We start from the raw sequence: 288358 nt of genomic DNA on the forward strand, positions 1-288358 counted from the left end.
ATATCATCTGGGGGACGGAGAGAAGGAGCAGAAACATACATGACAGTTGTGAGGACTATCCCGTGGTGCTCAGCAGGGAAGTACTACAACACCCAGGCGCTAGTAGGTAGGCACTGATTTCCACCTGCAAAGGGAACTCTGGATGTGCCTTCGGACCGGCCGGTCTCAGCCAGCCCAGTTAACAGTGCTCTGGATTGTGGATGCCGAAGCCTTCAGTAAAGAGGTAAAGAGACTGCAACCCTGTGTCCTCGTTATTTACTGCGACTTACACCACCACCAGGACCACGGACCGGGTCAGGCCACCGTGACATCCTCAGAACCGAGAGACCCGGTACCGAGTACCCCGCCATCCTGCGTCTGGGGGCCGCTCCATTAGTGGAGCAGAGGGCACGGGTAGGGTGGTAGACTGAGACCAGAGAGGAGATGTAGGGTGGTGCTGAGCCATGGAGTGCTTTGTGGATGAGGGTAGTAGTTTTGTACTGGATTCTGGAGTGGATGGGTAGCCAGTGTAATGACTGGCACAAGGTAGAGGCATCGGTGTAACGGTTGGTGAGGAATATGATCCTGGCAGCAGCATTCAGGACAGATTGGAGCGGGGAGAGTTTGGTAAGAGGGAGGCCGATTAGTAGAGAGTTACAATAGTCCAGACGAGAATGAATAAGTGAGACAATAACAGTTTTGGCAGAGTTGAAAGTAAGAAAAGGGCGAATTCTAGAAATGTTTTCGAGATGCAGATAAGAAGAGCATAATGTATATGGTATTATTCGGTCACTATATGGTGGTAATATGTGGTATGGTCATGGTGTGGTGGTATTTATTCCTTGTTTGTAGTATTATTGGTATTGGTATAGTGGATTGTGTTGGGTATGGAGGTCACTTGTTCTTTTTGATATCAGTAAGGGGAAGATACTTGATTTCCAATACAGATGAAGTACTTGTACGTTTAATCCCTCCCTGTTCTGTGACTATTACACAGTAGCAAATATGCACTTACAGGGGTTCATCTGTGAAAACAAGTAATGACCTACCCTAAGGCCACGTTCATACCTTCAGTAATTGTTCAGTATTATACATCAATATTTGTAAGCCAAAACCAGGAGTGGGTGAAAGATGCAGAAGTGGTGACGTGTTTCTATTATACTTTTCATATGATGGCCCACGCCTGAATTTGGCCAAAACAAAAGCTTCTGGCTATATATGTGATATAGTGTTTGATGGGAACTGTTAATGTGTCACTGGTGAGGACGTGGTGTAGAAGTTCAGTTCCTCAAAGAGTGGGTGTGGGAATGTGGAAGGTTCGAGGGGTGGAGGTGGAGCTGGGTAGAGCCTGTGCAGAGTCTCAGGGGGCCCAAAAATATTGCCAGTATGGGGCCCTGAAATTCTTGGTGGCAGCCCTGTTCAGGGTCTTATTTATTTGTCCATTATACTAATTTACTCATTACACATGTCATTTAGAGGTTCTCATAAGCATACATACAAAAATTCACACAGCCTGCCTACTGTACCTAGGAATTAGCACAACTTATGAGGACTGCAGTGCTCACTGACACTCCGGGAATGCCGAAGCCAATTGCATAAATATAAACAAAGGCTTATACAATGTACTGCTAATCCAAGATGACCATAGCAATAAAAGCGCACAGAGACTGTCCCAACTCTGCACTACACAACCAGTTAGTAGACTGAAAGATAATACAGATAACACGTATTATCTTATTACTCTATTATTATTTATTATGATATCGGTTCTTGAACCATATTTGCAGCCTTTACCCAAAGATATGAAAACATCCAGAGAGATTGCAAGTACACAGTACTGTTGAAGCTGATTTTGTTCTGACCGAAAGTCAGGCTGAATTAAGAGATTAGGGCCTGAAATAATGAGCACTCAGAGAAAAGGAAAGAAACTTATTGTGAGCAAGTCACTTTTCTGTTTATTCACATAAGAATGCTGTCTCTTATTCCATTTTTAGCAATGTAGTTCAATGTAGCTCATGTAGCCCCCCTGTTTCCCCATTACCCAGGACATGATGACTTTATTGACCATGTACCCAAAACATGTTTTTGTAGAATCTTAAAAACATTGCATATGAGATAAGAAGTAAAAAATCCTTGAATATGAGACTATACAGGTATTGAGGTGAGAGACTCGCACGAGTTTCTCGCATTGCACTCGCAAGTGTGACCCCGGCCAAAGGCTACGACACTGATATAAAAACAAATACTGGAACAAGGAGGAAAAACATTAGCCCTTCTACAGTATATCAACCTCATCTACCGCATCTTCTGATTCTTACTCCTCCCTCACTGTGGCAAGTGTCACACAGATCTTCAGCCGCCGAATCTCCACTTGTTTACCCCCCACAGTTGAGCCTGTTAGAGGACATGCCTGCTGTTTTTGACTGATCTTACATACAAAGCACAACCCATCTTTCTCAATCCACCGTAACATTTCCACCTGCACCTCTCTCATAGTCCAACAGCTTGTCATGTTCACTCTACTCCACCCTGTGTAAGTACAGCAGCAAGCCCTCATTTGTGCAGTTGTGCTCACGTAAAAGATTCTTTCCTCCTACACATGGCAAGGCAAAGAGCTTGAACTTCACCATCTTCAATCTACTAATAATAATTACTTTTATTTATACAGCTCTGGCAAAAATTAAGAGACCACTGCAAAATGTTCAGTTTGTCCGATTTTTCTCCTTATAGGTATATTTTTGAGTAAAATGTAAATTGTTCATTTATTCTCTAAACTTCTGACAACATGTCTCTAAATTTCCAAGCAATACATTTTTTTTTTTTCTGAAAAAGAAAAATGGTCATAATAAAAAACAGTGCTTTCAGATATCAAATAATGCAATAAAAAACAAGTTCATAATCATTTAGAAACAACAATACTAATGTTTTAACTCAGGTAGAGTTCAGAAATCAATATTTTGTGCAATAACCATGATTTTTAAACCCTTTCTGCCATTGGACATACTATTCCGTCCATGTGGGGTGGGCCCTAATTCCCAAGGACGGAATAGTACGTCCAGCGCGATCGGCCGCGCTTACGGGGGGAGCGCGGCCGATCACGGCCGGGTGTCAGCTGCCTATCGCAGCTGACATCCGACACTATGTGCCAGGAGTGGTCACGGACCGCCCCCGGCACATTAACCCCCGGCACACCGCGATCAAACATGATCGCGGTGTGTCGGCGGTACAGGGAAGCATCGCGCAGGGAGGGGGCTCCCTGTGGGCTTCCCTGAGACCCCCGGAGCAACGCGATGTGATCGCGTTGTTGCGAGGGTCTCTTACCTCTCCTCCCTGCAGCAGGCCTGGATCCAAAATGGCCACGGCATCCGGATCCTGCAGGGAGGGAGGTGGCTTACCAAGTGCCTGCTCAGAGCAAGCGCTTGGCAAGCCTGCAGCACTGTAAGTCAGATCACCGATCTGACAGAGTGCTGTGCAAACTGTCAGATCAGTGATCTGTGATGTCCCCCCCTGGGACAAAGTAAAACAAAAAAATTTCCACATGTGTAAAAAAAAAAAGAAAAAAAAATCCTACCACCGATCTGACAGAGTGCTGTGCAAACTGTCAGATCAGTGATCTGTGATGTCCCCCCCTGGGACAAAGTAAAACAAAAAAATTTCCACATGTGTAAAAAAAAAAAGAAAAAAAAAATCCTAAATAAAGAAAAAAATATATATATTATTCCCATAAATACATTTCTTTATCTAAAAAAAAAAAATTAAACAATAAAAGTACACATATTTAGTATTGCCGCGTCCATAACGACCCCACCTATAAAACTATATCACTAGTTAACCCCTTCAGTGAACACCGTAAAAAAAAAAAAACCGAGGCAAAAAACAACGCTTTATTCTCATACCGCCAAGCAAAAAGTGGAATAACACACGGATATAAATAACCATGGTACCGCTGAAAACGTCATCTTGTCCCACAAAAAACGAGCCGCAATACAGCATCATCAGCGAAAAAAAAAAAAAGTTATAGTCCTCAGAATAAAGCGATGCAAAATAATTATTTTTTCTATAAAATAGTTTTTATCGTATAAAAGCGCCAAAACATAAAAAAATGATATAAATGAGGTATCGCTGTAATCGTACTGACCCGAAGAATAAAACTGCTTTATCAATTTTACCAAACGCGGAATGGTATAAACGCCTCCCCCAAAAGAAATTAATGAATAGCTGGTTTTTGGTCATTCTGTTTCACAAAAATCGGAATAAAAAGCGATCAAAAAATCTCCCATGCCCGAACATGTTACCAATAAAAACGTCACCTCGTCCCACAAAAAACAAGTCCTCACATTTGCGTTTAAAACGCAAATGCAGGTGGTGAAAAAAACGCATGTAAACGCGTGCAAACGCTGCGTTTTTTAGACGCATGCGTTTTCTCATGCGGTAAAAAAAGCGGCGTTTTGGCGCGTTTACATGCGTTTTTTCCTGCGTTTGCGTTTTTGAAACGCATGCTGAGAAGTGTGTGACAGCTGCCAATCATCAAAATCATCTAGAAAACCCACTATAAATAGAAATAGCTAGGGTTGGGGTTAGGGCTAGGGTTAGGGTTAGGGCTAGGGTTAGGGCTAGGGTTAGGGCTAGGGATAGGGTTAGGGTTAGGGATAGGGTTAGGGATAGGGTTAGGGTAAGGGCTAGGGTTAGGGTTGGGGCTAGGGTTAAGGCTACAGTTAGGGTTGGGGCTAAAGTTAGGGTTAGGGTTGGGACTAAAGTTAGGGATAGGGTTTGGATTACATTTACGGTTGGGAATAGGGTTGGGATTAGGGTTAGGAGTGTGTCTGGGTTAGAGGTATGGTTAGGGTTACCGTTGGGATTAGGGTTAGGGGTGTGTTTGGATTAGGGTTTCAGTTATAATTGGGGGGTTTCCACTGTTTAGGCACTTCAGGGGCTCTCCAAACGCAACATGGCGTCCGATCTCAATTCCAGCCAATTCTGCGTTGAAAAAGTAAAACAGTGCTCCTTCCCTTCCGAGCTCTCCCGTGCGCCCAAACAGGGGTTTACCCCAACATATGGGGTATCAGCGTACTCAGGACACATTGGAGAACAACTTTTGGGGTCCAATTTCTCCTGTTACCCTTGGGAAAATACAAAACTGGGGGCTAAAAAATAATTTTTGTGGAAAAAAATTTTTTTTTATTTGCACGGCTCTGCGTTATAAACTGTAGTGAAACACTTGGGGGTTCAAAGCTCTCACAGCACATCTAGATGAGTTTCTTAGGGGGTCTACTTTCCAAAATGGTGTCACTTGTGGGGGGTTTCTACTGTTTAGGTACATTAGGGGCTCTCCAAACGCAATGTGACGCCTGCAGACCATTCCATCTAAGTCTGCATTCCAAATGGCGCTTCTTCTCTTCCAAGCCCTCCCATGCGCCCAAACGGTGGTTCCCCCCCACATATGGGGTATCAGCGTACTCAAGACAAATTGGACAACAACCTTTGGGGTCCAATTTCTCCTGTTACCCTTGGGAAAATACAAAACTGCGGGCTAAAAAATAATTTTTGGGGGAAAATGTTTTTTTTTTTACTTTCACGGCTCTGCGTTATAAACTGTAGTGAAACACTTGGGGGTTCAAAGTTCTCACAACACAACTAGATAAGTTCCTTGGGGGGTCTAGTTTCCAAAATTGGGTCACTTGTGAGGGGTTTCTACTGTTTAGGTACATTAGGGGCTCTGCAAACGCAATGTGACGCCTGCAGACAATCCATCTAAGTCTGCATTCCAAATGATGCTCCTTCCCTTCCGAGCTCTGCTATGCGCTCAAACGGTGGTTCCCCCCACATATCAGGTATCAGCGTACTCAGGACAAATTGGACAACAATACTTAGGGTCCAATTTCTCCTGTTACCCTTGGAAAAATACAAAACTGGGGGCTAAAAAATAATTTTTGTGGAAAAAAAAATATTTTTTATTTGCACGGCTCTGCATTATAAACTGTAGTGAAACACTTGGGGGTTCAAAGCTCTCACAACACATCTAGATGAGTTCCTTAGGGGGTCTACTTTCCAAAATGGTGTCACTTGTGGGGGGTTTCTACTGTTTAGGTACATTAGGGGCTCTGCAAACGCAATGTGACGCCTGCAGACCATTCCATCTAAGTCTGCATTCCAAATGGTGCTCCAAGTTACCCTCGGGAAAATACAAAACTGGGGGCTAAAAAATAATTTTTGTGGGAAAAAAATTTGTTTTATTTTTACGGCTCCGCATTATAAACTTCTGTGAAGCACTTGGTGGGTCAAAGTGCTCACCACACCTCTAGATAAGTTCCTTAGGGGGTCTACTTTCCAAAATGGTGTCACTTGTGGGGGGTTTCAGTGTTTAGGCACATCAGTGGCTCTCCAAACGCAACATGGCGTCCCATCTCAATTCCTGTCAATTTTGCATTGAAAAGTCAAACGGCGCTCCTTCCCTTCCGAGCTCTCCCATGCGCCCAAACAGTTGTTTACCCCCACATATGGGGTATCAGCGTACTCAGGACAAATTGTGCAACAACTTTTGGGGTCCAATTTCTTCTCTTACCCTTGGGAAAATAAAAAATTGGGGGCGAAAAGATAATTTTTGTGAAAAAATATGATTTTTTATTTTTACGGTTCGGCATTATAAACTTCTGTGAAGCACTTGGTGGGTCAAAGTGCTCACCACACATCTAGATAAGTTCCTTAGGGGTCTACTTTCCAAAATGGTGTCACTTGTGCGGGGTTTCAATGTTTAGGCACATCAGTGGCTCTCCAAACGCAACATGGCATCCCATCTCAATTCCTGTCAATTTTGCATTGAAAAGTCAAACGGCGCTCCTTCCCTTCCGAGCTCTCCCATGCGCCCAAACAGTGGTTTACCCCCACATATGGGGTATCAGCGTACTCAGGACAAATTGTACAACAACCTTTGGGGTCCAATTTCTTCTCTTACCCTTGGGAAAATAAAAAATTGGGGGCGAAAACATAATTTTTGTGAAAAAATATGATTTTTTATTTTTACGGTTCTGCATTATAAACTTCTGTGAAGCACTTGGTGGGTCAAAGTGCTCACCACACCTCTAGATAAGTTCCTTAGGGGGTCTACTTTCCAAAATGGTGTCACTTGTGCGGGGTTTCAATGTTTAGGCACATCAGTGGCTCTCCAAACGCAACATGGCATCCCATCTCAATTCCTGTCAATTTTGCATTGAAAAGTCAAATGGCGCTCCTTTGCTTCCGAGCTCTGTCATGCGCCCAAACAGTGGTTTACCCCCACATATGGGGTATCGGCGTACTCAGGACAAATTGTTCAACATCTTTTGGGGTCCATTTTCTCCTGTTACCCTTGGTAAAATAAAACAAATTGGAGCTGAAGTAATTTTTTTGTGAAAAAAAGTTAAATGTTCATTTTTATTTAAACATTCCAAAAATTCCTGTGAAACACCTGAAGCGTTAATAAACTTCTTGAATGTGGTTTTGAGCACCTTGAGGGGTGCAGTTTTTAGAATGGTGTCACACTTGGGTATTTTCTATCATATAGACCCCTCAAAATGACTTAAATGAGATGTGGTCCCTAAAAAAAAAAATGGTGTTGTAAAAATGAGAAATTGCTGGTCAACTTTTAACCCTTATAACTCCCTAACAAAAAAAATTTTGGTTCCAAAATTGTGCTGATGTAAAGTAGACATGTGGGAAATGTTACTTATTAAGTATTTTGTGTGACATATCACTGTGATTTAATTGCATAAAAATTCAAAGTTGAAAAATTGCGACATTTTCAAAATTTTCGCCAAATTTCCGTTTTTTTTCACAAATAAACGCAGGTAATATCAAAGAAATTTTACCACTATCATGAAGTACAATATGTCATGAGAAAACAATGTCAGAATCACCAGGATCCAGAGTTATAACCTCATAAAGGGACAGTGGTCAGAATTGTAAAAATTGGCCTGGTCATTAACGTGCAAACCACCCTTGGGGTTGAAGGGGTTAATCACAGATTTCATGCATCTTGGCATGCTTTCCACCAGTCTTTCACACTGTTTTTCGGGCAAAAATTTAAGCAGTTCTTCTTTGTTTGATGGCTTGTGACTATTCATCATCCTCTTGATTACATTCCAGAGGTTTTCAATGGGGTTCAGGTCTGGAGATTGGGCTGCCCATGACAGGGTTTTGATGTGGTGGTCTCTTAATTTTTGCCAGAGCTGTATATCGCAAACATATTCGGCATAGCTTTACAAGTTAACAGTTCATATAAAACAATGAAAAGTTACCAAGTTTAAGATAATCAAACAATTTAAGCAAAAATAATGATGAGCCTGCTCTTCAGAGCTTACAATCTACAATGAGGTGGGGGTGACACAAATTACAGGTGCTTATTTACAATGATGGTCCAACCATCTTGAGGAAATGGGGGATAGATGAAGGCTGCATGAGGCTTTTTGGTACGGTTGAGTTTGGTGGCAAATTATGTTCAGAGTAGTAGAGAATAGGCTATATACATGTATAAAAAAAGGACTTTGATTAGGGAACATGATAGGCAACCCTAAACAGATGTGTTTTTAGGGAGCGCCTAAAAATTTCTAAGTTGTGGTTATACTCCTAATTTCAGGGGGGTAATGGGAGACAAAGGGTAAGAGGTGAGTTATCTAGGTAGGAGATTTAACTGAGCAGGACAAAGACCAGATCAGGCGTATTACTGTTGTTGTGTGTCTCAGAGGTTGAAAGTTGTTGTTGGCAGTGAGGAGTGTAGGGTTATCTTGGAGTTAGCAGTGATCGTGTAACAAGATGGCACTGGGTAGTAGTCGCGGGCAAGTCTACTTAAAGCAACAGTCCACAAACACCCCGGCCCCTTGCACATGAAACACAGACAGGACAGACACAGCCCCAAGTGAGTCACCTCTTCTCCACAGTCATTGCAGTCCAGGCTATTAGGATCCAGGAACACCGTTATGATCCAACAGGGAAAACTATTTATTTTTAGGATAAATGAGGTAGGAAAAGGTAGAAAAGGTAGTTGCAGTAAATATGGTAAAACTTCCTGCTCTTTCACTATTACTCTTCACCACCATATCAGTGGCAGCAATGGTGGCAGCAATAGCAACAGTGCTCAGTGACAGGTCCCAGTCCAACTTCTGAGTGCTGATAGTCCTTAGCAGGGCACCACACAGTCCTGTGCCCATTTCACTGCCCGTAGGTCCGGGGCAGCACTCTCTGCTCCCTCCAGGGGTCCTGCCAGCTCCCAACAGGGGAGCACATCTTGCCATGGCCAAGCCTGGCTGGGCTCTGATCAGGAAGCAGGAGTTTCCTAATCCCTTGAGGCTGCAAGTCCAGACCCCTTTTTAAACACTTCTGTCCCTCCCTCTAGTATGTGCATAACAAACACAGCACAACAGTTATACATGGCAGACACAGCACATTTAACAGTGTAAAACACAAGGGGATAACATTAAGGCATAAGTGGTACATAGCATTATACAACAGCAAAACATTAACATGTTAACATGCAGGTACACCATTCAGATACCGCGTAAAGTGCACGGGACCAGCACCTAGGAGAGAGGGGAAGCAATGAAGTTTTCTGCCACCTCCTTACACCCCTCCCTCCTAAAACATGTCCGTCCCCGGCCATGACAACTCCTGTGAAATTAGCAGCAACACATATATGAAGACATAAGTGCAATAAACTTCAAATAACATCAGCGGAAGAGTCCCAGTCTAATTCTTAACACGGGTCCACGTGACCCAGGTCCCATTGCTCCTAGGACCGTCAAAGCCAACATTTCGGCCCAATGGCCAACTTATTACACAGTTTGTAACCAGGCTTGGTCTTTGGGTCCTCCTGAGAGCATTCTCCCCCTCCCTCCTTTGAGTGAGCCACGTGCTTTCTTTGATGGTAGTGGGATGCATAAAATATGGGGCTAGTCCAAGGATAAAAATGGGGCAAAATCCAGGGGCAACACAGTTCAGTTCTACAGCCGCACACAGAACCCTCCGCAATTAATCCTCATAGGGTTACATCCCTGTGACCCAGCAGGGAAGGCGCAAAAAGCGCAACTGAAAATGGGGAGGAGGGGAGAGCTAACTTTTTTCCATTGTGACTGTATTGCCTCAGTCCTTTGGCGCCATACAGGACTCCCTGCCCTCTTCAAGAACACGGAACAGTCCCTGGTACTTTTTCACTGGTGCAACGAGCACCGCACAAAATTTTAAAAGGGGTCACTTCAGTGTATGCATGGCCGCTGGTTGGTATAATGGGCCGCATGCAGACCCTGCACAACTATATATGTGTGGGACGAGGATCTGTTGGATGAGGAATCCCCACTGTTCCTCCAGCTCCGCATCCCCTCCAGTGGAAAACCCACAGCTCCCAGATCTTTCGGCTCGGCTGTCACATTTTCGGCCGTCTAGCTGTGTCTAGGTGCCGCTCTCTCCTGCACATCTGCAGAAACTGCGGCCGTGGCAACCGGCCATTCAACATGCTGAACCTCCTGCGGTGGGCTTGCCTCCCAATCAGAGGCCATTCGCACAGTCACTGCAATGGGCCCTCGGGGCCCCTGTTGCTTGACAAAGGCTGCATGGTCTCCCACCTGCAAAGGACTGTGGAAAGTCAGGGATCCAGCGTTCACATACATCGTCGCTCCGGTTTCGGCCTCCTGGATAAAACTGTAGCCTCTTGACAGGTCGAGGTGCTGGACCACACCGCTGGTCACCCAGCCAGCTGCAGTCCCCCGCCAGGGCGCTATAATTCTTATTTTTAGGATAAATGAGGTAGGAAAAGGTAGAAAAGGTAGTTGCAGTAAATATGGTAAAACTTCCTGCTCTTTCACTATTACTCTTCACCACCATATGAGCGGCAGCAATGGTGACAGCAATAGCGACAGTGCACAGTGACAGTTCCCAGTCCCACTTCTGAGTGCTAATAGTCCTTAGCAGGACACCACACAGTCCTGTGCCCAGGAGTTTCCTGCTCCCTTGAGGCTGCAAGTTCAGCCCGCTTCTTTAACCACTTCATGTCTAGGTTCTTTTTTATCTAAGTGGTGAAAAAAAATTTCAAACTTTGTTTAAAAAAATGACGCCATTTTCCAATACCCGTAGCGTCTCCATTATACCTGATCTTGGGTTGGGTGACAGCTTATTTTTTGCTTGCCGGGCTGACGTTTTTAATGATACTATTTTGGTGCAGATGCGCTTTTTTGATCGCCCGTTATTGCATTTTAATGCAATATCGCAGCGACCAAAAAAAACGTAATCCAGGTGTATTGAGTTTTTATTTCTCACTACGCCGTTCAGTGAACAGGTTAATCCTTCTTATTTTATTGATAGATTGAGCAATTCTGAATGTGTCAATACCAAATATGAATATGTTTGATTTTATTTTTATTTTATTTTGAATGGGGCGAATGGGGGGGGTGATTTGAACTTTTATATTTTTTTATATTTTTAAACACTTTTTTTTACTTTCGGCATGCTTCAATAGTCTCCATAGGAGACTAGAAGCTGCCATAGCCCGATCGGCTCTGCTACGGCTGGGTTGTCATGCCGACACACCAGTTACCCACGGTCACGTGACGCAGGTCACCGGTGTGCGTATTTCCAGCGCGATTGCTGCAAGTGCCATTTAAATGCCGCTGTCAGCGTTTCACAGTGGCATTTAACTAGAAACACCAAATTATCAACTTCACACAAGGCTGATAAATATACTCAATTTTATTGATGCTTCGTCTGGGGGAAGCATTTCAGTGCGAAACGCGCGTCGGGAGTTGGTGGGCATCTAGCAGTGCTTCCTTCGGTAACTATACCATTATTTGCTATATTTTACTTTCTTTGTATCATGCTCTTTAATTATTTATATGTGATCACTGGCACAATGACTAACTATATGACTATATTATTGTCTGGCTTATGATTATATTTTGTTGGGAGCTTCTGCTTGTATAGCCCGCCTTTTTCCTGTGTATTGTGAGTATACCCTCACTGCTATATATATATATATATATATATATCCTTTTGTGATCAATAAAATTGAGTATATTTATCAGCCTTGTGTGAAGTTGATAATTTGGTGTTTCTACGATATTCACTTCATGGCTTAAACATGTGGATGTAATTTGGTGTGTGGCATTTAACTAGTTAATAGCCGTGTGTGGATCACGATTCCACCCACGAGTATTGCGGGCACATGTCAGCTGTTCAAAACAGCTGACATGTCCCCAGAAAGATGTGGGCTCACCGCCGGAGCCCACATCAAAGGGAGGGAGTCCAACATCAGCGTACTATTTCGCCCGATGTTGGAAAGGGGTTAAACTAAAGTCGAGCAATTCCCACCTAAACCTTTTAGGAACTTCCCTGTATGTGTATTGTGGATGGTGCCAGGCACTATATATTACATGTCAGGTCAAATGAATATACCTATTGGCAGAATTATTAAGGTCCATCAAAAATCGACATTTAAAAGTGCAAAAGTGCACATAAAAATGCTCCAATAGTGCAGGGCAACCAACACATGAAGGTACATATATGGTTAAGCAGACATAGTATTTACCACTAAGTCAATAATGGTAGACCATGTGCAGAGACCCCTTAATGCGCATTTTGCAATAGCTTCCTCCAAAGGGGTATACTGTGACCTTAGCGTCTCCATCCTTAATGTCGGCGTCTGGCATTATATTACCCACAAGCCACTGCTCAACGCATCAGAGCTAGAGGCAGGGCAATCGTTACCATGGTGACACATCACTAGGAGAGCTGTGAGGCCAGAACATGAAGGGAAGCACACAGTGCTGCACCCTGGTGGTGATTTTGCATATTACGTCTCATATCTTAGTATTCAATTCTATCAGGATCCACATGGAATGTAGCCTCAGTATCTTTAAAAAAAACATACATTCATGAGGATGGAGACAACCCATAATCTGTAGTAGATTTATAAATGGTTCAAACTGCATTTATGTTCCTTTCATCATTTCATCATGTGGTGTTAAAAATAACAACTAAAGACCTCAGAGATGGTATAAATGTTATGAAAACATTTTAAAAGGAAGTAACCAAATCTCGCTTACCGAAACCTCCGTCAGATTTTTCCATAGAACTCATTATGTCCCTACTTACCTACACAAAATCTATCATACAGTTCCAGACAAATGCTTCAGGGGGTGTGATGAAGTGGGAGACACGCTCCACACTTGGTGGACATGCCCCTAGTGAAATCTCTTTGGAAAGATGTAATTAAATTAACTAACACTGTTTTGAAAAAGGATATTGTATTAATATTATTTACATTGGTATACTTCCCCCTGTGAGATCTGTTGTGAATTCCGTTCTCGGACTCCCTCCTGTGGTCATGAATGGTACTTTGGTTAATTCTGCTCTTGGACTCCCTCTGGTGGCTTTGAGCGGAACTGCTGGTCACTGAGGATGGCTGGCTCAGCTGCCCTCGTTTATTGTCATGCTGGCTTCCCTATTTAACTCCACTCAGATCGTTACTTCTTGCCAGCTGTCAATGTCTCAGTATTGGTTCAGATCTCTCTTGGACTTCTCTGATGACCTGTCTACTCCAGCAGAAGCTAAGTCCCTGATAGTTCATTTGTTGTTACTGCTTTCTGAATATATTTCTTAGTACTGCTACATTCTAGTCCAGCTTGCTATCATGATATTTCCTTGCCAGCTGGAAGCTCTGGGGGTGCAGAGTTGCACCTCCACACCGTGAGTCGGTGTGGGGTCTTTTTGCATATTCTGCGTGGCTTTTGTAGTTTTTTTGTGCTGACCGCATAGTCCCCTTTTCTATCCTCTGACTATTTAGTGAAGACTGGCCTCCTTTGCTAAAACCTGTTTCATTCCTGTGTTTGTGACTTTCCTCTTAACTCACAGTCAATATATGTGGGGGCTGCCTTTTCCTTTGGGGAATTTCTCTGAGGCAAGGTAAGGCTTCTATTTCTCTCTTTAAGGGGTAGTTAGCTCTTAGGCTGTGCAGAGGCGTCTAGGGAGAGTTAGGTACGCTCCACGGCTATCTCTAGTGTTTGTGATAGGAGTAGGGTTTGCGGTCAGCAGAGTTCCAACGTCCCCAGAGCTTGTCCCTGTTTCTAGTTTAACCATCAGGTCATTCCGGATGCTCCTAACCACCAGGTCCATAACAGAGATCCTTGTACTTCATATTCCAGGTTATTCATGTTATTCTGATAATATCTGTAATAAAATTGGTGAAACTAAACACAACAACTAAAGTAAAGCTCACATTCATAAAAAATAAATACATTAAAAAAGGTGGTTATGAATTGACTGGGCTAAAAAACAAAAACACCCTAACTCCTTGTGAAAGAGAAGTAAAAAATAAAAAAATTAAAAGGTAATCATGGACTACTCAAATGTGTAAAAAAGAATACATAAACGTGTTGTGTACCAAATTGGCAAATGTAATGATGAAGTAAAGTGAAAAAATATTTAAATGTTATTTTCTTATATATAAAAGCTTAAAATAGAATAACACTGTGTTACAAAGGTTTTGTCCCTTGGACAATTTTGAGTGTTCCTGATAGATTTTTTCATGCTGATTTCAGAAATGACTTCAGATTTTTCCTATCACATAAGGTTTTTGAGAAATGAATGATACAAAACATTATAATATTCTGTTATAATTCTAAAAACACGGAACGGATTACACTGGGCAACAAATTTCAGGGAAGTTTTTGTCCCCTGAGAAAATTTTATTGTATCTTATAGATTTTGATATGCTGAACACAAATATGTGCTCCAAAAGTCTGTATCACATAAGCTTTTTAACCCCATTCATGACTGGAGCTTTTTTCGATTTTTTGTTTTCGCTTTTTGCTCCCCTTCTTTCCAGAGCCATAACTTTTTTTATTTTTCCATCAATATGGCCGTGTGAGGGCTTATTTTTTGGAGGATGAGCTGATGTTTTTAATGATACCACTTTTGTGCAGATACGTTCTTTTGATTGCCCGTTATAGCATTTTAATTAAATATTGCTGCGACCAAAAAAACGTAATTCTGGGGTTTTGATTTTTTTTTATCGCTACGCCGTTTAGCGATCATGCTAATTCATTTTTTTTTATTGATAGATCTGGCAATTCTGACACCGCAATACCAAATATGTGTAGGTGGTTTGATTTTTTTATTTTGATTGGGGGAGAAAGGGGGGTGATTTGAACTTTTATGTTTTTTTTTAAATATTTTTAAACTCTTTTTTTTTTACTTTTGGCATGCTTCAATAGCATAGCGCGATCACCTCTGCTACATAGAGGTGATCTTCATGTGATGTGATGATTGCCCTGCACTATTTGAGCATCTTTATATGCACTTTTACATTTTTAAATGTCCTTTTTAGATGCACCCTAATAATTCTGCATATTATATATTTATATATATATATTCGGCTATATTCACTTGACCTGATATGTAATATTTAGTGCCCGGTGCCATCCACAGTACACATACAGGGAACTTCTTAAAAGGTTTAGGTGGGAATTGCACAACAATAGTATAATTTGGGACAAATTCCCTCTTTTGCCACTAGATTAAGGGTATGTGCACACGCTGCGGATTTCGCTGCGGAACCGCAGCGTTTCCGCAGCTGCGGGTCCTCAGCGGTTTCCCATAAGTTTACAGTGCAATGTTAGCCTATGGGAAACGAAATCCGCAGTGCACATGCTGCGGAAAAAAACACGCGGAAACCTGCTCCAATAGAAAACTGCAGGTGTAAACCCGCAGCGGAAACTGCACTAGAAACCGTGATAAATCCGCAGTAAAAACCGCAGCTGTTTTGCACTGCGGATTTATCAATTCTGCTGCGGAAAATTCCACAATGGAATCTGCAGCGAGTGCACAAGCCCTTAATAGTCATGTATGAATACTAAAAGCATATCTGAGCATAATTAATTCATGAGTTCTATGAATTGGGTTATACAAACTTTCCCTTTATTTTTTCCTACTAAGTAGCCCTTTTAAATTCTGCCCAAGCAGCTTGATGTACCTGTAAATAAAGAATGTTTTTCATTATGAACTTTTGTCATGATTGTTGCTTAAGGATATTTTCTGAATGTCTATGTGTATGATTTAATTGAAGACCTAATAAATAACCAACAGAAATAATTAATTGCTATATAACATAATAAAATTATATTCTTTGTTGAATGTACTTATGCCACTTCTTTGCTAGAGTGTACCATGTGTTGTCCTTTTATGTATTACCTTAGGCCTGTTTCACACGTCAGTGGCTCCGGTACGTGTGGTGACAGTTTTCTCACGTACCGGAGACACTGACACACGTAGACACATTAAAATCAATGTGTCTCTGCACATGTCAGGGTGTTTTCACGGACCGTGTGTCCATTTGAAAAACACGGAGACATGTCAGTGTTCGTGGGAGTGCACGGATCACACGGACCCATTAAAGTCAATGGGTCCGTGTAAACACGTACCGCACATGGATGCTGTCCGTGTGCCACCCGTGTGCCAACTGAGTACCACACGGACGTTGCAGGAGACAGCGCTAGAGTTAAGCGCTGTCCCCAGCGTGTGGTGCTGAAGCCGGAATGCATTCCTTTTCTCCAGCAGCGTTCGTTGGAGAGAAAGAATGAAAAATCAATGTTTTTTATTTTTTTTGTGGTTAAAATAAAGTTCCTGGTTACATCCCGCCTCCCACCCCCTGTGCGCCCACCCGCTGGCATTAAAATACTCACCCAGCTCCCTCGATGCTTCCTCTCAGCGTCGCAGCTTGCCCTGTATGAGCGGTCATGTGGTGCCGCTCATTACAGTGATGAATATGCGGCTCCACCTCCCATAGGGGTGGAGCCGCATATTCATCCCTGTAATGAGCGGCACCACATGACCACTCATACAGGACAAGCTGCCGGTGCTGAGAGGAAGCATCGAGGGAGCTGGGTGAGTATTTTAATGCCAGCGGGCGGGCGCACAGGGGGTGGGAGGCAGGATGTTACCAGGAACTTTATTTTAACCACAAAAAAAAACATTGATTTTTCATTCCTTCTCTCCAGCGAACGCTGCTAGAGAGAAGGAATGAATTCCGGCTTCAGCACCACATGCTGGGGACAACACTTACTGTAGCGCTGTCTCCTGCACGGTCCGTGTGGTCCTCAGTCGGCACACGGGCGGCACACGGCTGCCGCACGTGTGCCGCACTGATGTGCCACGTGAGCACATGGACACACGGACACGGATAACTCCGGTACCGATTTTTCCGGTACCGGAATTATCTGGACGTGTGAGACTGGCCTTATAACCTTTTTTAAAAGAATTGTTATTGGATGTAATAAAGCTTTTTGTATTGTCATTTTAAATAGAGTAAACTACCAGACAACAAGGGTTGGACTACTAAACCTCTAAACAGCTATGATTGCAGAACAAACCAAAATAACACCAGGACATGGAGAACTAAACTAATAAACAACAGGGTTTGGAGATCTAAACTACTAAACAGCTTGGGTTGGAGAACTAAACTAGTACACACCAGGGTATGGAGAACTAAAGCAGTAGTCACCAAAGTGTCACTAGACAACAAGTCTTGGAATCCCCAGGGCTTTCAGAACAAACCTTTGTATGTAAGGCCGGCGTCACACTCAGCGTATGGAAATACGGTCCATTTTTTACGGCCGTAATACGCAGTAATTGTCCCAAAACACTGTTCCGTATTCAATGCAAGGATGCGATTTTTACGCACAAATTTATCCATGTGTCATCCGTATGGCATCCGTATGGCTTCTGTGCGGCGATTTTTTCTCGCAGGCTTGCAAAATGAACATATCATGGATCCATCGGCTCAAATATTCTTAAAAACATATATACAGGCTATATATATATATATATATATATATATATATATATGTCAGTGGGACACACATATATATATATACTGTATTTATTTTTAATTCAGTGCTAGATAGCAGAAAAGCCGGTAATTCAATTGCTGGCTTTTCCTATCTCCTTCACAAACCCGACAGGATATGAGACATGGTTTACATACAGTAAACCATCTCATATCCCTTCTTTTATTACATATTCCTCTTTACTAATGTAACAAGTGTCTCTGTGTAAAATTTGGGGTCTCTAGCTATTAAATTAAAGGGTTAAATCCCAGAAAAAATTAACCATTTCGTACTATTGGATTAATAATGGAAAGGTGTCATAATTGACGCCTCTCCATTATTAACCTGGCTTAATGTCACCTTACAATAGCAAGGTGACATTAACCCTTCATTACCCCATATCCGACCACTACAGGGGAGTTGGAAGAGAGAGGCTAAGTGCCAGAATAGGCGCATCTTACAGATGTGCCTTTTCTGGGGTTGCTGGGGGCAGATGTTTTTAGCCAGGGGGGGCCAATAACCATGGTCCCTCTCTAGGCTATTAATATCTGCCCTCAGTCACTGGCTTTCCCACTCTGGAGGAGAAAATTGCGCGGGAGCCCATGCCAATTTTTTCCGGGATTTAACCCTTTAATTTAATAGCTAGAGACCCCAAATTTTGCACAGAGACACTTGTTACATTAGTAAAGAGGAATATGTAATAAAAGAAGGGATATGTGATGGTTTACTGTATGTAATCCATGTCTCATCCTGTCGGGTTTGTGAAGGAGATAACAAAAGCCGGCAATTGAATTACCGGCTTTTCTGCTATCTAGCGCTGAATTAAATATAAATATATGTGTGTCTCACTGACATATATATATACCTATACTATGTGTAGATGCAGCGCCCCAGAGTCCTGGTCGTTGCAGTACTGATGCTCCGCCGCTAAGGGGGGCTATGGTACGTCTGATGGCACTGAAGGAGTTCACCTGACCAGGTATCACAAGTCACCAATACACTTCACAGTCTGGCCTCCAGGGGGAGCTAAGGGTGCTATGTATTAGGCCACTCCTCACAATCTGGTAAAACTGGGGGTTGGATAGGAAGTTAGACAGAAAGCTGACTGGGAATCGAACAGGCAGCACCCTGTGGCAGAGGGTGTTGTGGGGAGAGACTCAGAGGGGTCCCTGTCAGGGGTGGGATCCTGACAGAGGCCTAGCGAACAGAGAGAACGTTACGGGACCGCGCCTGCACTTGATCACGGCGGTACCCTAAGAAAGGACAAGAAGCGAGGTATATTGTGCTGAGTGAGAAACGAGATCACGCAACTAGGAGAAATACCAGTAGGAGTCGTGCTGCAAGACGAGGCAACATCCTACTGAGGCGCGTAGCCGGTGGCCAGAACGCCGAGGAAGTACTAATCTCCAAGCAAATACTTCAAACCTACGGCAGGACAGTCAGCTATAGGCGGGCTGTCTCACACATATCACCTATGAAGACACAGGGGGCAACAATAGGAGAAGGGCGACACTAGGGTCCAGGAAGAGCTCCGAGCCTACCCGTCATACGGGTGCCTCCTAGCCATATCATCTGGGGGACGAAGAAGAACATCAGAATCGAGTTGTGAGGGAACACGAGAAACAGACACAACAGTTGTGGGGACTATCCCGTAAGCACAGCAGGGGAGAACCGCAACACACAAGCGCTAGAAGGTAGGCACAGATTTCCACCTGCAAAGGGAACTCTGGAGGTGCCATCGGACCGGCCGGACTTGCGCAGCTTGGTTAACCATATTCCGGACTGAAGACCCTGAAGCCTTCAGTAAAGAGGTAAAGAGACTGCAACCTGGTGTCCTCGTTATTTACTGCGACCGGCGCCGCACCGCACTACCACCACCATCCACACCTATTATTGGGCGCCCCTCAGCAGGGTCACGGACCGGGTCTAGCCACCGTGACAATCCCAGAGCAGAGACTCAGAGGCCCGGTACCGGGTACCCCTCGGCCCTGCGGCAGTGGGGGCGCTGCATAGACATTTATTCTACCTATTCTATTCTATTCTGTCAGTGTGATTTTACTGTATACCGCACTGAATTGCCGGCTTTTCTAGAGAACACCGGTGCATATTTCTCGCAAGTCACACGCATGGTCCGGGTGTAATCCGTAATTTTCTTGCCCCCAAAGACTTTTATTGGCGGAATTTTTGCGCAAAACGCTGACGAACGCAGCATGCTGCGATTTTCTACGCCCATAACATACCGTATATTACAGATGCGTAATATATGGCAGATAGGAGCTGCCCCATAGAGAATCATTGGGCCGTGTGCAATGTGTATTTTCTGGACATATTTTCTGCGCTCATACGTCCGTAAAACTCGCTAGTGTGACGCCGGCCTCACAGTTCCTCCAGTGCTTCTGCCTCCTCCACTTCCACTAGGGCCTCCACCTGCACCCTCAACTACTGCCTTAATGAAACAGACGTTCCAACACTGCAGTGAGAATTCCCCCCACCTCAGTACTGTGCAGCCAGGGCTCACCGCAATCAGGCAGTGCTTACATTAATATGCCATGGAGATCGCAGTCATACAGATCAAAATTTGTGGACAGGTATCGATGCTGAGTTTGAGCAATGACTGTCTCCACTTAACCTGGAGCCAGGGAAGGCCATGTGCGATAACTGCAAACGTGGTGGTGACCCTATGCCGAGCCAACATTACACACATACATTGCATGGCTCACATCCTAAACCTGATGGTACAGCAATTCCTCCACCACTGTCCTGCTGTAGAAACCACTGTCATTGTGTGCTCACTTCCACCATTCCACTTCAGTTGGTATAGAGATCTTTCGTATCTACCGGTTCAACACTTGATATCAATGTGACCACACAGTGGAATTTAATTCTGCACATGTTTTAGCGACTCTGGCAGCAGTGTTGAGACCTGGTGCAGGATGACATTTTTCATAGCCTGGCACAACGCAGTACGGATATGGTGCAAGTCACACTTGCGTAGTGGACACAGATGACGGACCTCTACACCCTACTGCGCATTTTCTTAATGGCTACTAAGATGGTAAGTTGTGACAATGCCGTCATCAGCATCACTATTACTGTCATCTACATGCTGGAGCACACTTTAAACAGTCTCTGTGAGGAGGTGGTGGTCCCGGGGGAAGAGGAGGAAGCAGAGGAAGAAACCTTTAGGGTTAACAATATCTATAAGTTCAGGTGTGTCGTCTCACAGGCGGTTGCCATGGAAGGAACAAATGGAGAAGGACCATGGAAAGGACGAGAAGGAAAAGGTGATAGACGTGCAACAGTTAGGAGATGAAGATGATAATTATTCCATCTATGTTGTCCATGGTTGTCAGGCGAAGATGGAGGAAGAAAGCTTGAGTGTTATCCCGCCACCAACACACTGTGGAGTTGGACCTCATGAAAGAGACTCACCCATGAGCACCTCCTAGAAGCACTATCTGCAACATGATTGTTACCCGTATAGTTATGATGATTCAAAATAGTGCTGACTACTGGGTTGTCAATGTGTTCTATCTACAGTACAAAATTACATTTTGCCAGTTGCTCCCCCCGGAAATGGACACACCCATGCTGCAGTATCAGAACACACTCGTAGACATTCTTGACAGTGGTTTTCCCCAAGAGAGCAGTGAGACATAGTTTGCCTTGCAATGATAGCCTTCCAACCACAAAAAAGGTTCAGTTGTCACTGGAAATGTTAGCAGCCTTGCAGCGCTATAGTCATGTGTTCCAACCCCATCAAGGACAGCTTCTGCAAAAAGTTTGTATGATCTACCTGTGTTTGCGAGGGTTTACTCCCAGTAATAATTTTTCGACCCACACTACAAAGACATACAGATAGCAAATTTAGATTGTGAGTCATAATGGTTATTTGGATAACTATATAGACTCCTTCAGACATTTGATAAAATCCACCATCATAGACACTAACAGGACACAAGCATCCAACATCAGTGCCCAGGAGAGAAAGGCCATACAGTCTCTGAAAACCAACAAAGAAATCATCATCAAACCTGCTGACAAGGGTGGTGCAATAGTGATGATGAACACATCAGACTATATGAGGGAAGCAAACAGACAACTTATAGACACACGCTACTACAAAAAGTTGGAGTCGGATCCTACACAGGACTATTACAAGGAACTAAACAAGTTAGTATCTTGTCTGCCCGACGAATCCATAAGAGCCAATGACCTGATACCAGAAAGTCCAAGATCAGGGACATTCTACATGCTTCCCAAAATCCACAAATCTGGAAACCCAGGAAGACCAATTATTTCATGTGTGGGCACCCTTACTGAGCAGGTATCTGGATGGGTAGAGGGTGTTCTTAAACCCTTGGTAAAGGACACACCCAGCTTCATTCAGGACACAACTGACCTATTGAATAAACTATCAGCAATAGGTCCTCTACCAAAAGGAACCATCCTGGCCACCATGGATGTGGAATCTTTGTACTCCAATATCCCACACCAGGATGGATTAAATGCCTGCAAATTCTTCCTGGAAAACACAGGGACTGATGCAAATTCTGTGGTGAAACTTATAAAATTCATCCTCACCCACAATTACTTTGAGTTTGACAAGAAGATCTATCTACAGGAGACTGGCACAGCAATGGGAAGTAAAATGGCCCCACAGTATGCAAATCTTTTCATGGCCAAGCTTGAAAGCGACTTTTTGTCCTCATGTCCCATCAGGCCTCTGGCGTACTACCGCTACATTGATGACATTTTAATCATCTGGACGGAGTCTGAACCACAGCTAAAGTCGTTCCATGAACAGTTTAATCAATTTCATCCTACCATCAACTTGACTCTCAACTACTCCTGCACTGAATTAAGTTTTTGGACACCATCATTAAGCTGCAAAACAATACAATAGAGATATCACTGTATCAGAAGCCAATCGACCGTCCAACATACCTTAAATGGGACAGTTTCCATCCAAAACACATAAAAAACTCCATTGTCTACAGCCAAGCCATCAGATACAATCGTATATGTTCCAACCCAATGGATAGGGATGAACACCTTGGTCGCCTCGGAAAGACCTTTTTGAATCAGGGCTACCATCCAAGAACAATTGAAAATCAGATCACAAGAGCCACCAGAATATCAAGGAATCACCTGCTACATTACAAAACTAAAGAAGAAAATAACCGGGTACCTCTAGTAGTTACCTACAATCCAAATCTGGAGGCGCTAAGGGGAGCTGCACGGAAATTACAACCTTTAGGCTATGTTCACACTTTGCGGTTTTTGCTGCGGATCCGCAGCGGATTTGCAGCTGCGGATCCGCAGCAGTTTTCCATGCAGGGTACAGTACAATGTTACCCTATGGAAAACAAAAACCGCTGTGCCCACTTTGCGTTTTTCCGCTTGAAAATCCGCGCGGATTTTCTGCGGAAAAAAAGAAGTAGCATGTCAATTCTTTCTGCGGATTCCGCAGCGGTTTTCCACCTGCACCAATAGGAAAGTGCAGTTGGAAACCCGCAGTGGAATCCGCAGTAGAAACCGCACAAAAAACCGCAGTGAAAGCCACCGCGGTTTTGCACTGCGGATTTTCCAAATCCGCAGCTGAAAAATCCGCAGCAAAAAAAGCAAAGTGTGAACAAGCCCTTACTGCAAAAAGATGCCCGATTACAAGCAATTTTTCCAGACCCCCCACTACTGTGTTTTAGGCAGCCCCCAAATCTAAGAAGCATCATTGTCAAGAGCTCCCTGTCCTCTCCAACAGCTGCAGGTACCTTTCCTTGCAACCAGAAAAAATGTAAAACCTGTCCATTTATAATGACCACGGACAAGATAAAGATCCCCAATTCACATCAGGACTACAAGATCCCAGGTACATTCAGCTGCGTCACTTCTAATGTGGTGTACCTAATTATTTGTACTAAATGTCCAACTGGGGGTCTGTATGTGGGGGAGACAGGGCAGAAACTGAGAACAAGGATGAACTCTCATCGCCATACAATAAGAGAAAAAAGAATGGATATACCTGTGGCAAATGCAATACATTTCTGTCTCCCAAATCATAACATTATGGACATGAAATTACTTGTATTAAAGGGTAACTTCAAATCGCAAAAAGACAGGAGAGTCTGGGAATATAAACTGATGACGACCTTTGACACTCTAACTGCAGGAATGAATGTGTCACATGGATTTATGTCTTTTTACATCAACTAACTACAACTAAGGAACTTGCCATCAGACCATGTGGGGTCATCAAACAGAGACCCTAATCACAGGACAATAAAACAATCCTTATCTAAGAATTGGCCCAATATTTATGGACGTAACTGTTTATCACCCATGGTAATTCTGCTTCATGTCACCTGGCTTATCCATGGTTTTTTTCCCCTCTCCCTTTTTTTTTTTTTTTTCTATACTATGTTGTGCATAATATATGTGATTCTTCAGAATTTGTTTTAGTCTTTGCCTGATGAAGAGACGTATGTAGTCTCGAAAGCTTGCAATTTGTTACCATCTTTTCAGTTAGCGATTAAAAGGTATCAACCACTGAGGACTCTCAATTCTAAATATTTTTCTATCCACTGGCTAACACGGTACCAAGATATATTTCTTTCCTGTATCATAATGGTGACAGTGTCAGTAATGTCTGTAAAGCAAATGTTGAATTATTGGCGTTATATAAGTGATAAAACAAAAAAAATTGAAATTGATGCTGTGACATACATATCAGTTTCATAGATTACTATTGTCAGAAAAATGGTAGGATAGTAACATGGGTATTTGGCTCAAAGAGAGTGGAGGACTGCTGGTATTGGAGGCCTACAGCAACAGGCAACAAACATGAAGCAGACATAACCAGTATTCTACACATTAAAAAAAAAAATTATTGGCAGACACCACCAAAATGACATCAATTTCACCACAGTAGAAATAGTCTAGTAGAGCCTGACTGGTCTTCCACTATATCCAACCCAGCAGATGGACACCCAACCAGGAGTGTACACATTTCCAAAAATAAAAGGCAGACACTAACAAAGTGGCATCAATTTTACCACAGTAGAAAAAGTATAATAGGGACATAGTAGAGTAGAGATAAACAGGTCTTCCACTACACCCAACCAGGAGTGTTCACATTTAAAAAAATAGTGGCAGACATCAACAAAGTGGCAACAATTTTACCACAGTAGAAATATTATAATAGGGAACGACAGGTCTTCCACTACACCCAACCCAGCAGATGGACACCCAAGCAGGACTGTTCACATTTTCACAAATTAATGTTAACATCTCCAGCAGCAGCAGCAACAGCAAGAACATAAGCCCCACTAAAGATAACAGAGACTGTAATTACATGAGAACAATGCAGCACACTAAAAACTGCAACATCCAGTAACACAAGTTATCAGTTGTCTTTGGATAGGATGTCTGGGGGACGGAACACAGGCAAGCACGGCTGTGACACTGGTAGGCGGACGGGTACGGCAGAGACACTGGCAGACAGAAGGGCACGGCTGGCACTCTGGCAGGCAGGCGGACACGGCTGAGACACTCGCAGGCAGGCGGGCATGGCTGGCACTCTGGCAGGACAAGCGGACAGAACTGGTACTCTGGCAGGACAGGTACGAACCGGTATACAGGCAGGTCTATGAAAACAGGTAGGAATCTGTTTGGACTGAAGGATATGAGGAAACAGGTAAGGACCTGTAAGGCAAGTTGCAGAACGGAGGTAGAACAAGACCGCAAGAGCAGATGCAAGAAGAACCACAGGAGGCGGAGCCAAGAGCAGAAAGGCAGGAGGCAGAGCCAAGAGCAGAAAGGCAGGAGGCAGAGCCAAGAGCAGAAAGGCAGGAGGCAGAGCCAAGAGCAGAAAGGCAGGAGGCAGAGCCAAGAGCAGAAAGGCAGGAGGCAGAGCAGAAACACTGAGGCAGAGCCAAGAGTCGGAAGGCACAGAGCCACAGGTTGTGGCGAGCAGAGCAGGAAGGCACAGAGCCACAGGTAGTGGCGAGCAGAGCAGAGAGGCGCAGAGCCACAGGTAGTGGCGAGCAGAGCAGAGAGGCGCAGAGCCACAGGTAGTGGCGAGCAGAGAGGCGCAGAGCCACAGGTAGTGGCGAGCAGAGCAGAGAGGCGCAGAGCCACAGGTAGTGGCGAGCAGAGCAGAGAGGCGCAGAGCCACAGGTAGTGGCGAGCAGAGCAGAGAGGCGCAGAGCCACAGGTAGTGGCGAGCAGAGCAGGAAGGCACAAAGCCACAGGTTGTGGCAAGCAGAGCAGGAAGGCACAGAGCCAGAGGTAGTGTCGAGCAGAGCAGAGAGGTGCAGAGCCACAGGTAGTGGCGAGCAGAGCAGAGAGGCGCAGAGCCACAGGTTGAGCAGAGCAGGAATGGCAAACAAGCAAAGAAACAACAGGAACGTACATAGACCAGAGTTCAGACTGGAACAGATACAGAAACTCGAACAGGACACGGATATAGGCCTGCGTATTGTACCCCTCAGAGACAGATACGAAGGAACAGAACATAGGTTCAGACCAGGTTACAATGCTTCAATGGGTGGCAGACAGAGAAGTAACAGAACACAGGTACAGACCAGGATACGACACCCCACTGGGTGGCAAACACAAGACAAGACCTGGCACCTCAGTAGCAAATACTAAGTGAGGGAAATAGTTTGCTCAGGTGTCCTCCAATGGGTGAGGATGCCTTAAGTATCAGAGGCCTCTAGGCAATTAGCCGGGGACAACTTAGGGAGGTGCACACAGTCTCAATAAGAATCTGGAATTGCCAGCGCCGCCCCCTATGCAAGCAGCCAGAAAGCATGCACAGAGCAGACATCATGGAGCCGAAAACAGACAGAACTCACAGAATGGCCTGGAGTAAGTTGATGTATCAGGCAGGTGGGGGATATCAGTGTACTCACGACAAATTGCACAATAACTTCTGTTACTATTGTGAAAGTAAAAATTTGGGGGGTGAAAAGATCAATTTTGTGGAAAAAATATGATTTTTTATTTTCACGGCTCTACGTTATAAACTTCTTTGAAGCACTTGGGGGTTCATAGTGCTCACCACACATCTAAATAAGCTCCTTGGGGAGTCTAGTTTCCAAAATGGGGGGTTCTACTGTTTAGGTTCATCAGGGGCTCTGCAAATGCAACATGACGCCTGTAGACCATTCCATCAAAGTCTGCATTTTAAAACATCACTACTTCCCTTCCGAGCCCTGATGCGTGCTCAAACAGTGGTCCCCCCCCACATATGGGGTATCGTTATACTCAGGACAAACTGGACAACAACTTTTGTCGTCCAATTTCTCCTGTTACCCTTGTGAAAATTAAAAATTGCGGGCTAAAAAATAATTTTTGTGGAAAAAAAAGGATTTTTTATTTTCACGGCTCTGCGTTATAAACTTCTGTGAAGCAGTTGGAGTTCAAAGTGCTCACTACACATCTAGAAAAGTTCCGTAAGGGGTGTAGTTTCCAAAATGCTGTGACTTGTGGGGGGTTTCCACTGTTTAGGCACATCAGGGGCTCTCCAAACCGGACATGGCATCCGATCTCAATTCCAGCCAATTCTGCATTGAAAAATTCAAACAGCGCTAGTTTCTTTCCGAGCTCTGCCGTGCGCCCAAACAGTGGTTTACCCCCACATATGGAGTATCGGCGTATTCAGGAGTAATTGCACAACAAATTTTGTGGTTCATTTTCTCTTTTTACACTTGTGAAAATAAAAAAAAATGGTTCTGAAGTAAAATGTTTGTAAAACAAAAAGTTAAATGTTAATTTTGTCCTTCCACATTGCTTCAGTTCCTGTGAAGCACTTAAAGTGTAAGTTCACACAGGGCGTTTTTGCTGCTTTTTTATGCTAATTTTCAGCTGTTTTTACAGTACCAGCAAAACCTATGAGATTTCAGAAATCTCATGCACACACATTGGTTTTTTGTGTGATCAGTATTTTGTGCTTAGCTGCGTTTTTTGGACATAGAGCTTCTTTCAGTGTTTTTGCTGCGTTTTTTCAGTGTTTTTGACCCATTGACTTGAATGGGTGTTGAAAAATTGCATTAAAAAACGCAGATATTATTTGCTGCTGAAAATTAAAGGACATTAGCATGGACAAAGATGAAAAAAGCAGCAAAAAAATCACACAAAAAATGCACCTAAACCTGCGTTTTTGATGCAGCTTCTTTCCTGCAAAGAAGATCAGGTTTTGCTGCAGAACAAAAAGCAGCCCTGTGTGAACTTAAAGGGTTAATAAACTTTTTGAATGTGGTTTTGAGCACCTTGACGGGTGTAGTTTTTAGAATGGTGTCACTTTTGGGTATTTTCTGTCATGTACACCCCTCAAAGTGACTTTAAATGTGAGATGGTCCCTAAAAAAAATGGTTTTGTAATTTTTGTTGTAAAAATGAGAAATTGCTGGTCAACTTTTAACCTTTATAACTTCCTAACAAAAAAAAAATTTTGTTTCCAAAATTGTGCTGATGTAAAGTAGACATGTGGGAAATTTTATTTATTAACTATTTTTTGTGTGAAATATCTCTCTGATTTAAGGGCATAAAAATTCAAAGTTTGGAAATTGCAAAATTTTAAAAATTTTCACCATATTTCCATTTTTTTCATAAATAAAATGCAAGTAATTTCGTAGAAATGTTACCACTAACATGAAGTACAATATGCCACAAAAAAAAATTCCCAGAATCACCGGGATCCGTTAAAGCGTTCCAGAGTTATAACCTCATAAAGAGACAGTGGTCAGAATCGTAAAAATTGGCCCGGTCATTAAGCTGCAAATTGGCTCCATCACTAAGGGGTTAATAGCGCTTTTCTGTTATTGTTACAGCTGTCCCCAGCTGAACCTACATTCAGTAAGTCTTTTGCGTGTGCAAGGAAACCAAAGTACCCGGAGGAAATTCATGCAAACTCCTTGCGGATGTTGTCCTTGGTGAGATTTGAACTCGGGACCTCAGCTCTGCAAAACAACAGTGCTAACCACTGAGCCACCTTATAATTTATTTAACAGCCAACAAAATAGATTTGGTAAATATAGTTCCCTCGTAAACACCAGCTGTCAAGTTATACTTGTATTTCTACATTCATATACTCAATATGAAACAAGATCCTAACATCTAATTAGAATAGGTGGGGAGTCTTCAAAAATTTGCAAGGCAGGATGTATTCAGAAAACAAATATTTCTGACACATGAATGTTTCCATAGTAACAATGCAGATAATATATTACCTGTTGTTCTAGCTTTCTGTACTGATGGAGTGTTTACTCATAGTCAGAAGATATATTACGTAAAAAAAAGGATACATTTTAGAGTGATCATATTGCTTTCAGTGTGTGTACGATGTGTTTGGAGAATGTGTCCGATATAATAATTCAACTTACGTGTAAATATATTTCGAAGAGCAAATAGGAAATAAAAATATCTGATTTCCTATGACATTTTTAGGGTATGTGCACACGTGGATATGGCTGCGGATTCGCAGCAGTTTTCCATGCGTTGCACAGTACCATGTAAACCTATAGAAAACCAAATCTGCAGTGCACATGCTGTGGAAAATACCGCGTGGAAACGCTGCGGTTTATCTTCCGCAGCATGTCAATTCTTTGTTCGGATTCCGCAGCGTTTTACACCTGTTCCATAATTGGAATCCGCAGGTGTAAAAACGCAGGTGAAATCGTCACAAAAACCATGGTAAATCCGCAGGTAAAGCGCAGGGTGTTTTACCTGCGGATTTTTCAGAATCTGCAACGTGTGCACATACTCTAAGGGTATGTGTCCACGTTCAGGCTTGCTTCAGGCTTTGGTCAGGATTTTATGCAAGTAAAATCCTGACCAAAACTGCACCTGAGGTCACTGGCAGGTCACCTGCGGTGTGCCTGCATGTTTTGCTCATTGTAGCAACATGCTGCGTTTTGAAAAAACGCACCGCGCATGCGTTTTCGCGGCAAAAACGCATGCGTTTTTTAACGCATAGTGGAGTCGGGATTTCATGAAATCCCCTCTACTATGCTGTAACATCTGGACGCTGCGTTTTTGACGCTGCGGAAAAACGCAGCGTCAAAAACGCAGCATTTCCTGAACGTGGAAACATACCCTAAGGTATGTTTCCACGTTCAGGAAACGCTGCTTGTTTGACGCTGCGCAGCGCTGCAGCGTCAAACAAGCAGCGTCCAGATGTTCCAGCATAGTGGAGGGGATTTTATGAAATCCCGTCTCCACTATGCGTGGAAACCCGCACGCGGCGGCCCTGCGACTACGGACATGCTGCTCGTCTTTTCAGATCGCAGCATGTCCGTACACCTTGCGGGGACGCAGCATCCCCGCAAGGCATATCACAGGGCGCTATGGGAGAGAGCGATCATCCCGGATGTGAAGAGTTAACACATCCGGCATGATCGCGTCCCATTAAGGGGGCGGGGCTTAGCGCCGAGCGGCTTCGCCGCTGTGGCGATACCGCCGCCCATCCGTACCGTGGAGACGTACCCTAAGGGTATGTGTCCACGTTCAGGATTGCATCAGGATTTGGTCAGGATTTTCCATCAGTATTTGTAAGCCAAAACCAGGAGTGGGTGATAAATGCAGAAGTGGTGCATATGTTTCTATTATACTTTTCCTCTATTTGTTCCACTCCTGGTTTTGGCTTACAAATACTGATGAAAAATCCTGACCAAATCCTGATGCAATCCTGAACGTGGACACATACCCTGACAGTGACTGCACATGCGGTGGCTTTGTTTTAGCAAAATCCAATGTGTATTTTGTGGATAATTAAACACAAATTTATATAACATATGTGGGTTCTGTTGCAAATTTACCAGAAACATTACCCTATACCTTGATAGAGTGAAGTCCACAATTTTTACTAGTGTTTTGGATCAGAATTTCATTTGTGTTTGGTCCATGTGTCAGTTTTTACCAGTTTATCAGACATGCCGAAAAATTCCCACTTATTAAAGTTTTACAAAGCTTTCCCAAGGCCTTATTCATGTCAGTTTTTTTCACGTATGAGCGCCCTCACCGATTTTTGGTAAGTGTTTCTTTTCCTATGATTGTCTGTGAAAATTGGACAGCGCGCTCCAATTTTTTTCACGATCCCATAGTCTTACATTGCTTATTTTCACCCAACACTTGGATCAAAATTGAACACGTCTTGATATTTTTCACGGACCACTTGGTCCGTGGAAAATCATCGAAATATGAATGACCTAATTCAATATTGTAGGTATAATGGCTTATATAACGATTCACTTCCCTTGGAATTTTCCGTGTTTTCTACCTCACAACATAGAATTTCACTGGGTTTTTTGGAGGGTTTGCATCAGTTCATGTAAAGAACATATCTACAACTGAGAACAATTGGTTTTCTTTTTATCGTGAAGAAAACAGCAAATAGAACAAAATAACTAAAAACTTCAGTGTGCATAACTGTTCACCCCCCTAAAGACAGTACCTCCTTTTTCGGCAATTACAGCTGCAAGTCACTTTGGATAAGACTCTGTGAGCTTTCCAAATCTTGCCACTGGGATTTTTGCCAATTCCTCAAGGCAAAACTGCTCTAGCTACCTCGAGTTAGATTGTTTCCTCTGGTGAACAGCAATCTTCAAGTCTGACCACAGATTCTCAATTGGATTAAGGTCTGGGCTCTCATTAAAGGGAACCTGTAACCCCCAAAATCGAAGGTGAGCTAAGCCCACCGGCATCAGGGGCTTATCCACAGCATTCTGTAATTCTGTAGATAAGCCCCTGATGTATCCTGAAAGATGAGAAAAGAGGTTAGATTATACTCACCCAGGGGCGGTCCCGCTGCAATGGGCGTCGCGGTCCGGGGCCTCCCATCTTCTTATGATGACGTCCTCTTCTTGTCTTCATGCTGTGGCTCCAGTGCAGGCATACTTTGTCTGCCCTGTTGGGGGCAGAGCAAAGTACTGCAGTGCGCAGGCGCTGGGCCTCTCTGACCTTTCCCGGCGCCTGGTCACTGCAGTACTTTGCTCTGCCCTCAATAGGGCAGACAAAGTACGCCTGCACCGGAGCCACAGCGTGAATACAAGAAGAGGACATCATCGTAAGAAGATGGGAGGCCCCGGACCGGACCGCGACGCCCATCGGACCGGACCGCAGCGGGACCGCCCCTGGGTGAGTATAATCTAACCTCTTTTTCTCATCTTTCAGGATACATCGGGGGCTTATCTTCAGCATTACAGAATGCTGTAGATAAGCAGCTGATGCTGGTGGGCTTAGCTCACCTTCGATTTTGGGGGTGACAGGTTCCCTTTAATACTCTTCTCACCCGGGCTGAGTGTTTTGGTGGGCGGCCCTTTCTCGGCAGGTTTGTTGTGGTACTATGTTCTTTCCATTTGATGATAATGGATTTGATGGTGCTCTGGAGGATCATGAGAGACTGGTATATATATTTTCTTTTTTTATAACCCATCCCTGACTTGTACTTCACAACAACTTTGTCCCTGACTTTTTAGGAGATCTCCTTGGTCTTCATGTTTTGCTTGGTTAGTAGGGCCTAGTGCTTAACCCCTTTCCCACCTGAGACGTATCCATACGTGTCCCTGTGACCTGGGTCTTATTTACCTAGGACATATGGATATGTCCCAGTGATTTTGCATGCACAGTGCCTGTGCGCGCGCGATCGCTTGCAGGTGTCGATGCAAGCGATTCTGACTGCTGACACCTGGAAATGGTTCCACACCGATCCCGACACGTTAACCCCTTAAATGCCACAATAGAACTTGATTGCAGTATTTTGGGAGCAGGCAGAGGGAAAACAAGCCCTCAGCCCTAAAAAAAAAAGTAAAAAAAAAAAGGAAAAATATAAATTAAAAAATCAATATGTTGTACCCATAAATATTATTATGAAAAAAAAATGTAAACAATAAAAGTACATATATTTGGTATTGCCGAGTCTGGAATGACCCGACCTAAGAAACTGTCCCACTAGTTAACTGCATAAAAACAAGACAAAAAACAATGTTTTTTCATCATACCGTCAAACAAAAAGTGGAATAAAATGTGATCAAAATGACTAATATACTGTAAATGAACATGGTACCGCTGAAAACATCATCTTGTCCCGCAAAAAACAAAGCCATCATACAGCTCATCAGCGGAAAAATAAAAGTTATAGCTCTCAGAATAAAGCGATTCAAAAATATTTTTTTCTATTAACGTTTTTATTGTATAAAAGCGCCAAAACATAAAAAAAATAAATGGGGTATCACTTAAACACACTGACCCGAAGAATAAAGTGGCCTTATCGATTTTACCACACACAAACGACATAAAAAAGAAACTTTTGAATTGCTTGTTTTTGTTCAGCTGTAAGGAGTTAAAAGCACCAGAAGAGTCTGGGGGCGGTTACCTTCTCGGCTCTGTGCCCGGAACCTTTGAGCTGTGCCGCAGGTTCCCTAGGGGAGAGACTTGTAGACTGGGACAGGAGGGAAGCAGCCAGAGAGCGGGAAAAGGATGGATGCAGGAGAGAGAGCAGCTTGCAGAGCAGCGTGCAGAGCCGGGTGCAGCTGCGCTCCAGAAGAGAGAGAGAAAGAGACTGCCCAGAAAGACTGCATCTTGTAGAGACTGCCCAGAAAGACTGCATCTTGTAGAGACTGCCCAGAAAGACTGCATCCAGTGAGTACTTAAAGCGGACTCTGCTGTGACTTTAGGGGGGCGCTTTGAGACCCATTGAGAGACTACTACACCCTGGCCCCTGACACCTGGTACAGAGACTTAACAGTGCAGAGCCCCTGTTTTCCTGGTACAGAGACTTAACAGTGCAGAGCCCCTTGTTTTCCTGGTACAGAGACAACCGTGCGGAGCCCTGATTTTCTGGCTGTGCTATAAAGGTTAAAGACTCAGAGCCTGTGTATACCGCATTAACTCCCGAAACCCCAGGCAGCAGGCTCTCAGAGACTACTCTGCTCACGGACCCCAGAGGGACAACAAGTGCCGCTGTTTCTCGGTGCCTATGTTGGAGAAGACGACCCTTCAAGCAAGTCCTCATGAAACTGATAAGTGTTCTTTTCTCAAGAAATCCTGCTTAATTCTGTTTTATTGTTTAACTCCCGTATTCTTGCATTGTTTTATTGCTAGTAATTTTCCATTGCTTCCTCCCTGCGAGGAGAACCTAATTCCTGTTATTAAACCCCTCAGCTGTTGGTTTGCCTGTTCCGTGGTGACATACTCAGTACCTGCACGCTATTACATTTGGCGTAGTCAGCAGGATGTCACACGGTAGTGCGGATAGGGCAGACCAAGCAGCGGGGGAAGTTCCCAGGTCTAGCATTTCCCTGGGAGCCATGTTGAATAATTTGCCAAGGTTCACTGGGAACAATGTAATGTTGTGGAGTTGGACAGAGCGTATCCGGGGAATGATGCGGATGCACCCCATGACACCAGCCCTGGAGGCAGAAATTGCATTGATGGCTCTGGAGGGGGAGGCGCAGGATTCTGTCATGCATAGGTCCCCCCGGGAGAGAGATACCCTGGACAAAGTGCTGCGCATACTTGAGGAAACGCATGGGGACCCCACTGACGTAGGGGAACTTCGCATGCGACTGTTTCACCGGGCACAACGGGAGGGGGAGACCGTGACCCAATTCATGAACGCCCTACAAGAGCTTCATACTGCTGTCAGACGAAAGGACGGTGTAGGGGTAGGGTCAGTTGATGTGGTGCTCAGAGATCAGCTAGTGACAGGACTGCGTGACACAATGATGAAACAGGCACTGCGAGAGCGCATGCGAGTAAAGCCAGACATGACTTTCTCTGAGGTTGGCAGTGAGGCGCGTGTGCGAGAACAAGAACAGGGAGTGACGGGGCTGGTAGGAAGGGTGCAGAGCGGGGAGGTAACCACCACCGCAGGCAATATTCCCCAGTGGGTGGAGGACCTGAGAATGGAGATTAGACAGGTCCGTGAAGAAATGGCGGCCTCCAGAAGAACTCTGGCAGAGGGGCCCGGCCCTCTGGTGCGAGACAGAGAAGCTGCCCCCCGAAGGGAGGGTGAAACTACCAGGAGGAGAAGCCCTCTTACATGCTACACTTGTGGAGAGTCCGGCCACATTGCTCGATGGTGTCCCTGGCGGAGCCGACCATCCCCGCATCCTCCTTTAAACTAGGTGGCTCTGGGCTTGAGGGGCGCCGCTCAGAGCGTGAAGAACAGAGGAGGAGGAGTAAAAGTCCCCACAGTCTTGTTTCCACGTGCCCTCTGGTCTGGGCAGAAATCAATGGAAGAGCAGTGCGATGCTTGATAGACACCGGCTCACAAGTGACCACCATGCCTGAGAGATATTTCCGCCATCACTTCACAGAGGCGCTACGGCCCGAATGGGGTCCAGTGATCAAACTTATGGCGGCCAATCACTTGCCCATCCCGGTCGCAGGGGTGGTATGGATGAACATAGAGGTCTGCGGAAAAGACCTCGGGAGGAGAGGAGTGGTATTGGTGGATGGAGAGGTAGCTAAAGACCATACCGTGACCCTGGGCATGAATGTGTTAAAATACCTCGGAAGCCTCGTTTTCAACGAGTCCCCGGAACAGTTCCTACAACAATGGAGCGACCAAACTCCCCAGAGACGGGTCTTCCAACAACTGATACGGACCGCCCAGGTCCGGGAAGCATACAGCGACGGAAAGGAACTCGGCAAAGTCGTCGTCCCCGCCTCAGTCAATCGAGTGTTGCCCCCTGGGCAGACAGTGCTTCCCCTGCCTGTACGAGCTGGCATCCCGCTGGAGGGAGTCGAAGTCCAAATTGAGCCCAGCAGAGCCGACCAGCTGCCATCAGGAATATTGGTCGCACGGTCCCTGGCTACCGTGCGGGATGGAACTGTCCTTGTGCGCTGCATCAATTTGGGGGAGACAGATATAACTTTGCCCCCTAGAAGCAAAGTCGCTCAAGTCCTGGGCCTTCCAGACGAATTGGTCCCCACTGAGGCGGTACAGCTGACAGCAAGACCAGAAGATCCGTGGCTGGTGACCGTCAAGGCGGAGGCAGCTCCGGACCCCAGGTTAATGCAAGAAGGGCGCCAGATACTGGAACGCATGAGGGCGGAGCTCTCGGAACTTACTCCACAGCAGGTACCTCAGGTAGAAGCTGTATTGGGGAAATTTCAGGATGCGTTCGCCAAAGATGAAGATGACTTTGGACGTACCACGGCCATTACCCACGAGATACCCACCGGGGATGCGGCGCCAATCCGGGAACGGTACCGCCAAATACCTCCACAGATGTACCAGGAGGTGAAGGGAATGCTGTCACACATGCTGAAGAAGGGAGTTATACGTGAGAGTCAGAGCCCGTGGGCTGCCCCTATCGTCTTGGTGAGAAAGAAAGACGGGTCCCTGCGGTTCTGTGTGGACTATCGGCGGCTCAATGCTTGCACAGTGCGGGACTCGTACCCACTGCCCAGGATAGAGGAGTCCCTGACGGCACTAGGGAATGCCAGATATTTCTCCACGTTAGACTTGGCCAGCGGCTACTGGCAGGTGCCCATGTCGGAGCAAGACCGAGCCAAGACGGCCTTCATCCTTCTGATGGGACTGTATGAGTTTGACCGGATGCCCTTCGGCCTAGCAAATGCCCCAGGAACATTTCAGCGACTCATGGAGAGATGTCTGGGAGACCTGAACTTTGAAGCCACTTTAATCTACTTGGATGATATCATCGTCTTTGCCCCCACCTTTGAGGAGCATCTGCAGAGATTAGAGCAAGTTCTGAGTCGGCTACAGAAGTATGGCTTGAAAGTGAAACCCCAGAAATGTCACCTCTTCCGTACCGAGATTGAATACTTGGGACATGTTGTCTCCGCTGAAGGGGTGAGGCCTTCCCAGGAGAAGATCGCTGCGGTACAAGAGTGGCCAACTCCAAAAACGGTGAAAGATGTGCGTGCATTCCTGGGACTCACGGGATACTTCAGACGCTTTGTAAAAGACTTTACCCGCCTTGCTAATCCACTCCAGGAGTTGTTGAGGGGAGTGCCCTCTTGCGCCAAAAACAGGAACATACAGTGGGGGAAGCATCAGGAAGAGGCATTCTTGGCTTTGAAGAAGGCATTGACGGAGGCCCCCTTGCTGGCCTACGCTGACTTCACACAACCGTTCATCTTGCACACTGACGGGAGCCTGCAGGGCCTCGGGGCTGTACTGTCGCAGATGCAGGACGGGAAAGAGCGCGTCATCGCATACGCCAGTCGGTCTCTGCATGACTCAGAAAGGAATCCAGAAAATTACAGTTCATTCAAGCTGGAGTTGTTGGCGCTGCTGTGGGCAATGACTGAGAAGTTCGCGGAATATCTGGCTGGCTCAGAAGTTCATGTACACACCGATAACAATCCGTTGGCCCATCTCGAGAATGCAAAGTTAGGCGCCCTAGAACAACGTTGGGTAGCCCGAATGGCCAAGTTCCGATACAGAATTTCATATAAAAGAGGAGCTGAGAATGTACATGCGGATGCCCTCTCCCGAGTAAACTATCGCAAACCAGCACCCAGCCAGGATGAAGAACTGGAAGATGTAGAGGTTCCAGGTTTTGGAAAGACTGCCAGGACGGTGGCAGCGGCGTGGGAAATTGAACAGGAAGAGGCCTGTGTGAATTTGCTGGAGCAGCCCCGCGATGAGTGGGTCCGAGTACAACAGGAGGATCCGGAGCTAGCTCAGTTGAGAAGGTGGGTCGTGTCTGAACAAATGCCCAATCGACGTGAGAGGAGGTCCATGTCACCTGAAGTACTGAAGATGCTACGCCAGTGGGAGAGGCTCGAGTTGCGGGATGGTATCCTGTACCGGAAGATATTCCTGCAAACAGAACTCAGTCTTGTATGGCAGACAGTGATTCCCTCATCCATGATAGACCAGGTGGCTAAGGAAGCACATGAGAAAGGAGCACACTTTGGGCCAGAAAAGACTTTCCAGTGGTTACAGCGCCTATTTTATCACCCCCACTTAAGGAACACTGTGGATAAAGTATGTCGGCAATGCAGAAGTTGTGAGCTGGTCAAACCACCAGAACAAAGAGCTCCCACAGAGACGGTGAGGTCTTCTGGCCCCATGGACCTACTGGCAATAGATTACTTGACAATTGGACCAGCACATCAAGGTTATGAGCATTGTTTAGTGATGATAGACCACTTTACTAAATTTGCCGTAGTGACGCCCACGCGGGACCAAACTGCCGAGTCTGCGGCTCACGCAATCTGCAAACACTTCATTCAGGTGTATGGGTGTCCCAAGCGCATCCATTCTGATCAAGGGGCCTGCTTCCTCGAAAGAGTGATGGAGGAGCTGCACCAGCTGTACAAAATAGATAAGTCCCGGACCACCCCTTATCATCCACAGGGGAATGGGGCTTGTGAAAGATTTAACCGCACTCTGATTCAAATGCTGAGGACTCTGGAGGAGGACCAGAAGGCGAAGTGGACTGAGTCCGTCCCTGAATTGGTGTGGGCATATAACAATCGTAAACACAGCACTACCGGATTCACCCCCTACTCTCTGTTCTTTGGCCGACCCGGGAAGGGACTGGCAGAGCTGGCGCTGGAACCCGAGGAGGACTACCCACGGACGGGGGTGTACTCCTGGGTTCAAGAACATCGTCGTCGGCTGCGGACAATTCAACATCTAGTGCAGGACCGGCTACAAGAATTGGAGCATCCCCAGGTAGCTCCTAAAAAGGGGACAGCCCTGTGGCCTGGAGACCGATCTTAGTGAGGGAAAAGCGCCCACACAACAAACTGGAGTACCGATGGGAGAAAAGGCCGTACCGAGTGAAGCGGCGGCTCGGCAACGGGGGTCCCGTTTATGAGGTCCAGCCCGAAACGGAAGAAGGGACTCCCACCCGCACGCTGCACAGGAATATGTTGCGTCCATGTTTGTCTCGAGATCCTGAATCAGTCCAATTGGCTCCAGCACCCCCACCGGCTGCACCAGTAATCAATGTAGATGTGGAAGATGAGGAAGACTTCGAATCTCCTCCAGTGAACCCAGGAACAGGACTGGTGCCAGATTCTACCAACGTACCGGAGGAAGCCTCGACTCCTCCCACAGCAGCTGACACCACCGCCCCTGCTGGTTTTAGACGCTCTGAACGTTCAACGGCTGGTGTACCCCCTGTTCGCTACAATCAGGATGAGTTCATCTGGCAGCAGATTGTGCAAGGACTAGAAGATTGCCAACAGGAGCTCCTGAAGATCTCGCCCGTGGAATGGTGAGCAGAAAGAGGGGGGGAATGTAAGGAGTTAAAAGCACCAGAAGAGTCTGGGGGCGGTTACCTTCTCGGCTCTGTGCCCGGAACCTTTGAGCTGTGCCGCAGGTTCCCTAGGGGAGAGACTTGTAGACTGGGACAGGAGGGAAGCAGCCAGAGAGCGGGAAAAGGACGGATGCAGGAGAGAGAGCAGCTTGCAGAGCAGCGTGCAGAGCCGGGTGCAGCTGCGCTCCAGAAGAGAGAGAGAAAGAGACTGCCCAGAAAGACTGCATCTTGTAGAGACTGCCCAGAAAGACTGCATCTTGTAGAGACTGCCCAGAAAGACTGCATCCAGTGAGTACTTAAAGCGGACTCTGCTGTGACTTTAGGGGGGCGCTTTGAGACCCATTGAGAGACTACTACACCCTGGCCCCTGACACCTGGTACAGAGACTTAACAGTGCAGAGCCCCTGTTTTCCTGGTACAGAGACTTAACAGTGCAGAGCCCCTTGTTTTCCTGGTACAGAGACAACCGTGCGGAGCCCTGATTTTCTGGCTGTGCTATAAAGGTTAAAGACTCAGAGCCTGTGTATACCGCATTAACTCCCGAAACCCCAGGCAGCAGGCTCTCAGAGACTACTCTGCTCACGGACCCCAGAGGGACGACAAGTGCCGCTGTTTCTCGGCGCCTACGTTGGAGAAGACGACCCTTCAAGCAAGTCCTCATGAAACTGATAAGTGTTCTTTTCTCAAGAAATCCTGCTTCATTCTGTTTTATTGTTTAACTCCCGTATTCTTGCATTGTTTTATTGCTAGTTATTTTCCATTGCTTCCTCCCTGCGAGGAGAACCTAATTCCTGTTATTAAACCCCTCAGCTGTTGGTTTGCCTGTTCCGTGGTGACATACTCAGTACCTGCACGCTATTACACAGCAATCAAAAAATGTCATGTGCCGAAAATGGTACCAATAAAAGCGTCAACTCGTCCCTCAAAAAATCTCTGGGGGCCGAAATATGGAAAAATTATACCTCTCAAAATATGGTGATGCAAAAATATTTTTTGCAATAAAAAGCATCTTTTAGTATGTGACAGCAGCCAAACATAAAAACCCATTATAAATCTGGTATACCTTTAATCACCCCTACCAGACGAATAAACTTGCCTAATCAATTATACCGCACGAGAAACAATGTAAAAAATAAATAAAACCAATTCTTCACCTGCTATTTTGTTCATTCTGGCTCCCAAAGATCTCAGGCTTGATGCACATTTATCCTCCGCTGAGTGCTTACACCAGGGTTTCCATGTAAATCTCTGAAATACGTGATTCAGACGGAACCCCCAGTGGAAGATTCTCTATAATGAGGCTGATGCAGGCACTGTGGAAGCCATAGGACCTGTGATCTGGCGGTGTCCGTCTTTTTAGAATTGCATAAAAGTGCCGTCGGCCACAGTTTTGTGCACTTCTGAAAAGGACAACACTGAACAGAGGCCAGACGGAGTCCAGAGTAACTCTGCTGCCTCATTTTAGTGAATGGATCCCTCTGGGTTTCATCTGAATCACATCACTTGGAGATTTCGATAGAAATCCCAAAGTAAGTGCTCAGCGTAGACCGCCGGATAAATGTGATACCAAACGTTATGTGAAATGTTCCGAATAAAAGCTTCCACTCAATTCACAAAAAAGCAAGTCCTCACTCAGGTCTGTCATCTGTTAACAGAAATATAGGGGGCTTCCGCATTACTGTACAAAGACTCTGGAAAAGTGAATTGGCTCCTCACCTCTCAAAAGAAAATTAGCAAGTGCTGTGCTCTCAAATCTAAATGCCCTTCTGAGCCCCACAGTGTACCTAAACCACATATAGCGTCCACATATTTGGCATTTTTGAAGCGATGAGAGCCCGCCTAACTTACAGGTGTATGTCTTCAGAAGCATGAGCTGGGCATAACATACTGGTAACTACAACGTACTGGTCATTACAGCATACTGGTCATTACAACAGCAGTTTGAAATTTTCACCAGGCAACATTCATTGCTGCTTGCTTCTGGAAAACGATCATGGAGTAAAAATCGTTACTTTACCTGTAGATAAATACCCAAAGGGGCATAGTTTCCCAAATGGGGTCACTTGAGGGGAGATTCTGCTCTTTTAGCAATTAGGGGCTCTGTATATGGAGTCCGCAAACTATTCTAGGAAAATCTGCGTTCCAGCAGTCAAATAGAGCTCTATCCCTCCCAAGTCTCTCCGTATGGCTAAGCAGTACAGTGCAGCCACATATTGGGTATTGCCATGTTCAGTGGAAATTTTGGGACAAGTTATGGTGCCATTTTTACCCTCTTCTTGTGTGAAAATATAAAATTTAGGGCTAAAACTAAATTATGGTAAAAATGTAGTTATTTTTTCTTCACTGCCCAATGGTATAAAATTCTGTGACACACTCATGGTGTCAATATGATCACTGCACCCCTAGATTAATTTGTTGAGAGGCGTAGTCTGTAGTGATGAGCGAATAGGATTGTTGCTCGGGTGATCTCCGAGTATTTGTTAGTGCTCGGAGATTTAGCTTTCGTTGCCTCAGCTGCATAATTTATGGTTGCTGGACAGCCTGAATACATGTGGGAATTCCCTAACAAACAGGCATTCCTCACATGTACTCAGGCTGGCCAGCAGCCGTAAATCATGCAGCTGTGGCAACGAAAACTAAATCTCTGAGCACTAACAAATACTTGGAGACCACCCGAGCATGCTCAGGAAAACCCGAGCAACGAGTATACTCTCTCATCACTAATAGTCTGTTAAATGGGGTCATTTATGAGGCCTCTGCTGTTCTGGCAATTCAGGGGCTCTTTCAGTGGGTCATGGCACCCGCAAACCATAACAGTAGAATCTGCAATATAGTATGGTGCTCCTTCCCATCTGAGCTTTGCACTTTGCCTGAAAAATATTTCCCTATTACATGTACGATATTGGTGCACTCAGGAAAAAATAGACCTGTTTGTTGTAAAAAAAAAAACCTATTAGCTCTTAAATGAATTAAAAACTAGTGGCTAAAACAACACTTTAGTGGAAAAAATGTAATTTATTCTTTCTTCACTGCTCAATGGTATAAAATTCTGTGAGGCACATGCGGTGTCAAATATGATCACTGCACCCCTAGATGAAGTCACTGGGGATCGTAGTTTGTAAAATGAGTTCACATATGGGGTGTTCTGGCACTAGAGGGGCTCTGCCAATGTGACATGGCACCCTCAAACCATTCCAGAAAATTCTGAACTCCAATATGGCGTCTCTTCCCTTCTGAGCTTTGCACTGTGCCTCAAAAGTAGTATTCCCCCACAGATGGGGTATCGGCACACTTAGGACAACAAATTGTATGGTGCAATTTCTCCTGTTACCCTTGTGAAAATAAAAAAATAGAGTTAAAATAACATTCTTGTGGGGAAAATGTGATTTTTTTGTTTTTATTTTCATGGCTCAACGTTATAATCGTCTGTGAAACAGCTGAGAGTTCAATGTGCTCACCACACATCTAGATAAGTTCCCTGAGGGGTCTAGTTTCCAAAATGGTGTCACTTGTGGGGAATTTTCAGGCACATCAGGGGCTCTCCAAATGTGACATGGCGTCCGTTAATTGTTCCAGCCAATTTTTCATTCAAAAAGTCAAATGGCGCTCCTTCCCTTCCAAGCTGTGCTCTGCATACAAACAGTGGTTTTCTCCCATATTTGGGGTATTGGCATGTTCAAGAGAAATTGCACAACAAATTTTTAATTTTCATGCCCTTAAATCACAGAGATATGTTACACAAAATACTTAATAAGTAACATTTCCCACATGTCTACTTTACATCAGCACATAATTAGGAACCAACATTTTTTTTTTGTTAGGGAGTTAGGCTATGTGCACACGTCAGGATTTCTTGCAGAAATTTTCCTGACAAAAATCCGGACATTTCTGCCAGAAATCCGCGTTCGTTTTTTTGCGCGTTTTTTTGCGCGGATTTTGCGCGTTTTTTTTTGCGGAATTTTTGCGGAATTATTGCGGATTTCTCCTGTCACTCCAAAATCATGGGAAATCCGCAAAAAATCCGCAAAAAGAATGAACATGCTGCGTTTTTTTCCGGATTGCGCTTTTTATGTGGAAAAAAACGCAACATTTGCACAAAAAATGCGGAATGCATTCTAAATGATAGGATGCATCATGTATGCGTATTTTGTGCAGAATTATAGCGTTTTTATCAGGGAATTCCGCAAAAAAAACACTAAAAATCCGGAAGAAATCCTGACGTGTTCACATAGCCTTATAAGGGTTAAAAGTTGACCAGCAATTTCTCATTTTTACAACACCATTTTTTTTTAGGGACCACATCACATTTGAAGTCACTTTGAGGGGTCTATATGATAGAAAATACCCAAGTGTGACACCACTATAAAAACGGCACATCTCAAGGTGCTCAAAACCGCATTCAAGAAGTTTATTAACCCTTCAGGTGTTTCACAGGAATTTTTGGAATGTTTAAAAGAAAAAACGAACATTTAATTTTTTTTCACAAAAAATTTACTTCTGATCCAATTTGTTTTATTTTAGCAAGGGTAACAGGAGAAATTGGAGGGGGGGGGGGGGGGGGAACCATCGTTTTGGGCACATGGCAGAGGCCGGAAGGGAAGGAGCGCCATTTTAGAATGCAGACTTAGATGAATTGGTCTGCGGGCGTCACGTTGCGTTTGCAGAGCCCCTGATGTACCTAAACAGTAGAAACCCCCCACAAGTGACCCCCCCCAAGGAACTTATTTAGATGTGTTGTGAGAACTTTGAACCCCCAATTGTTGCACTACTGTTTGTAACGCAGAGCCGTGAAAATAAAAAATCCTTTTTTTTTCCCACAAAAATTATTTTTAGCCCCCAGTTTTGTATTTTCCCAAGGGTAACAGGAGACAATGTGCCCGGAAAGGTGCAAGCTCAGCACCGGAGCCCGCACCAAACTGGGGAAGTCTGACAGCGGCGTACTATTATGCCCAATGTCGGAAAGAGGTTAAGCACAGGTTACAATATAACAAAATTGATAAAGACAAGGGGGTGAATACTTTTGCAAGCCACTGTATGAGTGCTAGTGCTATAAAAAACATGGATACCACTCATACTGTACAGGTCCTTCTCAAAAAATTAGCATATAGTGTTAAATTTCATTATTTACCATAATGTAATGATTACAATTAAACTTTCATATATTATAGATTCATTATCCACCAACTGAAATTTGTCAGGTCTTTTATTGTTTTAATACTGATGATTTTGGCCTACAACTCCTGATAACCCAAAAAACCTGTCTCAATAAATTAGCATATTTCACCCGTCCAATCAAATAAAAGTGTTTTTTAATAACAAACAAAAAAACCATCAAATAATAATGTTCAGTTATGCACTCAATACTTTGTCGGGAATCCTTTGGCAGAAATGACTGCTTCAATGCGGCGTGGCATGGAGGCAATCAGCCTGTGACACTGCTGAGATGTTATGGAAGCCCAGGATGCTTCAATAGCGGCCTTAAGCTCATCCAGAGTGTTGGGTCTTGCGTCTCTCAACTTTCTCTTCACAATATCCCACAGATTCTCTATGGGGTTCAGGTCAGGAGAGTTGGCAGGCCAATTGAGCACAGTAATACCATGGTCAGTAAACCATTTACCAGTGGTTTTGGCACTGTGAGCAGGTGCCAGGTCATGCTGAAAAATGAAATCTTCATCTCCATAAAGCATTTCAGCCGATGGAAGCATGAAGTGCTCCAAAATCTCCTGATAGCTAGCTGCATTGACCCTGCCCTTGATGAAACACAGTGGACCAACACCAGCAGCTGACATGGCACCCCACACCATCACTGACTGTGGGTACTTGACACTGGACTTCAGGCATTTTGGCATTTCCTTCTCCGCAGTCTTCCTCCAGACTCTGGCACCTTGATTTCCGAATGACATGCAAAATTTGCTTTCATCAGAAAAAAGTACTTGGGACCACTTAGCAACAGTCCAGTGCTGCTTCTCTGTAGCCCAGGTCAGGCGCTTCTGCCGCTGTTTATGGTTCAAAAGTGGCTTTACCTGGGGAATGCGGCACCTGTAGCCCATTTCCTGCCCACGCCTGTGCACGGTGGCTCTGCATGTTTCCACACCAGACTCAGTCCACTGCTTCCTCAGGTTCCCCAAGGTCTGGAATCGGTCCTTCTCCACAATCTTCCTCAGGGTCCGGTCACCTCTTCTCGTTGTACAGCGTTTTCTGCCACATTGTTTCCTTCCAACAGACTTACCATTGAGGTGCCTTGATACAGCACTCTGGGAACAGCCTATTTGTTGAGAAATTTCTTTCTGGGTCTTACCCTCTTGCTTGAGGGTGTCAATGATGGCCTTCTTGACATCTGTCAGGTCGCTAGTCTTACCCATGATGGGGGTTTTGAGTAATGAACCAGGCAGGGAGTTTTTAAAAGCCTCAGGTATCTTTTGCATGTGTTTAGAGTTAATTAGTTGATTCAGAAGATTAGGGTAATAGGTCATTTAGAGAACCTTTTCTTGATATGCTAATTTATTGAGACAGGTTTTTTGGGTTATCAGGAGTTGTATGCCAAAATCATCAGTATTAAAACAATAAAAGACCTGACAAATTTCAGTTGGTGGATAATGAATCTATAATATATGAAAGTTTAATTGTAATCATTACATTATGGTAAATAATGAAATTTAACACTATATGCTAATTTTTTGAGAAGGACCTGTACATCAAAAATGGATGACCTAAAAGCTTGTTCACATGCCACAATTTTTGAGTACCGAAAAAAGTGAATATTTCTAAAATCTCATTCATATGCTGCTCATTTTTATCTTGTTAGTTTGAACTGCAGTGAAATTTTTTTTTTTCAAATCTGCAGCAAAAAATCTGCTGCAAATAACCAATAGTTATGGGTGCAATGGGTGCGAGTGAGACAGCGCACATCACTCAGATATCATCCAACTGCTGTGCGTTATAAGTGGACCCCAGCAATGGAGGAGATGGAGAAATTAGTTTCTCCCCCGACTCCACAGCTGTGCTCCAATCCGGTCTGTGCGAGACGATCAGAGTACAGACGCATGACACTCGGCTCCTGCTGGCAGCCGAGGGTCATTAGCATATCGCATCTGATGGTCTTGCCTTAGGCTGGAGTCACACTAGCGTATCACATCCGAGGTGAGAGCATCGGATGCAATATGCTAATGACCCTTGGCTCCTGCTCTGCTGCGAGCAGGAGCCGAGTGTCATGCGTCTGTGCTCCGAGCCTCTCGCACAGAGAGGATCGGAGCACAGCTGCGGAGGAGGCGGAGAAACTAATTTCTCCATCTCCTCCATTGCCGGGGTCAGCGTTTAACGATGATATCCGAGTGATGTGCGTTGTCTCACTCGCACCCATAGGCCGAGAGTCGGCCGAGTGTCCGTGACAATCGCAGCATGCTGCGATTGTCTCGGACCGAGGAAAAGGGCTGCTGGGAGCTGCCGCATAGTTTAACATTGGTCCGAGTTCAATGCAATTTTCGTCCGTTTTAGTCACCAGTGTGACCCCGGACTTAGGCTTCATTCCCACGATGAACTTTGAGTTTTTGATGTTGCAGAATTTCTGTATTATTTCTACACCTCTAATTTAAATTAGGTTACTTGTTACTTAGTTTTTTATTGCGTATTTGTATACATTTTTTTACCATGCGTTTATATTGCGTTTTTGATGTTGCGGTTTTCTTCTGTTTGGTGTGTCATTCTTTAAATAAAGCAGCTTTGTTTTTGAAACTACAGTGGGTACAGAAAGTATTCAGACCCCTTTAAATTTTTCACTTTGTTTCATTGCAGCCATTTGGTAAATTCAAAAAAGTTCATGCAGAGTGTACATTAATGAGAAAAAAAAATGAACTTTTTTTAATTTACCAAATGGCTGCAATGAAACAAAGAGTGAAAAATGTAAAGGGGTCTGAATACTTTCTGTACCCACTGTATCTGGTATTTTGATTTCACTGAACTTTTTTGACATATGTAGGTGCGGACTACATGAATTTTTTTATGTGTTTCCACTGCAGAAATGCACCTAAGGATTTTGTGCACATAATGTAAGTCTATGGGGAAAATCTGAACAGAATACTCATACTCAGTGCTCCTGTAAGGGTATGTGTCCATGTTCAGGAAACTCTGCGTTTTTGACGCAGCGCTGAGCCGCAGCGTCAGAAACGCTGCGTTTTTGATGCAGCGCTGAGCCGCAGCGTCAAAAACGCAGCGTCCAGATGTTACAGCAGTGGAGGGGATTTAATGAAATCCCGTCTCCACTGTGCATTAAAAAACGCATGCGTTTTTCCCGCAAAAACGCACATGCGTAGCGTTTTTTCAGAACGCAGCATGTTGCTACAATGAGCAAAACACGCAGGAACACCGCAGGTGACCTGCCAGTGACCTCAGGTGCATTTTTGGTCAGGATTTTACCTGCATAAAATCCTGACCAAAGCCTGAAGCAAAACTGAACGTGGACACATACCCTAAGGGTGTGCGGACGCCCTGCCTGTGAATCCCAGCCCCGCAATGTGAATAAATCAGAAGACACTGTGGGGCGGGGATTCACAGGCAGGGCGGCCGCACAGGTGCAGTCAGCTGGACTGCATATGAGCACAGAGGACGGGCAGCGCTCACTGCGCCTGCCCAAGGCATGACAAAAGAGCGCAGGCGCCAGCTCATTTCAAAACAGCGGTGAGGAGGCGGCGCCCGGCGCCAAGAAGACTTGAGTGACGGCTGTGTGGCGTCTGCAGCAGGGGGGAAAGGCCTGCCTCCTTGACTGAAGAAAGGTATTTCATAAAATTGATTATTTCTGCAGTTACAGCACCCAGAACTAAAAGAGCCACCTTGTCAGAATGCAGCATTACTGCTGCACAAGGTGGCTCTTTTAGTTAAAAACGCCTGGTGGGGGGTGACAGGTTCCCTTTAACGTCCTGATTCTTGAACTAAAATTTTTAAAAAATGTTCAGCCAAACCCGCCAGATCCGAACATCCATGGGTCTGCCCATCTCTAATAATGGTAAACATAGGAGAATTTGGTAACCTTGACTTGTATTGCAGGCAGTGAACACAGAAACAGATTATGTATGTACATAGAGATACATTGTATATACTGTGACAGGGTCACTGGCTCTGTACAGTATGTGACGGGGGGATAAGTGTTGCAAAGGTTGTAATCCTGCATGATGTGAAACCAATAAGTTTCCTTCCAGCATGATATGTGCTGAGTAAATTGGTTGTTTCCAGAGTCTGGGTTTCGGTGAGTAGGTAAAAGATGTGCGGGACGACTACTCACCATATCCCACCTCAAGGGTGTGGTTGAAGGGAGTTAAATTTCTAGTCATTGTTTTTTTCTGTCTGTGCTGTTTGGAGGAAAGAAGCCTCTAGGCGGAAGCTCCAGTGAGAGCCTGTTGTGCGTATCTGTCCCAGAAAGCGAGAGTCTTACTGGGAACGACTTTGTATGGACTTTTTATTTATTTTCATTTGTGCTAGAAAGGCTGTTTTTGTTACTATTTTGGGCCTTATGGTTTATGAAGTAATAAACCACCCAGAGACATTAACCTATAGTGTTCCTGTGTCTACCTCAAGGAGCAGCTAAGTGAGCTGAACTTCCACATGTGGAGTTTCGGATGCGGGCAACATTAAAGGAAGGTAGCCACTGTGGACAAATCATATGTCCTGGGTGAAGGCAGCTACAGAGATGGAACAATGGTAGCACAACACCAACTGCATCGAGAGCAGCAGCAGAGCCACGATAAACAGTTCCATGAGCAGCAGTAGGTACAGCAGGAGACAAATAATCTTCTGATGCAACAGATTCAACAACAGCAAAGACCCGCATGGCAATAGAGTGTAACTGAACCCTTCGTCTCGAATGCAGGGTTCAGTTACTGCACCAGCAAAATCCTGCCGCTGTGGCCCGATCAGCAGAAGAGAGGGGGCCCAATGCGGGCCCCCTCTGCTGTTCAGGCCCCATACATCAGTCAGGGCAGTAATGCCCTGATGGTGGCCCTGGTCAGAAGTTGGCTTGGGAGCCATACTGTCTCATGAAGTAGATGGAGGAGAACATCCCATCTTGTATCTGAGCTGGAAGCTCTTGTCATGCGAGAAAAATTATGCCATTGTGGAGAAAGAGTGTCTAGCTATAAAATGGGCCGTGGATACGCTGAAGTACTATCTACTAGGCCAGAGGTTCAAACTTGTGACAGATCATGCCCCTCTGAGATGGTTAAGGGAAAAGAAGGGTAAGAATGCCCGGGTGACTAGGTGGTTCTTAGTGTTAGAATCTGTTTTGTTTTGACCATCCGCCATCTTGTTGTGGTTTTCTGGCTGCTGGTCTTTTTCCCTTGGTGCTGGGTTGTCTTAGGTCAGGTGATTGTATCACCCTTTATTACCCAGCACCTGCCTCCCATTCCTTGCTGGACAACAGTGTTGATCCGCTAGAGTTCTGGCTAGGTGCTTTGATAGCATTCTTTGTTTGATTTTATGCAGTTCTGGGACCTCTGGTTCTGCTGTCTTTAGTTTCTGTTTTCAGTTGGTTTCTGCAACCTTCTCTGTGTTTCCTATTAGGAGGTGACCTGTTTTTTATACCCAGTCCTTAGATTTTTTAGGGACCTCCTTCCCCTTATCTATAGGTCTTCGCTGAGTTTAACCTAGGATCGTCGGTGGGTCTATTCGCAAGGCATGGGTCACCCACTCCATCGTAGGGTATCAGCCTAGTCTCAGTGCAGGGTCAGTTTTCCCTTTCTATCCTAGTTCTGTGCTGCAGTTCCGTAACACTTAGGTCTTGAAGATTTCAGGTTCCACATAGAACATAGACCCGGGATAACCTCTTTATAAACAGTTTCTCAACTATAGACATTTATCATGTATCAACAGAACAGGTGTCTGATCACTGAGACTCCTACTGATCATGAAACTGGGCTCCTTTTCCTGCTTACTACAGTTGGTATTTATAAGGCAATTTGTTTGTAAGTCACTACTTCTAAAAAATAGCCACTGTGTTTCAAGAGCCAAATTTTCAATTTTTTATGTCAGTGTAACCATATGGGGGCATGTAATTTTTTTTAATGACGTCACTAAAATGAAGATGTAGCTATCACGTTAAACCAATATTCTTTTCTGGGTGGAAAAAGTTGCATGGCATAATATGACTTTTCAGTCTTCCACCTCTCGGTAGCTTTTAGAAAAGTGAACAGGGCTTGGCATTAGGGTCCATAGAAAAAAGAGAGAAAACCAACTCACCTGGACGGTTGATGGCAGACAGAAGCACAGGATTGTGTGGCCACACGTGGTAGTAACAAAGAAAAGGAGAAAATCCAGCTTCTTAGATGAAAAAAAACTGTAGCTTATTTAAAAAATGTAAAAACATGATTGCTAGAAATCCATGGCGATCAATTAGCAAGCCTACAACCTGCAGTAACCACTGATCGACCAAACCACTGCACGACCAGCTCTATCCTCACCTACTGTATCCTCACCCATCCCTTGTAGATTGTGAGCCCTCGCGGGCAGGGTCCTCTCTCCTCCTGTACCAGCTGTGACTTGTATTGTTCAAGATTATTGTACTTGTTTTTATTATGTATACCCCTCCTCATATGTAAAGCGCCATGGAATAAATGGCGCTATAATAATAAATAATAATAATAATTAGCTACACGTTTCAAACACAGAGATGTGTGAACACATTTTCTGGATTTTCTCCATTTCTTGGCATTAAGAGACTGAGTCTCCCAGAGCTCAACAAATTTAATATAATTTACTCCAGAAATTGGCAAATTATAGGCAAAACCTGTGCCATCAACTTATTAAGAAGACTTCCTCTTCTTCTCCTCCTGGCTCTTGCACATTGATGTGGGTATGAAAAAAGGACACAAGATAAATCAGTTCCTAGATGAGTGGCAGTATCACAGACTAGTCTGGGTAATTTAGATATGTCACACACCACAATTAAACTGCGTATTTACAAAAAGTGCTGTAAAACTATTCTATACTATACTATAGTAATTATCCAGCTTGGACTGGCACATAGGAAGAACAGAAAATCCCCAAGTAGGTCCGAGTTGGGGCAGTCACAGATGGTGCAACTAAGCCCGGGGTGGATGGGGCCCTCAGATACCAACGCTGGTTCCAATAGAATTTGCATCCGAGGCCAGCTGCAGCAAGTCACATTACCGCCAGAATATGATGTAGGAGGAGGAAGCAGCCGCTTGTCATAGGAGCAGGGACAGGTAAGTAGAGTCATTTTTTAAAATTACCATGTAAAGAGCATCAAAGAGGGGAATATTACACTGTATGTGGGACGTTATACTGTATTGGGGCCACAGATTAGGATATTATAATATATGGGAGCCATAGAGGGGAACATTTTAGAGTATGAGGGCAGCAATAGGGGACATTATACTATATGGGGGCCGAAAAAGATGACATTAACATTATATTGTATAGCAGCTACTACAATGATGGACATTATACTGTATAAGGGCTACAGATGGGTACTAACAGACTATGAGGGGAACAATGGGGGACATTATGCTATACAAAGTCAAGAGAGGAGGACATTGTACTGTATGGGACCACAATGAAGGTTACTATACTATATTAGGGCCAGAGAGGAAAAAAATTAAAGTATGGAGACCACAGCAGAGAACATTATATTGCATGGCAGCTACTACAATGAGGGACATTATACTCTATAAGGGGTACAGATGGGTACTAGCACACTATGGAGGGGACAATGGAGCACATTATACTATACGGAGGTCAAAGAGGAGGACATTACACTGTATGGGTGCAAAGGAGAAAACATTATAATATATGGGAACATTATACTGTATTGAGGCCACAGAGGGGGGCATTATACTGCATGGGGGCCAAAATGAGGGACATTATACTGTATATGAGCCACAGAGGAAGATATTATAGTGTATGATGGATACAGAGGGAGGCATTATTACTATAACATATATATGGGGCCAGAACAGAGGACATCATTCTGTTTGGTAATCACAAGGCTGCTGTGTTAATGTATGAGGCCACCTTGGGGGAATTGAGAATACCCCCATTTTGGCCCCACACATTAACAATGTCCCCCTTGTATCCTCATCCATTAATAATTATTGGTTTATGGGGCCTTAATTTTTGATGTTCCAACTATATCAAGGCATAAAAAGGTGGATGTGATTAGTGTAAGGGAAAAGAAACCATTTATTTTGGTACTGTATTGATGTCACCAAGAAGGGGGTGGCATTACTGTTGTATTTGAACACAAATTCAGATATTACTGTATAGCTACACAAAGAGGAATTTTACTGCTGTGCTGAGGTCCACAAAAGGGACATATGCAGTACTATTTTAAGGGGACTATTATTCCTGTGAGAAGATCACAAAGGGGGACATCACTACTGTAGAATATTTTGTTTTTGAGGATACTATTACTGTTGGGGGAACAAAATGAATGTATTGTTTTTGTGACATTTCATCTGGTGCAATGTATAAGTGGGGGAAAATTGGGGGGGGGGATTTAGAAGTGATCAACCATAAATGTTTGTGTATGTATATTGAGGAATGGGGAAATGGTTTGGACCACCAGGGACCCCATTCCCATGTTGCATATAGCCTAATAATGGTTTTACATATGTCTTCAATACAATTGATGTTTAAATTCCATGAAAATCCACGCTGGAGAGTTTTCTCTCTTCATAAATGTTTGTGTTTCATTCTATAGAGATGAGTTTTGGCTGGAAGAATTCATATTGGTCCGCTATGGTTGAAGAAGAAAAGTGAAGATGAATTACTTCAATTGGTGTCAGGATTCAAACCCAGCAGCTCTTGTGCACCCGGCGGCAGCTGTTCCTCTGAGCTATTCAGCTCGCTGGACAGTGTCTTGCTCAACTAGATACTAATACCTGTGTGGTTCCTGATTGACTCCATCCTGAGTTCTTGATCGTCTCCACCCCGAGTTCCTGATTGGATCAACATTATGATCTCCAGATTGAACACCCTACTTAAACCTGGCACTGGACTTCCTTCCTTGTGAGAGTGTTGAGCTTCCAGCCTTTAGTCTAGCTTCTTCCCACCTATTCTTTATCCTACTGCTGCTCTGTGTACTGACCTCTGGCTATATCCTGACTACGAACATAAGGATGAATGACCTCGGGGAGATCAAAACATCCAACACCGCGGAGACACCATCACGTGTTTCTCAACGCAGTGATCCAGAACACTGCCCCATCCCTTAAGGGAAATATGAAAAATGCATGTAGAAAAGCCGCGGAGACACCATCACGTGTTTCTCAACGCAAGAAATGAATAGCCAGGTCTTTCACCGAGAAGGAACAACCACGGGAAGAGCAGCATCCAATAAAGGAAAACCACCTATACCAAAACATGGTATCCATCCACAGACAGCTGTTTTGGGGTATTTGCCCCTCAACAGTGTGGAGTAGGAAACTGGCTATTAGGAGCAGTGCCTAGTGAAAAGGCTATGAACATAAGGATGAATGACCTCGGGGAGATCAAAACATCCAACACCGCGGAGACACCATCACGTGTTTCTCAACGCAGTGATCCAGAACACTGTCCCCATCGCTTATGGGAAATATGCAAATGTATGTAGAAAAGCCGCGGAGACACCATCACGTGTTTCTCAACGCAAGCAATAAATAGCCAGGTCTTTCACCGGGAAGGAACAACCACGGGAAGGGCAGCTTCCAATAAAGGAAAACCACCTATACCAAAACATGGTATCCATCCACAGACAGCTGTTTCGGGGTATTTGCCCCTCATCAGTGTGGAGTAGGAAACTGGCTATTAGGAGCAGTGCCTAGTGAGAAGGCTATGAACATAAGGATGAATGATGAGGGGCAAATACCCCGAAACAGCTGTCTGTGGATGCAGGGCCGGCGGCAGCACCCGGCCTACCAGGGCAAGTGCCGGGGCCCTGACGAGACAGGGGGGCCCACTCACACAGTCATAGAGCCATCTGGCTGCTTTAACCCTTTCTACCCTTTCAATTTGCGCTGGCACAAGCATCTTCTCACTGTCAGTGCAGGGCCAGGCACACATAGGGGTTAACTGGACACAGCCAGCGTGACATTGTGGGCGGAGAGTTCTCCTGCTCTGAATCTCCTGGCTGTGTGCACTGCTGAACTTATCGGAGGAGACGGAACTCCTACCAGCACCTGAGTGAGCGCAATGCTATATTGCTGTATGTTCTGACAGTCTGGGACTGGGTGACCTGGGGCGGCCATGGGCTGGGCGGCTGCAGCTGATATATATATATATATATATATACATATACATATATATATATATATATATATATATATATATATATATATATATATATATATATATATATATATATATATATATACACTACAGCAGCCGCCCAGCACAGCCTGTATAGATACAGTGTATATAATATATATACAGGACAGGTGCTGGGGGCCTGGGATGGGCGGCTGTTGAAGTATATACACTGCACAGTACCACTCCTCCTGTATATATACACTGTACAGTACCACTCCTCCTGTATATATACACTGTACAGTACCACTCCTCCTGTATATATACACTGTACAGTACCACTCCTGTATATATACACTGCACAGTACCACTCCTCCTGTATATATACACTGTACAGTACCGCTCCTCCTGTCCTGTATATATACACTGTACAGTACCGCTCCTCCTGTATATATACACTGCACAGTACCACTCCTCCTGTATATATACACTGTACAGTACCGCTCCTCCTGTCCTGTATATACCGTATACACTGCACAGTACCACTCCTCCTGTATATGTACACTGCACAGTACCACTCCTCGTATACACTGTACAGTACCACTCCTCCTGTATATATACACTGTACAGTACCACTCCTCCTGTATATATACACTGCACAGTACCACTCCTCCTGTATATTTACACTGCACAGTACCGCTCCTCCTGTATATATACACTGCACAGTACCACTCCTCCTGTATATATACACTGTACAGTACCGCTCCTCCTGTCCTGTATATATACACTGTACAGTACCGCTCCTCCTGTATATATACACTGCACAGTACCACTCCTCCTGTATATATACACTGTACAGTACCGCTCCTCCTGTCCTGTATATACCGTATACACTGCACAGTACCACTCCTCCTGTATATGTACACTGCACAGTACCACTCCTCGTATACACTGTACAGTACCACTCCTCCTGTATATATACACTGTACAGTACCTCTCCCCTGTATATATACACCGCACAGTACCACTCCTCCTGTATATATACACTGCACAGTACCACTCCTGTATATATACACTGTACAGTACCGCTCCTCCTGTCCTGTATATACCGTATACACTGCACAGTACCACTCCTCCTGTATATGTACACTGTACAGTACCGCTCCTCCTGTCCTGTATATACCGTATACACTGCACAGTACCACTCCTCCTGTATATGTACACTGCACAGTACCACTCCTCGTATACACTGTACAGTACCACTCCTCCTGTATATATACACTGTACAGTACCTCTCCCCTGTATATATACACCGCACAGTACCACTCCTCCTGTATATATACACTGCACAGTACCACTCCTGTATATATACACTGTACAGTACCGCTCCTCCTGTCCTGTATATACCGTATACACTGCACAGTACCACTCCTCCTGTATATGTACACTGTACAGTACCGCTCCTCCTGTCCTGTATATACCGTATACACTGCACAGTACCACTCCTCCTGTATATGTACACTGCACAGTACCACTCCTCGTATACACTGTACAGTACCACTCCTCCTGTATATATACACTGTACAGTACCACTCCTGTATATATACACTGCACAGTACCACTCCTCCTGTATATATACACTGTACAGTACCGCTCCTCCTGTCCTGTATATATACACTGTACAGTACCGCTCCTCCTGTATATATACACTGCACAGTACCACTCCTCCTGTATATATACACTGTACAGTACCGCTCCTCCTGTCCTGTATATACCGTATACACTGCACAGTACCACTCCTCCTGTATATGTACACTGCACAGTACCACTCCTCGTATACACTGTACAGTACCACTCCTCCTGTATATATACACTGTACAGTACCACTCCTCCTGTATATATACACTGCACAGTACCACTCCTCCTGTATATTTACACTGCACAGTACCGCTCCTCCTGTATATATACACTGCACAGTACCACTCCTCCTGTATATATACACTGCACAGTACCATCACTCCCCTGTATATATACACTGCACAGTACCACTCCTCCTGTCCTGTATATATACACTGTACAGTACCACTCCTCCTGTCCTGTATATATACACTGCACAGTACCACTCCTCCTGTCCTGTATATATACACTGCACAGTACCACTCCTCCTGTCCTGTATATATACACTGTACAGTACCACTCCTCCTGTATATATACACTGCACAGTACCGCTCCTCCTGTCCTGTATATATACACTGCACAGTACCGCTCCTCCTGTCCTGTATATATACACTGCACAGTACCCCTCCTCCTGTATATATACACTGCACAGTACCACTCCTCCTGTATATATACACTGCACAGTACCATCACTCCTCCTGTATATATACACTGCACAGTACCACTCCTCCTGTATATTTACACTGCACAGTACCACTCCTCCTGTATATATACACCGCACAGTACCACTCCTCCTGTTCTGTATATATACACTGCAGAATTTACAATAGCTTTCACTCATGTAAGAAGTGAAATCTGGCATTGTACTATACCTATATTTCTCTGCTGTATCTGGGCATCATGAATCGTGGTATGTGTTAAAGGGGGGGGGCCCACTGAGACTCTTTCGCCCGGGGCCCTCAAAAACCTGGAGCCGGCCCTGTGTGGATGGATACCATGTTTTGGTATAGGTGGTTTTCCTTTATTGGATGCTGCCCTTCCCGTGGTTGTTCCTTCCTGGTGAAAGACCTGGCTATTCATTGCTTGCGTTGAGAAACACGTGATGGTGTCTCCGCGGCTTTTCTACATGTGTATCCTGACTACGTTACATGGTTATCCTCCCATATATACTACTACGTGTACCGACTTCTGGCTATATCCTGTCCACGATTCCTGCTTATTCTCAAGATCCTACTACTGCTCCATGTACCAACCTCTAGCTATATCCTGACTAAGTTACCTGCTTATCCCACCAACAACACTGCTGCTCTGTGTACTGACTTCTGGCTATATCCTGACTACACTACCTGCCGATGCTGGCCCTAGTGGTTGAAATATCAATAAGAATATGAATATGAATGTGAATTATCAATAAGGCAAACATTCTTTATTTGAATTAGAGATTAAATACTTGAATGTCTAACTCGTATCTGTTCCGTGACATACTTTACAGTGACATAATTGCACTTAACCCTTTAACGACCACCGATACGCCTTTTAACGGCGGCAGTTAAGGGTACTTAAACCACAGCGCCGTTAATTAACGGTGCTGTGGAAAAAGTGAATAGCGCCCCCCAGAGTCGGATTTTCTCTGGGGTCTCGGTTACCGGGGGTAGCCGAGACCCCAGAGAACATGATTCAGAGGTTTTTTACCGACCCCCGAGTTGCGATAGCCGGTAATTAACCGTTTACCGGCGGTCGCAAAAAAACCCCAAAAACGCGATTTCCCATTTAATTTCTCTGTCCTCCGATGTGATCGCACATCAGAGGACAGAGAAATGGGGTCCCCGATTGCCCTCCGATACTCACCTGTCTACCCTGGTGCTCCTCGTGGCTCCCGATGGGCGCCGCCATCTACTTCCGGCCAAAAAATGGCGGGCGCATGCGCAGTGCGCCCGCCGGCCGGCACCCGGGAGATCTTTGGGGTCTCGGCTGCCGGTGGTAGCCTTGAACCCAAAGAATATGATCGTTTCGTGATCGACGGTAATTAACTGTTTACCGGCGACCGCAAAAAAAAAAAAAGCGATGTGTAATTCTCTGTCCTCTGATGTGATCGCACATCAGAGGACAGAGAAATAGGGGGATTCGGGGGACCCTATCATACTTACCGGTGTCCCTGGGTCCTCTTGTGTCCTCTCCTGGCCGCCATCTTCTTCCTTCGGTAAGAAAATGGCGGGCGCATGCGCAGTGCACCCGCCATGATCTGCCGGCTGGCAGCTAGAGGAGTTGGGGCTAAATTTAGGGTTAGGGCTAGGGTTAGGGTTAGGGCTAGGATTAGGGTTGGGGCTAAATTTAGGGTTGGGGCTAAATTTAGGGTTAGGGTTGGGGCTAAATTTAGGGTTGGGGCTAAATTTAGGGTTGGGGCTAAATTTAGGGTTAGGGTTGGGGCTAAATTTAGGGTTAGGGTTGGGGCTAAATTTAGGGTTAGGGCTAGGGTTAGGGTTGGGGCTAAAGTTAGGGCTAGGGTTAGAGTTGGGGCTAAATTTAGTGTTAGCGTTGGGGCTAAAGTTAGGGCTAGGGTTGGGGCTAAAGTTAGGGCTAGGGTTGGGGCTAAAGTTAGGGCTAGGGTTGCGGCTAAAGTTAGAGTTGGGATTAGGGTTAGGATTTGGATTGGGGTTGGCATTAGGGTTATGTTTGGGATTAGGGTTAGGTTTGGGATTAGGGTTAGGTTTGGGATTAGGGTTAAGGTTATGGTTGGGATTAGGGTTAGGGGTGTATTGGGATTAGGGTTAGGTTTGAGGTTAGGGTTGAGATTAGGATTAGGGGTGTGTTGAATTTAGGGTTCTGATTAGGGTTATGGTTGTTTTGGGGTTAGGGTTGTGATTATCGTTAAGGTTGTGATTAGGATTATGGATCGGGTTGGCATTAGGGTTAGGGGTGTGTTGGGGTTAGGGTTGGAATTAGATTTGGGGGGTTTCCACTGTTTAGGTACATCAGGGGGTCTCTAAACGCCACAGCCAATTTTGCGCTCAAAAAGTCAAATGGTGCTCCCTCCCTTCCGAGCTCTGCCGTGCGCCCAAACAGTGGTTTACCCCCACATATGGGGCATCAGCGTACTCGGGATAAATTGGACAACAACATTTGGGGTCCAATTTCTCCTGTTACCCTTGTGAAAATAAAAACTTGGGGGCTAAAGAATCTTTTTTGTGGAAAAAATTGTTTTTTTTATTTTCACGACTCTGCATTATAAACTTCTGTGAAGCACTTGGGCATTCAAAGTTCTCACCACACATCTAGATAAGTTCCTTTGGGGGTCTAGTTTCCAAAATGGGGTCACTTGTGGGGGGTTTCTACTGTTTAGGTACATCAGGGGCTCTGCAAACGCAACATAACGCCCGCAGACCATTCTATCAAAGTCTGCATTCCAAAACGGCGCTCCTTCCCTTCCGAGCTCTGCCATGCGCCCAAACAGTGGTTTACTCCCACATATGGGGTATCAGCCTACTCAGCATAAATTGCACAATAAATTTTGGGGTCCAATTTCTCCTGTTACCCTTGTGAAAGTAAAAATGTGGGGGTGAAAATTAATTTTTGTGGAAAAAATATGATTTTTTTTATTTTCATGGCTCTACATTATAAACTTCTGTGAAGCAGTTGGGGGTTCATAGTGCTCACCACACATCTAGATAAGCTCTTTGGGGGGTCTAGTTTCCAAAATGGGGTCACTTGTGGGGGGTTTCTACTGTTTAGGTACATCAGGAGCTCTGCAAATGCAACATGACGCCCGCAGACCATCCCATCAAAGTCCCATTCCAAGTGGCGCTCCTTCCCTTCCGAGCCCCGATGGGTGCCCAAAACAGTGCCCCCCCACATATGGGGTATCAGCATACTCAGGAGAAACTGGTCAACAGATTTCGGGGTCCAATGTCTCCTGTTACCCTTGAGAAAATAAAAAATTGCAGGCTAAAAAATCATTTTTGAGGAAAAAAAAAAGGATTTTTTATTTTCACGGCTCTACTTTATAAATTTCTGTGAAGCACTTGGGGGATTAAAGTGCTCACCACACATCTAGATAAGTTCCTTAAGGGGTGTAGTTTCCAAAATGGGGTCACTTGTGGGGGGTTTCTACTGTTTAGGCACATCAGGGGCTCTCCAAACGCGACATGGTGTCCGATCTCAATTCCAGCCAATTCTACATTGAAAAAGTAAAACGGCACTCCTTCTCTTCCAAGCTCTGCGGTGCACCCAAACAGTGGTTTACCCCCACATATGGGGTATCGATGTACTCAGGAGAAATTGCACAACAACTTTTGTGGTCTACTTTCTCCTGTTACCCTTGTGAAAATAAAAATTTGGGGGCAAAAAGATCATTTTTGTAGAACAAATGCGATTTTTTATTTTCACGGCTCTACGTTATAAACTTCTGAGAAGCACCTGGGGGTTTAAAGTGTTCACCACACATCTAGATAAGTTCCTTAAGGGGTATAGTTTCCAAAATGGTGTCACTTGTGGGGGGTTTCCACTGTTTAGGCACATCAGGGGCTCAATAAACGTGACATGGCATCCGATCTCAATTCCAGCCAATTCTGCATTGAAAAAGTCAAACGGCGCTCCTTCTCTTCCAAGCTATGCGGTGCGCCCAAACAGTGGTTTACCCCCACATATAGGGTATCGGCGTATTCAGAAGAAATTGCACAACAACATTTATGGTTAAATTTCTGTTTTTACACTTGTGAAAATAAAAAAAAATGGTTCTGAAATAAAATATTTGCAAAAAAAAGTTAAATATTCATTTTTGCCTTCCACATTGTTTCAGTTCCTGTGAAGCACGTAAAGGGTTAATAAACTTCTTGAATGTGGTTTTGAGCACCTTCAGGGGTGCAGTTTTTAGAATGGTGTCACACTTGGTTATTTTCTATCATATAGACCCCTCAAAATGACTTCAAATGTGATGTGGTCCCTAAAAAAAAACGTGTTGTAAAAATGAGAAATTGCTGGTCAACTTTTAACCCTTATAACTCCCTAACAAAAAAAACATTTTGTTTCCAAAATTGTGGTGATGTAAAGTAGACATGTGGGAAATGTTATTTATTAACTATGTTTTGTGACATATCTCTCTGATTTAAGGGCATAAAAATACAAAGTTTGAAAATTGCAAAATTTAAAAAATTTTCACCATATTTCCGTTTTTTTCATAAATAATCGCAAGTAATATTAAAGAAATGTTACCACTAACATGAAGTACAATATGTCACGAAAAAATAATCTCAGAATCAGCAGGATCCGTTGAAGCGTTCCAGAGTTATAACCTCATAAAGTGACAGTGGTCAGAATTGTAAAAATTGACTCGGTCATTAAGTACCAAATTGGCTCTGTCACTAAGAGGTTAAGGGGGTTCTCTGGTGAAAAGAAGGCATCACCTATCCACAGGATTAGTGATAATTTATTGATCAGTGGGGTCCGACTGTTGACTACATAGTGGGCCTAGCATTTTTTCCCACAGCTGTATTCATCCTCTTTGGGCTATTTAACATCTTTTTTTGGCAGCCCCATAGAGAATGAATGTAGTGGCGGTCAGACTTCTACACTGCCATTCCATTTTGAAACAGGGCTAAAAGGTCCCCGTTATTCCTATTGCTGCATGTCCCAGTGGTTTGACCTCACCAATCAGTAAGTTATCACCTATCCTGGGGGTTCCACCAACAAACCCCCTTAATGTAAACCACTGTAATTGTACATGACAGGTACGGAGTGGGCATAGTAAATGTGCATGAGCCGCATGTATTTTACAGTCAACACTCCACTCTAAAGGGGATAATGCCTAAAGGTCAATTCTACTTTTGGGTCTTAGGTACCCCACTCCTACACTGGTAATGGTTTGATTTACAACATTAGGATGCTGATACTGTGCCCCTGATACATTATACGGGTAAAATATTATGACGGGTTCCCTTTAAGGATTGTGATAATCTAAAATATTAACACTACAAATGTTACTGTGACAACTTTATTATGATTCTCCCTCAAAATAGTTAAATAGAGAGAAAAAACAGACTGCATTGCATTCTTTGTATGTGCCCTGAAACCCAGGGCAATATTTCTATAGAGTGTAAGTTACAGGATTTTACAACCTCATCTTCATATATTGCCAATGTTAACATTTTATAATCATGCATACGCAAAACTACAACCAAACTAAATGAAATACAGTTGAAACATTTACCATCAATGAAACAATGGATCATGCCCTGTAGATTGTATGGTCTAAAATGGTTAAGAACAGCATGAGAAGTGCTGATCTACAAGTTGAAGCAAAGAGGCCCCTGTCCAGGGAATTATAAGTATACAGTCCAAAATGGATAAGAGGCGTAGGAAAAAGTGCTGATCTATAAATTGTCATCATAAAGTTTTATTCAGTTGGCTATGATATTAGTAAATCAGGTCTAGTGACTAGCTCCTGGAACACTTCTGCTTTTCAGAGGTAGTACACACTAATCAGTGAGGTAGGAGGTGCTCAGACATGCTCAGCTCACACCATTGCTCAATTTAGAAGGAGTGGAGTTGACTTTGATCTGCTCCTCTTGTACTGCCTCTTCATAGTAAAAGCAGAAAGTTTTCTTAACTGCTAAGTTTTCTCAGGAGAAGACAGTGTGATCACAGAAATACAAGCCAGAGGGAACACAAGGGAAGCAGCTGAGGTCTATGTTAAAGAAGAACATTCCTCAGCTCACACACTCCTCTCTGTAGAGACAGCAAGAGAGCAGTTTTGCTGGTTGACTTGGTTATCATGGAGTGCAAACAAGGTATGTGTTAACTATTTGCATTTTGGGGGACTAAAACTGTCATTGTATCCCTTATCAGATTCTCAAAGTATGTCATTTACATGTTTGAATGTAACAGAGTTATCATAAATTGATACATTTAACTTTTTTTCTTTTTCAGCATGTAGGAACACAACATATTTTTTTTAGGGTTGGAGTGGGTCCGCTCTGAAACCCACCTGACAAAAGTTCTAACAAACCATTATTTTCAGGTCTGTGTAAAAATGACTTGGTGTACATATGTTCAGGTTTTTTGAGCATCTTTCAACTCTTTCAGGTGTCTACAGACACAAAGTGGGTAAAGGAAGTGACATGAGCAATCTTCAGGTGCCTTCCACTGGGAAGATGCTCCATGCTTACAATTTAAGCCAAAGGGAAACCTCAAAAGGTGCTCTGAAGATGGACAGGTGTCTTTTTGAGCATTTTATCAGTGTTTCTGCTTGAAAAACATAGTGAATTCTTTATTGTTGAGTGGAGTTAAACAAAAAAATGTCCGTAAAGCACCAGCACAAAAGACGCCCGAAAATGCGCAAAAATACTACCGGTGGGCAAAACATCGAAAAAGCACTCTGCAAATAACCTAAAAATGCTAACAAATTGGGTGCTTCAACTTTACAAAATGCAGGAAAAAAGGAGCATTTCCTGAGTGTCTTCCACCTGAAAAACAAACGTTTTTTCCCACTTGGGAAAAAAAAAAATATTGTGTGCACAAAACTCTCACCTTTTGCATAACACAATGGTTAATCATTTAACAATTATTAATCGTACATTCATTTATATCTGGCAATTGGATTTAGTTCAATTTTTTTCCCCCGGTATATAAACCTTTTACAGCTTCAATATTAAAACAGTATGTGAATGACCTGCCAAAATGGGGAATATGTACTAAGCTAAATGCAGTAGATTTCTGGCTCAGTTAGCACCAAAACGAAAAAAAAAATTGTTGTACATGCCAGGCTAGTATGTGGTGACATGTCACACAACACTGACCTCACAGTGTTGCATTGTCACATCATATCTAATGATCTCTTAGGGTATGTGCAAACGATCAGTAAACGCTGTGGGTTGGATGCAGAGAACTTGGGCAGCCAGATGTTACAGCACAGTGGATGGGATTTCAAGAAATCCCATATCCACTATGCGTCGCCCGCGGCTCATCTGCGGAGACGGACATGCGGCGCGTCTTTCCAGACTGCAGCATGTCAATTTCCCTAGGAGATTTAATAGTCTTCACAAGAAAAATTTCACCCATAGAATGTATTGAATGCGGTGAATCTGCACGGTTCCGTAAACACATGTGGATTCACCTGCGTTCAATAGATGGCAGCGCGTTGGACGCAGCGAACATGCTCTGCTACTTCTGGATCGTGTGCACCCGGCCTTATGGGCTCACATAGAGACCTGCAACACAAAGTCACAAATATGTTGGATTTTCTGTTGCTGATCACAAGTCGCATCATTCACTTGCCATAGACTCCGATGCAAGTTACATTCGACTTTGCTACTTATCTGCGATATAGCAATTTTTTGTATGGTAAAATTACTGCATTAAAATAGTCATACTACAGCAAGTCGGAGACAAGTTACACAGATGTTTTTGATCACATGACTTGTCTGAGAGTCATAGCATTTGTGACCACAGTAAAATGCGAACACCATGAGTCACATATTTGACAATGAGCACAGTTTGGTTCGATGACGCAGCATCCATCCACTATGGAGATCTGTTACAAAAACATATTCCATACTGTACACATTTTTCATCAGTGTGCTGTTCAATCATTTTTCATCTGCTTGTCAATTATTGCAATCAATGTGGCATCTATTTAGCAAACAAAAGCAAAAAATGTTAATCTTTCCCCCGAGCTATTGCACAGTAAAAATAACAGACGTTATTTGGATAACACAGATCACACCCCAGTAATATCCATTTTTTTAAGAGAATGGGTCAGCTTGATCAGCAAATCTTCTTTTTTTCATAGTCTATAGACAATTTGCCTACAAAAAAAGAGAGAACGTCTATGTGCTGTACGTGTTTTGGATTGGCCCTTGTCATCTGTGCCGCCAGAAAGAAACGGACATCTCTCCGTATGCTTTACACAGACACACAGTCCATTTAAAAACACAGAAATATGTACAGCAGCATATGTTATAATTGGTACGTGAAAAAACAGATGCAACACGTACCTGAAATACGGTATTTGAAGGGCACTGGAACCCATAGATTTATATGGGTGTGAGTGAGCTGAGTATTGATGTCAATCACAGCATGAGAAAGTAATCGCAGATATGAGCTGCCCCATAGCATAACAGTGGTTCGAGCGCTATGCGATGTTTTATCACATAGCACTCCACTGGGTTAGGCTACTTTCACTCTTCCGTCGGTACGGGGCCATCGCAAACCGTCGGCCCGACGAACCGACGGACGTTGTGCTAAATTTAGCACAACGTGGGCAGCGGATGCAGTTTTACAACGCATCCACTGCCCATTGTGATGAGCATTGAGGAGGGGTCGGACACTTCGCACAAAAAAAGTTACGTTGATCTTTTTTTGTGCATCGCGTCCGCCAAAACACGACGGATCCGTCGCACGACGGATGCGACGTGTGCCCATCTGTCGCGAACCGTCGCTAATACAAGTCTATGGGCAAAAAATGCATTCTGCAAGCACATTTGCAGGATCTGTTTTTTGCCCATAACGACGGATTGCGACGGAGGAAAAAAGAGGGAAGTGTGAAAGTAGCCTTATATGGTAGTGCCAGTCTGGCTTTATTGTATAAATTCACTCCCTAACCTCTTCTGACACTTGAACATGCCAGGAGATACCATTGTTAGTCCTTATAGTCATTAAGCTATTAGCTTGAAGTCTTTTAATTTAACCATTTAGCCCCAAGAATAAAGTTTCACTACATTTTGTTAAATAATATGATATAAAAAGATAGTATCCATTGTTGTGATCCGCGGGCTCCCCTAGTGGTGGCTGGTGGTACTGGAGACTTGTGTGTTCTTTTCTGCCTCAGCTCACCTGCTTCCATCAGTTTTGGGAGTTCCCTATTTAGCCTTGCTCTCCAGTCACTTCCTTGCCGGTCATCATTGTAACCTGAGTCTTTCAGTTGCATGTTCCTGCTACCAGTCTGCTGATCAGCTAAGTGGACTCTTGTCCTTTTTGTTTTGTATTTTTTGTCCAGTTTACAGTTTGTCATTTCCTGTTACTGGAAGCTCTTGTGGACTGAAATTGCCACTCCTGTGTCATGAGTTGACACAGGAGTCTTAAAGTAATTTCAGGATGGGTTTTTGAAAGGGTTTTTCAGCTGACCGTGAAGTCCTCTTTTGTATCCTTCCTCTATCTAGTAAGTGGACCTCGCTTTGCTAAATCTACCTTCATACTGTGTATGTCTTTTCCTCTGAACTCACCGTTAATATATGTGGGGGCTACTATCATCTTTGGGGAATTTCACTAGAGGTAAGCCAGGTCTGTTCCTTCCTCTTCCAGGCATAGTTAGTTCTCCGGCTGGCGCATGGCATCTAGGCAGCCGTAGGAATGCTTCCTGGCTACTGTTAGTTGTGTGGTAGATTTAGGTCACGGTCAGCTTGAGTTTCCATCACCCGAGGGCTAGTCTGTTATTTTGTGTTTCTGATGTTCCCATGCCATTGGGGAATCGTGACAGTATGACCGGCCGCTGTTAAAGTAATTGGCAGAAGAAAGGAGAGTAGTGTTGAGCATTCCGATGCTGCAAGTATCGGGTATCGGCCGATACTTGCTGTATCGGAATTTCCGATACCGAGATCCGATATTTTTGTAATATCGGATATCGGTATCGAAACAACATTAATGTAAAAAGGTGTAAAAGAAAGAATTAAAATAAAAAAAATCGCTATACTCACCTGTCCGACGCAGCCGGGACCTCGGCGATTGTAAGCGGCAGCGTTGTTTCTTTAAAATTCGCGCTTTTACTTGCTTACGTGAATTCCCGGCTTCTGATTGGTCAGGGCGGCCATGTTGCCGGGACTCGGACCAATCACAGCAAGCCGTGACGAAATTACGTCACGGCTTGCTGTGATTGGTCCGCGTCCCGGCAACATGGCCGCCATTAACCAATCACAAGCCGTGACGTCACGGGAGGCTGGACACGCGCTTATTTTGAAAAGCGCGCGTGTCCAGCCTCCCGTGACGTCACGGCTTGTGATTGGTCACGGCGCCATATTGCCGGGATGCGGACCAATCACAGCAAGCCGTGACGAAATTACGTCACGGCTTGCTGTGATTGGTCCGCGTCCCAGGAACATGGCCGCCATTAACCAATCACAAGCCGTGACGTCACGGGAGGCTGGACACGCGCTTATTTTGAAAAGCGCGCGTGTCCAGCCTCCCGTGACGTCACGGCTTGTGATTGGTCACGGCGCCATATTGCCGGGACGCGGACCAATCACAGCAAGCCGTGACGTAATTTCGTCACGGCTTGCTGTGATTGGTCCGAGTCCCGGCAACATGGCCGCCCTGACCAATCAGAAGCCGGGAATTCACGTAAGCAAGTAAAAGCGCGAATTTTAAAGAAACAACGCTGCCGCTTACAATCGCCGAGGTCCCGGCTGCGTCGGACAGGTGAGTATAGCGATATTTTTTATTTTAATTCTTTATTTTACACATTTATATGGTTCCCAGGGCCTGAAGGAGAGTTTCCTCTCCTTCAGACCCTGGGAACCATCAGGAATACCGTCCGATACATGAGTCCCATTGACTTGTATTGGTATCGGGTATCGGTATCGGATTGGATCCGATATTTTGCCGGTATCGGCCGATACTTTCCGATACCGATACTTTCAAGTATCGGACGGTATCGCTCAACACTAAAGGAGAGTAAAAGAAGTCTGTAGATTTTTTTTTTTTTTTTTTCCCTCACATGTTTGCTACTTAGTTGGCTCAGTTGTATTTCTGCTCTATTTACAGCCTTGCCTTTCTCTCCTTCTAATCCTTGAATGGCTCTGATCTCTCCGGTTTAAGGATGGACTCTCAGAGTTTGGCTGCAGGTTTAAATAATCTTGCTACGAAGGTTCAGAATTTACAAGATTATGTTATACGTACTCCTATTTCTGAACCTAAGATTCCTACACCAGAGGTATTTTCCGGAGATAGATCTCGGTTTCTGAATTTCAAATGTAATTGTAAATTATTCCTTTCTCTCAGACCTCACTCCTCTGGAGATCCTGTTCAGCAGGTTAAGCTTGTGATTTCTTTGCTGCGAGGTGACCCTCAAAATTGGGCATTTTCATTGACACCAGGGGATCCTGCGTTGCTCAATGTGGATGCGTTTTTTCTGGCTTTAGGGTTGCTGTATGAGGAACCTAATTTGGAGATTCAAGCTGAAAAAGCTTTAATAGCCCTGTCTCAAGGGCAAGATGAAGCTGAGATATACTGCCAAAAATTTCGTAAATGGTCTGTGCTTACTCAGTGGAATGAGTGTGCCCTAGCGGCAATTTTCAGAGAAGGCCTTTCTGATGCCGTTAAGGATGTCATGGTGGGGTTTCCTACGCCCACAGGTCTGAATGAGTCCATCACAATGGCGATTCAGATTGATCGGCGTTTGCGGGAGCGCAAACCCGTGCACCATTTGGCGGTATCTTCTGAAGGGACGCCAGAGAAAATGCAATGTGACAGAATTCTGTCAAGAAGCGAGCGGCAGAATTATAGGCGCAAAAATGGCTTGTGCTTCTACTGTGGTGATTCCGCGCATGTTATATCAGCATGCTCTAAACGTACTAGGAAGGTTGACAAGTCTGTTTCTATTGGCACTTTACAGTCTAAATTTCTTCTGTCTGTAACTCTGATTTGTTCATTATCAGTTATTACCGTGGATGCCTATGTGGACTCTGGCGCCGCTCTGAGTCTCATGGATTGGTCCTTCGCCAGGCGCTGTGGGTTTGATTTGGAGCCTCTGGAAGTTCCTATACCTCTGAAGGGTATTGATTCTACACCTCTGGCTTGTAATAGACCACAGTTCTGGACGCAAGTGACTATGTGTATGACTCCAGACCATCAGGAGATGATTCGCTTCCTCGTGTTGCATAATTTACATGATGTGTTAGTGCTTGGATTACCATGGTTGCAATCTCATAACCCAGTACTGGACTGGAAAACTATGTCTGTGTTAAGCTGGGGATGTCGGGGGGCTCATGGGGACATACCATTGGTTTCTATCTCGTCATCTATTCCCTCTGAGGTTCCGGCATTTTTGTCGGATTTTGGGGATATTTTTGAAGAGCCTAAAATTGGTTCTCTCCCTCCCCACAGAGAGTGTGATTGCGCCATAGATCTGATTCCAGGCAGTAAATTTCCAAAGGGTCGTTTGTTTAACCTATCTGTACCTGAGCATGCTGCCATGCGAGAGTATGTTAAGGAGTCCCTGGAAAAGGGACATATTCGTCCTTCTTCATCACCTTTAGGAGCTGGGTTTTTCTTTGTCTCTAAAAAGGATGGCTCGCTGAGGCCTTGTATTGATTATCGACTCCTGAATAAAATTACTGTCAAATATCAGTATCCGTTGCCGCTGCTTACTGATTTGTTTGCTCGCATAAGGGGGGCTAAGTGGTTCTCCAAGATTGATCTCCGTGGGGCGTATAATTTGGTGCGAATTAAGCAAGGGGATGAGTGGAAAACCGCATTTAATACGCCTGAGGGCCACTTTGAGTATTTAGTAATGCCTTTCGGCCTTTCTAATGCACCTTCAGTTTTTCAGTCCTTTATGCATGATATTTTCCGTGAATATCTGGATAAATTTATGATTGTGTATTTGGACGATATTTTGATTTTTTCTGAGGACTGGGAGTCTCATGTTCAGCAGGTCAGGAGGGTTTTTCAGGTCTTGCGGGAGAATTCTCTGTGTGTAAAGGGTTCTAAGTGTGTTTTTGGGGTTCAAAAGATTTCCTTTTTGGGGTACATTTTTTCCCCTTCTTCTGTTGAGATGGACCCTGTCAAGGTTCGGGCTATTTGTGACTGGACGCAGCCTACTTCTCTAAAGGGTCTTCAGAAGTTCTTGGGCTTTGCTAATTTTTATCGTCGATTTATAACTGGTTTTTCTGGTGTTGCTAAGCCTCTTACGGATTTGACTAAGAAGGGTGCTGATGTTGCCAATTGGTCCTCTGCCGCTGTGGAGGCCTTTCGGGAACTTAAGCGCCGCTTTTCGTCTGCCCCTGTGTTGCGCCAGCCTGATGTCTCTCTCCCCTTTCAGGTTGAGGTCGATGCTTCCGAGATCGGAGCGGGGGCGGTTTTGTCGCAGAAAAGTTCCGATTGCTCAGTGATGAGACCTTGTGCGTTCTTTTCTCGAAAATTTTCTGCCGCCGAAAGAAATTATGATGTCGGTAATCGGGAGCTTTTGGCCATGAAGTGGGCATTTGAGGAGTGGCGTCATTGGCTTGAGGGTGCTAGACATCAGGTGGTGGTTTTGACTGATCACAAGAATCTGATTTATCTTGAGTCTGCCAGGCGCCTGAATCCTAGACAGGCGCGCTGGTCGTTGTTTTTCTCTCGGTTTAATTTTGTGGTCTCATATCTACCAGGTTCTAAGAATGTGAAGGCAGATGCCCTTTCTAGGAGTTTTGAGCCTGATTCCCCTGGTGATTCGGAACCTACAGGTATCCTTAAGGATGGGGTGATATTATCCGCTATTTCCCCAGATCTGCGACGTGCTTTGCAAGAGTTTCAGGCGGATAGACCTGATCGCTGTCCACCTGGTAGACTGTTTGTTCCTGATGATTGGACCAGTAGAGTCATCTCGGAGGTTCATTCTTCTACGCTGGCGGGTCATCCTGGAATTTTTGGTACCAGGGATTTGGTGGCTAGATCCTTCTGGTGGCCATCTCTGTCTCGAGATGTGCGTGTTTTTGTGCAGTCTTGTGATGTGTGTGCTCGGGCCAAGCCTTGTTGTTCTAGGGCTAGCGGGTTGTTGTTGCCCTTGCCTATTCCGAAGAGGCCTTGGACGCACATCTCGATGGACTTTATTTCTGATCTTCCTGTCTCTCAGAGGATGTCTGTTATCTGGGTGGTGTGTGACCGTTTTTCTAAGATGGTTCATTTGGTGCCATTGCCGAAGTTGCCTTCCTCGTCTGAGTTGGTTCCTTTGTTTTTTCAAAATGTGGTTCGCTTGCATGGTATTCCTGAAAATATCGTTTCTGATAGGGGTACCCAGTTCGTTTCTAGATTTTGGCGGGCATTCTGTGCCAGGTTGGGCATTGATTTGTCTTTTTCGTCTGCCTTCCATCCTCAGACTAATGGCCAGACGGAGCGAACTAATCAGACTTTGGAGACGTATTTGAGGTGTTTTGTGTCTGCGGATCAGGATGATTGGGTTGCCTTTTTGCCGTTGGCGGAGTTTGCTCTTAAGAATCGGGCTAGTTCGGCCACTTTGGTTTCCCCTTTCTTTTGCAATTCGGGGTTTCATCCCCGTTTTTCTTCTGGTCAGGCGGAGTCTTCGGATTGTCCTGGAGTAGATGCTGTGGTGGATCGGTTGTATCGGATTTGGGAACAAGTGGTGGACAATTTGAATTTGTCCCAGGAGAGGACTCAGCAGTTTGCTAACCGCCAGCGTCGGGTTGGTCCTCGCCTTCGTGTTGGGGACTTGGTGTGGTTGTCTTCCCGTTTTGTCCCAATGAGGGTTTCTTCTCCTAAATTTAAGCCTCGGTTCATCGGTCCCTATAGGATTTTGGAGATTATTAACCCTGTTTCCTTTCGTTTGGACCTCCCGGCATCTTTCGCTATCCATAATGTGTTCCATCGGTCGTTGTTGCGGAGATACGAGGTGCCGGTGGTTCCTTCTGCTGAGCCTCCTGCTCCTGTGCTGGTTGAGGGTGAATTGGAGTACATTATAGAAAAGATCTTGGACTCCCGTATTTCCAGGCGGAGACTCCAGTATCTGGTTAAATGGAAGGGCTATGGTCAGGAAGATAATTCTTGGGTAACTGCCTCTGATGTTCATGCCTCGGTTTGGTTCGTGCCTTTCATAGGGCTCATCCAGGTCGCCCTGGCGGTTCTTGTGAGGGTTTGGTGCCCCCTCCTTAAGGGGGGGTACTGTTGTGATCCGCTTTTTGGGCTCCCCTAGTGGTGGCTGGTGGTACTGGAGACTTGTGTGTTCTTTTCTGCCTCAGCTCACCTGCTTCCATCAGTTTTGGGAGTTCCCTATTTAGCCTTGCTCTCCAGTCACTTCCTTGCCGGTCATCATTGTAACCTGAGTCTTTCAGTTGCATGTTCCTGCTACCAGTCTGCTGATCAGCTAAGTGGACTCTTGTCCTTATTATTTTGTTTTTCTTGTCCAGTTTACAGTTTTGTCATTTCCTGTTACTGGAAGCTCTAGTGGACTGAAATTGCCACTCCTGTGTCATGAGTTGACACAGGAGTCTTAAAGTAATTTCAGGATGGGTTTTTGAAAGGGTTTTTCAGCTGACCGTGAAGTCCTCTTTTGTATCCTTCCTCTATCTAGTAAGTGGACCTCGCTTTGCTAAATCTACCTTCATACTGTGTATGTCTTTTCCTCTGAACTCACCGTTAATATATGTGGGGGCTACTATCATCTTTGGGGAATTTCACTAGAGGTAAGCCAGGTCTGTTCCTTCCTCTTCCAGGCGTAGTTAGTTCTCCGGCTGGCGCATGGCATCTAGGCAGCCGTAGGAATGCTTCCTGGCTACTGTTAGTTGTGTGGTAGATTTAGGTCACGGTCAGCTTGAGTTTCCATCACCCGAGGGCTAGTCTGTTATTTTGTGTTTCTGATGTTCCCATGCCATTGGGGAATCATGACAATCCATATTGTAGAGACATCAGAAGATCCTTTTTCTTTTTGTGATTCAATAGATTGCAAATTTTGATTTCACCAATTAGTTTCTCGAATTAATGCTATTCCTGAATATTGTTTTTACTAATAACTGAAAGAACAACCATTTGCTAGAACGTTTGTCTATAATTAAAGGGAACATGTCACCCCCCCCCCCAGGCGTTTGTAACTAAAAGAGCCACCTTGTGCAGCACTAATGCAGCATTCTGACAAGGTGGCTCTGTTAGTTATGCTCCCTGCACACGCTGAAATAAACGCTTATAAAATGTGCCCCCTCATACCGTGAAATCGTCCCGGGGGCGGGTCTTCCCCCCTAATCAGACGCAGCACAGCTGTCACTCCGGGCCTGTGCGCGCCGGGCGCTGCCTCCTCTTGCTTCATTAGCATCCCTGGCGCCTGCGCTGTAAGTTTGAAGGGCAGCGCAACTGTGCATGCCTGGAAAAAAATACTTACAATGCAGGCACAGGCCTGGAGTGATGGCTGTGCTGTGTCTGATTAGGGGGGACGATTTCACGGTATGAGGGGGCACATTTTATAAGTGTTTATTTCAGCGTGTGCAGGGAGCATAACTAACAGAGCCTCCTTGTCAGAATGCAGCATTAGTGCTGCACAAGGTGGCTCTTTTAGTTACAAACGCCTGGGGGGGTGACAGGTTCCCTTTAATGAACAATCTTACTGACTAGAGTAGGCTAAGAAAAGCTTTTTGGAAAGGGTTAAATTTCTAGCTCCTTCCAGAGCCTTGATGACGTGCACTCTGCAAGATGTGTTTTATAGCCAGGCAGTGCTGTTATTTTGCTTCCTCAACAAAGGCAAAGAGAGAGTAGCAAAAACTCTCTGAGAACAGGGCATATATGCATAGATGATGGTGTTAGAGGGAGCAGGACAACCAACTTTCCAATCCCTAGTGACACTCCCCTGGTCCAATGCCAAATTGTATTCAACCAGCTACAACAACCATGTGTTATCAAGTGAATGCTAAAACCTGCAGCAATCATATAATAAATACATAAATAATCTTTACTTTTATATAGCGTTAACATGTTCCTCAGCGCTTTACAGTTTGCACACATTATCATCACTGTCCCCGATGGGGCTCACAATCTAAATTCCCTATAAGTATGTTTTTGGAATGTGGGGGGAAACCCACGCAAACACTGGGAGAGCATGCAAACTCCTTGCAGAGTGCTTGGTGGGATATGTAGCTATTAAGCAAAAACTTGCTGGGGATTAGTGAAATGTTGCTAGAAGAGTGTGGATATTGGTAAATTGGGTATACCTTTTTCAGTAATTCACATTTGCAGAGTTTGGTTTAGATCCGCAAGTAACATGACAATTTGATTGGACACTTTTTCCTCACTGTTCAAAATAATGAGGAATATCACAAAAAATCCATGCTCCACTTATTGCAGATATTGACATACTGACAGGTCTCTTTACATGTGTCATTCAAGATACATAGTTCTCAGACGGCTTTCCAAATATGTTTTACTCTGAAATGCTAAGTGTATGTGCACACGTATTCTTGAGGTCTGCGGATTTTTCCGCAACGGATTTGTGAAAACCGCAGGTAAAAGGCACTGCGTTTTACCTGCGGATTTCCTGCGGAATTACCGCGGATTTACCGCTGTTTTTGTGCGGATTCCACTGCGGTTTTACACCTGCGGTTTTCTATTCGAGCAGGTGTAAAACCGTTGCGGATTCCGCACAATGAATTGACATGCTGTGGAATGTAAACCGCTGCGTTTCCGAGCGTTTTTTTCCGCAGCATGTGCACTGTGGATTGCATTTTCCATAGGTTTACATTGTACTGTAAACGCATGGGAAACTGCTGCGGACCCACAGCTGCGGAAACACTGCGGATCCACGGCAAAATCCGCAGCGTGTGAACATAGCCTAAAGCTTTCCAGAGTAAGGCTGAGTTCACACTGGGTGTTTTTGCTGCATTTTTTAAAGTGCTTTTTTATGCACATTTTCAGCTGCTTTTCACAGTACAAGCAAAGCCCATGAGATTTCAGAAATCTCATGCACACACCATTTTGTTTTGTTTTTTGTCATCAAGATTTTGTGCTTTGCTTGGCTTTTTGGGCATGGAGCATTTCACTTCTTTCAGCGTTTTTCACTCATTGAATTGAACGAAAAACCGCACCAAAAACACAGCAAAACCTGCGTTTTTGCTGCAGCTTCTTTCCTGCCAAGCACTCAGGTTTTGCTGCAGAAAAAAATACAGCAAAAATGCCCAGTGTGAACTTAGCCTAAAACATACACAGTTGCAATAATACAGCCAGTCTGCCTGTGGTTTGGGCAGTGGGAACCACATGACAGGTTCCCTTTTAAACTAGGACTGGCCTACCCTTAACTCCTCCCGACTGCTTAACTCTTCTGTCCCTGAACAAAATTACATAATTACAAATACATTTACAGTAACCAGACATTAGGAGTACATCACATTAGTATACCGCACATAACACAATACAAGAACATGAGAAAACTGCACATTACATTCATAAAACATTAGGAAGTCGCACATGACACGGTTACTCAACATTCAGGAGAGGGAAAGCAATCGAGGGTCCCTGCCACCTCCTTACAGAAGCACACAGGAGTCTTCTTGATAGCACTAGCAGTAGAAGAGGGAGGTGATCCAGCAGCTGCTGCATGCGGGGCAACCACACAGCTCCAATAGCAGCACAGCCTCATGGAGCTCCTACTCTTAGGGTATGTGTCCATGTTCAGGATTGCATCAGGATTTGGTCAGGATTTTTCATCAGTATTTGTAAGCCAAAACCAGGAGTGGGTGATAAATGCAGAATTGTTGCATATGTTTCTATTATACTTTTCCTCTAATTGTTCCAGTCCTGGTTTTGGCTTACAAATACTGATGAAAAATCCTGACCAAATCCTGATGCAATCCTGAACGTGGACACGCACCCTTAGGGTATGTTCCCTCGGTCAGTAAATGCTGGAGGTTGGACGCTGTGTATATCCGCATCTTAGTTCATGCCGCCAGTGGGCGCAGCTTCGGTGACGTCACCGCTAGTCACCAAAGCTCCGCTCCCTGCATTTCTTTCATTCCCTGGTCATTTACAGCTGGGAGCGGCCACATTAGCAGCGCTCCCTGCTGTAAAATGTAAATGCCCCCAGATATGGATTACTATGTGGGACTTGACTGTACGCCTGACAGGTATGGTATATTGTTGGTTTTTTATTTTGACTTTTTTCCAGGAGATAGAGGGCTTCACTTGGAATGGCAGAACAATAAATGTGGAAAAACTATGTATCGTTTTATTTCATTAAAATACTTTTTTCTTACTGTGTGTGTTTTTTTAACCCTTTAACAACTGTGGGATTAGTAATGGACAGGTGTCTTATTGACATTTCTCCATTACTAAGCCGGCTTAATGTCACCTTGCAATAGGAAAGGGACATTAACCCCTCATTACCTCATATGCCAATGCTACAGGGGAGTGGGACGAACTGGGCAAAGCTCCAGAATTGGTGCATCTAATAGATGCACCTTTTCTGGGCAGCTGCAGGCTGCTGTTTTTAGGCTGGGGGGCCCATATCCATGGCCCCTTACCAGCCTGAGAATAGCAACCCACACCTGTGAGTTTTGCCTGGTTTAATGTAAAATGTAGGGGGGACCCCACGCCGTTTTTTTTCTTTCATTCATTGTCCCCTGCTCGCGCTGTGCCGGCAGAGCAGCGGACAATAGATGAGAGCTGGATTCAGCACCACACGCAGAGAACAGCGGCTTACAGTAGCGCTGTTTCTCCCGCAGCCGTCCATGCACATGGAGGACAGTGTACACTGTTCTCCATGTGCACGTGTGTGGGCCATTTGGCGGGCCGTGTGTCCGGGTAAAAACGGACATGTCTACATGTTTTGCACACGGACACACGGTCCATGAAAACACGCTGACATCTGCATAGACCCAATCATTTGAATGGCTCTACGTGTGTCAGTGTCTCTGGTACGTGAGAAAACTGTCACTACATTTACCGGAGGCACCGACGTGTGAAAGAGGCCTAACAGAGCAAAAGCTAGCTCTAAAGGATTTCAAGAACCTGAAATGTCTTAGCATTTTTGTCTAGTATCATTGTTTTTCATGATATTTCTTTCTTTGTTAACATGATTAAAGGCACATACCTTTTACAGGTATTTATTTGCCATTCATAATGTCATTTTGATTTTTGTTTAGTCACACATGGTTTTTATCGTCTATATTTATTTTGTGTCTTTATTCTTCTAAAAGTTTTTACTATCGATTGAAATTTGTTCATTTTGCTCATGAATGCTAATGTCCTTTTATCTCTTCCAGAAGGAAGCTATAAGAAGTTGCTTCTTATTGATGTGGACTGTGGAACAGATGATGCCCAGGCCATTATGATGGCAATTGTAACTCCAAATGTTAAAATTTTAGGAATCACATGTGTTGCGGGCAACACTCAATTGGACAATGTTTGCAAAAATGTCCTACGTGTCCTTAAATTGTGTGATCGCTTAGATGTAAGTAATGGATGTATTTATTTTTTTTATATGGAGCCCAATTTTAAAACTTTCTCCATTTTTCTAAATATCAAACTTGCAGTATGGTGTAGAATTATAGGATTGTTTTAAGTTTGAGCTGTTAGAGAAAAATCAAGGCTCTTGAAATCCGAGTATATGTTCTTTTTATCCCAGTATTTTTATAGGGCATCCATTTCTCCTACCTGGTACTTGTGAGACAGTGTTGTTACCAAAAGTAAGAAACTAATTTACAAAATAGAGTCTTGGAGTGGTCACTGCAAAAATAATTATAGGGGTTAAATAGATCAATAAATATAGGACTGTTGTATATGAGCTCTGTTTTTAGTATGCAAAATAGGATCAATTTTTCTTAACCGTAAGAAAAAGCTGACGCGGAGCTATTGGAAAAAAAACACAAAATACACAGCTGCTAATAATATAGAAAAACAAACATCTCTTTCTTTTCTGACATCATAGATCAGTAAAAGTACTCAAAATGTTGTCTTCACAAGTCTTCTAAACACTTACTTTCAAAGGGGTCAGCCTCCAACCCATAAAGTAATGGCATACACTGATGTACAGGGTGGGCCATTTATATGGATACACCTAAATAAAATGGGAATGGTTGGTGATATCAACTTCCTGTTTGTGGCACATTAGTATATGGGAGGGGGAAAACTTTTTAAGATGGGTGGTGACCATGGCGGCCATTTTGAAGTCGGCCATTTTGGATCCAACTTTATTTTTTCAATGGGAAGAGGGTCATGTGACACATCAAACTTATTGAGAATTTCACAAGAAAAATAATGGTGTGCTAGGTTTTAACGTAACTTTATTATTTCATGAGTTATTTACAGGTTTATGACCACTTATAAAATGTGTTCAAAGTGCTGCCCATTGTGTTAGATTGTCAATGCAACCCTCTTCTCCCACTCTTGACTCACTGAAAGCAACACCGCAGAAGAAATGCTAGCACAGGCTTCCAGTATCCGTTGTTTCAGATGCTGGCCATCTTGTATCTTCACAGCATAGACAATTGCCTTCAGATGACCCCAAATATAAAAGTCTAAGGGGGTCAGATCGGGAGACCTCAGTGGCCATTCAACTGGCCCATGATGACCAATCCACTTTCCAGGAAACTGTTCATGTAGGAATGCTCGGATGTGACACCCATAATGTGGTGGTGCACCATCTTGGGTGTCAGGACCGAGCATTCCTACATGAACAGTTTCCTGTAAAGTGGATTGGGCATTGTGGGCCAGTTGAATGGCCACCAAGGTCTCCCGATCTGACCCCTTTAGACTTTTATCTTTGGTGACAATTTTTTTTTCTTTTCTACTATTTTATAAATTATCTATCTATCTATCTATCTATCTATCTATCTATCTATCTATCTATCTATCTATCTATCTATCCTCACAGTGGCAAGCAAAAGTTTAGCTTTTTTTAAAAAAAAGAGTGATTATGTTTGTCTGGTTGTTGTGATGCCATTTTCCTGGTGATTTAAAAAAACCTGAAGCAAATGGACGTCAACTGTAGTAATGAAAATTCTGTTTGACATTGTTTTACTCCTTTATGTGTTAGTTGTCAACATTTGCTGGGCCAGAAAATGTTTTTCATATTTTAGCATGGGTAGTCGAATTTCGCCTAATTTTTTTTTTTGTGTGTTTTTCGATTAAAACATGGCAAAGACAAAGCCAAATTTTATCACCAGGTGTCAGGAAGCTTATTATTCTAAGAGTAAAGTCAGGCAAAACCCAAAAAGAAGTAGTTATGGAATTCAACTGTTCATAGAGACAAGCGTCACATATAATAAAGAAAGGAAAAGAGGGTTATGGAACAACTGACAAACCTAGAAGTGGACGACCAAGGCAAACTTCCTCTAAAATTGATCACATTATTAAGAAAAAGTCAGTATCTGATGTCCATAAGGTTACGTTCACACGATCCTTTTTTCACTGCGGATTTTTCAGGTCCTTTTTTGGACAAATCCGCAGTGAAAACCGCAGTGCTTTTCACTGCGGGTTTTGATCCTTTTTCTACTGCGGATTCCACTGCGGGTTTCCAACTGCAGTTTCCTATTGGTGCTGTTGGAAACCCGCAGCGGAATCCGCAGAAAGAATTGACATGGTACTTCTTTTTTCCGCAGGCAAATCCGCGCTGTTTTTCCTGGGGAAAAAAGGATCGTCGGCACAGCGGGTTTTGTTTTCCATTGGGTTACATTGTACTGTAAGCTGCATGGAAAAAGGATGCGGATCCGCAGCTGCAATTCCGCTGCGGATCCGCACCAAAAACCGCACCGTGTGAACGTAGCCTAAAAGTGCTGTACGGATTGAAATGAGTTGCCAGACTGTGGTCCAATGGTAACAGCAGTAGGGTTGAAAGCACAATCTCCAGTCAAGAAGCCTTTCATTTCTGCAAAGAATTGTAAGGTCTGACTTGAGTTTTGCCAAAGAACACAGCCAATGGAAAGAGACACAGATTGGTTTAAAGTGTTTTGTTTGGATGAATCCAAGATCAATCTGTTTGAAAGTGATGACAAGCACAATATATACTGCCTAATTGGAAAACATAATGATGTAAGGTAACAAACACCTGCAGTAAAACAATTTAAATGTGATTGGCTAATTATGGACACAACCACATCCCAAATTATAACATTTAGGCAACATTTAGTTTCATTATTTTATTTTCACCCAAAATAACTTCAGTTTGTTTCTCAATGGATTTGGTTTGGTTGTAAGTGACATTAAAGGTGGATAAAGTTTTAAAATGATTGTTCTTGGCATATTTTTTTCCTACATGACAAAACCCTGGCATTTTAACAAGGTATACAGACGTTTTGTAACCTCTCTTTACTTCTCTCTGTATAAAGAAAGAGAGAGAACCCCTTTGCAACTTGATGTACGTTCCAAAATTGTACTTCGAGGTTCAGCCTGAAATGACCCCTTGTGCTTCCTGTTGATCGACTCTGAAGGTGATTATGTAAAATCATGCAGCTATTGTTGTGTCCATTTCTTTAATAGGTTGCTTAAAAATTCTTCCCTAAAAATGGCTACGACCTGGATTTATTTAAATAAATAATTTTAACAAACAGTGTGGGGTCCCCCTATTTTTGATAACCAGACAAGCTAAAGCAGACATCTGCGGGGATGGTATTCTCAGGCTGTGAAGGCCCATGGACACATGGATATTTTGTTCTCCCCAGCCTAAAAATATCAGCCCTCAACTGCCCCAGAAAAGGCGCATCAGATATATGTGCCTTTTATGGCACTTTGTCAGATTCTTCATGCTTGCCCTAGTGCATTGACAAGCGAAGTAATATTTTGTTGATTTCAGCTGTGTAATGTCTGCTGACATCAAGCCCAGAGATCAGTAATGGGACAGTGCATATCAGGCACCCATATAACTAACTCAGTAAGTAAAGAGAGAGAAAAATACAAGGCAAAAAAAATGTATTTAAGGCCCACCCTATTTTATTAACCAGTAAAGGCAAAGCAGACATCTGAGGTCTGATATTAATGGAAGGGTCATGAATATTGTCCCCTTACTGCATAATAATACCAGTTTGCAATTGTCTGCTTTCCCTTGGCTGGTTATTAAAAATAGGGGGAACTACGCATCATTTTTTAAATTCAATTATTTATTAGTATTTTTCATATATTTATTACTAAAAAAAATAAAAATGATGTGGGTTCACACTGATTTTTCATAACTAGCCAAAGTAAAGCAGATAGCTTGGGGCTGGTATTCTCAGGCTGGGAAAGTCCCTGGATATGTGGCCCTCCTCAACCTAAAAATAACAGCCTGCCAGAAAAGGTGCATCCATTAGAAGTGCCAATTATGGCACTTTGCCTGGCTCTTCCCGCTTGCCTTGCTGCGCTGGAAAGTGGGGTAATATTTTGTGGTTGATGTAAGCTTTGTGATATCAGCAGACATCAAGCCCAGATGTTAGTAATGTAGAGTCTATATTATAAGACACTCCCATTACTAACCCCTCATGTTTAAAGCAAAAACCACACACAGAGAAAATAAAAATTGTACAAAGCACTCCCTGACCTTCTTTACTTATTTATTACCTTGAAAAAATAAAATAAGCAAAAGGCATGCACTGTAAAGCCATCCCACGTTGATCCCGACTCTACTACATCCAGATGCCGTATTTAGCAGTGACGTCAGTAATATGAACACTAAGCACATCATCCAGGACACACTGACAGTAACATGTGACTTTGGCTGTAGTGCTGAGCAGTCACATTACTGATGTCACCACTCAGCACTGCACAGGATGTAGCAGAGTTGGGATAGTTTTGGGACTTGGGATGGATTTACAGTGGACTCCTTTGTTTTATTTGATTTTTTTTTTACAGGCAGTTTATGGATAAAAGAGAGTCGGGGAGCGTTTTGTAAAATTAAAGGAATTTCTGTGTGTGTGTTTATTACTTTTGACTGTGGGTTAGTAATTGGGGGTGTATGATAAGACACCTCTCAATTATTATCCCCTGGGCTTGATGTCAGCAGATATTACATAGTTGACTTCATCCCCAAAACCATTACACCACTTGCCAGTGCACCAGGACAAATGGGAAGGGCTGAGGCTTAGAGCCAGAATTGACACATCTAATGGATGCGATATTTCTAGGGCTGCTGAGAGCTGGCTTTATTAGTCTGGGATGGGGCTAATATCCATGGCCCTTTCCCAGACTATTAATTTTTTACAGCAGCTGTATGCTTGGCCTTTGCAGGTTTTCAAAAATAGGGGGGACAGCACATGATTTTTTTTTATGGGGGATGCCCCTTTTTAATATCCAGAAAATGCTATGCAGACAGCTGTAAGCTGATATTAATAGCCTGGGAAGAGCTATGTTTATTTCCCCCTTCTCAGAAGAATAACACCAGCACCCAGCTGTTTGCTTTACCTCAGCTGGGTATTAAAACTTAGTGACAGCACATATTTTTTTTCTTTATTTCTTACCTAAATACATGTACAGTAAGCTGCACACACACACTCACTGCACTAATTATATATCTCACTGACATCTTTTTCCCTATGCACAGGCACCAACTGGTGAATACTCTCATAAGCGTCGCCTGCTCTTGCTGCTATCAGCGACACCAGGTGTATGTTGATGAAAGTATTCTTCATTAGCCGATGCATGACCGGTTTCCCACCCTATCCCACAGATGGCAGCGCTGGAACCGCAGGATATTTGGGTCTCCCATTGATTTGAATGGGGTCTGGGTTCGGATCAAATTCAAGTACCGTTCTGGTACCTAACCAAACTTTTTTATAAAGTTCGGCTGAACCCAACGAACCTGAACATCCACGAGTCCGCCCATCCTTACGTGTAATCAAACTAGTTACTCATCAATAAATAAATAAAGCTCCGTACATACATTTATGAACTTAAAAAATCTAAACAAATGGGTATCGTATAAACATTTCAAGATGAAATCCATCAGAACAAAAGTTTGTCATTATCACTTTCAGTGCCTTTTAGTATGTCATTTGCTCCATGGATCCTCACCAAAATTGTTGCAGAAATCATGGGGTTCCTAAGAGGAAGAGACCTCCCGATAATACCATACCTAGACTATTTCCTGTTTATTGCAAATTGAATTCAGTCTCTCTGATAATAGCTTTTCAGAGCTATCTCTGTAATAAGGCAGCAGGGAGGAGAAGAGATGATTTCTCCTTGCTACCTACACCAGGATGTCAATCACAGTCCTGTGTGTATGCTTCCACCATGCAGTGACTGCCATTGGTTCTGGACTAGTACCACGGCCACCATCAGGGAGAGCAGGGACAATTAAACACTGTTTTTAAACATTTACATGTACTATTAATGGATAATTCAGACATTATTATAGATGGCAATTGGAGGCTGATAAAGCACTCAATACTTTGCAGGGCTAAATCCTGATGTTTGATGTTGAATTCCCTATAGCATAAAGAATATGGTCTAAACATGAAATATATTTGGGAGCTTCTGCTTTAGTCAAAATTACATTCAAGATTCTGGATTGTAAGCCTCCACAGTCTTTATGTAAGATGGAATGAAACTGATCTGTTGCAAACGGTCCATTGCAAAATCAGATGTAACATATTGCAGGTGCCGAAGAGTAAATTTTGCAGATTTGCTGTAGGTTTCTTACCATGCAATGTCAAGAGTAGGGTTGAGCGAAATGGATCGGTCATTTTCATAAGACGCCGACTTTTTGAAAAGTCGGGTTTCATGAAATCCGACCCGATCCCTGTGTGGGGTCGGCCACGCGGTATGCGACTTTCGCGCCAAAATTGCGTTTCAATGACGCTAAAAGCGCCATTTCTCAGCCAATGAAGGTGGACGCAGAGTGTGGGCAGCGTGATGACATAGATCTCAGTCCCCACCATCTTAGAGAAGGGCATTGCAGTGATTGGCTTGCTTTCTGCGGCGTCACAGGGGCTATAAAGGGGCATTCCCGCCGACCGCCATCTTACTGCTGCTGATCTGAGCGTAGGGAGAGGTGCCGCTTCGTCAGAAGCAGGGATGGTGTTAGGCAGGGTACATTCACCCCCAAACCGCTTGTGCTGTAGCGATTTCCACTGTCCAACACCACCTTTTGTTTGCAGGGACAGTGGAAGCTACATTTTTTTTTCCTCAGCACTGTAGCTCATTGGGCTGCCCTAGAAGGCTCCCTGATAGCTGTGTTGCTGTGTGTACGCCACTGTGCAAACCAACTGCTTTTTTCAAAGCACAAATCCTGTTGTTCCTTCCTTTCTGCACAGCTATCTTGTTTGTTTGTCCACACTTTTGTTTTTTTTTTGTGCAGCTGTCCACTCCTTGTTATTGCTGCCTGCCATACCTTGCTGAGATTACTGCAGGGAGATAGTAATTGTAGGACAGTCCCTTTTTTTTTTTTTTTTTTTTTTTAATTCTCCCTGAAAACAAAAAAAATAGTGGGAGATTAAGATTGGCATTTCAGCTTGAGTGCCGATCCTGTGTGTGCCATCTGTCTCAAATTATTGGGGCACAGAAAACCTAGTGTGTCATACTGGGGATTTTTTTTTTTTTAATTCTCCCTGAAAACAAAAAAAATAGTGGGAGATTAAGATTGGCATTTCTGCTTGAGTGCCGGTCCTGTGTGTGCCATCTGTCTCAAATTATTGGGGCACAGAAAACCTAGTGTGTAACATTGGGCCTGATTTTCCTTTCAGTGTCAGCCATCTATAAAGGTATATATAAATCCTACAGAAGTTTGAGTTCACATTATAAGTTGTTTTACAGTAACAAATACCGTTACTTTGGTTACGTCTTGCAAACAATGAGGAAGTCTGGTGGAAGAGGTCGTGGCCGTGGGCGGTCATTGTCAACTGGTAATGATGGTAGTGGTGGTGGAGCATCAGGTGGTCGTGGTAAAAGCAATACAGCACCTAAGTCTCGAGTTGTTGAGCCAGGTTCGTCGTCTGGCTACACAAGGCCTCGAACGCTCCCTTTTCTGGGAGTAGGAAAACCACTTTTAAAGCCGGAGCAGCAAGAACAAGTTTTGGCTTTCCTTGCTGACTCAGCCTCTAGCTCTTTTGCCTCCTCTTCTGAAAGTGCTAAATGTAAAAGCAGCGCGTCGTTAGTGGATGTTCATGGTCAGGGACAAGTCGCTTCCTTGTCTTCACCCAGAACAAGAGAGAAGGATGCGTCAGGCGACACAACGGGTTACTCCATGGAGCTCTTTACACATACCGTTCCTGGGTTAGACAGTGAAACAGTTAACAGGCCATGCCCATTAGAAGTTGAATCGGACATGGAGTGCACAGATGCACAGCCACAGCCAGATTACTATGCTGTTCCTTTGACTCAGACCAGAACATTGCCCTCGCAGTGTACTGAGCCAGAATCAAACCCAGCTGAGACTATGGTGCCCCGTCACGAACGCTATACCACCGGCTTACACGGTGACACAGACGAAGTTGCACACGAGATAGAAGAGGAGGTCATAGATGACCCAGTTGTTGACCCCGATTGGCAGCCATTGGGGGAACAGGGTGCAGGCGGCAGTAGTTCTGAAGCGGAGGAGGAGGAGCCGCAGCAGGCATCTACATCACAACAGGTTCCATCTGCCGGGCCCGTATCTGGCCAAAAATGCGTGGCAAAACCAAAACCAGTTGGAGGACAGCGTGGCCATCCGGTTAAAGAAGCTCAGTCTGCAATGCCTGAAAAGGTATCCGATAGTAGAAAGAGTGCAGTCTGGCATATTTTTAAACAACATCCAAATGATCAGCGCAAAGTCATCTGTCAAAAATGTTCAACTACCTTAAGCAGAGCAAGTTGCATGCATAGACATTTAACCACCATGCATTTGCAAGCCTGGACTAACTACCAAACGTCCCTAAAGGTTGCAGCACCCTCGGCCAATGAAGCTAGTCAGCAACGCTACATCCCTTCCCTCACTGTAAGCCCACCACTTCCCGCACCACCTGCAGTATCTGTGCAGCTTTCGTCGCCAGGCCAAAGCAGTCAGGGAATCACCAGGTTCGTAGTAGGAAACACTGCATGTAGGGTACCGGCAAGAACACCATCTCCAACCCTCTCTCAGTCTGCCATGTCCACCGGCACCACCGCTAGTTCCACGATCTCCAGCTCTCCAGTCCAGCTCACCCTACATGAGACTCTTGTTAGGAAAAGGAAGTACTCATCCTCGCATCCGCGTATACAGAGTTTGAACGCCCACATTGCTAGACTAATCTCATTAGAGATGATGCCCTACCGGTTAGTTGAAAGCGAAGCTTTCAAAGCGCTGATGGACTACGCTGTACCACGCTACGAGCTACCCAGTCAACACTTCTTTTCGAGAAAAGCCATCCCAGCCCTCCACCACCATGTTAAAGAGCGCATCGTCCATGCACTCAGGCAATCTGTGACTACAAAGGTGCACCTGACAACAGATGCATGGACCAGTAGGCATGGCCAGGGACGTTACGTGTCCATCACGGCACACTGGGTGAATGTGGTGGATGCAGGGTCCACAGGGGACAGCAATATTGGGACAGTTCTGCCTAGCCCACAGTCTAGGAAACAGTTGGCTGTAGGCGTTCGCCCCCCTCCTCCTCCTCCTCGTCCTCCTGCAGAAGCGAGAGCTCGTCCACAGACCGCAGTCGCACAACCACTCCATCCGCAGCTGCCACTGTTGCACACCAGGTGTCCCATTATGGGACAGCTAGTGGCAAGCGTCAGCAGGCCGTATTGTCAATGAAGTGTTGGGCGACAACAGACACACCGCGGAAGTTCTGTACGAGTTCTTGCAGAAAGAAACTCAGTCATGGCTGGGCACTGTACATCTTGAGGCAGGCAAGATAGTGAGTGATAACGGCAGGAATTTCATGGCTGCCATAGCCCTTTCCCAACTGAAACACATTCCTTGCCTGGCTCACACCTTAAACCTGGTGGTGCAGTGCTTCCTGAAAAGTTATCCGGGGTTACCCGACCTGCTCCTCAAAGTGCGCAGACTTTGCTCGCATATCCACCGTTCGCCCGTACACTCCAGCCGTATGCAGAACCATCAGCGGTCTTGAACCTTCCCCAGCATCGCCTAATCATCGACGTTGCAACAAGGTGGAACTCCACACTGCACATGCTTCATAGACTGTGCGAACAGAGGCGTGCTGTTATGTATTTGTGGGAGGATACACATACACGGGCAGGCAGTTGGATGGCAGACATGGAGTTGTCAGGTGTGCAGTGGTCGAAGGTACAAGACCTGTGTCAAGTCCTTCAGTGTTTTGAGGAATGCACACGGCTGGTTAGTGCAGACAACGCCATAATAAGCATGAGCATCCCCCTAATGCGTCTGCTGATGCAAAGTTTGACGCACATAAAGGAGCAGGCGTCTGCAGCCGAGGAAGAGGAAAGCCTTGATGACAGTCAGCCATTGTCTGGTCAGGGCAGTCTACAGGACGAGGTAGCGGGCGAAGAGGAGGAGGAGGACGAGGAGGATGATGGGGATGAGTATTTTTTAAATGAGGAAGCTTCTCCGGGGCCAATGGAAATTGGTGGCGTGGCAAGGCCGGGTTCAGGTTTTTTGAGGGAGACAAGTGACGTAGATTTGCCTGTAACTGCCCCTCAAACCAGCATAACCGCAGATTTGACAACTGGAACTTTGGCCCACATGGCGGATTATGCCTTACGTATTTCTCAAAAGGGACCCACGCATTATTAAAATGATGACCGATGACGATTACTGGTTGGCCTGCCTCCTTGATCCTCGCTATAAAGGAAAATTGCTAAATATTATGCCACATGAGAACCTCGAACAAATATTAGCAACCAAACAAGCTACTCTTGTAGACCGTTTGATTCAGGCATTCCCAGCACACAGCGCCGGTGATGGTTTTCACACAAGCTGCAGGGGGCTACAGGGCAGAGGTGTTAGAGGTGCACAGATCAGAAGTGGCGTTGGACAGAGGGGTTTTCTGACCAGGTTGTGGAGTGATTTCGCAATGACCGCAGACAGGACAGATACTGCAGCATCTATTCAAAGTGACAGGAGACAACATTTGTCCAGTATGGTTACTAACTATTTTTCAGCCCTTATCGATGTTCTCCCTCAAGCGTCATTCCCATTTGATTACTGGGCATCCAAATTAGACACCTGGCCTGAATTGGCAGAATATGCATTGCAGGAGCTTGCTTGCCCAGCAGCTAGTGTGCTATCAGAAAGAGTATTCAGTGCTGCTGGTTCAATATTAACTGAAAAAGGGACTCGTCTGGCTACCCAAAATGTTGATGATATAACCTTCATTAAAATGAACCACTCCTGGATTTCAAATTATTTTGCCCCACCTTTCCCGGCTGACACCTAGCTTTCCTATAAAAAGGTCTTGCTTGTGGACTGGTCTTACTGAGTGTTCCAATCTCTTAATTTGCAGCAGCTGTTTGTCCAGCATACGACATGTTTACACCTCCCTAAATGGGAAAACTCCCCCCACGGGGCCGTGGTCTCGCCACTTGGCGCAAGCACCCGTTAAGAGTGCCGTTTGTCTGAAGAGGTGGGTGTGCCCGCTTTTGGTCAACGGCACTGCCACTGGGTCCCTCATAGTACAATAAAGTGTCTCTGGCGGTGGTGGCGTGCAACCAACGTCAGACACACCGTTGTAACATGAGGGGCCCTGGGCCTGTACCGCCGGCCACAAGAGAGTCCCCCCCACCAGCTCAAACTGTGCTCTACCACGTGCAAAATTATCTCTCACAGCTCCAACAATGTTTAGTCTATGCGCTGACATCCTTCAATGCCTGGCACTGACAATACCAATTTGTTGACATGTATGATGCTAGTTAAAATAGTCAGGGTCAGTGTCCTATATTGACACCAGTAAATACTTAGTGCCAAATTACTATGTCTGAAACTCAGCAGAGGAGCCCACCCCTGTACCTAAGTATGCCACACTTTTGTTTTTTTGTTTTGTTGTTTTGCGAGACATTAACATCTATTTATTTTTTGGGAGTACTAACTGTGTCAGACACTCCTTCCAATCGTACTCCGCTGACCACACCACTGCTGCCTGTGTACCCATGTAACCTATTTAAAACTGCATAAAGCCTATTTTATTATTTTAGGCCTAGTAAGTCTGTCTGCGGTCCCTCCTTGCAATCGTCCTCCGCTGACCACACCAATGCTGCCTGTGTACCCCTGCGAGATAACTCTAAGTGCCTTGAGCCTATTTTTATTTATTTTAGGCCTAGTAAGTCTGTCTGCGGTCCCTCCTTGCAATCGTCCTCCGCTGACCACACCAATGCTGCCTGTGTACCCCTGCGAGATAACTCTAAGTGCCTTGAGCCTATTTTTATTTATTTTAGGCCTAGTAAGTCTGTCTGCGGTCCCTCCTTGCAATCGTCCTCCTCTGACCACACCAATGCTGCCTGTGTACCCATGTAACCTATTTAAAACTGCATTGAGCCTATTTTATTATTTTAGGCCTAGTAAGTCTGTCTGCGGTCCCTCCTTGCAATCGTCCTCCGCTGACCACACCAATGCTGCCTGTGTACCCATGTAACCTATTTAAAACTGCATAGAGCCTGCTTTTTTATTTTAGGCCTAGTAAGTCTGTCTGCGGTCCCTCCTTGCAATCGTCCTCCGCTGACCACACCAATGCTGCCTGTGTACCCATGTAACCTATTTAAAACTGCATAGAGCCTATTTTTATTTATTTTAGGCCTAGTAAGTCTGTCTGCGGTCCCTCCTTGCAATCGTCCTCTGCTGACCACACCAATGCTGCCTGTGTACCCATGTAACCTATTTAAAACTGCATAGAGCCTATTTTATTATTTTAGGCCTAGTAAGTCTGTCTGCGGTCCCTCCTTGCAATCGTCCTCCGCTGACCACACCAATGCTGCCTGTGTACCCCTGTAACCAATTTAAAACTGCATAGAGCCAACTTTTTTAGTTAACACATACTACCTTTGTCTGTCTGCGCCCCTAAATCACGCTGTCCTCCACTGAAAAAGCTGAGCTTCAACCTTCAGGCTCTCATTGAGTATTTTTTAATGTCACACTGCAGTTGGCCTACTACTTTGGTTGGGGCCTAGTAACGGTGTCTGCCGCTCCCTGGTGTTGGCCTCCACTGAAAAAGCTGAGCTTCAACCTTCAGGCTCTCATTGAGTATTTTTTAATGTCACACTGCAGTTGGCCTACTACTTTGGTTGGGGCCTAGTAACGGTGTCTGCCGCTCCCTGGTGTTGTCCTCCACTGAAAAAGCTGAGCTTCAACCTTCAGGCTCTCATTGAGTATTTTTTAATGTCACACTGCAGTTGCCCTACTACTTTGGTTGGGGCCCAGTAACGGTGTCTGCCGCTCCTTGTTCTCCTCCAGGTTTCCTTGTCTGAGCTTCAACCTTCAGGCTCTCATTGAGTATTTTTTAATGTCACACTGCAGTTGCCCTACTACTTTGGTTGGGGCCTAGTAACGGTGTCTGCCGCTCCTTGGTGTTCTCCTCCAGGTTTCCTTGTCTGAGCTTAAACCTTCAGGCTCTCATTGAGTATTTTTTAATGTCACACTGCAGTTGGCCTACTACTTTGTTTGGGGTCTAGTAACGGTGTCTGCCACTCCCTGGTGTTGTCCTCCACTGAAAAAGCTGAGCTTCAACCTTCAGGCTCTCATTGAGTATTTTTTAATGTCACACTGCAGTTGGCCTACTACTTTGGTTGGGGCCTAGTAACGGTGTCTGCCGCTCCCTGGTGTTGTCCTCCACTGAAAAAGCTGAGCTTCAACCTTCAGGCTCTCATTGAGTATTTTTTAATGTCACACTGCAGTTGGCCTACTACTTTGGTTGGGGCCTAGTAACGGTGTCTGCTGCTCCCTGGTGTTGTCCTCCACTGAAAAAGCTGAGCTTCAACCTTCAGGCTCTCATTGAGTATATTTTAATGTCACACTGCAGTTGGCCTACTACTTTGGTTGGGGCCTAGTAACGGTGTCTGCCACTCCCTGGTGTTGTCCTCCACTGAAAAAGCTGAGCTTCAACCTTCAGGCTCTCATTGAGTATTTTTTTATGTCACACTGCAGTTGGCCTACTACTTTGGTTGGGGCCTAGTAACGGTGTGTGCCGCTCCCTGGTGTTGTCCTCCACTGAAAAAGCTGAGCTTCAACCTTCAGGCTCTTATTGAGTATTTTTTAATGTCACACTGCAGTTGGCCTACTACTTTGGTTGGGGCCTAGTAACGGTGTCTGCCGCTCCCTGGTGTTGTCCTCCACTGAAAAAGCTGAGCTTCAACCTTCAGGCTCTCATTGAGTATTTTTAATGTCACACTGCAGTTGGCCTACTACTTTGGTTGGGGCCTAGTAACGGTGTCTGCCACTCCCTGGTGTTGTCCTCCACTGAAAAATCTGAGCTTCAACCTTCAGGCTCTCATTGAGTATTTTTTAATGTCACACTGCAGTTGGCCTACTACTTTGGTTGGGGCCTAGTAACGGTGTCTGCCGCTCCTTGGTGTTCTCCTCCACTGAACAAAGCAGTGCCGCCTGTTTACTCCTGTTACCAATTTTGAACTTCATTTGGCCCACTTAATTACTTGGGCCTACTAACTGTGTCAGCCTCTCATTACAGTTGTCCTCCACTGAACAAACCAATGCCGCCTGGTTAGTCCTGTTACCAATTTTGAACTGCATTTAGCCTAGTTTATTCTTTGGCCCTATATCTGTGTTTCCTCCTCATCCTGCCCATTGCCTGCTGGTACATTGACCCAGACCACTACATTCCCCTTGCACTCTACACAGCCAGAATCTGACCCTGTTGAAAGTAAGGTTCCCCTTCCCGCATGCTATACCACCTTACGCGGGGACAAAGAGGAAGGTGCAGATGAAAGTGCAAGTTCCTTCATCAGGTGGGGGGGCATACTCGTTGGCGACGTCACTGGCACAGGGCCCCTCATAGTACGCAAAAGTGTCGCTGCTGGTGGGAGGCGCCCCCGCCGTGCAAACACACCGCCGTACTTTGAGGGGCCCTGTGCCAGTGCCAATGCCAAAGAGTGGGCCCCCCCTGCTTGCTCAGGATCACAGCACTTGCAAAGTTGAAATACTTACCTCTCCCTGCGCCACTGCCGTGACGTGGTCCAGATTTCCTGGGCCCACAAAATACTTGAGCCAGCCCTACCCCCAACAACTTTAGCCAAATGACCCCCAATTTCCAATGCCTAACTATTATTGTAAGGGAAATTAAGATTGACAAGCTTCATTAACAAGAATGGATGTTTTTGCCATTAAAATGGGCACTCTAGGTGTTTTCCTGGCCCCCACTCACTGCCGACTATGCTGCCCCATTGACTTGCATTGGGTTTCGTGTTTCGGCCGATCCCGACTTTACGAGATAATCGGCCGATTTCACTCGACCCGACTTTTGAGATAGTCGAGTTCCGCGAAACCCGACTCGACCCTAAAAAAGTCAAAGTCGCTCAACCCTAGTAAAGAGTAAACATCTGTAGCGTAAATTGACTATGGAATAAAAACCTGCAGAACAGGTCAATTTAGATAAGTGATTTTTAACAAGTTATGTGGGTGGGAATTGGTAAAATATCTTCTGCAATGTTGCTACTGTAATACACTGCAGACTTTCTGACCACTAGGGTTGAGCGAAACGGATCATTCATTTTCATAAGTCGCCGACTTTTGGCAAAGTCGGCGTCTCATGAAACCGAGCCTATCCCTGTGTGGGGTCTGCCATGCGGTACGCGACTTTCGCGCCAAAGTCGCGTTTCAATGACGCTAAAAGCGCCATTTCTCAGCCAATGAAGGTGGACGCAGAGTGTGGGCAGCGTGATGACATAGATCTCCGTCCCCACCATCTTAGAGAAGGGCATTGCAGAGATTGGCTTGCTTTCTGTGGCGTCACAGGGGCTATAAAGGGGCGTTCCCACCGACCGCCATCTTACTGCTGCTGATCTGAGCGTAGGGAGAGGTTGCTGCCGCTTCTTCAGAAGCAGGGATAGTGATAGGCAGGGTACATAAAGCCACAAACCGCTTGTGCTGTAGCGATTTCCACTGTCCAACACCACCTTTTGTTTGCAGGGACAGTGGAAGCTACATTTTTTTTTCCTCAGCGCTGTAGCTCATTGGGCTGCCCTAGAAGGCTCCCTGATAGCTGCGTTGCTTTGTGTGTACGCCGCTGTGCAAACCAACTGCTTTTTTCAAAGCACAAATCCTGTTTTTCCTTCCTTTCTGCACAGCTATCTTGTGTGTTTGTCCACACTTTTGTGTGCAGCAGTCCTTTTTATAGCTGCCTGCCATACTTTTCTGACATTACTGCAGGGAAATAAATATTGGCAAGTCTGCCTCTGTGCTATTGCTGTGTGTGGCATCTGTCTCTCATTGTGTGCCACCGAAAACCACTGTGTAATACTTGGCCATTTTTTTTTTTTTTTACAAATTCTCCCTTTTAAAAAAAAAAAAATTAGTGGGAGATAAATATTGGCAAGTCTGCCTCTGTGCCATTGCTGTGTGTGGCATCTGTCTCTCATTGTGTGCCACCAAAAACCACTGTGTAATACTTGGCCATTTTTTTTTTTTTTTACAAATTCTCCCTTTTCAAAAAAAAAAATTAGTGGGAGATAAATATTGGCAAGTCTGCCTCTGTGCCATTGCTGTGTGTGGCATCTGTCTCTCATTGTGTGCCACCGAAAACCACTGTGTAATACTTGGGCCATTTTTTTTTTTTGGGTAAATTCTCCCTTTTCAAAAAAAAAAAAAATAGTGGGAGATAAATATTGGCAAGTCTGCCTCTGTGCCATTGCTGTGTGTGGCATCTGTCTCTCATTGTGTGCCACCGAAAACCACTGTGTAATACTTGGCCATTTTTTTTTTTTTTACAAATTCTCCCTTTTCAAAAAAAAAAAAATTAGTGGGAGATAAATATTGGCAAGTCTGCCTCTGTGCCAGTCCTGTGTGTGGCATCTGTCTCTCATTGTGTGCCACCGAAAACCACTGTGTAATACTTGGCCATTTTTTTGAGGGGGTAAATTCTCCCTTTTCAAAAAAAAAAAAAATTAGTGGGAGATAAATATTGGCAAGTCTGCCTCTGTGCCATTGCTGTGTGTGGCATCTGTCTCTCATTGTGTGCCACCAAAAACCACTGTGTAATACTTGGCCATTTTTTTTTGGGGGGGGTAAATTCTCCCTTTTCAAAAAAAAAAAAATTAGTGGGAGATAACTATTGGCAAGTCTGCCTCTGTGCCATTGCTGTGTGTGGAATCTGTCTCTCATTGTGTGCCACCGAAAACCACTGTGTAATACTTGGCCATTTTTTTTTTTTTTACAAATTCTCCCTTTTCAAAAAAAAAAAAAAATTGTGGGAGATAAATATTGGCAAGTCTGCCTCTGTGCCAGTCCTGTGTGTGGCATCTGTCTCTCATTGTGTGCCACAGAAAACCTAGTGTGTAATATTTTTTTTTTTTTTTTTAAATTCTCCCTGAAAAAAAAAAATTGTGGGAGATTAAGATTGGCATTTCTGCTTGAGTGCCGGTCCTGTGTGTGCCATCTGTCTCAAATTATTGGGGCACAGAAAACCAAGTGTGTAACATTGGGCCTGATTTTCCTTTCAGTGTCAGGCACCTGTAAAGGTATATATAAATCCTACATAAGTTTGAGTTCACCTTATAAGTTGTTTTACAGTAACAAATACCGTTACTTTGGTTACGTTTTGCAAACAATGAGGAAGTCTAGTGGAAGAGGTCGTGGCCGTGGGCGGTCATTGTCAGCTGGTAATGATGGTAGTGGTGGTGGAGCATCAGGTGGTCGTGGTAAAAGCAGTACAGCACCTAAGTCTCGAGTTGTTGAGCCAGGTTCGTTGTCTGGCTACACAAGGCCTCGAACGCGCTCTTTTCTGGGAGTAGGAAAACCACTTTTGAAGCCGGAGCAGGAGGAACAAGTATTGGCTTTCATAGCTGACTCTGCCTCTAGCTCTTTCGCCTCCTCCTCGGAAAGTGCCAAATGTCAGAGCAGTGCATCGTCAGTGGATGCTCCCGGTCGGGAACAAGTCGCTTCCTTGTGTCCTTCACCCAGAACAACAGTGAAGGATGCGTCAGTCGACACAACAGGTTACTCCATGGAGCTCTTTACACATACCGTTCCTGGGTTAGACAGTGAAACAGTTAACAGGCCATGCCCATTAGAAGTTGAATCGGACATGGAGTGCACAGATGCACAGCCACAGCCAGATTACTATGCTGTTCCTTTGACTCAGACCAGAACATTGCCCTCGCAGTGTACTGAGGCAGAATCAAACCCAGCGGAGACTATGGTGCCCCGTCACGAACGCTATACCACCGGCTTACACAGTGACACAGACGAAGTTGCACACGACATAGAAGAGGAGGTCATAGATGACCCAGTTATTGACCCTGATTGGCAGCCATTGGGGGAACAGGGTGCAGGCGGCAGTAGTTCTGAAGCGGAGGAGGAGGAGCCGCAGCAGGCATCAACATCACAACAGGTTCCACCTACGGGGCCCGTGTCTGGCCAAAAATGCGTGACAAAACCAAAACCTGTTGGAGGACAGCGTGGCCATCCGATTAAAGAAGCTCAGTCTGCAATGCCTGAAAAGGTATCCGATAGTAGAAAGAGTGCAGTCTGGCATTTTTTTAAACAACATCCAAATGATCAGCGCAAAGTCATCTGTCAAAAATGTTCAACTACCTTAAGCAGAGGTCAGAATCTTAAAAGTCTAAATACAAGTTGCATACATAGACATTTATCCACCATGCATTTGCAAGCCTGGATTAACTACCAAACATCCCTAAAGGTTGCAGCACCCTTGGCTAATGAAGCTAGTCAGCAACGCTACATCCCTTCCCTCACTGTAAACCCACCATTTCCCGCACCACCTGCAGTATGTGTGCAGCTTTCGTTGCCAGGCCAAAGCAGTCAGGGAATCACTAGGTTTGCAGTAGGAAACACTGCATGTAGGGCACCGGCAAGAATAACATCTCCAACCCTCTGTCACTCACCCATGTCCACCGACACCACCGCTAGTTCCACGATCTCCAGCTCTCCAGTCCAGCTCACCCTACATGAGACTCTTGTTAGGAAAAGGAAGTACTCATCCTTGCATCCGCGTATACAGGGTTTGAACGCCCACATTGCTAGACTAATCTCATTAGAGATGATGCCCTACCGGTTAGTTGAAAGCGAAGCTTTCAAAGCGCTGATGGACTACGCTGTACCACGCTACGAGCTACCCAGTCGGCACTTCTTTTCTAGAAAAGCCATCCCAGCCCTCCAACAGCATGTTAAAGACCGCATCGTCCATGCACTCAGGCAGTCTGTGTCTGCAAAGGTGCACCTGACAACAGATGCATGGACCAGTAGGCATGGCCAGGGACGTTACGTGTCCATCACGGCACACTGGGTGAATGTGGTGGATGCAGGGTCCACAGGGGACAGCAATATTGGGACAGTTCTGCCTAGCCCACGGTCAAGGAAAGAGTTGGCTGTAGGCGTTCGCCCCCCCCTCCTCCTCTTCCTCCTCCTCTTCCTCCTCCTCCTGCAGAAGCGAGAGCTTGTCCACAGACCGCAGTCGCACATCCACTCCATCCGCAGCTGCCACTGTTGCACACCAGGTGTGCCATTATGGGACAGCTAGTGGCAAGCGTCAGCAGGCTGTATTGGCAATGAAGTGTTTGGGCGACAACAGACACACCGCGGGAGTTCTGTCCGAGTTCTTGCACCAAGAAACTCAGTCATGGCTAGGCACTGTACATCTTGAGGCAGGCAAGGTAGTGAGTGATAACGGAAGGAATTTCATGGCTGCCATAGCCCTTTCCCAACTGAAACACATTCCTTGCCTGGCTCACACCTTAAACCTGGTGGTGCAGTGCTTCCTGAAAAGTTATCCGGGGTTACCCGACCTGCTCCTCAAAGTGCGCAGACTTTGCTCGCATATCCGCCGTTCGCCCGTACACTCCAGCCATATGCAGAACTATCAGTGTTCTTTGAACCTTCCTCAGCATCGCCTAATCATCGACGTTGCAACAAGGTGGAACTCCACACTGCACATGCTTCAGAGAGTGTGCGAACAGAGGCGTGCTGTGATGTATTTGTGGGAGGATACACGGGCAGGCAGTTGGATGGCAGACATGGAGTTGTCAGGTGTGCAGTGGTCGAAGCTACAAGACCTGTATCAAATCCTTCAGTGTTTTGAGGAATGCACACGGCTGGTTAGTGCAGACAACGCCATAATAAGCATGAGTATCCCCCTAATGCGTCTGCTGATGCAAAGTTTGACGCACATAAAGGAGCAGGCGTCTGCAGCCGAGGAAGAGGAAAGCCTTGATGACAATCAGCCATTGTCTGGTCAGGGCCGTGTAGAGGACGCGGTAGCGGGCGAAGAGGAGGAGGAGGACGAGGAGGATGATGGGGATGAGTACTTTTTTAATGAGGAAGCTTCTCCTGGGCCAACAGAAATTAGTGGCGTTGCAAGGCCGGGTTCTGTTTTTTTAAGGGAGACAAGTGACGTAGATTTGCCTGTAACTGCCCCTCAACCCAGCACAACCGCAGATTTGACAACTGGAACTTTGGCCCACATGGCGGATTATGCCTTACGTATCCTCAAAAAGGACACACGCATTATTAAAATGATGAGCGATGACGATTACTGGTTGGCCTGCTTCCTTGACTGTTGTGAATTCCGTTCTCGGGCTCCCTCCTGTGGTTATGAGTGGTACTGTGTGAGTTTGTTCTTGGGCTCCCTCTGGTGGCCTTTAGCGATATGGCTGGTCTTGGCTGGGTTCAGCTGTTTCATTTCCTGCTATGTGGGCCTATTTAATTCAGCTGGACCTTCACTTGTTGCCTGCTGTCGGTGTATTCAGTCCTGATTCTGAGCTCTCCTGAATATTCCTTGTGACCAGTCTCCTGCTGGAGAAGCTAAGTTTGCTTGTTCATTTTGCTAATTATTTCCTTGAAAACGTCTCTCTGTATATGATGAGTTCAGTCCAGCTTGCTTTAATGTGATTTTTCGCTCGCTGGTTAGTTCTGGGGTGCAGAGTGCGCCCCTCACATCGTGAGTCGGTGTGGGGGTTCTTGTATTCTCTGCGTGGTTTATTTTTGATAGTTTTTGTATTGACCGCACAGATTCCTATCTATTTTCTGTCTATCTAGTGTTAGCGGGCCTCATTTGCTAAACCTGTTTCATTTCTACGTTTGTATTTTCCCCTTAACTCACCGTTATTATTTGTGGGGGGCTATCTAAAACTTTGGGGTTATTTCTCTGAGGCAAGTGAGGTCTTTGCTTTCTCTCTAGGGGCAGTCAGTTTCTCAGGCTGTGAAGAGGCGTCTAGGTTTTTAGGTAACGCTCCACGGCTGCCTTTAGTGTGTTTGGATAGGATCAGGATTGCGGTCAGTATAGCTTCCACATCCCCAGAACTTGTCCAATATTCTGGTTATATGTGTCAGGTCAGTTTTGAGATCCTACCACCGGATCATAACAGTACAGCAGGCCACAAAGTGTTAATGCAGCAGAAGAGGTAGAAGAGAAATCCTAAGGTCATTTTTATTTATTTTTTTTTCCTCTGCACTGTGTTTAGCCTCTCTCCTCCCCTTAATCTCTGGGTGGTTCTGAATGCAGTTGCAGATATGGACATTCAGAGTCTGTCTTCTAGTGTGGAACATCTCACTGCAAGGGTACAGGGCATTCAGGATTATGTAGTCCGCAGTCCTATGTCAGATCCTAAGATACCAATTCCTGAGCTGTTCTCCGGAGATAGATCTAGGTTTTTGAACTTTAAGAATAATTGTAAGTTATTCCTTTCTCTGAGACCTCGCTCATCTGGTGACTCTGTTCAGCAAGTTAAAATTGTTATTTCTTTGTTACGTGGTGACCCTCAAGATTGGTCATTCTCTCTGGCGCCAGGAGATCCTGCACTGCTAAATGTGGATGCGTTTTTTCTGGCGCTTGGAGTGCTTTATGAGGAACCAAATCTGGTAGACCAAGCAGAGAAGGTTTTGCTGGCTCTCTCTCAGGGTCAGGATGAAGAAGAGGTTTATTGTCAGAAGTTTAGGAAGTGGTCTGTGCTCACTCAATGGAATGAGTGCGCCCTGGCGGCGATTTTCAGAAAGGGTCTTTCTGAAGCCCTTAAAGATGTTATGGTGGTCTTTCCCATGCCTGCGGGTCTGAATGAGTCAATGTCTTTGGCCATTCAGATTGATCGGCGTTTGCGGGAGCGCAAACCTGTGCACCATCTGGTGGTATTTTCTGACCAGAAACCTGAGCCTATGCAATGCGACAGGATTCTGATCAGAGTTGAACGGCAAAACCACAGACGTCAGAATGGGTTGTGCTTTTACTGTGGTGATTCTGCTCATGTTATCTCAGAGTGTTCTAAACGCACAAAAAGGTTCGCCAAGTCTGTCACCATTGGTACTGTACAACCTAAATTCATTTTGTCTGTTACTTTGATTTGCTCTCTGTCATCCTACTCAGTTATGGCTTTTGTGGATTCAGGTGCTGCCCTGAATTTGATGGATTTGTCATTTGCCAGGCACTGTGGTTTTATCTTGGAACCTTTACAATTCCCTATCCCACTAAAGGGAATTGATGCTACGCCATTGACCAAGAATAAACCTCAGTACTGGACTCAAGTGACCATGTGCTTGGCTCCTGCACATCAGGAGGTGATTCGCTTTCTTGTGCTATATAATTTGCATGATGTTGTCGTGTTGGGTCTGCCATGGCTGCAGGCTCATAATCCAGTCCTGAATTGGAAAGCAATGTCTGTGTCAAGTTGGGGTTGCCAGGGAATTCATGGCGATGCTCCTTTGGTGTCAATTGCTTCTTCTACTCCTTCTGAAGTCCCTGAATTTTTGTCGGACTACCAGGATGTATTTGATGAGCCCAAATCCAGTGCCCTACCTCCTCATAGGGATTGTGATTGTGCTATAAATCTGATTCCTGGTAGTAAGTTCCCTAAGGGACGACTTTTTAATTTATCTGTACCAGAACATGCCGCTATGCGGAGTTATATAAAGGAGTCCTTGGAGAAGGGGCATATTCGCCCGTCCTCGTCCCCTTTGGGTGCTGGGTTCTTTTTTGTGGCCAAGAAGGATGGTTCTCTGAGACCCTGTATAGATTATCGCCTTCTAAATAACATCATGGTCAAATTTCAGTACCCCTTGCCACTGTTGTCCGATCTGTTTGCCCGGATTAGGGGGGCCAGTTGGTACACCAAGATAGATCTTCGAGGAGCGTATAATCTTGTGCGCATAAAGCAGGGCGATGAATGGAAAACAGCATTTAATATGCCTGAAGGCCATTTTGAGTACTTGGTGATGCCTTTTGGGCTTTCTAATGCCCCCTCCGTGTTTCAGTCCTTCATGCACGACATCTTCCGAGAGTATCTGGATAGATTTATGATTGTGTACCTGGATGATATTTTGGTCTTTTCTGATGATTGGGAGTCTCATGTGAAGCAGGTCAGGATGGTATTTCAGGTCCTGCGTGCCAATGCCTTGTTTGTGAAGGGCTCTAAATGTCTCTTCGGAGTCCAGAAGGTTTCCTTTTTGGGCTTTATTTTTTATCCTTCTACTATTGAGATGGATCCAGTCAAGGTCCAGGCTATTCATGACTGGACTCAACCTACATCTGTGAAGAGTCTTCAGAAGTTCTTGGGTTTTGCTAATTTTTACCGTCGCTTTATCACTAATTTTTCTAGTGTGGTTAAGCCTTTGACGGATTTCACCAAGAAGGGTTCTGATGTTACGCATTGGTCTCCTGCGGCCGTGGAGGCCTTTCAGGAGCTGAAACATCGGTTTTCTTCGGCTCCTGTCTTGCGCCAGCCCGATGTCTCTCTTCCCTTTCAGGTCGAGGTTGATGCTTCTGAGATTGGAGCAGGGGCTGTCTTGTCGCAGAGAAGCTCTGATGGCTCTGTGATGAGACCATGTGCTTTCTTTTCAAGAAAGTTTTCGCCTGCCAAGCGGAATTATGATGTTGGTAATCGAGAGTTGTTGGCAATCAAGTGGGCAATTGAGGAGTGGCGACATTGGCTTGAGAGAGCCAAGCATCGTGTGGTGGTCTTGACGGATCACAAGAATTTGACTTATCTCGAGTCTGCCAAACGGTTGAATCCGAGACAGGCTCGATGGTTGCTGTTTTTCTCTCGTTTTGATTTCGTTTTACCATTGGCCGAGTTCGCCCTCAATAATCGGGCTAGTTCTGCTACTTTGGTTTCACCTTTCTTTTGCAATTCTGGTTTTCATCCTCGTTTTTCCTCGGGTCAGGTTGAGCCCTCTGACTGTCCTGGGGTGGATTCTGTGGTGGATAGGTTGCAGCAGATTTGGAACCATGTGGTGGACAATTTGACGTTGTCCCAAGAGAAGGCTCAGCGCTTTGCTAACCGCCGTCGCTGTGTGGGTCCCCGACTTCATGTGGGGGATTTGGTATGGTTGTCTTCTCGTTATGTCCCGATGAAGGTTTCCTCTCCTAAGTTCAAGCCTCGTTTCATCGGTCCTTATAAGATTTTGGAAATCCTCAACCCTGTGTCATTTCGTTTGGACCTCCCAACATCGTTTGCCATTCATAATGTGTTCCATAGGTCATTGTTGCGGAGATATGTGGTGCCTGTGGTCCCTTCTGTTGATCCTCCTGCTCCGGTCTTGGTCGAGGGGGAGTTGGAGTATGTGGTGGAGAAGATCTTGGATTCTCGTATTTCGAGACGGAAACTTCAGTACTTAGTTAAATGGAAGGGCTATGGTCAGGAGGATAATTCCTGGGTTGTCGCCTCCGATGTCCATGCGGCCGATTTGGTTCATGCCTTTCATTCGGCTCGTCCTGATCGGCCTGGGAGCTCTGGTGAGGGTACGGTGACCCCTCCTCAAGGGGGGGTACTGTTGTGAATTCCGTTCTCGGGCTCCCTCCTGTGGTCATGAGTGGTACTGTGTGAGTTTGTTCTTGGGCTCCCTCTGGTGGCCTTTAGCGATATGGCTGGTCTTGGCTGGGTTCAGCTGTTTCATTTCCTGCTATGCTGGGCCTATTTAAGTCAGCTGGACCTTCACTTGTTGCCTGCTGTCGGTGTATTCAGTCCTGATTCTGAGCTCTCCTGAATATTCCTTGTGACCAGTCTCCTGCTGGAGAAGCTAAGTTTGCTTGTTCATTTTGCTCATTATTTCCTTGAAAACGTCTCTCTGTATATGATGAGTTCAGTCCAGCTTGCTTTAATGTGATTTTTCGCTCGCTGGTTAGTTCTGGGGTGCAGAGTGCGCCCCTCACATCGTGAGTCGGTGTGGGGGTTCTTGTATTCTCTGCGTGGTTTATTTTTGATAGTTTTTGTATTGACCGCACAGATTCCTATCTATTTTCTGTCTATCTAGTGTTAGCGGGCCTCATTTGCTAAACCTGTTTCATTTCTACGTTTGTATTTTCCCCTTAACTCACCGTTATTATTTGTGGGGGGCTGTCTAAAACTTTGGGGTTATTTCTCTGAGGCAAGTGAGGTCTTTGCTTTCTCTCTAGGGGCAGTCAGTTTCTCAGGCTGTGAAGAGGCGTCTAGGTTTTTAGGTAACGCTCCACGGCTGCCTTTAGTGTGTTTGGATAGGATCAGGATTGCGGTCAGTATAGCTTCCACATCCCCAGAACTTGTCCAATATTCTGGTTATATGTGTCAGGTCAGTTTCGAGATCCTACCACCGGATCATAACACTTGACCCTCGCTATAAAGGCAAATTGCTAAATATTATGCCACATGAGAACCTCGAACAAATATTAGCAACCAAACAAGCTACTCTTGTAGACCGTTTGATTCAGGCATTCCCAGCACACAGCGCCGGTGATGGTTTTCACACAAGCTGCAGGGGGCTACAGGGCAGAGGTGTTAGAGGTGCACAGATCAGAAGTGGCGTTGGACAGAGGGGTTTTCTGACCAGGTTGTGGAGTGATTTCGCAATGACCGCAGACAGGACAGGTACTGCAGCATCTATTCAAAGTGACAGGAGACAACATTTGTCCAGTATGGTTACTAACTATTTTTCAGCCCTTATCGATGTTCTCCCTCAAGCGTCATTCCCATTTGATTACTGGGCATCCAAATTAGACACCTGGCCTGAATTGGCCGAATATGCATTGCAGGAGCTTGCTTGCCCAGCAGCTAGTGTGCTATCAGAAAGAGTATTCAGTGCTGCTGGTTCAATATTAACCGAAAAAAGGACTCGTCTGGCTACCCAAAATGTGGATGATCTCACCTTCATTAAAATGAACCACTCCTGGATTTCAAATTATTTTGCCCCACCTTTCCCGGCTGACACCTAGCTTTCCTATAAAAAGGTCTTGCTTGTGGACTGGTCTTAATGAGTGTTCCAATCTCTTAATTTGCAGCAGCTGTTTGTCCAGCATACGACATGTTTACACCTCCCACAATGGGAAAATTCCCCCCACGGGGCCGTGGTCTCGCCACTTGGCGCAAGCACCCGTTACAGTGCTGTTCGTCTGAAGAGGTGGGTGTGCCCTCTTTTGGTCGACGGCACTGCCACTGGGTCCCTCATAGTACAATGAAGTGTCTCTGGCGGTGGTGGTGCGCACCCAACATCAGACACACCGTTGTAACATGAGGGGCCCTGGGACGGTACCGCCGGCCACAAGAGAGTTCCCCCACCCCCCCAGCTCAAACTGTGCTCTACCACGTGCAAAATTATCTCGCACAGCTCCACCAATGTTTAGTCTATGCGCTGACATCATTCAATGCCTGGCACTGACAATACCAATTTGTTGACATCTATGATGCTAGTTAAAGTAGTCTGGGTCAGTGTCCTATATTGACACCAGTAAATACCAAGTTACTGCCAAATTACTTTGTCAGAAAGTCAGCACATGAGCCCACCCCTGTACCTAAGTATGCCACCTTTTTTTTTTTGTTGTTGTTGTTTTGCGAGACATTAACATCTATTTATTTTTTGTGAGTACTAACTGTGTCAGACACTCCTTGCAATCCTCCTCCGCTGACCACAATGCTGCCTGTGTATCCATGTAACCTATTTAAAAATGCCATGAGCCTATTTTTTGTCATTGTAGGCCTTCGTTAGCCTGTCTGCGGTCACTCCTTGCAATACTCCTCCACTGACCACATCAATGCTGCCCGTGTTCCCCCGGAAGCTATTTAAAAGTTCATAGAGCCTATTTATATATTTTATTTAATATTAATAAAGCCATGATGGACTACGCTGTACCACGCTACGAGCTACCCAGTCGGCACTTCTTTTCTAGAAAAGCCATCCCAACCCTCCACCAGCATGTAAAAGACCGCATTGTCCATGCACTCAGGCAGTCTGTGTCTGCAAAGGTGCACCTTACTTACCTCTCCCTGCTCCACCGCCGTGACGTAGTCCACGTTTCCTGGGCCCACTAAAACCTTGAACCAGCCCTACCCCCCACAACTTTTGCCAAATGACCCCCAATTTCCAATGCCCAACTATTATGATAAAGTTAATTAAGATTGACAAGCTTCAGAAACAAGAATGGATGTTTTTGGCATTAAAATGGGCACTGTAGGTGTTTTCCTGGCCTCCACTCACTGCCGACTATGTTTCCCCATTGACTTGCATTGGGTTTCGTGTTTCGGTCGATCCCCGACTTTTAGCGATAATCGGCCGACTGCACTCGACTCGACTCTGGACAAAGTCGGGTTTCACAAAACCCAACTCGATCTTACAAAAATGAAAGTCGCTCAACCCTACTGACCACAATTAACTAGTGAGCCTGTAGCATGTTTGGAAAAACATACTACTACATGATTAATATTTTCCATCATTGTTGTCCTTTAAAATTTGTACTATTTTCAATAAAAAATTTTAATTTTTTGTATATTGAGGTCTAATATGTGCAATTAATTATAGGTTATATATATGATGGATATTTGTAGGATCTTTATAGACTTTTCTGATGGGATTAAGGTCACACACTTTACATACACTACCGTTCAAAATTTTGGGATCACCCAAACAATTTTGTGTTTTCCATGAAAACTCATACTTTTATTAATCAAATGAGTTGCCAAATGAATTTAAAATCTAGTCCAGACATTGACAAGGTTTGAAAAAAAAGATTTTTATTTGAAATAATAATTTTCTCCTTCAAACTTTGCTTTCGTCAAAGAATGCTCCCTTTGCAGCAATTACAGCATTGCAGACCTTTGGCATTCTAGCAGTTAATTTGCTGAGGTAATGTGGATAAATTTCACTCCATGTTTCCAGAAGCCCCTTCCACAAGTTGGTTTAGCTTGATGGGCACTTTTTGTGTACCATACGGTCAAGCTGCTCCCACAACAGCTCAATGGGGTTGAGATCTGGTGACTGTGCTAGCCACTCCATTACAGATATAATACCACCTGCCTGATTACTCCCTAAATAGTTCTTGCATAATTTGGAGGTATGCTTTGGGTCATTGTCCTGTTGTAGGATGAAATTGGCTCCAGTCAAGTGCTGTCCACAGGGTATGGCATTACAAAATGGAGTGATAGCCTTCCTTATTGAAAATCCCTTTTACCTTGTACAAATCTCCCACCAGCACCAAAGCAACCCCAGACCATCACATTACCTCCACCATGCTTGACAGATGGCGTCAGACACTCTTCCAGCATCTTTTCAGTTGTTCTGCATCTCACAAATGTTCTTCTGTGTGATCCAAACACCTCAAACTTGGATTTGTCTGTCCATAAGACTTTTTTCAAATCTTCCTCTGTCCAATTATTATTATTATACATTTTTATAGCACCATTTATTCCATTTATGCAAATTGTCTCTTCAGAGAGGAAGAGAGCTAGAACTCTAGTGCCACCTATTGGAAGGTAGCCATCCTACAAGTCAATGTTGACCCTTTAGCGAGCCTTGTCACATGACTTAGGATAATAGCCAAACCAGAATCTCAATTTGCAGACACTGTGTTTTGGGGTACTGCCACTTGTTAGTGCGAAGCGGAGATCTGGTTTAGCTGTGTGAGAGGCGTAAGACCGTTATCCAAGAAGTATCATTTCTCCTTGCGGAGATCGGCATGCTAAGCATGCCGAGATGAAGAGACTTAAAGCCGCAATGCTCCTCTGGGTAATATGCTAATTATGCAAATTTATTCCATGGCGCTTTACATGAATAAAAGGGGACAAATACATTAAACATGAGCAAAAAACAAGGCACACAGATACATAAGGAGGGAGGACCCTGCCCGCAAAGGCTCACAGCCTGCAGGGGATGGGTAAGGATACACTAGGAGAGGGTAGAGCTGGTTGTGCGGTGGTTCAGTAGGTTGAGGATCACTGCAGGCTTTAGGCTGTAGGATGTCAGTGATGGTGTGTGACGTCTCCACTTTCATCAGAGCTTTACAAGATTTTTAAGAGGAAAGAAATCTCTCATCACACAAAATTGGCATCGATCACATCAAACATCCACCAGGACGGTGCACCCACTGGTCATATCGATCACACCACCACTGGGACCATGCCTCCCGCTGATCACACCACCACCAGTACTGTGTGAGTCACATCACCCATCTTTCACACCACCACAAGGACCGTGCAGCCCACGGGTCACATCGATCACACCATCACTGGGACTGTTCTGCTTACCGGTCACATGACCACGAAACCCAATGTTCACACCACCAGTGAGATTGCGCTGCCCACTGATCACAACACCCAGTATCCACTTGGACCGTACGGCCCATCGATCATATCGCCACCGGGGCCGTGTCAATAACCGGCCACATCACCAAGCATCTACCAGGACCATATAGCTCACCGGTCACATCGGTTACACCGCCACCGAGACTGTGCCACTCACCAATCACTCCACCACTGGGAATTTGCCAGCCACCGGTCACATGACCACATCATCCAGTATATCGCTTTAATCCACTCATAAAAGTCTGGGATGAATGTCTGTGTTCTTTTGCCCATATTAATCTTTTCCTTTTATTAGCCAGTCTGTATGGCTTCTTCTTTGCCACTCTGCTCTGAAGGCCAGCATTCCGGAGTCGCCTCTTCACTGTAGACGTTGACACTGGTGTATTGCGTGTACTATTTAATGAAGCTGCCATTTGAGGAACTGTGAGGTGTCGATTTCTCAAACTACAGACTCTAATGTACTTGTCTTGTTGCTCAGTTGTGCAGCAGGGTCTCCCACTTCTCTTTCTACTTTGGTTAGAGCCTGTTTGTGCTCTCCTCTGAAGGGAGTAGTACACACCGTTGAAGGAAATCTTCAGTTTCTTGGCAATTTCTCCCATGGAATAGCTTTGATTACTAAGAACAAGAATACTGTCGAGTTTCACACAAAAGTCCTTTTTTTCTGCCGTTTTTGAGAGTTTAATGGAACCAACAAATGTAATGCTCCAGATTGTCAACTAGCTCAAAGGAAGGCCAGGTTTATAGCTTCTCTAATCAGCCAAACAGTTTCCAGCTGTGCTAACATACTTGCACAAGGGTTTTCAAGGGTATTCTAACCATCCATTAGCCTTCTTAAGGTACCGTCACACTAAACGACTTTATAACGATATCGCTAGCGATCCGTGACGTTGCAGCGTCCTCGCTAGCGATATCGTTTAGTTTGACACGCAGCAGCGATCAGGATCCTGCTGTGATGTCGCTGGTCGCTGAATAAAGTCCAGAACTTTATTTGGTCGTTTGATCGCTGTGTATCGTTGTGTTTGACACCAAATGCAACGATACCAGCGATATTTTACACTGGTAACCAGGGTAAACATCGGGTAACTAAGCGCGGGGCCGCGCTTAGTAACCCGATGTTTACCCTGGTTACTAGCGTAAAATGTAAAAAAAACAAACAGCACATACTCACATTGCGTCCCCCTGCAGTCTGCTTCCTCCTCTGACTCAGCGCCGCAAAGTGAAAGTGAAAGCAGCACAGCGGTGACGTCACCGCTCTGCTCTCACTGTACGGCGCTCAGTCAGTCAGGAAGTGGACGCAGGGGGACGTGAATGTAAGTATGTGCTGTTTGTTTTTTTTACATTTTACGCTGGTAACCAGGGTAAACATCGGGTTACTAAGCGCGGCCCTGCGCTTAGTTACCCGATGTTTACCCTGGTTACCAGGGGACCTCGGCATCGTTGATCGCTGGAGAGCGGTCTGTGTGACAGCTCTCCAGCGATCAAACAGCGACGCTGCAGCGATCGGCATCGTTGTCGTTATCGCTGCAGCGTCGCTTAATGTGACGGTACCTTAACACAGTTAGCAAACACAAAGTACCATAAGAACACTGGAATGATGGTTGTTGGAAATGGGCCTCTATACACCTATGACGTTATTGCATTACAAATCAGATGTTTGCAGGTAGAATAGTCATTTACCACATTAACAATGTATAGAGTGTATTTATGAATCATTTAATGTTAGCTTCATTGGATTTTTTCTTTCAAAAATAAGGAAATTTCTGAGTGACCCTAAACTTTTACACGGTAGTATAGATCAATGAATAGTTTGGACTTTTGTGTACCCTGGCTGGGACTCAGTATCTGCAAGTACAGTCTGTATAAAGGGAATTGATGAAGTTGTGAGTCTGTCCAGAATATGCATTGCAATATCTACTTCTATCCATTGAAAACCCATGGCCTCTCTCTTGAGCATGCATATTTAGGGATCAGTAGGGATGGATAACTGTCTGTGCATAATGAGCATTTAATTGCAAATATCAAAACTATATGGGAAGCTTTAGCCTGTCTTATCAATACAGTGAGTCACAAAGTTCCTAGGACAGCACTAAGGCCAGGGTTACATTAGCGTATCACATCTGATGCGAGATACTAATAACACTCGGCTCTTGCTCTGAGTGTCAGTTCTCCATGTTCGGGTTATTTCATGGGACGTTTAAAGCACAGCTGCAGAGGAGACGGGGAAACTAAGGCTAATTTTACATTATACATTTAAAATAAACGTGAAAGAGTAATCCAATAATGGTGAAAAATATACAAATATCCCGCTGTTGCCATGAGTATGCAGGTTTTTTTTTGTATCTTTTAAATTTGCCATATGTACCAGAGATATGGGTCTTGTTACTTTGTGCTATTTTTTTATGATCTTTTCCCTTTTATGCTTTGAACAACATCCCTATGAAAAGACAGTAAAAATAGCACTAAATATAAAAGTCCATATCTTCTGAAACATATGGATTAAAAAAAAAATTAAAAGCAAAAACTGGCCACTTTTGATCAGTTGAAAAGTCCTCTTCAAATATAAAAAATATGGTATTTATACACAGTATATTGCTGCTGAAATTAAACAAACAAAATAGGTGTTTTTTAAAGGGGTGTCCATGACTGTCCATGCAGATCTGGTGATTTATATAGAGTTTTTACAGGTTGCTTTTTTAAATTCTGTACATGTGCCCACTTGGTTGACAGGGTGTAGCAATAATGTCACGACTACAGCTCACGTGACTGCTGCAGCTAATCACAAAGCTCTGTGGTCTTTTCCTGACTACATCAGTATCACTGTTGCAGCAGTCCTGTGCTCTACTTATGATTAGAGATGGAGGAATTTATTTGCAGGACTCTGTTCCATCAGCTAGGTCAGTAATCTGTGACTGCTATATGAGAGGCCTGCAAATCTCTTTATCTTCCAGCATTCCCAGCTCATCTTTTGATTAGCCGAGCTGGCATAGTGTCATTATTACGGCTTAATGCACACAGATTTATTGACCTGACTGATCGGAGTCATATGACTCGATTCTTCCATCTCTAATCAAGACGTCACAGCTTCAGTCTGTCAAAGCAGATCGGAAGCAGCACTGGAGCTACAGTGGGTGAAGAAAGCTTGTCCTATTATTTTTTTTTTTACAGTGGGTAAAATTCCTGGAAAACCAAATCGAGAGATTAAAAAGGATCTTTCATGAAACTGTGCTCATTTCTTTGGATGCACTAGTTAAATGGTCCCGTAGCATTCCACGCTTCACAGGTGCACAGTGTATGCTGATATGCATTCCACTTCGTTGATTGGTGTAGCATAGTGATATGCCTCATGTTCCAGCTTTGGTCTGTGCAGGAGAGTCTTTTTCAACACATGGAAAACAAATAAACTAGGGTGCATGGTGTTCTTTATTTTCATTTACCATGTGGTCAAAATTGTTGGTACCCCTCCTTTAATGACAGAAAAACCCACAATGGTCACAGAAATAACTTGAATCTGACAAAAGTAATAATAAATAAAAAATCTATGATAACGAACAAATGAATGGTTGCACAACCTTTTGAGGCAGTCACTGCAATCAAACGATTTCTGTAACTGTCAATGAGACTTCTGCACCTCTCGACAGGTATTTTGGCCCACTCCTCAAGAGCAAACTGCTCCAGTTCTCTCAGGTTTGAAGGTTGCCTTTTCCAGATGGCATTTTCCAGCTCTTTCCAAAGATACTCAATGGGATTTAGGTCAGGGCTCATAGAAGGCCACTTCAGAATAGTCCTATGTTTTCCTCTTAGCCATTCTTGGGTGTTTTTAGCTGTGCGTTTTAGGTAGTTATCCTGTTGCAAGACCCATAACCTGCAACTGAGACCAAGCTTTCTGACACTGGGCAGCAAATTTCTCTCTAGAATCCCTTGATAGTCTTGAGATTTCATTGTACCCTGCAGAGATTCTAGACACCCTGTGCCAGATGCAACAAAGTAGCCCCAGAACATAACAGAGCCTCCTCCATTTTTCACAGTAGGGACAGTGTTCTTTTCTTGATATGCTTCATTTTTCCTTCTATGAACATAGAGCTGATGTGCCTTGCCAAAAAGTTAAATTTTTGTCTCATCTGTCCATAGAACATTCTCCCAGAAGCTTTGTGGCTTGTCAACATGTAGTTTGGCAAATTCCAGTCTGGCTTTTTTCTGATTTTTTTTTTTTCCAACAATGTTGTCCTCCTTGGTCATCTCCCATGAAGTCTACTTTGGCTTATACAACGATGGATGGTGCGATCTGACACTGATGTTCCTTGAGCTTGAAGTTCACCTTTAATCTATTTAGAAGCTTTTCTAGGCTCTTTTGTTACCATTCGTATTATCCGTCTCTTGATTTGTCATCAATTTTCCTCCTGCACCCACGTCCAGGGAGGTTGGCTACAGTCCCAATTGATCTTAAATTTCTCAATAATATGTGCAGCTGTAGTCACAGGAACATCAAGCTGCTTGGAGATGGTCATATAACTTTTACCTTTAACATGTTTGTCTTTAATTTTCTTTCTGATCTCCTGACACAACTCTTTCCTTTGCTTCCTCTGGTCTATGTTGAGTGTGATACACACCATGTCACCAAACAGCACAGTGAGTATCTCTAGCCCTATATACAGGCCCACTCACTGATTCCAAGATTGTAGACTCCTGTGATGCTAGTTAGTGGACACACCTTGATTTAACATGTCCCTTTTATCACATTATTTTCAGGGGTACCATCATTTCTGTCCAGGTCTATTTCATGAGTTTTGTATTTTTTTAATTCTGTGGAAGCATGGTGGAAAGCAATGTCTAACTTTCATTTGTTCATTTTTATAGATCTTTTATTTATAATAATAATAATAATGTTTATATAGCGCTAACATATTCCGCAGCACTTTACAGTTTGCACACATTATCATCCCTGTCCCCAATTGGGCTCACAATCTAAATTCCCTATCTGTATGTCTTTGAAATGTGGGAGGAAACCGGAGAACCCGGGGAAAACCCACGCAAGTGCAGCGCCCCAGAGTCCTGGTCGTTGCAGTACTGATGCTCCGCCGCTAAGGGGGGCTATGGTACGTCCGATGGCACTGAAGGAGTTCACCTGACCAGGTATCACAGACACCAATACACTTCACAGTCTGGCCTCCAGGGGGAGCTAAGGGTGCTATGTATTAGGCCACTCCTCACAATCTGGTAAAACTGGGGGTTAGATAGGAAGTTGGGGAGAAGCTGACTGGGTTGGAACCAGGCAACATCCTGTGGCAGAGGGTGTTGCAGGGGAAGATTCAGGGGGGTCCCTGTCAGGGGTGGGATCCTGACAGAGGCCTTGCGAACAGGAAAGAACGTTACGGGACCGCGCCTGCACTTCATCGCGGCGGTACCCCAAGAAAGGACAAGAAGCGAGGTTTATTGTGCTGAGTGAGAAAAGAGATCAACGCAACAAGGAGAAACACCAGTAGGAGTCGTGCTGTAAGACGAGGCAACATCCTACTGAGGTGCGTAGCCGGTGGCCGGAAACGCCGAGGAAGTATTGAGCTCCAGGCCTTACTTCAAACCTACGGCAGGACAGTCAGCTATAGGCGGGCTGTCTCACTCAAATCACCTAAGAAGACATAGGGGGCAACAGTTGGAGAGGGGCGACACTAGGGTCCCGGAAGAGCTCTGAGCCTACCCGTCATACGGGTGCGTCCTAGCCATATCATCTGGGGGGACGAAGAAGAACATCAAAATCGAGTTGTGAGGGAACTTCAGAAACAGACACAACAGTTGTGGGGACTATCCCGTAAGCACAGCAGGGGAGGACCACAACACACAAGCGCTAGAAGGTAGGCACCGATTTCCACCTGCAAAGGGAACTCTGGAGGTGCCATCGGACCGGCCGGACTCACGCAGCCCGGTTAACCGTATTCCGGACTGAGGATCCTGAAGCCTTCAGTAAAGAGGTAAAGAGACTGCAACCTGGTGTCCTCGTTATTTACTGCGACCTGCACCGCACCACAACCTCATCACTTTCTCAACTTTCACTGGACGCCCCTCAGCAGGGTCATGGACCAGGCCCAGCCACCGTGACAACCCCAGAACCGAGACGTAGAGGCCCGGTACCGGGTGCCCCTCGGTCCTGCGGCAGTGGGGGCGCTCCACAAACACAAGGAGAACATACAAACTCCTTGCAGATGTTGTCCTTGGTGGGACTTGAACTCAGGATTCCAGCACTGCAAGGCTGCCGTGCTTACCACTGAGCCACCATTATTACTTTTGTCAGATTCCCGTTATTTCTGTGACTATTGTGGGTTTTTCTGTCATTAAATGAGGGGTACCAATAATTTTGACCATGTGTGTATGTCTGGCAGTACAGTGTACTGATGCTTGTAATTAGTTGTTAGCACAGTTTAAAATTAGGAAGTAGGCGAGCACAGCTGGTGGCATGACTAGCAAAGTTAGGGTTGCTGCAGTTGGCCTGTGTTGTAAGATAAGACAGAAACGCATATGGTAGAACTGAGAAGTGTGGTCACTGCATGCAATAATCTATATTATCTTGCGGGTCATGTCTTCTAAGAAGAGTTCTTGGCGGAATCTGAAACTTCTTGTAAAGCAGACATAAGGAATCTTGTGCATGATCTTTTCTAGAGGGCTGAGCTGTTCATATGTTTCGGAGAACTACGGTTTGCCAGTGACTGAGGCCAAGGGTGGCCTCCTTCATTTATATTGTAATTACGTTAGTTTAGAGTTGGAAAATATGTAAGGCAGACACTATGGCAATGCATTGTAGCTGCTTCAACCAGCAAAGACTTCTTCTTTTTTTCTGTAACCCTGCCAGTTTTTGTGAACTTTTACTCCCCCAGAATTAAAATTCAGGCCAAGTATTTTTCCTCTGAAACTTACTAAATTGTATCAAGCTATTCTGTATATGCAAGTACAAATAATAAAATATACAAACATTTACTTTGTATTTTAAGTCTACAAACTGCATGAATGTGTTTCTTTGAGACTGTCCTAAACATTTTTTAACCCCTTGATTAAACATTTAGATAAAAATATATACAAGGCAGATACGAGCAAAAGAAGAAGAGATGGTAGGAGGGATTTAAGAATGTTGGAAAAGGCTTTTGTTCTCTCTCTCCCCTTTTCTTCATGTAGGGAACAAAAAAATAAGTTTGGTGCCCCTTACAAAAATAGCTTAAAGAGAACCTATCACTCAAATTATCATCATTTTCTTTGTTGGCACATGCAAAAAATTTTTCTGAGATATGTCATTAAAAAAGTAAAGCTTTTCCATGAGAAGAATAGCTTTTCATGGCACAATCTCTTTATGCATAATTTCCCAACATCCATTGCCCTGACGCCACCTTCCCATGATGCATAGCATGATAGCATAATAGAAACGTTAGTTACCGCAGGACTGTTAACTCCGGTAACTGAAAAACATTATAAATCGACACTCTCCATGGATCAGAGAACCGATCACAGTGTAATGACACAGTACTCAACTCAGCACTCTGCCTTCAAGGTTGTGAATTGTGCACAGCTGGTTCAGTTGACAGTTTTCATCATTGTCCATCACTGCTGCTTCTCACTGCTGACATCGTCCATAGAAGATGCTGATTTTATTCACTCCTACACTGACACATTGCGATCTCCCCTCCTCCTAATATCAGCATCAACTCCACTATCTCCATCTGTTCCATAGAGATCCCTCATTGGCTGTCGCTGCTTCCTGTCCTGGCCGCACCTTCTACTGTATGCGGTCACGTGGGGCCGCCGATTACAGTCATGAATATGCGGCTCCACCTCCCATAGGGGTGGAGCCGCATATTCATTACTGTAAATGAGCGGCCCCACGTGACCGCATACAGGAGAAGCTGCGGCCAGGACAGGACACTGCGAGGGAGGCGGGTGAGTATTTTCAGAACAGCGGGGGGGCGCACAGGGGGTGGGGACATGGAGCTTTATTTTAAACACGAAATACCACTAAAAAAAAATGGATTATTCATATCTTCTTTACAGCAAACGTTGCTGCACAGAAGATATGAATCGCGGCTTCAGCACGATGCAGGGGACAGCGCTAAACTTTAGCGCTGTCTCTCCTGCACGGTCCGTGTGGTACCCAGGCGGCACACGGCTGCCGCACGTGTGCCACACGGATGGCCTACGTGAGCTCACGGACACACGGACACGGATAACTCCGGTACCGATTTTATCCGGTACCGGAATTATCTGGACGTGTGAGACTGGCCTTAGGAGTAGCTGTGTCCCTACTGTGTAAAATAAAGAATTAACTAAAAAAAAAAATGGCTTGGGATCCCGCTTAATTTTCAGAACCAGCAGAAGGAAAGCCCACAGCTGAAGGCTGATGTTAATAATCTGGGAAAAGGGGCAATATCTCAAAAAGTTCCAAGGCTATTAATAACAGCTCACAGCTGTTTGCTTAACCTAACCTGGTGAATTTATGCGGGACCCCAGAAAAAAAAATGACATAAGGTCCCCCTATAAATTGAAACGAGCAAAGGATAAACAAACATCTGTGGGTTGTGAAAGGGCCAGAGATATTGCCACCCCTCCCAGGCTACCAACAACAGCCCTCAGTTGCCCCAGAAATGGTGCATTCCTAAGATGCACCAAATCTGGCACTTAGCCTTGCTCTTCCTACTTGCCCTGTGGCAGCAGAAAGTGGGATAAAAGGGTTGGGGCTACCTTTGTAGCGTCTATAAGATGCCCCCATTACTAACCCCATAGTAAGTATTGCAATAAAGACACAGCAAGAATAAAGTCCTTTATTTGAAATAATATGAAACACCCTGTTTTACGGTGTGCTCACTACTTGAGCTATGTGTGTGCAGTTTGTGTAAACTATGTGAACAATGTGCATGCTGCATGCATGTACTATTAACAGTATGCATGTTGTATGCCTATACTGTGAGTGGTGTGCTTGCTATATGCATATACTTTACGAGCACTGTGTGTGCTTTCTGCGTATACTATACGAGCGGTATGCATGCTGTAGGCATTTACAATGTGAGCTGCATGCATGCTTTCTACCAATACTATTAGCTGTGTGCGTGCTGTATGCACATACAATTAACTGTGTGCATTCTGTATGTGTATACTATAAACAGTGTGCGTTCTGTATGCATATACTATGAGTGGTATATGTATACTATGGGAGCAGTGTGCATACTGTATGTGTAATGCACATGTGGTGTTGCGGTAGCACACTTATGCAGTGATGAGGCAGTGACCCACAAAGTTCAAAAACAAAACTCCTTTAATGTGTTTCTTCACAGCATTAAATGTCCAAAATTCACTTAAGTGCATATATCTCAGTGCATAGTATTAATGTCCATTTCACTGCACTTCATACTACACACAATTCTTCTGTTTACAGTCACTAAAGGCCTTCCATTTGACCAGTAGCCGTGGGCAACTACACCGCCGTATCAATGGCTCTTACAACCGTATGCAGTCCTTGATATCCTCCGGATTACAGCCGGGTACCATGTCCACCTGTTTGCAGCCATTAAACATGCTAGTCCTCCTTCGGGCACTGGACAGTCTACCTCCAGTTCACCTCCGGGCAGAAGACAGTCCACCTCCGAGACCAGTCACCGTGGATAGCAGAACCACTGTGTACGCTGTAGGTGCCAGGCTTATTGGTTTTGCTCTGTCCTGTGTCTCTTCACACAGGCAAAGCTCTGCAGAGCCTCTGCTCTGTACTCTCACCTACACCAAACTGAAACTGACTCTGACACACCCAAACCCTTTCTTGCAGGGCTTTTAACAAAGAAACCTGTGGCCTTCAGCCACATAGAAAACAAGGGCATCAGTCACTGCTTTACCATTGCAATCACAGCTACACCTGCAAATGCAATGCCCCCTCATGGCCTCACTACACCTTCGTGCACATCCTGGGGAGAAAAAAAAGCGACCCCTACCTGTGACACCAGTCACTGCCTCCCAGTGAGCAATGTGTGTGTTGTATGCGTATACTATGAGTGGTGTGCATGCTGTATGCGGATACTATGAGCGGTGTGCGTGCTGTATACGTATACTATGTGAACAGTATGCATGCTTTATGCAAATACTTTGAGCAGTGTGCATGCTGTATGCATATATTAGGAGTGATGTGCATACTGTATGCGTATACTATGTGAACGGTGTTTGCTGTATGCTTATTATGAGTGCTACATGTGCTGTATGCATACACTATGTGAGCAGCGTGCATGCTGTTATAGTATACGTATACAGTATTACAGCATGCACGCTGCTCACATAGTATACGTATACAGTGTGTGAGCACTTTGTTCTGTGTGTATATACTATGAGAGCTGTATGTGTATACTATGAGCGGTGTGCGTGCTGTATGTGTATACTATGTGAGCAGTGTGCGTGGTTGTATGCATATATTATGAGTGCTGTATGCGTATACTATCTGAACTGTGTGCATGCTATATGCATATACGATGAGTAGTGTATGTACTGTATGCATATACTATGTGAGCCGTGTGCATACTGTATGTGTATACTATAAGTAGTGTGCGTACTGTGTGCATATACTATGTGCGGCGGTGTGCATGCTGTATTTGCATACTATGTGAGTATTGTGTGTTGTATGCGTATACTACGTGAGCTATGTACAGTTAGGTCCATATATATTTGGACAGAGAAAACATTTTTCTAGTTTTGGTTATAGACAATACCACAATGAATTTTAAACAAAACAATTCAGATGCAGTAGAAGTTCAGACTTTCAGCTTTCATTTGAGGGTATCCACATTAAAATCGGATGAAGGGTTTAAGAGTTTCAGCTCCTTAACATGTGCCACCCTGTTTTTAAAAGGACCAAAAGTAATTGGACAGATTCAATAATTTTAAATAAAATGTTCATTTTTAGTACTTGGTTGAAAACCCTTGGCTGGCAATGACTGACTGAAGTCTTGAACTCATGGACATCACCAGACGCTGTGTTTCCTCCTTTTTGATGCTCTGCCAGGCCTTCACTGCAGTGGTTTTCAGTTGCTGTTTGTTTGTGGGCCTTTCTGTCTGAAGTTTAGTCTTTAACAAGTGAAATGCATGCTCAATTTGGTTGAGATCAGGTGACTGACTTGGCCATTCAAGAATATTCCACTTCTTTGCTTTAATTAACTCCTGGGTTGCTTTGGCTTCATGTTTTGGGTCATTGTCTATCTGTAGGATGAAACGACGACCAATCAGTTTTGCTGCATTTGGCTGGATCTGAGCACACAGTATGGCTCTGAATACCTCAGAATTCATTCGGCTGCTTCTGTCCTGTGTCACATCATCAATAAACACTAGTGACCCAGTGCCACTGGCAGCCATGCATGCCCAAGCCATCACACTGCCTCCGCCGTGTTTTACAGATGATGTGGTATGCTTTGGATCATGAGCTGTACCAAGCCTTTGCCATGCTTTTCTCTTTCCATCATTCTGGTAGAGGTTGATCTTGGTTTCATCTGTCCAAAGAATGTTCTTCCAGAACTGTGCTGGCTTTTTTAGATGTTTTATAGCAAAGTCCAGTCTAGCCTTTTTATTCTTGATTCTTATGAGTGGCTTGCACCGTGCAGTGAACCCTCTGTATTTACTTTCATGCAGTCTTCTCTTTATGGTAGATTTGGATATTGATACGCCGACCTCCGGGAGAGTGTTGGTCACTTGGTTGGCTGTTGTGAAGGGGTTTCTCTTCACCATGGAGATTATTCTGCGATCATCCACCACTGTTGTCTTCTGTGGACGCTGTTGTGAATTAGACTTTTTGGCTCCCTCTTGTGGTTACTAGTGATATGACTCTGGGATTGTCTTTCCTCAGTTTGGCACCCACCTGGGTCGTTAGTCCAGGGGTGTTGCTATATAACTTCCTGGATCCTTAGTCCAGGGCCTGGCATCGTTGTAATCAGATCCTTTCTGTTTGCTCCTGTCTGCTGGTCCTGGTTCGTGCAAAATTAAGCTAAGTCCTGCTTCTTTGTTTTTTGGTTATTTGCTTTGCTCTTATTTTTGTCCAGCTTGTACTAAATGTGATTCCTGACTTTGCTGGAAGCTCTAGGGGGCTGGTGTTCTCCCCCCGGGCCGTTAGACGGTTCGGGGGTTCTTGAATATCCAGCGTGGATATTTTGATAGGGTTTTTGCTGACCATATAAGTCATCTTACTATATTCTGCTATTAGCTAGTGGGCCTCTCTTTGCTAAATACCTAGCTCATTCTTACGTTTGTCTTTTCCTCTTACCTCACCGTTATTATTTGTTGGGGGCTTGTATCCAACTTTTGGGGTCTTTTCTCTGGAGGCAAGAAAGGTCTTTATTTTCCCTTCTAGGGTTAGTTAGTTCTCCGGCTGGTGCGAGACGTCTAGAACCAACGTAGGCACGTTCCCCGGCTGCTGCTATTTGTGGTGCTAGGATTAGATATATGGTCAGCTCAGTTACCACTGCCCTATGAGCTGTTTTTTTGTGTTTGCAGACTTAGTAATTATTTCTGAGACCCTCTGCCATTGGGGTCATAACAGTATGCCAGGCCCACATTGAATGTTTGAATGTTTAATGCATTGCAGAAGTGGGATAATAAGAAAGGAAATTCTGAGTTTTTTTTTTTTTTCCTCTCTTCCTCCCCTTTACCTCTGAGTGGCTTGTGCTTGCTGCAGACATGAATGTCCAGACCTTGATTACAAGTGTAGACCAGCTTGCTGCTCGTGTGCAGGGCATACAAGATTTTGTTACCAGTAGTCCAATGTCTGAACCTAAAATACCTATTCCTGAACTGTTTTCTGGAGACCGATTTAAGTTTAGGAATTTCAGGAATAATTGTAAATTGTTTCTATCTCTGAGACCCCGTTCATCTGGAGATTCAGCTCAGCAAGTTAAAATTGTTATCTCTTTTTTACGGGGCGATCCTCAGGATTGGGCTTTCTCGCTAGCGCCAGGAGATCCGGCATTGGCAAATATTGATGCGTTTTTTCTGGCGCTCGGATTGCTTTACGAGGAACCCAATCTTGAGGTTCGGGCAGAGAAAGCCTTGCTGGCTATTTCTCAGGGCCAGGATGAAGCTGAAGTGTATTGCCAAAAATTTCAGAAATGGTCCGTGCTTACTCAGTGGAATGAGTGTGCTCTGGCCGCAAATTTCAGAAATGGCCTTTCTGAAGCCATTAAGAATGTGATGGTGGGTTTCCCCATTCCTACAAGTCTGAATGATTCCATGGCGCTGGCTATTCAAATTGACCGGCGTTTGCGGGAGCGCAAAACCGCTAATCCTCTGGTGGTGTTGTCTGAACAAACACCTGATTTAATGCAATGTGATAGAATTCAGACTAGAAATGAGCGGAAAAATCATAGACGTCAGAATGGGTTGTGTTTTTACTGTGGTGATTCTACACATGTTATATCAGCATGCTCTAAACGCCTAACAAGGGTTGTTAGTCCTGTCGCCATTGGTAATTTGCAACCTAAATTTATTTTGTCTGTGACTTTAATTTGCTCATTGTCTTCTTACCCTGTTATGGCGTTTGTGGATTCAGGTGCTGCCCTGAGTCTTATGGATCTGTCATTTGCCAAGCGCTGTGGTTTTGTTCTTGAACCGTTGGTAAATCCTATTCCTCTTAGAGGTATTGATGCTACGCCATTGGCGGAAAATAAACCGCAGTTTTGGACGCAGGTAACCATGTGCATGACTCCTGAACATCGGGAGGTGATTCGTTTTCTTGTTCTGCATAAAATGCATGATTTGGTCGTTTTGGGTCTGCCATGGTTACAGACCCACAATCCAGTCTTGGATTGGAAGGCAATGTCTGTGTCAAGTTGGGGCTGTCAGGGAATTCATGCTGATTCCCCGCCGGTGTCTATTGCTTCCTCTACTCCTTCGGAAGTTCCTGAGTATTTGTCTGATTATCAGGATGTATTCAGCGAGTCCAGGTCCAGTGCTCTGCCTCCTCATAGGGACTGTGACTGCGCCATAGATTTGATTCCAGGTAGTAAATTTCCTAAGGGAAGACTATTTAATCTGTCTGTACCTGAGCATGCCGCAATGCGTTCGTATATCAAGGAGTCTCTGGAGAAGGGGCATATCCGTCCATCCTCTTCCCCTCTTGGTGCGGGATTCTTTTTTGTGGCCAAGAAGGACGGATCTTTGAGACCTTGTATTGACTATCGGCTTCTGAATAAAATCACTGTTAAATTTCAGTATCCTTTGCCTCTGTTGTCGGACTTGTTTGCCCGGATTAAAGGTGCCAAGTGGTTCACCAAGATAGATCTTCGTGGTGCGTACAACCTGGTGCGCATTAAGCAAGGAGATGAATGGAAGACAGCATTTAATACGCCCGAAGGTCATTTTGAGTACTTGGTGATGCCTTTTGGGCTCTCTAATGCTCCCTCAGTGTTTCAGTCCTTTATGCATGATATTTTCTGGAAGTATCTGGATAAATTTATGATTGTTTATCTGGATGATATTCTGGTTTTCTCTGAAGATTGGGACTCACATGTGGAGCAGGTCAGGATGGTGTTTCAGGTTTTGCGTGAGAATGCTTTGTTTGTTAAGGGCTCAAAGTGTCTCTTTAGAGTACAGAAGGTTCCCTTTTTGGGGTTTATTTTTTCCCCTTCTGCTGTGGAGATGGACCCAGTCAAGGTCCGAGCTATTCATGATTGGACTCAACCCACGTCAGTTAAGAGTCTTCAGAAGTTCTTGGGTTTTGCTAACTTCTACCGTCGTTTTATCGCTAATTTTTCTAGCGTTGTTAAACCTTTGACGGATATGACCAAGAAAGGTTCTGATGTTGCTAACTGGGCTCCTGCAGCCGTGGAGGCGTTTCAAGAGTTGAAGCGCCGGTTTACTTCGGCGCCTGTTTTGTGCCAGCCTGATGTCTCACTTCCCTTTCAGGTCGAAGTGGATGCTTCTGAGATTGGGGCAGGGGCCGTTTTGTCGCAGAGAGGCCCTGGTTGCTCGGTAATGAGACCATGTGCTTTCTTCTCTAGGAAGTTTTCGCCTGCTGAGCGGAATTATGATGTTGGCAATCGGAGTTGTTAGCCATGAAGTGGGCATTTGAGGAGTGGCGTCATTGGCTCGAGGGTGCTAAGCATCGTGTGGTGGTCTTGACTGATCACAAAAATTTGATGTATCTCGAGTCTGCTAAACGCCTGAATCCTAGACAGGCCCACTGGTCATTGTTTTTCTCCCGTTTTGACTTTGTGGTCTCGTATTTACCAGGTTCAAAGAATGTGAAGGCTGATGCTCTTTCAAGGAGCTTTGTGCCTGACTCTCCTGGAGTCGCAGAACCAGTTGGTATTCTTAAAGAGGGAGTTATCTTGTCGGCCATTTCTCCTGATTTGCGACGTGTGTTGCAGAGATTTCAGGCTGGTAGACCCGACTCTTGTCCACCTGACAGACTGTTTGTTCCTGATAAGTGGACCAGCAGAGTCATTTCCGAGGTTCATTCCTCGGTGTTGGCAGGGCATCTGGGAATTTTTGGCACCAGAGATCTGGTGGCTAGGTCCTTTTGGTGGCCTTCCTTGTCACGGGATGTGCGGTCATTTGTGCAGTCCTGTGGGACTTGTGCTCGAGCTAAGCCTTGCTGTTCTCGTGCCAGCGGGTTGCTCTTGCCCTTGCCTGTCCCGAAGAGGCCTTGGACACACATTTCCATGGATTTCATTTCAGATCTCCCGGTGTCTCAGGGCATGTCTGTCATCTGGGTGGTATGTGATCGCGTTTCTAAAATGGTCCATTTGGTGCCTTTGCCTAAGCTGCCTTCCTCTTCCGATCTGGTTCCTGTGTTCTTTCAGAATGTGGTTCGTTTACACGGCATTCCTGAGAATATTGTGTCTGACAGAGGATCCCAGTTTGTTTCCAGGTTCTGGCGATCCTTTTGTGCTAGGATGGGCATTGATTTGTCGTTTTCGTCTGCCTTTCATCCTCAGACTAATGGACAAACGGAGCGAACTAATCAGACTCTGGAGGCTTATTTGAGGTGTTTTGTTTCGGCAGATCAGGATGATTGGGTGACCTTCTTGCCGTTGGCTGAGTTTGCCCTTAATAATCGGGCTAGTTCCGCTACTTTGGTTTCGCCATTTTTCTGCAACTCTGGTTTCCATCCTCGTTTTTCCTCGGGACATGTGGAGCCTTCTGACTGTCCTGGGGTAGATTCTGTGGTGGATAGGTTGCAGCAGATCTGGAATCATGTGGTGGACAACTTAAAGTTGTCACAGGAGAAGGCTCAGCGTTTTGCCAACCGCCGCCGCGGTGTGGGTCCCCGACTTCGTGTTGGGGATTTGGTATGGCTGTCTTCTCGATTTGTTCCTATGAAGGTCTCCTCTCCTAAATTTAAGCCTCGCTTCATCGGTCCTTACAAGATATTGGAAATCCTTAATCCTGTGTCCTTTCGCTTGGATCTTCCGGTGTCGTTTGCCATTCACAACGTGTTCCATAGGTCTTTGTTGCGGCGGTACGTTGTACCTGTGGTTCCTTCTGTTGAGCCTCCTGCTCCGGTGTTGGTTGAGGGCGAGTTTGAGTACGTGGTGGAGAAGATCTTGGATTCTCGTCTCTCCAGACGGAGGCTTCAGTATCTGGTCAAGTGGAAGGGCTATGGTCAGGAGGATAATTCCTGGGTGGTTGCTTCTGATGTGCATGCGGCCGATTTAGTTCGTGCCTTTCACGCTGCTCATCCTGATCGCCCTGGTGGTCTTGGTGAGGGTTCGGTGACCCCTCCTTAAGGGGGGGGTACTGTTGTGAATTAGACTTTTTGGCTCCCTCTTGTGGTTACTAGTGATATGACTCTGGGATTGTCTTTCCTCAGTTTGGCACCCACCTGGGTCGTTAGTCCAGGGGTGTTGCTATATAACTTCCTGGATCCTTAGTCCAGTGCCTGGCATCGTTGTAATCAGATCCTTTCTGTTTGCTCCTGTCTGCTGGTCCTGGTTCGTGCAAAATTAAGCTAAGTCCTGCTTCTTTGTTTTTTGGTTATTTGCTTTGCTCTTATTTTTGTCCAGCTTGTACTAAATGTGATTCCTGACTTTGCTGGAAGCTCTAGGGGGCTGGTGTTCTCCCCCCGGGCCGTTAGACGGTTCGGGGGTTCTTGAATATCCAGCGTGGATATTTTGATAGGGTTTTTGCTGACCATATAAGTCATCTTACTATATTCTGCTATTAGCTAGTGGGCCTCTCTTTGCTAAATACCTAGCTCATTCTTACGTTTGTCTTTTCCTCTTACCTCACCGTTATTATTTGTTGGGGGCTTGTATCCAACTTTTGGGGTCTTTTCTCTGGAGGCAAGAAAGGTCTTTCTTTTCCCTTCTAGGGTTAGTTAGTTCTCCGGCTGGCGCGAGACGTCTAGAACCAACGTAGGCACGTTCCCCGGCTGCTGCTATTTGTGGTGCTAGGATTAGATATATGGTCAGCTCAGTTACCACTGCCCTATGAGCTGGTTTTTTGTGTTTGCAGACTTAGTAATTATTTCTGAGACCCTCTGCCATTGGGGTCATAACAGGACGCCCAGGTCTTTTTGCATTGATGAGTTCACCAGTGCTTTCTTTCTTTCTCAGGATGTACCAAACTGTAGATTTTGCCACTCCTAATATTGTAGCAATTTCTCGGCTTGTTTTTTTCTGTTTTCGCTGCTTAAGGATGGCTTGTTTCACTTGCATGGAGAGCTCCTTTGACCGCATGTTTACTTCACAGCAAAACCTTACAAATGCAAGCACCACATCTCAAATCAACTCCAGGCCTTTTATCTGCTTAATTGAGAATGACATAACGAAGGGATTGCCCACACCTGTTCATGAAATAGCCTTGGAGTCAATTGTCCAATTACTTTTGGTCCCTTTAAAAACAGGGTCGCACATGTTAAGGAGCTGAAACTCCTAAACCCTTCATCCAATTTTATTGTGGATACCCTCAAATGAAAGCTGAAAGTCTGAACTTCAACTGCATCTGAATTGTTTTGTTTAAAATTCATTGTGGTAATGTCTATAACCAAAATTAGAAAAATGTTGTCTCTGTCCAAATATATATGGACCTAACTGTATGTGCGGATTATGTATACCATGTGAATGGTGCGCATGCTCTATGCAAAAACTATATGAGCGTGCATACTGTATGCGTATACTATGGGCAGTGTGTGCTGTATGTGTATGATATGAGAGCGGTGCGTGTGCCGTATGCACATACTATGTGAGCGGAGTGCGTGCTGTATCCGTATAATAGGTGAGCTTTGTGTGCTACTGTACTATGTCAGAAGTGTGCATGCGGCACACCGCTCACATGTTATATGGCTATTTCCTCAAAATATCCCAGGAGCTGTTTTTCAACATGACAACTCTAGGCTGCATGCTAGTCATGCTACTGTAAGCAGCCTGTCTGACCAAAACGTGCTCCCATGGCTTCAGCGTCTCTGAAATTATCTCCATAGAGCACATCTGAGACCTCATTGGTCGATGACTGCACAAGAGCTCCTGATCCTGATGATTTGATGCTCAAGTCCATTCATCACAGCAGAACATTCCTCACTAATAACTAGTTATGACCAAGCACTAAAATACTAAACTACTCATTACTCGAATCGAGCAGGTTGGACACTCGGACGTGCTCTTCTCGAATAATGAGTATTAGGCTAGGTTCACATTGCGTTAGGGCAATCCGTTTAGCGCTAGCGGATTGCGCTAACGCAATGTTTATTTAGGGGCCGCGTTAACGTCCCCGCTCTCGCAGATCCCCGATCTGCGAGAGCGGGGAACGGACCTCAGGCGCGCCGCGGATGCTGCAAGCAGCGTCCGAGGCGCGCCACAGAAGAACGGCACATCGCTAGCGCGAGCCGAAAAAGGCACGCGCTTGCGATGCGCTAGAGGGAAACTTCACATTGCTGTCAATGGGTGCGCTAACGGACCCGTTGCACGGCGTTAATTGCGACATTTTCGCCGTGCAACGCTGTCCGTTAGCGTGCACACATTAACGCAATGTGAACCTAGCCTATATATATATATATATACATTTTTCTGGAAGCTACTAACAGAACGGTTTGGGACGGCAGTAAAACTTCTGAAATGGATGGAAATAGTGGAATGGGAACAGCATGTGGAAGATTCCTGGATGCATCTGGCTCCCAGATTGCTGCTCGTAACTAAACAGATAATAATAATCTTTATTTTTCTATAGCGTGAACATATTCCGCAGTGCTTTACAGTTTGCTCACATTATCATCGTTGTCCCTGATGGGGCTCACAATCTAAATTCCCTATCAGTATGTCTTTGGAATGTGAGAGGAGACCCACGCAAACACGGGGAGAAGATACAAACTCCTTGCAGATGTTGTCCAAGGTGGGATTAGAACCCAGGACTCTAGCGCTGCAAGACTGCAGTGCTAACCACTGAGCTACCGTGCTGCCCAGATAATTTAAAAAAATAATGTGGGGTCCCCTGCCTATTTTTGATAACCAGCCAAGGTAAAGCTCAACATCTGAGAGTTGATATCATGCTGCGAAGATCCATGGTTATTTTTTCCCCTTTCCCAGCCTAAAACCAGTTCGCAGCCGCCCCAGAATTAGCACATCACACTAGAAGCGCCAATTGTGGCGCTTTGCCCATCTCTTTCCAATTGCTCTGGTGCAGTGGCAATTGGGGTAATATTTTTTTGGGTGTCAGCTGTGTAATATTAGCTGGCATCAAGGCCAGGGGTTAACAGTGGAGAGGTGTCTACAGTATCAGACTCCCCCATTACTAACCCAGTAACAAAAAATAAAAACACACAGAAAAAACTACTTTATTTAAACAAAGACTCCCTGTCACAACACAGCATTTATACTTAATTGGGCCAGACATTTTTCTTTGGTGGGTTTAGAGACATAGGACATTGTTCATATGATTACGGTAATACCAGCAAAATCATGAGCATCTGAAGGAACCACATATAGAGATGCACTTGGAGCGCCCCGTCAGTGCAAGGGGGTACTCTGTACCGGGTCCTGTGGTTCACAGGCGGATGTCACGGTGGCTGACCCGGTCCGTGACCCTGGGACGTTCGTGTAAAAGGGAAAGGTCTTTAAAGGGATAGAGTTTATGTTCGTGACGCCACCTGTGGTATTCGGTCAGGGTGACCGACGCTGCTTTAAGTGGTCCGCTGGGGTGATGTTATGGCAGTTAGATGGTATACCTTTCCACAGATGAAGTATGTCTCCAGGGCTTCCCGGTGTGTTGATGGTGGTATGGTGAGAGGCGCAATGAAGAACGAGGACACAAGGTTGCAGTCTCTTTACCTTTACTGAAGACTTCAGCATCCACAGTCCAGAGCACCAGATCAAAGGGTAGGCAGAGTCCGGCCGGTTTGGAGGCAACCCAGAGTTCCCTTGTCCAGGTGGAAATCAGTAGCCTTCCCTTGCGCTGCGGTGGTGTAGTCCCATACTGCCTATGGCTTCACATAAGGGTCTCACAGATGTGATGTTTCACTCTCTCTGTCTCCCATATAGGATAGGAAACAACCGCCACAGTCAAGACATGGAATGCCAGAAAGAGTTGACCCACACAGGAGATAGATATAAAATAGCCTTTATTACAGTGAGTGGCAAAACAAAAAAGGTTATATATACATAAAATTTGCAATAAAATATACAATAAAAACAAGTACGCGATTTAATTTCAGGACAATAGAAAAAAATTATATATTTTAACAAAAATTATAATATATGGTGACCTCCAATCTTGGTTGGTACAGATAGAAACCTACTTAAAAAGTAAGTAAAAAAATATATAAACGGTGACCACCTAGGATTTCAACTCAATAAAAACGCATTAAAGTGCATAAGTGCAAAAATTATGAATGCTATATGGTGGTAGTGTGTGAGACTACAAATTATAAAAGCACACCATTCAATGCGTGCAGAACCACTCATGAAAGCAGCATGTAGCTGCAAAGTGAACACACCGAAAAAAAGTGCTGAGTGCAAAGGAAATATTGAGGTATTCTATCTGTAAATTACCTGTGAGGAGGAACGCCAGGTCCTGACACCGCGCACCCCGACGCGCGTTTCGGAAAACACTTTCCTTCGTCAGGGGGTGGCACTTGTATACTAAAGGGCCTTTTTATATCAAAACCAATTCCGTTGTGATGATTCAGGTGAAGCCGGCGCATGCGCCGTCAGGTGGACCCAGAAGCCCAAGCGCCCGAGCCACGTGACAGCCCGCACAGGGACGGAGTACCCGGCGTTGTTTGTCTAACATATAGGATAGGACAAAACCCATATGACTGGTTACTTGAGCCTGTTTATAGGGTCTGTTAGATAACCCAGCTCTCTAGGTGTCACCGTGCCTCCTGGGTGTAGGTGAGGACAGGTAACCTGCAATTAGCTGTCCTGACGGTCTCTGAAATAAGGCATAGAGGTCCTTACTCCCTCGGTGGTCCGGCTACTGGGATTTTGCACCTCAGAAGGAGGCAGCTTGAGCGGGGCTGGTCCCCTTCTGGTATCCTCTCCTTTGTTTTGACTTCCTTCATGCTCGCTGCAATACAATTCTGCCTTTCAATGTCTCTTTCTGGGAGCTGCAGCTCTGAGGGCATGCACAGCTCCGTTAATCTTCTGTCCTCCTCAGACTCTGGTCTTGGAACTAACTAAGGCCTCTTTCACACGTCAGTGTCTCCGGTACGTGTAGTGACAGTTTTCTCACATACCGGAAACACTGACACACGTAGACCCATTCAAATGAATGGGTCTATGCACATGTCTCCGTGTTTTCACGGACCGTGTGTCCATGTGCAAAACACGGAGACATGTCCGTTTTTCTCCGGCAGCACGTACAGCAATACGTCCTGCACACGTGCACACGGAGAAAAGTGTGCACTCTCCTCCGTGTGCACGTACCGCCCGCAGGAGAGACAACGCTACAGTAAGCGCTGTCCCCCCCGCTGTGGTGCTGAAGGCAGCCTTCATCTCTTCTCCCCCGCAGGAGAGAAGAGATGAAAGATCAAGTTTTTTTTTCTTTTTTGTTAAAAATAAAGTTGCTGGGACCTCCCGCCTCCCATCCCCAGTGCGCCGCCCGGCCCCTTGCAGAGAAATACTCACCCAGCTCCCGCGATGTCTCCTCTCTCCTCTCAGCGCTGGCAGCTTGTACTGTGTGAGCGGTCACGTGGGACCGCTCATTACAGTGATGAATATACGCATATGGGAGGCAGGAGGTCCCAGCAACTCTATTTTTAACAAAAAAGAAAAAAAACCTTGATCTTTCATCTCTTCTCTCCTGCGGGGGAGAAGAGATGAATGCCGCTTTCAGCACCACAGCGGGGGGGACAGCGCTTACTGTAGCATGCACAGCTCCGTTAACCTTCTGTCCTCCTCAGACTCTGGTCTGGAACTAACTAACAGAACTCCTGCCTGGAGCTCTGTCAGGAACTGACTACATCCGGAACTGACTGACTTTCCCTACAGACTATCAGTTATATATATATATATGGGGAGTGACCTAATAAATAGGAGCAGAAGCTCCCCCTGGTGGCCTGGAGTGTGAAATGTGTTGCATGTTTGTGATACCTGGACGCAGTTATCCTTTCTTGCCTCCAAGTGTAGCATCACTCTCCCTGGAAGGAAAGCAATACCACTGTGACGGCCAGGACCCTGTGGCGCCACACACTGCTAAATAATGAACATTAACAAACAAATAGTGCTATCAAGTCTCATAAAATGTATATTTTTAATTGAAATATCTAAAAAATCGTAGATAATATGTCAATAATCAATCAAGACAGAGCCCTTGATAGACCACTACATACACAAATATATATGTTAAAAAAGGTAAATACAAAAATACACCAAAAAGATCAAAATATCTATAGGCTATGTCCCTAGACTTTCCAATGACGGCAGTGTCAATTATAATAACTAAGACTATAATTAGTCAAGGGACGCCCATTAGGGATATGTGTAGCGTGGTTGGAAAGCACCATTTGGTGCATTACTTAATGTAAGTAGTCATTTTATACATTTTTGAGACTTATAGCACTATTTATTTGTTGGTATTCATCATTGTTCATATAAGCCTAAACGTTGACTTTTGAAATAATTATTGTAATGCTATCTTTGGAGGCCAGGGACACCAGGTCATTGAACAATCAATATTTGCTAATATGTTGATTGCTCATTGTATAAGTCCATGTAGCTTGTTGATCTGCCAACCATGAAAAACAAACTATGCAGATTGATTGATTAAATACTCAAACAATGAGAGTTGACTCATCCCGCCTTCCTCCTGAGTTGTGGATGATGGCCTGAAGGACATATGTGGGTATAAAAAGGGACTTTTATCCTTCTGCAGGAGACTCAACAGAACAGTAGCCAGGACTCCATGGCTCTAAGGGCAAGGATATAGATTTGAGAAACTCTACAGGAAGTCAGCTTAAGGGACCACGGCCCAAGCTGAAGGAATAGAGGTCTGATTCTTTGACCATCACCAAACCCTCAAATACATTGGGAGAAGCCAATGGCCCCATGGACATGTTTGAAGAAGCCAGATTAGCACAATCAGGATACCTGGCCATGTACCTCAATGGACTGTCAGCTTCCTAAGGTTATTGTTACCTCTTCACTGTGGGTGCCCACCAAAAGCGTGGTGTCACTGATGGGGTAGTCGGCCCTGGAAGTCACAGCTGCTCTAATCCTGGCAAGCCAGCAGAAGGGTGAGACTCTGTAATTTGCTGGGACTGTTCTATGTATACTATTGTCTGTTGATCATTAAATGAAGTATTGCCACACTGTTTTACCCACTGCCTGTGTAGTATGAGTAGTATTCTGCCCACGGCAAAGGAGTGCAGGTATTCAATGGGAAAGACAGCTGGGCCAGTGAGAAACAGCACCCACTGATGCTTATCACCACATTTGGTGGCAGTGGTAGGATAATATTGAATCCAGGGGAGCTGCAGGGGATTGGTGTTCATAGACACCATCCAGAGGTTCCAAAACCAGGGATGCATAAAGACAGGCCCAGCAGACCATAGGTGAGACCTACATAGCAGATTTCAGACACTACTATGTCCAACCCCACCAGCTCAGCCATGAGAACAGGACTCAAGTAGAAATACAGCCTCCGCTGGAAATGGCAATTACAGGAGTTATGCCAGCTTCAACGGATAGAATACAGGGCTACCGACACTTGGTTGGTTTTGATACAGGAATTGTTTTTTTGGGAAACCTGAAACATTGTGGATGATGATTAGTTTGACCAAGAAGAATTGAATTGCCTGCCAAATCAAAGATCAAGTGACAGTCTGGAATCAAGTACCCAGTCCCAAGCAGTCCAAATTCAGGAGTTGTTAGTCGCATTGGGACCTGGAGCCTCAAGTGGTAGAAGGAGCTTGAGGAGTTGTTCTATTGGTATGGGTGGATCCGTCGAGCTGAAGAATCGCGGGGAGGCAGATCCACACAGTTCATCTTCATCAGCTTCTAGGAACCACTGGAAGCAAAGGACACTTTGTATGGATGCAATACATACAAGTTTGATTCTCGATTACATGAGGAGTTACCCAGGTCAAGTCGAGGACCAGGAGAAGAATGATCGGAAACCTATCACGTCTGGCTAATTAAGATGGGGGAGGAATGTGATGACACAGCATTTATTCTTAATTAGGCCCAATATATTTTTCTTCAGTGGGTCAAGAGACATAAGTGATTGTTCAAATGAGCCTAAAGTTGACTTTTGAATAGACTATCATGTTGCTTTTCCTGGAGGACAGGGACAAAGGGTTATTGAATATTTGCTAATATGTTGATTACCATTGTATAAGTCCATGTAGCTTGTTGACCTGCAAACAGTGAAGGACCAACTATGCTGATTGAGTAAATGATCAAAGAATGAGAAGTCAGGGAGAAGTCAGATTGCTACCATCTGGTCACCTGGCCCCATGGAGATGTTCGTATAAGCCAGGTTGGGACATTCAGGACACCTGGCCACATACTTAAGTGGACTGTCAGCTTCCTAAATTTGTCGTTGCCTCCTTTCTGTGGGTACCCACCAAAAGCAGGGTGCAACTGGTGGGGGTAGTCGGCCTTGGAAGCCCTGAAGTCACAGCTGCTGTAATTCCTGTGAGACAGTGGAAGGGACGAGACTCTATAATTTGCATAATCTAGTGAATTTGCTGGGACTGTTCTATGTATTATTGTCTGTTGGTGGTTCAGTAAAGTATTGCCCCCAGCTGTCTGCTTTTCCTTTGTTGGTTATCAAAAAATAGTGGGGGGCCCACATTATTTTTTTTACATTATTTAATACGTTTCGAAAAAGTTAAAAACACCCTTTATTGCCTTATTAAAAGCACTAAAGGGTCAAACTTTATAATATCTTTAGGGGGGCGGACATTAATCTAAGCTCTCCCTCTTATAACAACTCCCCCTGAACTGCTTCTTTAAACTTCATGACGTGATGCGGATGGTCAATCACAGTAATGCCAGTAGCCAAAATGGCTACGGCATTACTGTGTATGGCAAGAAATTCCCGCATGTTTATTGGCAGTCTAACAGCTGCAAAACATGTGGGCAGGGGACTCGAGTATGGCGCTCGAGCACCTGCAATACTCAAATGAGTAACCTGGGTGCCGAAAAACCCTGATGCTCAATCGAGTACCGAGCAGTGGCGTGCACACTTGCTCATCACTACTAATAACCTCACATAACCTCACTGATCACAGCTGAGATGTGCAACTGTGAGGATTTATGTATGTGGCTCATGTTTCATATGAATAAATCGAAAATTTAGTTTCCACTTTTTCATCATTTGCAAATCATTGCTATGTTAATCCATCCTGCGATTTCCAAAATTCTATGACTTTTTTTTTCCTCTTGGTGTTGCAGTTTCAATGTTGAGCAAGGTATACGCTGCCTTGGCTGGCTTCACCTCCATTCCAGTTGACTGACAGGTCATATATGATATATTTAGGCACACTAGCTTGGCTACACAATATTCCAAAGTATATTTGTGTGTATGTGTGCAATTATGTTTGTTTTGTTATACACATTTATTTCCTTTTGATTGTATTTGAGCAACACAAACAAAAACAAAGAAAAAAGGCAAATTAGGGATAATTTCACACAAAACCCCAAAAATGGGCTGGACAAAATTGTTGGTAACTTTCCAAAATTGTTGGTAAACAACTTTGTTTCAAACATGTGATGCTCATTCAAGCTCACCAGTGGCAATTAATAGGTGCGGGCAATATAAAAATACGGTATCACCTGAAGTCAGATACAAAGAGAAGTTGACTTGACTAAGCAAGGAGAACAGATAGAGGCGAACAGAACTGTCTGAGGACTTGAAAACCAAAATAGTTGAACAATATCAACAATCTGAAGGTTACACATCAATTTCCAGAGATCTTGATGTTCTTTTGTCCATGGTGAACAAGATAATCAAGAATTTTGCAGTGTATGGCGCTGTAGCTAATCACCCTGGACGTGGACGGCAGAGAATAATTAATGCAAGGTTGCAACGCAGGATAGTCTAGATGGTGGATAAGCAGCTCCAATCAAGTTCCAAAGAAATTCAATCTGTCCTGCAGGCTCAGAGTGCATCAGTGTCAGTGTGAACTCAACATTTGAATTACAATTATGCTATGATAGGAGACCCAGGAGGATCCCACTGCTGACACAGAGACATAAAAAAGCTTAACTTCAGTTTACCAAAATGTACTGTATGTGAGTGAGATAAAATCCTTCTGGGAAAGTACCTTGTGGACAGATGATACCAAGATAGAGCCTTTTGCTAAAGCACATCATTCTACTGTTTAAGGAAAACAGAATGAGGCCTACAAGGAAAAGAACACAGTACCTACAGTCAAATATGGATGGAGGTTCAAAGATATTTGGGGGTTGTTTTGCTGCCTCTGGCACTGGGTGTATTGACTGTATGCAATGCATCATGAAATGTGAAGATTTCAAAAGGATTTTGGGTCGCAATGTAGTGCCCAGTATCAAAAAGCTGGGTTGTCATCCTAGGTCAGTAGTCTTACAGCAGGAAAATGACCCCAAACATACAGTTAGGTCCATATATATTTGGACAGAGACAACATTTTTCTAATTTTGGTTATAGACATTACCACAATGAATTTTAAACAAAACAATTCAGATGCAGTTGAAGTTCAGACTTTCAGCTTTCATTTGAGGGTATCCACCTTAAAATTGGATGAAGGGTTTAGGAGTTTCAGCTCCTTAACATGTGCCACCCTGTTTTTAAAGGGACCAAAAGTAATTGGACAGATTCAATAATTTTAAATAAAATGTTCATTTCTAGTACTTGGTTGAAAACCCTTTGTTGGCAATGACTGCCTGAAGTCTTGAACTCATGGACATCACCAGACGCTGTGTTTCCTCCTTTTTGATGCTCTGCCAGGCCTTCACTGCGGTGGTTTTCAGTTGCTGTTTGTTTCTGGGCCTTTCTGTCTGAAGTTTAGTCTTTAACAAGTGAAATGCATGCTCAATTGGGTTGAGATCAGGTGACTGACTTTGCCATTCAAGAATATTCCACTTCTTTGCTTTAATAGACTCCTGGGTTGCTTTGGCTTTATGTTTTGGGTCATTGTCCATCTGTAGTATGAAACAACGACCAATCAGTTTGGCTGCATTTGGCTGGATCTGAGCACACAGTATGTCTCTGAATACCTCAGAATTCATTCGGCTGCTTCTGTCCTTTGTCACATCATCAATAAACACTAGTGACCCAGTGCCACTGGCAGCCATGCATGCCCAAGCCATCACACTGCCTCCGCCGTGTTTTACAGATGATGTGGTATGCTTTGGATCATGAGCTGTACCATGCCTTCCCCATACTTTTCTCTTTCCATCATTCTGGTAGAGGATGATCTTTGTTTCATCTGTCCAAAGAATGTTATTCCAGAACTGTGCTGGCTTTTTTAGTTGTTTTTTTTAGCAAAGTCCAGTCTAGCCTTTTTATTCTTGATGCTTATGAGTGGCTTGCACCGTGCAGTGAACCCTCTGTATTTACTTTCATGCAGTATTCTCTTTATGGTAGATTTGGATATTGATACGCCGACCTCCTGGAGTGTTGTTCACTTGGTTGGCTGTTGTGAAGGGTTTCTCTTCACCATGGAGATTATTCTGCGATCATCCACTACTGTTGTCTTACGTGGGCGCTCAGGTCTTTTTGCATTGATGAGTTCACCAGTGCTTTCTTTCTTTCTCACGATGGACCAAACTGTGGATTTTGCCACTCCTAATATTGTAGCAATTTCTCGGATGGGTTTTTTCCTGTTTTCTCAGCTTAAGGATGGCTTGTTTCACCTGCATGGAGAGCTCCTTTGACCACATGTTTACTTCACAGCAAAACCTTCCAAATGCAAGCACCACACCTCAAATCAACTCCAGGCCTTTTATCTGCTTAATTGAGAATGACATAGCGAAGGGATTGCCCACACCTGTCCATGAAATAGCCTTGGAGTCAATTGTCCAATTACTTTTGGTCCCTTTAAAAACAGGGTGGCACATGTTAAGGAGCTGAAACTCCTAAACCCTTCATCCAATTTTAATGTGGATACCCTCAAATGAAAGTTGAAAGTCTGAACTTCAACTGCATCTGAATTGTTATGTTTAAAATTCATTGTGGTAATGTCTATAACCAAAATTAGAAAAATGTTGTCACTGTCCAAATATATATGGACCTAACTGTACTTCAAGAAGTACCCATTAATGGATGGAAATAAAATGTTGGAGAGTTCTGAAGTGGCCAGGAATGAGTTCAAATCTAAATCCCATTGAACCCCTGCGGAGACATCTTAAAATTGCTGTTGGGAGAAGGCAACCTTCAAATATGAGAGGTCTGGAGCAGTTTGCAGAAGAAGAGACATCCAAAATTTCAGTTCAGAGGTGTTAGAAGCTTGTTGATGGTTATTGGAAATGATTAAATTGCAGTTATTTATTCTGAAAGGTGTTCAACCAAATTTTAAGTTGAGAGTACCAACAATTTTGATCTGTTCATTTTTGGGGTTTTGTGCGAATGATGTCCAATTTGCATTTTTTTTCTATTTTTGTATTTTTCCTTTACACACAAATGAAATAAGTAGGAGTATAATAAAACATGTGTAATTGCAATAATTTTCTGGGAGAAATTGTCAGGACCAGCTACCCGACGGGCACTCACTGGCGGCTGCGCAGGGGTTTAGCCTGGACCTCTGGTGCTGGGGACAGTGGGTGACACCGAGGAGCCATGAGAGCGGTACCAGTGGCACTTGTAGGAGCTGGCCGCTCTCCAGAGAAGGCAAACAGGACCTGCGGTCACGTGACCGTGAGTCAGAGGGGGTGGGCGGAGCCTAGCGCCGCTGTTTGAGCCTACAGCGCGGGGCTGCAGCGGCTCCAGGGGATAAGTGCAAAAGGGAGAGGAAACCCCAGGGATGTAAAAAGGGATGACAGGAAAACACATAGTCACACAAGCCAAAGACAAACACAGAGAGGTTGGCGCAGTACACAGGGGCAGTCAGAAGAATAGTCTGGACGTAGCAAGAGATCAGTAAACCAGAACGGGCAATAGACGGTACAGAAACGGCAGGCAAGAATCACAACGGGGACGGAACCAGATCAGAACCAAACAGATAGACAGTAGTACATGCACAAAGCAGAGGTACACCAGGGTATGATTAATCCTGCCCAACTTTTGGTTAGCATGAATCAGATGACAAGTTCCCTTTAATGTGTATGGTAGCGTCCTCACTCTCCCAAATGGCAGATGTTGGGAGAAAGGTATGGAGCTGTAGTATTCAGTCTTGGTCAGCAGGTGGAGCCAGTGCTTTTATAATATTTAACTTCCTGTATAAAATGGAATTGCTGAAAGGCAAGGTATGGCAGTAGGGTGTATAGGTGTACATTTTACATTAACATTAGTTATGCAGGTCATTTATTTGCAATGCGCAGTTACATATTATTTAATAAACAAACATGCTAATGTTGGTTTCAGCTGAAAAGATATTACACATCCATGATTTGATATTGCAAATATTTTTTAAGAAAGCAATACATCACAATAACAGTACATTTTGTGTTTGACATATTGTTAATTTTATTTTTTTCTCCTTATTTAACAGATTCCTGTCTTCAGAGGAGCAGAAACCGCTATACTGGGACAAAATATCAATGCATCTGATTTTCATGGTATAGATGGTCTAGGAGATGTACCTGATGCCAATGCTCCTGGTTTGGAATTTATTGAGCAGGAACATGCTGTTGATGCTATGATACGACTTGCATCTGAGCATCCTGGCAAGGTACGGTCAATGGAAATTCAATTAATTGTAAAAAGCCCTCATATCCTATACTGTATATGACTGGCCTCTAGTTCACCGCATCCAGCACATTGCTGGAGATTTATCAGTGTACTAGATGATGGCCTGATTCTAACGCATCGGGTATTCTAGAATATGTATGTAGTTTATTTATGAAGTAAACGTGAGTGAACTATGTGGCACTGTGACTGACAGAACTTGTTCAGTAAACGTGACTGGACTATGTGGCACTGTGACTGACAGAACTTGTCCAGTAAACATGACTGAACTACATCACACTGTGACTGACAGAACTTGTTCAGTAAACGTGATTGAACTACGTCGCGCTGTGAGTGGGGGTTAAATACCGCGCCAATATCGCTGATTGGTCGTGGCCAGCTGGCGCGACCAATCAGTGACACGGGATTTCCGTTATAGACAGAATTAGACGATTATATAGTAGACTAGATGGTGGCCCGATTCTAATGCATCGGGTATTCTAGAATATGTATGTAGTTTATTTATGAAGATTTCAGAATAATGCAATGAATGCACAGGATTCGTCCAGCTGGGCGCGACCAATCAGCGGAGCGTGGATCAAATCCCGCACCAATTCGCGGCTGGACTGCATCTGTCGCTGATTGTTCGCGGCTGGCCACGCGTGACCAATTAGTGAAGCCAGGGCCAACTCCAGGTTTTTGAGGGCCCCGGGCGAAAGAGTCTGACAGCCCACGTAGCATATAACACAGCCCACGTAGTATATAGCACAGCCCAAGTACTATATAGCGCAGCCCACACAGTATATAACACAGCCCACGCAGTATATAAGACAGCCCACGTAGTATAGAGCACAGCCCACGTAGTATATAGTACAGCCCACGTGGTATATAACACAGGCCACATAGTATATAACAGAGCCACGTAGTATACAGCACAGCCTCGTAGTATTTAGCAATGTGGGCACCATATCCCTGTGAAAAAAAGAATTAAAATAAAAAATAGTTATATACTCACCTTCCGGCGGCCCCCGGATCCAGCCCAGGCATTTAGCGATGCTCCTTGCGACGCTCCTTTCCCAGTAATGCCTTGCGGCAATAACCCTTGATGATGTATCGGTCTCATGAGACTGCTACGTCATCTGGGGTCATTGCCGCAATGCATTCTTGGTCACGGAGCGTCGCGAGGAGCGGGAAAGGCTGGTACGGACGCCGGAAGGTGAGAATGTTTTTTTTTATTATTATTTTTAGCATTACATCTTTTTACTACTGATGCTGCATAGGCAGCATCAATAGTAAAAAGTAAAGTGGAGTTTAAATCCCGCCCCAATATCGCTGATTGCTCGCGACCAATCAGCGATGTGGGATTTCCGCTACAGACGGAAGTTACAGACAAACATACGGAAGTGGACCTTAGACAATTATATGTATAGATACGCTTCTGAGAATCGGATAGCAGAGTATTTGTGTATCACTGGAAGCCATACAGTATATGCGCACCATCAGTACTGACCAATAACAGATGAGTCTGTAGTAACAGGGAATGGTCCATTGTGTCGAAGGCAGATGACAGGTCCAGGATAATGAGGACAAAGTAGTGTCACTTGGATTTGGTGATTAGTAGGTCGCTGTTGACTTTAGTCAGGGAAGTTTCAGTGAAATGGTGTGGTTGGTAGCCAGATTGTAATCAGTCAGAGGGAGCAGAAGGATAGATTTGAGGACAATTCAAAATAGACATGTTGTTCCACTAGTTTTGAGGTATAGGGGAAAAGTGATATGGGGTGATAGCTACAGGTGCTTCTCACAAAATTAGACTCATCAAAAAGTTAATTTATTTCAGTACAAAAAGTGAAACTCATTATATACAGTAATTACAGAGTGATCTTTTTCAAGTGTTTATTTCTGTTAATGTTGATGATTATGGCTTACAGCCAATGAAAACCCAAAAGTCATTATCTCAGTAAATTAGAATACTTTATGACACCAGCTTGAAAAATGATTTTAAAATCTGAAATTTTGGCCTACTGAAATGTACGTTCAGTAAATGCACTCAATACTTGATTGGGGCTCCTTTTCCATCAATTACTGCATCAATGCGGCATGGCATGGAGGCGATCAGCCTGTAGCACTGCAATTCTTTATGAATTTTCTGTAATAGTTATCAAACCCTAAAAATCTTTGAACCGACTTTAAACATTCAGGCCTAGGCCACACCAAAACGGCCTGAGCCTTCACCGGGTCTATCTCAAACCCATCACTGGAGACAAGGTACCCCAAAAAACTAATTTTCTGCTCCGCAAACTCGCACTTCTCCAATTTAGCAAAGAGTGTGTTTTCACTCAAAATCTGTAGAACTTCACGGACTCTCTGCCAGTGTGACTCCAGATCAGGTGAGTAAATCAAAATATCATCCAAATAAACAATAACTCTTCTACCGATCAATGGCCTCAGAATGTCATTAATGAAATTTTGAAAAAACGCAGGCGCATTAGTAAGGCGTCACTAGACACTCAAAATGACCTTCCGGGGTATTAAAAGCTGTATGCCCCAAGAAGGTCGATTTTAGATAACCACTTTGCTCTGGCTAGTTGGCTAAACAAATCTGGAATTAGCGGCAACGGGTTAGAATTGCTCACAGTGATCTTATTAATTTCCCTAAAATCCAGACACGGCCTAAGACCCCCATCCTTTTTTTTTTTTTTTTTACAAAAAAAAATCCTACGGCCACAGGGGATTTAGAGGGTCTTAAATGACCTGCAGCTAAACTAGTCTGTAGGTATTCCTTTAAGACCTCCCTCTCGAGAATCGTCAGATTAAATAAACGACTCTCAGGAAGTGTCGCACCTGGGACGAACTCAATAGCGCAATCTCTATGGAGGGTAGACCCTGTGACTCAACTTCCGAAAATACCCTCCAGAGAACCTGAATGGCTTCAGGTAGCTCCCTCTTCACAATAGCAGCAAAATGAACATTACAACATTTACAATAACACTCCTGACCCCAGGACCTTATAGTACCTGATGACCAGGGGAGTGTTATCAATTGCCACAACAGGAAAAGGAGATGACAATGGTTCAGAATCAAACTTATATTTGTCTAGAAATTGTTGATCAATCAAATTAAGTGTAGAACCGCAATCCACCATTACCTGAAAATCAATGTAATGACCATGATGGGTGGTATTTCCAGAAAAAAAAAACGCCTGCGGACCGTAAAAACTTAATATGAATGGGAGTGGTGCTCCTACTGACTTTTTTTTTCTTTTCCTTCCTTATGCGACCCTCGCATTGCTTAATAAAATGGTCAGCCTTACCACAATACAAGCATAGACCCTCAGAGAACCTCCACTCCCTCTCCTGGGAATGAGAGGACATTGCCCCAAGTTGCATCGGTTCCCCGCAGTCGATGGGGGTATCCTGAGGAGCTGGGTCCAGCATAGTAGGAGTCTTCTCTTCATTCTGCCTGTCTCTCAATCTTCTATCCACACGGATAGCTAACTGCATAGCAATTTCCAAAGTATCAGGTGCAGGATATGCAATGAGTAAATCTTTTACCTTTTCACTCAAACCTGCTTAAAATTGACTCTTGAGCGCTGGGTCATTCTACCTGACCTCTGCGGACCATCGTGTGAACAGGCTGCAATACCTCTCATCATCACTAGAACCCTGTTTCAGCCGTCTGAGCTCTGCCTCAGCTTCTGTAAGCCGATCAGGATCATCATATAACAACCCCATAGCAGTAAAAAATGCTTCTACTGATGTCAAACAAGGATCAGGATGTAATGAAAATGCCCAAATTTGGGGTTCCCTTTGCAATTAAAACATGATAATCCCCACACGCTGTAATTCATCCCCTGAGGATCTAGGTCTAAGCCGAAAATATAGTAAACACGCTTTTTTAAATGTAAAAAAATTCCTGCTGTTTACCAGAAAAAAAAACTCAGGTAATCCTACTTCGGTTCTTCAGAGCGTGGTCCCGGGCAATTACTCATGTGCTATTGCATGCTGGTTAATTCCAAAGTTAACCCTTGCAAGCGTTGAGCAAGTTCTTGGACGCTGTTCATATTGCCAAAATCCGGAAGAGGGATTTTTTTTTTGTGGCTGGACAAACTGTTACGGATCTGCAGCTCAGGACTAGGGTAGAAGGGGGAACAGCTGACCCAGTACTAGGACTAGGCTGAAACCCTACGATGGAGTGGGTGACCTATTCCTTGTGAATAGACCCACCAACGTCTCCTAGGCTAAACTCAAACGAAGACCTACAGGTAGGGGGTAAGGGTGTCCCTGAACGATCTAGGGACTGGGAACAAAAACAGGTAACCTCCTAGAAGGAAAATAGAGGAAGCTGCAGAAACGAACGGAGAACCAAAAACAAAACTGGCAGAACTAGAGATCCCAGAACTTCACAATATCTAACACAGAAAGCTAACAAGGCACCAAGCCAGAACACTAGCGGATAAAGACTGTTGTCCAGCAAGGACTGGAAGGCAGGTGCTGGGTAATAAAGGGTGATGCAATCACCTGACCTAGGACAAATCCAGCACCAGAGGAAAAAGACCAACAGCCTGAAAACCACAACAAGATGGAGGATGGTCAAAACGAAATAGATTCGCTGGGAGGCTGTGGTTGGTTCTGCCCAAAAAGTTGATCGCCAACAAATTAAGGAACTGACAGACTCCATGGCTGGAAACCTTGTGACTGTTACTGAACAGAATATTTTTTGGGGGAAATGTCAGAAATCTATTTTTGTATATTGTTGTTTTTTTATTATTCTCCCTTTAACCGGTGAAAGTAAACAATTGAGATTTCATTTAGTTGCATAATAATTTGGTACATAACAGTTGCCCAATAAATATACACACAGATATTCTCATGAAGAAGACAAAACTTCACTGTAAATGTTCATTTATTAGGTTTATTTATTAGTTATTAGTTAATTCTTTCAACCTGTTTTTCATTGCAGATTTCTTTAGTTGCTACAGGCCCATTGACTAACTTGGCTCTCGCTGTAAGAATGGATCCCACCTTCCCTAAGAAACTTTACAGCTTGTACATAATGGGAGGGAATATGGAATGTAAGTCACAGTATGAGTTGTCACATATTTTGTTCATGTTTTAGTACATTTAATATTGTTCATGTATAAATGTAGTAAAATGGAAAAAAGTTTTGGCACAGTGTCAGCTAGTTGAAATAAGATTTATTACTTTTAGTAAGATAAACAATATATTGTAAATATGTTTTTTTTATGTCAAACAAGCAAGGAAAATTGTTAGCCTTAATAAGGTGTCACAGCTACTAGATTACCTTGTTTCTCTCATTTTCTTAAATAAATAAAATTGCAAAGAACTTGTGAAAACCTGCAACTTTTGCAACTTACCTGTTATTTAAAATTTTCTCTGTTCTCAAGAACAGAAATAAATGTAATGGTTAATTGCTCATTACATGAGCTACTTGCCACAATTACAGTCTGTTAGTGATGGCTGGTCTTGGCAAGGAGCATAGCATTTACAAGCTATTTGTTATAAAGAGTACAAGTGCTGCTTTTAACCTCTTAATGTCCAATGACGGATCTATTAGTCATTGGACGCCTCCCCCTGTTTGGTCTGGGCTCCGGCGATGAGCCCGCACCTTTCCCGGAACATGACTGATCTGATCAGCTGTCATGTGCCCCTATCAGCCACAGGGGGAATCGCGATCCTCCCACGGCTGTTAACACGTTAAATGCCGCTGTCAAACTCATCATTTTTCATGATCTCGGGCTGGGTGAGGGCTTATTTTTTACACATCGATCTGACATTTTTACTGATACAATTTTGGTGCAGACACAATCTGATGATTGCCCATTATTGCAATTTAATGCAATGTTGCGACGACCAAAAAAATAATTATGGCGTTCTGACATTTTTTTCGTCACGCTGTTTAACGATCGGGTTAATTCTTTTTTTTTTTTATATTGATAGATCAGGCGATTCTGAACGCAGCGATACCAAATATGTGTAGGTTTGATTTTATTTATTGTTTTATTTTAAATGGGGTGAAAGGGGTTAGTTGAACTTTTATATATTTTTAATTTTTTTAATACTTTAAAAACTTTTTTTACTTTTTGCGTGCTTCAATAGTCTTCTTGGAAGACTAGAAGCTGAAACATAATGTCGTGGTGATAAGAAGAAATAAAGGGGTCAGGGCCGGCTCCAGGTTTTTGAGGGCCCTGGGCGAAAGAGTCTCAGTGGACCCCCCTTTAACACATACCACGATTCATGATCGCATAAAACAGCCCACGTAGTATATAGCACAGCCATGTAGTATATAGCACAGCCCACGTAGCATATAACAGCCCACGTAGTATATAACACGGCCCACGTAGTATATAGCACAGCCATGTAGTATATAGAACAGCCATGTAGTATACAGCACAGACATGTAGTATACAGCACAGCTTCCCTCCCCCCAAGAATGGCCCCATAGTCCAGTACACAGTTATAGTTACCCAAAAAAAAATAAAAAATTCTCCCCTCTCAGCGTTCCCGCACCGCGCTGCTCCCTCCCTGCTCCATTCTCGGCGACTGCCGCTCCACTGCCTGACACACAGCGAGTGCGCGATGACATCATCGCGCACCCGCAGTGTCAGAGGCAGAGTGGGGAATGATTGGAGAGGGAGCGCCAGGTGATGCTCTCTCCTACATCATTTGCTTTGAACTTTACCGGCAGACGCCAGTAAAGTTCAAAGCGGCGGTGGGGGAGTTGGCGCTTGTGACAGTCGGGGCCCCATAGCAGCTGCGTGAAGTGCCGCTAGCTGAGGGCCCCTGGGGGAGCGGGGGCCCTAGGCACTGGCAGCGTCCTGCCCCCAACGCCGGCCCTGAATGGGCCCCCCTGTCTCGCCAGGGCCCCGGCACTTGCCCGGGTACGCCGGGTGCTGACGCCGGCCCTGAAAGGGGTAACGAGAGTGAACTCGATAGAACGATGTCCTCAAAACCAACACCCTGCTAATATTACCGAACCACACAACAACAGCAATAATAATAATATAATAATAATTTTTATTTATGTAGCGCCAACATATTCCACAGCGCTTTACAAATTATAGAGGGGACTTGTACAGACAATAAACATTACAGCATAACAGAAATCACAGTTCAAAATAGATACCAGTAGGAATGAGGGCCCTGCTCGCAAGCTTACAAACTATGAGGAAAAGGGGAGACACGAGAGGTGGATGGTAACAATTGCTTTAGTTATTTGGACCAGCCATAGTGTAAGGCTCTGGTGTTCATATAAAGCTGCATGAACCAGTTGAATGCCTAAGTATGTAGCAGTACAGACACAGAGGGCTATTAACTGCATAAAGTGTATGAGAACATGATGCGAGGAACCTGATTATGGTTTTTTGTTTTTTTTAATAGGCCACACAGGGATAGTTAGGTTAATGCGTTGAGGCGGTAGGCCAATCTGAACAAATGAGTTTTTAAGGCACGCTTAAAACTGTGGGGATTAATCGTATTAACCTAGGTAGTGCATTCCAAAGAATCGGCGCAGCACGTGTAAAGTCTTGGATAGGGTTGAGCGACTTTCATTTTTTTAAGATCGAGTAGGGTTTTGGGAAACCCGATTTTGTCCAGAGTCGAGTCGAGTGCAGTCGGCCGATTATCGCTAAAAGTCGGGGATCGACCGAAACACGAAACCCAATGCAAGTCAATGGGGAAGCATAGTCGGCAGTGAGTGGAGGCCAGGAAAACACCTACAGTGCCCATTTTAATGCCAAAAACATCCATTCTTGTTTCTGAAGCTTGTCAATCTTAATTAACTTTATAATAATAGTTGGGCATAGGGAATTGGGGGTCATTTGGCAAAAGTTGTGGGGGGAGTAGGGCCGGCTCAAGTTTTTCGTGGGCCCAGGAAATGCGGACTACGTCACGGCGGTGTTGCAGGGAAAGGTAATTATTTAAAAGTTGCAAGTGCTGTGATCCTGAGCAAGCAGGGGGGGGGCCCACTCGTTCGCATTGCCACTGGCACAGGGCCCCTCAAAGTACGGCGGTGTGTTTGCATGGCGGGGGCGCCTCCCACCAGCAGCGACACTTTTGCGTACTCTGAGGGGCCCTGTGCCAGTGACGTCGCCAACGAGTATGCCCCCCCACCTGATGAAGGAACCTGCACTTTCATCTGCACCTTCCTCTTTGTCCCTGTGTAAGGTGGTATAACATGCGGGAAGGGGAACCTTACTTTCAGCAGGGACAGATTCTGGCTGTGTAGAGTACAAGGGGAATGTAGTGGTCTCGGTCAATGTACCAGCAGACTCATTTAGCAGTGGCTGGGCAATGGGCAGGATGAGGAGGAAACAGATATAGGGCCAAAGAATAAAGTAGGCTACATGCAGTTCAAAATTGGTAACAGGACTAAACAGGCGGCATTGCTTTGTTCAGTGGAGTAGCAAACCCAAGAGCAGCAGACACTGTTTCAAGGGCCTAACCACACTAGTAGGCCAAATGCAGTTTAATATCTGATAGTATAGGGCGAAAGCCAGAATGTGGAAGCTCAGCTTTGTTCAGTTGAGGACAACACCAGGGAGGGGCAGACACCTTTAGTAGGCCGGAAAAGCCTATTGCATTTTTTAAAATGGTAATTTGGAGCAGAAGGTTGAAGCTCAGCTTTATTTAGTTGAGGGCAACACCAGGGAGGGGCAGAAGCCGTTAGTAGGCCCTAACCACCATTTTTTTTTTAAAACCACTTAATGAGAGCCGGAAGGTTGAAGCTCAGCTTTATTTAGTTGAGGACAACACCAGGGAGGGGCAGAAGCCGTTAGTAGGCCCTAACCACCATTTTTTTTTTTTAAAACCACATAATGAGAGCCGGAAGGTTGAAGCTCAGCTTTATTTAGTTGAGGACAACACCAGGGAGGGGCAGAAGCCGTTAGTAGGCCCTAACCACCTTTTTTTTTTTAAAACCACATAATGAGAGCCGGAAGGTTGAAGCTCAGCTTTATTTAGTTGAGGACAACACCAGGGAGGGGCAGAAGCCGTTAGTAGGCCCTAACCACCTTTTTTTTTTTTAAAACCACATAATGAGAGCCGGAAGGTTGAAGCTCAGCTTTATTTAGTTGAGGACAACACCAGGGAGGGGCAGAAGCCGTTAGTAGGCCCTAACCACCATTTTTTTTTTTAAAACCACATAATGAGAGCCGGAAGGTTGAAGCTCAGCTTTATTTAGTTGAGGACAACACCAGGGAGGGGCAGAAGCCGTTAGTAGGCCCTAACCACCTTTTTTTTTTTTAAAACCACATAATGAGAGCCGGAAGGTTGAAGCTCAGCTTTATTTAGTTGAGGACAACACCAGGGAGGGGCAGAAGCCGTTAGTAGGCCCTAACCACCTTTTTTTTTTTTAAAACCACATAATGAGAGCCGGAAGGTTGAAGCTCAGCTTTATTTAGTTGAGGACAACACCAGGGAGGGGCAGAAGCCGTTAGTAGGCCCTAACCACCATTTTTTTTTTTAAAACCACATAATGAGAGCCGGAAGGTTGAAGCTCAGCTTTATTTAGTTGAGGACAACACCAGGGAGGGGCAGAAGCCGTTAGTAGGCCCTAACCACCATTTTTTTTTTTAAAACCACATAATGAGAGCCGGAAGGTTGAAGCTCAGCTTTATTTAGTTGAGGACAACACCAGGGAGGGGCAGAAGCCGTTAGTAGGCCCTAACCACCTTTTTTTTTTTTAAAACCACATAATGAGAGCCGGAAGGTTGAAGCTCAGCTTTATTTAGTTGAGGACAACACCAGGGAGGGGCAGAAGCCGTTAGTAGGCCCTAACCACCATTTTTTTTTTTAAAACCACATAATGAGAGCCGGAAGGTTGAAGCTCAGCTTTATTTAGTTGAGGACAACACCAGGGAGGGGCAGAAGCCGTTAGTAGGCCCTAACCACCTTTTTTTTTTTTAAAACCACATAATGAGAGCCGGAAGGTTGAAGCTCAGCTTTATTTAGTTGAGGACAACACCAGGGAGGGGCAGAAGCCGTTAGTAGGCCCTAACCACCTTTTTTTTTTTTAAAACCACATAATGAGAGCCGGAAGGTTGAAGCTCAGCTTTATTTAGTTGAGGACAACACCAGGGAGGGGCAGAAGCCGTTAGTAGGCCCTAACCACCTTTTTTTTTTTTAAAACCACATAATGAGAGCCGGAAGGTTGAAGCTCAGCTTTATTTAGTTGAGGACAACACCAGGGAGGGGCAGAAGCCGTTAGTAGGCCCTAACCACCTTTTTTTTTTTTAAAACCACATAATGAGAGCCGGAAGGTTGAAGCTCAGCTTTATTTAGTTGAGGACAACACCAGGGAGGGGCACACAGACAGACTCCTTTAGTAGGCCTGAAAAGCCTATTGCATTTTTCAAAATGGTAATTTGGAGCAGAAGGTTGAAGCTCAGCTTTATTTAGTTGAGGGCAACACCAGGGAGGGGCAGAAGCCGTTAGTAGGCCCTAACCAAAGTTGAAGGCCAAATGCAGTTTAATTTCTGATACTATAGGCCGAAAGCCAGAAGGTGGAAGTTCCGATTTAGACAGTGGAGCACAATTTGAATTAGGGACTGCAGACAGACTTAGTAGGCTGTCCCCTGTGGACCATGCATCCACCACATTAACCCATTGCGCCGTAATGGACACGTAATCTTCCGTGGCCATGCCTACAGGTCCATGCGTCTGTTGTCAGGTGCACCTTTGTACTCACAGATTGCCAGAGTGCATGGACAATGCGGTCTTCTACATGCTGGTGGAGGGTTGGGATGGCTTTTCTCGCAAAAGAAGTGTCGACTGGTTAGCTTGTAGCGTGGTACAGCGTAGTCCATCATGGCCTTATTAATAGTAAATAAAATATATAACTAGGCTCTATGAACTTTTAAATAGGTTCCAGGGGTACACGGGCAGCATTGGTGTGGTCAGTGGAGGAGTATTGCAAGTAGGGGCTGCAGACAGGCTATCAAAGGCCTAAAATAACAAACAGTAGGCAGTCATGGCAGTTTTACATCGGTTACATGGATACACAGGCAGGCACTCCAGGCAGCATTGTGGTCAGTGGAGGAGTATTGCAAGTAGGGGCCGCAGACAGGCTATCAAAGGCCTAAAATAACAAACAATAGGCTCATTGCAGTTTTACAGCGGTTACATGGATAGACGGGCAGGCAGCTTGGTGGTGGTGAGTGGAGGAGTATTTAAAGTAGGGACCGCAGACAGGCTTCAAAGGCCTAACATAAGAAAATGGGCTGGCTGTAGGCACTTTATAATTGGTTCCAGGGGTACACGGGCAGCAGTGGTCTGGTCAGTGGAGGAGTATTTAAAGTAGGGACCGCAGACAGGCTTCAAAGGCCTAACATAAGAAAATGGGCTGGCTGTAGGCACTTTATAATTGGTTCCAGGGGTACACGGGCAGCAGTGGTCTGGTCAGTGGAGGAGTATTTAAAGTAGGGACCGCAGACAGGCTATCAAAGGCCTAACATAACAAACAATAGGCTCATGATGGCAGTTTCACAGCGGTTACATGGATACACGGGCAGGCAGCTTGGTGGTGAGTGGAGGAGTATTTAAAGTAGGGACCGCAGACAGGCTATCAAAGGCCTAAAATAACAAACAATAGGCTCATGGCAGTTTCACAGCGGTTACATGGATACACGGGCAGGCAGCTTGGTGGTGGTGAGTGGAGGAGTATTTAAAGTAGGGACCGCAGACAGGCTTCAAAGGCCTAACATAAGAAAATGGGCTGGCTGTAGGCACTTTATAATTGGTTCCAGGGGTACACGGGCAGCAGTGGTCTGGTCAGTGGAGGAGTATTTAAAGTAGGGACCGCAGACAGGCTTCAAAGGCCTAACATAAGAAAATGGGCTGGCTGTAGGCACTTTATAATTGGTTCCAGGGGTACACGGGCAGCAGTGGTCTGGTCAGTGGAGGAGTATTTAAAGTAGGGACCGCAGACAGGCTATCAAAGGCCTAACATAACAAACAATAGGCTCATGGCAGTTTCACAGCGGTTACATGGATACACGGGCAGGCAGCTTGGTGGTGAGTGGAGGAGTATTTAAAGTAGGGACCGCACACAGGCTATCAAAGGCCTAAAATAACAAACAATAGGCTCATGGCAGTTTCACAGCGGTTACATGGATACACGGGCAGGCAGCTTGGTGGTGAGTGGAGGAGTATTTAAAGTAGGGACCGCACACAGGCTATCAAAGGCCTAAAATAACAAACAATAGGCTCATGGCAGTTTCACAGCGGTTACATGGATACACGGGCAGGCAGCTTGGTGGTGGTGAGTGGAGGAGTATTTAAAGTAGGGACCGCAGACAGGCTTCAAAGGCCTAACATAAGAAAATGGGCTGGCTGTAGGCACTTTATAATTGGTTCCAGGGGTACACGGGCAGCAGTGGTCTGGTCAGTGGAGGAGTATTTAAAGTAGGGACCGCAGACAGGCTATCAAAGGCCTAACATAACAAACAATAGGCTCATGATGGCAGTTTCACAGCGGTTACATGGATACACGGGCAGGCAGCTTGGTGGTGAGTGGAGGAGTATTTAAAGTAGGGACCGCAGACAGGCTATCAAAGGCCTAACATAAGAAAATGGGCTGGCTGTAGGCACTTTATAATTGGTTCCAGGGGTACACGGGCAGCAGTGGTCTGGTCAGTGGAGGAGTATTTAAAGTAGGGACCGCAGACAGGCTTCAAAGGCCTAACATAAGAAAATGGGCTGGCTGTAGGCACTTTATAATTGGTTCCAGGGGTACACGGGCAGCAGTGGTCTGGTCAGTGGAGGAGTATTTAAAGTAGGGACCGCAGACAGGCTATCAAAGGCCTAACATAACAAACAATAGGCTCATGGCAGTTTCACAGCGGTTACATGGATACACGGGCAGGCAGCTTGGTGGTCAGTGGAGGAGTATTTAAAGTAGGGACCGCAGACAGGCTATCAAAGGCCTAAAATAACAAACAATAGGCTCATGGCAGTTTTACAGCGGTTACATGGATACACAGGCAGCTTGGTGGTGAGTGGAGGAGTAGTGCAAGGAGTGTCTGTCCCAGTACTCCCAAAATATAAATAGATGTTAATGTCTCGCAAAACAACCAAAACAAAAAAAAAAGGTGGCATACTTAGGTACAGGGGTGGGCTCATCTACTGAGTTTCTGACATTGTAATTTGGCAGTAACTATTTAATGGTGCCAATATAGGACACAGACACAGACTACTTTAAGTTGCATCATAGATGTCTACAAATTTGTATTGTCAGTGCCAGACATTGAATGATGTCAGCGAATAGACTAAAGATTGGTGGAGCTGTGCGACATAATTTTGCACGTGGTAGAGCACATTTTGAGCTGGGGTAGGGGGGAACTCTCTTGAGGCCGGCGGGACCGCCCCAGGGCCCCTCATGTTACAACGGTGTGTCTGACGTTGGGTGCGCACCACCACCGCCAGAGACACTACATTGTACTATGAGGGACCCAGTAGCAATGCCGTCAACCAAAAGCGAGCACACCCACCTCTTCAGACAAACAGCAGTCTCACGGGTGCTTGCGCCAAGTCGCGATACCACGGCCCCGTGTGGGGAGTTTTGCCATTTAGGGAGGTGTAAACATGTCGTATGCTGTACAATCAGCTGCAGCAAATTAGACATTAGAAAAGTAATTCACAGGCAAGAGCTTTTCATAGGAAAGCTAGGTGTCGGCCGGGCAAGGTGGGGCAAAAGATTTCGAAATCCAGTTGTGGTTCATTTTAATGAATGTTAGATCGTCAACATTTTGGGTAGCCAGACGAGTCCTTTTTTCGGTTAATATTGAACCTGCAGCACTGAATACTCTTTCTGATAGGACACTTGCTGCCGGGCAAGCAAGCTCCTGCAATGCATATTCTGCCAATTCTGGCCAGGTGTCTAATTTGGAGGCCCAGTAATCAAATGGGAATGACGGTTGAGGGAGAACATCGATAAGGGATGAAAAATAGTTAGTAACCATACTGGACAAATGTTGTCTCCTGTCACTTTCAATTGATGCAGCAGTACCTGTCCTGTCTGCGGTCATAGCAAAATCACTCCACAACCTGGTCAGAAAACCCCTCTGTCCAACGCCACTTCTGATGTGTGCACCCCTAACACTCCTAGTCTGCTGCCCCCTGGAGCTTGTGTGAGAACGATCACGTGCGCTGTGTGCTGGGAATGCCTGAAGCAAACGGTCAACAAGAGTTGATTGTTTGGTTGCTAATATTAGTTCCAAGTTCTCATGTGGCATAATATTTTGCAATTTGCCTTTATAGCGTGGATCAAGGAGGCAGGCCAACCAGTAATCGTCATCGTTCATCATTTTCGTAATGCGTGTGTCCCTTTTTAGGATACGTAAGGCATAATCCGCCATGTGGGCCAAAGTTCCAGTTGTCAAATCTCCGGTTGTGATTGGTTGAGGGGCAGTTGCAGGCAAATCTACGTCACTTGTGTCCCTCAAAAAACCAGAACCCGGCCGTGACACGCAACCAATTTCCTGTGCCCCCGTGAAAGTTTCCGCATTAAAAATATACTCATCCCCATCATCCTCCTCGTCCTCCACCTCCTCTTCGCCCGCTACCTCGTCCTGTACACTGCCCTGACCAGACAATGGCTGACTGTCATCAAGGCTTCCCTCTTCCTCTGGTGCAGACGCCTGCTCCTTTATGTGCGTCAAACTTTGCATCAGCAGACGCATTAGGGGGATGCTCATGCTTATTACGGCGTTGTCTGCACTAACCAGCCGTGTGCATTCCTCAAAACACTGAAGGACTTGACACATGTCTTGTATCTTCGACCACTGCACACCTGACAACTCCATGTCTGCCATCCTACTGCCTGCCCGTGTATCCTCCCACAAATAAATAACAGCACGCCTCTGTTCGCACAGTCTCTGAAGCATGTGCAGTGTTGAGTTCCACCTTGTTGCAACGTCTATGATTAGGCGATGCTGGGGAAGGTTCAAAGACCGCTGATAGGTCTGCATACGGCTGGCGTGTACAGGCGAACGTCGGATATGTGAGCAAAGTGCACGCACTTTGAGGAGCAGGTCGGAGAACCCAGGATAAGTTTTCAATAAGCACTGCACCACCAGGTTTAAGGTGTGAGCCAGGCAAGGAATGTGTTTCAGTTGGGAAAGGGAGATGGCAGCCATGAAATTCCTTCCGTTATCACTCACTACCTTGCCTGCCTCAAGATCTACTGTGCCCAGCCACGACTGCGTTTCTTGTTGCAAGAACTCGGACAGAACTTCCGCGGTGTGTCTGTTGTCGCCCAAACACTTCATAGCCAATACAGCCTGCTGACGCTTGGCAGTAGCTGGCCCATAATGGGACAACTGGTGTGCAACAGTGTCATCTGCCGATGGAGTGGTTGGCCGACTGCGTTCTGTGGAAGAGCTGTAGCTTCTGCAGGAGGACGAGGAGGAGGAGGAGGGGGTGCGAACGCCTACAGCCAACTGTTTCCTAGACCGTGGGCTAGGCACAACTGTCCCTAAATTGATGTCGCCTGTGGACCCTGCATCCACCACATTCACCCAGTGTGCCGTGATGGACACATAACGTCCCTGGCCATGCCTACTGGTCCATGCATCTGTAGTCAGGTGCACCTTTGTACTCACAGATTGCCTAAGTGCATGGACGATGCGCTGTTTAACATGCTGGTGCAGGGCTGGGATGGCTTTTCTGGAAAAAAAGTGTCGACTAGGTAGCTCGTATCGTGGTTCAGCGTACTCCATCAGGGCTTTAAAAGCTTCGCTTTCAACTAAACGGTAGGGCATCATCTCTAACGAGATTAGTCTAGCTATGTGGGCGTTAAAACCCTGTGTACGCGGATGCGAGGATAAGTACTTCCTTTTTCTAACCAGAGTCTCATGTAGGGTGAGCTGGACTGGAGAGCAGGAGATCGTGGAACTTTCGGGTGTGCCGGTGTACATGGCAGACTGAGAGACGGTTGGAGACGGTATTGTTTCCGCCGGTGCCCTAGATGCAATATTTCCTCCTACTAAACTGGTGATTCCCTGACCCTGACTGCTTTTGGCTGGCAAAGAAACCTGCACAGATACTGCCGGTGGTGCGGAAAATGGTGGCCTTACAGTGACGGAAGGGATGTTGCGTTGCTGACTAGCTTCATTGGCCGAGGGTGCTACAACCTTAAGGGACGTTTGGTAGTTAGTCCAGGCTTGAAAATGCATGGTGGTTAAGTGTCTATGCATGCAACTAGTATTTAGACTTTTCAGATTCTGACCTCTGCTTAAGCTAGTTGAACATTTTTGACAGATGACTTTGCGCTGATCAGTTGGATGTTGTTTAAAAAAATGCCAGACTGCACTCTTCCTAGACTCGGATCCCTTTTCAGGGATTGCAGACTGAGCTTTAACCGGATGGCCACGCTGTCCTCCAACAGGTTTTGGCTTTGACACGCGTTTTGGGCCAGATACGGGCCCGGCAGATGGAACCTGTTGCGATGTTGATGCCTGCTGCGGCCCCTCCTCCACCTCCGCTTCTGAACTACTGCCGCCTGCACCCTGTTCCCCCAATGGCTGCCAATCGGGGTCAATAACTGGGTCATCTATTACCTCCTCTTCGAGCTCGTGTGCAACTTCGTCTGTGTCACTGTGTCGGTCGGTGGTATAGCGTTCGTGGCGGGGCAACATAGTCTCATCAGGGTCTGATTGTGGATCTGTACCCTGAGAGGGCAATGTGGTGGTCTGAGTCAAAGGAGCAGCATAGTACTCTGGCTGTGGCTGTGCATCAGTGCACTCCATGTCAGAATCTACTTGTAATGGGCATGGCCTGTTAAATGTTTCACTTTCTAAGCCAGGGACGGTATGTGTAAAGAGCTCCATGGAGTGACCCGTTGTGTCGCCTGCTGCATCCTTCTCTCTTGTTGTAGTTTTTGCTGAGGAGGACAAGGAAGCGACTTGTCCCTGACCGTGAACATCCACAAGCGACGCGCTGCTTTTACATTTACCAGTTTCGGAAGAGGAGGCAAAAGAGCTAGAGGCTGAGTCTGCAATGTAAGCCAAAACTTGCTGTTGCTGCTCAGCCTTTAAAAGCGGTTTTCCTACTCCCAGAAAAGAGAGCGTTCGAGGCCTTGTGTAGCCTGACGACGAAACTGGCTCCACAGCTCCAGACTTAGGTGGAATATTTTTATCCCCACGACCACCTGATGCTCCACTACCACTACCATCATTACCAGCTGACAATGAACGCCCACGACGACCTCTTGCACCAGACTTCCTCATTGTTTAAAAATCGTAACCAAACTAACTTTATTTGTTGCTGTCAAACAACTTACACGGTGAGCTATAACTTCAGTATGATTTCAATATCCCTTAACAGGTTGGTGAGACCACAAGGAAAATCAGGCACAATGTTACACACTCTGTTTTCTGTGACACCAAATCACAGAGATGACACACACGCAGGACTGTCACTCAAGCACTAATGTCAATATTAATCTCCCACCTAATTTATTTTTTTTTTTTTCTCTGTGAGACTTTAGAAACCAAATAATATTTAAAAAAAAAACAAAAAAACAAGGCTTTCTATGGCCCACTGAATGAGAGATGGCACGCACAGGAGTGGCACACAAGCCCTGACTGAGGCCAATATTTTTCTCCCACTGATTGATGTAGTGTTTTTGTGTTGAGGTTGATTTTAAAACACAAATGAAGGAAAAAAATAAAAAGGCTTTCTATGGCCCACAATTAGAGAGAGAGGTGGCACACCCAGGAGTCAAGACTGGCACACAAGCTGAAATGGCAATATTACTCTCCCACTGTTTTTTTATGTATTTTTTTTTTATTTTCAGGGAGACTTTAGAAACCAAATAATATTTAAAAAAAAAAAAAAAAACAAGGCTTTCTATGGCCCACTGAATGAGAGGGACAGAGGTGGCACACCCAGGAGTCAAGACTGGCACACAAGCTGAAATGGCAATATTACTCTCCCACTGTTTTTTTATGTATTTTTTTTTTTTATTTTCAGGGAGACTTTAGAAACCAAATAATATTAAAAAAACCAAAAAATAAATAGGCTTTCTATAGCCCACTGAATGAAAGGGAGAGAGGTGGCACACCCAGGAGTCAAGACTGGCACACAAGCTGAAAGGGCAATATTACTCTCCCACTGTTTTTTTATGTATTTTTTTTTTTTATTTTCAGGGAGACTTTAGAAACCAAATAATATTAAAAAAACCAAAAAATAAATAGGCTTTCTATGGCCCACAATTAGAGAGAGAGGTGGCACACCCAGGAGTCAAGACTGGCACACAAGCTGAAATGGCAATATTACTCTCCCACTGTTTTTTTATGTTTTTTTTTTTTATTTTCAGGGAGACTTTAGAAACCAAATAATATTAAAAAAAAAACAAAAAAACAAGGCTTTCTATGGCCCACTGAATGAGAGGGAGAGAGGTGGCACACCCAGGAGTCAAGACTGGCACACAAGCTGAAATGGCAATATTACTCTCCCACTGTTTTTTTATGTATTTTTTTTTTTTATTTTCAGGGAGACTTTAGAAACCAAATAATATTAAAAAAACCAAAAAATAAATAGGCTTTCTATGGCCCACTGAATGAAAGGGAGAGAGGTGGCACACCCAGGAGTCAAGACTGGCACACAAGCTGAAAGGGCAATATTACTCTCCCACTGTTTTTTTATGTATTTTTTTTTTTTATTTTCAGGGAGACTTTAGAAACCAAATAATATTAAAAAAACCAAAAAATAAATAGGCTTTCTATGGCCCACTGAATGAAAGGGAGAGAGGTGGCACACCCAGGAGTCAAGACTGGCACACAAGCTGAAAGGGCAATATTACTCTCCCACTGTTTTTTTATGTATTTTTTTTTTTTATTTTCAGGGAGACTTTAGAAACCAAATAATATTAAAAAAACCAAAAAATAAATAGGCTTTCTATGGCCCACAATTAGAGAGAGAGGTGGCACACCCAGGAGTCAAGACTGGCACACAAGCTGAAATGGCAATATTACTCTCCCACTGTTTTTTTATGTTTTTTTTTTTTATTTTCAGGGAGACTTTAGAAACCAAATAATATTAAAAAAAAAACAAAAAAACAAGGCTTTCTATGGCCCACTGAATGAGAGGGAGAGAGGTGGCACACCCAGGAGTCAAGACTGGCACACAAGCTGAAATGGCAATATTACTCTCCCACTGTTTTTTTATGTATTTTTTTTTTTTATTTTCAGGGAGACTTTAGAAACCAAATAATATTAAAAAAACCAAAAAATAAATAGGCTTTCTATGGCCCACTGAATGAAAGGGAGAGAGGTGGCACACCCAGGAGTCAAGACTGGCACACAAGCTGAAAGGGCAATATTACTCTCCCACTGTTTTTTTATGTATTTTTTTTTTTTATTTTCAGGGAGACTTTAGAAACCAAATAATATTAAAAAAACCAAAAAATAAATAGGCTTTCTATGGCCCACAATTAGAGAGAGAGGTGGCACACCCAGGAGTCAAGACTGGCACACAAGCTGAAATGGCAATATTACTCTCCCACTGTTTTTTTATGTTTTTTTTTTTTATTTTCAGGGAGACTTTAGAAACCAAATAATATTAAAAAAAAAACAAAAAAACAAGGCTTTCTATGGCCCACTGAATGAGAGGGAGAGAGGTGGCACACCCAGGAGTCAAGACTGGCACACAAGCTGAAATGGCAATATTACTCTCCCACTGTTTTTTTATGTATTTTTTTTTTTTATTTTCAGGGAGACTTTAGAAACCAAATAATATTAAAAAAACCAAAAAATAAATAGGCTTTCTATGGCCCACTGAATGAAAGGGAGAGAGGTGGCACACCCAGGAGTCAAGACTGGCACACAAGCTGAAAGGGCAATATTACTCTCCCACTGTTTTTTTATGTTTTTTTTTTTTTTTCAGGGAGACTTTAGAAACCAAATAATATTAAAAAAAAAAAAAAAAAAAAAAATAGGCTTGCTATAGCCCACTGAATGAGAGATAGCACACACAGCAGTGGCACACAAGCCCTGACTGAGGCCAATATTTTTCTCCCACTGATTGATGTAGTGTTTTTGTGTTGAGGTAGATTTTAGAACACAAATCACGGAAAAAATAAATAGGCTTTCTATGGCCCACTGAATGAAAGGGAGAGAGGTGGCACACCCAGGAGTCAAGACTGGCACACAAGCTGAAAGGGCAATATTACTCTCCCACTGTTTTTTTATGTATTTTTTGTTTTTTCAGGGAGACTTTAGAAACCCAATAATATTTAAAAAAAAAAATAAATAGGCTTTCTATGGCCCACTGAATGAGAGGGAGAGAGGTGGCACACCCAGGAGTCAAGACTGGCACACAAGCTGAAAGGGCAATATTATTCTCCCACTGTTTTTTTAGGTTTTTTTTTTTTTTTTCAGGGAGAATTAGAAACCAAATAATATTAAAAAAAAAAAAAAAAAATAGGCTTGCTATAGCCCACTGAATGAGAGATAGCACACACAGCAGTGGCACACAAGCCCTGACTGAGGCCAATATTTTTCTCCCACTGATTGATGTACTGTTTTTGTGTTGAGGTAGATTTTAGAACACAAATCACGGAAAAAATAAATAGGCTTTCTATGGCCCACTCAGTGAGAGATGGCACACACAGGGATGGCACTGTAGCAGAAATGCCAATCTTAATCTCCCACAAAAAAAAAAAACAAAAAAAAAAAAAAAACTGTCCTACAATTACTATCTCCCTGCAGTAATGTAAGCCAGGTATGGCAGGCAGCAATAGGAGTGGACTGATGCACAAATTAAATAAAAAGTGTGGAAAAACAGAAAAGATAGCTGTGCAGAAAGGAAGGAACAAGAGGATATGTGCTTTGAAAAAAGCAGTTGGTTTCCACAGTGGCGTACACACAGCAATACAGCTATCACGGAGCCTTCTAGGGCAGCCCAATGAGCTACAGCGCTGAGGGGAAAAAAAAAAAAAAATAGCTTCCACAGTCCCTGCACACCGAAGGTGGTGTTGGACAGTGGAAATCGCTGCAGCACAAGCGGTTTGGTGGTTAGTGGACCCTGCCTAACGCTCTCCCTGCTTCTGATGAAGCGGCAGCAACCTGTCCCTAAGCTCAGATCAGCAGCAGTAAGATGGCGGTCGGCGGGAACGCCCCTTTATAGCCCCTGTGACGCCGCAGACAGCAAGCCAATCACTGCAATGCCCTTCTCTAAGATGGTGGGGACCAGGATCTATGTCATCACGCTGCCCACACTCTGCGTTCACCTTCATTGGCTGAGAAATGGCGCTTTTCGCGTCATTGAAACGCGACTTTGGCGCGAAAGTCGCGTACCGCATGGCCGACAAGCACAGGGGTCGGATCGGGTTTCATGAGACGCCGACTTAGCCAAAAGTCGGCGACTTTTGAAAATGATCGACCCGTTTCGCTCAACCCTAGTCTTGGAGACGGGAGTGGGAGGTTCTGATTATTGAGGATGCCAACCTGAGGTCATTTGTGGAGCGGAGGGCACGGGAAGGGTGGTAGACTGAGACCAGAGAGGAAATATAGGGTGGTGCTGAGCCATGGAGTGCTTTGTGGATGAGGGTAATAGTTTTGTACTGGATTCTGGAGTGGATGGGTAGCCAGTGTAATGACAATGCAATCAAAATAACAAATAACAATAAAAAATAAACCGGATTTTTTGAACTAATTCAGGGTGGGGGGATGAAAAAAGCCTAAGCTGATCCTCCCTCCATTCACCCTGTTATTACTGTCCCTACCTGGCTGTGGAGGTTGGCACCCTAGACTTAAACGCAATGTGGCGCCCCCGTTGACACATCTGACACATGACCGTCAAGACATCCTAGTTGCAGGTGTAAGGTGGGAGATCTAACCCTTGATTGCACCAAGAGTTAAGTGGGGGATCTGTTTGCACATTCTGTCCCTATCACTCACTAACGACATCCCGTACACATATGGGTTCCTTTCTCTCTTCTCTACACTGTTGTAGAACAGAGAGGGTGAGCATGTAGGGTGAGTGAGGGCTAGTCAACGGGAGTGGGGGCGCCACATTGCATTTAAGTCTAGGGTGCCAACCTCTGCAGCCAGGTAGGGACAGTAATAACAGGGTGAATGGAGGGAGGATCAGCTTAGGCTTTTTTCATCCTCCCACCCCTGAATTAGTTCAAAAAATCCAGTTTATCTTTTATTGTTATTTGTGATTTTGATTGCTGTTGTTGTGTGGCTCGGTAATATTAGCAGGGTGTTGGTTTTGAGGACATCGTTCTATCGAGTTCACTCTTGTTACCCCTTTATTTCTTCTTATCACGACATTATGTTTTGGCTTTAGATCATTTGGTTGGTACCAGTAGCACCCTATACTTATTAGGGATTATTAGGGTGCATCTAGGGTTAGCCATCGGTGAGCGGGGGCGCCATTTTGCGTACAAGCTAGGGTACCAACCTCCGCTGATAGGAAGGGTTTAATAGGGTCCATTAGGGCCATATAGGGGTATTTTATATTACACAGCATCCAATCACTTTGTTTGCAGGCTTAGGGCCTTTGTGTGTGTTATTGTCTTTTTCTATATTATTAATAAATATTACAGTTTTAGGTACTATTATTATTATGTGAGTCTGTCTAAGCTAATACCGGTATATCCTTTTTATAGTTTACAAGTCTAGAAGCTGCTCTTGTCCGATCGGCTCTGCTACATAAAGGCGATGATCAGATCGCCTGTATGTAGCAGAAATGCTCACTTGCTATGAGTGCCGACCACTGGGTGGTGCTCATAGCAATCCGGCTAATATAACCATAGAGGTCTGCTGTAGACCTCTGGATGTCCTGACAACACATGGGTGTCACTCAAGGGCGAGATATCCGGCGCGCTTGCCAAAAGCATAAATTAAATGCTGCTGTCAGAGATTGACAGCAGCATTTAACTAGTTAACAGCCGCGGGTGGATCATTCTGAGAATGATTTTTCGTGACACATTGTACTTTATGATAGTGTTAAATTTAGGTTGATATGTTTTGTGTTTATTTGTAAAAATATAGGAATTTTGGTGAAAATTTTGAAAAATTAGCAGTTTTAAACTTTAAATTTTTTATGTCCTTAAACCATTTAATCATACTGGACAAAATAACTAATAAATAACATTTCCCATATGTTTACTTTACATCAGCATCATTTTCAAATGTCATTTTATTTTTTAACATTTTAAAAAGGATAAAAAGTTGAGCAGCAATATCTCAATTTTTCAAGACATGGTGGTCAGAACACTCTATTTAGATAAATGGCAGGACTCTTAGGCTAAATGTGCACACTCTGCGGCGTGCTCTGCGGGTTCTCCCGCAGCGGAATTGATAAATCTGCAGGGCAAAACTGCTGCGGTTATCCCTGCAGATTTATCGCGGTTTGTTTTGTGATTTCCGCTGCGGGATTACTCCTATACTATTGATGCTGCATATGCAGCAATATGCAGCATCAATAGTAATGTTAACCCCTTAATCCCGTATGACGTACTATCCCGTCAAGGTGACCTGGGACTTAATTCCCGGTGACGGGATAGTACGTCATACGCGATCGGCCGCGCTCACGGGGGGAGCGCGGCCGATCGCGGCCGGGTGTCAGCTGCCTATCGCAGCTGACATCCGGCACTATGTGCCAGGAGCGGTCATGGACCGTCCCCGGCACATTAACCCCCGGCACACTGCGATCAAACATGATCGCAGTGTACCGGCGGTATAGGGAAGCATCGCGCAGGGAGGGGGCTCCCTGCGGGCTTCCCTGAGACCCCCGGAGCAACGCGATGTGATCGCGTTGCTGCGAGGGTCTCCTACCTCCTTCCTGGCTGCAGGTCCCGGATCCAAGATGGCCGCGGCATCCGGGTCCTGCAGGGAAGGAGGTGGCTTACCAAGTGCCTGCTCAGAGCAGACGCTGGTAAGCCTGCAGCCCTGTCAGTGAGATCGGTGATCTGACAGAGTGCTGTGCACACTATCAGATCATCGATCTGTGATGTCCCCCCCTGGGACAAAGTAAAAAAGTTAAAAAAAAATTTTTTCCACATGTGTAAAAAAAAAAGAAAAAAATTCCTAAATAAATAATAAAAAAATATATATTATTCCAATAAATACATTTCTTTATCTAAATAAAAAAAACAAAACAATAAAAGTACACATATTTAGTATCGCCGCGTCCGTAACGACCCAACCTATAAAACTGCCCTACTAGTTAACCCCTTCAGTAAACACCGTAAGAAAAAAAAAAAAACGAGGCAAAAAACAACGCTTTATTACCATACCGCCAAACAAAAAGTGGAATAACACGCGATCAAAAAGACTGATATAAATATACATGGTACCACTGAAAACGTCATCTTGTCCCGCAAAAAACAAGCCACCATACAGCATCATCAGCAAAAAAATAAAAAAGTTATAGTCCTGAGAATAAAGCGATACCAAAATAATTATTTTTTCTATAAAATAGTTTTTATCGTATAAAAGCGCCAAAACATAAAAAAATGATATAAATGAGATAATGCTGTAATCGTACTAACCCGTCGAATAAAACTGCTTTATCAATTTTACCAAACGCGGAACGGTATAAACGCCTCTCCCAAAAGAAATTCATGAATAGCAGGTTTTTGGTCATTCTGCCTCACAAAAATCGGAATAAAAAGCGATCAAAAACAGTCACGTGTCCGAAAATGTTACCAATAAAAACGTCAACTCGTCCCGCAAAAAACAAGACTTCACATGACTCTGTGGAGCAAAATGTGGAAAAATTATAGGTCTCAAAATGTGGAGACGCAAAAACTTTTTTGCTATAAAAAGCGTCGCTGGTTTCACACTTGCGTTTTTGTCTGCAGCGTCTTTGCACAAAAAAACGCATGCGTTTTTTCCCTATATTTAACATTGAAAACGCATGCGTTTTTTTGTACGCGTTTGGTCGCGTTTTCAAACGCATGCGGTTTTTTTCTGCATGCGTTCATTTTCAGAAATACAACCTGCAGTATTTTCTTGCGTTTTTAAGCACATGCGTTTGTTTGCGTTAAAAACGCATGCGTTTTTATCGAAAAAAAAACAGAAAACACACTGAAAAGCCACCCACCACCATCAAGGTGATAAAGGGATTCAAACCCTAACTCTACCCCTAACCTCACCCCTAACCGTTTAATGAACATTTTCTGACAGGCATAGTGCCACGTATTTCAGTGCCACGTATTTCAGTGCCACGTATTTCAGTGCCACGTATCACGTATTTCAGTGCCACGTGTTTCAGTGCCACGTATTTAAGTGCCACGTATCACGTATTTCAGTGCCACGTATCACGTATTTCAGTGCCACATATTTTAGTACCACGTATTTCAGTGCCACGTATTTCAGTGCCACGTATTTCAGTGCCACGTATTTCAGTGCCACGTATTTCAGTGCCATGTATTTCAGTGCCACGTATCACGTATTTCAGTGCCACGTATCACGTATTTCAGTGCCACGTATTTCAGTGCCACGTATTTAAGTGCCACATATTTAAGTGCCACGTATTTAAGTGCCACGTATTTCAGTGCCACGTATTTCAGTGCCACGTATTTCAGTTCCACGTATTTCAGTCACGTTTAGGGTTAGGGTTAGGGTTAGGGCTAGGGTTGGGGCTAAAGTTAGGGTTGGGGCTAAAGTTAGGGTTGGGGCTAAAGTTAGGGTTGGGGCTAAAGTTAGGGTTAGGGTTTGGATTACATTTACGGTTTGGATTAGGGTTGGGATTAGAATTATGGGTGTGTCAGGGCTAGGGGTGTGGTTAGGGTTACCGTTGGGATTAGGGTTAGGGGTGTGTTTGGGTTAGGGTTTCAGGTAGAATTGGGGAGTTTCCACTGTCCAGGCACATCAGGGGCTCTCCAAGCGCGACATGGCGTCCAATCTCAATTCCAGCCAATTCTGCGTTGAAAAAGTAAAACAGTGCTCCTTCCCTTCCGAGCTCTCCCGTGCGCCCAAAAAGGGGTTTACCCCAACATATGTGTTATCAGCGTACTCGGGACAAATTGAGCAACAACTTCTGGGGTCCAAGTTCTCTTGTTATCCTTAGGAAAATAAAAATTTTGGGGGTTAAAAATCATTTTTGTGGGAAAAAAAGATGTTTTATTTTCACGGCTCTGCGTTATAAACTGTAGTGAAACACTTGGGGGTTCAAAGTTCTCACAACACATCTAGATAAGTTCCTTGGGAGGTCTAGTTTCCAATATGGGGTCACTTGTGGGGGGTTTGTACTGTTTGGGTACATCAGGGGCTCTGCAAATGCAACGTGATGCCTGCAGACCAATCCATTTAAGGCTGCATTCCAAATGGCGCTCCCTAAAAATACAAAGCTGGGGGCTAAAAAATCATTTTTTAGAAAGAAAAAAAAAATTATTTTCACGGCTCTGCGTTATAATCTGTAGTGAAACACTTGGGGGTTCAAAGCTCTCAAAACACATCTAGATAAGTTCCTTAGGGGGTCTACTTTCCAAAATGGTGTCACTTGTGGGGGGTTTCAATGTTTAGGCACATCAGGGGCTCTCCAAACGCAACATGGCGTCCCATCTCAATTCCAGTCAATTTTGCATTGAAAGGTCAAATGGCGCTCCTTCCCTTCCAAGCTCTGCCATGTGCCCAAACAATGGTTTACACCCACATATGGGGTATTAGCGTACTCAGGACAAATTGCACAACATTTTTTGGGGTCCAATTTCTTCTCTTACCCTTGGGAAAATAAAAAATTGGGGGCGAAAAGATCATTTTTGTGAAAAAATATGATTTTTTATTTTTACGGCTCTGCATTATAAACTTCTGTGAAGCACTTGGTGGGTCAAAGTGCTCACCACACATCTAGATAAGTTCCTTAGGGAGTCTACTTTCCAAAATGGTGTCACTTGTAGGGAGTTTCAATGTTTAGGCACATCAGGGGCTCTCCAAACGCAACATGGCGTCCCATCTCAATTCCAGTCAATTTTGCATTGAAAAGTCAAATGGCGCTCCTTCCCTTCCAAGCTCTGCCATGCGCCCAAACAATGGTTTACACCCACATATGGGGTATCAGCGTACTCAGGACAAATTGCACAACATTTTTTGGGGTCCAATTTCTTCTCTTACCCTTGGGAAAATAAAAAATTGGGGGCGAAAAAATCATTTTTGTGAAAAAATATGATTTTTTATTTTTACGGCTCTGCATTATAAACTTCTGTGAAGCACTTGGTGGGTCAAAGTGCTCACCACACATCAAGATAAGTTCCTTAGGGGGGTCTACTTTCCAAAATGGTGTCACTTGTAGGGGGTTTCAGTGTTCAGGCACATCAGGGGCTCTCCAAACGCAACATGGCGTCCCATCTCAATTCCAGTCAATTTTGCATTGAAAAGTCAAATGGCGCTCCTTTCCTTCCGAGCTCTGCCATACGCCCAAACAGTGGTTTACCCCCACATATGGGGTATCAGCGTACTCAGGACAAATTGTACAACAACTTTGGGGGTCCATTTTCTCCTGTTACCCTTGGTAAAATAAAACAAATTGGAGCTGAAATAAATTTTGTGTGAAAAAAAGTTAAATGTTCATTTTTATTTAAACATTCCAAAAATTCCTGTGAAACACCTGAAGGGTTAATAAACTTCTTGAATGTGGTTTTGAGCACCTTGAGGGGTGCAGTTTTTAGAATGGTGTCACACTTGGGTATTTTCTATCATATAGACCCCTCAAAATGACTTCAAATGAGATGTGGTCCCTAAAAAAAAATGGTGTTGTAAAAATGAGAAATTGCTGGTCAACTTTTAACCCTTATAACTCCGTCACAAAAAAAAATTTTGGTTCCAAAATTGTACTGATGTAAAGTAGACATGTGGGAAATGTTACTTATTAAGTATTTTGCATGACATATGTCTGTGATTTAAGGGCATAAAAATTCAAAGTTGGAAAATTGCAAAATTTTCAAAATTTTCGCCAAATTTCCATTTTTTTCACAAATAAACACAAGTTATATCGAATAAATTTTACCACTATCATGAAGTAAAATATGTCACGAGAAAACAATGTCAGAATCGCCAAGATCCGTCAAAGCGTTCCAGAGTTATAGCCTCATAAAGGGACAGTGGTCAGAATTGTATTGTAAAAATTGGCCCGGTCATTAACGTGCAAACCACCCTCGGGGCTTAAGGGGTTAAAAATAATAAAAATTGGTTATACTCACCCTCCGATGTCCCTATCTCCTCGGCGCTGCACGCGGCGGTCCGGTTCCAAAGATGCTGTGCGAGAAGGACCTTCGTGACGTCACGGTCATGTGACCGCGGCGTCATCACGGTCATGTGACCGCGACGTCACCGCAGGTCCTGCTCGCACAGCAACCCTGAGACCAGACAGCCGCGTGCAGCGCTGAGAGGTGAGTATATCATTATTTTTTATTTTAATCCTTTTTTTTTTACACTATTTATGCTTCCCAGGGCCTGGAGGAGAGTCTCCTCTCCTTCACCCCGGGTAGCAACCGCACATTATCCGCTTACTTCCCGCATTGTGGGCACAGCCCCATGCGGGAAGTAAGCGGAACAATGCATTTCTATGGGTGCAGAATCGCTGCGATTCTGCACAAAGAAGTGACATGCTGCGGGTCGTAAACCGCTGCGTTTCTGCGCGGTTTGCGGTTTTCATAGGGTTTACATGTTAATGTAAACGCAATGGAAACTGCTGCGGACCCGCAGCATCAAAATCGCCGCGGATCCGCGGTAAAAACCGCAAAGTGTGAACATGGCCTAAAGGAAAGGAGCATCATTTGAATTTTGGTACACAAATTTGTCTCAAATAGATTGCCGGAACCATGTCGCAATTGCAGGGTAGCTAAGATGTGTAAACAGCAGAAACCCCCAACAAGTGACACCATTTTGGAAACTGTACCCCTCAAGGATTTTATCCTTGCTTATAGCAGTATCTAACAGGCCACCATAATGGTGGTTGATCCTGTCAAAGGGGTCTTCTAACCCTCCTTTTAACCACTTTGATGCCTCTGTTGTGATTGACAGATATTTAACCCTTTCATGACCTTGGGATTTTTCGTTTTTCCGTGTTCGTTTTTCGCTCTCCTCCTTCCCAGAGCCTTAACTTTTTTATTTTTCCGTCAATTTGGCCATGTGAGGGCTTATTTTTTGCGCGACGAGTTGTACTTTTGAAAGACATCATTGGTTTTACCATGTCGTGTACTAGAAAACGGCAAAAAATTCCAAGTGCGGTGAAATTGCAAAAAAAAGTGCAATCCCACACTTGTTTTTGCTTGGCTTTTTTGCTAGGTTCACTAAATGCTAAAACTGACCTGCCATTATGATTCTTCAGGTCAGTACGAGTTCACAGACACCTAACATGACTGGGTTATTTTTTATCTAAGTGGTGAAAAAAAATTCCAAACTTTGCTAACAACAAAAAAAATTGCGCCATTTTCCGATACTCGTAGCGTCTCCATTTTTCATGATCTGGGGTTGGTTGAGGGCTTATTTTTTGCGTGCCGAGCTGGCGTTTTTAATGATAACATTTTGGTGCAGATATGTTCTTTTTATCGCCCGTTATTGCATTTTAATGCAATGTCGCGGCAACTAAAAAAACATAATTCTGGCATTTCTAATTTTTTTCCCGCTATGCCGTTTAGCGATCAGGTTAATGTTTTTTTTTTATTGATATATCGGGCGATTCTGAACGCGGCGATACCAAATATGTGTAGGTTTGATTTTTTTTTATTGATTTATTTTGATTGGGGCGAAAGGGGGGTGATTTAAACTTTTATATTTTTTTTAATTTTTTTCACATTTTTTTTACATTTTTTTTTAACTTTTGCCATGCTTCAATAGCCTCCATAGGAGGCTAGAAGCAGGCACAGCGTGATCGCCTCTGCTACATAGCACGATCTGCTGTTCGCTGCTATGTAGCAGAAAATCAAGTGTGCTGTGAGCGCCGACCACAGGGTGGCGCTCACAGCTGCCGGGGATCAGTAACCATAGAGGTCTCAAGGACCTCTATGGTTACTATTCTGAAGCATCGCCGACCTCCGATCATGTGACGGGGGTCGGCGATGCGATCATTTCCGGCCGCCTGGCCGGAAACGGTAGTTAAATGCCGCTGTCTGCGTTTGACAGCGGCATTTACATAGTTACCATAGTTATTGAGGTTGAAGGAAGACTTTAAGTCCATCTAGTTCAACCCATAGCCTAACCTAACATGCCCTAACATGTTGATCCAGAGGAAGGCAAAAAAAAACCCATGTGGCAAAGAGTAACTCCACCATGGGGAAAAAAATTCCTTCCCGACTCCACATACGGCAATCAGACTAGTTCCCTGGATCAACGCCTTATCAAGGAATCTAGTGTATATACCCTGTAATATTATACTTTTCCAGAAAGGTATCCAGTCCCCTCTTAAATTTAATTAATGAATCACTCATTACAACATCATACGGCAGAGAGTTCCATAGTCTCACTGCTCTTACAGTAAAGAATTCGCGTCTGTTATTATGCTGAAACCTTCTTTCCTCCAGACGTAGAGGATGCCCCCTTGTCCCTGTTTCAGGTCTATGATTAAAAAGATCATCAGAAAGGTCTTTGTACTGTCCCCTCATATATTTATACATTAAAATAAGATCACCCCTTAGTCTTCGTTTTTCCAAACTAAATAGCCCCAAGTATAATAACCTATCTTGGTATTGCAGACCCCCCAGTCCTCTAATAACCTTGGTCGCTCTTCTCTGCACCCGCTCCAGTTCAGCTATGTCTTTCTTATACACCGGAGACCAGAACTGTGCACAGTATTCTAAGTGTGGTCGAACTAGTGATTTGTATAGAGGTAAAATTATGTTCTCCTCATGAGCATCTATGCCTCTTTTAATACATCCCATTATTTTATTTGCCTTTGTAGCAGCTGCCTGATACTGGCCACTGAATATGAGTCTGTCATCCACCCATACACCCAGGTCTTTTTCATTAATGGTTTTGCCCAGAGTTTTAGAATTAAGCACATAGTTATACATCTTATTACTTCTACCCAAGTGCATGACCTTACATTTATCCCCATTAAAGCTCATTTGCCATTTATCAGCCCAAGCTTCTAGTTTACATAAATCATCCTGTAATATAAAATTGTCCTCCCCTGTTTTGATTACCCTACAGAGTTTAGTGTCATCTGCAAATATTGAAATTCTACTCTGAATGCCCCCTACAAGGTCATTAATAAATATGTTAAAAAGAAGAGGGCCCAATACTGACCCCTGTGGTACCCCACTGCTAACCGCGACCCAGTCCGAGTGTGCTCCATTAATAACCACCATTTGTCTCCTATCCCTGAGCCAGCTCTCAACCCACTAACACATATTTTCCCCTATCCCCATTACTGTCATTTTATGTAACAACCTTTTGTGTGGCACCGTATCAAAAGCTTTGGAAAAGTCCATATACACTACGTCCACTGGGTTCCCTTGGTCCAGTCCGGAACTTACCTCTTCATAGAAGCTGATCAAATTAGTCTGACATGAGCGGTCCCTAGTAAACCCGTGCTGATACTGGGTCATGAGGTTATTCCTCTTCAGATACTCCAGTATAGCATCCCTTAGAATGCCCTCCAGGATTTTACCCACAGTAGAGGTTAAGCTTACTGGCCTATAATTTCCGAGTTCAGTTTTTGTCCCCTTTTTGAATATTGGCACCACATTTGCTATACGCCAGTCCTGTGGTACAGACCCTGTTATTATGGACTCTTTAAAGATTAAAAATAATGGTCTATCAATGACTGTACTTAGTTCCTGCAGTACTCGGGGGTGTATCCCATCCGGGCCCGGAGATTTGTCAATTTTAGTGATTTTTAGACGCCGCTGTACTTCCTGCTGGGTTAAGCAGGTGACATTTAATGGGGAATTTTTATCACTAGTCATTTTGTCTGCCATGGGATTTTCTTTTGTAAATACTGATGAAAAAAAGTCATTTAGCATATTGGCTTTTTCCTCATCCTCATCCACCATTTCACCCAGACTATTTTTAAGGGGGCCAACACTGTCATTTTTTAGTTTCTTACTATTTATATAGTTAAAGAATTATTAACTAGTTAATAGGCGCGGGCAGATCGCGATTCTGCCCGCGCCTATTACGGGCACATGTCAGCTGTTCAAAACAGCTGACATGTCCCGGCTTTGATGCGGGCTCACCGCCGGAGTCCGCATCAAAGCGGGGCTTCTGACCTCGGACGTACTATCCCGTCCGAGGTCAGAAAGGGGTTAATGGGTTAACCCCTTAATCCCGTATGACGTACTATCCCGTCAAGGTGACCTGGGACTTAATTCCCGGTGACGGGATAGTACGTCATATGCGATCGGCCGCGCTCACGGGGGGAGCGCGGCCGATCGCGGCCGGGTGTCAGCTGCCTATCGCAGCTGACATCCGGCACTATGTGCCAGGAGCGGTCACGGACCGCCCCCGGCACATTAACCCCCGGCACACCGCGATCAAACATGATCGCAGTGTACCGGCGGTATAGGGAAGCATCGCGCAGGGAGGGGGCTCCCTGCGGGCTTCCCTGAGACCCCCGGAGCAACGCGATGTGATTGCGTTGCTGCGAGGGTCTCCTACCTCCTTCCTCCCTGCAGGTCCCGGATCCAAGATGGCCGCGGCATTCGGGTCCTGCAGGGAAGGAGGTGGCTTACCGAGTGTCTGCTCAGAGCAGACGCTGGTAAGCCTGCACCGATGTAAGTGAGATCGGTGATCTGACAGAGTGCTGTGCACACTATCAGATCATCGATCTGTGATGTCCCCCCCTGGGACAAAGTAAAAAAAAAATTTTTTCCACATGTGTAAAAAAAAAAAAAAAATTCCTAAATAAATAATAAAAAAAATATATATATTATTCCCATAAATACATTTCTTTATCTAAATAAAAAAAAACAAAACAATAAAGTACACATATTTAGTATCGCCGCGTCCGTAACGACCCAACCTATAAAACTGCCCCACTAGTTAACCCCTTCAGTAAACACCGTAAGAAAAAAAAAAAAAAGAGGCAAAAAACAACGCTTTATTACCATACTGCCGAACAAAAAGTGGAATAACACGCGATCAAAAAGACTGATATAAATAATCATGGTACCGCTGAAAACGTAATCTTGTCCCGCAAAAAACAAGCCGCAATACAGCATCATCAGCAAAAAAATAAAAAAGTTATAGTCCTGAGAATAAAGCGATACCAAAATAATTATTTTTTCTATAAAATAGTTTTTATCGTATAAAAGCGCCAAAACATAAAAAAATGATATAAATGAGGTATCACTGTAATCGTACTGACCCGAAGAATAAAACTGCTTTATCAATTTGACCAATCGTGGAACGGTATAAACACCTCTCCTAAAAGAAATTCATGAATAGCAGGTTTTTGGTCATTCTGCCTCACAAAAATCGGAATAAAAAGTGATCAAAAATGGTCACGTGTCCGAAAATGTTACCAATAAAAACGTCAACTCGTCCCGCAAAAAACAGGACCTCACATGACTCTGTGAAGCAAAATGTGGAAACATTATAGGTCTCAAAATGTGGAGACGCAAAAACTTTTTTGCTATAAAAAGCGTCTTTTAGTGTGTGACAGCTGCCAATCATAAAAATCCGATATAAAAAGCGCTATAAAAGTAAATCAAACCCTCCTTCATCACCCCCTTAGTTAGGGAAAAATAATAAAATTTTAAAAATGTATTTATTTCCATTTTCCCATTAGGGCTAGGGCTAGGGTTAGGGCTAGAGTTAGGGTTAGGGCTAGGGTTCGGGTTGGGGCTAAAGTTAGGGTTAGGGCTAGGGTTAGGGTTAGGGCTAGAGGTGGAGGTAAAGTTAGGGTTAGGGTTGGGGCTAAAGTTAGGGTTAGGGTTGGGGCTAAAGTTAGGGTTAGGGTTTGAATTACATTTACGGTTTGTATTAGGGTTGGGATTAGAATTATGGGTGTGTCAGGGCTAGGGGTGTGGTTAGGGTTACCGTTGGGATTAGGGTTAGGGGTGTGTTTGGGTTAGGGTTTCAGGAAGAATTGGGGAGTTTCCACTGTCCAGGCACATCAGGGGCTCTCCAAACGCGACATGGCGTCCAATCTCAATTCCAGCCAATTCTGCGTTGAAAAAGTAAAACAGTGCTCCTTCCCTTCCGAGCTCTCCCGTGCGCCCAAAAAGGGGTTTACCCCAACATATGGGTTATCAGCGTACTCGGGACAAATTGAACAACAACTACTGGGGTCCAAGTTCTCTTGTTATCCTTGGGAAAATTAAAAATGTGAGAAAAAAAAAGATGTTTTATTTTCATGGCTCTGCGTTATAAACTGTAGTGAAACACTTGGGGGTTCAAAGTTCTCACAACACATCTAGATAAGTTCCTTGGGAGGTCTAGTTTCCAATATGGGGTCACTTGTGGGGGGTTTGTACTGTTTGGGTACATCAGGGGCTCTGCAAATGCAACGTGACGCCTGCAGACCAATCCATTTAAGTCTGCATTCCAAATGGCGCTCCTTCCCTTCCGAGCTCTGTCATGCGCCAAAACAGTGGTTCCCCCCCACATATGGGGTATCATCGTACTCAGGACAAATTGGACAACAATTTTTGGTGTCTAATTTATCCTGTTACCCTTGTGAAAATACAAAACTGGGGGCTAAAAAATCATTTTTGTGAAAAAAAAAAAAGAATTTTTATTTTCACGGCTTTGCGCTATAAACTTTTGTGAAACACTTGGGGGTTCAAGGTTCTCACAACATATCTAGATAAGTTCCTTTGGAGGTCTAGTTTCCAATATGGGGTCACTTGTGGGGGGTTTGTACTGTTTGGGTACATCAGGGGCTCTGCAAATGCAACGTGACGGCTGCTGACCAATCCATTTAAGTCTGCATTCCAAATGGCGCTCCTTCCTTTCCGAGCTCTGTCATGCGCCCAAACAGTGGTTCCCCCCCACATATGGGGTATCAGCGTACTCAGGACAAATTGGACAACAACTTTTGGGGTCTAATTTATCCTGATACCCTTGTAAAAATACAAAACTGGGGGCTAAAAAATCATTTTTGTGAAAAAAAAAATAATTTTTATTTTCACGGCTTTGTGTTATAAACTGTAGTGAAACACTTGGGGGTTCAAAGTTCTCACAACACATCTAGATAAGTTCCTTGGGAGGTCTAGTTTCCAATATGGGGTCAACTGTGGGGGGTTTGTACTGTTTGGGTACATCAGGGGCTCTGCAAATGCAACATGACGCCTGCAGACCAATCCATTTAAGTCTGCATTCCAAATGGCGCTCCTTCCCTTCCGAGCTCTGTCATGCGCCCAAACAGTGGTTCCCCCCCACATATGGGGTATCAGCATACTCAGGACAAATTGGACAACAACCTTTGGGGTCTAATTTATCCTGTTACCCTTGTGAAAATACAAAACTGGGGGCTAAAAAATAATTTTTGTGAAAAAAAAAAAAGAATTTTTATTTTCACGGCTTTGCGTTATAAAGTGTAGTGAAACACTTGTGGGTTCAAAGTTCTCACAACACATCTAGATAAGTTCCTTGGGAGGACTAGTTTCCAATATGGGGTCACTTGTGGGGGGTTTGTACTGTTTGGGTACATCAGGGGCTCTGCAAATGCAACGTGACGGCTACAGACCAATCCATTTAAGTCTGCATTCCAAATGGCGCTCCTTCCCTTCCGAGCTCTGTCATGCACCCAAACAGTGGTTCCCCCCCACATATGGAGTATCAGCGTACTCAGGACAAATTGGTCAACAAATTTTGGGGTCCAATTTATTCTGTTACCCTTGTAAAAATACAAAGCTGGGGGCTAAAAAATCATTTTTGTGAAAAAAAAATATATATATATATTTTCACGGCTCTGCGTTATAATCTGTAGTGAAACACTTGGGGGTTCAAAGCTCTCAAAACACATCTAGATAAGTTCCTTAGGGGGTCTACTTTCCAAAATGGTGTCACTTGTGTGGGGTTTCAATGTTTAGGCACATCAGGGGCTCTCCAAACGCAACATGGCGTCCCATCTCAATTCCAGTCAATTTTGCATTGAAAAGTCAAATGGCGCTCCTTCCCTTCCAAGCTCTGCCATGCGCCCAAACAATGGTTTACACCCACATATGGGGTATCAGCGTACTCAGGACAAATTGCACAACATTTTTTGGGGTCCAATTTCTTCTCTTACCCTTGGGAAAATAAAAAATTGGGGGCGAAAAGATAATTTTTGTGAAAAAATATGATTTTTTTATTTTTACGGCTCTGTATTATAAACTTCTGTGAAGCACTTGGTGGGTCAAAGTGCTCACCACACATCTAGATAAGTTCCTTAGGGGGTCTACTTTCCAAAATGGTGTCACTTGTAGGGGGTTTCAGTGTTTAGGCACATCAGGGGCTCTCCAAACGCAACATGGCATCTCATCTCAATTCCAGTCAATTTTGCATTGAAAAGTCAAATGGCGCTCCTTCCCTTCCAAGCTCTGCTATGCGCCCAAACAGTGGTTTACCCCCACATATGGGGTATCAGCGTACTCAGGACAAATTGTACAACAACTTTGTGGGTCCATTTTCTCCTGTTACCCTTGGTAAAATAAAACAAATTGGAGCTGAAATAAATTTTGTGTGAAAAAAAGTTAAATGTTCATTTTTATTTAAACATTCCAAAAATTCCTGTGAAACACCTGAAGGGTTAATAAACTTCTTGAATGTGATTTTGAGCACCATGAGAGGTGCAGTTTTTAGAATGGTGTCACACTTGGGTATTTTCTATCATATAGACCCCTCAAAATGACTTCAAATGAGATGTGGTCCCTAAAAAAAAATGGTGTTGTAAAAATGAGAAATTGCTGGTCAACTTTTAACCCTTATAACTCCGTCACAAAAAAAAATTTTGGTTCCAAAATTGTGCTGATGTAAAGTAGACATGTGGGAAATGTTACTTATTAAGTATTTTGCATGACAAATGTCTGTGATTTAAGGGCATAAAAATTCAAAGTTGGAAAATTGCGAAATTTTCAAAATTTTCACCAAATTTCCGTGTTTTTCACAAATAAACGCAAGTTATATCGAATAAATGTTACCACTACCATGAAGTACAATATGTCACGAGAAAACAATGTCAGAATCGCCAAGATCCGTCAAAGCGTTCCAGAGTTATAGTCTCATAAAGGGACAGTGGTCAGAATTGTAAAAATTGGCCCGGTCATTAACGTGCAAACCACCCTCGGGGCTTAAGGGGTTAATCATCCCCCGATCGATTCCAAAAATGGCTGGATCTGATGCCACAGGGTGGCAGCTGTCATGTACAGCAGTCACCTCTGGGAATTTTTCACCCACAGGGAGGCGCTATTTACTTATTTCTGATTAAGATCCCTTCACAGCTGCTGTTTTAATGAGTATCAGTGGTTGTTGAGGGGTTAAAGCGTAACCGTTGTTTCAATTTTTATTTCATCAATCCACAGTACACATGAAAATAAGCAACTTTCTAATTTTATCAGAATAATGTGTTCCTTTCTCTGTCTGAATTGATTAGTCATTATCAAAGATCTCAGTTCTGAAGTAAAATCTGTATTCAGTGAAGATAGACGTTCCCACTACTGAGAAAAAAACTTTTCTGATTGCTTAGTTTCATATGTACTATTGATTTATGAAATAAAAATTAAAATGACTGGTATGCTTTATGTTTGATGGATGCATTTATTATCGCAGGGTACACATTTTGAGCCAGGAGTGCAGTTATTCTGCTTGCCCAAACAGTGAACCATCATAAATGCAATGCCTGAAAAAAACACAGCTGATTTTGCTGTACGGATAATTTTTATATTTTGCAGGGATTTCCACAGGATAAATTGACATTAGGAACTGTTATCCACAATGCGTTTATAGTAATATGCAGCAGATTTTACCCTTGCAATTCACAGCAGAAAATCTACTATGCAGCCAGTGGGAGCAGAACCTTAAAATGGAATTGCTCATGCATTTATATTAACTGAGTTAGGCCGGGGTCACACTAGACCGTAATACGGATGAGTGCTATGCGATAAAAAATCGCATAGCACTCGGCCCAATATTAATCTATGGTGTAGCTCCCATCATCCGATATTTTCTCCACCGTATTTCGGATCCGAGGGAACTCGCATCAGGCTGCGATTGTCAGCGTATCTCGGCCGAGACTCGCCAATGAAAGTCTATGGGTGCGAGAAAAAATCGGATTACACACGGACCATGCGTGTGCATTGCGAGAAATACGCAGCGGTGTTCTATAGAAAAGCCGGTAATTCAATTGCCGGCTTTGCATTTCTCCTTCACAAACCCGACAGGATATGAGACATGGTTTACATATAGTAAACCATCTCATATCCCCATTTTTTTTGCATATTCCACACTACTAATGTTAGTAGTGTGTATGTGCAAAATTTGGCCGCTGTAGCTGCTAAAATAAAGGGTTAAATGGCGGCAAAAATTGGCGTGGGCTCCCGCGCAATTTTCTCCGCCAGAATGGTAAAGCCAGTGACTGAGGGCAGATATTAATAGCCAGGAGAGGGTCCATGGTTATTGGCCCCCCCGTGGCTAAAAACATCTGCCCCCAGCCACCCCAGAAAAGGCACATCTGGAAGATGCGCCTATTCTGGCATTTGGCCACTCTCTTCCCACTCCCTGTAGCGGTGGGCTATGGGGTAATGAAGGGTTAATGCCACTTTGCTATTGGAAGGTGACATTAAGCCAGATTAATAATGGAGAGGCGTCAATTATGTCACCTATCCATTATTAATCCAATTGTTTGAAAGGGTTAAAAAACACACACACACATGATTAAAAAGTATTTTAATGAAATAAACACAGCGGTTGTTTTAATACTTTATTGCTCTCTCAATCCATTTTCAGACCCTCGCTTGGCAAAACAATAAACACACAAGATACATACCCTCTCTGATGAACTGTCACGTCCCACGAAGTAATCCATCTGAAGGGGTTAACTAATATTACAGGCAGAGCTGCGATAAACCACTCGCTCGTACCTGTAATCCCCGGGTGCTGAAAGGAAAGCAGGATCTGTACTTACATTGAGTCGCGGTGAGGCGCCCTCTGGTGGATGTTCTCATGAACTGCAGCCTGGGAACTTTTTCCCACGCTCCAGGTCATATGAGGACATCCACCAGGGGGAGCATCACCGCGACTGAAGGTAACTATAGGTCATTGACCTACATTTCCTTCAGTCGCGGTGATGCGCCCCCTGGTGGATGTCCTCATATGACCTGGAGCGTGGGAAAAAGTTCCCAGGCTGCAGTTCATGAGAACATCCAGCAGGGGCCCATCACCGCGACTGAATGTAAGTATAGATCACTGCTTTCCTTTCAGCACCCGGGGATTACAGGCACGAGCGAGTGGTTTATCGCAGCTCTGCCTGTAATATTAGTTAACCCCTTCAGATGGATTACTTCGTGGGACGTGACAGTTCATCAGAGAGGGTATGTATCTTGTGTGTTTATTGTTTTGCCAAGCGAGGGTCTGAAAATGGAATGAGAGAGCAATAAAGTATTAAAACAACCGCTGTGTTTATTTCATTAAAATACTTTTTAATCATGTGTGTGTGTGTTTTTTAACCCTTTCAAACAATTGGATTAATAATGGATAGGTGACATAATTGACGCCTCTCCATTATTAATCTGGCTTAATGTCACCTTCCAATAGCAAGGTGGCATTAACCCTTCATTACCCCATAGCCCACCGCTACAGGGAGTGGGAAGAGAGTGGCCAAGTGCCAGAATAGGCGCATCTTCCAGATGTGCCTTTTCTGGGGTGGCTGGGGGCAGATGTTTTTAGCCACGGGGGGGCCAATAACCATGGACCCTCTCCTGGCTATTAATATCTGCCCTCAGTCACTGGCTTTACCATTCTGGCGGAGAAAATTGCGCGGGAGCCCACGCCAATTTTTTCCGCCATTTAACCCTTTATTTTAGCAGCTACAGCGGCCAAATTTTGCACATACACACTACTAACATTAGTAGTGTGGAATATGCAAAAAAAGGGGGATATGAGATGGTTTACTGTATGTAAACCATGTCTCATATCCTGTCGGGTTTGGGAAGGAGAAATGCAAAGCCGGCAATTGAATTACCGGCTTTTCACAGATATCGCGCTGAATGAAATATAAATACAGAATATATATATATGTGTCTCAATGACATATATATATATATATATATATATATATATATATACTGTATATATGTTTTCCCGAACATTTGAGCACATAAATCCATTAGATGTCGGTTTTGCAAGCTTGCGAGAAAATCTCGGCATACGGATGCCATACGGATGTCACACGGATCATTTGATGCGAGGAAATCGCATCCTCGCACTGCACACGGATCACTGTTTTTGAAACATTTGTGCGATTCTCGGCCGTGAAAAACGGACCGTTTTTTTATACGTTAAGTGTGTCCCCGGCCATAGCATGTTAATAATAATTGTTACTTGTTCACAACAGCAGGTTCTACAATGGTGTTATTACATTTTAGCTGCTTAGCCCCTTTAAGCCCCCAAGCCTGTTTGTACCTTTATTACCAGGCCAAAGTTTGCAATTCAGTGTCACTTTATGCGGTAATAACTCTGGAAAACCTTCAACTGATTCTGATACTTATTTTGTGACATATTGTACTTCATGATGGTGGTAACATTTCTAAGGTACAAATTGTGTTTATTTGTGAAAAAAACAGAAATTTGGCAAAAAATTTGAAAATGTAGCAATTTTCAAACTTTTAATTTTTATGCCCTTAAATCAGAGACTTATGTCACACAAAATAGTTAATACATAACTTTTACCACATGTCTATTTTACATCAGTACAAATTTTTGAAACATATTTTTATGTTTGGTAGTTATAATGGTTAGATGTTGACCAGCAGTTTCTCCTTTTTTTTCAACAAAATTTACAAAAGAATTTTATATATGGGACCACATTACATTTAAAGTGACTTTGAGGAGTCTATATGACAGAAAATACCAAAAAGTGACACCATTCTAAAATCTGCTTAGAACCACATGCAAGTAGATTATTAACCCTTCCGATGCTTCACCGGAATTTTTAGAATTGGAAACAAAAAAAAAAAAATTAACATTTAATTTTTTCACAAAAATTTTACTTTAGACCCAAACTTTTATTCTCATAAAGATAACAGGTACAAAATGGACCCCAAAATTTGTTGTGGAATGTCTCCTGAGCATGCCGATACCTCATATATGGGACACAACCACTGTTTGGGAGCATAGCGGGCTCGGAAGGGAAGGAGCAACATTTGACTTTTAGGCACATTTCGGATTTGCTTGTGAAAATTTCTGTGCGGTTTCTGCATCTCTTGGCAGAAAATGCAGTGGAAATTCTGGGCGTTTTTTATGCAGATTTTAATGCATATTTTGATGCGTTTTTGTAAATCCATAGAGCTAAATAAAGATATATTATTTAAAAGAAAAAAGAATTGTGATGTCATTTCCTTGTTCAACCTCTTCAGCCAGATACCCTCATTAATATTAAAAAATACACACACCAGCCTATGTAGGAGCACTAACATAATTAACCTACATATGCTGTAACAAAAAAGCAACTATCAGAAATATGCGTGAAATGCAATCTGTTTATTTTTCCAAATTTTTTTTTTTTAAATGTATGGGCTCCCGCATAATTTTAATAACCAGCAGAAGGAAAGCCGACAGCTGAGGGCAGATGTTAATATTCTGGGAAGAAGCCAATAGCCAAAGGTTCCCAGACTATTAATATCAACTCACAGCTGTTTGCATAGCCTTTACTGGCTAGTTTACAGGGGAACCCCAGAAAAAAATTGACATGGTGTCCCCCTATAAAATTGAACCAGCAAAGGCTAGGCAGACAGCTGTGGGCTGATAGTAATAGCCTGGGAAGGGACCATGGATATTGGCATCCTCCAGGCTAAAAACATCAGCTCTCAGCCACCCCATAAATGGCTCATCTTGTAGATGCGCCAATTCTGGCACTTAGCCTTGCTCTTCTCACTTGCTCTGTAGCAGTGGGAAGTGGGGTTCATATTTGTAGGGTTGATGTCACCTTTGTATTGTCAGGTGACATCAAGCCCACAGTTTAGTAATGGAGAGGCATCTATAAGACACTTATTGTAATCATATGGGTACTACGGAATCTGATTGCATGGGACAATATGAAACTGAGACCAAAGTTGATGCAAATAACTACTGTATATATTTAACAAGTGTGACAAAACTAAACAGAGCACTTCCTGCAATTGTAACGAAAGCACACCACAATATAGAAATGACCAGAATAACTGAAGAGAGGGGCGCGACCGCTAATAAACCAGTCCAACAGTAATATAACGCAGGTGTGTAATAGGCACTAAACGTAGGAGTCCAGCAGAAAGTATGTGAGTAAGCACACCGCATTTAATGAATCAGTCCAGCGATATTATGAATTAGCACACACACAGCACTGACGTGTAGTAGTCCAGCAATCATAAGGGTGGAAATGCACATGGCACTTAAACGTAGAAGCCCAGCAATTATACAGGAGTGGAATTAACAAGAGAAGGTTACTATGTGTACCTTTGGGCTGAAAGTCCCGCACAAGTCCAGCACTGCAGCCCACACAACCACAGACCTAGAGGAGATGGTGATGTCTGGACTCCTTACTGGCCACAGCAGTTCCAGGGGCGAATAGCTCCAACTAGAAGTCCAGACAGTAGTTAAGCACAGACTGCATCCATGAGATGCACAAAGAACTGTAGACAGCAGAATGTGGAAAGGCAGAGCACCGAGTAACGAGCTGCAGGGAGCCCACAGCAGACCAGCAGGAGCTCAGGAGCCACAGCAACAAAATAGTCATATCTCGCCCCCAATTTTTTATTTTCCCAAGGGTAACAGGAGATATTTGGACACCAAAAGTTGTTGTGTAATTTGTCCTGAGTATGCTGTTACTCCATATGTGGGGGGAACCACCGTTTGGGCACATGGCAGAGCTCGGAAGGGAAGGAGTGCCATTTTGAAATGCAGACTTTGATGGAATGGTATGCGGGCATCACGTTGCGTTTGCAGAGCCCCTGATGTACCTAAACAGTAGAAACCCCCCACAAGTGACCCCCATATTGGAAACCAAACCCCCCAAGAAACTTATCTAGATGCGCTGTGAGAACTTTGAATCCCCAAGTATTTCACTAAAGTTTATAACGCAGAGCCGTGAAAATAAAAAATATTTTTTTTCCCACAAAAATGATTTTTCAAGCCCCCAAATTTTTATTTTTCCAAGGGTAACAGGAGAAATTGGACCGCAAAAGTTGTCCAATTTGTCCTGAGTATGCTGATACCCCATATGTGGGGGTAAAACCACTGTTTGGGTGCATGGCAGAGCTCGGAAGGGAATGAGCACCATTTTAATTTTTCAACGAAGAACTGGATGGAATTGAGATCGGACATCATGTTGCATTTGCAGAGCCCCTGATGCACCTAAACAGTGGAAACCCCCCAATTCTAACTCCACCCCTAACCCTAATCCCAACCCCAACATACCCCTAACCCTAATCCCAACCCTAACCATAACCCTAACCACACCCCAACCCTGACACTCCCCTAACCCAACCATAAAAGTAATCAAAACCCTAACCCCAACTCTAGCCCCAACCCTAACCCTAACTTTAGCCCCAACCGTAACCCTAACTTTAGCCCCAACCATAACCCTAACTTTAGCCTCAGCCCTAACTTTAGCACCAACCCAAACCCTAACTTTAGCCCCAATCTTAACCTTAACCCTAATGGGAAAATGGAAATAAATACTTTTTTTTATTTTATTATTTTTCCCTAACTAAGGCGGTGATAAAGGGGGGTTTGATTTACTATTTATTGCAGGTTTTTATAGTGGGTTTTTATGTTTGGCAGCTGTCACACACTAAAAGACGCTTTTTATTGTATAGTTTTTGCGTCTCCACATTTTGAGAGCTATAATTTTTCCATATTTTTGTCCACAGAGTCATGTGAGGTCTTGTTTTTTGTGCGATGAGTTGACTTTTTATTGGTACCATTTTCAGGCACATGACATTTTTTTTATCGCATTTTATTCTGATTTTTGTTAAGCAGAATGAACAAAAACCAGCAATTCATGAATTTCTTTTGGGGGGGCGTTTATACCGTTCCACGTTTGGTAAAATTGATAAAGCAGTTTTATTCTTTGGGGCAGTACGATTACAGCAATACCTCATTTATATCTTTTTTTATGTTTTGGCGCTTTTATACAATAAAAACTATTTTGTATAAAAAATAATTATTTTTGCATTGCTTTATTCGCAGGGCTATAACTGTTTTATTTTTTTGCTGATGATGCTGTGTGGCTGTTCGTTTTTTAATCGCGTTTTATTCCAGTTTTTGTTCGGCGGCATGATAAAGCATTGTTTTTTACCTCGTTTTTTTTTTACAGTGTTTACTGAAGGGGTTAACCAGTGGGACAGTTTTATAGGTTGGGTCGTACGCGGCAATTCTAAATATGTGTACTTTTATTTTTTTTTTAATTTACATAAAGAAATGCATTTATTGGAACAATATTTATTTATTTTTTTTCTTTATTTAGGATTTTTTTTTTAAATACTTTTAGACATGTTAACTTTTTTTTTTACTTTTTTACTTTATCCCAGGGTGGGACATCACTATATAGTGTCAGATCGCAGGCAGTGCAGGAGGCTTCTCAGTTCCTGCTCTCAGTAGGCACTGACAAGCCACCTCCCTGCAGGACCCGGAAGGACCCCATGGCCATCTTGGATCCGGGGGCCTGCAGGGAGGAGACAGGAGGAGGCCCTCAGAACAACGTGATCACATCGTGTTGCTCTGAGTGTCTCAGGGAAGCACGCAGGGAGTCCCCTCCCTGCGCGATGCTTCCCTATGCCACCGGAATGCTGCGATCTTGTTTGATCACAGTGTTTTGTGGGTTAAATTGCCGTGAGTGGTCCGTAACTGCTCCTGGCATATAGTGCCAGATGGCAGCTGTGATAATCAGCTGACACCTGGCCTTAATCCCCCCGTGAGCACGGCTGATTGCATATGAAGTACTATCCCGTCAATGGTCATATGGGCCCAGGTCACCTCAACAGGGCGGGTCACCTCCCCCAGCTTGTCTCTATTCAGCTCCGCTGCCATGTTACTGTGCAGGTCGTGCTGCTTGATGTTCATCACTTTAACACACATGGCCATGCACAGTGCACTGTGTGGCCATTCCTGCTAGTAGTGATGTGGCTAGACCAGCACTGTACCTTTAATTATGCTTGCATGGTGACCCGGCCTCGTCACTACTAGCAGAGTGCATGGCCATATTTGATAAAAGGGTGTTCTCATCTCCAGGATCCTATCCCTATATGTAGTAGGTTTATTATTATTATTAATAATAATAATAATAATAATAATAATAACAATATTAGAAAATTCCTCCAATTAGAAATGTAGTATAGTTTTTTCTGATTCACTATGGCTCTTTACTCATGAAGAACCTTAGGAATCCATGGTTACGACCACTTGCAACTGGATAACTAATTGTCATTATATCATAATATAATATTATTACTATTATTATTACTCCAACTACATGTTTTTATAGGATCTTAGAGATGGGAATACCCCGATAAAGTGACGGCCATCAAGCAGCACTGAAGAAATAACAAGGGGCCCTGCATAGCTGCTGGGGGAGCGGCCCAGCCTTCCTCTGGTCTTCTTCATAGGTCTTTAGAAAACTAAAAAAAAATCAAGTATAAAATGTTACTAATTAAACACCACCTAAAAAACATCACTATGAAGAACATTGTTTGTATTTTTTGGGTGTTGTGTTTTTTTCTACAGATTTCACTCTATGCATTATCTGCCGTGAAAATCTTCAACATTCTTTCCAGGTTGTAAGAGAACACCCATACATTACTTTTCTACAGTGCTTTAATCCAAGCAGTAACGTTTCTCCTTGTGAAGAGTGACTTGTTAAGCATGCCGAGATGAGGAGACTTAAAGCCGCAATGCTCCTCTGGGAAATATGTAAATAGTCTCTTTAGAGAGGGAGAGGTGTTGTGAATTCTGCTCTTGGGCTCCCTCCGGTGGTTATAAGTGGTAGTGCTGCTGTCTCTGGATCGCAGCATTCATCAGGTGTGTCAAGTTTTTGCAATCCTGACTGGGCTATTTAGCCTTGCTTGACCTTTTAGTCAGTGCCAGTTGTCCATTGTTCCTGGAGGATTCACATCCCTGCCTGCTCTCTCCTGCTTGCTGTTCATTTCAACAAAGATAAGTTCTGGCCTTGATTTTTGCTGTCCACATGCTGTGGCCTTATTGTTCAGTTCTTTTCCATGTTTTTGTCTTGTCCAGCTTGGTCTGTATAAGGATTTGTTTAGCCAAGCTGGTATCTCTGGAGATGCAGATATACCCTCCATATCTTTAGTTAGCTGTGGAGATTTTGTATTTTCTGTGGTGGATATTTTCTAGTGTTTTAATACTGACCGCATAGTACTCTGTCCTATCCTTTCTATTTAGCTAGAAGTGGCCTCCTTTGCTAAATTCTGATTTCAGTCTGTGTATATTTTTCCCTCTCCTCTCACAGTCAATATTTGTGGGGGGCTGTCTATCCTTTGGGAATTTTCTCTGAGGCAAGATAGTTTTCCCTTTTCTATCTCTAGGGGTAATTAGTCCTCCGGCTGTGTCGAGATGTCTAGGGAGTGATAGGTACATTCCACGGCTACTTCTAGTTGCGGTGTTAAGTTCAGGGTCTGCGGTCAGTACAGGTACCACCTTCTCCAGAGTACGTCTCATGCTGCTCTTAGGCCACCAGATCATAACAGTATAACTGGCCTACAATGAGTTAACCGCGTCTCAGAAGAAGGGAAGGAAAGTGCTGAGCCATTTTTTTTTCTGTAGTCTGTTGTGTTTTTTTTTTTCCTATTTACCTCTAAGTGGCTCAGGAGTTTGGCGCTGGTATGGATGTTCAGGGATTGGCTTCTCGTGTGGATCAACTTGCTGCTAGAGTACAGGGTATTTCCGATTATATCGTTCAGACTCCGGTTTTAGAGCCTAGAATTCCAACTCCTGATTTGTTTCTTGAGGACAGGTCCAAATTTTTGAGCTTTAAAAATAACTGTAAACTGTTTTTTGCTCTGAAACCCCGTTCCTCTGGTTATCCCATCCAGCAGGTTAAAATTGTTATATCTCTGCTGCTTGGTGACCCCCAGGATTGGGCATTTGCCCTGGAACCTGGGAATCCGGCGTTGCTTAATGTAGACACCTTTTTTCAGGCGCTTGGGTTATTGTATGATGAACCTAATTCAGTGGATCATGCTGAGAAGACCTTGTTGGCCCTGTGTCAGGGTCAAGAAGCGGCAGAATCATATTGCCAGAAATTTAGAAAATGGTCTGTACTGACTAAATGGAATGAGGATGCCTTGGCGGCAATTTTCAGAAAGGGTCTTTCTGAATCCGTTAAAGATGTTATGGTGGGGTTCCCCACGCCTGCTGGTCTGAGTGATTCTATGTCTCTGGCCATTCAGATTGATCAGCGCTTGCGCGAGCGCAGAGTTGTGCACACTATGGCATTGTCTTCCGAGCGGAGTCCTGAGCCTATGCAGTGTGATAGGATTGTGTCTAGAGCTGAATGACAAGGATTCAGACGTCAGAATAGGTTGTGTTTTTACTGCGGCGATTCTGCTCATGTTATTTCTGATTGCCCTAAGCGTACCAAGAGAATCGCTAGTTCTGTTACCATCAGTACTGTACAACCTAAATTTCTGTTATCTGTGACCCTGATCTGCTCATTATCGTCTTTTTCTGTCATGGCATTTGTGGTTTCAGGCGCCGCTCTAAACTTAATGGACTTAGAATTTGCCAGACGTTGTGGTTTCCCCTTGCAGCCTTTGCAGAGTCCTATTCCTTTGAGGGGCATTGATGCTACACCGTTGGCTAAAAAGAAACCTCAGTTTTGGACACAGCTGACCATGTGCATGGCGCCAGCCCATCAGGAAGATTGTCGTTTCCTGGTGTTGCATAATTTGCATGATGCTATTGTGCTGGGTTTCCCATGGTTACAGGTGCATAATCCGGTATTAGATTGGAAATCTATGTCTGTGACTAGTTGGGGTTGTCAGGGGGTTCATGGTGACGTTCCTTTGATGTCAATTGCCTCCTCCCCCTCTTCTGAAATTCCTGAGTTTTTGTCAGATTTCCAGGATGTATTCAATGAGCCCAAGTCCAGTTCCCTTCCACCGCATAGGGACTGTGATTGTGCTATTGACTTGATTCCAGGCTGTAAGTTCCCTAAGGGCCGACTTTTCAACCTGTCTGTGCCAGAACATACCGCCATGCGGAGCTATGTTAAGGAATCCTTGGAGAAGGGGCATATTCGGCCATCTTCTTCACCATTGGGAGCAGGTTTTTTTTTGTTGCCAAAAAAGATAGCTCCTTGAGACCCTGTATTGATTATCGCCTCTTGAATAAGATCACGGTCAAATTCCAATACTTTTTGCCTTTGCTTTCTGATCTCTTTGCTAGGATTAAGGGGGCTAGTTGGTTTACTAAGATTGACCTTCGAGGGGCATATAATCTTGTTCGTATTAAGCAGGGTGACGAATGGAAAACTGTGTTTAATACGCCCGAAGGTCATTTTGAATACCTTGTGATGCCATTCGGACTCTCTAATGCTCCATCTGTGTTTCAGTCCTTCATGCATGATATATTTCGGAATTATCTTGATAAATTCATGATTGTATATTTGGATGATATTTAGATTTTTTCAGATGATTGGGAGTCTCATGTGAAACAAGTCAGGATGGTATTTCAGATCCTTCGTGATAATGCCTTGTTTGTGAAGGGGTCTAAGTGCCTCTTTGGAGTACAGAAGATTTCTTTTTTGGGCTTCATTTTTTCTCCCTCATCTATAGAAATGGATCCGGTTAAGGATCAGGCCATTCATGATTGGATCCAGCCCACATCCGTGAAGAGCCTTCAGAAATTTTTGGGCTTTGCTAATTTTTATCGCCGTTTCATTGCCAACTTCTCCAGTGTGGTTAAACCCCTGACCGATTTGACGAAGAAAGGCGCTGATGTGACGAATTGGCCCTCTGCGGCTGTTTCTGCCTTTCAGGAGCTTAAACGCCGATTTACTTCTGCCCCTGTGTTGCGTCAGCCAGATGTTTCTCTTCCTTTTCAGGTTGAGGTTGACGCTTCTGAGATTGGGGCAGGGGCCGTTTTGTCTCAGAGGAATTCTGATGGTTCCTTGATGAAACCGTGTACCTTCTTTTCTCGAAAGTTTTCGCCTGCGGAACGCAATTATGATGTCGGCAATCGTGAGTTGTTGGCTATGAAGTGGGCATTTGAGGAGTGGCGACATTGGCTTGAGGGGGCCAAGCACCGTATTGTGGTCTTGACCGATCATAAGAATCTGATTTACCTCGAGTCTGCCAAACGGCTGAATCCTAGACAGGCCCGATGGTCCCTGTTTTTCTCCCGTTTTGATTTTGTGGTCTCGTATCTTCCAGGTTCTAAGAATGTTAAGGCTGATGCCCTCTCTAGGAGCTTTTTGCCTAATTCTCCTGGGGTCCTTGAGCCGGTCGGCATTCTGAAGGAAGGGGTGATTCTTTCTGCCATCTCCCCTGATTTACGACGGGTTCTTCAGGAATTTCAGGCTGATAAACCTGACCGCTGTTCAGTGGGGAAACTGTTTGTTCCTGACAGATGGACTAGTAAAGTGATTTCGGAGGTTCATTGTTCTGTGTTGGCTGGTCATCCTGGGATTTTTGGTACCAGAGATTTGGTTGGTAGGTCCTTTTGGTGGCCTTCTTTGTCACGGGATGTGCGTTCTTTTGTGCAGTCCTGTGGGACTTGTGCACGGGCCAAACCTTGCTGTTCCCGCGCTAATGGGTTGCTTTTGCCTTTGCCGGTCCCTGAGAGGCCTTGGACGCATATTTCTATGGATTTTATTTCGGATCTTCCAGTTTCCCAGAGGATGTCGGTTATCTGGGTGGTTTGTGACAGGTTTTCTAAGATGGTTCATTTGGTACCTTTGCCTAAGTTGCCTTCCTCTTCTGATTTGGTTCCGTTGTTTTTTCAGCATGTGGTTCGTTTGCATGGCATTCCGGAGAATATTGTGTCCGATAGAGGTTCCCAGTTTGTTTCTAGGTTTTGGCGGGCCTTTTGTGCTAGGCTGGGCATTGATTTGTCTTTTTCTTCCGCGTTTCATCCTCAGACAAATGGCCAAACCGAGCGAACTAATCAGACTTTGGAAACTTATTTGAGATGCTTTGTGTCTGCTGATCAGGATGATTGGGTGGCTTTCTTGCCATTGGCCGAGTTTGCCCTTAATAATCGGGCTAGTTCTGCTACCTTGGTTTCACCCTTCTTTTGTAACTCTGGTTTTCATCCTCGTTTTTCTTTGGGGCAGGTTGAGCCTTCTGATTGTTCTGGGGTGGACACTGTGGTTGACAGGTTGCAGCAAATTTGGGCTCATGTTGTTGACAATTTGGTGTTGTCTCAGGAGGGGGCTCAGCGTTTTGCTAACCATCGTCGGTGTGTTGGTTCCCGGCTTCGGGTTGGGGATTTGGTCTGGTTGTCTTCCCGTCATGTTCCTATGAAGGTTTCTTCCCCTAAGTTTAAGCCTCGGTTTATTGGCCCTTATAGGATTTCTGAGATTATCAATCCAGTGTCTTTTCGTTTGGCCCTTCCAGCCTCTTTTTCCATCCATAATGTTTTTCATAGATCTTTGTTGCGGAAATATGTGGTGCCCGTTGTTCCCTCTGTTGATCCTCCTGCCCCGGTGTTGATTGATGGGGAGTTGGAGTATGTGGTTGAGAAGATTTTGGATTCTCGTTTTTCGAGGCGGAAGCTTCAGTATCTTGTCAAATGGAAGGGTTATGGCCAGGAGGATAATTCTTGGGTTGTTGCCTCCGATGTTCATGCTGAGGATTTGGTTCGTGCCTTTCATTTGGCTCGTCCGGATCGGCCTGGGGGCTCTGGTGAGGGTTCGATGACCCCTCCTCAAGGGGGGGGTACTGTTGTGAATTCTGCTCTTGGGCTCCCTCCGGTGGTTATAAGTGGTAGTGCTGCTGTCTCTGGATCGCAGCATTCATCAGGTGTGTCAAGTTTTTGCAATCCTGACTGGGCTATTTAGCCTTGCTTGACCCTTTAGTCAGTGCCAGTTGTCCATTGTTCCTGGAGGATTCACATCCCTGCCTGCTCTCTCCTGCTTGCTGTTCATTTCAACAAAGATAAGTTCTGGCCTTGATTTTTGCTGTCCACATGCTGTGGCCTTATTGTTCAGTTCTTTTCCATGTTTTTGTCTTGTCCAGCTTGGTCTGTATAAGGATTTGTTTAGCCAAGCTGGTATCTCTGGAGATGCAGATATACCCTCCATATCTTTAGTTAGCTGTGGAGATTTTGTATTTTCTGTGGTGGATATTTTCTAGTGTTTTAATACTGACCGCATAGTACTCTGTCCTATCCTTTCTATTTAGCTAGAAGTGGCCTCCTTTGCTAAATTCTGATTTCAGTCTGTGTATATTTTTCCCTCTCCTCTCACAGTCAATATTTGTGGGGGGCTGTCTATCCTTTGGGAATTTTCTCTGAGGCAAGATAGTTTTCCCTTTTCTATCTCTAGGGGTAATTAGTCCTCCGGCTGTGTCGAGATGTCTAGGGAGTGATAGGTGCATTCCACGGCTACTTCTAGTTGCGGTGTTAAGTTCAGGGTCTGCGGTAAGTACAAGTACCACCTTCTCCAGAGTACGTATCATGCTGCTCTTAGGCCACCAGATCATAACAGAGAGGACTAGAACTCTAGTGCCACCTAGAGTGGCACTAAGTCATGTGACATGGCTCGTTAAAGGGTCGACATTGACATTTAGGATTGCTACTTCCAATATGTGGCACTAGATTTCTAGTCCTCTTCCTCTCTGAAGAGACTATTTTCCTACAGTGCTTTAAAAATACTTTTTTTGTACTATATGGCCTCTTAGCAACATTTGTATATGTTGGGTAAATATTTGCAGGAAGTGAAAAGTGCAAGCTTTGGAGCTTTACTGCAGACATACTCCTGCCGATGCCTTGATTAGAGGTAGCTTTTATCTTGGCTGTTTAACCTTTTGAATGGTACAGATTCTATTAAACATGGTATCTAAATGGTTACAGAGAAAGAGGGGCCTCTGTCACACCATCACTCCACCATAAAATGATTGTGGGATTGATGTTTGAGTGTTTTGCCAGACTCCTGCATGTGCCATATTAGTACTCCTACTAGGCCCCACCTCATAAATATTGCAGTGTATTGTCAGAGTTCCAGCTAATAGAATTGTTTGGAAAAAAGTTACAAATATAAAAAAACACAAAACATATAAGATAAGTAATTTCCGTATTTCCATCCATTAAAGCGAAGCGTCAGCAAGATTTTGCTAAGTAAACTACAGGCATTGTCATGTTGGTGTTGTTACACTGATTAAAATGATACCTGGGGTGAAGAAATCCATCTTATGGTAATTGTGTAATCAGTGGTAGACGTTTTCAGTTAATGAGATGCTCGGGGGCGGGACTGTTGGCAAGTCTTATCTTCCTGTTCTAGGTCAGAGAAAGGAAGAAAAGACCTGCCCACTGGCTGCACAAACATGTTCCTCATCATAGAGACAGAGCGAGACAGAATGTTTGTCCCCAGATTAGCAAAATCCTGCTAAAAAGGTTCGCTTTAAATAAACATATCTTAACAAAATAAAAGAAAAAACATAATTTGTATCGCAATGTTAATGACTGTCCAAATTCTTATTATGATGGTATAATACTATAGTATTTTCCCCGCCCTGTGAACACATTAAAAGAAAACATAATATCATAATTATTGTTTTATTGCCCTACTTCCCTAAAAATTAGAATGAAAAATGACCAAAAAGTTATATGGAGAACAGAAATTACATCTCGTCTTGCTAAAAAATAAGCTTAAAAAAAATAGAATATGGCAACACTAGCCACATTTTTTTTAAAAAGTCATAAAAACATAAATTTCATAACTATGTAACCATACCCTTAGAATAAACTTAATGTGCTATTTTACCAAGATGCAAACATAATTAAAACAATACATTACAAACAAAATGTGTTGGGTGTATTGGGAAAAAAAGCAAAGTAAATGGTGATAAAACTACAATTAATTTCACAAAAACATGTCCTCATGTAAATACTTCTGAGCTATGATGGCATTATCTATTGAGCAGTCAGATATTTTCTCTAAAATAATACACTCTATTTTTTGTACGTTTGGAAAGCCTCTTAAAGAATGACATTATGATTGTCCATTGTGAACCTGGCTATTTAGGAATTCCTTGGTGCCATGTGTAAATACTTTTTTTTTTTCTCAGATGCAATAACTGCACTGTATTTATTTTGTTGCCTCTAATGTAAAATCATGTTACTGATACGTTTTTGTTTTTTTTAGCAAGAGGAAATACTTCAGCCTGTGGAGAATTCAACTTCCTTGCCGACCCGGAAGCGGCGTACATTGTCCTCAATGATTACTTGTGTACAACCTATATTGCTACATGGGAATTTTCATGTCGTCACAAACTCTCATGGGTGAGAAATCTAAAAACTCATAGGCCAAATGTACATTAACAATGGTTCTTAACAGGCTACAAGGAAACATCAGATCATGCCCCAGTGTAGTCACCCGACCACTGCAATTGCAGGTTCCATTGGTCCTCTGGCAAGAACAAGGGCACATTTCTTCATGATGTTGGTGCAGACCTCCAGTGTAGCCTGCCCTGGATCCATGGCAGTATCAGCAGTTGACTATGTCTGAATTAGTTATTTTCACTCCATCAATATCCCCAATTGTTTTTATTTAGTCCAGACAACCCCTTTATCGCCCTCCTGGCATTTGCCGTACATGTACAACGGATGAATTGTACAGCCAGCACTCATTATTTAATGGGTTTTCCAGCCTTGGGGTACAAGTCTGCACTCATTCTAAAAGTCTGCGCCTTGTGAGGAATCTCCTGTGCTGGTAGCGGGTGGTCATGTGACTGCAAGTATTCAATTTGCATACACCCGGCCACATTCCGACTAGGCGTGAATTGAGGTAGGACACACACATCTAGTCAGCATGTGACTGCATGTATGCAGATCGCAAAATTGCCACCATGTGCCCGCCTGCTCTCGGCACCAGCATCGGAGAATCCTCCCAGTGCAGAGTGTGCACACAGTGTGGATAAACAAGTCTGCAGTCACATAGTGTCTGCAGACTTGTACCCCAAGGCAAGAGAATACTTTTATTGCTTCTAGCAGAGACTTCACATAGCTCTGAAACTTTTAACCCCTTAAATCTTAGTGTCAAACACAGGCAGCGATACTCCTGGCCTGCAAAATCAGGTACCTATCACCCGACCCTGTGATTCCATGTCAGCTGTGTTCATGCTGAAAGTTGTAGGCTGACCTTCATACACAATTATTTCCACTATTTACTTCAATTCTGAAGTATTAATTATAATTGTTTTATTTCTACAGTGCTAACATATTACATGGCACTCTACAAATCTCTTATACATTTGGGCCCTGATTCATTAAGACTGCCGTTTCATGCACCAATGGCATTTCATACATCCTCAATGATGGGTGTGCAGTAATAAGATGCATCAAATTCATTAAGAGGCACACACCACTTTCAGTGAATTTTGCACATCTTCTCAGTGGCATGTGCCTCTCCAGAAATGTTACTCCAGTTACTGACTGGAATAATATTTTTGAAGTAAATTAATTATAATTATTTTATTTCTACAGCGCTAACATATTCCATGGCACTTTACAAATCAAAGGGGACATACTGCTGCATGTAAAATGAACACTCAAATGATCACAGGTTAAAGTACCCTATGGAGACTAAAATACCGTATTTTCCGGCATATAAGACGACCCCCCAACTTTTCCAGTTAAAATATGAAATCTTCTTAAAAGTCGGGGGTCTTCTTATACACCGTATGTCGTCTTATAGGGCCGGTGAATATGTGCCTTTTGGGGGGGGGGGGGAGTGGTCCTGATGACGACGAGGGGGCGTCTCACAGGAAAGTGAATATCCCCCATTACCTCATCGTAGCGCTGCAGCGTGGGGTCTCTGTGCTGGGAGCGGCGGCTCCTCTTCTGCAGTGTGGGGCCTCTGTGCTGTGGGGTGGCGGCGGCGGCGTATCTTTATGCAGTCGGGGCTCCTCCGGCATCTCCTTAAAGCCTGGAGGCCCCGCCGGCAACTCCATCGGTGCAATGCGGTGGCCTCCGGGAAAATGGCCGCTGCTCAGATTCAGATCTCGTGTCCCGAGATCTCGGGACAAGATCTGAATCTGAGCATGCGCCGCCCCCAGCGGCCATTTTCCCGGAGGCCACCGCATCGCACCTATTGAGCTGCCTCCGTGAAAATGGCCGCTGCTCAGATTCAGATCTCGTCTCCCGAGATCTCGGGACGAGATCTGAATCTGAGCAGTGGCCATTTTCCCGGAGGCCCCCGCAATGCACCGATGGAGTTGCCGGCGGGGCCTCCAGGCTTTAAGGAGATGCCGGAGGAGCCCCGACTGCATAAAGATACGCCGCCGCCGCCACCCCACAGCACAGAGGCCCCACACTGCAGAAGAGGAGCCGCCGCCCCACAGCACAGCAGCCGCCGCTCCCAGCACAGAGACCCCACGCTGCAACGCTACGATGAGGTAATGGGAGATATTCACTTTCCTGTGAGACGCCCCCTCGTCGTCATCAGGACCACTCCACCCCCCACCCACCATATACACCCGGCGTACAAGACGATTCCCGGCGTATAAGACGACCCCCGACTTTTAAGAAGATTTTCAGGGGTTAAAAAGTCGTCTTATACGCCGGAAAATACGGTAGGCTGAAAAGTGAAGAAAGAAGGTTTTAAACTATAAAAACAAACTAATTAAAGAAAATGTAAAAATAAATGTAATCACACCATTCTCCTCATTTAAAACTAAAGAAATAAGAAATACATATATTTGGTATCCCCCACATCCACAAATTCTAATCAAAATCAAAATTTAAAATTATTTGACCAATATGCTAAAAGATAAAGGGCAAGATAATTGAAACGCGAGAATTGCCACTTTTTAGTTGCAGCTCACCAACCCCCCAAAAATGCAGTAAAAAGAGTTTGAAACAGTATATGTATCCCAATAATATGAATCCCAGTTTGCAATGCAACAAAGTGCAACTGCAACAGCAACATTCTCAGAATAATAAAATACAGGTATCAGAAAATTGAGATACGTAAATGTATTTTTTCAATTTTTTTACAATTTTTATCACTATGTAACCTCTTCACCGCAGAACAATTTTTCATTTTTGCTTTTTCTCCTCTTCCATGAGCCATAACTTTTTATTTTTCTGTATACATAGTTATGAGGCTTGTTTTTTGTGTGACGAGACAAAGTTTTGAGTGACCCATCACTCATTTTATAATTTGATGTACTGGAAAGCCGGGAAAAGTAGTGCGTTGAAATTGCAAAAAAAAGTGTAATTTCACTTTTTTTTTTTTGGCGGGGAGTGGGTTTGATGAGGGGGATTGTGCCATGTTTACTATGTGGAAAAACTGACCTGGCAATATGATTCCCCAGGTCAGTATGATTATACAGATACCAAATGTGTATAGTCTTTTTTAGTTAAATGGTGAAAAAAATGTTAGAAATTGGTAAAGGAAAATCAAAAAACTTTGCTTGCGTTGCCATTTTCAGTCTTTGGGCTCATTTCCACTTGTGAGGAAAACGGACGAGTGCAATCCGATAAAAAATCGGATTGCACTCGGACCAATGTAATTCAATGGGTGACATCTCATCTGCGATTTTTTTTCTCAGCTGAAATCGGACTGAGAAAAAAATTGCAGCATACTGCGTATTGCTGCGATTCTCGGACGAGACTCGCCAATGTAAGTCAATGGGTGCGAGAAAAAAATCGCACAGCACTCCACCATGCGAGTTCTGTCCGATTTTTACGCACCGGTGTCCTTTGAAAAGCCGGCAATTCAGCGCTGTGTACAGTAAAATCACACTGACAGGTTAGAATAGAATGGATATATACACATAGAATAGGTATATATACATATATATATATATATGTGTGAGTGAGCATATATATATATATATATATATATATATATATATATATATATATATATATATATATATATATATATATATATATATATATATATATATTTAATGCAGCGCTAGATAGCAGAATAGCCGGTAATTCAATTGCCGGCTTTTGCTATCTCCTTCACAAACCTGACAGGCTATGAGACATGGTTTACATACAGTAAACCATTTCATATCCCTTATTTTATTACATATTCCTCACTACTAATGTTAGAATTGTCTGTGTGTAAAATTTGGTTGCTCTAGCTGTTAAAATAAAGGGTTAAATCACGGGAAAAATTGGCGTGGGCTCCCGCACAATTTTCTCCCCCAGAGTGGTAAAGCGAGTGACTGAGGGCAGATATTAATAAGAAATATAAGCCAGCTCACCCGTGATGCATAAACCAAACCTCGGGAGCACAGACCCGCTGTGTCCAGGCATATAAAGTCCAAAAAAGAAGAGAATGTCCAGCTTTACCGAATCCGTAAAAAAGAGTTTTCTTTATTCACAAACTTTAAGCATAGAGGATACAGACTTCAGCACGAACCATATGGGTAAGAATCTCAATGCGTTTTTGGAGTCTCCAGAAACGCGTTGAGATTCTTACCCATATGGTTCGTGCTGAAGTCTGTATCCTCTGTTTAAAGTTTGTGAATAAAGAAAACTCCTTTTTACAGATTCGGTTAAGCTGGACATTCTCTTCTTTTTTGGCAGATATTAATAGCCTAGAGAGGGACCATGGTTATTGCCCCCCTCCTGGCTGAAAACATCTGCCCCAGCCACCCCAGAAAAGGGCACTTGGCCACTCTCTTCCCACTCATGTGTAGCGGTGGGATATGGGGTAATAAAGGGTTAATATCACCTTGCTATTGTAAGGTGACATTAAGCCTGGTTAATACTGGAGAGGTGTCAATAAGACACCTATCCATTATTAATACAATACTAGTAAATGGTTAATAAAGCACACACACATTAGGAAAAAAGTATTTTAATGAAATAAAGACACATGGTGTTGTAATAGTTTATTATACTCTCTGAAACAAAGTTAAAATAAAAAATCAACAATATCCCATACCTTCCGTCATTCAGTCTTGTCCCACGCTCTAAATCCATCTGAAGGGGTTAAATAATTTTACAGCCAGGAGCTTTGCTAATGCCGCTTTGCTCCTGCCTGTAAAATCTGGGGAATGAATGGAATTTAGGGGAACGTAGCTACCTAGACTTGCGGTGCCCCCTGCTGGTATAAACTCATATGAACTCTAGCGTGTGAAAATATTCAGGAAAATTCCCATGCTGGAGTTCATATGAGTTACCTCCGTTTTTTCAGTCTGTAAATCGGACCGTTTTTTTTCTCTCAAGTGGAAAAGAGCCCTTTGGGATATAGTGCAGTGTGATGACTCTTTTTTTTTGCCCTGAGCTAACATTTAAGCTGACACCATTTTGGGGTAGATACAATGTAGCCTCTAACTGCATTTTTGTGTAGGCCAAAAAATAAAACTGGAGTTTTGACTTTTTTTCTCATTATGTTTTTTACCAATTAAATCAATTTACTTTATATTTTGATAGGTGAGACTTTTGCGGATGCAGCAATACCAAATATGTTTTTTTTAAATTTCTTTATTTTTAAAGGGAACCTGTCACCTCCAAAATCGACGGTGAGCTAAGCCCACCAGCATCAGGGGCTTATCTACAGCATTCTGGAATGCTGTAGATAAGCCCCCGATGTATCCTAAAAGATGAGAAAAAGAGGGTAGATTATACTCACCCAGGGGCGGTCCCGGTCCCGGTCTGGTCCGATGGGTGTCGCGGTCCAGTCCGGCACCTTCTATCTTCATCAGTGATGTCCTCTTCTTGTCTTCACGCTGCGGTTCCAGCGCAGGCATACTTTGTCTGCCCTGTTGAGGGCAGAGCAAAGTACTGCAGTACGCAGGCGCCGGGCCTCTCTGTCCTTTCCCGGCACCTGCGCACTGCAGTACTTTGCTCTGCCCTCAACAAGGCAGACAAAGTATGCCTGCGCCGGAGTGTGAAGACAAGAAGAGGACGTCATCCTATGAAGATGGGCGGCCCTGGACCAGACCGCGACGCCCATCGGATCGGACCGCCCGCCCAGGTGAGTATAATCTAACCTCTTTATCTCATCTTTCAGGATACATCGGGGGCTTATCTACAGCATTCCAGAACGCTGTAGATAAGCCCCTGATGCCGGTGGGCTTACTCACCGTCGATTTTGGGGGTGACAGGTTCCCTTTAAGGGGGAAATATGGGGGTGATTTGAACTTTTTTTTTCATATATTTAAATACTTTTGTTTTTACTATATTATTGTAACTTTTTACTGTGTATATAATAGTCTCCCTTTGGGACTTGAAGCTGCGATTGTCTGATTGCTTGTGCTATATATAGTAGTGCATTAGCACTGCTATGTATAGCTAAAATCGCGTTCTCCTGTGAGCACCAGCTACAGACTGATTTTCACAGGAGAATGGTCATGGCAAGCATGGGAATCATCAGCAGACACCTGGCTGTTATGCAACCCATCTACGTGCTGATGTTCGATGGAATGACTTGCCCACCCTGCTGACATGTGTTAAAATCTGCTGTTAGACATTGACATCCGGGGATATCAGTTGCTGGCTGAACTCCATTTTACTAGCGGCTGTAAAAGGCACATGATGGCTGAATAAATCCGCCATCATCTGCTGGGAAAAATGTGGGCTCTGCATGTGAGGCCACATCAAAGTCAGGGACACAACATAATATGTAAATGTATGTCAGGGTTAAATTAAAAATAAAGCAAAAAAAAAAATAATACAATTTTGAAATCACAGTAATCATATTTACCTGGAAAATCATGATACCAGGAAATTTTTTACCTCACAATGAAGGATGTAAAAAGAAGACAAAAAACAACAATTCACCATTTCACCACACTATGTTCCCCGATGAAAAGCACAATGTATGGTAAAATGTGTGGTGTCATTCAAAACTACAACTTGTCCCACAAAAACCAAGCCCACATATGTATGCCAATGAAAAAAAGTTATGACTTTTGGAATAAGGAGAAGAAATGAAAGAGCAAATATGAAAAATGGTTGCAGTGGGAAGAAGTCAATTTTTCATTATTTTGCAATCTTAGGTGCTAAAAGGTCTTAGGATAAAAGCAAAATGTACTGCTATAGTAATAAGACATGGGGTTTATTCACAGAAATATAGTTATGCAGAAGTACGTGGTCTTCATTCTACTAGATACCTCATGTTTTCTGTTTTGACACACAGGAGTGGTATGATGAATGGGTGGATATGGGCACTAAGAAATCAGACTTTATGAAGAAGATCTATGCCCACAGCTTGCAATACTCCAGGAGTGAGAAGGAGCAGAAGGCCATTGTGGGTGGACCTGGATTTGTTCCCTGTGATTCTTTTGCGATGGCAGCAGCTATTGATGGCAGTATAGTTTCAAAAGTCATCGAATGCGCAGTAACTGTGGAGCTCTCTGGAAAATTTACTCGTGGAATGATGGTGCTGGATTTAATTGATGAGCTTAAGAAAACACACAAGACCTTTGTGATCAATGGGTGTGATATGGAAAAGTTTAAAGCACTTATGGAATCCTCTATCAAATAATCTGGTTGTATTGTATATGTAACATAGGCACTTTAATAAGCTTTCTGTGCAATAGATTCTGTATCAGACTAGGCTTGTTCACAATGGAATCCTTTGTACTTTGTAATTAGAATTAAATTGCGTATGACTATAATCTATTCTCATTCTTTGTTCTCAGTTCATTTGCAGGAGACTCTAAATGAAGACTCACTTTATGCTAGATCTTCACCTGAAAGCTTTCCACTCTTATACATTTGGGGCCTGATTCATTAAGACTGCCTTTTCATGCACCAATGGTATTTCATACATCATCAATGTTGGGTGTGCAGGAATAAGCTGCACCAAATTCATTAAGAGGAGCACACTACTTTCAGTGAATTTTGCAAATCTTCTCAATGACATGTGCCTCTCCAAAAATATAATTCCAGTCAGTAACTGGAGTAACATTTCTGAAGTAAAAAAGCCTGGCTCTATTGATGAATTTGATGGGCACCCTAAGCCACAACCTATACCGCTCTGACTTTTCCCCAACTCCACTCTTGTTGCTTGAAACTGGTTTGAAAAGGCGAAAAGTTGCAACATTTTGTAACAACTTCTCCTTGCTTTCAAAAGTTGTGACTTTTCAAAGTGGTATACGCCTGTTTTTTGGCAAATACACTGCCATAATTTCTTACTGTGGCAAAATTATAACACGTTGTATATTATAAAGTGTTAGCACCTGATATTGTGACAAATTTACATCAGCACTGAACCTCCCTTAATGTTAACTAATGAGTGAAAAGTAAAATTGACTTAAAAACCCAATCACATCTGGAGTAAGTGGATTTATTCTTATGCATCATTTATCTACTTTGTCACCTATTACATTCAACAATAAAAAAATGTGTCAACATGGATCGGGAAGAATGCATCAAAAAACAAAACTACTGCCTAGATCAGTGGCAAAGCTTCAAAACAATGAATACATCAAAAAAAGAACATAGAAGCAGATAACCATAAAATAACAAGATTTTATTGAAACACTTGTAAAAACAATAATATAGTAAAGGATGTAAAAAATGGGGATAGGATTATGCAAAAAGAAGGAACCACCACAGAGGCAATCGATTGTAATGCTCTCAAATATACACAAATTTTACAATGAATACCTATAATAAGTATACATCATGCACTGATCTTATACTATGGAAGAAGTGCAATTGAAAGAGCCCAAAAAGTGGCTTCTTACCATGTAATTAATGCCAAAAAGTGACAAAAAACCAGTGTGCGCATGAAAACTATCTCAGATGTTTACCAAAATGTGTGAGTCTTTGGGTAGATAATTCACATTAAGTGTGGGAAGACTAAACAATAAAGAGGCTATTCACAAGATAAATAGGGATACAGGAGTGTAACTCTTTATGCTAAATAAATGAGACCCAGTGGTTCAGTAAGTATATAATGCCCTAAGTGGTTAGCAGCCTAAATATGGGATAGTCCACACATAAGAGTTATTTTAAATAGCATTTAGAGGAGAATATACTGAGTTATTACCTGTAGGTGGTAGCGGCAACCCGATGCGCGTTTCGCGTGTAGCTTCGTCTAAGGGGGAGTGCGTCCCCCACGCACTCCCCCTTAGACGAAGCTACACACGAAACGCGCGGACCCATTAAAGTCGATGGGTGCATGTCAACACATACCGCACACAGATGGCATCCGTGTGCTGTCCGTGTGCTGACTGAGTACCACACGGACCGTGCAGGAGACAGCGCTAGAGTTAAGCGCTGTCCCCAGCGTGTGGTGCTGAAGCCGGAATTCATTCCTTCTCCCCAGCAGCATTCGCTGGAGAGAAGGAATGAAAAATCAATGTTTTTTTTTTTGTGTGGTTAACCCCTTCATGACCCAGCCTATTTTGGCCTTAATGACCTTGCCGTATGAGGTAATAACTCAGGAATGCTTCAACGGATCCTAGCGATTCTGAGACTGTTTTTTCGTGACATATTGGGCTTCATGTTAGTGGTAAATTTAGGTCGATAATTTCTGAGTTTATTTGTGAAAAAAACGGAAATTTGGCGAAAATTTTGAAAATTTCGCAATTTTCACATTTTGAATTTTTATTCTGTTAAACCAGAGAGTTATGTGACACAAAATAGTTAATAAATAACATTTCCCACATGTCTACTTTACATCAGCACAATTTTGGAAACAATTTTTTTTTTGCTAGGAAGTTATAAGGGTTAAAATTTGACCAGTGATTTCTCATTTTTACAACAAAATTTACAAAACCATTTTTTTTAGGGACCACCTCACATTTGAAGTCAGTTTGAGGGTTCTATATGGCTGAAAATACCCAAAAGTGACACCATTCTAAAAACTGCACCCCTCAAGGTGCTCAAAACCACATTCAAGAAGTTTATTAACCCTTCAGGTGTTTCACAGCAGCAGAAGCAACATGGAAGTAAAAAATGAACATTTAACTTTTTAGTCACAAAAATGATCTTTTAGCAACAATTTTTTTATTTTCCCAAGGGTAAAAGGAGAAACTAGACCACGAACGTTGTTGTCCAATTTGTCCTGAGTACGCTGATACCTCATATGTGGGGGTAAACCACTGTTTGGGTGCACGGCAGGGCTCGGAAGGGAAGGAGCGCCATTTGACTTTTTGAATGAAAAATTGGCTCCAATCTTTAGCGGACACCATGTCGCGTTTGGAGAGCCCCCGTGTGCCTAAACATTGGAGCTCCCCCACAAGTGACCCTATTTTGGAAACTAGACCCCCCAAGGAACTTATCTAGAAGCATAGTGAGCGCTTTAAACCCCCAGGTGCTTCACAAATTGATCCGTAAAAATGAAACAGTACTTTTTTTTCACAAAAAAATTATTTTAGCCTCAATTTTTTCATTTTCACATGGGCAACAGGATAAAATGGATCCTAAAATTTGTTGGACAATTTCTCCTGAGTACACCAATACCTCACATGTGGGGGTAAACCACTGTTTGGGCACATGGTAAGGCTCGGAAGGGAAGGAGCGCCATTTGACTTTTTGAATGAAAAATTATCTCCATCGCTAGCGGACACCATGTCACGTTTGGAGAGCCCCTGTGTGCCTAAACATTGGAGCTCCCCCACAAGTGACCCCATTTTGGAAACTAGACCCCCCAAGGAACTTATCTAGAAGCATAGTGAGCACTTTAAACCCTCAGGTGCTTCACAAATTGATCCGTAAAAATGAAAAAGTACTTTTTTTTCACACAAAATTTCTTTTAGCCTCAATTTTTTCATTTTCACATGGGCAACAGGATAAAATGGATCTTAAAATTTGTTGGGCAATTTCTCCTGAGTACGCCGATACCTCATACTGTATGTGGGGGTAAACCACTGTTTGGGTGCACGGCAAGGCTCGGAAGGGGAGGCGTGCCATTTGACTTTTTGAATGGAAAATTAGCTCCAATCGTTAGCGGACACCATGTTGCGTTTGGAGAGCCTCTGTGTGCCTAAACATTGGAGCTACCCTACAAGTGACACCATTTTGGAAACTAGACCCCCCAAGGAACTTATCTAGATGCATAGTGAGCACTTATAACCCCCAGGTGCTTCACAGAAGTTTATAACGCAGAGCCGTGAAAATAAAAAATAATTTTTCTTTCCTCAAAAATGATTTTTAGCCCAGAATTTTTTATTTTCCCAAGGGTAATAGGAAAAATTGGACCCCAAATGTTGTTGTCCAGTTTGTCCTGAGTACAATGATACCCCATATGTGGGGGTAAACCACTGTTTGGGCGCACGGCAGGGCTCGGAAGGGAAGGCATGCCATTTGGCTTTTTGAATGGAAAATTAGCTCCAATCATTAGTGGACACCATGTCGCGTTTGGAGAGCCCCTGTGTGCCTAAACATTGGAGCTCCCGCACAAGTGACCCCATTTTGGAAACTAGACCTCCCAAGGAACTAATCTAGATGTGTGGTGAGCACTTTGAACCCCCAAGTGCTTCACAGAAGTTTATAACGCAGAGCCATGAAAATAAAAAATAATTTTTCTTTTCTCAAAAATGATTTTTTAGCCCACAATTTTTTATTTTCCCAAGGGTAACAGGAGAAATTGGACCCCAAAAGTTGTTGTCCAGTTTCTCCTGAGTACGCTGATACCCCATATGTGGGGGTAAACCACTGTTTTGGCACACGTCGGGGTTCGGAAGGGAAGTAGTGACGTTTTGAAATGCAGACTTTGATGGAATGCTCTGCGGGCGTCAGGTTACGTTTGCAAAGCCCCTGATGTGCCTAAACAGTAGGAACTCCCCACAAGTGATTCCATTTTGGAAACTAGACCCCCAAGGGAACTTATCTAGATGTGTGGTGAGCACTTTGAACCCCCAAGTGCTTCACAGAAGTTTATAACGCAGAGCCGTGAAAATAATAAATGTGTTTCCTTTCCTCAAAAATATTTTTTTAGCCCAGAATTTTTTATTTTTGCAAGGGTAACAGGAGAAATTTGACCCCAAATATTGTTGTCCAGTTTCTCCTGAGTACGCTGATACCCCATATGTGGGGGTAAACTGTTATGACCCCAATGGCGAGGGTCTCAGAGGAACGTGGAAATCTGCAGAATACAAAAATCCAGCTCATAGGGCAGTGGTAACTGGGTTGACCATATATCTACTCCTAACGCCAACACTAGAAGTAGCCGGGGATCATTCCTACGTTGATTCTAGATGACACGCGCCAGCCGGAGAATCTAGCTACCCCTAGTAGAGGAAAACAAAGACCTTTCTTGCCTCCAGAGAAGGGGACCCCAAAGCTGGATAGAAGCCCCCCACAAATAATGACGGTGAGGTAAGAGGAAATGACAAACACAGAAATGAACCAGGTTTAGCACAGAGAGGCCCGCTTACTGATAGCAGAATAAAGAAAGGTAACTTATATGGTCAACAAAAACCCTATTAAAATCCACACTGGAAATTCAAGAACCCCCGAACCGTCTAACGGTCCGGGGGGAGAACACCAGCCCCCCTAGAGCTTCCAGCAAAGGTCAGGATATAGATTTGGAACAAGCTGGACAAAAATACAAAACCAAAACAAATAGCAAAAAGCAAAAGGCAGACTTAGCTGATATAACTGGAACCAGGATCAGTAGACAAGAGCACAGCAGACTAGCTCTGATAACTACGTTGCCAGGCATAGAACTGAAGGTCCAGGGAGCTTATATAGCAACACCCCTAAGTAACGACCCAGGTGCGGATAAAAGGAATGACAGAAAAACCAGAGTCAAAAAACTAGTAACCACTAGAGGGAGCAAAAAGCAAATTCACAACAGTACCCCCCCCTTAGTGAGGGGTCACCGAACCCTCACCACGACCACCACGTACTCCAACTCGCCCTCAACCAACACCGGAGCAGGAGGCTCAGCAGAAGGAACTACAGGCACAATGTACCGCCGCAACAAGGACCTATGAAATACATTGTGAATAGCAAACGACACAGGAAGATCCAGACGAAAAGATACAGGATTAAGGATTTCCAATATCTTGTAAGGCCCAATAAAACGAGGTTTAAATTTGGGAGAGGAGACCTTCATAGGAACAAAGCGGGAAGAAAGCCATACCAAATCCCCAACGCGTAGTCGGGGACCCACACCGCGGCAGCGGTTGGCAAAGCGCTGAGCCTTCTCCTGTGACAACTTCAAGTTGTCCACCACATGATTCCAGATCTGCTGCAACCTATCCACCACAAAATCCACCCCAGGACAGTCAGAAGGCTCCACATGACCCGAAGAAAAGCGAGGATGGAAACCAGAGTTGCAGAAAAAAGGCGAAACCAAGGTGGCGGAACTAGCCCGATTATTAAGGGCAAACTCAGCCAACGGCAAGAATGTCACCCAATCGTCCTGATCAGCAGAGACAAAACACCTCAAATAAGCCTCCAAAGTCTGATTGGTTCGCTCCGTCTGTCCATTAGTCTGAGGATGGAAAGCAGACGAAAACGACAAATCAATGCCCATCCTACTACAAAAGGATCGCCAGAACCTGGAAACGAACTGGGATCCTCTGTCTGACACAATATTCTCAGGGATGCCGTGCAAACGAACCACGTTCTGGAAAAACACAGGAACCAGATCGGAAGAGGAAGGCAGCTTAGGCAAAGGAACCAAATGGACCATCTTGGAGAAGCGATCACATATCACCCAGATAACAGACATGCCCTGAGATAGCGGAAGATCAGAAATGAAATCCATGGAGATATGTGTCCAAGGTCTCTTCGGGACAGGCAAGGGCAAGAGCAAACCGCTGGCACGAGAACAGCAAGGCTTAGCTCGAGCACAAGTCCCACAGGACTGCACAAATGACCGCACATCCCTTGACAAGGAAGGCCACCAAAAGGACCTGGCCACCAGATCTCTGGTGCCAAAAATTCCCGGGTGACCTGCCAACACCGAGGAATGAACCTCGGAAATGACTCTGCTGGTCCACTTATCCGGGACAAACAGTCTGTCAGGTGGACAAGACTCAGGCCTATCAGCCTGAAATCTCTGCAACACACGTCGCAGATCCGGAGAAATAGCTGACAAGATAACTCCATCTTTAAGAATACCAACAGGATCAGCGACTCCAGGAGCATCAGGCACAAAGCTCCTAGAAAGAGCATCGGCCTTCACATTCTTTGAACCTGGTAAATACGAGACAACAAAATCAAAGCGGGAGAAAAACAATGACCAGCGGGCCTGTCTCGGATTAAGGCGTTTAGCAGACTCGAGATACATCAGATTTTTGTGATCAGTCAAGACCACCACACGATGCTTAGCACCCTCGAGCCAATGACGCCACTCCTCAAATGCCCATTTCATGGCCAACAACTCCCGATTGCCCACGTCATAATTTCGCTCGGCAGGCGAAAACTTCCTAGAGAAAAAGGCACAAGGTTTCATAACAGAGCAACCAGGGCCTCTCTGCGACAAAACGGCCCCTGCCCCAATCTCCGAAGCATCCACCTCAACCTGAAAGGGAAGTGAGACGTCAGGCTGGCACAAAACAGGCGCCGAAGTAAACCGGCGTTTCAACTCCTGGAAAGCCTCCACGGCAGCAGGAGCCCAGTTAGCTACATCGGAGCCCTTCTTGGTCATATCCGTCAAAGGTTTCACAATGCTAGAAAAATTAGCGATAAAACGACGGTAGAAGTTAGCGAAGCCCAAGAACTTCTGAAGACTCTTAACTGACGAGGGCTGAGTCCAATCAAGAATAGCTCGGACCTTGACTGGGTCCATCTCCACAGCAGAAGGGGAAAAAATTAACCCCAAAAAGGGAACCTTCTGCACACCAAAGAGACACTTTGAGCCCTTGACAAACAAAGAATTTTCACGCAAAATTTTAAAGACCAACCTGACCTGCTCCACATGCGAATCCCAATTGTCAGAAAAAACCAAAATATCATCCAGATAAACAATCAAAAATTTATCCAGATACTTCCGGAAAATGTCATGCATAAAGGACTGAAAAACTGAAGGAGCATTGGAGAGCCCAAAAGGCATCACCAAGTACTCAAAATGACCTTCGGGCGTATTGAATGCGGTTTTCCATTCATCACCTTGCTTAATGCGCACAAGGTTGTACGCACCACGAAGGTCTATCTTGGTGAACCACTTGGCACCCTTAATCCGGGCAAACAAGTCAGACAACAGCGGTAAAGGATACTGAAATTTGACAGTGATCTTATTTAAAAGTCGATAATCAATACAAGGTCTCAAAGATCCGTCCTTTTTTGCCACAAAAAAGAATCCCGCACCAAGAGGGGAAGAAGACGGACGAATATGTCCTTTCTCCAGAGACTCCTTGATATATGAACGCATAGCGGTATGTTCAGGTACCGACAGATTAAACAGTCTTCCCTTAGGAAATTTACTGCCTGGGATCAAATCTATAGCACAGTCACAGTCCCTATGAGGAGGCAGTGCACTGGACTCAGACTCACTGAAGACATCCTGATAATCAGACAAATACTCCGGAACTTCCGAAGGCGTAGAAGAAGCAATAGACACAGGCAGGGAATCCCCATGAATACCACGACAGCCCCAACTTGAGACTGACATAGCCTTCCAGTCCAGGACTGGATTATGGGTCTGTAACCATGGCAGCCCTAAAACAACCAAATCATGCATTTTATGTAAAACCAGGAAACGTATCACCTCGCGGTGTTCAGGAGTCATGCACATGGTAACCTGTGTCCAATACTGCGGTTTATTTGCTGCCAATGGTGTAGCATCAATACCCCTAAGAGGAATAGGATTTTCTAATGGTTCAAGAGTAAAACCACAGCGCTTAGCAAATGAGAGATCCATGAGACTCAGGGCAGCACCTGAATCTACAAACGCCATGACAGGATAAGATGACAGTGAGCAAATCAAAGTTACAGACAGAATAAATTTAGGTTGCAAATTACCAACGGTGACAGGACTAACAACCTTAGCTATACGTTTAGAGCATGCTGAGATAACATGTGTAGAATCACCACAGTAGTAGCACAAGCCATTCCGGCGTCTATGAATTTTCCGCTCATTTCTAGTCAGGATTCTATCACATTGCATTAAATCAGGTGTCTGTTCAGACAACACCATGAGGGAATTTGCGGTTTTTCTATCACATTGCACCGAATTAGGTGTCTGTTCAGACAACACCATGAGGGAATTTGCGGTTTTGCGCTCCCGCAACCGCCGGTCAATTTGAATAGCCAGTGCCATAGTATCATTCAGACCTGTGGGAATGGGAAAACCCACCATAACATTCTTAATGGCTTCAGAAAGGCCATTTCTAAAATTAGCGGCCAGTGCACACTCGTTCCAATGTGTCAGCACGGACCATTTCCGAAATTTTTGGCAATACACTTCAGCCTCGTCCTGCCCCTGAGACATAGCCAGCAAGGCCTTTTCTGCCTGAATCTCAAGATTGGGTTCCTCATAAAGTAAACCGAGCGCCAGAAAAAACGCATCAAGATCAGCCAATGCCGGATCTCCTGGCGCCAGCGAAAAAGCCCAATCCTGAGGGTCGCCCCGTAAGAACGAAATAACAATTTTTACTTGCTGAGCAGAATCTCCAGATGAACAGGGTCTCAGGGACAAAAACAATTTACAATTATTCACGAAATTCCTAAACTTAAACCTGTCTCCGGAAAACAGTTCAGGAATCGGTATTTTAGGTTCTGACCTAGGATTTCTGATAACATAGTCTTGTATGCCCTGCACACGAGTAGCCAGCTGGTCCACACTTGTAATCAAGGTCTGGACATTCATGTCTGCAGCAAGCATAGCCACTCTGAGGTAAAGGGGAAGAAGAATAAAAAAAAAAAAAAATCAGAATCTTCTTTCTTATAATCCCTCTTCTGCAATGCATTAAACATTTAATACTGGCCTGGCAAACTGTTATGACCCCAATGGCGAGGGTCTCAGAGGAACGTGGAAATCTGCAGAATACAAAAATCCAGCTCATAGGGCAGTGGTAACTGGGTTGACCATATATCTACTCCTAACGCCAACACTAGAAGTAGCCGGGGATCATTCCTACGTTGATTCTAGATGACAGGCGCCAGCCGGAGAATCTAGCTACCCCTAGTAGAGGAAAACAAAGACCTTTCTTGCCTCCAGAGAAGGGGACCCCAAAGCTGGATAGAAGCCCCCCACAAATAATGACGGTGAGGTAAGAGGAAATGACAAACACAGAAATGAACCAGGTTTAGCACAGAGAGGCCCGCTTACTGATAGCAGAATAAAGAAAGGTAACTTATATGGTCAACAAAAACCCTATTAAAATCCACACTGGAAATTCAAGAACCCCCGAACCGTCTAACGGTCCGGGGGGAGAACACCAGCCCCCCTAGAGCTTCCAGCAAAGGTCAGGATATAGATTTGGAACAAGCTGGACAAAAATACAAAACCAAAACAAATAGCAAAAAGCAAAAGGCAGACTTAGCTGATATAACTGGAACCAGGATCAGTAGACAAGAGCACAGCAGACTAGCTCTGATAACTACGTTGCCAGGCATAGAACTGAAGGTCCAGGGAGCTTATATAGCAACACCCCTAAGTAACGACCCAGGTGCGGATAAAAGGAATGACAGAAAAACCAGAGTCAAAAAACTAGTAACCACTAGAGGGAGCAAAAAGCAAATTCACAACAGTACCCCCCCCTTAGTGAGGGGTCACCGAACCCTCACCACGACCACCACGTACTCCAACTCGCCCTCAACCAACACCGGAGCAGGAGGCTCAGCAGAAGGAACTACAGGCACAATGTACCGCCGCAACAAGGACCTATGAAATACATTGTGAATAGCAAACGACACAGGAAGATCCAGACGAAAAGATACAGGATTAAGGATTTCCAATATCTTGTAAGGCCCAATAAAACGAGGTTTAAATTTGGGAGAGGAGACCTTCATAGGAACAAAGCGGGAAGAAAGCCATACCAAATCCCCAACGCGTAGTCGGGGACCCACACCGCGGCAGCGGTTGGCAAAGCGCTGAGCCTTCTCCTGTGACAACTTCAAGTTGTCCACCACATGATTCCAGATCTGCTGCAACCTATCCACCACAAAATCCACCCCAGGACAGTCAGAAGGCTCCACATGACCCGAAGAAAAGCGAGGATGGAAACCAGAGTTGCAGAAAAAAGGCGAAACCAAGGTGGCGGAACTAGCCCGATTATTAAGGGCAAACTCAGCCAACGGCAAGAATGTCACCCAATCGTCCTGATCAGCAGAGACAAAACACCTCAAATAAGCCTCCAAAGTCTGATTGGTTCGCTCCGTCTGTCCATTAGTCTGAGGATGGAAAGCAGACGAAAACGACAAATCAATGCCCATCCTACTACAAAAGGATCGCCAGAACCTGGAAACGAACTGGGATCCTCTGTCTGACACAATATTCTCAGGGATGCCGTGCAAACGAACCACGTTCTGGAAAAACACAGGAACCAGATCGGAAGAGGAAGGCAGCTTAGGCAAAGGAACCAAATGGACCATCTTGGAGAAGCGATCACATATCACCCAGATAACAGACATGCCCTGAGATAGCGGAAGATCAGAAATGAAATCCATGGAGATATGTGTCCAAGGTCTCTTCGGGACAGGCAAGGGCAAGAGCAAACCGCTGGCACGAGAACAGCAAGGCTTAGCTCGAGCACAAGTCCCACAGGACTGCACAAATGACCGCACATCCCTTGACAAGGAAGGCCACCAAAAGGACCTGGCCACCAGATCTCTGGTGCCAAAAATTCCCGGGTGACCTGCCAACACCGAGGAATGAACCTCGGAAATGACTCTGCTGGTCCACTTATCCGGGACAAACAGTCTGTCAGGTGGACAAGACTCAGGCCTATCAGCCTGAAATCTCTGCAACACACGTCGCAGATCCGGAGAAATAGCTGACAAGATAACTCCATCTTTAAGAATACCAACAGGATCAGCGACTCCAGGAGCATCAGGCACAAAGCTCCTAGAAAGAGCATCGGCCTTCACATTCTTTGAACCTGGTAAATACGAGACAACAAAATCAAAGCGGGAGAAAAACAATGACCAGCGGGCCTGTCTCGGATTAAGGCGTTTAGCAGACTCGAGATACATCAGATTTTTGTGATCAGTCAAGACCACCACACGATGCTTAGCACCCTCGAGCCAATGACGCCACTCCTCAAATGCCCATTTCATGGCCAACAACTCCCGATTGCCCACATCATAATTTCGCTCGGCAGGCGAAAACTTCCTAGAGAAAAAGGCACAAGGTTTCATAACAGAGCAACCAGGGCCTCTCTGCGACAAAACGGCCCCTGCCCCAATCTCCGAAGCATCCACCTCAACCTGAAAGGGAAGTGAGACGTCAGGCTGGCACAAAACAGGCGCCGAAGTAAACCGGCGTTTCAACTCCTGGAAAGCCTCCACGGCAGCAGGAGCCCAGTTAGCTACATCGGAGCCCTTCTTGGTCATATCCGTCAAAGGTTTCACAATGCTAGAAAAATTAGCGATAAAACGACGGTAGAAGTTAGCGAAGCCCAAGAACTTCTGAAGACTCTTAACTGACGAGGGCTGAGTCCAATCAAGAATAGCTCGGACCTTGACTGGGTCCATCTCCACAGCAGAAGGGGAAAAAATTAACCCCAAAAAGGGAACCTTCTGCACACCAAAGAGACACTTTGAGCCCTTGACAAACAAAGAATTTTCACGCAAAATTTTAAAGACCAACCTGACCTGCTCCACATGCGAATCCCAATTGTCAGAAAAAACCAAAATATCATCCAGATAAACAATCAAAAATTTATCCAGATACTTCCGGAAAATGTCATGCATAAAGGACTGAAAAACTGAAGGAGCATTGGAGAGCCCAAAAGGCATCACCAAGTACTCAAAATGACCTTCGGGCGTATTGAATGCGGTTTTCCATTCATCACCTTGCTTAATGCGCACAAGGTTGTACGCACCACGAAGGTCTATCTTGGTGAACCACTTGGCACCCTTAATCCGGGCAAACAAGTCAGACAACAGCGGTAAAGGATACTGAAATTTGACAGTGATCTTATTTAAAAGTCGATAATCAATACAAGGTCTCAAAGATCCGTCCTTTTTTGCCACAAAAAAGAATCCCGCACCAAGAGGGGAAGAAGACGGACGAATATGTCCTTTCTCCAGAGACTCCTTGATATATGAACGCATAGCGGTATGTTCAGGTACCGACAGATTAAACAGTCTTCCCTTAGGAAATTTACTGCCTGGGATCAAATCTATAGCACAGTCACAGTCCCTATGAGGAGGCAGTGCACTGGACTCAGACTCACTGAAGACATCCTGATAATCAGACAAATACTCCGGAACTTCCGAAGGCGTAGAAGAAGCAATAGACACAGGCAGGGAATCCCCATGAATACCACGACAGCCCCAACTTGAGACTGACATAGCCTTCCAGTCCAGGACTGGATTATGGGTCTGTAACCATGGCAGCCCTAAAACAACCAAATCATGCATTTTATGTAAAACCAGGAAACGTATCACCTCGCGGTGTTCAGGAGTCATGCACATGGTAACCTGTGTCCAATACTGCGGTTTATTTGCTGCCAATGGTGTAGCATCAATACCCCTAAGAGGAATAGGATTTTCTAATGGTTCAAGAGTAAAACCACAGCGCTTAGCAAATGAGAGATCCATGAGACTCAGGGCAGCACCTGAATCTACAAACGCCATGACAGGATAAGATGACAGTGAGCAAATCAAAGTTACAGACAGAATAAATTTAGGTTGCAAATTACCAACGGTGACAGGACTAACAACCTTAGCTATACGTTTAGAGCATGCTGAGATAACATGTGTAGAATCACCACAGTAGTAGCACAAGCCATTCCGGCGTCTATGAATTTTCCGCTCATTTCTAGTCAGGATTCTATCACATTGCATTAAATCAGGTGTCTGTTCAGACAACACCATGAGGGAATTTGCGGTTTTTCTATCACATTGCACCGAATTAGGTGTCTGTTCAGACAACACCATGAGGGAATTTGCGGTTTTGCGCTCCCGCAACCGCCGGTCAATTTGAATAGCCAGTGCCATAGTATCATTCAGACCTGTGGGAATGGGAAAACCCACCATAACATTCTTAATGGCTTCAGAAAGGCCATTTCTAAAATTAGCGGCCAGTGCACACTCGTTCCAATGTGTCAGCACGGACCATTTCCGAAATTTTTGGCAATACACTTCAGCCTCGTCCTGCCCCTGAGACATAGCCAGCAAGGCCTTTTCTGCCTGAATCTCAAGATTGGGTTCCTCATAAAGTAAACCGAGCGCCAGAAAAAACGCATCAAGATCAGCCAATGCCGGATCTCCTGGCGCCAGCGAAAAAGCCCAATCCTGAGGGTCGCCCCGTAAGAACGAAATAACAATTTTTACTTGCTGAGCAGAATCTCCAGATGAACAGGGTCTCAGGGACAAAAACAATTTACAATTATTCACGAAATTCCTAAACTTAAACCTGTCTCCGGAAAACAGTTCAGGAATCGGTATTTTAGGTTCTGACCTAGGATTTCTGATAACATAGTCTTGTATGCCCTGCACACGAGTAGCCAGCTGGTCCACACTTGTAATCAAGGTCTGGACATTCATGTCTGCAGCAAGCATAGCCACTCTGAGGTAAAGGGGAAGAAGAAAAAAAAAAAAAAAACTCAGAATCTTCTTTCTTATAATCCCTCTTCTGCAATGCATTAAACATTTAATACTGGCCTGGCAAACTGTTATGACCCCAATGGCGAGGGTCTCAGAGGAACGTGGAAATCTGCAGAATACAAAAATCCAGCTCATAGGGCAGTGGTAACTGGGTTGACCATATATCTACTCCTAACGCCAACACTAGAAGTAGCCGGGGATCATTCCTACGTTGATTCTAGATGACACGCGCCAGCCGGAGAATCTAGCTACCCCTAGTAGAGGAAAACAAAGACCTTTCTTGCCTCCAGAGAAGGGGACCCCAAAGCTGGATAGAAGCCCCCCACAAATAATGACGGTGAGGTAAGAGGAAATGACAAACACAGAAATGAACCAGGTTTAGCACAGAGAGGCCCGCTTACTGATAGCAGAATAAAGAAAGGTAACTTATATGGTCAACAAAAACCCTATTAAAATCCACACTGGAAATTCAAGAACCCCCGAACCGTCTAACGGTCCGGGGGGAGAACACCAGCCCCCCTAGAGCTTCCAGCAAAGGTCAGGATATAGATTTGGAACAAGCTGGACAAAAATACAAAACCAAAACAAATAGCAAAAAGCAAAAGGCAGACTTAGCTGATATAACTGGAACCAGGATCAGTAGACAAGAGCACAGCAGACTAGCTCTGATAACTACGTTGCCAGGCATAGAACTGAAGGTCCAGGGAGCTTATATAGCAACACCCCTAAGTAACGACCCAGGTGCGGATAAAAGGAATGACAGAAAAACCAGAGTCAAAAAACTAGTAACCACTAGAGGGAGCAAAAAGCAAATTCACAACAGTAAACCACTGTTTTGGCACACGTCGGGGTTCGGAAGGGAAGTAGTGACGTTTTGAAATGCAGACTTTGATGGAATGCTCTGCGGGCATCAGGTTACGTTTGCAAAGCCCCTGATGTGCCTAAACAGTAGGAACTCCCCACAAGTGATTCCATTTTGGAAACTAGACCCCCAAGGGAACTTATCTAGATGTGTGGTGAGCACTTTGAACCCCCAAGTGCTTCACAGAAGTTTATAACGCAGAGCCGTGAAAATAATAAATGTGTTTCCTTTCCTCAAAAATATTTTTTTAGCCCAGAATTTTTTATTTTTGCAAGGGTAACAGGAGAAATTTGACCCCAAATATTGTTGTCCAGTTTCTCCTGAGTACGCTGATACCCCATATGTGGGGGTAAACCACTGTTTGGGCACATGCCGGGGTTCGGAAGGGAAGTAGTGACGTTTTGGAATGCAGACTTTGATGGAATGGTCTGCGGGCATCATGTTACGTTTGCAGAGCCCCTGATATGCCTAAACAGTAGAAACCCCCCACAAGTGACCCCATTTTGGAAACTAGACCCCCCAAGGAACTTATCTAGATGTGTGGTGAGCACGTTCAACCCCCAAGTGCTTCACAGAAGTTTACAACGCAGAGCCGTGAAAATAAAAAATCATTTTTCTTTCCTCAAAAAAGATGTTTTAGCAAGCAATTTTTTATTTTCACAAGGGTAACAGGAGAAATTGGGCCCCAATATATGTTGCCCAGTTTGTTGTGAGTATGCTGGTACCCCATATGTGGGGGTAAACCACTGTTTGGGCGCACGTCAGGGCTCGGAAGGGAAGTAGTGACATTTGAAATGCAGACTTTGATGGAATGGTCTGCGGGCGTCACGTTGCATTTGCAGAGCCACTGATGTGCCTAAACAGTAGAAACACCCCACAAGTGACCCCATTTTGGAAACTAGACCCCCCAAGGAACTTATCTAGATGTGTGGTGAGCACTTTCAACCCCCAAGTGCTTCACAGAAGTTTATAACGCAGAGCCGTGAAAATAAAAAATAATTGTTCTTTCCTCAAAAATTATGTTTTAGCAAGTAATTTTTTATTTTTACAAGGGTAACAGGAGAAATTGGACCCCAACAGTTGTTGCACAGTTTGTCCTGAGTACGCTGGTTCCCCATATGTGGGGGTAAACCACTGTTTGGGTGCACGTTGGGGCTTGGAAGGGAGGGAGCACCATTTGACTTTTTGAACGCAAGATTGGCTGGAATCAATGGTGGCGCCATGTTGCGTTTGGAGACCCCTGATGTGCCTAAACAGTGGAAACCCCTCAATTCTAACTTCAACACTAACCCCAACACACCCCTAATCCTAATCCCAACTGTAGCCATAACCCTAATCACAACCCTAACCCCAACACACCCCTAACCACAACCCTAACCCCAACACACCCGTAACCCTAATTCCAACCCTAACCCTAATCCTAACCCTAATCCCAACCCTAACCCTAATCCCAACCCTAACCACAACTGTAACCCCAACACACCCCTAACTCTATCCGTAACCCTAACCACAAGCCTAATCTTAACCCTATTTCCAACCCTAGCCCTAATTCCAAGCCTAACTCTAATTCCAACCCTAACCCTAAGGCTATGTGCCCACGTTGCGGATTCGTGTGAGATTTTTCCGCACAATTTTTGAAAAATCTGCAGGTAAAAGGCACTGCGTTTTACCTGCGGATTTACAGCGGATTTCCAGTGTTTTTTTGTGCGGATTTCACCTGCGGATTCCTATTGAGGAACAGGTGTAAAACGCTGCGGAATGCGCACAAAGAATTGACATGCTGCGGAAAATACAACGCAGCGTTTCTGCACGGAATTTTCCGCACCATGGGCACAGCGGATTTGGTTTTCCATAGGTGTACATGGTACTGTAAACCTGATGGAAAACTGCTACGAATTCGCAGCGGCCAATCCGCGGCGGATCCGCGGCCAATCCGCTGCGGATCCGCAGCCAAATCCGCACTGTGTGCACATGCCATAACCCTAACCCTACCCCTAACCCTACCCCTAGTTCTAACCCTAGTTCTAACCCTAACCCTAGTGGAAAAAGAAAAAAAAATATTTTCTTTATTTTATTATTGTCCCTACCTATGGGGGTGATAAAGGGGGGGGGGGTTATTTCTTATTTTTTTATTTTGTTCGGTGTGATAGAACCTATCACAGCGATCAAAATGCACTTGTAACGAATGTGCCGGCTGGCAGATTCGGCGGGCGCACTGCGCATGCGCCCACCATTTTGGAAGATGGCGGCGCCCATGGAGAAGATGGAAAGACACCGGGAGCCTCGGTAAGTATAAGGGAGTGGAGATCGGGGCACGGGGGGGCGTCGGAGCACGGGGGGGTGGCATAGGAGCACGGGGGGAGCGGACAGGAGGACGGGGGAGCGGAGCACAAGACGGAGGGGAGCCGAGCACAGATCGGTGGCTTGGGGGGGCGATCGGTGGGGTGGGGGGGTCACATAAGTGTTTCCAGCCATGGCCGTTGATATTGCAGCATCGGCCATGGCTGGATTGTAATATTTCACCAGTTTTTTAGGTGAAATATTACAAATCGCTCTGATTGGCTGTTTCACTTTCAACAGCCAATCAGAGCGATCGTAGCCACGGGGGGGTGAAGCCACCCCCCCTGCGCTGAAGTACCACTCCCCCTGTCCCTGCAGATCGGGTGAAATTGGAGTTAACCCTTTCACCCGATCTGCAGGGACGCGATCATTCCATGACGCCACATAAGCGTCATGGGTCGGATTGGCACCGACTTTCATGATGCCTACGTGGCGTCAAAGGTCGGGAAGGGGTAAAATAAAGTTCCTGGTTACATCCCGCCTCCCACCCCCTGTACACCCGCCCGCTGGCATTAAAATACTCACCCAGCTCCCTCGATGCTTCCGCTCAGCGCCGCAGCTTGTCCTGTATGCGCGGTCACGCTCATTACAGTGATGAATATGCGGCTCCACCTCCCATAGGGAGACCAGATGCTCTGCATTGCCTGTATGAACAATGCCACATACAGACTATTGGCATACTGGATTGAAAGTGGTTGTTTCATCGGTATTTTTTGCACCTGTGTTTTTGCCATCATGAATTGGGTCCGATGCGCCCTGCTAGTGCATTTGTTTGGAGGCTTCAGCAGGTAATCATCTCTGCTTTTTTCTCTGTGATTTTTTCCAATTTTCTGGAGGATTTTTAAGTCCTCTTTTTGTGTTTTTCACCACTCTAAACCACCGTGTACCAGTACCATGACTGCAGCAGCCCTGCCGAGGCGGCACAATCTCAAACCACCAGCTGCTGTATTAACCCCTTCCCGACATGTGACGGTATAGTACGTCACATGTCGGGACCCCCGCTTTGATGTGCGCTCCGGCGGTGAGCGCACATCAAAGCCGGGACATGTCAGCTGTTTTGAACAGCTGACATGTGCCCGCAATAGGCGTGAGCAGAATCGCGATCTGCGCGCGCCTATTAACTAGTTAAATGCCGCTGTCAAACGCAGACAGCGGCATTTAACTACCGCATCCGGCCGTGCGGCCGGATATGAGCGCATCGCCGACCCCCGTCACATGATCGGGGGTCGGCGATGCTCCTCCATTGTAACCATAGAGGTCCTTGAGACCTCTATGGTTACTGATTGCCAGTGGCTGTGAGCGCCCCCCTGTGGTCGGCGCTCACAGCACACCTGCAAATCTGCTGTGTAGAAGCGATCTTATGATCACTGCTGCATAGCAGAGCCGTTCGGGCTGTGCCTGCTTCTAGCCTCCCATGGAGGCTATAGAAGCATGGCAAAAGTTAAAAAAAAAAGTTTTTAAAAATGTGAAAAAAATAAAAAAAATATAAAAGTTTAAATCACCCCCCTTTCGCCCCAATCAAAATAAATCAATAAAAAAAAACCCAACCTACACATATTTGGTATCGCCGCGTTCAGAATCGCCCGATCTATCAATAAAAAAAAGCATTAACCTGATCGCTAAATGGCGTAATGAGAAAAAAATTCGAAACGCCAGATTTACGTTTTTTTGGTCGCCACGACATTGCATTAAAATGCAATAACGGGCGATCAAAAGAACGTATCTGCACCAAAATGCTATCATTAAAAACGCCAGCTCGGCACGCAAAAAATAAGCCCTCACCTGACCCCAGATCACGAAAAATGGAGACGCTAAGAGTATCGGAAAATGGCGCAATTTTGTTTTGTTTTGTTTTTTGCAAAGTTTAGAATTTTTTTTCACCACTTAGTTGAAAAATAACCTAGTCATGTTAGGTGTCTATGAACTCGTAGTGACCTGGAGAATCATAATGGCAGGTCAGTTTTAGCATTTAGTGAACCTAGCAAAATAGGCAAGCAAAAAACAAGTGTGGGATTGCACTTTTTTTGCAATTTCACTGCACTTGGAATTTTTTTCCCATTTTCTAGTACACAACATGCTAAAACCAATGATGTCGTTCAAAAGTACAACTCGTCCCGCAAAAAATAAGCCCTCACATGGCCAAATTGACGGAAAAATAAAAAAGTTATGGCTCTGGGAAGGAGGGGAGCGAAAAACGAAAACGGGAAAACGGAAAAACGGAAAAAGCTCCGGGGGTGAAGGGGTTAAAGTGACCATCCAGTTCACAAAAACAATGTCAAAATGCATAGTATAGTTAAAATATTTGTCTCCCTACTTTTTGTTTTTCTGGTGCAGGTTCTCAGATTCCCAGTCTTCTTTTCATTTCTGCAAAATTACTTCCCATAAACCAGTCTGAAATAATCAACCTTGATCTTGGGTGGAACTTCAGGGAGAAACTGGAATGCCTTAAGGCTGCATTCACACATTACAGCCATGTGGTTTTTTTTTGCTGCAATTGTGGAAAATTAGCAATTTTTGAAAATCTCAGCAAAAGAGACAATTCAAGTTGCATTTCACCCACATGTCAGTGAATTCGTTGTGGCTTATGTCTGAATCCCAGAATAACAGGATTTGTGCATATGCGCTGACAGGGCCATTGACTTTAATGATGCATACAAAGTCATGGTGTGCGCTGTCATACAACATTTTCTGTTAAACTCATCTATTCGATTTGAGCTTCAAGACCTGGTCTACGGCGTTTAAGAGCCTGCGTCAAATAGGCAATTAAGGATGAAAGGGATTTCCATCAGAGCACAAAGTGCATCATTGCAGTCAGTGGCTCTGCCAGCACATACAATGGCTTGCAAAAGTATTCACACCCTTGGCTTTTTACCTATTTTGTTACATGCAACATGTAATTTAAATATTTTGTATTTGTGTGTGATACATCAGCATTAAATAGTTTTTGTGAATTGAGAAAAATACAAACAAATTCAATTTATGGGATCAAATAACTAAAAATTGGCATGTGCATATGTATTCACCCCTTGTACTATGAAGCCCCTAAAAATTTCTGGTGCAAGCAATTACCTTCATAAGTCACATGCTTAGATTGCACACAGGTGGACTTCCTTTAACTAAAGGTACCTTCACACGAAACGACATCGCTAGCGATCCGTGACGTTGCAGCGTCCTGGCTAGCGATATCGTTTCGTTTGACACGCAGCAGCGATCAGGATCCTGCTGTGATGTCGCTGGTCGCTGAATAAAGTCCAGAACTTTATTTGGTCGTCCGATCGCCGTGTATCGTTGTGTTTGAAAGCAAAAGCAACGATACCAGCGATGTTTTACACTGGTAACCAGGGTAAACATCGGGTTACCAAGCGCAGGGCCGCGCTTAGTAACCCGATGTTTACCCTGGTTACCAGCGTAAAAGTAAAAAAAACAAACAGCACATACTTACATGCGTCCCCCAGCGTCTGCTTCCTGACACTTACTGAGCGCCGGCCCTAGTGAAAGTGAAAGCAGAGCGGTGACGTCACCGCTGTGCTGTTAGGGCCGGAGCTCAGTCAGTGTCAGGAAGCAGACGCTGGGGGACGCATGTAAGTATGTGCTGTTTGTTTTTTTTACTTTTACGCTGGTAACCAGGGTAAACATCGGGTTACTAAGCGCGGCTCTGCGCTTAGCAACCCGATGTTTACCCTGGTTACCCGGGGACCTCGGCATCGTTGGTCGCTGGAGAGCGGTCTGTGTGACAGCTCTCCAGCGATCAAACAGCGACGCTGCAGCGATCGGCATCGTTGTCGCTATCGCTGCAGCGTCGCTTCGTGTGAAGGTACCTTAAGTGTCACATGGTCTGTCAGTATATACACATTTTTTCTGAAAGGCCGCAGAGACTGCACCACCATTAAGCAAGAGGAATCACTAACCAAACAACAACATAAACACCAAAGAGATCTCCAAATAAGTCAGGGACAGTTTATTGAGAAGTACAAGTCAGGGTTAGGTTATCTAAAATCAAAAAATATCCCAATCTTGATGATCCCCTGGATCACTATCAAATCTTTTATTAAATGGAAAGAACATGGTACCAGAACAAACCTGCCAATAGAGGGCCACCCATCAAAACTCTCAGCCCAGGCAAGGGGGGCATTATTCAGAGAGGCAGCAGAGAGACCAAAAGTAACCCTGAAAGAGCAAAGTTCCCAAGCAGAGACTAGATTATCTGTCCATATTACCACAATAAACTGTACACTCCATAGAGATGGCATTTATGGAAGAGTGGGCAGAAAAAAAGCTTTTACTTACACACAAATTGTAAGGCTCGTTTTGAGTTTGCCGTGGTAATGTGAGACCAAAGTTGAACTTTTTGCTAATTCTATGTGTGGTGCCAAACCAACACAAACTAATTACATTCTAAAATGTGGCCTGGTCACTGACCCACATTATTAGAACAAACAATTTAAATTCTGAAATGTGGCCTGGTCTCTTGCCCACACTATTAGCACAAATGATTTAGATTCTGAAATGTGGCCTGCTTGTAGGGACCACACTATTAGAAGAAAAGATTTAGATTCTGAGATGTGAACTCTTGGCTGGACCACACTATTAGCACAAATGATGGATGGTGTAAATTACAGTGATATTCTTGAGCAAAACCTATTTTAGTTTGTCTGTGATTTGAGACAGGAGCGGAGGTTCACCTTCCAAGAAGACAATTACCCAAAGCAAAAAAAAAAACCCTAAAGAGATGAACTGGGATATAATTTGCTGTGCAGGCAAGCATGTAATTAATTATTAAAGTTTGGGCATTGACAAGGTCACTCTAAAACATTTACACATTTCCCCTTAGACTACTCGAGTATTGGTTTAGCAGACTTCTTTGGGTCATTAAAAACCAAAGGTAGAAACATAAGGTTTTAATATTAAAGTTAGGACCATCCCATTTAGGGTCACCAGGAAAGAGAGAGATGGCTTTTGCATTTTTGGATCAATATTATGTTATCAAAGTACTCTATATTATTTTCATGCACTATTGCACTATTCCTGAGTACATTGTAGTCTGAGTAATCTAAGAAGCTGGTAACCAGTTTACTAAAATAAATGGGAGAATGGAAATTGGAGAAGCATGCTAGAAAAATAAAAAAAATATATATAAAAACGCTTATACTCACCTTCAGTACCTGCAACATTGTAGTTACTGGTTACAGAGCTCTGTTAAAAATAGTTTTTTCGGACATTTATTTAATCAGGACTCTTTACCAGATGTGATATTCTAAAGAAAATGTCATGATATTTCTGATAAAAAATGTAATGGTTTATTGGATTGTCCACCAAAAAGCATCATTGCAGCAAAACAGAAAATAGGTGATATAGTTACAAAGAGATTGTCCAATTGTCCATATCAAAGTTTGTTCCCCATCTTTCCTGAGATTCTAAATGGTAAATGGTGTTTGTCTCTGTCATGGAGCATGGTAGAAGTCATCAAGAAGCAACCAGCTACCAGCTGTTCATTCCGTCTGTATGGAGTTTGAAGTCCTTAGAGAGTGAAGGAGAAGCCCCCAAGTGACCGCCCCTCCCTCCTATGAGCCGTGGATATATATATGTCCCATAGAGCACGTGTTCTCTCTATATGGTGTTAACGTTTACTCTGAGCTGAATATATAGGAATAGCATATGTAATGTCAGCAAAACCTTCCACGAGGCTCAGTACAGAATTGTGTAATAAGTCAATAATTAATATTTAAAAATTCCCCTTTTTGAGGGTGGCAGATATTGATTGGAACCCTCAAAGTACACTGTGTTCCAAATTATTATGCAAATTGAATTTAAGTTTCTTAAAGATTTAATTGTTTTGTTTTTCAAATAAACTCGTGGATGGTATTGTGTCCCAGGGCTCAATGGATCACTGAAATCAATCTTAAACCCATGTGATAATTAGTTTTCCAGGTGATTCTAATTAAAGGAAAACTACTCAAAAATGATGTTCCACATTATTAAGCAGGCCACAGGTTTCAAGCAATATGGGAAATAAAAAGGATCTCTCTGCTGCTGAAAAGCATTAAATAGTGCAATGCATTGATCAAGGTATGAAAACATTAAATATTTCACTAAAACGTATGAGTGATCATCATACTGTGAAGAGATTTGTGACAGAAACAGAGCACAAACAGAGTTCATGCAGATAAATGCATAATGAGGAAGATTTCAGCCAGACAAATTCTTTGGATTAAGAGAGCAGCTGCCAAAATACTATTACAAAGCAGCAAACAGTTATTTGAAGCTGCTGGTGCCTCTGGAGTCCCTCCAACCTCAAGGTATATGATCCTTCAAAGGCTTGCTGTAGTGCATAAACCTACTATTCGGCCACCCCTGAACAGTGTTCACAAGCAGAAATGGTTGCAGTGGGCCCAGATATACACAAAGACTAATTTTCAAACAGTCTTGTGTTCATTCAGTCCATAGTCTTCTGGTCTACTGGAAATGTGTTCAGAAATTCCACACCTAGCATAAATGCTGTGGTCACTCAGTCTTTACACTAGTGTAAATGTTATATCCAGGCAGTGCAAACTTTACTGGAAATGTGGTCAGGCAGTCGAAATCTAGTGAAAATGACAAGGTCAGTAAGGCGTTAAACAAGTGCAAATGCTTTGATCAGTCAGTATTCAAACTAATGTAAATGCTATGATCATTCATCCAAAGACTAGATTAAAAGATTTGATCCATCAGTCCAAGGTCTACTGTAGATGTGGCCAGTCAGTCCACAGAATAGTATAAAGACTGTGGTCAGTCAGTCCACAGTCTAGTGTAATCGAAATGCTCATTCAGAGCATAGTGTCACGATCTCCATTCTGTTCCTGTCTGCTATGTTACTTTGTGTAGAAGCTGTCAGTCTGTTTTGGTTGTGCTGGTCTGTGCTGCAATCATCTGTGTTAACTTTCCTAGATTAGTCCTCTACTTAAGCATGCTAGCTCCTCCATCCAGTGGCAATTTCCAAGAATTAAACAATTAAAAATTCTTATCGGCTTCCACTTATTCCCGATCAATATAATCAGCTTTCCGGGGCTAAATGGTTTTCCAAACTGGATCTCAGCGGGGCATATAATCTGATACGGGTTCGTGAGGGTGATGAGTGGAAGACAGTATTTTTACCATCCAAAAGTGTCTTTGAAAATCTCGTTATGCCTTTTGGTCTAACGAATGCAGCTGCGGTTTTTCAAAATTTTATGAATGATATTTTCTCTGATTATATTGGCAAATCTATTGTGGTTTATTTAGATGATATTCTAATTTTCTCACCTAACATGGATTCACATAAATAAACATGTCCGTTTGGTTATGCAAAGGTTGAGAGATAATTGTTTGTTTGGGCAGATACCCTGTCTCGTAGTCTTGATTCTGTGTCTCCTCCAGAACCTCCTTCCTCCATTCTTCCTCAGGGTATTGTTGTGGTCATGGTTTCCTCTGATCTGGAACCTGGAATCCGTACTGCTCAGTACTTGGCTCCTTCCAATACCCCTGAATGCAAGCTGTTTGTCCCTGTGTATCTCAGATTATGCCTTTTGCAAGGATTCCATGATTGTGTATTGAATGTTCATCCAGGGGTCACTGCAACCCCGAAGGCAGCTGTTAGAGACTGTTTTGGTGGTCCACCATGCATAAGGATATTAGAGATTTTGTGTCAGCTTGTGAAACTTATGCACGTGCCAAAGTACAGCATTGCCGGCCAGCCGGGGAATTGGTTCCTTTGCCAATTCCAGAAAGACCATGGAATCATTTGTCCATGGATTTCATTTCAGATTTACTGCTGTCTGGGGGGATGACTACTATTTGGGTGGCAGTCGATCGCTTCAGCAAACAAGCTCACTTCATCCCATTATCTGGGTTACCCAATGCTGAATCTCTCTCCAAACTGTTTATTATTCATGTGGTACAATTGCATAGGATTCTGTTAAATATTGTATTGGATAGGGGTGTACAATTCAACTCTAGATTTTGGAGGGCTTTCTGCAGAAAAATGGGGATTGATTTGTCCTTTTCCTCTGCTTATCACCCTGAAACTAACGGTCAGACAGAGAGGACAAATCAGTCTTTGAAGCCAATTTTAAGATATTTTGTCGCTGATCAGCAGGAGAAATGGTCATCATTTCTTCCTCTGGCTGAGTTTTCTTTTAACAGTCGGGTTAATCAGTCCATGGGGACCTCGCCGTTTTTCTATAATTACAGGTTTCATCCTCATTTTGGTGAGTTATCCAGGATAAGTTCCGGGTGTCCTGGGGTGGATGTCACCATTCAAGAGCTGGGGGATGTCTGGAGGAAGGTTAAAAAGAACATTGGGGTGGTTCAGTATTTGCAGAAGCGGAAGGCCAATACGAGGCGCTCATCAGGGGCCACCTTCAAAGTGGGAGTTAATGTATGGTTATCCTCTAAGAATATTACATTGATGATGCCCTCGCTGAAGTTGGGTCCTAGATTCATTGGTCCGTATGAAATTCTGGAGGTGGTCAATCCAGTTGCATTCCACTTAAAACTCCCTCGGTCTTTCCGTATTCCTAATGTGTTCCACAAGTCATTGTTGAAGGAGTTTATTCCCCCTGCTCTGTCTTCCTCACTACTTTCCTTGATTAGTCCTCTACTTAAGCATGCTGGCTCCTCCATCCAGTGTCAATCGTACACTTGCTGTTGACTGTGTAAGACTGATCCATGCTGAGTCTGTGCTGCAATCATCTGTGTTCACTTTCCTTGAGTAGTCCTCTACTTAAGCCTGCTGGCTCCTCCATTCATTGTTAATTGTACACTTGCTGCTGCCTGTAGAAGACTGATCTCTCTCTAGATTAAAAGTTTTGATCCGTCAGTCCAAGGTCTACTGTAGATGTGGCCAGTCAGTCCACAGAATAGTATAAAGACTGTGGTCAGTCAGTCCACAGTCTAGTGTAAATGAAATGCTCATTCAGAGCATAGTGTCACGATCTCCATTCTGTTCCTGTCTGCTATGTTACTTTGTGTAGAAGCTGTCAGTCTGTTTTGGTTGTGCTGGTCTGTGCTGCAATCATCTGTGTTAACTTTCCTAGATTAGTCCTCTACTTAAGCATGCTAGCTCCTCCATCCAGTGGCAATTTCCAAGAATTAAACAATGAAAAATTCTTATCGGCTTCCACTTATTCCCGATCAATATAATCAGCTTTCCGGGGCTAAATGGTTTTCCAAACTGGATCTCAGCGGGGCATATAATCTGATACGGATTCGTGAGGGTGATGAGTGGAAGACAGTATTTTTACCATCTGAAAGTGTCTTTGAAAATCTCGTTATGCCTTTTGGTCTAACGAATGCAGCTGCGGTTTTTCAAAATTTTATGAATGATCTTTTCTCTGATTATATTGGCAAATCTATTGTGGTTTATTTAGATGATATTCTAATTTTCTCACCTAACATGGATTCACATAAATAAACATGTCCGTTTCGTTCTGCAAAGGTTGAGAGATAATTGTTTGGGCAGATACCCTGTCTCGTATTCTTGATTCTGTGTCTCCTCCAGAACCTCCTTCCTCCATTTTTCCTCAGGGTATTGTTGTGGTCATGGATTCCTCTGATCTGGAACCTGGAATCCGTACTGCTCAGTACTTGGCTCCTTCCAATACCCCTGAATGCAAGCTGTTTGTCCCTGTGTATCTCAGATTATGCCTTTTGCAAGGATTCTATGATTGTGTATTGAATGTTCATCCAGGGGTCACTGCAACCCCGAAAGCAGTTGCTAGAGACTGTTTTGGTGGTCCACCATGCATAAGGATATTAGAGATTTTGTGTCAGCTTGTGAAACTTATGCACGTGCCAAAGTACAGCATTGCCGGCCAGCCGGGGAATTGGTTCCTTTGCCAATTCCAGAAAGACCATGGAATCATTTGTCCATGGATTTCATTTCAGATTTACCGCTGTCTGGGGAGATGACTACTATTTGGGTGGCAGTCGATCGCTTCAGCAAACAAGCTCACTTCATCCCATTATCTGGGTTATCCAATGCTGAATCTCTCTCCAAACTGTTTATTATTCATGTGGTACAATTGCATAGGATTCTGTTAAATATTGTATTGGATAGGGGTGTACAATTCAACTCTAGATTTTGGAGGGCTTTCTGCAGAAAAATGGGGATTGATTTGCCCTTTTCCTCTGCTTATCACCCTGAAACTAACGGTCAGACAGAGAGGACAAATCAGTCTTTGAAGCCAATTTTAAGATATTTTGTCGCTGATCAGCAGGAGAAATGGTCATCATTTCTTCCTCTGGCTGAGTTTTCTTTTAACAGTCGGGTTAATCAGTCCATGGGGACCTCGCCGTTTTTCTATAATTACAGGTTTCATCCTCATTTTGGTGAGTTCTCCAGGATAAGTTCCGGGTGTCCTGGGGTGGATGTCACCATTCAAGAGCTGGGGGATGTCTTGAGGAAGGTTAAAAAGAACATTGGGGTGATTCAGTATTTGCAGGAACGGAAGGCCAATACAAGGCGCTCATCAGGGGCCACCTTCAAAGTGGGAGTTAATGTATGGTTATCCTCTAAGAATATTACATTTAAGATGCCCTCGCTGAAGTTGGGTCCTAGATTCATTGGTCCGTATGATATTCTGGAGGTGGTCAATCCAGTTGCCTTCCGCTTAAAACTCCCTCGGTCTTTCCGTATTCCTAATGTGTTCCACAAGTCATTGTTGAAGGAGTTTATTCCCCCTGCTCTGTCTTCCTCACTACTTTCCTTGATTAGTCCTCTACTTAAGCATGCTGGCTCCTCCATCCAGTGTCAATCGTACACTTGCTGTTGACTGTGTAAGACTGATCCATGCTGAGTCTGTGCTGCAATCATCTGTGTTCACTTTCCTTGAGTAGTCCTCTACTTAAGCCTGCTGGCTCCTCCATTCAGTGTTAATTGTACACTTGCTGCTGCCTGTATAAGACTGATCTCTCTGTGATCTGTGCCTGACCCAGCCTGACTTTATTCCCTTCCCGAACTTAGACTCTTTGCTTGTGACCTGACTTCTCTTGTGCCTGCTTCCTGTAAACTGTCTTGTCTTTCTGGTTTTTCTGAACTCCGCTAGTAAATTGGATTTAGTCTCTGATTTCTCTTTGCTGTACTGCGCCATTTCCTGGACCTGACCTCGGATTGTTTGACCTCCTTTTACTTATTCAGTAAGTGGTGTATATTATTTCTTACTGTTATTGTAGTCTTTCTCTCCACTTCTGGGGCTAACATTTACTATAGTGACTCGCATCACACATAGTGTTTTGGTCTACTGGAAATGTGGTCAGGAATTTCACACCTAGCTAAATGCTATGGCAAATCAGTCCATAAACTAGCATAAAACATTTGGTCCGCCAGTCCACAGTCCACTGTAAAAGTGGTCTGTCAGTCCACAGTGTAATGTAAATGTTATGGCCATTGAGCCCATAGTCTTTTAGTCTACTGGAAATGTAGTCATGAATTCCACACCTAGAATAATTGCTGTGCTCAATCAGTCCTTAGACTACTGTAAATGATTGGATCAGTTAGCCCATGGACTAGTGTAAAACGTTTTGTCCGTCAGTCCACAGTCTGATGTAAATGTGGCCAGTCAGTCCACAGTCAGGTGTAAACGATGTCGTCATTGGGTCTACTATCTAGTTTAAATGCTGTGGTCCATCAGTCCACAGTCTAGTGTAAATTCTTTGTTCAGTTAGTTCACAGTCTGGTGTAAATGTTGTTGTTAGCTGATCCAAAGCCTAGAGGAAATGCTGTGGACAGTCGGTCAACAGTCTAGAGTAAATGTTGTTAGTCTGTCCACAGTCTAGTGGAAAAGCTGTGGTCAGTAGCTCCACAGCCTAGCGTAAATGATGAGATCAGTCTCTTGTAATCGAGGCATTGAATGTTACACCGCTGATAAGAAGCCTATTCTATGAAACATAAGAACGTTTTCTTATTTTAGAAGACAGAGAATAAGGAGAAGAAATGTTCCTTACATCTCTACCTGAAATATGGTTGTGTTATACTAGGAGTTGTGTATAGAAGATATACATGTGAAAAACACAAACAATATATTCCCATGTACCAGGAAGGTGTTATTACACCCTGGCAGGCCTAGAACTTATGTCTAAACCTACAATTATCAGTAATTAATATGAATATTAATTACCTGTTAGGAGATTTTTCTAATTCTCTTCTTGAAATCCACAAGGAAAAATTTCACGTTCCACCATCTCACTGGGCGTCAGTCACCTGTAAATAGTCAAAGGTGTGATAATATGTTCCTGCTACATGCTATACAGAAAGAAAAATATAACACACTAGGGACAAAATTACTTATTTCAGGTATAAAGACTGTCGTCAGTTTATTCTGAATCCTGTAGTCAGTCATTTGTTAGTTTACGGTATATTTTATGTTCAGTCATTCTACATTATTCTACAAATGTTATAGTCAGACTACAGTATACTAGAAATGTGGTCAGAAAATGCACACCTAGCGTAAATGCTATGATCAGCCAGTCCATAAACTAGTGTAAAATTTAGGTCCGCCAGTCCACAGTCCACTGTAAAAGTGGTCTATTAGTCCACATTCTAGTGTAAATGTTGTGTTCATTCAGTCCATAGTCTTCTGGTCTACTGGAAATGTGTTCAGAAATTCCACACCTAGCATAAATGCTGTGGTCACTCAGTCTTTAGACTAGTGTAAATGTTATATCCAGGCAGTGCAAACTTTACTGGAAATGTGGTCAGGCAGTCGAAATCTAGTGAAAATGACAAGGTCAGTAGGGCCCTTAAACAAGTGCAAATGCTTTGATCAGTCAGTATTCAAACTAATGTAAATGCTGTGATCATTCATCCAAAGACTAGATGAAAAGTTTTGATCCGTCAGTCCAAGGTCTACTGTAGATGTGGCTAGTCAGTCCACAGAATAGTATAAAGACTGTGGTCAGTCAGTCCACAGTCTAGTGTAAATGAAATGCTCATTCAGAGCATAGTGTCACGATCTCCATTCTGTTCCTGTCTGCTATGTTACTTTGTGTAGAAGCTGTCAGTCTGTTTTGGTTGTGCTGGTCTGTGCTGCAATCATCTGTGTTAACTTTCCTAGATTAGTCCTCTACCTAAGCATGCTAGCTCCTCCATCCAGTGGCAATTTCCAAGAATTAAACAATTAAAAATTCTTATCGGCTTCCACTTATTCCCGATCAATATAATCAGCTTTCCGGGGCTAAATGGTTTTCCAAACTGGATCTCAGCGGGGCATATAATCTGATACGGATTCGTGAGGGTGGTGAGTGGAAGACAGTATTTTTACCATCTGAAAGTGTCTTTGAAAATCTCGTTATGCCTTTTGGTCTAACGAATGCAGCTGCGGTTTTTCAAAATTTTATGAATGATATTTTCTCTGATTATATTGGCAAATCTATTGTGGTTTATTTAGATGATATTCTAATTTTCTCACCTAACATGGATTCACATAAATAAACATGTCCGTTTGGTTCTGCAAAGGATGAGAGATAATTGTTTGTTTGGGCAGATACCCTGTCTCGTAGTCTTGATTCTGTGTCTCCTCCAGAACCTCCTTCCTCCATTCTTCCTCAGGTTATTGTTGTGGTCATGGTTTCCTCTGATCTGGAACCTGGAATCCGTACTGCTCAGTACTTGGCTCCTTCCAATACCCCTGAATGCAAGCTGTTTGTCCCTGTGTATCTCAGATTATGCCTTTTGCAAGGATTCCATGATTGTGTATTGAATGTTCATCCAGGGGTCACTGCAACCCCGAAGGCAGTTGCTAGAGACTGTTTTGGTGGTCCACCATGCATAAGGATATTAGAGATTTTGTGTCAGCTTGTGAAACTTATGCACGTGCCAAAGTACAGCATTGCCGGCCAGCCGGGGAATTGGTTCCTTTGCCAATTCCAGAAAGACCATGGAATCATTTGTCCATGGATTTCATTTCAGATTTACCGCTGTCTGGGGGGATGACTACTATTTGGGTGGCAGTCGATCGCTTCAGCAAACAAGCTCACTTCATCCCATTATCTGGGTTACCCAATGCTGAATCTCTCTCCAAACTGTTTATTATTCATGTGGTACAATTGCATAGGATTCTGTTAAATATTGTATTGGATAGGGGTGTACAATTCAACTCTAGATTTTGGAGGGCTTTCTGCAGAAAAATGGGGATTGATTTGTCCTTTTCCTCTGCTTATCACCCTGAAACTAACGGTCAGACAGAGAGGACAAATCAGTCTTTGAAGCCAATTTTAAGATATTTTGTCGCTGATCAGCAGGAGAAATGGTCATCATTTCTTCCTCTGGCTGAGTTTTCTTTTAACAGTCGGGTTAATCAGTCCATGGGGACCTCGCCGTTTTTCTATAATTACAGGTTTCATCCTCATTTTGGTGAGTTCTCCAGGATAAGTTCCAGGTGTCCTGGGGTGGATGTCACCATTCAAGAGCTGGGGGATATCTTGAGAAAGGTTAAAAAGAACATTGGGGTGATTCAGTATTTGCAGCAGCGGAAGGCCAATACAAGGCGCTCATCAGGGGCCACATTCAAAGTGGGAGTTAATGTATGGTTATCCTCTAAGAATATTATATTGAAGAAGCCCTCGCTGAAGTTGGGTCCTAGATTCATTGGTCCATATGAAATTCTGGAGGTGGTCAATCCAGTTGCCTTCCGCTTAAAACTCCCTCGGTCTTTCCGTATTCCTAATGTGTTCCACAAGTCATTGTTGAAGGAGTTTATTCCCCCTGCTCTGTCTTCCTCACTACTTTCCTTGATTAGTCCTCTACTTAAGCATGCTGGCTCCTCCATCCAGTGTCAATCGTACACTTGCTGTTGACTGTGTAAGACTGATCCATGCTGAGACTGTGCTGCAATCATCTGTGTTCACTTTCCTTGAGTAGTCCTCTACGTAAGCCTGCTGGCTCCTCCATTCAGTGTTAATTGTACACTTGCTGCTGCCTGTATAAGACTGATCTCTCTGTGATCTGTGCCTGACCCAGCCTGACTTTATTCCCTTCCGGAACTTAGACTCTTTGCTTGTGACCTGACTTCTCTTGTGCCTGCTCCCTGTAAACTGTCTTGTCTTTCTGGTTTTTCTGAACTCCGCTAGTAAATTGGATTTAGTCTCTGATTTCTCTTTGCTGTACTGCGCCATTTCCTGGACCTGACCTCGGATTGTTTGACCTCCTTTTAAGGTACCTTCACACGAAGCGACGCTGCAGCGATAGCGACAACGATGCCGATCGCTGCAGCGTCGCTGTTTGATCGCTGGGGAGCTGTCACACAGACCGCTCTCCAGCGACCAACGATGCCGAGGTCCCCGGGTAACCAGGGTAAACATCGGGTTGCTAAGCGCAGGGCCGCGCTTAGTAACCCGATGTTTACCCTGGTTACCAGCGTAAAAGTAAAAAAAACAAACAGTACATACTCACCTGCGCGTCCCCCAGCGTCTGCTTCCTGACACTGACTGAGCTCCGGCCCTAACAGCACAGCGGTGACGTCACCGCTGTGCTTTCACTTTCACTTTAGGGCCGGCGCTCAGTAAGTGTCAGGAAGCAGATGCTGGGGGACGCGCAGGTGAGTATGTACTGTTTGTTTTTTTTACTTTTACGCTGGTAACCAGGGTAAACATCGGGTTACTAAGCGCGGCCCTGCGCTTGATAACCCGATGTTTACCCTGGTTACCAGTGTAAAACATCACTGGTATCGTTGCTTTTGCTTTCAAACACAACGATACACTGCGATCGGACGACCAAATAAAGTTCTGGACTTTATTCAGCGACCAGCGACATCACAGCAGGATCCTGATCGCTGCTGCGTGTCAATCTAAACGATATCGCTAGCGAGGACGCAGCAACGACACGGATCGCTAGCGATATCGTTACAAAGTCGTTTCGTGTGAAGGTACCTTTACTTATTCAGTAAGTGGTGTATATTATTTCTAACTGTTATTGTAGTCTTTCTCTCCACTTCTGGGGCTAACATTTACTATAGTGACTCGCATCACACATAGTGTTTTGGTCTACTGGAAATGTGGTCAGGAATTTCACACCTAGCTAAATGCTATTGCAAATCAGTCCATAAACTAGCATAAAACATTTGGTTCGCCAGTCCACAGTCCACTGTAAAAGTGGTCTGTCAGTCCACAGTCTAATGTAAATGTTATGGCCATTCAGCCCATAGTCTTTTAGTCTACTGGAAATGTAGTCATGAATTCCACACCTAGCATAATTGCTGTGCTCAATCAGTCCTTAGACTACTGTAAATGATTGGATCAGTTAGCCCATGGACTAGTGTAAAACTTTTTGTCCGTCAATCCACAGTCTGATGTAAATGTGGCCAGTCAGTCCACAGTCAGGTGTAAACGATGTCGTCATTGGGTCTACTATCTAGTTTAAATGCTGTGGTCCATCAGTCCACAGTCTAGTGTAAATTCTTTGTTCAGTTAGTTCACAGTCTGGTGTAAATGTTGTTGTTAGCTGATCCAAAGCCTAGAGTAAATGCTGTGGTCAGTCGGTCAACAGTCTAGAGTAAATGTTGTTAGTCTGTCCACAGTCTAGTGGAAAAGCTGTGGTCAGTAGCTCCACAGCCTAGCATAAATGATGAGATCAGTCTCTTGTAATCGAGGCATTGAATGTTACACCGCTGATAAGAAGCCTATTCTATGAAACATAATAACGTTTTCTTATTTTAGAAGACAGAGAATAAGGAGAAGAAATGTTCCTTACATCTCTACCTGAAATATGGTTGTGTTATACTAGGAGTTGTGTATAGAAGATATACATGTGAAAAACACAAACAATATATTCCCATGTACCAGGAAGGTGTTATTACACCCTGGCAGGCCTAGAACTTATGTCTAAACCTACAATTATCAGTAATTAATATGAATATTAATTACCTGTTAGGAGATTTTTCTAATTCTCTTCTTGAAATCCACAAGGAAAAATTTCACGTTCCACCATCTCACTGGGCGTCAGTCACCTGTAAATAGTCAAAGGTGTGATAATATGTTCCTGCTACATGCTATACACAAAGAAAAATATAACACACTAGGGACAAAATTACTTATTTCAGGTATAAAGACTGTCGTCAGTTTATTCTGAATCCTGTAGTCAGTCATTTGTTAGTTTACGGTATATTTTATGTTCAGTCATTCTACATTATTCTATAAATGTTATAGTCAGACTACAGTATACTAGAAATGTGGTCAGAAAATGCACACCTAGCGTAAATGCTATGATCAGCCAGTCCATAAACTAGTGTAAAAGTTTTGGTCCGCCAGTCCACAGTCCACTGTAAAAGTGGTCTATTAGTCCACATTCTAGTGTAAATGTTGTGTTCATTCAGTCCATAGTCTTCTGGTCTACTGGAAATGTGTTCAGAAATTCCACACCTAGCATAAATGCTGTGGTCACCCAGTCTTTAGACTAGTGTAAATGTTATATCCAGGCAGTGCAAACTTTACTGGAAATGTGGTCAGGCAGTCGAAATCTAGTGAAAATGACAAGGTCAGTAAGGCCTTAAACAAGTGCAAATGCTTTGATCAGTCAGTAGTCAAACTAATGTAAATGCTGTGATCATTCATCCAAAGACTAGATTAAAAGTTTTGATCCGTCAGTCCAAGGTCTACTGTAGATGTGGCCAGTCAGTCCACAGAATAGTATAAACACTGTGGTCAGTCAGTCCACAGTCTAGTGTAAATGAAATGCTCATTCAGAGCATAGTGTCACGATCTCCATTCTGTTCCTGTCTGCTATGTTACTTTGTGTAGAAGCTGTCAGTCTGTTTTGGTTGTGCTGGTCTGTGCTGCAATCATCTGTGTTAACTTTCCTAGATTAGTCCTCTACTTAAGCATGCTAGCTCCTCCATCCAGTGGCAATTTCCAAGAATTAAACAATTAAAAATTCTTATCGGCTTCCAATTATTCCCGATCAATATAATCAGCTTTCCAGGGCTAAATGGTTTTCCAAACTGGATCTCAGCGGGGCATATAATCTGATACGGATTCGTGAGGGTGATGAGTGGAAGACAGTATTTTTAACATCTGAAAGTGCCTTTGAAAATCTCGTTATGCCTTTTGGTCTAACGAATGCAGCTGCGGTTTTTCAAAATTTTATGAATGATCTTTTCTCTGATTATATTGCTAAATGTATTGTGGTTTATTTAGATGATATTCTAATTTTCTCACCTAACATGGATTCACATAAATAAACATGTCCGTTTGGTTCTGCAAAGGTTGAGAGATAATTGTTTGTTTGGGCAGATACCCTGTCTCGTAGTCTTGATTCTGTGTTTCCTCCAGAACCTCCTTCCTCCATTCTTCCTCAGGGTATTGTTGTGGTCATGGTTTCCTCTGATCTGGAACCTGGAATCCATACTGCTCAGTTCTTGGCTCCTTTCAATACCCCTGAATGCAAGCTGTTTGTCCCTGTGTATCTCAGATTATGCCTTTTGCAAGGATTCCATGATTGTGTATTGAATGTTCATCCAGGGGTCACTGCAACCCCAAAGGCAGTTGCTAGAGACTGTTTTGGTGGTCCACCATGCATAAGGATATTAGAGATTTTGTGTCAGCTTGTGAAACTTATGCACGTGCCAAAGTACAGCATTGCCGGCCAGCCGGGGAATTGGTTCCTTTGCCAATTCCAGAAAGACCATGGAATCATTTGTCCATGGATTTCATTTCAGATTTACCGCTGTCTGGGGGCATGACTACTATTTGGGTGGCAGTCGATCGCTTCAGCAAACAAGCTCACTTCATCCCATTATCTTGGTTACCCAATGCTGAATCTCTCTCCAAACTGTTTATTATTCATGTGGTACAATTGCATAGTATTCTGTTAAATATTGTATTGGATAGGGGTGTACAATTCAACTCTAGATTTTGGAGTGCTTTCTGCAGAAAAATGGGGATTGATTTGTCCTTTTCCTCTGCTTATCACCCTGAAACTAACGGTCAGACAGAGAGGACAAATCAGTCTTTGAAGCCAATTTTAAGATATTTTGTCGCTGATCAGCAGGAGAAATGGTCATCATTTCTTCCTCTGGCTGAGTTTTCTTTTAACAGTCGGGTTAATCAGTCCATGGGGACCTCGCCGTTTTTCTATAATTACAGGTTTCATCCTCATTTTGGTGAGTTCTCCAGGATAAGTTCCGGGTGTCCTGGGGTGGATGTCACCATTCAAGAGCTGGGGGATGTCTGGAGGAAGATTAAAAAGAACATTGGGGTGGTTCAGTATTTGCAGCAGCGGAAGGCCAATACAAGGCGCTCATCAGGGGCCACCTTCAAAGTGGGAGTTAATGTATGGTTATCCTCTAAGAATATTACATTGAAGATGCCCTCGCTGAAGTTGGGTCCTAGATTCATTGGTCCGTATGAAATTCTGGAGGTGGTCAATCCAGTTGCCTTCCGCTTAAAACTCCCTCGGTCTTTCCGTATTCCTAATGTGTTCCACAAGTCATTGTTGAAGGAGTTTATTCCCCCTGCTCTGTCTTCCTCACTACTTTCCTTGATTAGTCCTCTACTTAAGCATGCTGGCTCCTCCATCCAGTGTCAATCGTACACTTGCTGTTGACTGTGTAAGACTGATCCATGCTGAGTCTGTGCTGCAATCATCTGTGTTCACTTTCCTTGAGTAGTCCTCTACTTAAGCCTGCTGGCTCCTCCATTCATTGTTAATTGTACACTTGCTGCTGCCTGTATAAGACTGATCTCTCTGTGATCTGTGCCTGACCCAGCCTGACTTTATTCCCTTCCCGAACTTAGACTCTTTGCTTGTGACCTGACTTCTCTCGTGCCTGCTCCCTGTAAACTGTCTTGCCTTTCTGGTTTTTCTGAACTCAGCTAGTAAATTGGATTTAGTCTCTGATTTCTCTTTGCTGTACTGTGCCATTTCCTGGACCTGACCTCGGATTGTTTGACCTCCTTTTACTTATTCAGTAAGTGGTGTATATTATGGATGCCTGGGGAATGTCTGCCAAATTCAGAGAACCATCTGGTCCATGCTGCCAAGGTTGATTATCCGTTGGGTTTCTTGCACACCTAGCGTAAATGCTATGATCAGCCAGTCCATAAACTAGTGTAAAAGTTTTGGTCCGCCAGTCCACAGTCCACTGTAAAAGTGGTCTATTAGTCCACATTCTAGTGTAAATGTTGTGTTCATTCAGTCCATAGTCTTCTGGTCTACTGGAAATGTGTTCAGAAATTCCACACCTAGCATAAATGCTGTGGTCACTCAGTCTTTAGACTAGTGTAAATGTTATATCCAGGCAGTGCAAACTTTACTGGAAATGTGGTCAGGCAGTCGAAATCTAGTGAAAATGACAAGGTCAGTAAGGCCCTTAAACAAGTGCAAATGCTTTGATCAGTCAGTATTCAAACTAATGTAAATGTTGTGATCATTCATCCAAAGACTAGAATAAAAGTTTTGATCCGTCAGTCCAAGGTCTACTGTAGATGTGGCCAGTCAGTCCACAGAATAGTATAAAGACTGTGGTCAGTCAGTCCACAGTCTAGTGTAAATGAAATGCTCATTCAGAGCATAGTGTCACGATCTCCATTCTGTTCCTGTCTGCTATGTTACTTTGTGTAGAAGCTGTCAGTCTGTTTTGGTTGTGCTGGTCTGTGCTGCAATCATCTGTGTTAACTTTCCTAGATTAGTCCTCTACTTAAGCATGCTAGCTCCTTCATCCAGTGGCAATTTCCAAGAATTAAACAATTAAAAATTCTTATCGGCTTCCAATTATTCCCGATCAATATAATCAGCTTTCCAGGGCTAAATGGTTTTCCAAACTGGATCTCAGCGGGGCATATAATCTGATACGGATTCGTGAGGGTGATGAGTGGAAGACAGTATTTTTACCATCTGAAAGTGCCTTTGAAAATCTCGTTATGCCTTTTGGTCTAACGAATGCAGCTGCGGTTTTTCAAAATTTTATGAATGATCTTTTCTCTGATTATATTGGCAAATCTATTGTGGTTTATTTAGATGATATTCTAATTTTCTCACCTAACATGGATTCACATAAATAAACATGTCCGTTTGGTTCTGCAAAGGTTGAGAGATAATTGTTTGTTTGGGCAGATACCCTGTCTCGTAGTCTTGATTCTGTGTTTCCTCCAGAACCTCCTTCCTCCATTCTTCCTCAGGGTATTGTTGTGGTCATGGTTTCCTCTGATCTGGAACCTGGAATCCGTACTGCTCAGTACTTGGCTCCTTCCAATACCCCTGAATGCAAGCTGTTTGTCCCTGTGTATCTCAGATTATGCCTTTTGCAAGGATTCCATGATTGTGTATTGAATGTTCATCCAGGGGTCACTGCAACCCCAAAGGCAGTTGCTAGAGACTGTTTTGGTGGTCCACCATGCATAAGGATATTAGAGATTTTGTGTCAGCTTGTGAAACTTATGCACGTGCCAAAGTACAGCATTGCCGGCCAGCCGGGGAATTGGTTCCTTTGCCAATTCCAGAAAGACCATGGAATCATTTGTCCATGGATTTCATTTCAGATTTACCGCTGTCTGGGGGCATGACTACTATTTGGGTGGCAGTCGATCGCTTCAGCAAACAAGCTCACTTCATCCCATTATCTGGGTTACCCAATGCTGAATCTCTCTCCAAACTGTTTATTATTCATGTGGTACAATTGCATAGTATTCTGTTAAATATTGTATTGGATAGGGGTGTACAATTCAACTCTAGATTTTGGAGGGCTTTCTGCAGAAAAATGGGGATTGATTTGTCCTTTTCCTCTGCTTATCACCCTGAAACTAACGGTCAGACAGAGAGGACAAATCAGTCTTTGAAGCCAATTTTAAGATATGTTGTCGCTGATCAGCAGGAGAAATGGTCATCATTTCTTCCTCTGGCTGAGTTTTCTTTTAACAGTCGGGTTAATCAGTCCATGGGGACCTCGCAGTTTTTCTATAATTACAGGTTTCATCCTCATTTTGGTGAGTTCTCCAGGATAAGTTCCGGGTGTCCTGGGGTGGATGTCACCATTCAAGAGCTGGGGGATGTCTGGAGGAAGGTTAAAAAGAACATTGGGGTGGTTCAGTATTTGCAGCAGCGGAAGGCCAATACAAGGCGCTCATCAGGGGCCACCTTCAAAGTGGGAGTTAATGTATGGTTATCCTCTAAGAATATTACATTGAAGATGCCCTCGCTGAAGTTGGGTCCTAGATTCATTGGTCCGTATGAAATTCTGGAGGTGGTCAATCCAGTTGCCTTCCGCTTAAAACTCCCTCGGTCTTTCCGTATTCCTAATGTGTTCCACAAGTCATTGTTGAAGGAGTTTATTCCCCCTGCTCTGTCTTCCTCACTACTTTCCTTGATTAGTCCTCTACTTAAGCATGCTGGCTCCTCCATCCAGTGTCAATCGTACACTTGCTGTTGACTGTGTAAGACTGATCCATGCTGAGTCTGTGCTGCAATCATCTGTGTTCACTTTCCTTGAGTAGTCCTCTACTTAAGCCTGCTGGCTCCTCCATTCATTGTTAATTGTACACTTGCTGCTGCCTGTATAAGACTGATCTCTCTGTGATCTGTGCCTGACCCAGCCTGACTTTATTCCCTTCCCGAACTTAGACTCTTTGCTTGTGACCTGACTTCTCTTGTGTCTGCTCCCTGTAAACTGTCTTGTCTTTCTGGTTTTTCTGAACTCCACTAGTAAATTGGATTTAGTCTCTGATTTCTCTTTGCTGTACTGCGCCATTTCCTGGACCTGACCTCGGATTTTTTGACCTCCTTTTACTTATTCAGTAAGTGGTGTATATTATTTCTTACTGTTATTGTAGTCTTTCTCTCCACTTCTGGGGCTAACATTTACTATAGTGACTCGCATCACACATAGTGTTTTGGTCTACTGGAAATGTGGTCAGGAATTTCACACCTAGCTAAATGCTATGGCAAATCAGTCCATGAACTAGCGTAAAACATTTGGTTCGCCAGTCCACTGTAAAAGTGGTCTGTCAGTCCACAGTCTAATGTAAATATTATGGCCATTCAGCCCATAGTCTTTTAGTCTACTGGAAATGTAGTCATGAATTCCACACCTAGCATAATTGCTGTGCTCAATCAGTCCTTAGACTACTGTAAATGATTGCATCAGTTAGCCTATGGACTAGTGTAAAACGTTTTGTCCGTCAGTCCACAGTCTGATGTAAATGTGGCCAGTCAGTCCACAGTCAGGTGTAAACGATGTCGTCATTGGGTCTACTATATGCTGTGGTCCATCAGTCCACAGTCTAGTGTAAATTCTTTGTTCAGTTAGTTCACAGTCTGGTGTAAATGTTGTTGTTAGCTGATCCAAAGCCTAGAGTAAATGCTGTGGTCAGTCGGTCAACAGTCTAGAGTAAATGTTGTTAGTCTGTCCACAGTCTAGTGGAAAAGCTGTGGTCAGTAGCTCCACAGCCTAGTGTAAATGATGAGATCAGTCTCTTGTAATCGAGGCATTGAATGTTACACCGCTGATAAGAAGCCTATTCTATGAAACATAAGAACGTTTTCTTATTTTAGAAGACAGAGAATAAGGAGAAGAAATGTTCCTTACATCTCTACCTGAAATATGGTTGTGTTATACTAGGAGTTGTGTATAGAAGATATACATGTGAAAAACACAAACAATATATTCCCATGTACCAGGAAGGTGTTATTACACCCTGGCAGGCCTAGAACTTATGTCTAAACCTACAATTATCAGTAATTAATATGAATATTAATTACCTGTTAGGAGATTTTTCTAATTCTCTTCTTGAAATCCACAAGGAAAAATTTCACGTTCCACCATCTCACTGGGCGTCAGTCACCTGTAAATAGTCAAAGGTGTGATAATATGTTCCTGCTACATGCTATACACAAAGAAAAATATAACACACTAGGGACAAAATGACTTATTTCAGGTATAAGGACTGTGGTCAGTTTATTCTGAATCCTGTAGTCAGTCATTTGTTAGTTTACGGTATATTTTATGTTCAGTCATTCTACATTATTCTATAAATGTTATAGTCAGACTACAGTATACTAGAAATGTGGTCAGAAAATGCACACCTAGCGTAAATGCTATGAACAGCCAGTCCATAAACTAGTGTAAAAGTTTTGGTCCGCCAGTCCACAGTCCACTGTAAAAGTGGTCTATTAGTCCACATTCTAGTGTAAATGTTGTGTTCAGTCAGTCCATATTCTTCTGGTCTACTGGAAATGTGTTGAGAAATTCCACACCTAGCATAAATGCTGTGGTCACTCAGTCTTTAGACTAGTGTAAATGTTATATCCACGCAGTGCAAACTTTACTGGAAATGTGGTCAGGCAGTCGAAATCTAGTGAAAATGACAAGGTCAGTAAGGCCTTAAACAAGTGCAAATGCTTTGATCAGTCAGTATTCAAACTAATGTAAATGCTGTGATCATTCATCCAAAGACTAGATTAAAAGTTTTGGTCCGTTAGTCCAAGGTCTACTGTAGATGTGGCCAGTCAGTCCACAGAATAGTATAAAGACTGTGGTCAGTCAGTCCACAGTCTAGTGTAAATGAAATGCTCATTCAGAGCATAGTGTCACGATCTCCATTCTGTTCCTGTCTGCTATGTTACTTTGTGTAGAAGCTGTCAGTCTCTTTTGGTTGTGCTGGTCTGTGCTGCAATCATCTGTGTTAACTTTCCTAGATTAGTCCTCTACTTAAGCATGCTAGCTCCTCCATCCAGTGGCAATTTCCAAGAATTAAACAATTAAAAATTCTTATTGGCTTCCACTTATTCCCGATCAATATAATCAGCTTTCCGGGGATAAATGGTTTTCCAAACTGGATCTCAGCGGGGCATATAATCTGATACGGATTAGTGAGGGTGATGAGTGGAAGACAGTATTTTTTACCATCTGAAAGTGTCTTTGAAAATCTCGTTATGCCTTTTGGTCTAGCGAATGCAGCTGCGGTTTTTCAAAATTTTATGAATGATATTTTCTCTGATTATATTGGCAAATCTATTGTGGTTTATTTAGATGATATTCTAATTTTCTCACTTAACATGGATTCACATTATAAACATGTCCGTTTGGTTCTGGCAAAGGTTGAGAGATAATTGTTTGTTTGGGCAGATACCCTGTCTCGTAGTCTTGATTCTGTGTCTCCTCCAGAACCTCCTTCCTCCATTCTTCCTCAGGGTATTGTTGTGGTCATGGTTTCCTCTGATCTGGAACCTGGAATCCATACTGCTCAGTACTTGGCTCCTTCCAATACCCCTGAATGCAAGCTGTTTGTCCCTGTGTATCTCAGATTATGCCTTTTGCAAGGATTCCATGATTGTGTATTGAATGTTCATCCAGGGGTCACTGCAACCCCAAAGGCAGTTGCTAGAGACTGTTTTGGTGGTCCACCATGCATAAGCATATTAGAGATTTTGTGTCAGCTTGTGAAACTTATGCACGTGCCAAAGTACAGCATTGCCGGCCAGCCGGGGAATTGGTTCCTTTGCCAATTCCAGAAAGACCATGGAATCATTTGTCCATGGATTTCATTTCAGATTTACCGCTGTCTGGGGGGATGACTACTATTTGGGTGGCAGTCGATCGCTTCAGCAAACAAGCTCACTTCATCCCATTATCTGGGTTACCCAATGCTGAATCTCTCTCCAAACTGTTTATTATTCATGTGGTACAATTGCATAGGATTCTGTTAAATATTGTATTGGATAGGGGTGTACAATTCAACTCTAGATTTTGGAGGGCTTTCTGCAGAAAAATGGGGATTGATTTGTCCTTTTCCTCTGCTTACCACCCTGAAACTAACGGTCAGACAGAGAGGACAAATTAGTCTTTGAAGCCAATTTTAAGATATTTTGTCGCTGATCAGCAGGAGAAATGGTCATCATTTCTTCCTCTGGCTAGGTTTTCTTTTAACAGTCGGGTCCATGGGGACCTCACCGTTTTTCTATAATTACAGGTTTCATCCTCCTTTTGGTGAGTTCTCCAGGATAAGTTCCGGGTGTCCTGGGGTGGATGTCACCATTCAAGAGCTGGGGGATGTCTGGAGGAAGGTTAAAAAGAACATTGGGGTGGTTCAGTATTTGCAGCAGCGGAAGGCCAATATGAGGAGCTCATCAGGGGCCACCTTCAAAGTGGGAGTTAATGTATGGTTATCCTCTAAGAATATTACATTGAAGATGCCCTCGCTAAAGTTGGGTCCTAGATTCATTGGTCCGTATGAAATTCTGGAGGTGGTCAATCCAGTTGCCTTCCGCTTAAAACTCCCTCGGTCTTTCCGTATTCCTAATGTGTTCCACAAGTCATTGTTGAAGGAGTTTATTCCCCCTGCTCTGTCTTCCTCACTACTTTCCTTGATTAGTCCTCTACTTAAGCATGCTGGCTCCTCCATCCAGTGTCAATCGTACACTTGCTGTTGACTGTGTAAGACTGATCCATGCTGAGTCTGTGCTGCAATCATCTGTGTTCACTTTCCTTGAGTAGTCCTCTACTTAAGCCTGCTGGCTCCTCCATCCAGTGTCAATTGTACACTTGCTGCTGCCTGTATAAGACTGATCTCTCTGTGATCTGTGCCTGACCCAGCCTGACTTTATTCCCTTCCCGAACTTAGACTCTTTGCTTGTGACCTGACTTCTCTTGTGCCTGCTCCCTGTAAACTGTCTTGCCTTTCTGGTTTTTCTGAACTCAGCTAGTAAATTGGATTTAGTCTCTGATTTCTCTTTGCTGTACTGTGCCATTTCCTGGACCTGACTGTTGTGAATTTGCTTTTTGCTCCCTCTAGTGGTTACTAGTTTTTTGACTCTGGTTTTTCTGTCATTCCTTTTATCCGCACCTGGGTCGTTAGTTAGGGGTGTTGCTATATAAGCTCCCTGGACCTTCAGTTCAATGCCTGGCAACGTAGTTATCAGAGCTAGTCTGCTGTGCTCTTGTCTACTGATCCTGGTTCCAGTTATATCAGCTAAGTCTGCCTTTTGCTTTTTGCTATTTGTTTTGGTTTTGTATTTTTGTCCAGCTTGTTCCAAATCTATATCCTGACCTTTGTTGGAAGCTCTAGGGGGCTGGTGTTCTCCCCCCGGACCGTTAGACGGTTCGGGGGTTCTTGAATTTCCAGTGTGGATTTTGATAGGGTTTTTGTTGACCATATAAGTTACCTTTCTTTATTCTGCTATCAGTAAGCGGGCCTCTCTGTGCTAAACCTGGTTCATTTCTGTGTTTGTCATTTCCTCTTACCTCACCGTCATTATTTGTGGGGGGCTTCTATCCAGCTTTGGGGTCCCCTTCTCTGGAGGCAAGAAAGGTCTTTGTTTTCCTCTACTAGGGGTAGCTAGATTCTCCGGCTGGCGCGTGTCATCTAGAATCAACGTAGGAATGATCCCCGGCTACTTCTAGTGTTGGCGTTAGGAGTAGATATATGGTCAACCCAGTTACCACTGCCCTATGAGCTGGATTTTTGTATTCTGCAGACTTCCACGTTCCTCTGAGACCCTCGCCATTGGGGTCATAACAGTTTGCCAGGCCAGTATTAAATGTTTAATGCATTGCAGAAGAGGGATTATAAGAAAGAAGATTCTGAGTTTTTTTTTTTTTTTTTTTTTCTTCTTCCCCTTTACCTCAGAGTGGCTATGCTTGCTGCAGACATGAATGTCCAGACCTTGATTACAAGTGTGGACCAGCTGGCTACTCGTGTGCAGGGCATACAAGACTATGTTATCAGAAATCCTAGGTCAGAACCTAAAATACCGATTCCTGAACTGTTTTCCGGAGACAGGTTTAAGTTTAGGAATTTCGTGAATAATTGTAAATTGTTTTTGTCCCTGAGACCCTGTTCATCTGGAGATTCTGCTCAGCAAGTAAAAATTGTTATTTCGTTCTTACGGGGCGACCCTCAGGATTGGGCTTTTTCGCTGGCGCCAGGAGATCCGGCATTGGCTGATCTTGATGCGTTTTTTCTGGCGCTCGGTTTACTTTATGAGGAACCCAATCTTGAGATTCAGGCAGAAAAGGCCTTGCTGGCTATGTCTCAGGGGCAGGACGAGGCTGAAGTGTATTGCCAAAAATTTCGGAAATGGTCCGTGCTGACACATTGGAACGAGTGTGCACTGGCCGCTAATTTTAGAAATGGCCTTTCTGAAGCCATTAAGAATGTTATGGTGGGTTTTCCCATTCCCACAGGTCTGAATGATACTATGGCACTGGCTATTCAAATTGACCGGCGGTTGCGGGAGCGCAAAACCGCAAATTCCCTCATGGTGTTGTCTGAACAGACACCTAATTCGGTGCAATGTGATAGAAAAACCGCAAATTCCCTCATGGTGTTGTCTGAACAGACACCTGATTTAATGCAATGTGATAGAATCCTGACTAGAAATGAGCGGAAAATTCATAGACGCCGGAATGGCTTGTGCTACTACTGTGGAGATTCTACACATGTTATCTCAGCATGCTCTAAACGTATAGCTAAGGTTGTTAGTCCTGTCACCGTTGGTAATTTGCAACCTAAATTTATTCTGTCTGTAACTTTGATTTGCTCACTGTCATCTTATCCTGTCATGGCGTTTGTAGATTCAGGTGCTGCCCTGAGTCTCATGGATCTCTCATTTGCTAAGCGCTGTGGTTTTACTCTTGAACCATTAGAAAATCCTATTCCTCTTAGGGGTATTGATGCTACACCATTGGCAGCAAATAAACCGCAGTATTGGACACAGGTTACCATGTGCATGACTCCTGAACACCGCGAGGTGATACGTTTCCTGGTTTTACATAAAATGCATGATTTGGTTGTTTTAGGGCTGCCATGGTTACAGACCCATAATCCAGTCCTGGACTGGAAGGCTATGTCAGTCTCAAGTTGGGGCTGTCGTGGTATTCATGGGGATTCCCTGCCTGTGTCTATTGCTTCTTCTACGCCTTCGGAAGTTCTGGAGTATTTGTCTGATTATCAGGATGTCTTCAGTGAGTCTGAGTCCAGTGCACTGCCTCCTCATAGGGACTGTGACTGTGCTATAGATTTGATCCCAGGCAGTAAATTTCCTAAGGGAAGACTGTTCAATCTGTCGGTACCTGAACATACCGCTATGCGTTCATACCGTATATCAAGGAGTCTCTGGAGAAAGGACATATTCGTCCGTCTTCTTCCCCTCTTGGTGCGGGATTCTTTTTTGTGGCAAAAAAGGACGGATCTTTGAGACCTTGTATTGATTATCGACTTTTAAATAAGATCACTGTCAAATTTCAGTATCCTTTACCGCTGTTGTCTGACTTGTTTGCCCGGATTAAGGGTGCCAAGTGGTTCACCAAGATAGACCTTCGTGGTGCGTACAACCTTGTGCGCATTAAGCAAGGTGATGAATGGAAAACCGCATTCAATACGCCCGAAGGTCATTTTGAGTACTTGGTGATGCCTTTTGGGCTCTCCAATGCGCCTTCAGTTTTTCAGTCCTTTATGCATGACATTTTCCGGAAGTATCTGGATAAATTTTTGATTGTTTATCTGGATGATATTTTGGTTTTTTCTGACAATTGGGATTCGCATGTGGAGCAGGTCAGGTTGGTCTTTAAAATTTTGCGTGAAAATTCTTTGTTTGTCAAGGGCTCAAAGTGTCTCTTTGGTGTGCAGAAGGTTCCCTTTTTGGGGTTAATTTTTTCCCCTTCTGCTGTGGAGATGGACCCAGTCAAGGTCCGAGCTATTCTTGATTGGACTCAGCCCTCGTCAGTTAAGAGTCTTCAGAAGTTCTTGGGCTTCGCTAACTTCTACCGTCGTTTTATCGCTAATTTTTCTAGCATTGTGAAACCTTTGACGGATATGACCAAGAAGGGCTCCGATGTAGCTAACTGGGCTCCTGCTGCCGTGGAGGCTTTCCAGGAGTTGAAACGCCGGTTTACTTCGGCGCCTGTTTTGTGCCAGCCTGACGTCTCACTTCCCTTTCAGGTTGAGGTGGATGCTTCGGAGATTGGGGCAGGGGCCGTTTTGTCGCAGAGAGGCCCTGGTTGCTCTGTTATGAAACCTTGTGCCTTTTTCTCTAGGAAGTTTTCGCCTGCCGAGCGAAATTATGATGTGGGCAATCGGGAGTTGTTGGCCATGAAATGGGCATTTGAGGAGTGGCGTCATTGGCTCGAGGGTGCTAAGCATCGTGTGGTGGTCTTGACTGATCACAAAAATCTGATGTATCTCGAGTCTGCTAAACGCCTTAATCCGAGACAGGCCCGCTGGTCATTGTTTTTCTCCCGCTTTGATTTTGTTGTCTCGTATTTACCAGGTTCAAAGAATGTGAAGGCCGATGCTCTTTCTAGGAGCTTTGTGCCTGATGCTCCTGGAGTCGCTGATCCTGTTGGTATTCTTAAAGATGGAGTTATCTTGTCAGCTATTTCTCCGGATCTGCGACGTGTGTTGCAGAGATTTCAGGCTGATAGGCCTGAGTCTTGTCCACCTGACAGACTGTTTGTCCCGGATAAGTGGACCAGCAGAGTCATTTCCGAGGTTCATTCCTCGGTGTTGGCAGGTCAGCCGGGAATTTTTGGCATCAGAGATCTGGTGGCCAGGTCCTTTTGGTGGCCTTCCTTGTCAAGGGATGTGCGGTCATTTGTGCAGTCCTGTGGGACTTGTGCTCGAGCTAAGCCTTGCTGTTCTCGTGCCAGCGGTTTGCTCTTGCCCTTGCCTGTCCCGAAGAGACCTTGGACACATATCTCCATGGATTTCATTTCTGATCTTCCGCTATCTCAGGGCATGTCCGTTATCTGGGTGATATGTGATCGCTTCTCCAAAATGGTCCATTTGGTTCCTTTGCCTAAGCTGCCTTCCTCTTCCGATCTGGTTCCTGTGTTTTTCCAGAACGTGGTTCGTTTGCACGGCATCCCTGAGAATATTGTCAGACAGAGGATCCCAGTTCGTTTCCAGGTTCTGGCGATCCTTTTGTAGTAGGATGGGCATTGATTTGTCGTTTTCGTCTGCTTTCCATCCTCAGACTAATGGACAGACGGAGCGAACCAATCAGACTTTGGAGGCTTATTTGAGGTGTTTTGTCTCTGCTGATCAGGACGATTGGGTGACATTCTTGCCGTTGGCTGAGTTTGCCCTTAATAATCGGGCTAGTTCCGCCACCTTGGTTTCGCCTTTTTTCTGCAACTCTGGTTTCCATCCTCGCTTTTCTTCGGGTCATGTGGAGCCTTCTGACTGTCCTGGGGTGGATTCTGTGGTGGATAGGTTGCAGCAGATCTGGAATCATGTGGTGGACAACTTGAAGTTGTCACAGGAGAAGGCTCAGCGCTTTGCCAACCGCCGCCGCGGTGTGGGTCCCCGACTACGCGTTGGGGATTTGGTATGGCTTTCTTCCCGCTTTGTTCCTATGAAGGTCTCCTCTCCCAAATTTAAACCTCGTTTTATTGGGCCTTACAAGATATTGGAAATCCTTAATCCTGTATCTTTTCGTCTGGATCTTCCTGTGTCGTTTGCTATTCACAATGTATTTCATAGGTCCTTGTTGCGGCGGTACATTGTGCCTGTAGTTCCTTCTGCTGAGCCTCCTGCTCCGGTGTTGGTTGAGGGCGAGTTGGAGTACGTGGTGGAGAAGATCTTGGATTCTCGCCTCTCCAGGCGGAGGCTTCAGTACCTGGTCAAGTGGAAGGGCTATGGTCAGGAGGATAATTCCTGGGTGGTGGCCTCTGATGTTCATGCGGCCGATTTAGTTCGTGCCTTTCATGCCGCTCATCCTGATCGCCCTGGTGGTCGTGGTGAGGGTTCGGTGACCCCTCACTAAGGGGGGGGTACTGTTGTGAATTTGCTTTTTGCTCCCTCTAGTGGTTACTAGTTTTTTGACTCTGGTTTTTCTGTCATTCCTTTTATCCGCACCTGGGTCGTTACTTAGGGGTGTTGCTATATAAGCTCCCTGGACCTTCAGTTCAATGCCTGGCAACGTAGTTATCAGAGCTAGTCTGCTGTGCTCTTGTCTACTGATCCTGGTTCCAGTTATATCAGCTAAGTCTGCCTTTTGCTTTTTGCTATTTGTTTTGGTTTTGTATTTTTGTCCAGCTTGTTCCAAATCTATATCCTGACCTTTGTTGGAAGCTCTAGGGGGCTGGTGTTCTCCCCCCGGACCGTTAGACGGTTCGGGGGTTCTTGAATTTCCAGTGTGGATTTTGATAGGGTTTTTGTTGACCATATAAGTTACCTTTCTTTATTCTGCTATCAGTAAGCGGGCCTCTCTGTGCTAAACCTGGTTCATTTCTGTGTTTGTCATTTCCTCTTACCTCACCGTCATTATTTGTGGGGGGCTTCTATCCAGCTTTGGGGTCCCCTTCTCTGGAGGCAAGAAAGGTCTTTGTTTTCCTCTACTAGGGGTAGCTAGATTCTCCGGCTGGCGCGTGTCATCTAGAATCAACGTAGGAATGATCCCCGGCTACTTCTAGTGTTGGCGTTAGGAGTAGATATATGGTCAACCCAGTTACCACTGCCCTATGAGCTGGATTTTTGTATTCTGCAGACTTCCACGTTCCTCTGAGACCCTCGCCATTGGGGTCATAACACCTGACCTCGGATTGTTTGACCTCCTTTTACTTATTCAGTAAGTGGTGTATATTATTTCTTACTGTTATTGTAGTCTTTCTCTCCACTTCTGGGGCTAACATTTACTATAGTGACTCGCATCACACATAGTGTTTTGGTCTACTGCAAATGTGGTAAGGAATTTCACACCTAGCTAAATGCTATGGCAAATCAGTCCATAAACTAGCGTAAAACATTTGGTCCGCCAGTCCACAGTCCACTGTAAAAGTGGTCTGTCAGTCCACAGTGTAATGTAAATGTTATGGCCATTCAGTCCATAGTCTTTTAGACTAATGGAAATGTTGTCATAAATTCCACACCTAGCATAATTGCTGTGCTCAATCTGTCCTTAGACTACTGTAAATGACTGGACCAGTTAGCCCATGGACTAGTGTAAAACTTTTTGTCCGTCAGTCCACAGTCTGATGTAAATGTGGCCAGTTGTTGTGAACTCTGTTTTCAGGCTCCCTCTTGTGGTCACTGGTGGTATTGTGTGACTTTTGCTTTGGGCTCCCCCTGGTTGCTTTGTTTGTTATCCTGCTGGTCTCTGGCTATCAGCTGGTTCGTTATCCTCTGGGAGGTTCCTATATAGCTCTGTTTTACTTCCACTTGTCACCGGCTGTCGATGTAATCAGTGCTACTCAGATTCCTTCTGACTACCTTGCTCCCAGTCCATTCATGACAAGCTAAGATTTGTTTGCTCTTTTTTTGATCAGCAGTGTTTATCATGTTTTCTTGTCCAGCTTGCTAAAATGTGATTCCCTCGCTTGCTGGATGCTCTAGTGGACTGAGTTTCTCCCCACACACCATTAGTTGGTGCGTGGGTTCTTGAAATCTCAGGATGGATATTTTGTAAGGGTTTTTTATTGATCGCATAGACTCCTGCTCTATTTTCTGCTTTCTAGTACTAGTGGGCCTCTTTTGCTGACTCTGATTTCATCCCTACGTATGTGCCTTCTTCTTACTTCACCGTTAATATTTGTTGGGGGCTTCTATATCTTTGGGGATTATTTCTCTGGAGGCAAGCGAGGTCTTTCTTTCTCTTTAGGGGTAGCTAGTTCCTAAGGCTGGCTCGAGATGTCTAGGAATTTTTTAGGCACGTTCACCGGCTACCTCTATTTGTGTTGGATAGGTTCAGATTTGCGATCAGTCCAGTTACCATCTCCCTAGAGCTTGTCCTTAGTTTATTCACTTGCTGGTCTATTCGTGATCCTCAGCCACTAAGGATCGTAACAGCCAGTCAGTCCACAGTCAGGTGTAAACGATGTCGTCATTGGATCTACTATCTAGTTTAAATGCTGTGGTCCATCAGTCCACAGTCTAGTGTAAATTCTTTGTTCAGTTAGTTCACAGTCTGGTGTAAATGTTGTTGTTAGCTGATCCAAAGCCTAGAGGAAATGCTGTGGTCAGTCGGTCAACAGTCTAGAGTAAATGTTGTTAGTCTGTCCACAGTCTAGTGGAAAAGCTGTGGTCAGTAGCTCCACAGCCTAGCGTAAATGATGAGATCAGTCTCTTGTAATCGAGGCATTGAATGTTACACCGCTGATAAGAAGCCTATTCTATGAAACATAAGAACGTTTTCTTATTTTAGAAGACAGATAATAAGGAGAAGAAATGTTCCTTACATCTCTACCTGAAATATGGTTGTAATATACTAGGAGTTGTGTATAGAAGATATACATGTGAAAAACACAAACAATAAATTCCCATGTACCAGGAAGGTGTTATTACACCCCGGCAGGCCTAGAACTTATGTCTAAACCTACAATTATCAGTAATTAATATGAATATTAATTACCTGTTAGGAGATTTTTCTAATTCTCTTCTTGAAATCCACAAGGAAAAATTTCACGTTCCACCATCTCACTGGGTGTCAGTCACCTGTAAATAGTCAAAGGTGTGATAATATGTTCCTGCTACATGCTATACACAAAGAAAAATATAACACACTAGGGACAAAATTACTTATTTCAGGTATAAAGACTGTCGTCATTTTATTCTGAATCCTGTAGTCAGTCATTTGTTAGTTTACGGTATATTTTATGTTCAGTCATTCTACATTATTCTATAAATGTTATAGTCAGACTACAGTATACTAGAAATGTGGTCAGAAAATGCACACCTAGCGTAAATGCTATGAACAGCCAGTCCATAAACTAGTGTAAAAGTTTTGGTCCGCCAGTCCACAGTCCACTGTAAAAGTGGTCTATTAGTCCACATTCTAGTGTAAATGTTGTGTTCATTCAGTCCATAGTCTTCTGGTCTACTGGAAATGTGTTGAGAAATTCCACACCTAGCATATATGCTGTGGTTACTCAGTCTTTAGACTAGTGTAAATGTTATATCCAGGCAGTGCAAACTTTACTGGAAATGTGGTCAGGCAGTCGAAATCTAGTGAAAATGACAAGGTCAGTAAAGCTTTAAACAAGTGCAAATGCTTTGATCAGTCAGTATTCAAACTAATGTAAATGCTGTGATCATTCATCCAAAGACTAGATTAAAAGTTTTGATCCGTCAGTCCAAGGTCTACTGTAGATGTGGCCAGTCAGTCCACAGAATAGTATAAAGACTGTGGTCAGTCAGTCCACAGTCTAGTGTAAATGAAATGCTCATTCAGAGCATAGTGTCACGATCTCCATTCTGTTCCTGTCTGCTATGTTACTTTGTGTAGAAGCTGACAGTCTGTTTTGGTTGTGCTGGTCTGTGCTGCAATCATCTGTGTTAACTTTCCTAGATTAGTCCTCTACTTAAGCATGCTAGCTCCTCCATCCAGTGGCAATTTCCAAGAATTAAACAATTAAAAATTCTTATCGGCTTCCACTTATTCCCGATCAATATAATCAGCTTTCCGGGGCTAAATGGTTTTCCAAACTGGATCTCAGCGGGGCATATAATCTGATACGGATTCGTGAGGGTGATGAGTGGAAGACAGTATTTTTACCATCTGAAAGTGTCTTTGAAAATCTCGTTATGCCTTTTGGTCTAACGAATGCAGCTGCAGTTTTTCAAAATTTTATGAATGATATTTTCTCTGATTATATTGGCAAATCTATTGTGGTTTATTTAGATGATATTCTAATTTTCTCACCTAACATGGATTCACATTATAAACATGATCGTTTGGTTCTGCAAAGGTTGAGAGATAATTGCTTGTTTGGGCAGATACCCTGTCTCGTAGTCTTGATTCTGTGTCTCCTCAGAACCTCCTTCCTCCATTCTTCCTCAGGGTATTGTTGTGGTCATGGTTTCCTCTGATCTGGAACCTGGAATCCGTACTGCTCAGTACTTGGCTCCTTCCAATACCCCTGAATGCAAGCTGTTTGTCCCTGTGTATCTCAGATTATGCCTTTTTGCAAGGATTCCATGATTGTGTATTGAGTGTTCATCCAGGGGTCTGTTGTGAACTCCGTTTTCAGGCTCCCTCTTGTGGTCACAGATGGTATTGTGTGACTTTGGTTTTTTGGCTCCCCCTGGTGGTTTGGTTTATTATCCTGCGGGTCTGGCTGGATCAGGTGCCTCGTTATTCACCAGGGAGGCTCCTATTTAGCTCTGCTTCACTTCCACTTGTTGCCGGCTGTCAATGTATTCAGTGCTATTCTGATTACTCCTGATTATCTCGTTTTCTGCCTCTTCAGGATAAGCTAAGTTCTGTTTGAATATTTTTTGCTCATCTGCCTGCAATATGATTTCTGTGTATGATGAGTCTAGTCCAGCTTGCTAATATGTGATTTCTTTTTGCTGGTAAGCTCTGGGGTACGGAGTTGCTTCCCCCGCACCGTTAGTTGGTGCGGGGGCTCGAGCAATCTCTGCGTGGATATTTTGAATAGGGTTTTTTATTGACCGCACAGTTCCCTTCCTATTTTCTGCAATCTAGTATTAGCGGGCCTCATTTGCTAAATCTGATTTCATCTCTGCGTTTGTGCTTTCCCCTTAACTCACCGTTAATATTTGTGGGGGGCTATTCTATATCTTTGGGGTCATTCCACTGAGGCAAGAGAGGACTTTCTTTCCCTCCAGGAATAGTCAGTTTCTCAGGCCGTGAAGAGACGTCAAGGATATTTAGGTAACATTCCACGGCTGCCTATAGTTGTGTGCGGATAGGATCAGGTTGCGGTCAATCTAGTTACCACTTCCCCAGAGCTAGTAGTCTGTTAAGTTACTTAGCTAGTCCGACCTGCGATCCTTACCACTAGGATCATAACAGGGGTCACTGCAACCCCTAAGGCAGTTGCTAGAGACTGTTTTGGTGGTCCACCATGCATAAGGATATTAGAGATTTTGTGTCAGCTTGTGAAACTTATGCACGTGCCAAAGTACAGCATTGCCGGCCAGCCGGGGAATTGGTTCCTTTGCCAATTCCAGAAAGACCATGGAATCGTTTGTCCATGGATTTCATTTCAGATTTACCGCTGTCTGGGGGGATGACTACTATTTGGGTGGCAGTCGATCGCTTCAGCAAACAAGCTCACTTCATCCCATTTTCTGGGTTATCCAATGCTGAATCTCTCTCCAAACTGTTTATTATTCATGTAGTACAATTGCATAGGATTCTGATAAATATTGTATTGGATAGGGGGGTACAATTCAACTCTAGATTTTGGAGGGCTTTCTGCAGAAAAATGGGGATTGATTTGTCCTTTTCCTCTGCTTATCACCCTGAAACTAACGGTCAGACAGAGAGGACAAATCAGTCTTTGAAGCCAATTTTAAGATATGTTGTCGCTGATCAGCAGGAGAAATGGTCATCATTTCTTCCTCTGGCTGAGTTTTCTTTTAACAGTCGGGTTAATCAGTCCATGGGGACCTCACCGTTTATCTATAATTACAGGTTTCATCCTCATTTTGGTGAGTTCTCCAGGATAAGTTCTGGGTGTCCTGGGGTGAATATCACCATTCAAGAGCTGGGGGATGTCTGGAGGAAGGTTAAAAAGAACATTGGGGTGGTTCAGTTTTGGCAGAAGCGGAAGGCCAATACGAGGCGCTCATCAGGGGCCACCTTCAAAGTGGGAGTTAATGTATGGTTATCCTCTAAGAATATTACATTGAAGATGCCATCGCTGAAATTGGGTCCTAGATTCATTGGTCCGTATGAAATTCTGGAGGTGGTCAATCCAGTTGCCTTCCGCTGAAAACTCCCTCTGTCTTTCCGTATTCCTAATGTGTTCCACAAGTCATTGTTGAAGGAGTTTATTCCCCCTGCTCGGTCTTCCTCACTACTTTCCTTGATTAGTCCTCTACTTAAGCATGCTGGCTCCTCCATCCAGTGTCAATCGTACACTTGCTGTTGACTGTGTAAGACTGATCCATGCTGAGTCTGTGCTGCAATCATCTGTGTTCACTTTCCTTGAGTAGTCCTCTACTTAAGCCTGCTGGCTTCTCCATCCAGTGTCAATTGTACACTTGCTGCTGCCTGTATAAGACTGATCTCTCTGTGATCTGTGCCTGACCCAGCCTGACTTTATTCCCTTCCCGAACTTAGACTCTTTGCTTGTGACCTGACTTCTCTTGTGCCTGCTCCCTGTAAACTGTCTTGTCTTTCTGGTTTTTCCGAACTCAGCTAGTAAATTGGATTTAGTCTCTGATTTCTCTTTGCTGTACTGCGCCATTTCCTGGACCTGACCTCGGATTGTTTGACCTCCTTTTATTTATTCAGTAAGTGGTGTATATTATTTCTTACTGTTATTGTAGTCTTTCTCTCCACTTCTGGGGCTAACATTTACTATAGGGAATCGCATCACACATAGTGTTTTGGTCTACTGCAAATGTGGTCAGGAATTTCACACCTAGCTAAATGCTATGGCAAATCAGTTCATAAACTAGCGTAAAACATTTGGTCCGCCAGTCCACAGTCCACTGTAAAAGTGGTCTGTCAGTCCACAGTCTAATGTAAATGTTATGGCCATTTAGTCCATAGTCTTTTAGACTACTGGAAATGTAGTCATGAATTCCACACCTAGCATAATTGCTGTGCTCAATCAGTCCTTAGACTACTGTAAATGATTGGATCAGTTAGCCCATGGACTAGTGTAAAACTTTTTGTCCGTCAGTCCACAGTCTGATGTAAATGTGGCCAGTCAGTCCACAGTCAGGTGTAAACGATATCGTCAGTGGGTCTATTTTAAATGCTGTGGTCCATCAGTCCACAGTCTAGTGTAAATTCTTTGTTCAGTTAGTTCACAGTCTAGTGTAAATGTTGTTGTTAGCCGATCCGAAGCCTAGAGGAAATGCTGTGGTCAGTCGGTCAACAGTCTAGAGTAAATGTTGTTAGTCTATCCACAGTCTAGTGGAAAAGCTGTGGTCAGTAGCTCCACAGCCTAGCGTAAATGATGAGATCAGTCTCTTGTAATCGAGGCATTGAATGTTACACCGCTGATAAGAAGCCTATTCTATGAAACATAAGAACGTTTTCTTATTTTAGAAGACAGAGAATAAGGAGAAGAAATGTTCCTTACATCTCTACCTGAAATATGGTTGTGTTATACTAGGAGTTGTGTATAGAAGATATACATGTGAAAAACACAAACAATATTTTCCTATGTACCAGGAAGGTGTTATTACACCCCGGCAGGCCTAGAACTTATGTCTAAACCTACAATTATCAGTAATTAATATGAATATTAATTACCTGTTAGGAGATTTTTCTAATTCTCTTCTTGAAATCCACAAGGAAAAATTTCACGTTCCACCATCTCACTGGGCGTCAGTCACCTGTAAATAGTCAAAGGTGTGATAATATGTTCCTGCTACATGCTATACACAAAGAAAAATATAACACACTAGGGACAAAATTACTTATTTCAGGTATAAGGACTGTGGTCAGTTTATTCTGAATCCTGTAGTCAGTCATTTGATAGTAGTTTTCTGGTCTACTTGAAATGTGGTCAGGTATTAATCCGTTAGATTGAATATAAATGTAAATCTGAAAAAGGAATCAGTTTTCCCTGTTTTATAACATCAATCAAATAGGTAATCCCTTTATTTCTCCAGGTTTTAAATTCTCCCAGTTTCATTAACTCCAATGAAAGGGAATTATGCCATATCAGAGTAAAGGGTATGATACCCTTTGCTCTAGTAATCTTTCTTAGCCACATGCAGCATGTACAGTTCACACCAAAGGAAATATTGGTTACAATTTCAGCTCATTCATGTTGGGAATATTAGATTCCAACATTGATGAAAGACAAGTGTATTTTTCTTAGGATATTAGTCTCAAAAGCTCTAACGTCATAAATATCCAAGTTTCCAATACTGACGTTGACATGCCAAGTACAACTTTATATTGGAAGACCTCAACCATCATGAATCGTCACAAAAGTTAATTACTCCTTTTAAGCCGATTATGTTTCCTGCTTCATATCACATCATATTACGCCAATATAAAGTTTGTCCCATTCTGCAAAAATTATGCCCATATACAGGGAAAATAATTGCCTGATATCAGCCAACACTTTTTTCTCATTGATCGTGTTTTTGTCCTGCTAAATATTATTTATGTTACTATCAATATGAAGGCTAATATGTAACAGAGAAATGTCCCCCCTTATCGTATCTGCTACTAAAACCCCAGTCTTGTAGTTAGGGATTACATATAAGAAATATGACAAATGACCCCCACTTCCATCTTACTGTATACAGTATAATACTAGAAAGCTTTTACAGAACATGGAGACCTGAACAAAAATCTTTTCTGCTCAATCATTCGGATTTCCTTACCTCTCCTGTGTTCTCCAGTCCTCTTTCTCCCCTGCTGTTTGTGTGCACCCCTGTGATGACAACGGCCTGACCTGTACCCCCACAGCACCGAGTTCTAACATTCTGATATTAAGCCTTTATGACATCATAAAAGAAGAGAAGCAAAGGAACCTGGGGACGATGTTGTCCTGTGGATGCATACAGCCTGCTGCTTCCTTACCAGCAATTTACAAATGTTCTGTGCATCTCTAAATTTCAGTTTGCAGTAGAGAAACATGTGTCTGATTTAAAAGCACATTTTTATCAAATAAAAAAAGATTTATCAATTTTAAAAAATGTTTAAAAAAGCTAAATTTGCTCCCTTCATCGTAAGGTGTGGCAGTATTTTTTGCAGAAATATTGCTCATCAAAGCAAACAGATTTTAGCTTTAATGTTATTGTCACTGGTAAAATATGTGACTGGTTGTAATAGGGCCTTGTGTAACCACCATAATTCCTGGAAGAGCAGGAGGTGTTAGAGTTGCTGAAACACACAGAATAAAGCCATGTATGACACATGTCTACAACAAATAGACCGCTCTGCAGACTGATTCATTCTCTATGTGACCAAATACAGCGATATCTCAGGCAGTTCTATAGAGAATGAATGGAGCAGAGGTTTATATGCTGCACCTCCAACCTGCTTACCTGAGATCAGTGAGGGTCCTCGGGGTTGGATCTCCACCAATCAGAAAGTCATCACCTATCCTATGCTAGAAAATTAATGATGATATTTGGATGCAATCCGATCCAAGGTCCTTTTGTATTTGGGGATATAAGTCCTTAATTAGTTTAACTTGTGGTCCTATAATTAGCATGTATTCTGATAATTCTAATTTATTATAGTAATTACCTGTCCAGTGTCACCTCTTCCACATCTTCATGCTTCACCGCAATCGCACCAACTGCACAAGTGAATGGAAAATAGAGCTGAAAGTTCTAAGTGATTGTGACATCAACTATCTATGACATCATCAGTGATGACAAGCATAAGATGCTGGAAAGGGCATTGGATGATTACATAAAGGGTCACAATGGTGGAGGATGCCCAAGAAATGATAAGGGCTGATATTTAAGGAGTTAATAAAAACCCACCTGGTCACCCCCCAATAATAATAACACTATACTACACACAGCTTCTTAATTGGAAGTCTGTCTGATCATAGCTTTATTGAATGATGATTGATTCAACATGGTGAATATAAGAATTATTAAAAAGAAAAGTATAAACTACCCTGTAGTCAGAGTTCTTGGCAATGATGGCTTCATCATGAAATGCCAAAATCTGAAAAATCCCGTGTACATTTCTACTTATGCTGACCAGTTGTACAGATACATTCAAGATTATTTTCCTTCACTACCCGATAAAACAACCAACCAGCTTCAGTGGTATACAATGGCTCCTGTGTACATAGCCCCAAAACATCACCCATCACCTATCCAACCTTAACTGGTCAACTTAGAATGTGGAACATTACGTAATGGATACTATACATACAATGCACAATCCAATACATACATACAATGTAATGAAGCACCTTCCTGTACCGGAGTTACATTCCTCAAAACCTAGTACAAATTTTCAATTAAAAAAATGAATATATATACAGTACAGACCAAAAGTTTGGACACACCTTCTCATTTAAAGATTTTTCTGTATTCTCATGACTATGAAAATTGTAAATTCACACTGACTGCATCAAAACTATGAATTAACACATGTGGAATTATATACTTAACAAAAAAGTGTGAAACAACTGAAAATATGTCTTATATTCTAGGTTTTTCAAAGTAACCACCTTTTGCTTTGATGACTGCTTTGCACACTCTTGGCATTCTATTGATGAGCTTCAAGAGGTAGTCACTGGAAATGGTCTTCCAACAATTTTGAAGGAGTTTCCAGAGATGCTTAGTACTTGTTGGCCCTTTTGCCTTCACTTTGCGGTCCAGCTCACCCCAAACTATCTCGATTGGGTTCAGGTCTGGTGACTGTGGAGGCCAGGTCATCTGGTGTAGCACCCCATCACTCTCCTTCTTGGTCAAATAGCCCTTACACAGCCTGGAGGTGTGTTTGGGGTCATTGTCCTGTTGAAAAATAAATGATGGTCCAACTAAACACAAACCGGATGGAATAGCATGCCGCTGCAAGATGCTGTGGTAGCCATGTTGGTTCAGTATGCCTTCAATTTTGAATAAATCCCCACAAGTGTCACCAGCAAAGCACCCCCACACCATCACACCTCCTCCTCCATGCTTCACGGTGGGAACCAGGCATGTAGAGTCCATCCGTTCACTTTTTCTGCGTCGCACAAAGACACGGTGGTTGGAACCAAAGATCTCACATTTGGACTCATCAGAACAAAGCACAGATTTCCACTGGTCTAATGTCCATTCCTTGTGTTCTTTAGCCCAAACAAGTCTCTTTTGCTTGTTGCCTGTCCTTAGCAGTGGTTTCCTAGCAGCTATTTCACCATGAAGGCCTGCTGCACTAAGTCTCCTCTTAACAGTTGTTGTAGAGATGTGTCTGCTGCTAGAACTCTGTGTGGCATTGACCTGGTCTCTAATCTGAGCTGCTGTTAACCTGCGATTTCTGAGGCTGGTGACTCAGATAAACTTATCCTCAGAAGCAGAGGTGACTCTTGGTCTTCCTTTCCTGGGGCGGTCCTCATGTGAGCCAGTTTCTTTGTAGCACTTGATGGGTTTTGCAACTGCTCTTAGGGACACTTTCAAACTTTTCCCAATTTTTCGGACTGACTGACCTTCATTTCTTAAAGTAATGATGGTCACTCGTTTTTCTTTACTTAGCTGCTTTTTTGTTGCCATAATACAAATTCTAACAGTCTATTCAGTAAGACTACCAGCTGTGTATCCACCAGACTTCTGCACAACACAACAAATGGTCCCAACCCCATTTATAAGGCAAAAAATACCACTTATTAAACCTGACAGGGCACACCTGTGAAGTGAAAACCATTTGCGGTGACTACCTCTTGAAGCTCATCAAGAGAATGCCAAGAGCGTGCAAAGCAGTCATCAAAGCAAAAGGTGGTTACTTTGAAGAACCTAGAATATAAGTAATAATTTCAGTTGTTTCACACTTTTTTGTTATAAGTATATAATTCCACATGTGTTAATTCATAGTTTTGATGCCTTCAGTGTGAATGTACAATTTTCATAGTCAGGAAAATACAGAAAAATCTTTAATTGAGAAGGTGTGTCCAAACTTTTGGTCTGTACTGTATATATATTTGCCAAGCCTCTGTCAATCAGTTCAGAGTGCAGCCAACACATATATATAGGTTGTGTTCATTTGGAATGACATGACAGGATGTTCAATCAATAAAGTGCAATTTATATATTTAAAAAAATAACAGCAATAAAAACCACAAGTGAAAACATGAGAAAAAATACATATAGTGATAAACTGTCAATAATATTGAACACATCTGCATCAGTTTGCAAATAAACCAAAAGAATTGTTTGTTGAAACATGGGAGCGGTGTGCACAGGTGATCATACTTAGCGTTATGTATATAATATTTTTTTCCCAAGGAATAAGGGCAAGTTGGACACACTTTCTGTTCCACTGTTCCACTAGGAACTGTAACATCATCCGCGAAACACATATTTTGCACTACTACCCGACCCATACTCTGCATTCTCCACGTATTCAGGCATTCATTTCCGCTAAGTAAATATCATTAACCTCTTCCTGACCAATCCCTTCATGCGCACTCTATGCCTATCCTGTGTCTGCTACCATGCTCATCAATCAAAAAAAAAAACAAAGACGATTTTGAGGCTTCACAATTTTACTTGGAAGCCAGTAATCTGGATGCAGATATTCATGAGCTGGTGATGGACTTGTTGCGATTCATACTCACACACAATATTTTTACATTCAATGATCAGTTTTCTTACAGAGGCGCGTGGTACAGCAATGGGAGCGGCGTGTGTGCCCTCCTATACAAACCTCTTTCTTGGATTTTGGGAGAGGGGTTTGTTGATGGATGGTGCATACGCCTCTCCGCAGATCCTTGGGTGGCTTCGATTTATGTTTTGTTTATTTGGCAGGGCTCTGCCATGGATTTAGATACATTTATGATGGCTTTGAATCTCAACGAGACCAACATCAGACTCACCTACCACTGTGATTGAAGGGTAATTTCTTTCCTTGATGTGGAGCTGAGAGTGCAGGATGATGGTTCAGTATATACTAATATGTATCGTAAAAAAAAATCTGTCAGTTCACTTTTACATGCATCTTCTGCACATCTGGGCTCCAAAATCAATGCTATTCCTACTGGCCAATTTATTCAGGCTCAGAGAATTTGCTTTTCAGATGCTTTGTTTGAGGGACAGGCCAGAGACTTTGGTAGAGATTCAGGGATTGGGTACACAGCAACAGGAGTATTAAAAAATGCTATTTAACCCCTTACTGACATCGAACGGTATAGTACGTCCGATGTCAGCTCCCCTGCTTTGATGCAGGGCTCCGCGGTGAGCCCGCATCAAAGCCGGGACATGTCAGCTGTTTTGAACAGCTGACATGTGCCCGCAATAGCGGCGGGTGAAATCGCGATTCACCCGCCGCTATTAACTAGTTAAATGCCGCTGTCAAACGCAGACAGCGGCATTTAACTAACGCATCCGGCCGGGCGGCCGGAAATGACGTCATCGCCGACCCCCGTCACATGATCGGGGGTCGGCGATGCTTCAGTATTGTAACCATAGAGGTCCTTGAGACCTCTATGGTTACTGATCGCCGGTAGCTGTGAGCGCCACCCTGTGGTCGGCGCTCACAGCACACCTGCATTTCTGCTACATAGCAGCGAACAGCAGATCGCTGCTATGTAGCAGAGGCGATCGTGCTGTGCCTGCTTCTAGCCTCCCATGGAGGCTATTGAAGCATGGCAAAAGTAAAAAAAAAAAGTTAAAAAAAATGTGAAAAAAATAAAAAATATATAAAAGTTTAAATCACCCCCCTTTCGCCCCAATCAAAATAAATCAATAAAAAAAATCAAATCTACACATATTTGGTATCGCCACGTTCAGAATCGCCCGTTCTATCAATAAAAAAAAGCATTAACCTGATCGCTAAACGGCGTAACGAGAAAAAAAAATCGAAACGCCAGAATTATGTTTTTTTGGTCGCCTCGACATTGCATTAAAATGCAATAACGGGCGATCAAAAGAACGTATATGCACCGAATTGGAATCATTAAAAACGCCAGCTCGGCATGCAAAAAATAAGCCCTCAACCGACCCCAGATCATGAAAAATGGAGACGCTACGAGTATCGGAAAATGGCACAATTTTTTTTTTTATTTTTTTTTAGCAAAGTTTGGAATTTTTTTTCACCACTTAGGTAAAAAATAACCTAGTCATGTTAGGTGTCTATGAACTCGTAATGACCTGGAGAATCATAATGGAAGGTCAGTTTTAGCATTTAGTGAAATTAGCAAAAAAGCCACGCAAAAACAAGTGTGGGATTGCACTTTTTTGCAATTTCACCGCACTTGGAATTTTTTTCCCGTTTTCTAGTACACGACATGGTAAACCCAATGATGTCGTTCAAAAGTACAACTTGTCCCGCAAAATATAAGCCCTCACATGGCCAAATTGATGAAAAAATAAAAAAATTATGGCTCTGGGAAGGAGGGGAGCGAAAAACGAACACGGAAAAATGAAAAATCCCACGGTCATGAAGGGGTTAAGAGCAAAAAAACCCATCAAAAGTGGATCTCTTGGCCCCATAAAGAAGCAAATGTAAAGAAAAAAAATGAAGGTACGTGCTTTATCTCCACATACAATCAGCAGTGAGAAATGATGCAAACCACTCTCAAAAAACATTTTAATGACGGCACGCAGAGGCAGAAATTTGAAAGACACTGTGATGTCTAGTCATTACGTTTCAAAATCTCCCTCCTTTTTTAAGAGTAAGGGAAAAGGAAAGGATTCTTTCCATGTGGCAACTGCCTGGCTTGTAAACATCATACAAGATCCACGTACTTCGGGGAATTCGATGTGGTGATAGCTCACGCATACTTACGCAAAAAGAATGTAGGTGGATTGTGACCTTAGATACAATGGCACCTACGGGATTAAATGAGCAACTCAACATCTCCTCCTTCTTATAATGTACCGTTCATCTCTGGATTAATGATCATGGTTTTAATATTTTATTTTAACTATGTTTTTGCTTCTATTTTATTTCGTTTAGTATATATTTTATCAAGGAACATTGTTCTAAATATCCCAGTATGAATCTGATAGCGTGGATATCCTTTCGATCACCTCTAGCTGTTCAAAACAGCTGACATGTCCCCGGAAAGATGTGGGCTTACCGCCGGAGCCCATCTCAAAGGGAGGGACTCCGACATCGCCGTACTATTTCGCCCGATATCGGAAAGGGGTTAAACTACATAGTTATAGATGTAGCAAAGTGTGTGGTTTGTTCTTCTGCTTACTAGCCATCATGAGACAGGGCTTTTGTTTAATGACTATTGTTTCTGTGTTTTTCAGTTTTTCCCAGTATTAATATGGACTTTAGAGCCCGTGATGGTGCATGACTCTCACAAATAGATGATGTGTTTAACCCCTTAATCCCGTATGACGTACTATCGCATCGAGGTCACCTGGGACTTAATTCCCAGTGACGTGATAGTATGTCATATGCAATCGGCCGTGGCAGGGTGTCAGCTGACTATCGCAGCTGACATCCGGCACTATGCGCCAGGAGCGGTCACGGACCGCTCCTCGCACATTAACCCCTGGAACACTGCAATCAAACATGATTGCAGCGTTCCGGGGGCATAGGGAAGCATCGTGCAGGGAGGGGGCTCCTTGCGGGCTTCCCTGAGACCCTCAGTACAAGGCGATGTGCTCACCTTGTACCGAGGGTCTCCTCCTTGCAGGCCCCGGATCCAAAATGGCTGCGGCAGGGGCGTAGCTAGAGCTTTTGCCGCCCGGGGCTGTTCCCGAGTTTGGCGCCCCCCCCCAGAACGTATGCGATTTTCACACTTAGTCATGTACCGACGAGCTCCTCTCCCTTAAGCTCCCAATGTTCAGTGAAAAACTGAGAGAAGCAGAAGAGAAGCTTGTTGTTACAGGACCATGAGTATGAAAATCACATATGAGTGACGTGTCCATGTGTCGATGACTGGAACCTGCAGAGCTGAATCCTGACATCGCAGCTTCTGAATTCTCACAGCTAATGCACTGCACACTTTTAGGATTCTCCCTGGCCGGTGGACAGTCATGTCAGCACAAGCATGCGATTTGTATACTTCTGACCACATTCCGACTAGACGTGCCTGGCCTCGCTTAGTTCATTTTCATAGAGTGAGGCCACACATGTCTAGTCAGCATGTGACCGCATGTATGTAAATCGCCAGCACCAGAGAATCCTGACAGTGTGCAGGGCGCACTGTGAGAAGTCAGAAGTCTGCAGTCACAAAGAATGACTGCAGACTCATTACAAACCTGGACATCCCCTTTAATGCTCCTAACATAAATAAAAACATGAGAGTTAGTCAGTATCACAAATAACATTTACATCCAGGTACCTTATAGATTACGTCGCCTCTGGAGTTGTTCTCCTTCATTTCTTCATCTTGTCCAGACCCCATGATGAGTTTTCTCATCCACAGCCGTCTCGGCAGACTTCCATCTTCTCCGTTCTTTTGCAGAAAATCTCCACATGATGCCCTTAAAGATACAAGTGTCATTATAATGCTCCTGAATAAAAAATTTCCCCTCACTATATTGTCTGCATAAAATATGACCCCCACACTGTCCGTTTTATGGTACTTGCTCTTCACACTGACCTCTCCTTTCTATACCGGACCCCTCTTCACACTGACCTCTCACACTGTGTCCCCCCTATAGGGCCCAGTATTTATACTGTACTCTCTCATCACACTCCCCCTCCTTTGTATACTATCCCCTCCTGGCTGTGCCCTTACACTGTCCCCCATGCTACGCATGCACACATCCCAACACCCTCACTCCCCGTACTCTGTCCACATACGTTTTTCACATCGCTACTCATACTGTGTCTGCATACATTCCCCCGTTTGACCCCAAGCTGTCTGCACCCATCCCCCATACTGTTTCCTCATATATGCCCCCCCATCTCCCCCTTTGCTCTTCATTTTGTGTCCTCAGATCTCCCCCACACATTAAATCCCCCCATCCCCATGACAAATCTCCCCCCACACACATTCAATCCCCCATCTCCACACACAATAAATCCCCCATCTCCACTCATATTAAATATCCCCAATCCAATAATATATCCCACTATCCCCACTCACATTAAATCCCCCCCACAATATATCCCCCCCATCCCCACTCACAGTAAATCCCCCCCACAATATATGCCCCCATCCCCACTCACAGTAAATCCCCCCCACAATATATGCCCCCCATCCCCACTCACAGTAAATCCCCCCCACAATATATGCCCCCCATCCCCACTCACATTAAATCCCCCCCACAATATATGCCCCCCATCCCCACTCACATTAAATCCCCCCCACAATATATGCCCCCCATCCCCTCACATTAAATCCCCCCCACAATATATGCCCCCATCCCCACTCACAGTAAATCCCCCCCACAATATATGCCCCCCATCCCCACTCACAGTAAATCCCCCCACAATATATGCCCCCCATCCCCACTCACATTAAATCCCCCCCACAATATATGCCCCCATCCCCACTCACAGTAAATCCACCCCACAATATATGCCCCCATCCCCACTCACATTAAATCCCCCCCACAATATATCCCCCCCATCCCCACTCACAGTAAATCCCCCCCACAATATATGCCCCCATCCCCACTCACAGTAAATCCCCCCCACAATATATGCCCCCCATCCCCACTCACAGTAAATCCCCCCCACAATATATGCCCTCATCCCCACTCACATTAAATCCCTCCCACAATATATGCCCCCCATCCCCTCACATTAAATCCCCCCACAATATATGCCCCCATCCCCACTCACAGTAAATCCCCCCCACAATATATGCCCCCCATCCCCACTCACATTAAATCCCCCCCACAATATATGCCCCCATCCCCACTCACAGTAAATCCCCCCCACAATATATGCCCCCATCCCCACTCACAGTAAATCCCCCCCACAATATATGCCCCACATCCCCACTCACAGTAAATCCCCCCCTGCACCTTCGGTGTCTTCAGCTCCACTGGAGCACTTACCACCGCTCTGCATCTCCTGCTCTGCCGCGCAGGTGAGTGACGTCAGCAGCGTGATCACATGACCTGATCACGCTGCTGGCATCGCTCTGACCCTGCAGTCAGAGCTTCAATTGTACTCGCATCACAGATACGAGTACAATTGAACACTGGGAGCCGGCGCGCCGCAGCTTCTCTGTGCCGGCTGTCAGCTTGACAGTCGGCACAGAGAACAGCTGACTCCCAGTGCGGGGGGTGACAGAATGCAGCAGCCGGGGGAGACACTGCGGACCGCCGCTTTAGGCGGCCCGACTGCGCCCCCCTGCCGGCTGCTCCCCCCTAGATAAGCCACTGACTCACCCCCGCATTGTGCCGCCTCCCCGCATTGTGCCGCCCGGGGCGGCCAGCCCCCCCCGCACCCCCCTTCCTACGCCACTGGGCTGCGGGACTACTTCTGGGTCCTGCAGGGAGGTGGCTTACAAGCACCTGCTCAGAGCAGGCGTTGGCAGAGCGATCTGTCAGCAAAAAAATTAAAAAGTTATAGTCCTCAGAATTAAGCGATGCAAAAATAATTATTTTTTCTATAAAATAGTTTTTATCGTATAAAAGCGCCAAAACATAAAAAAATGATATGAGGTATCGCTGTAATCATACTGACCTGAAAAATAAAACTGCTTTATCAATTTTACCAAACATGGAACAGTATAAATGACCCCCCCAAAAGAAATTCATGAATAGCTGGTTTTTGGTCATTCTGCCTCACAAAAATCGGAATAAAAAGCGATCAAAAAATGTGACGTGCCCGAAAATGTTACCAATAAAAACATCAACTCGTCCTGCAAAAAACAAGACCTTACATGACTCTGTGTTAGGGCTAGCGGAACGCACCAAATTAATATATAGATTTTATTATGATAGATGCGTTCGCAGCCCGGGGTCCACCGTGCAGGGGAACCTGCTGCTAGTGCTAGCAAATAGCAGAACTTAATGACGGTGTTAGCTAACTCTGTTACTTCACAGAGCGCCCTGTTAGACTCCACAGAGGCACAGGCTAACTGCCTAAACAAGAGCAGTCAGTGGTCATGCATGCACACGAAACTCCTCGCCCGAGGTGCCAGCATTCTAAGGGCTTATTTCGGCCAGGTCCCTGAATACCCAAGCATACAAACTCCTCGCCAGAGGTGCCAGCATTCTAGGGGCTTATTTCAGCTGGGTCCCTGAACACACTCATACAAAACCACACTGGCGCACAGTACATAAGTAAAGAGCAATACTAGCGCATGGCCGTGGGGCCATGCGAGCCTTAAATAGTTGCAGAATGTAGAGGACCTTCCTGGAAGGACCAATGAGAGGCTGCCACAGAGCGTGAGCACCTACAGGACCTTAGCTGCAGTGTCTGATCATGTGACCCTCGATCTCCACTGAAAGATCTTACTCTGGGCATGCTCTGAACGAGAAAAGCAGGACATAGTCCCAGAAGCGTCTGCTCGCCACTGCCCAGCGCTGACTTCAATGGCAGAAGCAGGAAAAGCAGCAGTAACTCTCTGTACAGAGTCACACTGCATGAGACACTGGGACCGACGTCTCCGCTGAGCAGACTCCACTGCGGAAGGAGAAGAATGGGAGACCGCAGCAGAGATGGCCCGAGATTCCCCCTGTGCAGAGACGGGAACTCGACCCCTAACATGGCCCCCCCCTCCTTGGACCTCGCTACGCTCAAAGGCAGCAATGAGCTGCGGAGCTCAAATGTGCTCAGCAGGCTCCCAGGACCTATCCTCAGGACCGTAACCCTTCCAGTCCACCAAATAAAATTTTTTGCCACGAACCACCTTGCACCCCAAAATAGCGTTCACCTCATAATCGTCCGTAGACGAACCCGATGTCCCGGCAGATGACTCAGAAAACCGGGACATGTATACAGGTTTCAAGAGGGACACATGAAAGGTGTCGGTGATACCCAGGCGTGGCGGAAGGGCTAAACGATAGACCACAGGGTTAACCTGTTCGAGGACCTTGAAAGGACCCAAGTAGCGAGGTGTTTAGTGGACTCAACATGCAGCCTGATGTTACGGGCGGAGAGCCACACTAAGTCGCAAGGAGCAAAGGTCGGAGCGGGGTGCCGATGTGCATCGGCGGAGGACCTCATTCTCTCCTTGGAGGCCTGAATGGCATCCTGAGTGCGGTCCCAAATATCCCATGCTTCCACAGCCCAGTCTGCAACCCTGGAGTCGGCAGAAGACACGGGCATAGGCACAGGTACCCGCGGATGCTGACCCTAGTTGAGGAGGAATGGGGTTTGTCCAGTGGAGTCGGCTACAGCATTGTTCAGCGCAAACTCTGCCCATGGTAGCAAGGATGCCCAGTCATCCTGCCTGGGTGAGACAAAATGTCCCAGATATGTGACCAAGGTCTGATTGGCCCTCTCTACCAATCCATTCGTCTCGGGATGATATGCAGAAGAGAGATTTAACTCAATGCTGAGAAGACGACAAAGCTCTCTCCAGAACCGAGATGCAAACTGGGGACCCCGGTCACTGACAATTTTGTCTGGCATACCATGTAGGTGGAAGATTTGCTTTATGAACAACGCTGCCAAGGCCCGTGCCGAAGGTAACCGTGAAAGCGGCACCAAATGCACCATTTTGGAAAAATGATCAGTGATGACCCAAATGATGGTACAGCCCCGAGACTTGGGCAAACCCACCACAAAGTCCATCCCAACCATCTCCCAGGGCCTGTCTGCCACTGGCATTGGATAGAGTAACCCAGCTGGCCGTTGTCGAGGAGACTTATTTTTGGCGCAGGAGACACACGCCTGAATATAATCCCTGACATCACGGACCATATGTGGCCAGCAGTATGTCCTCGCCAACAGCTCAGATGTCCTTTTTGTCCCAAAATGTCCACCCACCCTGGACGAATGAGCCCACGAGAGAACCTCCGGTCACAAACTAATAGGTACAAAAGTCTTGCCCGGAGGCACAGACTCTAGCGAAACCGGAGCTATGGTTCTCAGACTCTCAGTGGGGACAATAAGCCGAGGCTCCTCTTCCTCCTCCACAGATGACACAATGGAGCGAGAGAGAGCGTCGGCATGAATGTTCTTCTCCCCCGAAAGAAAATGGAGGGTGAAATGGAACCGGGAGAAGAACAAGGACCATCTAGCCTGGCGAGAATTTAACCGCTGGGCTGTCTGCAGGTACACCAAATTTTTATGGTCTGTGAAGCCTTGGAAAGGAAAACGAGCTCCCTCCAGAAGATGTCTCCACTCCGAGAAAGCCAACTTCATGGCCAGCAACTCCCTGTCCCCGATGGAATAATTCCTCTCTGCTGGTGAGAAGGTCTTAGAAAAGAAGACGCAAGGATGCTTCCGACCCTGAGCATCTTTTTGGAAGAGGACTGCGCCAGCACCAACAGATGAGGCATCCACCTCCATGATAAATGGTTTGTCTACATCGGGGCGATGTAGGATGGGAGCGCTAGCGAAGTGTGACTTTATGGATTTAAAGGCCTTGGAGACCTCCTCAGACCACAATTTGGGATTGGCTCCCTTCTTGGTAAGGGCAACCAAGGGAGCTACCAAAGTTGAGAAGTGTGGAATGAACTGTCGATAGTAGTTAATGAACCCCATAAAGCGTTGCACCGCTTTAAGAGAATGGGGTTCCTGCCAGTCCATCACAGCCTGTAGCTTGGCAGGATCCATAGCCAAACCCTGGGCAGAGATGATATAACCAAGGAATGGCAAGGACTCCTGCTCAAACACACACTTCTCCAACTTGGTGTAGAGGGAGTTTGCCCGTAAGAGGTCAAAGACTTTGCGAACATCGGCTGGTTAATGCGGCTATTTTATTTCAAACATTCTATCTTTTACTATTGATGCTGCATAGGCTGCATCTATAGTAAAAAGTTGGTCACACTTGTCAAACACTATGTTTGACAAGTGTGACCAACCTGTCAGTCAGTTTTCCAAGCAATGCTACAGATCGCTTGGAAAATTTTAGCATTCTGCAAGCTAATTACGCTTGCAGAATGCTAAAAAAACGGCAAAAAAAAACCGCAAAAAAAAAATGCGGATTTCTTGCAGAAAATTTCCGGTTTTCTCCAGGAAATTTCTGCAAGAAATCCTGACGTGTGCACATACCCTAAATGTTGTTGTTAGCTGATCCAAAGCCTAGAGGAAATGCTGTGGTCAGTCGGTCAACAGTCTAGAGTAAATGTTGTTAGTCTGTCTACAGTCTAGTGGAAAAGCTGTGGTCAGTAGCTCCACAGCCTAGCTTAAATGATGAGATCAGTCTCTTGTAATCGAGGCATTGAATGTTACACCGCTGATAAGAAGCCTATTCTATGAAAGATAAGAACGTTTTCTTATTTTAGAAGACAGAGAATAAAGAGAATAAATGTTCCTTACATCTCTACCTGAAATATGGTTGTGTTATACTAGGAGTTGTGTATAGAAGATATACATGTGAAAAACACAAACAATATATTCCAATGTACCAGGAAGGTGTTATTTCACCCCGGCAGGCCTAGAACTTATGTCTAAACCTACAATTATCAGTAATTAATATGAATATTAATTACCTGTTAGGAGATTTTTCTAATTCTCTTCTTGACATCCACAAGGAAAAATTTCACGTTCCACCATCTCACTGGGCGTCGGTCACCTGTAAATAATCAAAGGTGTGATAATATGTTCCTGCTACATGCTATACACAAAGAAAAATATAATACACTAGGGACAAAATGACTTATTTCAGGTATAAGGACTGTGGTCAGTTTATTCTGAATCCTGTAGTCAGTCATTTGTTAGTTTACGGTATATATTATATTCAGTCATTCTACATTATTCTATAAATGTTATAGTCAGACTACAGTATACTAGAAATGTGGTCAGAAAATGCACACCTAGCGTAAATGCTATGATCAGCCAGTCCATAAACTAGTGTAAAAGTTTTGGTCCGGCAGTCCACAGTCCACTGTAAAAGTGGTCTATTAGTCCACATTCTAGTGTAAATGTTGTGTTCATTCAGTCCATAGTCTTCTGGTCTACTGGAAATGTGTTCAGAAATTCCACAACTAGCATAAATGCTGTGGTCACTCAGTCTTTAGACTAGTGTAAATGTTATATCCAGGCAGTGCAAACTTTACTGGAAATGTGGTCAGGCAGTCGAAATCTAGTGAAAATGACAAGGTCAGTAAGGCCTTAAACAAGTGCAAATGCTTTGATCAGTCAGTATTCAAACTAATGTAAATGCTGTGATCATTCATCCAAAGACTAGATGAAAAGTTTTGATCCGTCAGTCCAAGGTCTACTGTAGATATGGCCAGTCAGTCCACAGAATAGTATAAAGACTGTGGTCAGTCAGTCCACAGTCTAGTGTAAATAAAATGCTCATTCAGAGCATAGTGTCACGATCCCCATTCTGTTCCTGTCTGCTATGTTACTTTGTGTAGTAGCTGTCAGTCTGTTTTGGTTGTACTGGTCTGTGCTGCAATCATCTGTGTTAACTTTCCTAGATTAGTCCTCTACTTAAGCATGTTAGCTCCTCCATCCAGTGGCAATTTCCAAGAATTAAACAATTAAAAATTCTTATCGGCTTCCACTTATTCCCGATCAATATAATCAGCTTTCCGGGGCTAAATGGTTTTCCAAACTGGATCTCAGCGGGGCATATAATCTGATACGGATTCGTGAGGGTGATGAGTGGAAGACAGTATTTTTACCATCTGAAAGTGTCTTTGAAAATCTCGTTATGCCTTTTGGTCTAACGAATGCAGCTGCGGGTTTTCAAAATTTTATGAATGATATTTTCTCTGATTATATTGGCAAATCTATTGTGGTTTATTTAGATGATATTCTAATTTTCTCACCTAACATGGATTCACATTATAAACATGTCCGTTTGGTTCTGCAAAGGTTAGTAACATAGTAACATAGTTAGTAAGGCCGAAAAAAGACATTTGTCCATCCAGTTCAGCCTATATTCCTATATTCCATCATAATAAATCCCCAGATCTACATCCTTCTACAGAACCTAATAATTGTATGATACAATATTGTTCTGCTCCAGGAAGACACCCAGGCCTCTCTTGAACCCCTCGACTGAGTCCGCCATCACCACTTCCTCAGGCAAGCAAAGGTTGAGAGATAATTGTTTGTTTGGGCAGATACCCTGTCTCGTAGTCTTGATTCTGTGTCTCCTCCAGAACCTCCTTCCTCCATTCTTCCTCAGGGTATTGTTGTGGTCATGGTTTCCTCTGATCTGGAACCTGGAATCCGTACTGCTCAGTACTTGGCTCCTTCCAATACCCCTGAATGCAAGCTGTTTGTCCCTGTGTATCTCAGATTATGCCTTTTGCAAGGATTCCATGATTGTGTATTGAATGTTCATCCAGAGGTCACTGCAACCCCGAAGGCAGTTGCTAGAGACTGTTTTGGTGGTCCACCATGCATAAGGATATTAGAGATTTTGTGTCAGCTTGTGAAACTTATGCACGTGCCAAAGTACAGCATTGCCGGCCAGCCGGGGAATTGGTTCCTTTGCCAATTCCAGAAAGACCATGGAATCATTTGTCCATGGATTTAATTTCAGATTTACCGCTGTCTGGGGGGATGACTACTATTTGGGTGGCAGTCGATCGCTTCAGCAAACAAGCTCACTTCATCCCATTATCTGGGTTACCCAATGCTGAATCTCTCTCCAAACTGTTTATTATTCATGTGGTACAATTGCATAGGATTCTGTTAAATATTGTATTGGATAGGGGTGTACAATTCAACTCTAGATTTTGGAGGGCTTTCTGCAGAAAAATGGGGATTGATTTGTCCTTTTCCTCTGCTTATCACCCTGAAACTAACGGTCAGACAGAGAGGACAAATCAGTCTTTGAAGCCAATTTTAAGATATTTTGTCACTGATCAGCAGGAGAAATGGTCATCATTTCTTCCTCTGGCTGAGTTTTCTTTTAACAGTCGGGTTAATCAGTCCATGGGGACCTCGCCGTTTTTCTATAATTACAGGTTTCATCCTCATTTTGGTGAGTTCTCCAGGATAAGTTCCGGGTGTCCTGGGGTGGATGTCACCATTCAAGAGCTGGGGGATGTCTGGAGGAAGGTTAAAAAGAACATTGGGGTGGTTCAGTATTTACAGCAGCAGAAGGCCAATACGAGGCGCTCATCAGGGGCCACCTTCAAAGTGGGAGTTAATGTATGGTTATCCTCTAAGAATATTACATTGAAGATGCCCTCGCTGAAGTTGGGTCCTAGATTCATTGGTCCGTATGAAATTCTGGAGGTGGTCAATCCAGTTGCCTTCCGCTTAAAACTCCCTCGGTCTTTCCGTATTCCTAATGTGTTCCACAAGTCATTGTTGAAGGAGTTTATTCCCCCTGCTCTGTCTTCCTCACTACTTTCCTTGATTAGTCCTCTACTTAAGCATGCTGGCTCCTCCATCCAGTGTCAATCGTACACTTGCTGTTGACTGTGTAAGACTGATCCATGCTGAGTCTGTGCTGCAATCATCTGTGTTCACTTTCCTTGAGTAGTCCTCTACTTAAGCCTGCTGGCTCCTCCATCCAGTGTCAATTGTACACTTGCTGCTGCCTGTATAAGACTGATCTCTCTGTGATCTGTGCCTGACCCAGCCTGACTTTATTCCCTTCCCGAACTTAGACTCTTTGCTTGTGACCTGACTTCTCTTGTGCCTGCTCCCTGTAAACTGTCTTGCCTTTCTGGTTTTTCTGAACTCAGCTAGTAAATTGGATTTAGTCTCTGATTTCTCTTTGCTGTACTGCGCCATTTCCTGGACCTGACCTCGGATTGTTTGACCTCCTTTTACTTATTCAGTAAGTGGTGTATATTATTTCTTACTGTTATTGTAGTCTTTCTCTCCACTTCTGGGGCTAACATTTACTATAGTGACTCGCATCACACATAGTGTTTTGGTCTACTGCAAATGTGGTAAGGAATTTCACACCTAGCTAAATGCTATGGCAAATCAGTCCATAAACTAGCGTAAAACATTTGGTCCGCCAGTCCACAGTCCACTGTAAAAGTGGTCTGTCAGTCCACAGTGTAATGTAAATGTTATGGCCATTCAGTCCATAGTCTTTTAGACTACTGGAAATGTAGTCATGAATTCCACACCTAGCATAATTGCTGTGCTCAATCAGTCCTTAGACTACTGTAAATGACTGGATCAGTTAGCCCATGGACTAGTGTAAAACTTTTTGTCCGTCAGTCCACAGTCTGATGTAAATGTGGCCAGTCAGTCCACAGTCAGGTGTAAACGATGTCGTCATTGGGTCTACTATCTAGTTTAAATGCTGTGGTCCATCAGTCCACAGTCTATTGTAAATTCTTTGTTCAGTTAGTTCACAGTCTGGTGTAAATGTTGTTGTTAGCTGATCCAAAGCCTAGAGGAAATGCTGTGGTCAGTCGGTCAACAGTCTAGAGTAAATGTTGTTAGTCTGTCCACAGTCTAGTGGAAAAGCTGTAGTCAGTAGCTCCACAGCCTAGCGTAAGTGATGAGATCAGTCTCTTGTAATCGAGGCATTGAATGTTACACCGCTGATAAGAAGCCTATTCTATGAAACATAAGAACGTTTTCTTATTTTAGAAGACAGAGAATAAGGAGAAGAAATGTTCCTTACATCTCTACCTGAAATATGGTTGTGTTATACTAGGAGTTGTGTATAGAAGATATACATGTGAAAAACACAAACAATATATTCCCATGTACCAGGAAGGTGTTATTACACCCCGGCAGGCCTAGAACTTATGTCTAAACCTACAATTATCAGTAATTAATATGAATATTAATTACCTGTTAGGAGATTTTTCTAATTCTCTTCTTGAAATCCACAAGGAAAAATTTCACGTGCCACCATCTCACTGGGCGTCAGTCACCTGTAAATAGTCAAAGGTGTGATAATATGTTCCTGCTACATGCTATACACAAAGAAAAATATAACACACTAGGGACAAAATTACTTTTTTCAGGTATAAGGACTGTGGTCAGTTTATTCTGAATCCTGTAGTCAGTCATTTGATAGTAGTTTTCTGGTCTACTTGAAATGTGGTCAGGTATTCATCCGTTAGATTGAATATAAATGTAAATCTGAAAAAGGAATCAGTTTTCCCTGTTTTATAACATCAATCAAATAGGTAATCCCTTTATTTCTCCAGGTTTTAAATTCTCCCAATTTCATTAACTCCAGTGAAAGGGAATTATGCCATATCGGAGTAAAGGGTATGATACCCTTTGCTCTAGTAATCTTTCTTAGCCACATGCAGCATGTACAGTTCACACCAAAGGAAATATTGGTTACAATTTCAGCTCATACATGTTGGGAATATTAGATTCCAACATTGATAAAAGACAAGTGTATTTTTTTAGCATATTAGTCTCAATAGCTCTAAGGTCATAAATATCCAAGTTTCCAATACTGACGTTGACATGCCAAGTACAACTTTATATTGGAAGACCTCAACCATCATGAATCGTCACAAAAGTTAATTACTCCTGCCTAAGCCGATTATGTTTCCTGCTTCATATCACATCATATTACGCCAATATAAAGTTTGTCCCATTCTGCAAAAATTATGCCCACATACAGGGAAAATAATTGCCTGTTATCAGCCAACAATTTTTTCTCATCGATCGTGTTTTTGTTCTGCTAAATATTATTTATGTTATTATCAATATGAAGGCTAATATGTAACAGAGAAATGTCCCCCCTTATGGTATCTGCTACTAAAACCCCAGTCTTGTAGTTAGGGATTACATATAAGAAATATGACAAATGACCCCCACTTCCATCTTACTGTATACAGTATAATACTAGAAAGCTTTTACAGAACATGGAGACCTGAACAAAAATCTTTTCTGCTCAATCATTCGGATTTCCTTACCTCTCCTGTGTTCTCCAGTCCTCTTTCTCCCCTGCTGTTTGTGTGCACCCCTGTGATGACAACGGCCTGACCTGTACCCCCACAGCACCGAGTTCTAACATTCTGATATTAAGCCTTTATGACATCATAAAAGAAGAGAAGCAAAGGAACCTGGGGACGATGTTGTTCTGTGGACGCATACAGCCTGCTGCTTCCTTACCAGCAATTTACAAATGTTCTGTACATCTCTACATTTCAGTTTGCAGTAGAGAAACATGTGTCTGATTTAAAAGCACATTTTTATCAAATAAAATGATTTATCAATTTTAAAAAATGTTTAAAAAAGCTAAATTTGCTCCCTTCATTGTAAGGTGTGGCAGTATTTTTTGCAGAAATATTGCTCATCAAAGCAAACAATCAGATTTTAGCTTTAATGTTATTGTCACTGGTAAAATATGTGACTGGTTGTAATAGGGCCTTGTGTAACCACCATAATTCCTGGAAGAGCAGGAGGTGTTAGAGTTGCTGAAACACACAGAATAAAGCCATGTATGACACATGTCTACACCAAATAGACCGCTCTGCAGACTGATTCATTCTCTATGTGACCAAATACAGCAATATCTCAGGCAGTTCTATAGAGAATGAATGGAGCTGAGGTTTATATGCTGCACCTCCAACCTGCTTTCCTGAGATCAGTGAGGGTCCTCGGGGTTGGATCTCCACCAATCAGAAAGTCATCACCTATCCTATGCTAGAAAATTAATGATGATATTTGGATGCAATCCGATCCAAGGTCCTTTTGTATTTGGGGATATAAGTCCTTAATTAGTTTACCTTGTGGTCCTATAATTAGCATGTATTCTGATAATTCTAATTTATTATAGTAATTACCTGTCCAGTGTCACCTCTTCCACATCTTCATGCTTCACCGCAATCGCACCAACTGCACAAGTGAATGGAAAATAGAGCTGAAAGTTCTAAGTGATTGTGACATCAACTATCTATGACATCATCAGTGATGACAAGCATAGGATGCTGGAAAGGGCATTGGATGATTACATAAAGTGTCACAATGGTGGAGGATGCCCAAGAAATGATAAGGGCTGGTATTTAAGGAGTTAATAAAAACCCACCTGGTCACCCCCCAATAATAATAACACTATACTACACACAGCTTCTTAATTGGAAGTCTGTCTGATCATAGCTTTATTGAATGATGATTGATTCAACATGGTGAATAAAAGAATTATTAAAAAGAAAAGTATAAACTACCCTGTAGTCAGAGTTCTTGGCAATGATGGCTTCATCATAAAATGCCAAAATCTGAAAAATCCCGTGTACATTTCTACTTATGCTGACCAGTTGTACAGATCCATTCAAGATTATTTTCCTTCACTACCCGATAAAACAACCAACCAGCTTCAGTGGTATACAATGGCTCCTGTGTACATAGCCCTAAAACATCACCCATCACCTATCCAACCCTAACTGGTCAACTTAGAATGTGGAACATTACGTAATGGATACAATACATACAATGCACAATACAATACATACATACAATGTAATGAAGCACCTTCCTGTACCTGAGTTACATTCCTCAAAACCTAGTACAAATTTTCAAATAAAAAAATGAATATATACAGTACAGACCAAAAGTTTGGACACACCTTCTCATTTAAATATTTTTCTGTATTCTCATGACTATGAAAATTGTAAATTCACACTGACTGCATCAAAACTATGAATTAACACATGTGGAATTATATACTTAACAAAAAAGTGTGAAACAACTGAAAATATGTCTTATATTCTAGGTTTTTCAAAGTAACCACCTTTTGCTTTGATGACTGCTTTGCACACTCTTGGCATTCTATTGATGAGCTTCAAGAGGTAGTCACTGGAAATGGTCTTCCAACAATTTTGAAGGAGTTCCCAGAGATGCTTAGCACTTGTTGGCCCTTTTGCCTTCACTCTGCGGTCCAGCTCACCCCAAACTATCTCGATTGGGTTCAGGTCTGGTGACTGTGGAGGCCAGGTCATCTGGTGTAGCACCCCATCACTCTCCTTCTTGGTCAAATAGCCCTTACACAGCCTGGAGGTGTGTTTGGGGTCATTGTCCTGTTGAAAAATAAATGATGGTCCAATTAAACGCAAACCGGATGGAATAGCATGCCGCTGCAAGATGCTGTGGTAGCCATGTTGGTTCAGTATGCCTTCAATTTTGAATAAATCCCCACAAGTGTCACCAGCAAAGCACTCCCACACCATCACACCTCCTCCTCCATGCTTCACGGTGGGAACCAGGCATGTAGAGTCCATCCGTTCACTTTTTCTGCGTCGCACAAAGACACGGTGTTTGGAACCAAAGATCTCACATTTGGACTCATCAGAACAAAGCACAGATTTCCACTGGTCTAATGTCCATTCCTTGTGTTCTTTAGCCCAAACAAGTCTCTTTTGCTTGTTGCCTGTCCTTAGCAGTGGTTTCCTAGCAGCTATTTCACCATGAAGGCCTGCTGCACTAAGTCTCCTCTTAACAGATGTTGTAGAGATGTGTCTGCTGCTAGAACTCTGCGTGGCATTGACCTGGTCTCTAATCTGAGCTGCTGTTAACCTGCGATTTGTGAGGCTGGTGACTCGGATAAACTTATCCTCAGAAGCAGAGGTGACTCTTGGTCTTCCTTTCCTGGGGCGGTCCTCATGTGAGCCAGTTTCTTTGTAGCGCTTGATGGTTTTTGCAACTGCTCTTAGGGACACTTTCAAACTTTTCCCAATTTTTCGGACTGACTGACCTTCATTTCTTAAAGTAATGATGGTCACTCGTTTTTCTTTACTTAGCTGCTTTTTTGTTGCCATAATACAAATTCTAACAGTCTATTCAGTAAGACTACCAGCTGTGTATCCACCAGACTTCTGCACAACACAACAAATGGTCCCAACCCCATTTATGAGGCAAAAAATACCACTTATTAAACCTGACAGGGCACACCTGTGAAGTGAAAACCATTTCCGGTGACTGCCTCTTGAAGCTCATCAAGAGAATGCCAAGAGCGTGCAAAGCAGTCATCAAAGCAAAAGGTGGTTACTTTGAAGAACCTAGAATATAAGTAATAATTTCAGTTGTTTCACACTTTTTTGTTATAAGTATATAATTCCACATGTGTTAATTCATAGTTTTGATGCCTTCAGTGTGAATGTACAATTTTCATAGTCAGGAAAATACAGAAAAATCTTTAATTGAGAAGGTGTGTCCAAACTTTTGGTCTGTACTGTATATATATTTGCCAAGCCTCTGTCAATCAGTTCAGAGTGCAGCCAACACATATATATAGGTTGTGTTCATTTGGAATGACATGACAGGATGTTCAATCAATAAAGTGCAATTTATATATTTAAAAAAATAACAGCAATAAAAACCACAAGTGAAAACATGAGAAAAAATACATATAGTGATAAACTGTCAATAATATTGAACACATCTGCATCAGTTTGCAAATAAACCAAAAGAATTGTTTGTTGAAACATGGGAGCGGTGTGCACAGGTGATCATACTTAGCGTTATGTATATAATATTTTTTTCCCAAGGAATAAGGGCAAGTTGGACACACTTTCTGTTCCACTGTTCCACTAGGAACTGTAACATCATCTGCGAAACACATATTTTGCACTACTACCCGACCCATACTCTGCATTCTCCACGTATCCAGGCATTCATTTCCGCTAAGTAAATATCATTAACCTCTTCCTGACCAATCCCTTCATGCGCACTCTATGCCTATCCTGTGTCTGCTACCATGCTCATCAATCAAAAAAAAAATAAAAAAAAGACGATCTTGAGGCTTCACAATTTTACTTGGAAGCCAGTAATCTGGATGCAGATATTCATGAGCTGGTGTTGGACTTGTTGCGATTCATACTCACACACAATTTTTTTACATTCAAGGATCAGTTTTTCTTACAGAGGCGCGTGGTACAGCAATGGGAGCGGCATGTGTGCCCTCCTATACAAACCTCTTTCTTGGATTTTGGGAGAGAGGTTTGTTGATGGATGGTGCATACGCCTCTCCGCAGATCCTTGGGTGGCTTCGATTTATATTTTGTTTATTTGGCAGGGCTCTGCCATGGATTTAGATACATTTATGATGGCTTTGAATCTCAACAAGACCAACATCAGACTCACCTACCACTGTGATTGAAGGGTAATTTCTTTCCTTGATGTGGAGCTGAGAGTGCAGGATGATGGTTCAGTATATACTAATATGTATCGTAAAAAAAATCTGTCAGTTCACTTTTACATGCATCTTCTGCACATCTGGGCTCCAAAATCAATGCTATTCCTACTGGCCAATTTATTCAGGCTCAGAGAATTTGCTTTTCAGATGCTTTGTTTGAGGGACAGGCCAGAGACTTTGGTAGAGATTCAGGGATTAGGTACACAGCAACAGGAGTATTAAAAAATGCTATTTAACCCCTTACTGACATCGGACGGTATAGTACGTCCGATGTCAGCTCCCTTGCTTTGATGCAGGGCTCCGCGGTGAGCCCGCATCAAAGCCGGGACATGTCCGCTGTTTTGAACAGCTGACATGTGCCCGCAATAGCGGCGGGTGAAATCGCGATTCACCCGCCGCTATTAACTAGTTAAATGCCGCTGTCAAACGCAGACAGCGGCATTTAACTAACGCATCCGGCCGGGCGGCCGGAAATGACGTCATCGCCGACCCCGTCACATGATCGGGGGTCGGCGATGCTTCAGTATTGTAACCATAGAGGTCCTTGAGACCTCTGTGGTTACTGATCGCCGGTAGCTGTGAGCGCCACCCTGTGGTCGGCGCTCACAGCACACCTGCATTTCTGCTACATAGCAGCGAACAGCAGATCGCTGCTATGTAGCAGAGGCGATCGTGCTGTGCCTGCTTCTAGCCTCCTATGGAGGCTATTGAAGCATGGCAAAAGTAAAAAAAAAAAGTTAAAAAAAATGTGAAAAAAATAAAAAAAATATAAAAGTTTAAATCACCCCCCTTTCGCCCCAATCAAAATAAATCAATAAAAAAAATCAAATCTACACATATTTGGTATCGCCACGTTCAGAATCGCCTGTTCTATCAATAAAAAAAAGCATTAACCTGATCGCTAAACGGCGTAACGAGAAAAAAAAATTGAAACGCCAGAATTACGTTTTTTTGGTCGCCTCGACATTGCATTAAAATGCAATAACGGGCGATCAAAAGAACGTATATGCACCGAATTGGAATCATTAAAAACGCCAGCTCAGCACGCAAAAAATAAGCCCTCAACCGACCCCAGATCATGAAAAATGGAGACGCTACGAGTATCGGAAAATGGCGCAATTTTTTTTTAGCAAAGTTTGGAATTTTTTTTCACCACTTAGGTAAAAAATAACCTAGTCATGTTAGGTGTCTATGAACTCGTAATGACCTGGAGAATCATAATGGCAGGTCAGTTGTAGCATTTAGTGAACCTAGCAAAAAAGCCACGCAAAAAACAAGTGTGGGATTGCACTTTTTTTGCAATTTCACCGCACTTGGAATTTTTTTCCCGTTTTCTAGTACACGACATGGTAAACCCAATGATGTCGTTCAAAAGTACAACTCGTCCCGCAAAAAATAAGCCCTCACATGGCCAAATTGACGCAAAAATAAAAAAATTATGGCTCTGGGAAGGAGGGGAGCGAAAAACGAACACGGAAAAATGAAAAATCCCACTGTCATGAAGGGGTTAAGAGCAAAAAAACCCATCAAAAGTGGATCTCTTGGCCCCATAAAGAAGCAAATGTAAAGAAAAAAAATGAAGGTACGTGCTTTATCTCCACATACAATCAGCAGTGAGAAATGATGCAAACCACTCTCAAAAAACATTTTAATGACGGCACGCAGAGGCAGAAATTTGAAAGACACTGTGATGTCTAGTCATTACGTTTCAAAATCTCCCTCCTTTTTTAAGAGTAAGGGAAAAGGAAAGGATTCTTTCCATGTGGCAACTGCCTGGCTTGTAAACATCATACAAGATCCACGTACTTCGGGGAATTCGATGTGGTGATAGCTCACGCATACTTACGCAAAAAGAATGTAGGTGGATTGTGACCTTAGATACAATGGCACCTACGGGATTAAATGAGCAACTCAGCATCTCCTCCTTCTTATAATGTACCGTTCATCTCTGGATTAATGATCATGGTTTTAATATTTTATTTTAACTATGTTTTTGCTTCTATTTTATTTCGTTTAGTATATATTTTATCAAGGAACATTGTTCTAAATATCCCAGTATGAATCTGATAGCGTGGATATCCTTTCGATCACCTCTAGCTGTTCAAAACAGCTGACATGTCCCCGGAAAGATGTGGGCTTACCGCCGGAGCCCATCTCAAAGGGAGGGACTCCGACATCGCCGTACTATTTCGCCCGATATCGGAAAGGGGTTAAACTACATAGTTATAGATGTAGCAAAGTGTGTGGTTTGTTCTTCTGCTTACTAGCCATCATGAGACAGGGCTTTTGTTTAATGACTATTGTTTCTGTGTTTTTCAGTTTTTCCCAGTATTAATATGGACTTTAGAGCCCGTGATGGTGCATGACTCTCACAAATAGATGATGTGTTTAACCCCTTAATCCCGTATGACGTACTATCGCATCGAGGTCACCTGGGACTTAATTCCCAGTGACGTGATAGTATGTCATATGCAATCGGCCGTGGCAGGGTGTCAGCTGACTATCGCAGCTGACATCCGGCACTATGCGCCAGGAGCGGTCACGGACCGCTTCTCGCACATTAACCCCTGGAACACTGCAATCAAACATGATTGCAGCGTTCCGGGGGCATAGGGAAGCATCGTGCAGGGAGGGGGCTCCTTGCGGGCTTCCCTGAGACCCTCAGTACAAGGCGATGTGCTCACCTTGTACCGAGGGTCTCCTCCCTGCAGGCCCCGGATCCAAAATGGCTGCGGCAGGGGCGTAGCTAGAGCTTTTGCCGCCCGGGGCTGTTCCCGAGTTTGGCGCCCCCCCCCAGAACGTATGCGATTTTCACACTTAGTCATGTACCGACGAGCTCCTCTCCCTTAAGCTCCCAATGTTCAGTGAAAAACTGAGAGAAGCAGAAGAGAAGCTCGTTGTTACAGGACCATGAGTATGAAAATCACATATGAGTGACGAGTCCATGTGTCGATGACTGGAACCTGCAGAGCTGAATCCTGACATCGCAGCTTCTGAATTCTCACAGCTAATGCACTGCACACTTTTAGGATTCTCCCTGGCCGGTGGACAGTCATGTCAGCACAAGCATGCGATTTGTATACTTCTGACCACATTCCGACTAGACATGCCTGGCCTCGCTTAGTTCATTTTCATAGAGTGAGGCCACACATGTCTAGTCAGCATGTGACCGCATGTATGTAAATCGCCAGCACCAGAGAATCCTGACAGTGTGCAGGGCGCACTGTGAGAAGTCAGAAGTCTGCAGTCACAAAGAATGACTGCAGACTCATTACAAACCTGGACATCCCCTTTAATGCTCCTAACATAAATAAAAACATGAGAGTTAGTCAGTATCACAAATAACATTTACATCCAGGTACCTTATAGATGACGTCGCCTCTGGAGTTGTTCTCCTTCATTTCTTCATCTTGTCCAGACCCCATGATGAGTTTTCTCATCCACAGCCGTCTCGGCAGACTTCCATCTTCTCCGTTCTTTTGCAGAAAATCTCCACATGATGCCCTTAAAGATACAAGTGTCATTATAATGCTCCTGAATAAAAAATTTCCCCTCACTATATTGTCTGCATAAAATATGACCCCCACACTGTCCGTTTTATGGTACTTGCTCTTCACACTGACCTCTCCTTTCTATACCGGACCCCTCTTCACACTGACCTCTCACACTGTGTCCCCCCTATAGGGCCCAGTATTTATACTGTACTCTCTCATCACACTCCCCCTCCTTAGTATACTGTCCCCTCCTGGCTGTGCCCTTACACTGTCCCCCATGCTACGCATGCACACATCCCAACACCCTCACTCCCCGTACTCTGTCCACATACGTTTTTCACATCGCTACTCATACTGTGTCCGCATACATTCCCCCGTTTGACCCCAAGCTGTCTGCACCCATCCCCCATACTGTTTCCTCATATATGCCCCCCCATCTCCCCCTTTGCTCTTCATTTTGTGTCCTCAGATCTCCCCCACACATTAAATCCCCCCATCCCCATGACAAATCTCCCCCCACACACATTCAATCCCCCATCTCCACACAGAATAAATCCCCCCATCTCCACTCATATTAAATATCCCCAATCCAATAATATATCCCACTATCCCCACTTACATTAAATCCCCCCCACAATATATCCCCCCCATCCCCACTCACAGTAAATCCCCCCCACAATATATGCCCCCATCCCCACTCACAGTAAATCCCCCCCACAATATATGCCCCCCATCCCCACTCACATTAAATCCCCCCCACAATATATGCCCCCCATCCCCACTCACATTAAATCCCCCCCACAATATATGCCCCCCATCCCCACTCACATTAAATCCCCCCCACAATATATGCCCCCCATCCCCTCACATTAAATCCCCCCCACAATATATGCCCCCATCCCCACTCACAGTAAATCCCCCCCACAATATATGCCCCCCATCCCCACTCACAGTAAATCCCCCCACAATATATGCCCCCCATCCCCACTCACATTAAATCCCCCCCACAATATATGCCCCCATCCCCACTCACAGTAAATCCCCCCCACAATATATGCCCCCATCCCCACTCACATTAAATCCCCCCCACAATATATCCCCCCATCCCCACTCACAGTAAATCCCCCCCACAATATATGCCCCCATCCCCACTCACAGTAAATCCCCCCCACAATATATGCCCCCCATCCCCACTCACAGTAAATCCCCCCCACAATATATGCCCCCATCCCCACTCACATTAAATCCCCCCCACAATATATGCCCCCATCCCCACTCACAGTAAATCCCCCCCACAATATATGCCCCCCATCCCCACTCACATTAAATCCCCCCAACAATATATGCCCCCATCCCCACTCACATTAAATCCCCCCCACAATATATGCCCCCATCCCCACTCACAGTAAATCCCTCCCACAATATATGCCCCCCATCCCCTCACATTAAATCCCCCCCACAATATATGCCCCCATCCCCACTCACAGTAAATCCCCCCCACAATATATGCCCCCCATCCCCACTCACATTAAATCCCCCCCACAATATATGCCCCCATCCCCACTCACAATAAATCCCCCCCACAATATATGCCCCACATCCCCACTCACAGTAAATCCCCCCCTGCACCTTCGGTGTCTTCAGCTCCACTGGAGCACTTACCACCGCTCTGCATCTCCTGCTCTGCCGCGCAGGTGAGTGACGTCAGCAGCGTGATCACATGACCTGATCACGCTGCTGGCATCGCTCTGACCCTGCAGTCAGAGCTTCAATTGTACTCGCATCACAGATACGAGTACAATTGAACTGTGGGAGCCGGCGCGCCGCAGCTTCTCTGTGCCGGCTGTCAGCTTGACAGTCGGCACAGAGAACAGCTGACTCCCAGTGCGGGGGGTGACAGAATGCAGCCGCCGGGGGAGACACTGCGGACCGCCGCTTTAGGCGGCCCGACTGCGCCCCCCTGCCGGCTGCTCCCCCCTAGATACGCCACTGACTCACCCCCGCATTGTGCCGCCCCCCCGCATTGTGCCGCCCGGGGCGGCCCGCCCCCCCCCGCACCCCCCTTCCTACGCCACTGGGCTGCGGGACTACTTCTGGGTCCTGCAGGGAGGTGGCTTACAAGCACCTGCTCAGAGCAGGCGTTGGCAGAGCGATCTGTCAGCAAAAAAATTTAAAAGTTATAGTCCTCAGAATTAAGCGATGCAAAAATAATTATTTTTTCTATAAAATAGTTTTTATCGTATAAAAGCGCCAAAACATAAAAAAATGATATGAGGTATCGCTGTAATCATACTGACCTGAAAAATAAAACTGCTTTATCAATTTTACCAAACATGGAACAGTATAAATGACCCCCCCAAAAGAAATTCATGAATAGCTGGTTTTTGGTCATTCTGCCTCACAAAAATCGGAATAAAAAGCGATAAAAAAATGTGACGTGCCCGAAAATGTTACCAATAAAAACATCAACTCGTCCCGCAAAAAACAAGACCTTACATGACTCTGTGTTAGGGCTAGCGGAACGCACCAAATGAATATATAGATTTTATTATGATAGATGCGTTCGCAGCCCGGGGTCCACCGTGCAGGGGAACCTGCTGCTAGCAAATAGCAGAACTTAATGACGGTGTTAGCTAACTCTGTTACTTCACAGAGCGCCCTGTTAGACTCCACAGAGGCACAGGCTAACTGCCTAAACAAGAGCAGTCAGTGGTCATGCATGCACACGAAACTCCTCGCCCGAGGTGCCAGCATTCTAAGGGCTTATTTCGGCCAGGTCCCTGAATACCCAAGCATACAAACTCCTCGCCAGAGGTGCCAGCATTCTAGGGGCTTATTTCAGCTGGGTCCCTGAACACACTCATACAAAACCACACTGGCGCACAGTACATAAGTAAAGAGCAATACTAGCGCATGGCCGTGGGGCCATGCGAGCCTTAAATAGTTGCAGAATGTAGAGGACCTTCCTGGAAGGACCAATGAGAGGCTGCCACAGAGCGTGAGCACCTACAGGACCTTAGCTGCAGTGTCTGATCATGTGACCCTCGATCTCCACTGAAAGATCTTACTCTGGGCATGCTCTGAACGAGAAAAGCAGGACATAGTCCCAGAAGCGTCTGCTCGCCACTGCCCAGCACTGACTTCAATGGCAGAAGCAGGAAAAGCAGCAGTAACTCTCTGTACAGAGTCACACTGCACGAGACACTGGGACCGACGTCTCCGCTGAGCAGACTCCACTGCGGAAGGAGAAGAATGGGAGACCGCAGCAGAGATGGCCCGAGATTCCCCCTGTGCAGAGACGGGAACTCGACCCCTAACATGGCCCCCCCCTCCTTGGACCTCGCTACGCTCAAAGGCAGCAATGAGCTGCGGAGCTCAAATGTGCTCAGCAGGCTCCCAGGACCTATCCTCAGGACCGTAACCCTTCCAGTCCACCAAATAAAATTTTTTGCCACGAACCACCTTGCACCCCAAAATAGCGTTCACCTCATAATCGTCCGTAGACGAACCCGATGTCCCGGCAGATGACTCAGAAAACCGGGACATGTATACAGGTTTCAAGAGGGACACATGAAATGTGTCGGTGATACCCAGGCGTGGCGGAAGGGCTAAACGATAGACCACAGGGTTAACCTGTTCGAGGACCTTGAAAGGACCCAAGTAGCGAGGTGCAAACTTAGTGGACTCAACATGCAGCCTGATGTTACGGGCGGAGAGCCACACTAAGTCGCAAGGAGCAAAGGTCGGAGCGGGGTGCCGATGTGCATCGGCGGAGGACCTCATTCTCTTCTTGGAGGCCTGAATGGCATCCTGAGTGCGGTCCCAAATATCCCATGCTTCCACAGCCCAGTCTGCAACCCTGGAGTCGGCAGAAGACACGGGCATAGGCACAGGTACCCGTGGATGCTGACCCTAGTTGAGGAGGAATGGGGTTTGTCCAGTGGAGTCGGCTACAGCATTGTTCAGCGCAAACTCTGCCCATGGTAGCAAGGATGCCCAGTCATCCTGCCTGGGTGAGACAAAATGTCCCAGATATGTGACCAAGGTCTGATTGGCCCTCTCTACCAATCCATTCGTCTCGGGATGATATGCAGAAGAGAGATTTAACTCAATGCTGAGAAGACGACAAAGCTCTCTCCAGAACCGAGATGCAAACTGGGGACCCCGGTCACTGACAATTTTGTCTGGCATACCATGTAGGTGGAAGATTTGCTTTATGAACAACGCTGCCAAGGCCCGTGCCGAAGGTAACCGTGAAAGCGGCACCAAATGCACCATTTTGGAAAAATGATCAGTGATGACCCAAATGATGGTACAGCCCCGAGACTTGGGCAAACCCACCACAAAGTCCATCCCGACCATCTCCCAGGGCCTGTCTGCCACTGGCATTGGATAGAGTAACCCAGCTGGCCGTTGTCGAGGAGACTTATTTTTGGCGCAGGAGACACACGCCTGAATATAATCCCTGACATCACGGACCATATGTGGCCAGCAGTATGTCCTCGCCAACAGCTCAGATGTCCTTTTTGTCCCAAAATGTCCACCCACCCTGGACGAATGAGCCCACGAGAGAACCTCCGGTCACAAACTAATGGGTACAAAAGTCTTGCCCGGAGGCACAGACTCTAGCGAAACCGGAGCTATGGTTCTCAGACTCTCAGTGGGGACAATAAGCCGAGGCTCCTCTTCCTCCTCCACAGATGACACAATGGAGCGAGAGAGAGCGTCGGCATGAATGTTCTTCTCCCCCGAAAGAAAATGGAGGGTGAAATGGAACCGGGAGAAGAACAAGGACCATCTAGCCTGGCGAGAATTTAACCGCTGGGCTGTCTGCAGGTACACCAAATTTTTATGGTCTGTGAAGACTTGGAAAGGAAAACGAGCTCCCTCCAGAAGATGTCTCCACTCCGAGAAAGCCAACTTCATGGCCAGCAACTCCCTGTCCCCGATGGAATAATTCCTCTCTGCTGGTGAGAAGGTCTTAGAAAAGAAGACGCAAGGATGCTTCCGACCCTGAGCATCTTTTTGGAAGAGGACTGCGCCAGCACCAACAGATGAGGCATCCACCTCCATGATAAATGGTTTGTCTACATCGGGGCGATGTAGGATGGGAGCGCTAGCGAAGTGTGACTTTATGGATTTAAAGGCCTTGGAGACCTCCTCAGACCACAATTTGGGATTGGCTCCCTTCTTGGTAAGGGCAACCAAGGGAGCTACCAAAGTTGAGAAGTGTGGAATGAACTGTCGATAGTAGTTAATGAACCCCATAAAGCGTTGCACCGCTTTAAGAGAATGGGGTTCCTGCCAGTCCATCACAGCCTGTAGCTTGGCAGGATCCATAGCCAAACCCTGGGCAGAGATGATATAACCAAGGAATGGCAAGGACTCCTGCTCAAACACACACTTCTCCAACTTGGCGTAGAGGGAGTTTGCCCGTAAGAGGTCAAAGACTTTGCGAACATCGGCTGGTTAATGCGGCTATCTGCAGAGGGTGAGTATAACCAGTTTTTTTTATTTATTTCAAACATTCTATCTTTTACTATTGATGCTGCATAGGCTGCATCTATAGTAAGAAGTTGGTCACACTTGTCAAACACTATGTTTGACAAGTGTGACCAACCTGTCAGTCAGTTTTCCAAGCAATGCTACAGATCGCTGGGAAAATTTTAGCATTCTGCAAGCTAATTACGCTTGCAGAATGCTAAAAAAACGGCAAAAAAAAAACGCAAAAAAAAAATGCGGATTTCTTGCAGAAAATTTCCGGTTTTCTCCAGAAAATTTCTGCAAGAAATCCTGACGTGTGCACATACCCTAAATGTTGTTGTTAGCTGATCCAAAGCCTAGAGGAAATGCTGTGGTCAGTCGGCCAACAGTCTAGAGTAAATGTTGTTAGTCTGTCCACAGTCTAGTGGAAAAGCTGTGGTCAGTAGCTCCACAGCCTAGCTTAAATGATGAGATCAGTCTCTTGTAATCGAGGCATTGAATGTTACACCGCTGATAAGAAGCCTATTCTATGAAAGATAAGAACGTTTTCTTATTTTAGAAGACAGAGAATAAAGAGAAGAAATGTTCCTTACATCTTTACCTGAAATATGGTTGTGTTATACTAGGAGTTGTGTATAGAAGATATACATGTGAAAAACACAAACAATATATTCCCATGTACCAGGAAGGTGTTATTTCACCCCGGCAGGCCTAGAACTTATGTCTAAACCTACAATTATCAGTAATTAATATGAATATTAATTACCTGTAAGGAGATTTTTCTAATTCTCTTCTTGACATCCACAAGGAAAAATTTCACGTTCCACCATCTCACTGGGCGTCAGTCACCTGTAAATAGTCAAAGGTGTGATAATATGTTCCTGCTACATGCTATACACAAAGAAAAATATAATACACTAGGGACAAAATGACTTATTTCAGGTATAAGGAGTGTGGTCAGTTTATTCTGAATCCTGTAGTCAGTCATTTGTTAGTTTACGGTATATATTATATTCAGTCATTCTACATTATTCTATAAATGTTATAGTCAGACTACAGTATACTAGAAATGTGGTCAGAAAATGCACACCTAGCGTAAATGCTATGATCAGCCAGTCCATAAACTAGTGTAAAAGTTTTGGTCCGCCAGTCCACAGTCCACTGTAAAAGTGGTCTATTAGTCCACATTCTAGTGTAAATGTTGTGTTCATTCAGTCCATAGTCTTCTGGTCTACTGGAAATGTGTTCAGAAATTCCACACCTAGCATAAATGCTGTGGTCACTCAGTCTTTAGACTAGTGTAAATGTTATATCCAGGCAGCGCAAA

At 44.0% G+C, this 288358-nt stretch overlaps 1 protein-coding gene across 1 annotated transcript; it reads left to right on the forward strand.

The window, feature by feature from the left end:
• Nucleotides 1–62486: 62486 nt before the first annotated feature.
• On the forward strand, nucleotides 62487–197286 carry LOC143782376 (nucleoside hydrolase-like). Its single transcript, XM_077269759.1, has 6 exons — nucleotides 62487–62753; nucleotides 76908–77095; nucleotides 136256–136435; nucleotides 141391–141502; nucleotides 189843–189979; nucleotides 196806–197286. The coding sequence occupies exons 1-6, from the start codon at nucleotides 62738–62740 to the stop codon at nucleotides 197151–197153; spliced, it is 981 nt and encodes a 326-aa protein (XP_077125874.1). The 5' UTR covers nucleotides 62487–62737; the 3' UTR covers nucleotides 197154–197286.
• The last annotated feature ends 91072 nt before the right edge of the window (nucleotides 197287–288358 follow it).

The sequence above is a fragment of the Ranitomeya variabilis genome, chromosome 6 (genome assembly GCF_051348905.1).
Source record: "Ranitomeya variabilis isolate aRanVar5 chromosome 6, aRanVar5.hap1, whole genome shotgun sequence".
NCBI lineage: Eukaryota > Metazoa > Chordata > Amphibia > Anura > Dendrobatidae > Ranitomeya > Ranitomeya variabilis.

Bases quoted from the DNA above. Each gene is read 5' to 3' on its own strand.
- LOC143782376 (XM_077269759.1), top strand. The intron at 136,436-141,390 runs GTACGGTCAATG...TTTTCATTGCAG, and splicing joins CATCTGAGCATCCTGGCAAG to ATTTCTTTAGTTGCTACAGG. The intron at 189,980-196,805 runs GTGAGAAATCTA...TTTGACACACAG, and splicing joins GTCGTCACAAACTCTCATGG to GAGTGGTATGATGAATGGGT.